Raw genomic sequence first — 288,358 nt, 5'->3', positions numbered from 1 at the left:
AGGGTCAACAGAGGGGATGAAGGGCCTGGGATTCCCACCCTGCTGGGCAGTAACAAGGGTGAGCTCCCTTCCTCTGACAGAGTGACGCTACAAATGCCAGCTAAAACAGGAGGTCTAACTAAGACCCAGAGTCTGTAACATAATACCTTAAATGTTCAGGTTTCAATCAGTAATTTCTCATCTTGCAAAAAAACTAAGAAGACCTCATTGGGAATGTGGGAAAAATAGACACCTACACAGAGGTGTTAAAATCATCTGACTAGGGTTTTAAATCAGCCATCATGTAATGTTTCAGGGAACAATTTAGAACATGTTTGAAACTAATGAAAACATAGAAAGACTTAGCAAGAATTAGAAAATCTCAGCAAAGAAACAGAAGATGTAAAGAAGAACCAAATAAAAATTTTAGAATGGGAAAATAGAAAACCTAAATAAAAACTCAGTGCATGGACTCAGCATCAGAATGTAGAGAACAGAAGAAAGAATCAGTGTGAAGATGGGGGCAATAGAAATGATATAATCTGAAAAACAGAGGAACTGTTTGGAAAAATAAGTAAATACATACACACACACATACACAGAGCTGCTCAGGAAGCTGAGATAAGGGCTACATGGAATCTCTCTGTCTTACTTATTACTACATGTGAATAGACAGCTATCTCTAAATAAAAAGCTTAACTAAAGAATCAAAAGAAAGCAGAAAACACAAAATGGCTTACCCGCAATTTGCAAAGAGCAAATAAATATCGCAGAGGCAGAGGTGGGAGTAGGAGTGTTTAACTTTACTAATCAATGAATTTAAAACAGAATTTTTCAAACGAGAAGTTTCAGGCAGTTTCTCCACATAATGAAGGAGAAGTCCCCTGGTAGCAAAACTTTCATTCAGATATAATAGGACGTTTTGGGGCTTCTCAGATGGTGCTAGTGGAAAGAACCTGCCTGCCAATGCAGGAGACACAAGAGACATGGGTTTGATCCCTGGATCAGGAAGATCCCTCGGAGAAGGGCATGGCAGCCCACTTCAGTATTTATGAGCCTGGAGTATCCCATGGACAGAGGAGCCTGGCGGGCTACAGTCCATGGGGTCACAAAGAATCAGACAACTAAAGTGACTTAGCATAGTAATTTTGTGGCTAACTTATGTTGCATATCTTTGTGCCAGGGACAACATTATACACTTCGCATGGATTATCTCATTTAATCCTCACAGGGATCCTAAGAGGAAGGTACTTAAATAAGCCCTCTTTCACAGATGAGGAAATTGAGTCTTAAAGAGATTAAGCAAACTGCACAAGATTATGCAGCTCAGAAATGGTAAGGCCAGGATTCAAAGTCAGGCAGTCAGACCCCCAAAGGATACTGTCACACCCAGGCTTTAGGAAAAGCTCCCTGCCCTTGGTAGGCAAATCCCTCAGAAGGAATATCCACTTCATTAACAGCCTAAAACCCTCTGAGATCACAGGTCTTGCCCCCCAGCTCCCAGATTCTAAACTAGCACCTTGGCTGGACCAGGTGTTTCCTTAAGGTCTGCTGAGAGAAAGGATGCTCGGGTCACCAAAAGGACCTCCCCAGAAAGACTGGAGGTATCTAACAGCTCAGGCACTATAGCGTCCTTGAAACTCACAGGCTAGATTCAGGGTAGCAAGGAACAGTGTCAACAAGCATGACCCTCACCCCCAATCCAGCCAACATGACACCGTGGCTGAGCTTGAACACAGTGAGTGAACATGTGAGGGACACACAGATGAGGACCTGAACTTCACAGGACCAGCCTTCAACCAGCACCCCCTCAGCAGCCTCTGGCAGAAGGTACCAATTAGATTCTCCAGTTACCTTATTCCTAGACACTTGGATGTCAGACAGATTCCACCCTGGGGGTTCTCAGATGAGGCAGGCATGCAGGTGTAGCTGGGAGGCCTCAAGAAGGCATATTGGACTTCCTGCTCATATTGACTACAAATGCAGAAGTCACCCTTTGGGGGCAAGTAGAGCCCCAAAAAGTAAGGCTATACAGATGACATTAATTATCAGAGACATGCATGTTGAAATAACAGTAGAAGGTCATTTCTTTTTTTTAAATAGGCAGTAAAAGATGATACATTATGGCAATGAAGAGAGTTTGCTGGAAGTGGAACTCTGAGACAAGACTGAAGGAACTACAAATGGAACAGCACTGAAGGGACTACAAATGGATACATGTTCTCTGGAAAGCATTTAGCACTGTGTTTCCCAACCTCTGAGAGGCCAGCAAAGATTTACGGAGAAAGATCCTTGCTGCGGCACTGTCTATGACAGTGAAAAATCAGATACAGCAGCAAGGGAAAGGTTAAATAAATCAGAAATACCTGTACAATGGAATAGTCTTAGCCATTAAAGTTATGAGAAATAGGTTTATTGGTATAAGAAAATGCTCATAATATAATACTATATGAAATAAGACAGAACATGCAATATGTGGTATGATTTCAACTGTATACATACACAAGGTCAAACCAAGATAGAAAAACAACATAAATACCCAGTATCTCTCAGTGGTGGGGTTTCAAAATCCTGTTTTATTTTATTTATTTTCAAATTTTTTTAATAGTGAAAAATTGACATGCTCCTTTTATAATGGGAAGAAAACAGAAGAAAAAGAGATGAGCCCTGTTTGTGACCTCTTGGAGGTTACTAATGATGAAGGTAAATGTGGGGCATTAGGATAAGAGCTGAAGCAGATAAATGAGAGGAAGGGGTCTACCACCATGTACGTACATCCACACATACGCCTTTCTGGGTATTAGAGAGCTGCTGGCAGGAGAAAATGGATGGTTTGTGTTCATTATCTGTCACTGTCACTGTCTGAGAAATAATACCCGTGGGGAGGACCAGATGGCACCCCATCCAAGGAAGGCAGAGAACAGGAAGGGTCAGAATAATCTGTGAGCCAGAGCACACCTGGGGAGGCAGTGCCTGGGCACAGATGGAGCTGAGCATGCCGTGTGACTTGGTGTTTGTGTCTCCACTCATTCCTTCCACCTTGAATCTCCTCAAGCCCTCTCTGCAATGTCTGGGCAGTCTTTATAGAAAAACCAATCCACCCAGTCCCTTCCATACATACCACTGCCTCTGAGGATGCTCTGGACTCGCTCTGAGCCTGGGACTGAATGGCCGCAAGTTCAAAGTTACAGACAAAAATTTCCCTGGTGGTCCAGTGGTTGAGATTTCACCTTCCAATGCAGTTGCTGCAGGTTCAAGCCCTGCCTGGGGAGTTAAAATCCCATATGCTTTCTGGCCAAGAAAACAAAACATAAAGCAGAAGCAGTATTGTAACAAAGTCAATGAAGACTTTTAACAATGGTCTACATCAAAAAAAAAAAATCTTTTTTCAAAAAAAGCTGCAGACAGTGTCCAATTCTGCCAAAGATGCAAACCCAAGATCTTTAGGTTCAGGAAGGAAACACAGCAGGGTGACTATTCCCAGGAATTCACAGTCTTTCCACTAGGTTAGGGCTTCCCTCATAGCTCAGATGGTAAAGAATCCATCTGCAATGCAGGAGACCCGGCCAATTCCCGGGTCAGGAAGATCCGCTGTAGAAGGGATAGGCTACCCACTCCAGTATTCTTGGGCTTCCCTAGTGGCTCAGCTAGTAAAGAATCAACCCACAATGCGGGAGACCTGGGTGTGATCTCTGGGTTGGGAAGATCCCCTGGAGAAGGGAAAGGCTACCCCACTCAAGTATACTAGCCTGGAGAATTCCATGGAGAGTCCATGGGGTAGCAAAGAGCCGGACACAGCTTTCACTTTCACTTTTACCACTAGGTTAAAAAAACCCAGCCCCTCAGCAAGAAGCAATCCCCTGACACTTTTGTATGCAAGCAAGAGAGATTTTAAAGTACACCCGTATTTCTAGAACCAGAGGTCTCTACAGAGCAATCAGCTCACATTCAGGGAAGCACAGCCCAACCCCACCTTTGTAAGGCAATTCAAATACGGCTCGAGCACCAATAACACAGTTGGAAGGGACTATTGGCAAAGCCTTTGAGAATCCTCTAATGAGTCAGTCAAGCAGACTACTACCGTGAAACGAGACAGAAGCAAACTGCATTGATTCTTCTAAGATGCTTGCCGTACATCAGTTTAGAAGGCATAGTCCTAAATGGGTCAAGTAATTAATTCTTTCCTCAATTTTAAAAGAGAATGTCAGGTCTCTCACAGTTATAAAATAATTTGAAAGTAGAAAACTGTATATCTTTGGCCTGTGACATGCACATATTTTGTTATTAATTTTACATTGTTTTATCACTGACTCCTTTTATAGTTACCCAATTCTCATTTCATTATTACTGCTTTATCCTTTTAGCATCATCCACTCTTGTATCATTCTAGGGAATGTCATTGTATCATCAGGCTGAAATAATTCCCTTCATTAGTCTTTAGCATGCTATTTACCTGGCATTGTATTAGTGTTTTATGTGTATTAGCACATTCAACCTTCAAGGTAAACCTCAGTAGGTCATAACCACATTATTGTAAGGAAGAAACTCGAGCCTTAAGTGAGTTAAATGACTTGCCCAAAATTGCACAGTTGTCAGGTAGAGAAGAGGGGGTACTGGTTGGGGGTTGTCATCTCCAAAGCCGTCTTCAAAGCCCTTCATTTACCCATTACCCAGCCCTACCCCCCACTAGGCTGTACTGATGACTCAGAAGACTCACTGAGATCCTCTGAGGATTCATCCTGAAGGACACTTAACCCAGTGTGATGGCCTCAGATAATAATGCTGCCCATTGACTCCAGCCACGAAAATCTTCCAGAACCTACAGTGTCCATAATTACCGAGCTTATCACTGCACTATTTGCTGCTCTTGCAGGGCAACAGTAGATAAGGGAAAACATTTTAGAGGAGAATGAAACGCACACTTTTAAAAAGGCAAGAAGTGCAGTTGATAAAAATGTAATTACCTGTTTCTTTGTGGAACATGTTTGTAGAGTATAATCTCTAGTTTTGCTGTTTTTATTGTTACCAAAAATAAAAGGCATTTAGGAAAATTATTGTTAAATTTTCCTCTGGGTTTTGTCAAGGAATTTTGCATTACAATTAATTGATTTTTTTTTTTAAAGACACTGAAGTGTTTTAAGGCAGATACAGGAGGCTCATGAAACTCTGGCTTTTGGTATCCTGTTCCATACTAGGAGATTATGTTCTATAATTAGAAGAGTGATACATTATTCACTGTCATACTCTGTGAGATCGCTCAAGGAAAGATCTCTCTCCTATCACATATTTCAGGTTACTGTTCTGTTTTGTGGCTTGGCTTCTCCAGAGGTTCAGCTGTAAAGAACCCGCCTGCCAGTGCAGGAGACGCCGAAAACGTGGGTTTGATCCCCAGGTCAGGAAGATCCCGTAGAGAAGGAAATGGCAACCCACTCCAGTATTCTTGCTGGGAAAATCCCATGAACACAGAAGCCTGGAGGGTTACAGTCTGTGGGGTCACAAAGAGACATCACTGAGCACAAACATACATTCTGTTTCAGCTATTTTGCTGTTATTATGATCAGTATCATATGCGATGTTTGTGAAACCATACCTTTGACAGAGAAAGTAGAGCAAAGCAAAAATAAAACAACACACACATATTTTTCTCCACTCTTGCAGATCTGGTCTGTGGGACTTTCTTCTTCATACTATTTTTCTCTATTTTTTTCTGCCCTTCTTGTATATGTTTGAAAAATTCTCTACTTTTAAACTCCAAATTTTTGTTCATAATATAACTATTCAGTCTCAATCAAGAGTCAAAACTGTCGACTATACTTAATAGCAAAGTTCCTTCCTCATTCAGGAGGGGGGGTCAAGGCCACATTCTCCATTTCCCCACCTAAAGCATCTGGTCCTTTCCTCAGTTGAAAAGTCACCTCTGCTTCCTCCAGGGGGGGCAGGAAGGAGAATTCAAGAGCAGGAAAGGACAGCCTCCAGCTGTGGCAGAGGGTGAAGGCTGATTCTTTCTCTTGGGGGTTCTTTTGCACAGGTACAGCAGAGCCTGTTGGTCGGCGTCCCCTCCTCCAAATGGCTGCTCTGAATTCACTCCAGCCTCTGCAGCACCCCAGACACAGCCTGGCTCTGTCAGGTCCTAACACCCCTAAAAGTAGCTAACTTGCACAAAGTCCCTCTGTATCAACTTTTGGCTCTGACTTTATCTCATCCATCCTTGTCCTGCAAACTCCAGAAGCATAGCCTACGCTCAAAGCAGTCAGCTCTCCTGCTGGCCATAGTATCTCACCTTCAGACTTCCTGCTCTGGATCCAGCAGTCTCTGGGCCCCCTTGTGGTCCCCGGATGAAGATGTCTAGCTCTCTGCATGGCCCCTCTGAGGCCCCTCTAACTAGGTAGAAGTGAAAGGGTGGTACCCACCTCCCCTTCCCCATCAGGGCAAGGAAAAGAACATGCTACAACATTTTGACAACTTCCTCTTGACTTTCCAGCTTCTCCTTCACATAAACAGATTAGGCTGCAATAACAAATTAACCCCCAAATGTAAGTAGCTTAGCAAAACTATTCTGCTCTCAGGGGAAGCCTACAGGAAAACCAAATGTCCTGTGAGAGCTGCTACTCATCAGATGATCCCGAATCCCAGGGAACTTCAGTTTTGTGGCTTAGCCACAACACCAAGTCTAGGGAAGAGAATGCATGTAGAAGCCATAACCACTAGACCTGAGGGGTCGGTTACTGACCATGAAGAGTCCCACGTGGCTCAGTACACACTCACACACATCCACACAGCACCATTTATGCTAGACCCAGCTGGTTCACACTATTCCCAGCTCCTCCTCCCTTCCCAGACAGAAGCTGCCTTTAGGTGCAAAGGAGATTACTTTGCAAATCAACAGCAAGGTAGGTGTTAATATCTGAGTTTCTACCTATCAGGCATTTTGGTTAATCACTCTTCTACCTTATACTCATAGGTCCTTTGTTGAACTAGAGCCTCACTCCTACTCTAATCTGCATGAATTTCTCATTAAATTTCAGGTCTCAGACACACTTATTTCATTTAACAAGCCTACTTTAAACAGAAACCATCAAGCAGGATCTGTGCTAGGTACTAGAAACAAAAATGAGCATGAGACAATCTTTATTCTTCAAGGCTTTATGCTGTATTGGGGGAGACAGAATATGAAAATAAAAAAAAAAAAACATGTTGGATGGGGTTCCTACTTAACCCTTTAGAACTTCCAGTGTATTGGGGATCATGACCTCTAGAAGAAAACAAAGTTCAGAGGCACTGGCTACAGATAAGGCATGTGAGGAGAAGGTAGGCAGGGAGGGAAGCATGTGTAGGAAGTATGGCAGATGTCACTTAAAGTTAACCCAGCAGACAGTCCTCTCCATCCTCCTGCTTGGAAGCAGAGATGCCTTGATCACAGAAAAGAAGCATGGTCCTTCCTCCTCCTCAAGTATGGTCTTGAGATGGATACAGGTCTGGCCAAAAATTCGTAAGGTGAAGTCCATCACAGGAGGCTTTCATTTGTAGGATAGATCCCTAAGAAAAAAAGCTTTTGGCAACATTCTTCTTGGGGGCAATGCTATCACATGGTACCCTGCAGTTGGAGCACCCATCTTGTAGTCATCAAGTATAAATTGAAAAAGAATCAATGCAACATGGCACATCATGAAGCTATAGAGTCTGGGTCCCAGCTGAAACTGTTGTAATTGAAGACCCTGGAACTGCTAACCAACAGTTTCTTTGTAAGTTAATAGTGAACATCATAAATCAGGCCAATCTTGAGTGTCTGTTCAGTTTGGTTCAGTTTAGTTGCTCAGTCGCGTCCAACTCTTTGAGACCCCATGAACCACAGCATTCCAGGCCTCCCTCTCCATGACCAACTGCCAGAGTTCACCCAAATTCATGTCCATTTAGTCAGTGATGCCATCCAACCATCTCATACTCTGTCCTCCCCTTCTCCTCCTGCCCTCAATTTTTCCCAACATCAGGGTCTTTTCAAATGACTTGCTCTTCATATCAGGTGGTCAAAGTATTGGAGTTTCAGCTTCAACATCAGTCCTTCCAATGAACACCCAGGACTGATCTCCTTTAGGATGGACTGGTTGGATCTCTTTGCAGTCCAAGGGACTCCCAAGAGTCTTCTCCAACACCACAGTTCAAAAGCATCAATTCTTCAGTGCTCAGCTTTCTTCACAGTCCAACTCTCACATCCATACATGACCACTGGAAAAACCATAGCCTTGACTAGACAGACCTTTGTTGTGAAAGTAATGTCTCTGCTTTTTAATATGCTGTCTAGGTTGGTCATAACTTTCCTTCCAAGGAGTAAGTGTCTTTTAATTTCATGGCTGCAGGCACCATCTGCAGTGATTTTGGAGCCCCCCAAAATAAAGTCAGCCACAGTTTCCACTGTTTCCCCATCTATTTGTCATGAAGTGATGGGACCGGATGCCATGATCTTAGTTTTCTGAATGTTGACTTTAAGCCAAACTTTTTACTCTCCTCTTGCACTTTCATCAAGAGGCTCTTTAGTTCTTCTTCACTTTCTGCCAAATGGTGGTGTCATCTGCATATCTGACGTTGTTGATATTTCTCCCAGCAATCTTGATTCCAGCTTGTGCTTCTTCCAGACCAGTGTTTCTCATGATGTACCCTGCATATAAGTTAAATAAGCAGGGTGACAATATACAGCCTTGGCGTACTCCTTTTCCTATTTGGAACCAGTCTGTTTTTCCATGTCCACTTCTAGCTGTTGCTTCCTGACCTGCACACAGGTTTCTCAAGAGGTGGGTCAGGTGGTCTGGTATTCCCATCTCTTTCAGAATTTTCCACAGTTTATTGTGATCCACTCAGTCAAAGACTTTGGCATAGTCAATAAAGCAGAGATAGAAGTTTTTCCAGAACTCTCTTGCTTTTTCGATGATCCAACAGATGTTGGCAATTTGATCTCTGGTTCCTCTGCCTTTTCTAAAACCAGCTTAAACATCTTGAAGTTCACGGTTCACGTATTGCTAAAGCCTGGCTTGGAGAATTTTGAGCATTACTTTACTAGCATGTGAGATGAGTGCAATTGTGCAGTAGTTTGAGCATTCTTAGGCACTGACTTTTTTTGGGATTGGAAGGAAAACTGACCTTTTCCAGTCCTGTGACCCCTGCTGAGTTTTCCAAACTTGCTGACATATTGAGTGCAGCACATTCACAGCATCATCTTCTAGGATTTGAAATAACTCAACTGGAATTCCATCACCTCCACTAGCTTTGTTCATAGTGATGTAGTGATACTTCCTAAGGCCCACTTGACTTCACATCCCAGGATGTCTGGCTCTAGGTGAGTAATCACACCATCATGATTATCTGGGTCGTGAAGATCTTTTTTGTACAGTTCTTCTGTGTATTCTTGCCACCTCTTCTTAATATCTTCTGCTTCTGTTAGGTCCATACCATTTCTATCCTTTATTGAACCCATCTTTGCATAAAATGTTCCCTTGGTATCTCTAATTTTCTTGAAGAGATCTCTAGTCTTTCCAATTCTATTGTTTTCCTCTATTTCTTTGTATTTATCACTAAGGAAGGCCTTCTTATCTCTCCTTGCTATCCTTTGGAACTCTGCATTCAAATGGGTATATCTTTCCTTCTCTCCCCTGCTTTTTGCTTCTCTTCTTTCACAGATATTTGTAAGGCCTCCTCAGACAGCCACTTTGATTTTTTGCATTTCTCTTTCCTGGGGATGGTCTTGATCCCTGTCTCCTGTACAATGTCATGAACCTCTGTCCATAGTTCATCAGGCACTCTGTCTATCAGATCTAGTCATTAAGTCTATTTCTCACTTCCACTGTATAATCAGAAGGGATTTGATTTAGGTCATACCTGAAAGGTCTAGTGGTTTTCCCCACTTTCTTCAATTTAAGTCTGAATTTGGCAATAAAGAGTTCATGATCTGAGCCACAGTCAACTCCTGGTCTTTTTTTTGCTGATTGTATAGTGCTTCTGCATGGTTGGCTGCAAAGAATATAATCTATCTGATTTCGGTGTTGGCCATCTGGTGATGTCCATGTGTAGAGCCTTCTCTTGTGTTGTTGGAAGAGGGTGTTTGCTATGACCAGTGCATTCTCTTGGCAGAACTCTATTAGCCTTTGCCCTACTTCATTCGGTACTCCAAGGTCAAATTTGCCTGTTACTCCAGGTGTTTCTTGACTTCCTACTTTTGCATTCCAGTCCCCTATAATGAAAAGGACATCTTTTTTGGGGCGTTAGTTCTAGTAGGTCTTGTAGGTCTTCATAGAACTGTTCAACTTCAGCTTCTTCAGCATTACCAGTTGGGGCACAGACTTGGACTATTGTGATATTGAATGGTTTGCCTTGGAAATGAACGGAGATCATTCTGTCGTTTTTGAGATTTCATCCAAGTACTGCATTTCAGACTCTTTTGTTGACTATATGGCTACTCCATTTCTTCTAAGGGATTCCTGCCCACAGTAGTAGATATAATGGTCATGTGAGTTAAATTCACCCGTTCCAGTCCATTTTAGTTCGCTGATTCCTAGAATGTCAATTCTGAAACTGAAGTTTCTGCTTTTGAAACTGAGTGCCTGTTACCTGCTGCCAAAAGCATCCTGACTCAGAGGGGGCAGAAAAAGTCTTAAGTACTTCTCACAATAATTCTGTAGGGTTGTTCTTGTTCAATCGCTCAGCCATGTCTGAGTCTTTGTGAACCCAAGGACTGCAGCATGCCAGGCTTCCCCGTCCTTCACCACCTCCCGGAGTTTGCTCAAACTCATGTCCATTGAGTCAGTGATGCCATCCAACCATCTCATCCTCTGTTGTCCCCTTCTCCTCCTGTCTTCCATCTTTCCCAGCATCACAGTCTTTTCTAATGAGTCGACTCTTTGCATCAGGTGGCCAAAGTATAGGAGCTTCAGTTTCAGCATCAATCCTTCTAATGAATATTTAGCATTGATTTCCTTTAGGAATGACTGATTTGATCTCCTTGCAGTCCCAGGGACTCCCAAGAGTCTTCTCCAACACAACAAATCAGAAACATCAGTTCTTTGGTTCTCAGCCTTCTTTGTGGTCCAGCTCTCATGTCCACACATGACTACTGGAAAAACCATAGTTTTGACTAGATGGACCTTTGTTGGCAAAGTAATGTCTCTGCTTTTTAATACATCATCTAGGTTTGTCATAGCTTTTCTTCCAAGGAGCAAGTGTCTTTTAATTTTGTGGCTGCAGTCACTATCTGCAGTGATTTTGGAGCCCAAGAAAATAAAGTCTGTCACTGTTTCCACTGTTTCCCCATCTATTTGCCATGAAGTGTTGGGAACAGATGCCATGATCTTAGTTTTTTGAATGCTGAGTTTGAAGCCAGCTTTTTCACTCTCCTCTTTCACCTTAATTCTATGGGACATGAAATACTATTATCCCCACTTTACAGATAAATAAACTAGGACAGATCATTTAAATCATTATCTCAAAATCTCAAAATTTATAAGTAAATGCCCAAATAGAGATTTGATCATGGGCCTAGTTCCAAGCTTATTTTCTTCTTATTAACTATGTAATCTTATTACCACACATACACACAAAAAGGGCAGGGTTCATTACCATAAAATTATTTGCACAATAACCAGTAGTCAAGAAAATGGGTACAAAAGTCTACTGAGAAGCAATTTAAATCTATTCTCTCAAGTTCAGCAAAAGTTTAATGAAGGTCTGCTCTGGATTAGGCACTGGGCTACAGAAATGTCCTCACCCAGGACCTTGCTAATGGTTTGAGAAAAACATCAACCTTATATCCCATAATAGCTTTAGCCTGAGTCAATATGATGTCAGAGTTCAACAGGCAACCAGGTGATTCGATCATGTGTCTAGAGGCAAAATATCTAGAAAACAGAAAACTGGGACTCTTTATGAGCATGGAAAGACAATAGAGTATGAAAAAGTCAGTTCATCATTGGACTGTCCTCAAAGTCCACATGTTTGATGCCATGTAGGCCAAACACTAGAACAAGTTGTAATAGGGACTTCCCTGGTGGTCCAGTGGTTGGAATTTCACCTTCCAATGCAGGGAGTGCATGTTCAGTCCCTAGTTGGTGAGCCAAGATCCCACATGCCTCATGGCCAAAAAACCAAAACATGAAACAGAAGCAATATTGCAGCAAATTCAATAGCAGCTTCAAAAATGGTCCACGTCATTAAAAAAAAAAAAAAAAAAACAGTGATGATATCATTCTTCTCCTCTTAGTTGACTGCTGTGGTGCTTTATTTCCTTTTATCACTACATGCTTCCCCCATGGCTCAGAGAAGGCAAAGCTGCCATAAACTCACCCTTAGGATCCCTAATTCTGAACCTTATGTCACTCTTCTTGGTGCTGCTAAATGTGTGTCCTGAGCTCCCAGAATCCTTTGCACTGGTGTTGACCCTACTCTCAAATCTTGTGGAGTCAAGGTCCAGAGAATTAGGCACAGTCTTTCCCAGGTGGTGCTAGTGGTAAGGAACCCACCTGCCAATGCAGAGGACATAAGAAATGCAGGTTTGGTCCCGGTTGAGAACATGGCAACCCACTCCAGTATTCTTGCCTGGAGAATCCCATGGACAAAGGAGCCTGGTGGGCTATAGTCCATGAGATCACAAAGAGTCAGACATGAGTGAAGCGACTTAGCATGCACGATTGACTGCAGGCTTGCAAGCTGGCTAAGTATCCAGGGATTTATAGCTCTTTAATCTCATCTGCAGGGGAGGCAACAGTGAGAGCCTTGTGCATAGCTCCAGGTGTAATTTATAAGAAATGCTGAAAATAGGTAGAATAATAAAAATAGCAAACATTTACTGGAAGGTGGCCTTATTATAACTCCACTTTTTTATCCAAGACACCAGGAAAAAAAATCTACTTTGTGTCATATTCTCAGAAGTTCAGCTTGCTCTTTATTTCTGTTCTCTGTCTCTCTTCACCTTCTCCTTCTCTCTCTCAGTTCAAATGGGGGAAGCACAGATGACTATCAGTTTCCGAGTTGAGAAAAGCTTCTACGAGAACTCCACAAGACCTAGCCTGCTCGACATTTTCATCATTGATTTGAACACTGACAACAAAGCATGCTCACCAAATACTCAATTGAAGCAAAACATTCTAAGAAGACTCTGATGCTAATGCCTGATTTCAAAACTATAAGACAGTCAAATGCCACGTCCTGTACTTAGCATCAAACGTCAGTTTCACAATGTTTAAATGAGTATATGGTTGAAAGCTGAATCTATATTTAAAGACTGGAATTTTTTGTTTTGTGTTGCATTGATTTATATTATATGTTTTTCTTTAATTTCAGACAGAGTTAAACGGGAACTTCAACGTACCAGCTCTTCATTCGACACACATGAAGTTCTACTCACTGTGACACCAAAAGTTCAGCCTCTCTGTATGCAGGTACTGAATGAAATCTCAGAGAGTTTTGAATGAAGTAGGTTTAATGGGGGCAGGTTTAATGCTTAGCTGGGCTTCCCAAGCAGTGTTAGTGCTAAAGAACCCTCCTACCAATGCAGGAGACATAAAAGGTGCAAGTTCGATCCTTGGATTGGGAAGATCCCCTGGAAAAAGGCATGGCACTCCAGTATTCTTACCTGGAGAACCCCATGGACAGAGGAGCCTGGTGGGCTACAGTCCATAGGGTCACAAAGAGTCAGATATGACTTGAAGTGACTTAGCACACGTGCAATGCTTAACCAGTCAAAGGAGGACACAGCAGGTTAGTGACCTCAAAACCGTGTGTCCCAACTTGGAGAAGATAGAAGTTTTATAGCAATTTTTCAGAGAGAGTGATCAGTTCACGGACATTCTTCTGTTGGGTTGGTGGTGAGGTATATAAGAGTCAACATCAACTTTCAGGTCCAACTGGTCTGTGGTCTACATGCTTGTGGGCAGAATACCATTCCTAATCATGATTAAATTCTCCCACCTGGAGGGGATTTCAGTATCTGCAAAATAGCTCAAAGACATTGTTGCATGTATCCACTGATGGGGATACAAGACCTTGCCCCAAGATGGCTCTTGACTGTTTGTGTCTCCTTGGTCTCCCATTCCTTCCCTTCCTTAACTAACATCAGATTGAGTCTGCCCGTTGGAATTTAGGAAAGGTCATGGAGGCTGAACAAAGGCTGTTTCCTAAAATCAAAGAAATGAGGGACATGGAAAGGTCTTGGGTCCCAAAGCCCAACAGGGGCTTCATGGTATCAACTGTACTTATTGCAGTAGGCAGAATATGAAAGTGAATGTGAAAATGAAGTCGCTCAATTGTGTCCGAGTCTTTGAGACCCCATGGAGTATAACCTATCCGGCTCCTCCATCCATGGGATTTTCCAGGCAAGAGTGATGGAGTGGATTGCCATTTCCTTCTCCAAGGCAGAATATAGTGGCCCCTAAATGCCCACATCTTAGTCCCCAGAATTTATGAATATATTATGTTCAATGGCAGGAGAGAATTAAGGTTGCTATTCCGCTAACCTTAAAATGAAGAGATTACTCCAGATTATCTGGGTGAGCCCTCAGTACAGTACACAGCATCCTTTAAATGTGAAAGAAGGAGGCAAAGGTTAGAGTCTGGGAGGGATTTGAAAATGCTGTGCTGCCATCACTGAAGATGGAGGAAGAGGCCACAAGCCCAGGAATGCAGGCAGGTGAGGGAGTTCATCTTCTCACAGAGCCTCAGAAGGAACACAGACCTCCTGTACCTTGATTTTAGCCCAGTAAGACCCATTTTGAACATCCGTCTTCCATAAATGTAAGATTTAAAGATCTATCTTGTTTAAAGATAATTTGCTACAGCAGCAAGACAAGCTATACAGCTAAATTCCCTTTTACATGTTTTTCTTATTTGCTCTTCACTACAGCCGAAGCATTTGTCTCCATTTTACAAGTGAGAAATTGAGATTCAAAGAAGTTAAATGACTTGCCTAGGGGCATAAAGCTATTCGGTGACAGAGTTCAGATTTGAGCCTGCCTGACTGAAGATTCCAGAATCTTTACTATACTCTGCTCCACGTCAGTGGTTAACACATGTTTGGCGGCAGACTCCTCATCCCAAAGTGAGTATAGGAAGGAGTGAATATAGCAAGGAGTAACTTTTTAAAATAAAATTAGAATAGAAAATGAAGAGATATGGAGAAATAAGAAGAGACGAAAGGAGAGATGAGAGGTGAGGAAACTAGAAAGAAAAGTACACTGCAGATGCTATGGGTAAGTGTTTTCTAAGACAATTTTAGGTATATTTTAGATGGATGTTTGTGCAATAAGTAAAATGTATTTCTTACTTGTTTCAAGTGGGGAAAAAAATTGAATTTTGAAAGACACCACCCTACAACGTGTGCCTGGAGAGAAAGAGAAAATACAGCCCAGCTCCTACCCTGGGAATACACGTAATCTAAACAGAGACTTGTAATAAATCACTGGAACGAAACAGCTGGGTCTGTCACAACCTGCCAGGGAATCACAGCCAACGTGATGGGATTACATCATCCTGACTTCCCACCGGGGTCCGCAGAGGCCCTTCAGGGGCCCACACACAACATGTAAAACAATGGAATTTACTATTTGACTACAACACTGCTGCTCCTCCCTAGTCTGCAGTTGCAGTTAACAGCATCACCATCACAGGCTTCTTCAAAATGGAAATAATATCATCTGTCCTTTCATCTCGTCTCTCACCAAGACCACAAGACTCTGCTTCCTATATCCCCAAGTCACCCCTTTCTATCCATTCTTATTCCCATGGCCTTGAGAAACTCCACCTCCCTGCTGGACCCTTGAGACTCCCCCAAGCCTGTCCCCCTGGCCCCAGCCCCTCCATCCTCAGCCCACACTGCAGTTCGCAGCCTTGGATCTTCCCTCCCATGTCTCCTCCCTCCTTGCAGCCCTGCCTGGCTCCTCCCTTGCAAGGCATTTTGCATATTCATCATTTGGACCCATTTCCAGCCACTTCCCCTAGTTTGCAGGCTCTACAGCCTGCCTATAACCCAACTCCCTGAAGGTCCCCATGTAGACCATCAATTCTCATACCTTGTAAACTTTGTACTTAACTGCTTTCTGTCCCAAGAATGATGTTCTTTCCATTTTTTGTCTAGGAAAACCCTCCATCTAGCAAAGCTGAAAACAACTTATCTGACTCCCTTAGGCGAAAGAAATCGTGTCCTCTGCTGAGCCCCCATAGCTGCATGAACACATTTCTTTTACAGCATTAATCCAAATGTATGCTGTTTCCCTCTCCAGCGCAGGGCTCACAACACAGCTGTATTTTCATCCCAACTCTTAGCTCAGGGACCAGGGAATGGTGGGTCTTTCAAAGAATAAATAAATAATTGTTGGAATGGAGCTCCAGACCTTGATATCTGTCTACCTCGTCTGGATTTCCTTCTAGCTGTCTCCCATGCCCCACAGTCTAACATGTTCAGAAGTAGATTCTGTATCCCCGCCCCCCCCCCAACACACACACACACACACACACACACACACCCTGAGCTAAATATCTGGTCAACCTGCTCATCATCACGCTCTCCTTATCTCAGCAACAAGCCAGCATTAAATTGCCTCTGACATTTAATGAATTATCTCATCTTTATTGTCAGCATCACCCCTCCATGTGTCAACCATCATCTCCTGTCTGTTGCTGCAGAAACAGATTTTTCATTACTCCATCTTCACTCACATTTACCCATCCCACACTCCAATCTGATCTGCTAACTGAAACCACTGTAAATGAGAGCGATCTGATCATGTCACTGTCCTAAGCATCACCCTTTGCTCTAAATCTTGAGAATGAAGTTCAGGTTTTTCAGTATTCTTTCTTTCTTCCTTCCTTTCTTCCTTTCCGGCACACAAGGCCCTGCTCAGCCTAACCCCTGACAACTTCTCCAACTCTCTGCCTGTCTGGCCACATCAGCTTTCTCATAGTTGCACCTTCCCTTCAGGGTTCCCATGGAGCTTACTCTGCTCAGCATGTGAATGATGAGCAGGACTGGTTCCATCAGAGAGGACATCATTTTTGCCTCGACTTCACTGACACTTCCTCCCAAAGCACCGTGAGATTTCCTTCTTAACACTTAACAAATCTTCAGTTTTGTCTGTATGTGTGTTTGACTGACATCTGTCTACTAGGCTTTAAGCGTGTTAAAGTCTGGAACCATACCTATCTGGTTCTTCCTTCTCTCCATCCCAGTTCCCAGTCTGGCTCACTGTAAGGGCCAAATCTAACATTTGATCGAGGAAAGAATTTTATCAGTGGTGTTGGCTGATCTACAGAGCACCAGTTTCAAAAAAAAAAAATCTCCAGGGCCCTGGCAGGGATCAGAAGAACTCAGAGCAGATGAACTCAGGACCCTGTGCCCCACTTTGCCCAGAGAAGATGTGAGTGGGAAGATGTGAGTGGGTCTGATTTAGATGTTGGGTCTCCACAGAGGAGTCTATTATGAAAATTAGCATTCTACTGGTAAGGTGTATCTATCTATTTATCTATCTATGTATCTATCTATCTATGTATCTATCTACTTTAAAAGATAGAACATGGAGGAGAGGGGCTGATAACAAAGGGCAAGCATGAGAAAATTTGAAAGATGATAGACTGGCTGCATCTTGATTGTGGCCGTAGTTACACAACTGTGTGCATCTGCCAAAACTCAGAGAATGTGCTGAATTTTACAGGGTGTGATTTTTTAAAGCAAATAAAAGGAAAGATTTGATTACATTTGGACATTATTTCCAGACTCATAAGGCAGAAGGAATTTCATATTATGACCAAAAAAAATGTATGTTACACACATACGCAGAACTTAAGACCCTAGAATTAGATTTTCTGTCCATTTCCAAATATGAGGCTCACTTGAATACAAGGCATGCAGGCATTTTTTCCCAATGAGGAGATCAAAAAATTGTTTCAGGCTTACTTCAATAAGTCAACTATTAGAGCAAATTACATTGCCAAATGATTACAACATTTAGTTTATTAAATTAGTTATAAGCAAATATTTAAAATCACATGTTATATACAATAACATTGATTTAGAGATATTGCTTTCTTCACTTACACATTTTATGAAACAGCTTTCTTGGAGCTCTTCACATACATTGCTGACAACAGAATGTCTGCTGTCAACAAAGCCAGTTTTTGAGCCACATAACACTAAACATGGTTCTTCAAAACACATCATCTTTACTCCCATAATATTGTTTAAAATATAGCATTTTATAAATATACATGATGTTGTCACTGATTTGATTTTTGTTAGCCTTGTAGCTAAATTTCTGATTTCCTTAAAGCAAGGCTTCTCAGCTGTGGCACGACTGACATTTGGGCTGGATAATTCTTAATTGTGGGGGCTTGTCCTGCTCATTCCAGGATATTTAGCTGCATCCTTGGCCCCTATCCCTAGGGGGCAACAGCACACACAGCTCCTATCAGTCATGACAATCAAAAGCGGGTCCAGAAGTCTGCTCAAAATTACGTGGCAGCCTGGATGGGAGGGGAGTTTGGGTGAGAATGGACACTGTACATGTATGGCTGAATTCTTTCACTGCTCACCTGCAACTGGTCACAGCATTGTTAATTGTCTATACCCCAATACAAAATAAAAAGTTTTTTTAAAAAAAGAGTCTCTAAAAATTTCCAAATATGTACCACAGCTTCCTTATCCATTCATCTGCTGATGGGCATCTGGGTTGCTTCCATGTCCTGGCTATTATAAACAGTGCTGCAATGAACATTGGGGTGTACGTGTCTCTTTCAGATCTGGATTCCTCAGTGTGTATGCCTAGAAGTGGTATTGCTGGGTCAATGAGATGGATGAAACTGGAGCCCATTATACAGAGTGAAGTAAGTCAGAAAGATAAAGAACATTACAGTATACTAACACATATATACGGAATTTAGATAGATGGTGGCGATAACCCTATATGCAAAACAGAAAAAGAGACACAGAAGTACAGAACAGACTTTTGAACTCTGGGGGAGAACGTGAGGGTGGGATGTTTTGAAAGAACAGCATGTATATTATCTATGGTGAAACGGACCACCAGCCCAGGTGGGATACATGAGTCAGGTGCTCGGGCCTGGTGCACTGGGAGGACCCTGAGGAGTCGGGTGGGGAGGGAGGTAGGAGGGGGGATCGGGATGGGGAATACGTGTAACTATATGGCTGATTCATGTCAATGTATGACAAAACCCACTGAAATGTTGTAAAGTGATTGGCCTCCAACTAATAAAATAATATTTAAAAAAAAAAAAAAAAATTTCCAAATATTTCCTGGGAGGCAAAATCACCCCCAGATAAGAACCACTGCCAGAGTAACCTCTTCCTGTAGTGTTGGATTACATTATTTTTTTTTAATTTTTTTTCATTTATTTTTATTAGTTGAAGGCTAATTACTTTACAATATTGTAGTGGGTTTTGTCATACATTGACATGAATCAGCCATAGAGTTACACGTATTCCCCATCCCGATCCCCCCTCCCACCTCCCTCTCTACCCGATCCCTCTGGGTCCTCCCAGTGCACCAGGCTCGAGCACTTGTCTCATGCATCCAACCTGGGCTCGTGATCTGTTTCACCATAGATAATATACATGTTTCGATGCTGTTCTCATGAAACATCCCACCCTCGCCTTCTCCCACAGAGTCCAAAAGTCTGTTCTGTACATCTGTGTCTCTTTTTCTGTTTTAAAAATGTGGAACGCTTCACGAATTTGCGTGTCATCCTTATGCAGGGGCCAAGCTAATCTTCTCTGTATCGTTCCAATTTTAGTATATGTGCTGCCGAAGCAAGTACTACATTATTTTTAAATTATTTTTTATAACAACCTCAGTGTTTTGAATTGCAAGGTCAAATACCCAGAAACCATTACTAAATTTTTCAGAAATTTCTTTCCTTCCTCTTTCACCGATTCTATTATTTAAATCATAAATCTTTGATGCTATTCAAAGTAGCATCAACTAAAGTATTTAAATTGTCTCCAAGCTTATTTGTCTTCAAATATAAAATAATTTTTGCTTCTTTGAGGATTATACTGGGGGAAACCTCATCTGAGATGCAGGCACATAGGATAACCCAGCCTAATCTCATCTACAATATTCTCACAAGTGATCATCCAGTCTTTGCTGGAATACTTTAAGTGAAAGAAGTTTTAGTACATCACCAATTCTAATGGAACAGTTCCTCCTTATAATGAGCTCAGATCTCCCTGCTCTGAACTCCTGGATATCAGACCAAATTCTGGACCAAGGCTGCCCCTTTGCAATATGGCATCATTTCCAATACGTCAAGACAACAAATGCAGCCTCACTTTAGTCATTTCAGGGTGTAGAGTACCAGGCTCTTTTGGCTCATGAGATATGTTCTCTCAGTATGATATTATCCTAGGCTTTGTCAATGGCTTAGAATGAACCTGGTGTGAGTCTGATCAAGACAGAAAGAAGGGGGCTTTGGTCATCTATGCTCTGGACACTTTAAGGCCAGAACTGTCAGCTTTCAGATAAAAGGGTCATGCCATTTTATAATGTGTAGCTTAAGAACTATAAAAAGTCACATAAACTGCACACAAATAACTATTTCATCTTCCATTAAGTAAACCAAAGAACACTAGTAAATGCTCTTTTGAACCCAATTTTTCCCAATAAAGAGAGATCTTTTAGTAAAATTAAAGGGTCACAGGAGAAAATGACCAGGTACTGTCTAGAGAGCTCCATCCTTCTATAAACAGAAGGAGAAAGAAAAAGAGAGCAAGAGACTAAAAAACAGAAAAATAACAGTCTCTTGTTAATATTTTTTGTATAGTCAGTCTTATTTAGGCTTTATTGAGTGGTTCACTGTGACCCTCAGATTCTTTACTTGTGTGACTGCACAAAACCACTCCTGTTCCACCAGTTTCAGCAGAAAAATTGCACTGCTGTGGGAATCAGATGCAATCATCCTCTGTGTCCTTTAACTACGGAGCTTGAAAAATAAATAAATAAAGCTGAATTTCTGCTAAACCTTAGAGGAATAACTATCCAGACCTGTTTCTCCTAATGCTTTATCCCAGACAGTGCAGAGTTATATGATTGAGATTCAAAGCCACCCACTAAGAGGATCAGTAACCCAGAAGAGTAGGTACAGAAAAAGTATATCTTATAATGATGTGCCACTAAACTGAAAGAAGTCTGATGACTCAACTTTTCTCTCTGGCCTTCCAATTCTCATTCCTCCAAGAGTCAAGCCACCCAATAAATGCAGACTGACTCACAGCCCTTGATAAGGATGCTTCGAAAACATCATTGCTAGTCTTAGCCATGTGCATGCATATTCAGTTGCTTCAGTCAAGTCCAACTCTGTATGACTCCATGGACTGTAGTCTGCCAGGCACCTCTGTCCCTGGGATTCTCCAAGTAAAAATACTGGAGTGGGTTGCCGTGCCCTTCTTCGAGGGATCTTCCCAACCCAGAGATCGAACCGGCATCTCCTATGTCTCCTGCATTGACAGATGTGTTCTTTACCACTAGCGCCACCTGGGAAGCCAGTCTTAGCCACACCGCGATGTAAACCAAAAGGGTCTTTGAGGACCTCTCCTTCCAACCCCTGATATCTTTTCGGGAAAGTAGCCAATGCCCTCCAGTTACTTCCCCTGTGGGATGTGATGAAAATGGGCCTTTGGAAACAACCCCTGGCTTTGAATTATTGCCAACCCCTTTTCCTCTTGAAGACTTACCTGGTACATTGTTCAGCTCCCCACAAGCCCAGCTAAACACTTGGATGGAAGTCATTTTAATACTGGTCAACAGCAGAAGTTTCCTGCTTAACAGGCAGCTCCATTATAGATGGGTGCTTTAACTCAAAGGAATGACTAATAGGGGCAGTTCAAATCAGAAGGCAGTCCTAGGAAGCAGACGATCTGGACCGTGCCTTCTGCTTTTCCCTGAGTAGGCGACGCTCTGCTCTTCACTGGGAAGCTGAGGGTGAGGACTGTTTGTTTGCTTTGGGTTGTGGATTTCTTTTAACAACCCATGAGCCCTTTAGTTTAGGATCTTATTACCTCAGTTATTTCTTCAAGTGTTCAAATTATCGACCACTTCATCTGAACCGGTAGATAAGCCTAATTCTCACATGTGCAGCGGCAGGAAAAGGGCAGAGGCTAAGAACCACCTAATCTGACCATCGGAGTTTTAATTTCCTCCACTGGGGAGCAGAGGAGGCGATGAAGCTATGAGCAAGACACATGCAGCCTGTAAACAGCCATCCTTCCTGCTCCTGAGCAGAGATCCAATACCAATTTAGTCTTATCTGTCTAGAAAATCATTATTTGAAGACCTGAAAAGGTTAAGAGAGTTCCAGTTTTCACTCCTTGTACTTTCATCTGTAGCACAAAGAGAGGAGGGAATCTGACAAGCATGGAGCTAATTTGCTTTCCTCAAGCACCCAAAGGGAAAAAATATTCAGATTGTCTTTACCAGGATCAAACAGAAGTCAGAATTCATGGCAGATTCTGTCCCTCTCTGTTCCAGGAAACCAGCAGCCTTCAAGATAAAATAAATGTGATAAGTCCTGGGTGGAGAATAATACAATATGTGAAAAAGCCAGATGGACTTGTTCCTTAATTATTCTAAGAGCAATTCTTAAAGCACCTACTGTGTGCCAAGCATGACAAGTCATGGCCCTCAAGGAGCTCACAGCCTAAGGAGATTCGATAAGTGATCAAAGCTGAGTTTTAAAGTAGGCATAATGAGGCCAATAAAACTGCAGTGGGGATGGAGAGGGTGTGCAAAGGGGGTTGTATGGGTAAAAGCACTGAATTCTGAAGCAGCAGGGCATTCAGCTGGTGCAGGAGGAAGAGCAGCCTGCAGCTGGGAGATCCAAGGAGAAAACATACTATGTAAACTGTGGCTAAAGACCTCCAACATTGGCAGGGCATTCAGAAGTGGCCTCTGACCACCTAAAGCTCAGAGTCCAATTTTAAAAGCTAACGCATTTGTAACAATTAGAATTAGTTAAGGGATCCTTGCATGATGCAGACCCTAACTCCTATAGTAGTAGAGCTCAAGGCAGGTCAGAAAAATCAGAGAAGAAAATCAGGAGTAAAAACCCTATTCCTTGAAGATTAAACGTGAAAAAAAAGGGAAAGGGCATGCACGACAGAGGAGCCAGGCTGAAGCAAGACACATTGGTGGAAATAACAGAGACAGTTGACAAAGACCTGTCTCATGTTCACACTGCTATATTTTAAATGGATAACAAACAAAGACCTACTGTATAGCCCACAGAACTCTTAAACATTATGTGGCAGCCTGGATAAGAGGTGAGTTTGGGGGAGAATGGATAATGTATATGTATAGTTGAGTCCCTTCGCTGTTCACTTGAAATTCTCCCAACATTGTTAACTGGCTATACCCCAATACAAAATAAAAAGTTTAAAAAGAAAGAAAAGAAAAGCAAAGACCCATCAGGATGCAGACAAAGGCTTGTGTTAGGAAATATCAGGCATTCATATTACGGGGCCTAAAATTAATAACCACAAGCGGAATTAGAGTGCTGTATATCCAGCTGGATGGCAGAGAGTTGTGAAATCTGCTTCTACTACTACTTTTTTCTCTGTCTGACCCAGAGATATTCCATTCTTCCCCCCTCTGTTCTCCCAGGTAAACAAGCACTTTGGTGATGGAGAATATCCTCCATGCCTTATCTCAGAAAGAGGCCCCCTTTCAGATGCTGGTTATGACCTTTAAGATAAAAGGTACAGATGGGAGGGAAAATGAAGTCCTCTACCCCAGGTGGCTCTGTGGTAAAGAATTTGCCTACTGATGCAGGAGATGCAGGCATGTTGGTTCAGTCCCTGGGTTGGGAATATCCACTGGAGAAGGAAATGGCAACCTGCTCCAGTATCCTTGCCTGGAAAAGCCCATGGACAGAAGAGACTGTTGGGCTACAGTCCATGGAGTCGCAAAGGGTTTGACACGACTGAGCACAACCACTTATGACCCCTTGCTGCTGCTGCTGCTAAGTCGCCTCAGTCGTGTCTGACTCTGTGCGACCCCATAGACGGCAGCCCACCAGGCTCCCCCGTCCCTGGGATTCTCCAGGCAAGAACACTGGAGTGGGTTGCCATTGCCTTCTCCAATGCATGAAAGTGAAAAGTGAAAGTGAAGTCACGCAGTCGTGTCCAACTCTTTGCAACCCCATGGACTGCAGCCCACCAGGCTCCTCCATCCATGGGATTTTCCAGGCAAGAGTACTGGAGTGGGGTGCCATTGCCTTCTCTGTATGACCCCTTACTGCCTTCTATTTTAAGACAAGCAGAGGCCCAAACAGAAACACTAACTAGAGCTTACTCCATCCTTGATAGACAGAGGTACTGATTAAGGCCCCAAAAGGGCGTGTGGGCACAACAGATTGAAAAGAAGGAGAACTGGGGGATTTAAGTCTAAATTTTGGGGGAGAACATAATTTGACAGCAAGAGGAAACAGAGATGGGGTGGTGAGATAATAAAATGAGAACTCACTAGCACATGTAAAATAGACAGATAGCTGGTGGGAAGTTGCTATATAACACAGGGACCCCAGCCTGGTGCTCTGTGATGACCTAGAGGAGTGCAATGGGAGGAGGGGAGGGAGGGGATATATGTATAATTATGGCTGATTCGCATTGTTGTACAACAGAAAACAATGCAACATTGTAAAGCGATTTTCTTCCAGTTAAAAAAATACATCTTTAATAATTTATTAAATAAATTTAAAAAATAGAACTAAATTTAAGAAAAGATGAGAGCTAGAAAAATGATGTGGACTGGGTTAAACTTTTATTTATTTTTTTTTTTTTTTTCTGTTTCTTGCGATGCTTTAGCATCTTAAACGGAATACGTCGCTGAACAGGAAGAGACTGCCCCCATCAGACGAGCCAATTCCTAGAGATAACTAAGGTTTCTGACAGGAACATGTCTTTCATGCGCGATCTACCCAGTCCAGAGCCCACGCTCTCAACCACCTCTTCTTGGTGCACCCTAGGGCTGATCACCCAGGGCTGCGTACAGGCAGCTGGGGACAGCCCCTACGCCCCAAGGTCCGCCAGAATGATTCTTGCCAATCCTAAAATCCTCCCCCATCCTGCCCTTCCTTTCCCCAGGAGCTAGGCCTTCCCCTCGCTCCTGCCTCCGCCTCCAGAGCAAACCTGGGGCTGCCCTATGTGGGCCCGCATGGCACACGTGCCGCCTTTTCTCAGGAAACATGAATAATGAAAATTCTTCTTCCAACAGCATTGGCTTTTCCGGGTCTCCACTCAGTCGCCTTTATCAATTAAGACGAGCACAGATCCTGGGATCAGGTAACATTTTATCTTGAAATAGCAATTTACTTCCAGATAGCCTCTCTGCTACAAGATTACAGAAGTGTCTTTGATCTGCATAGTCCAACCAAAATGACAGGGCAGGCTAGCTATTTTCTGAGATCAACAATGTATTCATAACCAGTACACTGATTTTTTAAATGAAACATTAATAAGACATCTAAAAATGGAATGTAAATGAGCAGCATGCTCACATTATACTTATGTCTATATACGGGCGCGCTCAGTTGATTCAGTCGTGTCTGACTCTTTTGGACCCTGTGGGCTGTAGCCCGCCAGGCTCCTCTGTCCATCTGGTTCTCCAGGCAAGAATACTGGAGCGGGGTACTATGCACTCTTTCTGGAGATCATCCTGACCCAGGGATCGAACCCATGTCTCCTGCATTGCAGGCAGATTCTTTACCACTGAGCCACAAGGGAAGCCCACATATATATACATATTTATACATACATATATATCATGTTCATACACACGTACACATGCACACATGTGTGCACACACACACACACACACATATGTATAGTCACAGTCACATTTTTCATTACTTAAAGCAAGTTCAAAAGATCCAAAAGGGTAACAGGCAGGCAGAAAAGTAATTTTATGCCATTCGTTAACACAATAAAAAAAACTTTTGTGGGAAAACTTCAGTTTCAAAAAAATCAAATGTAATAAAGGGTAAAGGCAGGAAAAATGTCCACTGTCAGAAATATAAAGAGACATAAGCACAATTAACACAATTCTGAAAACAAGTACACACTTTCAAACAGTTACGAAACGGGTAGGATTACAAGCACATATAGAAGCTGCTGCCTTAGAAAGGATGGAGGAGGACTCAATTTCCTTTGATGGAAGAATAAAGGCAGAGAGAAAGTGGCATTGTTTTTCCTTCCTTCCTTAGAAACAGACGCCCTGACATTTTAGCTGGACAACCTAGAGAAGATCGCATTCTTCAGACTCAGTAAAACCAGGGGACTAGCTCTTAAGTGAACTGTACCTTAATGCATTGCATGAGACTTCCAGGTGTGTTCCTGAAGAGAAGGCTATGCCTGTTTTCTTTCTTTCCCTCATTCTCTTTCCTGGACTGTGAACATAATCGTTGGATCTCAAGCAGCCACTGTGGACCATGGGGATGGAAACCACACCTAAGGTACAAGAGAGCACTAAGCTAGGATGTTTCTGGATTCCTGTGTCTGATGAACGCAGGGCCCCGATCTCCCACTCCCTAACTATAAGAGAAAACAGATATTACACTCTTTGGGCCATTGCCATTTTAGAGGATGTTTCTTAATAAACATGAGAGGAAGGAAGTTAATTATTTGAGAGGGCTCACCTTGAAATACTTGTCTTCTCAGCAAAGTAAAAGGTAAGATTATAAAGCTGAGAGTAAAAACTGAGTAACAGATGACCACAGAGCAGGATAAAGGGGAATATAACCTAGAACACACAGAATAGAACCTCTAAAAGGAGCCTCCTGCTGAATCAAAGCCCCAGCTAAGAAAGGCGGGTATGAGTACTTAGTCGTATCCCAGTTTCCCACCATAAAACTCTGCTGCTGTTGTTTTGTCCCTAAGTTGTATCCGACTCCTTGTGACCCCATGAACTGCAGCATGCCAGGCTCCTCTGTCCTTCACTGTCTCCCAGGCTTTGCTCAAATTCAGGTCCATTGAGTCGGTGATGCTATCTAAGCCATCTCATCCTCTGATTCTCCCTTCTTCTTTTGCCTTCAGTCTTTCCCAGCATCAGGGTCTTTTCCAATGAGTTGGCTCCTCACTTCAGGTGACCAAAGTATAGGAGATTCAGCTTCAGCAACAGTGCTTTCAATGAATATTCAGGGTTGACTTCCTTTAGGATTAACTGATTTGATCTCCTTGCAGTCTGATGGATTCTCAAGAGTCTTCACCTGTAATAATACTGGAAGTAGAATACAGACATTGAGGAGCTGTGTGTGGTTAGGGATGTTCAAAGCAGGCAATATGAAATAGGGACTAAGAAACTCTTGGGTGCCTATAAAAGCATAGACAAAAGGCTAAGAAAATGCAAAGAAAAATAGGCAGGGGGGTGGGTGGGGCGGACAGGGAAAAGTTAAGGTTCAGAGTCATGATGAGAGTAAAATCTGATTTAGAAGAAAGAGGAAAATTGGGTACCAGTAGAATTTGGCAGAATTTGTGGACACAGTTTTTAAAGATTTTTACACTTTTAAAGCACCGTACCAACATCTACCTATACTGTGAGCTTTAATATTTTACTTCTTACTAATCCTTCCTGCCATAGATCATGCTATAAATGCACCTTCCACACTGAGAGGCAAGAGGCACAATTCCACTGCAGCAGGTGACCTAGAGTCACCAGCAAAGACTCCACAAAGAGACAGGAAATCCAAGAGATGCAAGAAGGGAAAAAAAGTCAATTCACAGCCATGTTCTCTTACTGCTTAAAATAAATTATAATGAAAGGTGTATTTCATTTCTGCCCCTCCTCTTTTTTGAAAAAAAGAAAATGATAAGTGTTATAGTAAAAACTTATATAGTAAGTACTTTATATAGTAAACACTTTATATAGTAAAAAGCTATAGAAAAACCAAACATGTTGAAATAATTCTGCTAAGAATTTCAGACAACTTTTGACTTGGAGCCAGCATAGCACAATGAACTTTAAAGGTCCAAGGTGATTTTTGTTTGTTTGTGTGATTGTTTGTTATGGAAGGGATAAGGGAACAAAAGAGTTGTACTCCAGAAGAAAAACACAACATTTTGAAAATAAAATGTCAGAGCTGTGAGTGGAATGAAGAGATTTAGATTTATTGATAAAGACCAAAGTTTAAAACATTTCCAAACAGGAACATATTTGGTATTTGTTTTTAAATCTCACATTATTTGCAGTTACAGCTGAAATGTTGATAACGTTCCCAAGCACGAAGAAATTGATTCTCACACATTTGCTTACAGATTCTCGTAGTTTATGAGTTTCTGGTAAATACAATGTCTGTCTTTTCTCCAACTTTTACAATTTCATTTGCCAGTCTAAGAGAAAGATAATCACAGGCCTCATTCTTTCCTTGTGACAGATGCATAAAACAGAAGTCACACAAACATAATGATGCAATCTATACATACATTCCAGAGTCTGTGTCCCTGCCATATGTTCATGTAGCGCCTGGTGTCGTACATAAATAGTTCTGATCACAGTTACTTGGAATCCCAATTTTCTTGCAGTATTATCACAACATGAGTGACCTTGAAAAGTCATTCCCTCCCCATTCTTCTGCCTGTGTGCTAAGTCGCTTCAGTCAGGTTTGATTCTGTGCGACACTTCGGACTGTAGCCTGCCAGGTCCTCTGCACATGGGAGTCTCCCGGCGAGCATACTGGAACGGGTTGCCATGGCTTCCTCTGCGGAATCTTTCCGACCCAGAGATGGGACCCAAGTGTCTCACGTCTCCCGCACTGGCAGGTAAGGTCTTTACTACTAGCGCCATCTGGGAAGCCCCATCCGCCTATGCCCCCACATAAGACCTAATTAAAATCCTCAAAAGAAGGAAAGCCTCCAACCTCTTAGTGAACCACTTACAAACAATTTACACAGCACGATTATTTTTTTCTCAGAGTTTTATACTCTTATTCCTTTGTTCTTTTCTTGTCCAACCTCATTCCTAATTATTGCACTTTTTTAAAATTTTTTTTTGTATTGAAGTATAGTTGACTAACAATGTTGTGTTAGTTTCAGGGGTATGGCAAATGGCAGATGACTCGGTTACACATGTCTATGTATCCATTCCCTTTCAAATTCTTTTCCCATTCAGGTGATTACAGAATATTGAGCAAAGTTCCCTGTACCATACAGTAGGTCCTCGTTGGTTATCTGTTTTAAACACGGCAGTATGTACACGTCAATGTCAAACTTCCAAACTCACTTTTTGTACCTTGGAAACTGTTACCAGGAATGCTGGCATTTAACCTTTCAGCTTCGGTAAATGATTTGTAATATAGATAGACATACCCTAATTTGTCTTGTGGGCCACTTAGACGTCTGCACATCCGATTGTGTTAAAGTAGAACCCACTTAGAGTTTGATACAATCAGTTCTGGTGCTGAAAGTGCCCCAGAGCTGGTGCACGATTCTCTGGAACCAGACTCAGAAGTCACAAGTGCCAACAGCATCTGTCATCGCAACTGCCTCCCTGATGATGGAAAGGTCATCTTACACTCCCATGGCCCCTGTCTGTAATTGTCATACAGAAATGAGGGAGGCCAGCTTTTGATTTCTCACTGACAGATGTCAAGCAATGTGTTTAAAATAGGTCAAAACTAAACAACGTCCCCAAATTAACTCTCTGTGTCTACCCTTCCTCCCTCCTCCCCCCTTCACTATGCTTTCAACAGCCAGCATCTGCCCATCTTCTTTGGGAATGTCCTTGGCTGATGAGGAGGCCAGTTCCTGGGGCTTGCATCCCACTTCTACAGGGTGACCACTAATCAAAGGTGTTCAGCTAAGGAGCAGGGAAGCCTAACTAACTCCTTGCTCCGGGCAAGACGACACTAAGATGTTACTTTCCTTTCCCTTGGAATCTCGCTGAAGACTCAGCCTTAGGCTATGGGCTGCCTCGGTCTCCTCCCCCTCCCTGTCCTGCCCCCTACCCCTCCCTGGTCCCCCTGGGGACCCCTTCTTGAGTTAAGCACTTACAACAAGGAGATCAAACCAGGCAATCCTAAGGGAAATCAGCCCTGAATACTGGGAAGGACTGAAGCTAAAGCTGAAGCTCCAATACTTCGGCCACCTGATGAGAAAAGCTAGCTCTTTGGACAAGACCCTGATGCTGGGGAAGATTGAGAGCATGAGGAGAAGGGGGCGACAGAGGATGAGATGGTTGGATGGCATCACCAACTCAGTGGACATGAGTTTGAGCAAACGCCGGGAGATAGTGGAGGACAGGGAAGCCTGGTATGCTGCAGTCCATGCGGTCATTAAAAGTCAGACACAACTGAGCAACTGAACAACAGCAACAATAAAGGAATTCTCATTTCTGTGTCTGTTCCTGGGGAACCTGACCTAAGACCTAGCCAAATACAGAAAAGCAATCGTACTAACAAAGCTCTCAAAAGGAACTCTATTAGGTAGGCACCACCAAGAATTTCCAAATTGTGAAATCTAAAAGGAGATGGTAGGAGAAATAAGTTAATATTTGTTGAATTACCAGGGATCTTCTGAAAACCTCTTATACTTTGACCATTACTGCCAGTGATGCCAATATGGTTGAAATAAGAGAGAAAAAATCATTTGATATTTGGACCAGCCAGGATGGGTAAGGTTACGCTATAATTACAAGCAAGCCCCAATGTCAGTGACTGACAGCAACAACAACAAAAAGGTGTACTTCTCCCTTGGACTACATGTGACCAACATGAATTGTCAAGAAGCTCTGCTGTTGAGGTCACGCGTGGACCCAGGATGAGAACAGTTCCATCTCGGCCTTTGTGTCCACAGTCATCACTGCAGGGGAAAGAGTACATTGTGAAACACACCCTGGCCCTCAAAGTTTCTTCCTGTAAAGTGACACGTATCATTATCTCCTTTTTGGTGGGCTAAAGCAAGTCACTTTTCCCTGACTAACAGGAAGTAATAGGGAAGTGAATTCTACTGTGGCCTGGAAGGATAAGAAGCAAAATATTTGTGAACAACTCTCATGATTGGTCATGAGATCAGTCCCCTAAGTATCAACCAACAGCACCGTGGAAAACAAGGTTTTGACTGCTTCTAAAGAGCAAAAGAGCAAGCCAGGGACTTCCCTGGTGGTCCAGTGGCTAAGACTCCATGCTTCCAATGCAAGGGGTCTGGGTTCAATCCCTGGTCAGGGAACTAGATTTCACACGCTGCAACTAAAGATCTCACATGCCTCATCGAAGACTGAAGACTCTGTCTGCTGCAACCAAGATTCGGCACAGCCAAATAAATAAACATTAAAGAGCAAGCCAGACACATGATGACTTTGAGCTACCAGAGTTCCTATGAGATTTATTCATTCAACAAACATCTCTTAATATCTTCTCTAAAGAAGGGACCATGCTTAGGCCTGAAGGCAGAAGACCATCATGGCACTGGCCACATGCTCTGGAATTAGGGGGTATGTGTCAAACCCCAGATCCGTCACTTACTAGCTGTACAAGTCCAGATAAATTACCTTTCTGACTCAGCTTCATTATGTGAAAACTGGAGACAATAATAGAAGGTATCTTATAGAACTGATGAGGCAATTAGAAACGATAATGCATGCAAATACCAATCAATGTGAGCTATTATCTTCACTGTTGTGAAAATAAATGAGACAGGGTTACCCACCCTGGAGAAGCTCACGTCTAATTACAGGCTGTGGCTTTTCAACTCATTTCAGCTCTGTTTGAAAGGTATTTAGTGATGACCTACTAGGTATGGGGCACTGGACTGGACACTGTGGCAAAAGAATGAATCTGGAGCAGTATCTACACTTGAAAAGTGGAGAGTTTGGTGGGTAAAACAGGGACAGATAATTTCAGTATTCTCTGAGTGACAAGGTGGAAGCTACAGAAATGCAAAAGAAGAGCATTTAGCTTAATCAAGGGTAAACAGGTAGCTTTTTGAAGGAGACCTCCATTTTAAATGTGCAAAATCGGTTGTCCTTTAACTCAAGGTTAGCAAAGAAAGCTATCAAGCCCTACACCCACCCACCAGCATGCCTCCCTGCCCAGTCGGTATTTGGCAGGTGTAGCTGATGGCAGAAGCGACTTCCGGCCACCTTGCTCTCATCCTCTGTGCAGATTCTCAGATGCGCTCTTCCATGGGACTGCCAGTCAAAACCCGAGAAGGATGTGCAAAGGGCAAACATCTGCCCTAATGAAATAGTAGAATCTCCTCCTAAAGTGAATTGTGAAAAACAGATGAAATGTCTGAAAACAGCCACAGCCCTCATGTCACAGGAGTTCTGTGAGCAATTCCACACATATCTATGACATTACTTTAGCCATGTTGAGAGAGAGATTTTTTTTTTTTATTTTCCATGATTCATCTGATCTCAGGAACCCAAAACCTCTGACTGCATTAAAATGAATATTGGCATCTTTCAGTTGCGTCAATTTCTTATCTCTCAACCCAGAAAGACTGACTTGAGCTTTCCCGATGACTATAGTCAGATACAATGAGAATGAGACCAACAGACCAGACACCTCTGAGAGAAATAGGCATACTGTTCCATATTTAAAAGAAAATATACATATACTATAAATGGGAAGCCAGAGAGCCCTGTTTTTATTTACAATACACTTGGAAAAGATGGTTTCTATGGCAGCAGGAAATGTCAGGGTTTTTTCAAAGGAGCTGTTGAATTTACAAAGCTTCACTCACCCCATTAGAAGTCTTTCTTCTCCTTTGATGATACGCCAGAGCTGATGAATTTGGGGTGATTTATGCTGCAATGCTTGTTCTACAATGTTCCAGAAGACACACGTGGAAGGGGCTTTCACTTTCTTCTCTAGAAGTGAGTTTCTTACCAGGGCATCTTCCTGGAGGTTTGTAGACATCCATAAAGGAAGGAACAATGGTTAATTAATTCCTTTAGACAAGAAACGGTGGGTGCTCGTGAGTGAGAGGGAGCTGCAATCTGCCACTGATGCTTTGAAAGGTTGCAGTCTGAGAATTTCCAGTCTCCTAACTGATAGACTGATCAAACAAAAACTTGCATAATTGGTAATTATTCCTGCAGTCTAAAAAAGAAAGATACATTTAATCTGTCTTTTAATTACTTAGGATTGTAACCAGTGGACTTGGTATCTATCAGAGGCTAGAACTGCTAACACTCCTTTCAATTGTGCAGGACAGGCTCCATTTCAGCAAGCAGGAGGTAGACACCAAAGATCCACTAGTTGAGAAGCAGCATCCCAGGAGGGTTACATCTTGAGTGGCATAGTTTCTGTTGTAAGAGAAAGGCAGGAGGGGATGGGAGAAGATGCAGACGGGAAAGAAAGGAAAGACCATTCCCAGAAAAATAAATGTGGCAAAAACATAGAGGAGACTGCTCCGCACAACTGTCAGTCCTTCTCTCTCCCAAGGTAGACTCACATGTCAAACATGAAACTGGACGCCTTCATTTAGATGTCTCTTCAGGAACTCAAGCTCGCCACCATATGGCAGCACTCCATAAGCAAACACCAGCTTCTTCTCCTGTGCCTACAGCTCAATAAATGGCGCCACCATCCACCTGGCCGGCAGAGCTGGTACCTGGGCGGTCATCAGGACTCAGTCCTCTACCGCCTCCTATCCCTCACAGTTCCCAGGCTCTGCACTCCCCAGCGGGTCACAGCCCGCATTCCACCTCCTGCCGTCCCGGGGCGCCCTCACTGCTCTCCGGGCCAGCCGGCCCAGGGTATTCCCCTTCCATCCACCTCCACACTGGTGCCAGAATGCTCTTTCTACCTGCAAATACCGGTGCATTTGGAGTTACACTCTTACTTAAAATCCCCAACAGAAGCCATAGCTTTTGGAATAGTTTGAAAGCTTGAACTTAGCCATCAAGCCTTGTCACCATCCAGCCCCTGCCTGATGCATCCTCGTCTCTCAGCAGCGACCTCTGCCTGTCTCTGGAGCAGTCACTGGGAGCAGGAAACGATGCTTGTACATGGCCCCGAACACGCTCTGCTGTTTCCCGGCAGCTGCCTCTGGACAAACAACGGAGGTGTCTGACCAGGCTGTTCTCCGCTGCAGGGGGCACGCGAGCCGTCCAGCATCAAGCGTGTCTACGTGACCCCCACTGAGACAGGTAAGAAGCCGAGGACGGGGGCCCTGAGACCACGACTGTGAGCCACGGCCTTACACGCCTGGCTCTGTTCCGCCCCTGCTCCTCTGGCGCCTGTCCTGTTTGGCTTTGTAACGGTGCATTGAACGGAGCCGAGGGGCCATCAGACACCCTGCTGACAGGCCAGCTGCGGGTCTAACACCGCAGAGCGGGCCTGTGCCGGGAATGCGGTCCTTTGGGGGGCATCCTTCGCAGGTGGGGGCGAGGGAAGAGCAGAAGGGTGTGCGCTGATGTCCTCGGCCGGGGTCGACTCTTTGCAACCCCATGGACTGTAGCCTGCCAGGTTCCTCTGTCCACGGAATTTTCCAGGCAAGAACACTGGAGTGGGTTGCCATTTCCTTCTCCAGGAGAATGGTATACTCCCTCACAAAATGAAACACAGTGAGTTTCGCTGTGTTTGAGCTGCATCCTTGCCGGATGCTGTCAGACAGAGGGCCTGGCGGGAGGGTCCACCATCACAGCCAGCTGTGAAACTGTGACTCAGAGTCCAGTCTCATTCCCTGGATGAGAAAAGTGCCCTAAAACACAGAAAGGAAGCGAGGTTAGTCCCTTTTCTCTAGCAGCAGCTCATCGTGTCTGGAGGAGAGAAATCCAACTCTAGACCAAGCCTTTCCTGCTTCCCTTCTCTTTCCTCAGATTTAAAAGCTACGAAGAATTGGCCTCTGGCAGGATCCAGTCTTGTCCAGGGGAAAAAAATCAGAGATTGGTGAGAGTTACAGAAAGAGAGAACTGTTTCAAGATTTCCTGCACCAACAAAGAAAGAAAAATTCTTCCCTCTTTGACAAAGAAATTTCAATATGTAAACACACATGTATATAACCACAAGTGCACACATACACTCAAGGCTTCTTTGCAGACTTATCTAAATAGAAAAGTACTGGAAACAGCCTAGATGTATATCAACAGAGGACTCACTAAATCAGCTATTACAAAAAAAAAAAAAAAAAAAAAAGAACGAACCATATATTGATATAGAAACAAATTCAAAATATATTTTTAAATAAATGGGGCAAAAAGCAAGTTGCAGAGGAATAATTGTACCTTTGAGTAAAATGCAGGAGAAAAATAAGAATGTATATTGGGCTTTGCTTGAATATGCATAAAGAAACTACAAACAGTGGAGATCTGGAAGAGACTGAGAGAACAGCTGGGTGTTTGAGGGACAGGAGTCAGAGGGAACTTTCTTCTAATGTCTTTTGAAATATTTTAAACCACATGTGCTAAAAATACCTTATCTATTCAAAAATTAAATTAAGAAAAATCTTTCCCATTTGTACACTCTTTTACAGTTTAAAAAACTATTTCACATGCGTTGCCTCACTGAATTCTCACAATTCTACAAGTCGTTATTATTCTCACATTGTAAATAAGAAAACTGGTCCTGGAGTCCTTTAGTGACCTGGAATTGAGGTCATGATTCAAGCCACAAAGACAGGTCCACAGCTGGCTGTGATGGTGGACCTTCCCTCCAAGCCCTCTGTCTGACAGTATCCAGCGAGGATGCAGCCCAAACACAGGGAAACTCACTCTGTTTCATTTTGTGAGGGAGTATGCCATTCTCCTCCCTCACTCCCACCTGTGAAGGATGCCAGAAAAATCTAACCTTGAATTTAAAAAGTTATCCTGCACTGCAACACAAATTCCTCTGAGAGGCATGCCACACTTAAGTTGTGTACAGAGCTTTGGTTTCAAAGATGGAAAACTGATTCTGGCAATTCACTAAAGGTAACTGAAGGGACACCAGTTTAATAATCAGTTTGATAATCAACAAAAAGCTGACTTTCTCTCACTGCTGCCTACAAACACCCTTGTTTAGGGCTTCTGTCCTCATCCCTGGCAACAACTTAGGCAGATCAGATCCGATAGCTTTTCTGCTTTTTGCAGTTTTGATGAAGTGTCATCTTCAGGCATAAACAGTGCAATCCAATTTGCTACCATCAAGGAGGAGCATCCTTCATGCCTGTTTGGGCTTCTGTGATGGTAGGGCAGATACACAGAGCAGACCCACAAACCGGTAGGCAGTATGGAGTTGGGAGGGCGCACTCTGCAAGACTCTAGGCTTACTGAAATTATTCCTCAGATATGCACCATAGCTATCTAAGGCCAGTATCCTGATTTTCTCCATCTTAAATTTCCCTCAGGGTGCATCATTAATGTGGCTGCAGTGGCTGAGGGCTTGATGGTGGGCATCACTCGTTTGCTGAAATGGCAGACAAGATTCTTTTTCCACAACACCTCCTCTTGGTCATCAATTTGACCACAATTTAGGAGGCATTTCAAGACCAATTTGTCCCACATCTTTAGGAAGTCTCATTCCTAAATGGGCAAGGGTTCAGTTAAAAGGTCATTCAGTGTGCTGATTCTCTGTCCACGGAAGGGCAGCATCAGAAAGCTCAGAGTCATGGACCACAGTAAAACTTGAGTTGGTTACAGAGAGAACCAAGAAAGCTGCTTTGCTCCAAAGATAGGAACATTTTGCTCAACATGAGGACATTGAAGGAATTTATCTGACATACTAAGTCTCCTCGATTGGAGGGGAACAATTCACATCTTCCATCACCCATGGTGGGAACCAGGACCTGGATTGACAGTCATGTTCAGATGTGAGAATTGGACCATAAAGAAGGCTGACCACTGAAGAGATGATGCTTTCAAAACTGTGGTGCTGGAGAAGACTCTTGAGAGTCCCTTGGACCACAAGGAGATCAAACCAGTCAATCCAAAAAGAAATCAATCCTGAATACTCACTGGAAGGACTGATGCTAAAATTGAAGCTCCAATACCTTGGACACCTGATGCAAAGGGCCAGCTCATCAGAAAAGACCCTGATGCTGGGAAAGATTGAGGGCAGACAGAGAAGAGGATGCCAGAGGACGAGATGGTTGGATGGCATCACCAAATCAATGGACATGAGTTTGGCAAACTCCAGGAGACAGTGAAGAACAGGGAAGCCTGGCATGCTGCAGTCCTTAATGTCGCAGAGTCAGACACAATTTAGAGTCTGAACCAACAGCAGCAAAAGACATGATAGAATGAGAAGGCAACAGGTGGATCCTGAATGGCCAAAACTGGCAAATGTTAACTACCCCTTCCTTATTAATATCATTGATAAATTTGTTAATGCTTCCTTCCAAAGCAACAGTGGTGGAGACTCCCTCTGCTGGAAATGAGGTGCAGGGCAGGCAGAGGTGGTAGAGCCATCCAGCCAAAGCATTTCCAAGGAAAGACCAGAGTGGACCACAGAAGTAAGCAGGATGGAATGCTTAGAAGGAAGACAGTAAAGGGAAGGCAAGTCTCCCAACCTCTCCTGCTCACTCCCAGCCAGTCTAGATAGAACTCATCCCCAAAAGTTCATCTTTGCACCAATTCAATCCAAGGATATCTATTTCTGACCAGTGAAGAAGAAAAAGGAGCAACCCTCGCAATTTACTCATCATATTAATGCAATAAAAATAAATGTGTGGCTGCTTCTCCCTCCAAGGTAGGGTCATTAGGTTTTCACTGTCTCCTGCAAGTTGAGTCTCTCAGTCCTTTGCATTACCATCTAGACCTGAATGATATATTTCATATTGCCATGGGGCAGTTTGACCTTTAAATCACATTATTTAAATATTAATAACATAGCAAGAAAGCAGCTTACTGACAGGTGTTATACAAGTCAGACCAAATAGGATACTAAATCTGTGAGTGCCTTTGAAACTGTCATTAGAGATAATGAGATACAGGCATGGATCTCCATATCGTGTCCAGCGCTGGTTCACTCCACGTCCAGCCAGAGTGAATTCATCAAACATTCTTCATTCAGAATGCCATGTAATGACTGTGCAGCTCCACAGGAGGATAACAGGAAAGGACCTATTTGTTTCTCAGCCTTGGAGTGAATGCCGCATTCTTGCAAGACCTGGGTTCCACACTGCTGGATGAGAGCCACAGCCTTGCCTCCCCAAAGTCCGAGAACAAACGCTCCCCTCTATCTTCCTCCAGGCTGGCTTGACAGAACCAGGTGTTCCTGAGTCACAGTCCAGGATTCTTGGATCCTTTAATAAGAAACTGAGGTATCACAGGCTGCAATGACTTACCCTCTTAATGCACCCCATGAACTGAGGGCATTTCAGCTTCCCAAACCAGGGTTTCCTCAACCTCAGCACAATTGTCATTTGTAGCTGGATGATTCTTTCTTGTGAGGGGCTGTCCTGCACACTGTACAATATTTATCTGCAACCATGGCCTCTATGCACTAGATACCAATAGCAATTCCCCAGCTGTACTACCCAAAAATGTTTCCAGACATTGCCAAATATCCCCACATGTGTGTGCATGCTCAGTCGCTTCATTGTGTCCGACTCTTTGTGACCCTATGGACCGTAGCCTGCCAGGCTCCTCCATCCATGGAATTTTCTAAGCAAGAATACTGGAGTGGGTTGCCATGCCCTCCTCCACGGGATCTTCCTGACCCAGGGATCAAACCCACGTCTCCTGTGTCTCCTGTATCCCTGCACTGCAAACAGATTCTTAACCATGCTGAGTCACCAGGGAAACACCAAATACCCCAACCAGAGGGTCAAAATTGGCCCTGGTTGAGAGCCACTGACAAATATATTAATTAGATATTTCAGTGTCTTCATGTTGCTCCACAGCTATTGAAAGCCATCACTTCAGAATCCAACACTCTGGACAATTCACCTGCTGATTAAAGTTGACATATTCTTCACGGTGCTCTAGACCAGAAAAGGGAGTTAGAGCTCCAATGGAATCTAAGAAACCAGGAGGATGACTCTGAGTTAATCACCTTAGATTGAAATAAAAAAGTCCAAGAATTCTAGGTGAATTCTTTCTCAAGCCAAGCTGGATCTGACATACTGTGGTTTTAACACCCAATTAAAATTGAGCCCAACTCTACTTTTGGGTTTCCCTGGTGGCTCAGCCAGTAAAGAATCTGCCTCGAATGTAGAAGACCTACTTTTGATCCCTGGGTCAGGAAGATCCCCTGACCTGGAATGGCTACCCACTCCAGTAGTCTTGTCTAGAGAATTCCATGGACAGAGGAACTTGGCAGGCTAGAGTCCATGGCGTCACAAAGAGTCAGATATAACTGACCGACTAACAAACACACTACTTATTCCAGAAATAGTATCTGTTGATAATGGGACATCATGCAATGAGCCATGGTACAGACAATCTGGTTGTTGTATTCTCATATTTGATTTGCTTTGAGTTAGATAGTTTCTAATATTTGCAACTGTGCTAGGGTATTAATAATATCACTCAACATAATCCAAAAAGCCATGCAATGGTCCCATCTTTCTGAAATGTACATCCTGAGAATTTAAGCCTACAAGAAACTGAGGAGTTGCTGAGAAAAGCCCTGAGAAGACCCGGTAACATCACCAATGAACCAACCACTGGCTGAGCATTCAAGCACCCGCTTGAGCACTGTGATGCCTACAGACATGCATCTTTTCATTGGTGTTGTTTTTGTGTATATTCTTGAATATCTGCTGATGGCTACAGCAAGAAAAATAGCTTGCAGGTTTATAATTAGGGCCCAGGTTACAATTTTGGCTAACCCAAACAGATTTTATGCCAAACGCCATTGCATCAGACCACCAGTACCTTTTATAAACAGAAATGTATGTGAATCTCTTGGAGCATGCAGGAATAGACATTTCTCGAATATCACAGTGGGACCCTCAGTCAATCAATATGTTCCTGTGCTGCTTTGATCTAACCTCAACCTGGGGGTCTCAAAATGTGGCCCCCAGTCCAGCAGCACCAGCAGCATCTGGGACCTTGTTAGGAATGAAAATTCTCAGGCCCTATCCCAGACCTACTAATGAAGCTGAAGCTCCAATACTTTGGCCACATGATGCAAAGAACTGACTCATTGGAAAAGACCCTGATGCTGGGAAAGATTGAGGGCAGGAGGAAAAGGGGATGGCAGAAAATGAGATGGTTGGATGGCATCACCGACTCAATGGACATGAGTTTGAGCAAACTCAAGGAAATAGTGAAGGACAGGGGACCCTGGCGTACTGCGGTACATGAGGTCACAAAGAGTCAGACGCAACTTAGCAACTGAACGACAACATCCCGGACCCACTGAGTCAGAGACTCCGGATGGAATCCAGCAATCTGAGGAACAAGGCCGCTAGGCAATGCTAATGCAGCTAACATGTGAGACCCCCTGACCTAGAAAATGAGTCTCGTGGAGAAATTAACCCAATCCTAATTCATAAAATTGCTCGTTTCCTCACTTGCCAAACTTAATCCAGTGCTCCTTGCATGTATTGTTATTCACATTATTAACATGCACAATATTGTTTGTAGGTGGATTAGAAAAAGAACATGCATAGTCAACAGAATCCTTAGTCTCCCTTTATCCCTTGAAAGTCTTGAACTACGTGAGAATCTGGCTGACGCCCACCAATTTTAAGAAATTCTGAGCATCTTGGCACCTTCCTCTTTATCCCTCATACATACACATTATTAGGGAACATATGTTGTTTAATCAAAAGATAACATTACCCTGGGTAATGTTCATGAGCACTGGCAAATATTTCACTTACAAGCTGCCATAGTTAATTATCTGGAAAAATATAAATACTCTCATTCAGCCAAATTCCTGTTACTTCCTCCCTCTGTGTCTCTTCAGCAAACAGCAGCACCAGCCGGCTGCCCCATTGCTTTTGCAAACAAAGCTTTTAAAATACAGGCCCACTGGTCTTTAAAAAGTCTGTTTCTAGTTGGCAATACATCACTGTGAACTAACGAGAAACAAGGCCAGAACACGTCAGGGAGGCTGAGAGCTACTGACAGAGCGAGAGAGACCAGGGGCTGGCATCACGTTCTAACACCCCAGGAAGAAGTGGAGTTTCCATACAGGCAGGCTCTATAGCCAGATTGATGGGGTCAAATCTCAGCCCTGCCTCTCAGGCCCTCTCCTTATAAAAGGGGGATAATGGCTCCTCACGGAGTTATTGAGGATTACATGCGCTAATCCAAGTAAAGCTCTTAGCTTAGAGTCTGGCATATAATGAGTACTCAGTACATTTTAGCTCTTTCATTACAGTTTTGTTATTGCCCCCAAAATCGTTTCTGAAATAGCCAAAGTCATATCATTAGAGAGCTGAGTTGAACTCGTGTGACTCCAGGCCTCCCCTGTGCCTGGCACAGAATACTTGTCTGCTGGATCACGGTCTGTCAAAGAACATTCGGAGCATTCCCTATGTACCAGGCACCGCTCGAAGAACATGATGTGATTTAAATTGTTCAATTCTCATTAACAATAATGATGATGTTGAAATAAAGCAGAGCAGCTAAGCAACTTAACCAAGTTACAAAGCTAGTAAAGACTTGAACCCAGTTTGTCACCACAGAGCCCACACCAAAAAGCTAGGCTATGTTTCCCCTCTATAAATCTTAAAATATTAACTTAGTAAATATTTTTCATTAGGTAAATGAACTCTTAAAAAGCAAATACACCTAAGAAAAGCCAAACCAGTCATTAACACCTTAGCAAGAAAAACTTATCGCTGATATCTCAGCAATATGGGCTCAGAAGATTGAAAATGAAGTCCAAGATAATTGGACAGTGACCTAGGCAAATTTTATGTGTTTAAAGAGGAAAGTGTAAAGTACAAAGATCTTGGGTATATTAGAAGAAATAAAGACTTAGGAATCAGACTGTCCTGAGTAAGTCACTTTAAAATTTCTGAGCTTCAGAGACTTCCCTTGTGGTCCAGTGGTTAAGAATCTATGCTTCCAATATAGCATGGGTCCAATGGACCACTGGACCACTAGGGAAGTCTCTGGTTGAAACTATGATCCTGCTCCACATCACTCATTATCAGAGAAATGCAAATCAAAACCACAATGAGGTACCATTACACGCCAGTCAGGGTGGCTGCTATCCAAAAGTCTACAAGCAATAAATGCTGGAGAGGGTGTGGAGAAAAGGGAACCCTCTTACACTGTTGGTGGGAATGCAAACTAGTACAACCACTATGGAAAACAGTGTGGAGATTTCTTAAAAAACTGGAAATAGAACTGCCATATGACCCAGCAATACCACTTCTGGGCATACACACTGAGGAATCCAGATCTGAAAGAGACACGTGCACCCCAATGTTCATCGCAGCGCTGTTTATAATAGCCAGGGCATGGAAGCAACCTAGATGCCCATCAGCAGATGAATGGATAAGGAAGCTGTGGTACATATACACCATGGAATATTACTCAGCTGTTAAAAAGAATTCATTTGAGTCAGTTCTAATGAGATGGATGAAACTGGAGCCCATTATACAGAGTGAAGTAAGCCAGAAAGATAAAGAACATTACAGCATACTAACACATATATATGGAATTTAGAAAGATGGTAATGATAACCCTATATGCAAAACAGAAAAAGAGACACAGAAGTACAGAACAGACTTTTGAACTCTGGGGGAGAACGTGAGGGTGGGATGTTTTGAAAGAACAGTATGTATATTATCTATGGTGAAACAGACCACCAGCCCAGGTGGGATGCATGAGTCAAGTGCTCGGGCCTGGTGCACTGGGAGGACTCTGAGGAGTCGGGTGGAGAGGGAGGTGGGAGGGGGGATCGGGATGGGGAATACGTGTAACTCTATGGCTGATTCATGTCAATGTATGACAAAACCCACTGAAATGTGAAGTGATTGGCCTCCAACTAATAAAATAATATTTAAAAAAAAAAAAAAAAAAAAGAAACTATGATCCTGCATGCTGTGCTGTTCAGTCAAAAAGTAAATAAAAATAAATTTTTAAAAATTAATATCATGTTGGTGTATGGCAGAAATCAACACGATACCGCAAAGCAATTATCTTTCAATTAAAAATAAATACATTTTAAATTTTTTTAATTAATAAAAAAGCAATAATATTTCTGAGTTTCAATTTTCTCTTTTTTAAGATGGATATAAAGATACCTACCTTGTGGGCTTGTTTTGAATATCAAATATAGAAACTCCACCATGTTTAGCATAGAGTAGATGGAGGTCACGACTTAGTGACTAAACAACAGGGCCCTCAATTAATGTTGGTCCCCCAAAAAGTGTTTTTCCAAAGAAAGTAATATTGGGTGTGGTGTCACAGAGGTGATCAGAGATACTGGAAGACATGGAATGTCTGCCTCCAACATGGGGGGTAATAACAGCCTAGAAGGGAGTGAAGGATATAAAAACTGTTCTCTACTTAGGGTCAACCTTCTGGAGCAATTCATAGTCTGGACTAATGTACTCCAAGGGCCAAATTCATAGCAGAAATGGATCTCACTTTCTCAAAACCGCATGAGAAAAAGGGATGCTTTTTTGAAAAGTAAAGAACTGGATTATCTTATCTAGGGATGAGTGACTGGAGTTGGAAGAATTGTTTTCTAGCCTGCCACAAACACAAGACATAACTCTTTAGCAGTAAAGATTGTCCACAGGAGTTCCTCCATAGAAAACCATGAAAATCCACGTCAAGACAGTGGTTTGTTCATTGCTAGTGTAATATATATCTGTCCCAGGCAGAAATAAGTCTTGTTAAGATAGAATCCTGCAGGAAGCTTGCTTATCTGCACTCTAGACACCAAAATCATGACTATGAAAAATCAAGTGAAGATCTGTATATAACCATGTTTGTAATGCCTAAAGATTTTCATTGATAAATAATATTACAAATACTACAAAAGAATTTCTTGAACAGCTGGTCCAACATTGTACAGTGAAAACAAATATAATTTACTATGCACACAAATATCTAAGGACCACAAAGAGGAACGGGTTCTGATATTCATCTCCATTTCATTCTTACCAAGAAACTAGTAATTATTCTGGGACACAGTAGTCACTCAGAAATAAATGCCAACTATCTAACAATTTGGCTAAAGGAATAATTTTTGGTCTAGACTATATTCTTCTTCCAGGTCTTTGGGATCCTTTCTGCTCCCAGTGTGATAGTATTAGGATGTGGGATCTTTGGGAAATAAATAGGATTAGGTAAGGTCATGACAGTGAAGCCCTCATAAACAGGATTAGTGTCCTTAGGGTCACAAGAGAGTTTGCTTCCTCTCTGCTCTACATCATGTGAGGACACAACAAGAAGACTACCTACAAGCCATGAAGCAGGTTCTCAGCATACATCTGCCAGCACCTTGATCTTGGACTCTCCAGCCCCAGAGTTGTTGAAGCCACCCAACACATAGTGACTTTTGTAGCATCCTGAGAAGACCAAGACACAAAACAGTGTCATCAGGAACCAATTCTCAACTCTTCCTTCTCTGTGATGACTTCATCCTCAAGATCCTTAGGACTGAGCCCAGCATCTTCTGTTCTCATTGGTATAATCTGAAGTCCAGAGAAAGAGAGAGAAACTCTGTTTCCTATAATACTGTACCCACAATCCCTGAGCAGAGCCTTTTTTACTCCAATCTTGAGCCTTGAGTCTTAAGCCTGTTCCTGAGAGAGTCACAGAATGCACTGAGTGTCAGATCAGGAATGTAACCATGGTGCCCACTCTTACCACCTCTATTCAACATAGTACTGGAAGTCCTAGTCAGAGCGATTAGACAAGATAAAGAAATAAAGGATATCCAAATCAGAAAGGAAGAATGATCTGCTTGCATTGATGTGACATTACTTACTGACCTACCTTGTTTTATCCACTTCACTTTGTTGGGCTTCACAGATACTGCATTTTTTACAGGTTGAAGGTTTGTGGCAATCCTGTGTCATTTTTCCAACAATGTTCACTCACTTTTTGTCTCTATTTCACATTTTGGTAATTCTCAGAACATTTCAACCTTTTTTATATTTGTTATGGTGTTCTATGATCAGAGATCTTGAAAAATATTTATTTATTTATTTATTTTTGACAGTGCTGGGTCTTCATTGCTGCACACGGGCCTTCTCTACTTCCAGAGAGTGGGATCTACTCTCTACTTGTGGTGCCAGGGCTTCTCATTGCAATGACTTCTCTTGTTGGGTCACACAGGTTCTTGAGCATGCAGGCTTCAGCATTTGTGGTTTGCGGGCTCCAGGGCACAAGTTTAACAGTTATGGTGCGTGGACTTAATTGCTCTGCAGCATGAGGGAACTTCCTGGATCAGAGATGGAACCAGTGTGCCTTGCGTTGCAAGTCAGATTCTTTACCACTGGACCATCAGGGAAGCCCTATAATTAGTGATCTTTGATGTTACTGTTGTAATTGTTCTGGGGTGCCATGAACTATGCCCATAAAAGATGGTGAACTTAAAAAAAAAAAAAAAGAAAGAATGCACTGATTGACTGGCTCGTATCGTGTGGTCCTCCATGAAGCCTGAAGTAGACTCATTTTTTTGAAGCATATGGGCTAAGAATGGAGGATCAGGGCACACTTGCCACCAAAGAAAAGAGGCATTTACACCAGGCACAAAAGTCACAGACTTTCCCTGTAACAGTATAATAATCTTTCAGGCCTGTAGAATGTTTCTTTAAAACTTTGGGAATTGCCTATAATGTACTCTGGATAGTCATTGAGAAAAAAAAATATTTGATGGAACATAATTATGAGAGAAAGTAAGGAATATGAAAAGTTAAGATGATATTAGTAACCACACACTAACATTTGAAGTTCATGATGACTTTTTTATGAGGGCCAATGGTAGGTCAATGAAATGACAAAGCTTTTTTATTACTTTAATCATTTTAAGGTCAGGAGGGATTTGAAAGTGAGATTATTGAAGAAAAAAGCACTATGTGGTGAATTTATCTCCCTCACACATTTCATCTCAAGAATACTTGTTCTTGTGCTTTGCTGCTGAGAGGTCTTGAGATGTTTAGAAGGCACAGATTCTAAGTAGGCCAGTGAGGAGGCCCCAGAGGAGCACTAGGATCCAGCTGCTACCAAAATCAATCCAATATACCGATCTGTATATTAGAGAGAAGCACTGGCCCACAGGCCCAGGGGACAGGCAAGTGGCCCCCTCTGCTTCCTGGTAACCAAGTTCAAGACCTGTGGTTTCTACCACTGCTCACCTAATCAAAGGGTATCGACTCAGCACCCTTCTAGGTATACCAGTAGTCATAAGCTCTGAAATACCCTTGCAAAAGAAGAATGAAAATATTTTTTTTTAAATTATAAAATCAGTAATTCTGTTTTCATTATTTGTATCCAGAAATCTCCCCCAAAATTATGGCCTATTCCTAACTTCTACTTTTCTATGGAAATCATTCTATGCAGAAGAAAGGAAGGGGCATGCTAAGGATACACATTCTTGGATTGTTCGTTCTGGGGCTTCACATATGTAGGCTCTCCAATTTTCAAAACTACCCTGAGAAGCATATTATTATACCCATTTAGAGATGAAACAGAGACTTCCAGAGACTCAGACCACATTGAGCAGTGCTTTCAGGGCAGGCCCATCTGATCTCAAAGTTCAGACTTCCCTTCAGTATATTGACTTCCAATTTTTTTCCTATTTACAAATAAGAAGAGAGCTATATAAATGACTCTAGTTTCTTGGCTTTCTTTCTTTCCAAGCTAATTGTCTTTTGAACCCATTTCTTTTATTTTCTTGCACTCCAAAATCACTGTTGATGGTGATTGTAGCCATGAAATTGAAAGATGCTTACTCCTTGAAAGGAAAGTTATGACAAACCTAGACAGCATATTAGAAAGCAGAGACAACACTTTGGCAGCACAAGTCCTTATAGTCAAAGCTATAGTTTTTCCAGCAATCATGTACGGATCTGAGAGCTGGACCATAAAGAAGGCTGAGCACTGAAGAATTGATGCTTTAGAATTGTGGTGCTAGAGAAGACTCTTGAGAGCCCCTTGAACTGTAAGGAGATCAAACTAGTCAATCCTAAAGGAAATCAACCTTGAATATTCATTAGAAGGACTGATACTAAAGCTGATGTTCCAATACTTTGGCCACTTGATGGGGAGAACTGACTCACTGGGAAAAAAACCTTGATGCTAGGAAAGATTGAAGGCAAAAGGAGAAGGAGGTGGCAGAGGATGAGATGGTTAGATAGCATCACCGACTCAATGGACGTGAATTTAAGCAAACTCTGGGAGATAATGAAGGACAGACAAGCTTGACACGTTGCAGTCCATGGCGTCACAAAGAGTTGGACATGACGTAGGGACTGAACAACAACAATGGGCAAAGCTAAGCAGGACGTTCAAAGTACCCTTTTAAGAATGGCTAGTAGAAAAGAAGGGGTACAGCAGAGTGGTGAGAGGGCTCTGTTCCCTGTGTGGGCTCTGTCCTTTATTGGCTGTGTGTTTTTGAGCAAGTTACTTAACTCCTCTGTGCTTCACTTTCCTCATTTATTAGATGGAAATAATAATATACCTACATTACAGGATTATTATGAGAGATAAATGGGTTATTGTGTAAGAACTTAGAGCAGTTCCCAGCACATAGTAAGTTTCCAGTAAATGTTAATTTCCATTATCATTCCTCCTTGTCCTCACTTGGGCAACCCATTAGGCCCTCAGCCTCCCTACAGTTATCAACCCTGTAGGAAAAATACAGTGTTTTGTATGTACTTTAATTAGTTACTAATTTGTTGGCAATTGTGGCCTGTATTCTCTGCCCAGATGCCTTTTAAACCCATCTGTCAGCTCAGTGATTTTCAAATTTGAGTGTAAATCAGAGTCCCCTGGAGTGTGTGAACCCACAGGCTGCTGAGCCAATCCCTAGAATCTCTGATTCAATGGCCTAGGATGGGGCCTGAGACTTTGCCTCTCTGTCAAGTTTTCAGATGGTACTGTTGGTCCAGAAATGATCCTTGGAGACCTCCCATAATAGACACATCCTAGCATATAAGAAGTCTGCTTAGGGCTTCCCTAGTGGTCCAGTGGCTAAGAGTGAATGCTCCCAATGCCAGGTGCTTGGGTTCAATCCCTGGTCCAGGGAGTGAGATCTCACATGCCACAACTAAAACATGGCCCAGACAAATAAATAATTCTTTTTTAAGAGAGAGAAATCTGTTTAACTCCACTTGGGAAGACTTGTGATGCAGTAAAGAAATGCAGCAAATCAAAAGGAGGAAATGACCAAAACCAAACGGACTACTAAGGCTTCTGCCTTTGGGGAGGGGGCTGGGGGAGAGTCATTAACCCTTTCAGTAAGTCTTAAAAGCCTCCCCAGTGGACTCTGAACTCTCTGCTTAGTGCCTGTGGGAACGACAATGGAAGGATAAGACCCCCTCCGGACAGGGGAACCTTGAAGATCATATCCAGGTTACTCATCACCTAAGAGAAAACAGACACTAATCACCCCTGCCTCCGGACACTATCTATCAGAATGTAAGCACAGGCTTATCGGTTATTAACTGTTTGGAATGTAACTGCGGGCTGATTGATTATTGACTGTTTGAACACATAACACGGGAATGATGGGGTTATTGTAGTTGTATTTACCCTGCCTTTGTTTATGTAAGTCTCAAGGGAATTGAGGTGGTGTGCTTGGACACGTACACATGGGGTATAAAAGATTTTCACAAATGCTGGACAGGGTCCTTGGCTAAGAGGAGACTCTGCCTTGGGCCCGCCGGTGTAATAAACTGCACTCCACTATCAAAAAAAAAAAAAAAAAAAAAAAAAACCTCTCCCCTACTCCTTTTCCCTTAGACACTAGGGGGAGAGGGAGAAAGGCTGAGGCCATTGTTTATGGTCCATTGAGCTGCAAAACACTTTTGTGAGCCCTTGAATATGCAAAAAGACCCGAGGCTGAGCTAAATGCTTTGGACTATTTCCTGTTGTTGCCCCTTAGTGGAAAGAGGATGGGAGTAGAGGAGGGAAGGGAAATAAACAGGATAAAAAAGGAAGCAGAAAAACAAGTGAGGAGAGCCGAGCAGCACGCTGGGAAGCTGGAGCTTGGATTGGTGAAAATGGTGAAGAGGTTATAAAGAATATTGTCCAATTTTTGATTGCTTGGATTTTCACAGTAGCAGTTCTCTCTGTTTTCCCAAATCGTCACTAAAGTCAATTACCACATCAAGGCCTTGGGGTTCCAGGCATAGGGAAGAGGTTGTCAAGCTAGGGAAAGGTCCAGGTTCTGCAGCTCAGATGATGCATTTTGGAGCAGGACAATGTGAGCGGGACAGCAACATGCTCTGTGAGGGGAATTACTCTGTGAAACAAAGGCTTGAAGTCAGAGGCAATCAGCAGAAATGTAAGCCACCTTCCCCCAGAATCCCTCGAGAGACTGGGAATGACTCTGACTTCCTACTGAATATTGAACGAGATCAGAGCCAACTTCATTTGAATCTCAGTGGTCAGGAGACCTCTAGTTAATACAAAACTGCGCTGAGTAATTTGTAGGAGTAAGAAGAGCTTGGCTTATGTTAGGAATTACAGATCGTTGCCAGTGTAACCATGAGCCCTCCTTTCTGCTTTGCACAAGGAAGCTAAGAAATGTGGGAGTGTCTAGCTCTGTGCATACTGAGCATCTTTAAGATGATGGCCCATGCCCAAGAGTTTGGGAGTCATCATACTTTGAGAATGAATATATTTTGCACCTTCCCATTATGACTCAAAAGCTCTGGGGAAGGGAAGTACAGCTTCTAAGTACAGGAAAAGAACATTAATTGACTGGTAGCAGTTAAAAAGTAATGAGTAATTTGTGTTGGTTTTCTGCTCTGATTTACATTATAACCTTTTTTCTCCTCCACAATAAAATTCACAAACAACAGAGACATCTGTTTATTGGTCTCCTGTCTCCCATCAGCATCCATTAGGCATCTGGATGGGGGTGACAGTAGATTCTAACTCTTCTACTCCTCCCCTAGCTGAACATCTGATTCCACTTTCCACATTGCACCCAGAAGGGCCCCTCAGCAAGCTGTAACTAAAGCCAATTTCTTTTGGTGATTTTTAAGTACTAATGGTGTACCCCATTTGCAGATGGAATCATCCTGGTGGTGGATGAAAAGCCAAAGAGTTCCTGAAAACATCCTCCGGTGTCTGCCCCCTAGTATGCACGCTGAAGGGTGTGAAGAGGGAGCTTTAGGTAAAGTTTCACACCTGGGATCCAAGAGTATCAGGTGCCTAAGGATGCAAGAGTGACAGGAGGAGGAAGTTTTACAACATGCCACAAAGTATGGCACAATCAAGTCCAGCCAGGTACACACTTAAAAAGAACATTATCTTCTTTTGGATGGTTGCTATCACTTCTCTCCACTCCAGAAAGGCTGTTTCAGCACAGTGCCCCATCATCCCACCTAATGTCAAATTACTGCAGCAATAGGTCCACAAAAGGACTGTGTGGAATCATGTGACTGAGCTGAAAATTTGATAAGAAATACACTCAACTGTGTAGCAACAGAGAAAGTGTTAGGAGCTTGGTATTCTTTACTGCTATTTTTTTCCCTTTTGAAAGTTTAAGAACAATTTCTCTTTTTTTACCCTCTGTCTCAAGATGTAAGATTTTGATTAGGGCTAGGGTTAGGATCCCAGTAGCAAATACAGTTAGTAACAATTGGGTTGTCACAGTCTACTTGTCTCTTCCAGACCCTAGAGTCCTCTAGCTATCCCCACCTCTTTCTAAACAACCTTTGGCCATTTTCACTAATGCAGCCACAGCTGAAATTGAAGAATGCCAAACTTCAGAACAGACACTTTATACATACAAAGCTAGAAATATATGCAGTTTTTTACACTTTGGCACAAATAGAAAGTTTTTTCTAGAAGATGTTAGTGGAGCTCTTTACCTATAACATTCCCCCCCAGTTGCTGCCATCATTCTCTTCCTTGACTTTTCCCAATGAGGAGATGGTATCATTGAAAGATCCTGATGTTCAGAACCAAATAGGTCTCAGTCCCAGTTCTGACTCTTACTGGCTGAATAGCTGAAGAGCCATGGCCAGTTCACTCAACCTCTCTGAGATCCAGTTTCTCTTTCATTGAAACGGGAATCACCTTGTAGGATCTGTACTTAATGGCCTTGCCAGGCGGCGCTAGTGGTAAGGAACCTGCCTGCCAGTGCAGGAGACATAGGAGATATGGGTTGGACCCCAGTGTCAGGAAGATCCCCTAGAGGAAGGCATTGCAACCCACTCCAGTATTCTTGCCTGGAGAATCCCACGGACTATAGAGATTCTGTAGGACCTGGCAGGCTACAGTCCATGGGGTCGCAAAGAGTCAGACATGACGGAAGCAAATTAGCACATGTGCACACATCTGTACAAATGCTCAGTACCCAATAGATTTGTCTTTTCTTCCATGATCGTTGTTGCTGCTAAAATACAATAGAAGGAAGGGAGGGAATCCCAGTAGTGAGAAGTTATTTCTCAAGAATCTCAACCTTAGAAGTAAGAAAAACACAGTCTCACACAAAGGAAAGAAGCCCTGGCTGGTCTCTGCCAGGTCCAGTGTGTGGCTGAACCATACCGATTCTGTCTTGTCAGCTCCACCTCAGGCTTGCAGTCCTACTCCAGCCCCATGTCCTGCACAACTAGGCTTTAGGCTACTCTTGAGGCATGCACTCAAGCCGGAGAAGCTCCCAAGGAACTTTTACCTCTGCCTTCCTGTGACTAGAGAATTGGAAGAATGCCTTTTACAAATGCACATGGTTAATGGTCCTGGAGGAATAATGGTCATGAGACCCACAGAGGGAGAGGAAAAAACCCAGTTCCTGTTAGCACAGATGTGTTTCTCCCCTGGTAGTAAGGTTCTACTTTTAACTTTGGCCCTTTTAAGTCCCTCTGCATCCCCTGGGCAGGGTGGATTGCAGCTGTGAATGCCTCTGAAATACTGTCCACTCAATCCTGCCCTTATGGAAGCTACCCATAATGGAAGCTACCCATAATGAAAGTCATAATTATACATTATGGAGTTGCCTGCTTTGTTTTTCAGCCTCAAAGTTTTTTCTTAGTTTGGAGAATATTATTCCATACTCCTGCTAGCCAACACCCAGATATCCCATTCTGCCCTGCAGAGTTAAGAAATATCTTTAAATAGCCCTGGGAAGGCAGAAAAGCCCTTTCCATTTCTGCCCAATTTGAAAATTCCCCAGTTATGTAAAAGTGGATATTAAACTATTTAAAGGCTATCAAATACACTTAAAGGTCAATCAGAAAGCCACCCCAATTGAATCCTCACCAGTCTGGGGCTGTCTCAAGACTTCCTCCTTTTAGTTTATAAAAGCTTTGTCAAAGCGAAAAGTGTTAGTTGTCTCAGCCAGTCACGTTCAACTCTTCGTGACCCCATGGACCGTAGCCCACCAAACTCCTCTGTCCATGGAATTCTCAAGGCAAGAATACTGGAGTGGCATTATCAGAGAAATGCAAATCAAAACCACAATGAGGTACCATTACACGCCAGTCAGGATGGCTGCTATCCAAAAGTCTACAAGCAATAAATGCTAGAGAAGGTGTGGAGAAAAGGGAACCCTCTTACACTGTTGGTGGGAATGCAAATAGTACAGCCACTATGGAGAACAGTGTGGAGATTCCTTAAAAAACTGGAAATAGAACTGCCACATGACCCAGCAATCCCATTCCTGGGCATACGACACGTGCACCCCAATGTTCATCGCAGCACTGTTTATAATAACCAGGACATGGAAGCAACCTAGATGCCCATCAGCAGACGAATGGATAAGGAAGCTGTGGTACATATACACCATGGAATATTACTCAGCTATTTAAAAGAATGCATTTGAATCAGTTCTAATGAGGTGGATAAAACTGGAGCCTATTATACAGAGGGGAGTAAGCCAGAAAGAAAAACACTAACACAGTATATTAATGCATATATATAGAATTTAGAAAAATGGTAATGATGACCCTATATGTGAGACAGCAAAAAAGACACAGATATAAGGAAGAGACTTTTGGACTCTGTGGGAGAAGGCGAGGGTGGGAGGATTTGAGAGAATAACATTGAAACTTGTATATTACCTAATATGAAATAGATCACCATTCCAAGTTTGATGCATGAAACAGGGCACTCAAAGTCAGTGCACTGGGACAACCCAGAGGGATGGGATGGGGAGGGAGGTGGGATGGGAGCCAGGATGGGGGACACGTGTACACCCGTGGCTGATTCATATCAATGTATGGCAAAAAACACAATATTGTAAAGTAATTAGCCTCCAATTCAAATAAATAAATAAAATTTTTTTTATAAGGGAAGGGGGAAAATGGATACTGGATAAGCAATCTTTAGCATATTTATTTCTTCAAATAAGTATTAAGGAAAATAAACTGAACACAATGAAAAAAAAAAGAATACTGGAGTGGGTTTCTAGTCCCTCCCGCCAGGGGATCTTCCTGACTCAGGGATCAAACCCGGGTCTCCTGCATTGCAAGCGGATTCTTTACCACTTGAATCACCAGGGAAGGCAGCCCTTTAAGATCCCTGCTGAAAAGAAAGTGACAGTGGATGGTTCCCTGTCAGCTGTAAGCTTATGAATAAATGGCCTTTGCTAATTGGGTTTCTGGTTTGTTTTTGTCTTTGACAGCAGGGTAACCCATTAATTCACCACAAGTCATTAACGCCTCTCCCCTGGTTTGTTTCCAGAGAGTAAGTTTGGGAGGGAAGTGTCACAGGACACGGATGCTCATCAGGGTCAGGACTGAGGCAAGAAGGAGAGCGTGGGCTCCTCCTGCAAAACAGGGGCTGGGGCAGCAAACACGCTCCGGCTGCTCGCTGGGGTCCTGGGAGGGAGAAGTGAGTGAACCTTAACGAGAGAGGCTGGCTCTTTAGAAGAAAGAGGCGAAGCACTGAGGACAGATTTTACCAGTGTCGCTTGCTCTCAGTGACTGGCGCTGGATGTCTTCTTTGGACAGATGGTCATTCTGAGCTAAATGCACGGTCTGTTTTCAGGTTTGAGAACATAAATCTGCTCCCCTGGACTTGGGTACAAGTGACATCACAAGGCTTTATTCTTTGTTTAGACTTAATCTGGAAAGATACCTAACATCACGGAAATTCATACTGAAGTCCTTCGAAAGGGGTAATGACTTATGCAGAGTAGAAAATATGGGGAAGAGATCCATGTTCTTATATCCCTACTGGCCGCTGCTGGAGAAAGAAGGCGGAGGAGGAGGAGAAGATGAAGAAGAAGATGAAGCAGGGGGAAAAGGAGGAGGAGAGGAAGAAGGAGGAGGAGGAGTGAGGTGGAGCGAAGGATAGGAGGAGCGGGAGGAAGGAGGCAGAGGAAAAACAACAGGCCTGAGGTGGGGCCGCTTGCCCCCCACTGCAGACTTGCCTGTAGTTCCCGGTCGGCCCTCGTGGGGTAAAAGCTTCAGAAACTCCAACTAATAAAATAAATGGGAAAAAAAAAGCTTTAGAAACAACCCTTTTCTTTCTTTAGCAAATAACCTCCTTCTTCCTCCAGGCTCTATAAAAGCCATCGATTGCGTACAGCTCCTCAAGGCCCTTTTCTATTTGCTGGAAGGAATGCTGCCTGGTTTGTGAGCTGTTGTTTTTTAATGTATGTATGTATTATTTTTTGTTGCCCTGGGTCTTTGTTGCTACACATGGCTTCCTCCAGTTTTGGTAAGGGGGCTACGCTTCATTGCGCTTCACAGGCTTCTCATCGCTGTGGCTTCTCTTGTTGTGGAACATGGGCTCCAGGCACGTAGGTTTCTGTAGTTGCGGCACAGAGGCTCCTTCGTTGTGGCTTGTGGGTCCGAGGGTTCAGGCCCAGAAGTTGTGGCGCACAGGCCTAGTTGCCATGTGGTGTGTGGAATCTTCCCAGACCAGGGATCGAAACCATGTCCCCCTGCATTGGCAGGGGGATTCTTATCCACTGTGCCAGAAGGAAAGTCTGTGAATTGTTAAATACAGCCAATTAGATCCTAAAATGTACTCAGCTGAATTTCGCTTTTTTAACACGACTGAGATGCTCAGTGCTCAGGTCGCCAAGACCTGTTTAGAAGGTGGAACATCCCTGCCCTGTTCCAAACTGGGCCTCAAGGGTCCTTTGCCAAAACTTCCAAGCACATCCCTACCATCCTTGGCTCTGTGGCACCCACCACTCCATCCAGAGCCTTGTGGACAAGCGGGCCCTGAGTCCCCACTTCTCACAAAGACTATCATCCATTCATCTCTCCCTGCACACAGGAGAGCCTTGTGCATTCCTAGGAAATAAGAGAGCCAAGCCAGGGCTGCCTCCTCAATTCCCATTGACAGCCCTTCTGCCCATCACCTCGATGAGCTTCCACCTCCCAGCTGATACATAGGTGGGGCCATGCAGACACCGGGTACCTTCACATACTGAAGCAAGGGATAAAACATTTCTGTATTTCAAGTTTCCTAAAGTTTGCTCATCTAGACCTTCGAACAAATAAGGAAAAAGTATCCCTTCCTCAAAACACATCCTTGCCATCTGTCAGAACATTTTCCCTATTTGTTAGAACAGGACACTTATTGTCATTGTTGAGACTTTTTTATCACACGTACACAAAGCCACAGTGTGTACAACATTATGGAGTCTCCTTAGACAAGGAGAATTTTTGCAGGGCACAACCTGCCCAACTTAGAAGTCTAGCTTACAACTGTACATGGAGGCTCTGAAAGAAAATAGCAAAAAAGCAGGATGCAAAATAAAGCCCAATGGAAAAGGACAAGGATGCTGAATGTTCTCCTTGCTTAGAGAATGCATGCATTCTGTATGGCGTGACAGTATCTGTTTCCAAATTTGAATTATACACCAGGCAGTCTTCTCTGAGATACATTTATGCGGAAGGCAAGCCACAGGCCTCCTGTATGAAAATGAAAAATAATGGAGAGCCTCTTATCTTAATCTTTAAAATTATCCTAGTCCTTACTTATGAGGAAAAAGAGGCCAAAAACCAGTCATCAACCCTCAAATGCCAGCTTTCGATTTAAGCTGCCTTCATGGCCCAGTGACAAGGAAAACACTCCATACATTGTGCTCAGACCGTGGTTCCTACACCGAGTCAACACAGCTCTAAAAGAACCGCGTTTGGCTTCACTCACTGAGCGATCTTTGGCAGAGGGTTAAGGAGCTACACTCTGTGGCCTGGGATAATTAAAAGGAAAAAAAAAGAAAAGCCATTCAAATGCCTGGAAGTGGTGCATGATGAAGCCAAGGTACATTTAATCACACCAGCTTCTGCAGAGCTGGCAAAAGGAATCCAGGAAAACAGACAAGGAGAGCAGACTATATATATATATGTGCTGTCAACAAACTGAGACCCAGACAGAAAATCTTCAGGGGATGCCCCACGGTGACAAGCCATCTCACTGAAAGGATTATCAGATCAATGCTGTAGCCTGCTCTAGCATCCCTCCTGTGAGCCAGGGCGTTGCCCACACTCAACGCAGCTCATGAGGACCATTTTACAGGTGGAGCGCCATGTACCGTCACCACTTGTACACCACTTCCCAGCCCTCTCTGCTTTTATTCCCAGGTGCCCTGACTTGTTTCTCTCCACTCTCATCTTATTCTTCAACCTTGACGCCATGCCTGTTTTGCCAGGTACAACCTTGATTCCTCTAGACATTGACTGTGTTAAGCCACAACTCCAGCTGCCTCCCCAGCTCAGCAGGCCCGCTCTGGGACCCTGTTCCCTGGGTCACGGTCTGTCCTGACTGCCCTCCACCCTGCCCATACAACTTGGGAGCAGGCAGCACAAAGCCCTAGCAGATGGGTGAGGGCACCATCTTCTAAGACCCTTTGACAACTTGTTGTCAGTAGAATGGTTTTGCTCTGCTTGGGCAAGTAGACCCAAATTTGGTTCAGAAATATACCATGCATTTTACTGGAATCACCCCTGGGTATGACTCTTAACAGTGGAAATTTCAAGGCAAAAGAACGAGGAAGCCATGTCAATGTATGACAAAACCCACTGCAATGTTGTGAAGTAATTAGCCTCCAACTAATAAAAATAAATGAAAAAATAAATAATAAATAAAATTATTTCCAAGTTAAAAAAAAAAAAAGAATGAGGAAGAAGTAATGATTCCTGGACAAAGAAGTCAGATTTTCTAAACCCCTGCTGTTCTACAGCAGTTAGACCATTTGTGGGTGAAGCCAACCCTTTCAGAAGTCAGTGTGGACACCTTCTTGAGCTGAGTGAGTGTTCATTTTTCCAAAGACATCCAAGAAAAGCCTTCATCTCCATCAATAGGAAATTCACATTCTTCATATTATCAGCAAGGAATAAAGCTAAGAAACCTGGGTCTCAAACATATTCTGTAAATCAACAAGCAGACAGCAAAATTGCTCTGTTGGCAATGTTGAAAAGAGGAGCTTGAGCAGAGAGCAGCAGGGTAAGAGAAAACAAAAGGAATTTTAAAAACTGCATTTCCTGGAGAGTTCCAAAGGAAAATGATTTTGTAAAACAACAAAATATGTATAAAGGAAGGCTTCCCTCATAGCTCAGTTGGTAAAGAATCCGCCTGCAATGCAGGAGACCCCAGTTCAATTCCTGGGTTGGAAAGATCTGCTGGATAAGGGATAGGCTACCAACTCCAGTATTCTGGCCTAGAGAATTCCATGGACTGTATAGTCCATGAGATCGCAAAGAGTCAGACGCAACTAAGCAAATTTCACTTTCATATATAAAGGAGGGAACCATGCTGGCTCTCCACTGTCCTGTGAATGTTCTAACTTGGGAATATCTCCTCTTGTTACTGAGTCCAAGCTTCCTCTGCTGGAGGCACAATAGGCTAATAAATCCGGGAGATGATGTGTCATGATAAAGAGTATGATTTTATTCAGAGAGCCGGCTGACCATGAAGATGGCAGACGAACGTCTCAAAATAACCACCTTGTCAGGGCCTTGATGCCAGGTTCTTTCATGAATCAGAGATGTGAGAAGGTGAGGAAGCAAAGTTAAAAGGCCATTTAATTCTTACAAGTATCTCCTAGAATGGCAAGCCTCAGGTAGGAGGATGTGTTAGTTTCACTTCCTTACAGTCATTTCACAGGTGGTGTGAAATGGAATATCTTCTGTCATACCAATAAACAAATATGCCACAATTTTCTGCAGTCCCGGCCCCCCAAATGTGAATTTCTGAGTCACCCAGGTAAGCAGCAGACAAAGGGTGTCATTTCCCGCACAAAGAATTCAAGAATGTCACAGTCCTTCACAGGCAGGCAGGGTCAGGCTATCTCCCTGTAAGCCAACAAATGCACCCTAGCCCAAGGGTCAGGGGGAGGGGGGTGGGCAGGGGTCCCTGAGGCAGGCCATTATATATGCCTATAACAACAAAAGTGGCAAAATAAGAGTTAAAGTCACAGAAGCAGATCCAATATGGAATTGAAATTAACCCTTCCCAGTTACACTCTCTCACAGGAAGAGGCAGCAGCCTCACTCTTACTGGAAGTCACTGTGGCCAACTTGCCCCAAAAAAGCCTGCCTTTGTTGCACCTGCTCCAACAAATCTGCAGGCACTGTTGGGTCTGCTGTTTGGTCTCAGGCAAAACTGCCATTGATTTACAAATGCCCACTTCCCATACAGGAACAACTGCGAGAGGTGAATTATGCCTCAGAATACGCAAGAACTGAAAACATCCTTCATTGTGTTAATGGAGAAATATAAACGATAAGTGTGTTAGGCTACCTCCTTCACCCCAGGGAGGTTATGACCCTGAAGGTAGAATTCCCTGTGACTGGAGACAGACTGCGGAGAGGGATGCCCTTGACAGAAATTTCAGAGGACCTTCGACCAGAGGCACAGGCTTGCAGGACTGAAAACAATAGAACTTTGGAGACTCCAAGTGGGTATCTGACCCTGACAAGTCCAGAGCCAATAATGAAGCTAAGGGCATGGAGCCAGGATCCAAATTCATGAGTAGGAGGCAAAAGAGCTTGGTGCTTTGCATAAATTATCAGACATAATTTTCATAACAACCCTGCAAAGTTGTTGTTACTGGGCTCAGCAGATAAGTGACTTGCTAAATTAATACAGCTATGAGCAGTAGAACCAGACTTGAGGGGTTCTCAGCCTTTCCACTAATAAAAGATAAGACTTATTAAAAATTTTAAGCATTTTTAAGAAAAATGGGTTCGAATTGCATGGTGCCAAACCAGAAGTGGTTAAAAGAACTCCTCCAACAGGAGCCAGGGCAAAGATTTATACAGAAAAAGTATAGAAACGAACAAAGGAAATTATTTGATTGGCTAAAGCTTAAAGCCTAGTTGGCCATTTGTGATTGGTTGCCTTTAGTATTTTGATTTCATAACCTTAAGGCATTTACAACCTGAGACTTTGAGTCGCTGTCTAAGGGAAGCAAAATTTACCACACCAAGATGTCTCCAGCATGTGGATTATTTTGAGCTAAAAACAATCAAGGCCCAATAGACTAAGGAAGAAACTTTGACCTTCCTCCTAACCACCTGAAAGAATCTTGATAGAGGGCCTGTTCCCCAAATAGGTCAATCTCCACAAAGATTGGCAAGAAATATGGGTGAGGAGCAAGTGGCTCAGTAGTAAAGACTCTACCCGCCAATGCAGGAGGCAGAGGTTCAATCCCCCAGTCAGGAAGATCTCCTGGAGAGGAAACGGCTCCCCACTTCAGTATTCGTGCCTGGAGAATCCCATGAACAGAGGAGCCTGGCTGGCTACAGTCCATGGGGTCACAGAGAGTAGGACCCGACTGAGCACACACATGGGGTCGGGAAACTGGGCCTAGAGATCAGAGTACACTCTGTGTCCCATTGTCTCTGTAGGGCTCAGCAAACCTTTTTATTTCTTTAGCAAACATTTGCCTTTCCAAACCCACGTGAACTGCCTTCCTCCCCTTTGAAGTCCCAACCTCTACCCCCAACATCCCCTTTAGTCTTTAGCTGAAAATGGTATTTAAGGTCACCCATTTTGGCAAGTGATGCTTTGTAACAGGTACACATTGTCAACTTAAACACACACATACACACACACAATGTGAAAGTTTTGAGTTAAGTTTTATTTGGGGCAAAATGAGGGCTGCAGTCTGGGAGACAGCACCTCATGTAGCTCTGAGAAACTGCTCCAAGAGGCAAGGGGGCGATGGTCAGTATCTATGTGATCTTGGTGAAGGAGGAGTACATGCAATCAAGCACATTTTTTTTTTCAGGTTTCTATTAGTCTCTTGAAGCTTTTGCTAGTCATGAGGAACAGTCATCACCATGAAGGATTTTAGTGCTTTTTCTAGATATGGGAACAATACCAGAATTGGGCTCATAAAATCAGCTCCTGAAAATATCTAACTATCTGAAGACCTGTTCTGCCAGATGCTCCCCTGCCCCCAGCACAAAGTGCCTCATCTCTGCTCTCCACCCTGAACTACTTCCAGGGGGATGTTGCACTTCAGCGGCAGCAGCAACACATGATTTAATCCTTGCAGAGGTAGCTGGCAAGTGCCGATTTGTAGTTCACAATGTGTTATTAAACTTTCGTTTGATCTTCCCCTGTTAATCTGTCTTGTGTCAATTTATTTATTTTTTTTTTCCAGTGTGTTTTGTCATACATTGATATGAATCAGCCATAGAGTTACACGTTCCCCATCCCGGTCTCCCATCCCACCTCCCTCTCCACCCGATTCCTCTGGATCTTCCCAGCCCACCAGGCCCGAGCACTTGACTCATGCCTCCCACCTGGGCTGGTGGTCTGTTTCACCACAGATAATATACATGCTGTTCTTTCGAAACATCCCACCCTCACCTTCTCCCACAGAGTTCAAAAGTCTGTTCTGTACTTTCTTGTGTCAATTTAATTCTTGGACCAGAGAGAAGACCTAGAAAGGTAGAGGAAAATGTCTCCCCATCCCTCACCCCACACACAATACTACAGCAGTAGAACCACATCTGTCCAATGGCCTTCCTGTTTAATTAATTAGCCCCACCATGGCAAGCGTTGCCTAAAACGGCCACCTCTAATTGACTTCTCTTTTAAAGTCACATGGGTAATATATGAGTATGGTCTCTTCCCTAAAGACAACAAAAAGACAAGTAACAAAAACTCTCAACTATTACAGATAAGTTCCAACTCCAACTGGGCCATCACCCTCAATCCTGTCTTCTGAAGACAACCACTTCTATCTCTTGGCGTCTCTGCTTCCAGAGCTTCTCCTTCCATTTACATCTACATATGTGGACACATGAAACAGAGTACTATTATATGAAAGTAACTTCCTGTAGACAGTGTCATCCATTGCTCTGCAGCTCACTTTTTTTACTTGACAGTACATCTTTGGGCTACCTCGGTGACTCAAATGGTAAAGAACCTGCCTGTCGATGCAGGAGACGGGGTTTTGACCACTGGGTCTGGAAGATCCCCTGGAGAAAGAAATGGCTACCCACTCCAGTATTCTTGCCTGGAGAATTCCATGGACAGAGGATCCTGGTAGGTTACTGTTAATGGGGTTGCAAAGAGTCAGACTTGACTGAGCAACTTAACAGACCACACACTTCTCTGAGAGCTTTCTCTGATAGAACATAGCTACCTCATTCATTTTAAACAAAGCAATGTGTTCGATAGCATGACTGTGCCATATCTTAAGAAGACATTCCCCTGTTGTTGGGGATTTAAGTCATGACAGGCTTTTTTATGTATGTCTTGCCATGACATGTGGTGGTTACCCAGGCATATTTAAGGACCGGAGATAGGACAGGCCTCTGAGGATTAGCCCAGAAAGTGTCCCAGGAGAGGGGGATGCAATGCCTGTGACTGATGCTGAGACTCGGAATTTCTGTCTGAAGATTCTCATCCTACTTTCTTCAGTGGCCACAGACCAAATTTGTTAGAAACTGAGAAGTTACAGTTAAAGCAAGACACAACCCATCTTCCTATTTGGAGAAGAGACTACAAAGAGAAACACACTTAAAAGTGGAATCAAAGCCCTCCCTGGAATAACCAGAGCAATTAGTCCTTAAGACTGAGTGACTATGCACCCAAAATCCAAATCAACTTGAAAGGTTAATATTGATCAAGTATGGAAATTTCAGCTCTATGGACCAAGCAAAGAGGTTTTGGAAAATAATCAGTGAATATTCATTTGTAGGACTGATGCTGAAGCTGAAACTCCAATACCTTGGCCACCTGATGTGAAGAACTGACTCATTGGAAAAGACCCTGATGCTGGGAAAGATTGAAGGCAGGAGGAGAAGGGGACAACATAGGATGAGACGGTTGGATGGCATCACCGACTCAATGGACATGAGTTTGAGTAAGTTCCGGGAGTTGGTGATGGACAGGGAAGCCTGGCGTGCTGCAGTCCATGGGATCACAAGGAGTCGGACACGACTAAGTGACTGAACTGAACTGAATTCATTATAAGTATTTATAATGTTTTTCTTTGTTTTAGTCAAACGAGAAAATGGATAAATTTCATATCCAATCCAAAAAAGTGATATTGGCCAAGAAAATCTACTGAGGTGGACAAATGGAATCTACTACATCAGAAGAAGATGAGATTAATTTTGTTCACCACCCTTATGTGCATGCTTGAGTGCTCAGTCATGTCCGTCTCTTTGTGACCCCATGGGCTGTAATCCACCAGGCTCCTCTGTCCATGGGATTCTCCAGGCAAGAATACTGGAGTGAGTTGCCATTTCCTTCTCCAAGGGATCTTCCTGACACAGGGATCAAATTCACATCTGTGTCTCCTGCCTTGCAGGTGGATTCCTTACCACTTGAGCCATCAGGGAAACCCATTCACCACCCTTACCATTCCAGTTAATCTTGAATTACATGAAGCTCCGAAAGACATTAGATTGCATTCCTCTTGTTTCCCACCAGCTATGTCTGAGAAATTCCTACAATTCCTTCCTGACTCTGTCTAGCATCCCCTACTGCAGGACTGCTCCTTCCCTCCCAAGCCAATTTCAATACCAGCAAACAGTGCATACATATCTAAATATCAAAGCACTTTTTGCTTGATGTTCAAATGAACTGTATGTTCATTTTTCAGAGGAGACACTGTGGTGTGTGCATTGCGTTCCTCCAATATAACATAGTTTCTAGCACATAGACAGTTTTCAATAAACACTTACTGACCTGAAGATCTCTAAGGAAAGAGTACTCTTCTCATTCAATAATCACTAAAGGTTTACAGAAATCAGACACAGGAGAAAGCAGTAAGTCAGTAACTCATTTCATCAATTCACCTGGTAATTCCTTAAGGAATTAACTTTAAGAAATAAAGGTTTTTCTTTCCTTCATTAAATTCAAGTATACTTCCTAGAATCTCCTAGAAGTTCATATTAAGGATTCTCAGTTAATTGAATAGACTTTTGAATCAAAGACCTCAACAAAAGGGCCTACAATTAATTACAGCAGTAAGATCTAACACAACATTTTCACTTTTTCCAAAAAGCACCTTTCCATTTGATAAATAAAAGCTCTCAGGTCACCCTCTTGGAAATTCTTCTGTGCCTCTTGCAATGGGTTGAGGAAATGCCTCACACATCTTGGTGAGAATCTCTTGGCTGTCTCAAGAGCTGAGCTGAGGTTCTGGAGACTAGAAACCACTTCTAGTGTTCCCTTTATGAAAGCTCATGACCTTAGGTATATATATCAACTCCTGTTCCTCAGTTTCCCCATATGCAAAGTAGGAATATTAAATGTTTCTTGCCTACCTAATCCAGACTCTCAGCATCTATTCCTCCTTATACCATGGCCAAGCATCACTTCAGCTGTTGGAGGCTTCCTCAGCACTGCTCGTGTACACATTCCCATTAAGAAAAATATTTGATGCTGCTGTGGCGGGCTACATATTCTAAAAATGACCATGGCATACCTCTAGTTTCACATACTCTTTCAGTATTTTGCCACTTCCCCCATGGAGACTTGGAATCTATTTCCCCTTCCCCTGACTCCGAACAAGTCTTCGTGATGGTTTCCTTAAACAGAATATATGAAAACCGTGTGGCATAAGATTTGAGGTTAGGTATTAAAAGGTGACATATCTATCCATCTTTTCACCCCTCCGCCCACTCTTCAACATGTTTTAGTTTTTTGAATGCACTTCAAAGTAAGTTGCAAAGAGAATTCCCTGGTGGCCCAGTGGTTAGGACTCCAGTCATCCCACTGCAGGGAGCCCAGGTTCTCTGTTCAGGGAAATAAGATCCCCCAAAACACAGGGCATAGCAAAAAAAAAAAAAAAAAATAGAGGCATCAATACACTTCATCCCTAAATAATTCAGCATGCACATCACTAATATTTGTTTGAGAGCCTAATATTTGTTTGCAGTTCTATTTTGGCAAAATATATGTAAAGTGAAATGTACAAATCTTACATGTCCAGCTGATGAGTTTTATTTCTTGATTTCACTCAGTGATATTTGGGGTTGGTTGTTACCAGAGCACAACCCAGCCTATCCTTGATGATCCATTCCATTTTATGCTGTGATGTCAGTCCCTAGTTCCCTTAAATCTTTCATTCAGTCTGCTACACACGCAACCTGGAGTTGGTGGGCTAGGGGGAGGGGATGGCCAAGGAGGTCTCCAGTGTAGTGATGTGGTAACAAAATGGGACAGTGCGCATAGCTGTCAGAGTGCAAGTAGAGATTAAGAACTCTAAACAAGCAGACTGGTGTGAGAGGCAACTTGAAGAAGTGCAAGTATTCCTTCTCCTTCTCTCCACTCCCACCAAGACTACTAGAAAATATTGGAAGAGAAAATATAAGAGTATCCCCTTATACCCTGGCGGGGGATTATGGCCAACTTGACTTTGCTGCCCTGGTTGATTAATCTTTCCTCCTTGAACACGTTCTTGGTTTGGCCGCCAGGATCACCCTCTCTCCTGATTTTCCTCTTATCTTCCTAGATACTCATTTTCAGACTCCAGTTTATCCTCACTTCTAAATGTTGAGGCACTCCAGAGATCAATGACTGCATCTTTTCTCTTTGCCTTCCAAACTTATCCCTTTACAGATCACATCTAGCTCCGTGTCTATAAATACAATCAATATGGTAAAAATTCTCAAATTTACATCTCCAGCATTGATTTCTCCCTTGCACTTCCGACTTAATGATCTGACAGCCAAGCTAACATCACTACCATTAAGTGTAACAGGCACTTCAAACTTAACATGTCCAGAATGGAACTCCTGATCATTCCCCCAACTTTCATTCCTCTTGCTCTCCTCCCCAACTAGGTCAAGTTCATGGCAACTTTGTCCTTACAATTGCTCAAGCCCAAAACTTTAATCAGCTTAGATATATCTCTCTCTCCCCGTTCTCTATCTCTATCTATCTTTATCTTTCTTTATCTCTCTCATTATTATGTTAAGATTCAGTCTTATCTTTACCATTAGAGTTTATCAAGATTTTGATGATTTCTTTTTTTTTTTTTTTTTATTGAGATTTTGATGATTGCTAGACAGTTTTACCCCTACTGTCTTGGTTAAGCTATCTCCATCTTTCCCCTGGATTATGTCACTAGATTCCCAATAGGTTTTCCTGACTCTATCTTTGACCTCAACAATCGATTTTCAGCCTCTCAGTCTGAGCAATTTAGTTACACGTAAGTGAGAACACAGCATGCTTCTGCTTACACCTCTCCAAGGATTTCCCACTCACTAAGCTAAAAGTACTTACCAACCTATAAAACCCTGCCTGATTTGGTCTCCCCTTACCTTATAACCTCATCTCCTTCTCCACTCCCTCTCACTCACTGCTCTCCAAACACATGGGTCCCTTGTCTATTCTCAAATATATCAAGCACCCTCCTGCCTGACCTAAATCAAAGGAGTGTTCTGCTAACCTAATTAAAAGGTGTACTCAGTCACAGGGGTTTCCCCAGTGACTCAGCAGTAAAGAATCCGTGTGCAATGCAGGAGACAGGGATTCGATCCTGGGTCAGGAAGATCCCCTGGAGGAGGGCATGGCATCCCACTCCAGTATTCTTGCCTGGAGAATTCCATGGACAGAGGAGCTTGGTGGGCTACAGTCCATGGGGTCACAAAGAGTCAGAAATGACTGAAGCAACTTAGCAGGCAAGTACTCAGTCACAGGTGCTCAGAAGATCAATTGTGTCCACAAGGATGAGACTAATTTTCTCCTTCTAATCTGCAGGCATCAATACAAAGGCAGCAATCTGCTTTTATGGTCACAAGAGGACCTGTCATAGCTCTAAGCTTTGCATCCACTTTGTATGCTCCCATGAGAGTATCCAAAAAAGAAAGCAAGGGAAGTGCTAGCAAAGGGGCTTGAATCTCCAGTGCCTTGTCTTGTCAGAGAGGCAAAGCTTTTCCAAAGGGCACTAGCAAATCTCCTCTCACACAACTCATTCTACAGCATACCCACAAGCAAAGGGGAAAGTAATTACTGAGAACTAAAATATTGCCTGCCATATCAGTAAACAAAGGATGTTGCAGCCATCAAGTCATCACACTTCAGCTGCTGAGATGGTGACCCCTGAGGGAACTCGGGATGGAGACAAGCCCATTCAGCAGGGAGCTGCTGCAGCCACCCAACTGTACATCCAGAGGAGACTCAGGATGAAAAAGTACAGTTCACTGGCCCCAGGCAGCTGAGGTGCATATCAAAGGAGTGATTTCAGCGAGCCCAGAATCTTGCATCTTCCCATACATAGAAAAGTGCTAAATTCCTTAACCTGGGATATCTGGTTTTCTTTTTTTTATATATTTATTTACCTTTTGCAGTAATCTTTTGGGGCTTCCCTAATAGCTCAGTTGGTAAAGAATCCACCTGCAACGCAGGAAATCCCGGTTCAGTTCCTGGGTCGGGAAGATCCTGTTCCAACTATCTGGTCTTTGTTGCAAAATCTCCTGAATATCCTGCCCCCCACCCCTGTTGTCTTTTTAGAACAGTTTTCCCAGTGTTATCTGAGATGCTGCATCCTGGGCTTGACGTCCTCAGAAAGTCCGCCAAATAAAACATAACTCTCAACTTTTAAATGTCGGTTAACATTACCATGATAGTCACCATCCATCTCACCAAGTCTGAGAGCATTGTGGCAAGATCAGGCAGATGCTGTAGGAAGAAAGGAGGAATGGGACAACCATTAGATTCATAAAGAGGAGCCCTGAACTCAAGACTTGCTCTGCTGTGAACTTTGTGACATTTATAAGTACTGCCTCCCTTGTAGATCACAGTTTCCTCACCTGCAAAGTGAGGAGGCTTGGCTAGCCATTCTCTTCCAGATACAATTTTCTCTTATTATGTGAACTTCCATGTGTCATTGTAAAGATTTGAGTCTTCCTATGTACCATTCCTCATGTATGTATTCATCTCCTGAAATGATGGAAACACTGGGGTGTCCTTGATCATCTATTTTAAAAAGAGAAGAGAAGTTTTAATGAGAACATTCTGTACTGCTCATACCCTGCTGGCCTTCGAGAATAAAGGATCTTTTTCTACCATTACTGACATTTAAAAAACAGCCTTGCAGATTCAGTAATTAGGTCTCAAAATTATTCAGCATAAAATTATGGCTTCCCAACAATTATTCTAGTGAGGAAGTTAGAATGACCCTCTCCTATCTGTGTTGCTAACAGTAATTCCTAGCCATTATCTTATTACTCAATTTAAAAACAAGAAGATGGAAACCATGAGGCCAGGATTTCTGTCATTAACAGAACATAGTATTGAAGTTCTTATATGACCATGTGAATAGGCTTGGTCACCTGCTCTCTTAGAGTCATTTGTGCTGAGAAGTCAGAAGACAAATAGTGAGCTCCAAAACCTCCAGGGGAAGGCATAGAAAGATTGATCTATCTGTGGAAGATGAGAATGAAAAGAGCATAGAGGACTAAATCACGCATTTTTGCTTATTGCATGAATAAAGCAACAACTAAGTCAAATGCTTTGCCAGAAAACTCTGTTTATATGTATCCTAGAACCTGCACAAATCAGAAATCTTACTTCCTTGCTCCTTCTGCCTTTGGCAATGACTCACCTTGGCTATTATCATTTGTTGGCCCCACTTCTTTGATTCTCATGTTCCTGCAATAGAAATTGCAAAAATACTTAGAAAGAGTAAGCCACAGTTCAGCCTTCTGCCCTCGCACAGAGATTCTTTCAGTTCACCTCTTACCTGAGTGGAACTAACATTGATTCAGGTAAGCCCTCCCTCAGCTGCTCAGTTTCCATTGGGTATGTCAACCTTACCCCTCCTTATCTAGCTGTTAGACCCTCTGGATTCATCCTTTAGTGTTGACACAAAATGTACATAGCTTAAGCCTTTGCCCAGAACATTAAACATGCTGCTGGCTTCTGGTATTTATCAAAAGCTGAATTTAGAGAAAAATACGTGTTTTTGGAGAATGTGTAAAATCTATCATTTTTATCCTTCCATCCAGATATCCTAAAGTCCACTCTTAAATTAAGCTAGACAAGTAGGAATTTGTGAACAAAGGCTGTTTTTGCCCCTTTTCCTTTGCATACTTCCAAAGGCTTTCTGACTTGGACTTTGGTATGACGCCATCAATCTACATTGAGAAACACAACAGACACCCCGGTGGAATCCCAGGTCACTAAATGGAGGATGCTTAGGACACTGTTGCATTATATGGTGTGCTCATTAATGTGAATCCCAGAAAGAATGTTATTCTTGCCATAACATCAAAATGAATTGTACCTCTCCTTTGGGATAGATTTTTTATTTTCATGTACTCTAAATAGTATAGCCAATCAAATGTTCCTTCTCATTTAGTTACTAGAATACTTACAGAACAATCTGAGGCCCATCTGCTTCAAGAGTAACAGATTGCATGCCCTGCATTTTTGTTTTGCCTTCATTCCTGGCTTCTTTTCATACCTCCACCAATAACTTTTCTCCTTGTTTCTAACCTAATTCTTTTGTGTGTGTGTGTGTGTGTGTGTGTGTGTGTCTGTGTGTCTGTGTGTATGCGTGTGTGAATATACATATATATTTTATTGGAGTGTAATTGCTTTACAATGTTATGTTATACAATGAAGTGAATCAGCTAAAAATATATATACCCCCTTGCCCGTGGGGCTTCCCTGATAGCTCAGTTGGTAAAGAACCCACTTGCAATGCAACAGACCCTGGTTCGATTCCTGGGTTGGGAAGATCCCCTGGAGAAGGGATAGGCTACCCACTGCAGTATTTTGGCCTGGAGAATTCCATGGACTGTATAGGCCATGGGGTCGCAAAGAGTTGGACATGGGTGGGCAATTTCACTTTCACTTTTGCTCATGGACGTCCCTCCCCATCCCCGTCCCGCCCATCCAGGTCATCACAGAGCACCAAGCTGAGCTTCCTGTCCTTCAGAGCAGGTTCCCACTAGCTATCTATGTCACACACAGTAGTGTATATATGTCAATCCTATTCTCCCATTTAGTCCCACTCTCCCCTTCCCCACAGCATCCTCGTGTCTCTTTTCTATGCCTGTGTCTCTGTTTCTGCCCTGAAAATAGATTCATCTGAACCATTTTTCTAGACCCCACATACATGCATTAATATATAGCATTTGCTTTTCTCTTTCTGACTTACTTCACTCTGTATGACAGATTCTAGGGCCATCACTCCCAAATTTGTTCTACAAGGTCACCATCACCCTGATACCAAAGCCAGATAAAGATGTCACACACTAAAAAGAAAATTACAGACCAACATCACTAATGAACATAGACGCAAAAATCCTCAACAGAATACTAGCAAACAGAATCCAACAGCACATTAAAAGGATCATACACCATGATCAAGAGGAATTTATCCTTAGAATAAAAGGATTCTTCAATATACACAAATCTCACTTAATCCTATTTATGGTGTTTTGAAGAATTAAATGTACTCTTTTAAGTGATTTGAATCATTTATGGATAATGCAGCTCCCAAGTAAGGTCAAACCCTTGCAAACCCCTGAGGTTCAGGGACTTGTAGCCCACCAGGCTCCTCTGCCCATGAGGTTTTCCAGGCAAGAATACTGGATTGTGTTGCCACTTCCTCCTCCAGGTTATCTTCCCAACCCAGGGATTGAACCCTGGTCTTCTGCATGGCAGGCAGATTCTTTACCCACTGAGCTACCAGGGAAGACTTTGTGGGTAATAGAGGGAGAGAAATGTATTAATCTGTTCAGACAAACTAACAGAAAGTCAATCTTACCAAATTTTAAGAAGTATTTTAAATGTGGTCCTCCTTCCCAAAACCTCTGGGAGATATGGTAATACACACAAGATAATCTGATGATTTCCTCATAAGTGCCAACTAACCAGTGCTTCAACCCACAGTGGTTCAAAGGTCTATGGGAAGGCTGTGTTTAGCAACTGTGCAGAGGAATAACTAATGGCGGGAAGCAACGTGGTAACTGAGTATTGGCATAGAGCTGGAAGAATGAAGGCGAATATTGTGTGTTTTACTAAACACAATATTAGCTTTTTACCAAAGCCCAGCCTTAGCATGGTAAGGAGCAACATGGGAAAGATTCCAAAAGTTTGACTAAAGGAAAGTTGATGGCACAGAATGTCATGTCAGAGGAAACCAGATAGTGTGTGATATCCATAACAATTCCACACAAACTTAATCCATCACCTTAGTTGACTAGATCATGTAATTGTCACATGTATAGATTAGGAAGTTTCACTTTTACTCAGAATGAAGAAAGTTTAAGATTGAAAATGAAAAATAGAAATCACTGATCATATCAGCTGCTATAAAGACAAATATAGCTTGCAAAATTTTTAAAGGCTAAATCTTTACATTCTCTGGACTGAATATTGGGAGGCAGGAGGTGGCATCTACAATGGATGTAATTCAATTCTTGTATTATATGCTGCTAAAATGACATTGCTTGATATTAAAAATTCTTATAAAATAAAAAAAAACCCTCATGAACAGCATCGGAAATAAAATGCAAGTCTTGAAAAATTGCACCTTCCATCCCAGCCTCATTCCAAATCAAAATATGTACCTCTTTTATTCGTAAAATGATACATATTCTTATGAATAAAAGCACAAAACTGGGCATTTTGAAATGAGTTATCTAACCTCCAAAAGCAAATAAGATCATTTTCTTTCACATCTCTTCACTCTTAGCAATTACCTGACTGAATTTTAACCTGACTCTGAACAGGGAGGGAGCATCTCTTTGGCCTGACTGAATATTACAGCATTTATATGCATGTTTTCCTCCTTTCTAAATGCCTATCTCTTAATAAGATTTTTATTAATTTCCTCAAGCAGATTGCCACTATCAGATGTGCTGGTCGTGCATCACAAATGGCCCGCATTTTAGTGCTTGCTGGTCATTATGTAAGAGAAGAGGGAAACATCTTCTGTGCGACTCAATGATTTAATAATTATTAATGAGACATAATGCCTTTGTACATTTCTGACAGATGATTAACTGCACTATAAATGTTTAACATTGCTCTCCGAGGCCTGGAAATGTGATGCCAGACACCTACCCATGCTTCACACAATCAGAAAAGACAAATTAGATTATGGCAATATGGCATACTATTGATTTTTTTTGTAATATTTACAAACTTAAGGTAAAATGTAAAATGAGAAAAAGCATGTATGATGATGGCAGGTCAATATACTTGAAAGATTTTCCCCTCTACACCTTTGGAAGCAATTTATCTTATAGGCAGTGGTGTTGGAATAAGTCAGGCCAGCTTCTTGAGCTGTCTTCTTGCATCAGGCTCTGGGTGGCTGGAGGAGCCTCATCTTTACCGTTTTTGTCAATCCTTGCACACAGGAACTTTGACCCACAGACCAAAGTTGCCCATCAAGATCACTTTAAATTTTGTTAAATATAGATTCTTGAGCCTCCCCTCACCCAATTAAACCAGAATCTCTTGAGGCAGATATGATCTTGGGTAGCCTCAGTGTTAGAAAGAAATCTGGGCACCAAATAACTCAAGCTTTTGAACTGTGGTGTTGGACAAGATTCTCGAGAGTTCCTTGGACTGCAAGGAGATCAAAGCAATAAATCCTAAAGGAAATCAACCCCGAATATTCATTGGAAGGACTGATGATGAAGCTGAAGCTCCAATGCTTTGGCCACCTGATGCAACGAACTGACTCATTGGAAAATCATGTAAGTGAAGAGGGGAACATCTCCTTCCCAGACCGTGATGCTGGGAAAGATTGAAGGCAGGAGGAGAAGAGGGCGACAGAGGATGGGATGGTTGGATGGTTGGATGGTTCGGATGATCACCAAATCAGTGAACATAAGCTTAAGCAAGCTCCAGGAGTTGGTGATGAACAGGAAAGCCTGGTGTGCTGCAGTCCATGGAGTTACAAAGAGTCGACACGATTAAGCGACTGAACTGAACTGAGCTGAGCCTCCGGCTTTGGCCTGCAGTGACTTGAAGCAGGGCTTGGGTTCCCAACCAGAGGTTGGGGAAGCACCAAATCCTAGCCACTAGGCCAATGATCAGTGACAAGGCCCTGGCCCTTTGACTTTGCAGAAAGGGAATTGCAGAAAGAACGTAGCGAAACAAGTAGTGCTTATTAGGAGGGGAAAAAACTACAGTATGTGTGGATAGACACGCGGGAGAACTCAGAGAGACTCCCTGAGCGCGCCTTCATGGAAGTTTAAGTTACTTTTATGGGACATTTCTTCTGGTTTTCCTTTGCCCAGTCATTCTGATTTGCCTAGTTCACAGTCCATACTTTCCATACTTGGAATATTTCAGGATCTTCCCATGTGTGCATGCACATCTCTTAGCCAAGGTGGATCTTACCAAAGAGGGCTATAGGTATGATCACTCACCTAGAGCAAGACATCCTGGAATGTGAAGTCGAGTGGGCCTTAGGAAGCATCACTACCAACTAAGCTAGTGGAGGTCATGGAACTCCAGTTGAGCTGTTTCAAATCGTAAAAGATGATGCTGTGAAAGTGCTGAACTCAATATGCCAGCAAATTTGGAAAATTCAGCAGTGGCCACAAGACTGGAAAAGGTCAGTTTTCATTCCAATCCCAAAGAAAGGCAATGCCAAAGAATGTTCAAGCTACCACACAATTGCACTCATCTCACACACTAGCAGGGTAGTGCTCAAAATTCTCCAAGCCAGGATTCAATAGTACGTGAACCGTGAACTTCCAGATGTTCAAGCTGGATTTAGAAATGGCAGAGGAACCAGCGATCAAATTGCCAACATCCACTGGATCATCAAAAAAGCAAGAGAGTTCCAGAAAAACATCTACTTTTGCTTTATTGACTACAACAAAGCCTTTGACTATGTGGATCACAACAAACTGTAGAAAATACTTAAAGAGATGGGAATATCAGACCACCTGATCTGCCTCCTGAGAAACCTGTATGCAGGTCAGGAAGCAACAGCTAGAAGTGGACACGGAACAACAGACTGGTTCCAAATAGGAAAAGGAGTACGTCAAGGCTGTATATTGTCACCCTGCTTATTTAACTTATATGCAGAGTACATCATCAGAAACTCTGGGCTGGAGGAAGCACAAGCTGGAATCAAGATTGCTGGGAGAAATATCAATAACCTCAGATATACAGATAACACCACTTTTATGTCAGAGAGCGAAGAGGAACTAAAAAGCCTCTTGATGAAAGTGAAACAGGAGAGTGAAAAAGTTGATTTAAAATTCAACATTCAGAAAACTAAGATCATGGCATCTGGTCCCATCACTTCATGGCAAATAGATGGGGAAACAGTGGAAACAGTGACTGACTTTATTTTGGGGGGCTCCAAAATCACTCCAGATGGTGATTGCAGCCATGAAATCAAAAGACGCTTGCTCCTTGGAAGAAAAGTTTTGACTAACCTAGACAGCATATTTGGAGAAGGCAATGGCAACCCACTCCAGTACTCTTGACTGGAAAATCCCAAAGACGGAGGAGCCTGGGGGTCTGCAGTCCATGGGGTCGCTAAGAGTCAGACATGACTGAGCAACTTCACTTTCACTTTTCACTTTCATGCATTGGAGAAGGAAATGGCAGACCACTCCAGTGTTCTTGCCTGGAGAATCCCAGGGACGGGGGAGCCTGGTGGGCTGCCGTCTATGGGATCTCACAGAGTCGGACACGACTGAAGTGACTTAGCAGCAGCAGCAGACAGCATATTAAAAAGAAGAGACAACAAACTTTACAAACAAAGGTCCATCTAGTCAATGCCATGGTTTTTCCAGTAGTCATGTATGAATGTGAGAGCTGGACTATAAAGAAAACTGAGCACCAAAGATTTAATGGTTTTGACCTGCAGTGTTGGAGAAGACTCTTGAGAGTCCCTTGGACTGCAAGGAGATCCAACCAGTCCACCCTGAAGGAGATCAGTCCTGAATATTCATTGACAGGACTGATGTTGAAGCTGAAACTCCAATACTTTGACCACCTGATGCAAAGAACCAACTCCTTGGAAAAGACCCTGATGCTGGGAAAGATTGAAGGCAGGAGAAGTGGATGACAGAAGATGAGATGGTTGGATGGCATCACTGATGTGATGGACACAAGTTTGAGTGGGCTCTGGGAGTTGGTGATGAACAAGGAAGCCTGGCATGCTGCACTCCATGTGCTCACAAAGAGTTGGACATGACTGAGTGACTGAACTGAAGAGCAACTCTTAACATAACTCCCCTTTTAACTTTCAAGGAGCCCTTCTGCACATTTGTGGTTGGGATGGTCTCCTGACTTTGAAAATGAGAAATATATGGTTTGGGTAGGGCCCAACCCCATCTCTTAATTGTCCTGCTATCCTTGTCTTAGAGATTTGGTCCACAGAAAATGAATCTCCTATCTCTTTACCTTGGGTAGAGCCCATCTACCTCCTTCCTCAGTCACAAGTATCAGTATTTTATTTCTAACTTCAAATATTTCTAAAATATAGCCAGAATGAGAACCCCTATATACCCTGGGCTTCCATGTGGTGCTAGTGGTAAGAAATATACCTGCCAGTGCAGGAATCACAAGAGAAGGAAGATCCCCTGGAGCAGGAAATGGTAACCCACTCCAGTATTCTTGCCTTGAAAGATTCCATGGACAGAGGAACCTAGTGGGCTATGGTCCATGGAGTCACAAAGAGTCAGACATACTGAGCATACATACACACAATATATATACCATCTGCTGTGCCATATTTAAAACGTGAACCCAAAATTCTTTGACAGGCCTCTCATTAAGAGGAAAGGTCTAGGGCCCCCTGATCTCCATAACAACTTCACCAATACATTAAAGAAAAGGTGACACCACACCAGTTTCCAAGATCAGTCCTTACCAACTGACAGCTTCTACTTCCTTCTTGTCTCTTAAGACTTCATTCTCGGAATCTAGCTACCATACTCTGAGGAAGCCCAAGCAGCCTGCGGGGAGGGGGGCTCATTTGGAGAGAAAAGGAGGCTCTGACCCAGAGTCTAGTTGAGTCACCAGACTTTCAGCTCTATGAATAAGCCACCTCGAAAGTGGCTCATAGTAGGCAGCTCACAGTACACTTGTCCAAGATCTCATCACAGAGACACACTGTCCCTGCCAGCCCCTGGCCAGACTTCAGATTCAGGGGAAAAATAAATAAACATCATTATTTTAAGTCATTAAATTATGCAGTGGTTTGTTAGGCAAGAAATAACCAGAACATCTGCTCACCCAAATGGTATCATGGGAAGGGATTTGCTTTTTTAAAAGTTGAATGACAAGCATTAATGGGTTTAATGCTTTTTTAAAATGCAGGCTTTGCGGTGGTCCCAAGATGGTGGAGGAATAGGGTGGAGAGACCACTTTCTCTCCCATAAACTCATGAAAAGATCATTTGAATGCTTAGGAACTTTCACAAAACAACTTCTGAATGCTGGTGGAGGACACCAGGCACCCAGAAAGGCAGCTTATTATCTTTGTAAGGAGGCAGGACAAAATATAAAAGACAAAAAATGAGACAAAAGAGTTAGGGACAGAGATCCGTCCTGGGGAGGGAGTCGTGAAGGAGAAGTTTCCAAACAGTAGGAAACCCTTTCACAGGTGGGTCTGTGGGGAGTTTTGGAATCTCAGAGGGCAACATAACCAGGAGGGGAAAAAAACCCACAGAATACGCACCTAACCGCAACTGCCAGGGGAGAAGTAGCCCAGACGCTCGCGTCCACCACCAGCAAGCAGGGGCTGCTGTAATCAGTGGTCAGAGTAAGGACCAGGCCTGAATGCCCTGAGGACAATCTGAGGGAGCTAACGTGAGATAGCAACCCAAACTGTGGGATCACCAGAGAGAAAAAAGAGGTAGAAAGGTTCTAATGCGCAGCCTGGCCTACTCACAGAACAAAGGATCCAGCGAATACCAAAGGAGAGCTAGCCAGTTGCATACAGGCCCCTCCCCGCCTCCAGAGGCAGAAAGGCATAGGAGCGAGCAACAGCCAGAGTTGGAAGGCAAAAGGCTGCTGCAATCTCGGCCCCAGAGACCAGCATCCTCCCCCAAACTGTGAGCAGGCTCCCGGTTGCTAACCATGTCTTCCTGGGATCCTGGATGGTTGACATCTGCCGGGAGGGTCACAGCCTGAGATCAGCTCCCCAGAGGAGACACAGGACACACCTGAGATGGTGCTCTCATGGCACCGTCAGGAAACCCAGCGGCTGGGACCAAGAAGGTGATTAAGACGCACAGTCCACCTAGGACTCTCGCCTGGTCGCCTTTTAGCTGCTCGAACCTGGGAAGGGCACCAAATGCACAGCCAACCAAGTCTGTGCCCTTGCGGAGTACCCGAGAACCTGAGCAGCTTAGACCTGGGAAGTGCACGAAACGCAGAGCCCACTTTGGACAGTGCCCCTGCAGAGCACCCTGGAGCCTGAGCAGTGTAGACCCGGGAAGCACAGGCCCCCGTGAGCTGGGGCAAACCCAGTGTGGCCCAGACACTGTGAGTGCTCCCCACACACGCCAGTGATATTTGCTTGCAGCGTCCCTCCCTCCCCACAACACAACCAAAACTAAATAAGTGACCACCTTCGCCCCCTTGTTTCAGGATGGAAATTATACACTGAAGAGACCTGCAAAAAAGGAAGCCACAATAAACGAAGAGGAGGGAACTGCTCTGGAAGTGACACGTGCAACAGATTAAAACTCTGCAGTTAACATTGACTAAGCATTGGAGGGGCCTATAGACCCTGAGGACAGCTACAAGCTGGAACAAGGAACTGTCTGAAACAACTGACCCCACACTGCCCACAACAGCTCCAGAGAAATTCCTAGATATATTTTACTATGATCACTTTTCAATTTTTTTTTAATTTAAGTTCTTATTATTCCTTTAATTTTCACTTTTATAACCTACTATTACTTTGCAAAAAATGACTCTAATTTTAAAGCAAATTTCATATATATATATTTGATAATTTCTGTGATTGATTTTGTTTTGTATTTTTAATATTGTTCTTTTGAGAGTCTAACCTCTATTCTAGATTTTTAATCTTTGCTTTTTGATATTTGTTATCAGTTTTGCACCTTTAAGAATCTAATCTTCAGTATCCATTTTCACTTAGTGGTGTGATTACTGGCTTGACTTCCCTCTCACCTTTTGACTGTAACTCTGAATCTCTCTAGGTGTTCCAGACTGTGGAAAGCACTTAGAGAATTGATTACTGGCTAGATTGCTCTCTCCCCTTTTGACTCCCCCTCTTCTCCTCCTGGTCACCTCTATCTCCCTCTTCTCTTCTCCATGTAACTCTGTGAACCTCTCTGGGTGTCCCTCAGTGTGGAGAATTGTTTCACCATTAACTTAGATGTTTTATCATTTGTGCTATATGGATGGAGACGTCTCAAGGCTACTATAAGAATAAGACTGAAAGCCAGAGGCAGGAGGCTTAACTTCAAAACTTCAGAACATCAGAGAACTCCTGATTCCAGGGAACATTAACAGAAAAGAGCTCACCCAAAAGCCTCCATACCTACACTGAAACCAAGCTCCACCCAGAGCCAGCAAGTCCCAGAGCAAAGACCTATCACGCTGATTCTCCAGCAACGCAGGAACACAGCCCTGAGCATTAAAAGACAGGCTGCCCAAAGCCATGCCAAACCCAGAGACACCCCAAAACTCACTACTGGACACTTCATTGCACTTCAGAGAGAAGAGATCCAGCCCCACCCACCAGAAGATAGATGCCAGCTCCCCTAACCAGGAAACCTTGACAAGCCACTCGTCCAACCCCACCCACAGGGAGCAGGCACAATAAAGAGGAATCACAAACTTCCAGGCTGCAGAAAGGGCACCCCAAACACAGCAATCTAAACAAAATGAAAAGGCAGAGAAATACTCAGCAGGTAAAGAAACATGATAAATGCCCACCAAACCAAACAAAAGAGGAGATGATGGGGAGTCTACCCAGAAAAGAATTCAGAATAATGATAGTACAGATGATCCAAAATCTTGAAAACAAAATGGAGTCACAGATAAATAGACTAGAGGCAAGGATTGAGAAGACGCAAGAAAAGTTTAACAAGGACCTAAAAGAAATAAAGAAGAGTCAATAAATAGTGAATAATGCAATAAATGAGATCAAAAGCACTCTGGAGGGAACCAACAGTAGAATAACTGAGGCAGAAGATAGGATAAGTGAGGTGGAAGATAGAATGGTGGAAATAAATGAAGCAGAGAGGAAAAAAGAATTAAAAGAAATTAGGACAACCTCAGATACCTCTGGGAAAATGTTAAATGCCCCAACACTAGAATCATAAGAGTCCCAGGAGAAGACAAAAAGAAATGGCGTGAGAAAATACTTGAGTAGATAATAGTTGAAAACTTCCCTAAAATGGGAAAGGAAATAGTTCAATAAACCCAGAGAGTCACAAACAGGATAAACCCAAGGCGAAACAATCCAGGACACATATTATTCAAACTAATGAAGATCAAATACAAAGAACAAATATTAAAAGCAGCAAGGAAAAAGCACCAAATAACACACAAGGGGATTCCCATAAGGATAAGAGCTGATCTTTCAATGGAAACTCTTCAGGCCAGAAGGGAATAGCAGGACATACTTAAAGTGATGAAAGAGAAAAACCTACAGTCCAGATTACTATACCCAGCAAGGATCTCATTCAAATATGAAGGAGAAATCAAAAGCTTTACAGACAAGAAAAAGCTTAGAGAATTCAACACCACCAAACCAGCTCTTCAATAAATACCAAAGGATCTTCTCTAGACAGGAAACACAGAAAAGGTTTATAAACTCGAACCCAAAACAACAAAGTAAATGGCAATGGGATCATACTTATCAATGATTACCTTAAATGTAAATGGGTTGAATGCCCCAACCAAAAGACAAAGACTGCCTGAATGGATATAAAAACAAGACTCCTATATAGGCTGTCTTCAAGAGACCCACCTCAAACCAAGGGACACATACAGACTGAAAGTGAAGGGCTGGAAAAAGATACTTCACGCAAATGGAGACCAAAAGAAAGCAGGAGTAGCAATATTCCTATCAGATAAAATAGACTTTAAAATAAAGACTGTGAAAAAAGACAAAGAAGGACTCTACATAATGATCAATCTAAGAAGAAGATTTAACAGTTATAAATATATATGCATTCAACATAGGAGCACCACAATGTGTAAGGCAAATGCTAACAAGTATGAAAGGGGAAATTAGCAGTAACACAATAATAGTAGAAGACTTTAATACTCCACTCACACCTATGGATAAATCAACCAAACAGAAAATTAGCAAGGAAACACAAACTTTAAATGATACAATGGACCAGTTAGATCTATGGGACTTTTCACCCCAAAACAATGAATTTCACCTTTTTCTCAAGTGCACAAGGAACATTCTCTAGGATAGACCACATCCTGGGCCATAAATCTAGGTTTGGTAAATTCAAAAAAAAAAAAAAATGAAATTATTTCAAGCAGCTTTTCTGATCACAATACAGTAAGATTAATGTCAACTACAGGAAAAGCAACTATTAAAAGTACAAACATATGGAGGCTAAGCAACATGCTTCTGAATAACCAACAAATCATGGAAGAAATCAAAAAGGGAATAAAATATGTATAGAAATAAATCAAAATGAAAACACAACAGCCCAAAACTTACGTGAGTCAGTAAAAGCAGTTTTAAGGGGAAGGTTCATAGCAACACAAGCTTACCTCAAGAAACAAGAGAAAAAACAAAACCTAACTTTACACCTAAAGCAACTAGAAAAAGAAGAAATGAATAACCCCAGGGTTAGTAGGAGAGAAATCATAAAAATTAGAGCAGAACTAAATGAAAAAGAAACAAAGAAGGATATAGCAAAAATTAACAAAACTAAAAGCTGCTTCTTTGAGAAGGTAAATAAAATAGACAAACCATTAGCAAGACTCATCAAGAAAAAAAGGGAGAAGAATCAAATCAACAAAATTAGACATGAAAACGGAGAAATCACAGCAGACTGCACAGAAATACAATGGATCATAAGAGATTACTATCAGCAATTATATGCCAATAAAATGGACAACTTGAAAGAAATGGACGAATTCTTAGAAAAGTATAACCTTCCAAAACTGAACCAGGAAGAAATAGAAGATCTTAACAAACCCATCACAAGCATGGAAATAGAAACTGTACTCAAAAATCTTCCAACAAACAAAAGCCCAAGACCAGATGGCTTCACAGGTGAATTCTACCAAAAATTTAGAGAATAGCTAACACCTACCCTACTCAAACTCTTCCAGAAAATTGCAGAGGAAGGTAAACTCCCAAACTCATTCTATGAGGCCACCATCACCCTAATACCAAAACCAGACAAAGAGGCCGCATGAAAAGAAAATGACAGGCCAATATCACTGATGAACACAGATGCAAAAATCCTCAACAAATTCTAGCAAACAGAATCCAACAACATATTAAAAAGATCATACATCATGACCAAGTGGGCTTTATCCCAGAGATGTAAGGATTCTTCAATATTTGCAAATCAATCAATGTGATACATTACATTAACAAATTGAAAGATAAAAAACATATCTCAATAGATGCAAAGAAAGCCTTTGACAAAATTCAACACCTATTTATGATTAAAAAAAAAAAACCTCTCCAGAAAGTAGGCATAGAAGGAACATACTTCAACATAATAAAAGCCATCTATGACAAATCCACACCAAATATTATCTTCAAAGGTGAAAAACTGAAAGCATTTCCCCTAAAGTCAGAAATAAGCCAAGGGTGACCACTCTCACCACTATTGTTCAACATACTTTTGGAAGTTTTAACCACAACAATCAGAGAAAAAAAAGAAATAAAAGGAAAGAATAATTGGAAAAGAAGAAGTAAAATTCTCACTGTTTGCGGATGACATGATCCTCTACATAGAAAACCCTAAAGACCCCCACCAGAAACTTACTAGAGCTAATCAATGAATATAGTAAAGTTGCAGATATAAAATTAATACACAGAAATCCCTTGCATTCCTACATATTAACAACAAGAAAGTAGAAAGAGAAATTAAGGAAACAATCCCATTCACCATTGTGACAAAAAGAATAAAATACTTAGGAATAAATCTACCTAAAGAAACAAAAGACCTGTATATAGAAAACTATAAAACACTAATGAAAGAAACCAAAGATGACACAAATAGATGGAGAAATATACCATGTTTATGGGTTGGAAGAATCAATATAGTGAAAATGAGTATATGACCCAAAGGAATCTACAGATTCAATGCAATCCCTATCAAGTTGCCAACGGTATTTTTCACAGAACTAGAACAAATAATTTCACAATTTGTATGGAAATACATAAAACCTCGAATAACCAGAGCAGTCTTGAGAAAAATGAATGGAACTGGAGGAATGAACCTGCCTGACTTCAGACTATACTACAAAGCTACAGCTATCAAGACAGTATGGTACTGGCACAAAGACAGAAATACAGATCAATGGAACAAAACAGAAAGCCCAGAGATAAATCGATGCACCTATGGACACCTTATCTTTGACAAAGGAGGTAAGAACATACAATGGAGAAAAGACAATCTCTTTAACAAGTGGTGCTGGGAAAACTGGTCAACCACCTGTAAGGGAATGAAACTAGAACACTTTCTAATACCACACACAAAAATAAACTCAAAATGGATTAAAGATCTAAATGTAAGATCAGAAACTATAAAACTCCTGGAGGAAAACATAGGCAAAACACTCTCTGACTTAAGTCACAGCAAGACCCTCTATGACCCACCTCCCAGAGTAATGGAAATAAAAGCAAAAATAAACAAATGGGACCTAATTAAATTTAAAAGCTTTTGCACAATGAAGGAAACTATAAACAAGGTGAAATGACAGCTTTCAAAATGGGAGAGAATAATAGCAAATGAAGCAACTGACAAAGAATTAATCTCAAAAATATACAAGCAGCTCTTGCAGCTCAATACCCAAAAAACAAACCCAATCAAAAAATGGGCCAAAGAACTAAATAGACATTTCTCCAAAGAATACATACAGATGGCTAACAAACACATGAAAAGATGCTCAAAATCACTCATTATCAGAGAAATACAAACCAAAACCACAATGGGGTACCATCCCATGCTGGTCAGAATGGCTGCTATCAAAAAGTCTACAAACAATAAATGGTGGAGAAGGTGTGGAGAAAAGGGAATACTCTTACACTGTTGGTGGGAATGCAAACTAGTACAGCCGCTATGGAGAACAGTGTGGAGATTCCTTTAAAAACCGGAAATAGAACTCCCATACAACCCAGCAATCCCACTGCTGCGCGTACACACCAAGGAAACCAGAATTGAAAGAGACGCATGTACCCCAATGTTCATCGCAGCACTGTTTACAATAGCTAGGACATGGAAGCAACCTAGATGTCCATTGGCAGACGAATGGATAAGAAAGCTATGGTACATATACACAATGGAATATTACTCAGCTATTAAAAAGAACTCATTTGAATCAGTTCTAATGAGGTGGATGAAACTGGAGCCTATTATACACAGTGACATAAGTCAGAAAGAAAAACACCAATACAGTATATTAATGCATATATATGGAATTTAGAAAGATGGTAATGATGACCCTATATGCGACACAGCACAAAAAGACACAGATATAAGGAATGGACTTTAGGATTCTGTGGGAAAAGGTAAGGGTGGGATGATTTGAGAGAATAGTATTGAAACATGTATATTGCCATATATGAAATAGATAACCAGTCCAAGTTCAATGGTTGAAACAGGGTACTCAAAGTCAGTGCATTGGGACAACCCAGAGGGATAGGATTGGGAGGGAGGTGGGAGGGGGGTTTGGGAGAGGGACAGTGTACACCCATGGCTGATTCATGTCAATGTATGGCAAAAACCACCACAATATTGTAAAGTAATTAGCCTCCAATTAAAATAAATTAATTAATTCTTTTAAATGCAGGCTTCTACCTTCTTTTTGGCTGAAATAATGAAATTATTTTTTCTTAATACATGATATAGCTTCTCCATGAAGCCTTCACAATGTACATTAATTTTCTTCAATTTTTTCCAATCATCTCAAGTCTTACTTACAAAATTAATTATCCCTTTAGTCACAAAAAATTACATGCTCAAAATACTGGATATTGATTTTCCTTTGAAAGATAGTCTGATGAGTGGATAACTGTAGTCTTTGAAGAGCCAAATTCTGGGGGAAAAGTATAAAGGCTTAGATGGAATTGATTTTAAAAAATCAGATTGAATAAGTAAAGAATGCAATGATGGACAGACAAATTACCATGTAAGATTCAGAGGGGGTTGTCTACATAGTGAGGAGCTAAGTATAAACAGTGGGCCTTAGTGTATTCACCAGTCAGCTACAGCTGCTGTAACAAAATGCTACAGATTTGGGTGTCCTAAACAACAGAAATGTTTCCTTGAAGTTCAATAAGCAGGTAATCCAAGATCAAGGTGCCAAGATTGGCTTCTGGTGAGACCTCTCCTCTTGATTTGAAGACAGCTGCCTTCTTACTTTGATCTTTCTTCAGCACGTGTTGGAGAGAGAGAGAGAGATCTGGTGTCTCTTTCTCTTCTTATAAGGATATCATTCCTATCAGATTAGCCTCTAGTACTTATACCTCATTTAACCTTAATTACCTCCTTAAAAGCCCTATCTCTAAATACAGTCACATTGTGGGTTAAAGCTTCAGCGTACAAAGTTTGGGAGGGCACAATCCAGTCCATAACAGAATGGGAAATTGGGAATCCCTGGGGAAAGTGGAGAAGATCTAGACAGAATTATACCTTTCCTACATGCCCCAGGATGGGTGGTCTTTTGACCATTATTCTTACAAATGGCAGTGACAATAATAACCATCACTGACCAAAAGCCAAGTACCTGATATTTCACTTTATCATGTTTGCTCCTCAAAACTATTCTGTAAAATGGATTTTATTTTCCTCATTCTTTGCAACTAAGGAAGCTGAACACAAGAAAGTTCAATAGCTTATCCATCAGCTCATAGATGGTGAATATCATAAGAATTTGAACACAGGTCTGTGGGCTTCGAAGCTCCCATTTACAATGCTAAACCAAGCCACCTATTTCTTTCATTCCTTTGTCCATTCAAAAATTATTAATTGAGCACCCATATCATCCAGGTTCTATGTTTGACCCTAGGGGTGCAAAGTCAAGCTGCCCCTTTTCAAAGAAAAAATTATTCTGACACTTGTTAAGACAGTAAGGAAGACTGTATTCTAGGAACCACTGTACTGTTGTGGGGTGCAAGGGGTCGGTTGCAATAGGAGAGAATATCAGGATCAACCCTGAATATATCAAGGACATAGGGGCTTGCAGCCAAAGAGTAGGATAAAAAATTACTAAGAGGAAACAGTAGGGATAAGAATCCTTGCTAGACTGACTCAACAGTAGTCTTGCCAGAGACAGAGCAGTGTGATAAGATGTTGAGTGTGGGGGATTTAATTAGATATGAAAGGTAGGGGATTTTTTGATAGACTGACCCAGCAGGATTTTTGTTTAAACTGGACTAAGTGGCCTAAGGACAGGGTCCAAATCAAAGTGTAGACCAGAAGAGGACTCAGAGGAGCCTGACTAAAGTTGGGTCAAGGAGAGAGTCTCTGCTACCTTGCTTACAAGGAGCTTAGAGTTTAATGACAAGAAAGACACCAGTGAGCAAATTGCAATGTGGCAAGATAAATCTGTGGATATTATTCCGTGCAAATCACTAGGTTTCCTCCAGTTCTCAGAAAGAAGTCTTTGGGCCCATACACTCTGGTTTTGAAATTTGGCAGAGAAAAGCACAGGGGGTGCTGTAGGTACCCTTTCTGAAGCCAAGCTGGAGATGTCACGGTCAGGAGACTGGAATCTATTGAGAGTGATCTTGACCATGGATCAGGTCCCACTTCTTTTTGACACTCAGTAGCTTCAGAAAACCAAGTTATCCCCAGAGACCTCCCACACAGGTTTCCTCAGAGCAAATCAGTCATTTCTCCATGACACAGTCTTTGTTTTTCTTCTCATCTGTTTCCTCGGGGCCACAAACCAAATTCACAATTTGTGTTCAGCCAGGCCCGAAGCACAGGATGCTATGAGGCCATCCTTGCCTCTTGATTCCATTTTTGTTTTAAAATCTGGATCCCTTGGAAGGGCCAAAAGCAATCTGCTCCTAAATTGACTGGCTTTAAGAACTCCAGCAGAATTAATGGTTCTGGTTTACCCCAGTTCCCATAGCAAACCTGGATATACTGCCAGATTGATTGGAAATGGCCCGAATTGATTCTGAAATTGCTCCTAGAGACTGGAGGCACATGAATGTTTTCTGGGACTGTTTAATCACTGGCCAGTGTTGCCAAGAGGATCCTGAGGGAAGAAGCCTCAAGAGGTTGCTATTGCCCATACCTCATGTCCTCTGCTTCCTCCACCACCAGTTCTGTACACTTGTATCTCTTCCAGTCTCCTCTGTGCCAGAGGCCTCCTGTCTGCCTCCAGCCTGCCAAGCAAAAACAGCACAGGAATTATTATATATTTTTTTTAATATTTGAGACCTCTTTTGCCCTACACTTTCCAAAACACAGAATTGTTGAAAATATTTCGATGTGCCATATAAAACAAGAAAATTGTTATAATTTGTCCCAAAGATTTTCAGAAAAGAATGTAAAACAATAGCATAATTACGTAGTCTTTAGCTCAGGGTGTTATATTTCTATTATATTTTTAGTTGGACTTCCCTGATAGCTCAGCTGGTAAAGTATCCACCTGCAATGCAGGAGACCCCGATTCCATTCCTGAGTCAGGAAGATCCGCTGGAGAAGGGATAGGCTACCCTGTCACAGTATTGTTGGGCTTCCCTGGTGGCTCAGATGGTAAAGAATCCACCTGCCATGCAGGAAACCTGGATTTGATCCCTGGGTTGGGAAGATCCCCTGGAGAAAGGAATGGCTACCCACTCCAGTATTATGGCCTGGAAAATTCCATGGACTGTATAATCCATGGGGTCGCAAACAGTCAGACAGGACTAGGCAACTTTCACTTTCATATATTTAGATACAGACCTGCCTTTTCGTTTATTCCCATTGGATAAAACAGTTTGTTTTAAGTTTCCAAGTTCTGCTTTTCTATTGGAATATGATTGCTTTACAATGTTGCATTAATTTCTGCGGTACAACATTGCGAGTCAGCTATATGTGTGCATAATCCCCTCCATCCTGAGCTTCCTTCCCACTCACTCCTGTCCCATCCCTCCATGGCATCACAGAGCACTGAGCTGAGTTCGCTGTTCTTTGTAACAGCTTCCCACGAGCTATCCATTTTACACGTGATAGTGTATATCTGTCAATGCTACTCTCTCAATTCCTCCCCCTCCGTCCCCCTCTGTGTCCACACAAGTCCATTCTCTACATCCATGCCTCTGTTCCTGCCCTGCAAATTGGTTCATCCTAGATTGTATATACTGACAAACTTGTGTTTTCAAACTCCAAGTGTTTCCAGAAGACAGTTTATATCTGGAGCAGCCCAGGAGTCTATGCCCTGGCTGATAAAGGATTTAGATGTCTGAGAATGTCACGCAGAATTCCAGTGAGCAAGGAGCATGAGACGACCTAAAAGAAGGAGTCAGGATGAGAGACAGTAAGTGTGGGGGAAACCCTCTTTCCTGATAGACAACAGCAACAACTGAAATGCCCTGGGGTTCACCCTGGCAAACAGGGTGACCGAAATCCTCTTCTTTCCACAGATGTCAATCAGAGGATGAGTTCTCAAGACAGGACAGGGAAGAAATCAGGTAGCTGCATAGTCAAATTGCTGAATTCTTTCAGCTGTGTAATATTGCCAGCAGAAGTTGGAAGTGTTTTCAGATATTCTCAGTGATGTAAGTAAACCATCAGAGTTCTGTTAGACTCTATTAGAAGAGATAGAAAAGGGGTCGTATATTCAGTGACCTCATATCTGGTCATGATCTAGAAAACAAGGCAGGTAATATACAGAGTGAAGCTCCTCGGATGTAGCATCACTGGATGCAACATAAGCATAAGGGTGGGAGACCAACAGGACATGTCTGAGAGCTAGATTTGACCCTCAGTCAGCCTGTTTTAAGACTTCTGTGACCCAGAAGTTCTAGGATGGTAGACATACAGACTTCTATAGTGTGACAGTGAATTTTATGTCAACTTGACTGGGCCATGGGGTGTCCAGACGGGCCATGGGGCGTCCAGATATTTGGTCAAACATTATTCTGGGTGTATCTGTTGCTGGAGTAGACTTGAATCAGTAGACTGAGTAAAGCAAATTGCCCTCTCAGTGTGGGTGGATCCCATCTAATGTGTTGAAGACTTGAATAGAAAAGAAAGGTTGAATAACCAAGAATTTCTCTCTGCCTATCTTCAAACTGCTGTGTCAGTCTTCTCCTCCCTTTGGACTTAGACTGAAAGTGAAACTTACTCAATCTATTCTCCTGGGTTTCCAACTTGCTGACTGCAGATCTTAGGACTTGTAAGCGTTCAAGATCATGTGGGCCAACCTGTAGGATTATATAACTATACGTATATTACATAATCAAACATGATCTCCTATGTGTTCTGTTTCTCTGCAAAGCCATAACATTCTTAGTAACCTTGAGGTGGATAAATCAGGCCCTGTTCCAAAAGAGGAATCAAGTGAGAGATAAACAGATGGACAGAGACAGAAAGACAGAAACAGATGCAAACAGGTACAGAGCAGAGACACACAGCAGAAGCAATAGAAAGGAACAGAACAAACACACAAAAAGGAAAAACAGCAGATAGGTATGCAGACAGACATATACACACAGAGGCAGAAGCACGAGGACAGGGGAAGGATGAGAACAAATACAGTAGCTCAAGCTTTTCTCTATGCCCTGCTCACAGAGCCTTATTTCTCTATTTCAAGAGTACATCTGAGGGGAAAATGCCCCTTATATCTTAACTGCTCCTCTGCCCAGTCAGAAGCAGCTGCCAAAAATGCCTGTGAGCCAACCACCTGAGCGGACTGCACAGTGTCCGGGAGTGTACCTCACAGATACATACTAACCTGCAACCACGTCCCAAGCCTGAGACCCGGTCTCACCTCTGCAGGTGACACCAGGTAAAGACCGTGCCCTGTAAATGGGCATCTCATCACAGCTCCCCATTAATCACTCAGACCTGACTCCCTCTTCCCCCGGGGCCAATTAAATCGGAATCTCTGGGGCTGGGTCACAGCTGCTTTTTCTAAGCTCCTCAGGGGAGCCAGGAAGCAAAGAGGTCTGGGTTCTACCACCTAGTGTCACACTCCTGGGGTGCAGAGTTCAAACCTGAGAGCAACGCAAGTCACCAGGTTCAATGACATTTGTCACCTGGGCATGTGACCGTTACCACTGACATCCCACAAGGTCTGCTTTCTGTGCTGCTCTTTTATAATAGTTATGTATTTGTTTGGCTGCCCCAAGTCTCATTTGCGGCACACGGGATTTTTTTCAGTTGTGGCATTCGGGATCTTAGTTGCAGTAGGTGGGATCTATAGTTGCGGCACGTGGGATCTAGCTCCCTGACCAGGGATCAAATCTGGGCTCTGAGCATTGGAAGCGCAGAGTGTTAGCCACTGGACCATCAGGGAAGTCCCTCTATGCTGCTTTCAAAGCTCAGAAGAGCAGGGACTGAAAAACCCAACCTCGCATGCTCACTCCTTGGAGCCAGATTCAGTGCTCTGCAGACATTTCCTCCTTTAGTCTCACAGCATCCTGTCTCGTGTGGATATTATCTCCGTTTCCCAGGTAAGGAAACAGGTCAGAGAGGTTAAACGGTTTGCTAAGATCAAATACTAGAACGTGACAGAGGCGGGATTTGCAACCAGATCTTCCAGTCTGCAGCACAGAAATCACAGTGAGGAGAAGCTCTGGGTTTCCTTCCTTTCCTGTCTCATGCAATCTTCCACACAGATGGTTCTGGTAACTACCAGCATCGCCTTCTGTGCAGAAGCAGGAGGCACCCAGGGCCTCTGTCTGGGTGATTTTATTCTGGCCACGCCAAGTGCACCATATGCAGTCACTTACTTCAGCCTGGCCTGGGAAAAGACACAATTAGAGCAACAGCCCATCACAAGTGAGGGGGTGGAAGAGCTTAAGTTTCTTCATTGACTTTAATTAAGCTCACCAGAGAAGTAGATCACAGGGGACTCTGCAGAAGTTTCTTTAGTTTTATTTATCTTATTCTTAATTCCGATTTAACAAAAAAATATTTTTCTCAAACCTACTCCACCAGTTTAGGGCTTTCTTTATCTATTAAGAAACAGTGCCATCTACTGACACATTTTCACACTGTTCATATAAACCGTGAAAAAAAAAAAAATTACTGTTCTTTTTACACCTTGGTTATGAACACTGTCCAAATGTCTGTTCTGCTCTTAAAACCATATATATTATTTTCTTTTATAGAGAAAGTGACAAAAGGGTTTGGAATTACAGTAGGACTTTCACCAGCAGGTCTTGAAAAGTGAAGCCTATAAATTAAGATTTGATGAAGTGGGGAAGCTAGCTGGCCAGCTCCAGATGTGGAGCCAAGGTGCCCTGCACAAAAGTGACCACACTCGTTCACCTGAAACTGCCAACCCTGGAGGGCACGAACCCAAATATCAAATCCCTAGGAGTCGATCTAAAAATGGCTGTCTGCGGAGGCCTTACAAATAGCTGTGAAAAGAAGAGATGCAAAAGGCAAAGGAGAAAAGGAAAGATATATCCACTTGAATGCAGGGTTCGAAAGAATAGCAAGGAGAGATAAGAAAGCCTTCCTCAGCAATCAATGCAAAGAAATAGAGGCAAACAATAGAATGGGAAAGACTAGAGATCTCAAGAAAATTAGACATACTAAGGGAATGTTTCATGCAAAGATGGGCTCAATAAAGGACAGAAATGGCATGGACCTAACAGAAGCAGAAGATATTAAGAAGAGGTGGCAAGAATACACGGAAGAACTGTACAAAAAATATATTCATGGCCCAGATAGTCATGATGGTGTGATCACTCACACTCACCTAGAGCCAGACATCCTGGAATGTGAAATCAAGTTGGCCTTGGGAAGCATCACTATGAACAAAGCTAGTGGAAGTGATGGAATTCCAGTTGAGTTATTTCAAATCCAGAAGACAATGCTGTGAAACTGCTGCACTCAATATGCCAGCAAATTTGGAAAACTCAGCAATAGCCCCAGGACTGGAAAAGGTCAGTTTTCATTCCAATCCCAAAGAAAGGCAATCCCAAAGAATGCTCAAACTACTGCACAATTGCACTCGTCTCACACGCTAGCAAAGTAATGCTCAAAATTCTCCAACCCAGACTTCAGCAATATGTGAACTGTGAACTTCCAGATGTTCAAGTTGGTTTTAGAAAAGGCAGAGGAACCAGAGATCAAATTGCCAACATCTGTTGGATCATCAAAAAAAAGCAAGAGAGTTCCAGAAAAACATCTATCTCTGCTTTATTGACTATGCCAAAGCCTTTGACTGAGTGGATCACAATAAACTGTGGAAAATTCTGAAAGAGATGGGAATACCAGACTACTTGCCCTGCCTCTTGAGAAACTTGTATGAAGGTCAGGAAGCAACAGTTAGAATTGGACATGGAAAAACACACTGGTTCCAGATAGGAAAAGGAGTACATCAAGGCTGTATATTGTCACCCTGCTTGCTTATTTAACTTATATGCAGAGTACATCAGGAGAAACTCTGGGCTGGAAGAAGCACAAGCTGGAATCAAGATTGCCAGGAGAAATATCAACAATGTCAGATATGCAGATGACACTACCCTTATGGCAGAAAGTGAAGAAGAACTAAAGAGCCTCTTGATGAAAGTGCAAGAGGAGAGTGAATAAGTTGGCTTAAAGCTCAACATTCAGAAAACTAAGTTCATGGCATCCGGTCCCATCACTTCATGGCAAATAGATGGGTAAACAGTGGAAACTGTGGCTGACTTTATTTTGGGGGGCTCCAAAATCACTGCAGATGGTGATTGCAGCCCTGAAATTAAAAGATCTTTACTCCTTGGAAGGAAAGTTATGACCAACCTAGACAGCATATTAAAAAGCAGAGACATTACTTTGCCAACAAAGGTCCATTTAATCAAGGCTATGGTTTTTCCAGTGGTCATGTATGGATGTGAGAGTTGGACTATAAAGAAAGCTGAATGCTGAAGAATTGATGCTTTTGAACTGTAGTTTTGGAGGTGACTCTTGAGAGTCCCTTGGACTGCAAGAAGATCCAACCAGTCCATCCTAAAGGAGATCAGTCCTGGGTGTTCATTGGAAGGACTGATGTTAAAGCTGAAGCTCCAATACTTTGACCACCTGATGTGAAGAGCTGACTCATTGGAAAAGACCCTGATGCTGGGAAAGATTGAGAGCAGGAGGGGAAGGGGACGACAGAGGATGAGATGGTTGGATGGCATCACCGACTCAATGGACATGAGTTTGGGTAGACTCTGGGAGTTGGTGATAGACAGGGAGGCCTGGTGTGCTGTGGTTCCTGGGGTCGCAAAGAGTCGGATACGACTGGGTGACTGAACTGAAATGAAATGAATCTAAAAATAAGTGTGTTTGACTGCTAGACAGGAAATTAGAAACTTTATTAAGAGAAATCAAGGTGTAGCTAAATAAATGGATACCCTTACTATGGATTGGGATATGTAGTCACAACAGGAGTAAAATCTCCCCCCAAGAGAATAAAACTGGTTCAGGAGGGATGAAAAATCTCCTTGTCCTTATCTGTGTGTCAGGCACAAATATATAATATATCTGTGGCATTATCATTTCATGAAGGTAGAGGGGTAATTAGGGAGGAAAAGTCTAAGAAAGATTCTTTAGGGAAATATTAGGGAAAAAAGGTTGAGAAGCACCAAATTAGGAGGTTCAATAATATAAATATATCGAGTCTTCTAAACCAATTTATAGATTTAATTCACTTTTAATGAAAACTCCAACAGAGTGTGTATGTGTGTGTATGTGACAAGATGACTGACAAGATGGTCATATGCGTGCATTGAAGGGAAAGGAAGGCTGAGCAGCGTACTCTACATCAAGACTGACCACAGTTGCAGTAACAGGGCAGTTGGGACTGGCCCAGGGTGGGCGGAGAGCCCAGTAGAGACTGACGGGCCCAGAAACAGATTCATGTACTTCTGGACACTTGGTTTACAGAAGAGTGGAGAAAGGACGATCTGGTCAGCAAATGGCATTTAGATTTCCATATGAGAGAAATGAAAACTGCTGCTTCATAATTTCTGGTGGATTATAGATATAAACGCGAAAGCAAAAACAACAAAGCTTCTAGATCCGTGGTTCTTAGCGCGTAGGCCCCAGGGCAGCAGGGTCAGCACTACCCGAGCCAGAAAGCTGCAGCGCACCCAGACGGCCGGGCTCACATGAGCCCTCCAGCTGACGCCGAGGCCCGGGAAAGTTTGAGAGCCACCGTTTCAGATGCTAATTTAGGGGAATGCTTGCGTGATCAAGGTAAAAAAAATTTTAAAGGCTTCCCAAACAAAACATAACTATAAAGGAAAAGACAGGTAAATAAAAGTGTAGCTCCTCTGTTCATCAAAAGATACTGTAAAGTTAAAAGGCAAACTATGCATGGAAGAAGAAATTTGCAACATAAAACTGAAAAAGTCTCATAGCCAGAGCTTGTAAAGAATTATCTATCAGTAAGAAAAAGACAGCCCAAAGGAAAAATGGGCAAGAGGCCTCAATAGACATTCCTTAGAAGAGGACATCCAAATGGCCAGATACTCCGTGTATTTGGAAATTAGAGAAATAAAGGTTGAAATTACAGTGTGATGTATTTACAGATCTATAAGAATAGCTGAAATTAAAAAGACTGTCAACATCCAAGTGTTTGTTGGTGAGACTGTAGAACAGGAGTTGGTAAATTTTTCTTGTAAAGGGTCAAATACTAAAATTTTTAGGTTGTCCAGTCAAGAGATAAAATCAAGAATATATACACATGTTTATGTATATGTGGTGTTTATATATATGTATGTATGTACATGCTATGCTTTATAATTCTAGTTATATAGTTAAAAACTTTAAAATACACATATATTCATGCATATATATTCATGTATATACATGTATGTATATACATGTATATAAACATATTCCATGTTTAACTCTGCTTCTTGACACTAGATATTCAATGCACAAAATAAATGAATCAGTTACCTTTTAGAAAGTATGTTTCTCTTTAATTAACATATTAATTATATAAACAAAATAAATTGTATTTCCTCTAGAGCTGATGCCAGTCTCAATTTCCACATTTGCAAGAGAATGGATCATCAGTTTTCACTCCAAATACTTTGATAATGTATTTCGTAAAGACATTTTAAGACTTCAGGATGATACTTGAAGGCACTTTTGAGACATGCCTTGCCAAATGTTACTCCTCTACTTGAGTTGTTCTTAGGGCTTCCCAGGTGGCCCTAGTGGGAAAGAATCTGCCTGCCAATGCAGGAGACGCAGGCTCAATCCCTGGGTCAGGAAGACCCTTGGAGGAGATGGTAAGCCACTCCAGGATTCTTGCAGGGATTTGGAGACAGTTGAACATCTGAACAACAGAAGACTGAACCCAGGAATCTATAAACACACAAAAATTCAACAAAAGAGTCACATTCAATACTGCCTCATTTATTCAGTGATGTGAGGGAAGGTAACTCTTCTGATACATTGAGTTTCTTTCTTTGCCTTCAGTAATTTATCCATTCAACAAACATTTCCTTACAGCACACCGTGCCAAAACTTTTATTTTCACCATTTTAACACAAATATTTCTGAAATATTTTGTATCTTTCTCTGCCTTTTACACAAAGAAGAGTGAGTATAATTTAATCTTTTCTTAATGACTCAGCCTCATTTTGGAACCAAACTGCACTCTAAATGTTGGCTATACATTTTAACTGAGAAGCCTCATTAGACAATTATATGTATAATTCATATATATATGAAATAGACAAAAAGAAAAGCTGAAATTAGAAACAAGAGTGTGGCAGCTCCCCCTACCCCATTTGGTATTCCAGGAACAACACAGAAAACCAACACTTCAGGAATCATCATTAGAAACCTCTGGTATACTCAGTCGTATCCAACTCTTTGTGACCTTATGGACTGTAGCCCGCCAGGCTCCTCTCTCCATGGGACTTCCCAGACAAGAATACTGGAGTGGGCTGCCATTTCCCATTTCAAAAAACCTCCGGTACCACACAGTAACAGTTTCAAAGGCTGGTGGAAGATAGAAGGCTACTCCTGTGCTCAATGACCCTAAATTACCACCCAGAATTGCTCTCCTGTTTTAAGTCTGAATGCGCTTTACAGTGTCCTTCCCAATGGTGGCGATGGCCGCTTACCAGCATGACCCCCTGTGTCTACTCTCTCTGAGCACCCACCCTCAGCACTGTGGTTTCTGCAGATGAGAAATCAGAGGAGTCACAGCAGTCTTCACAGGAGTGTGGGTGGGTCAAGATTCCAGAGAGGCTCCTTCTTGAATAAGTGACATGGGCTTTAGATTCTGGACCTTGAGTGATCTATTTTGACAGTTACACATCTGCTTTTCTAATTTCCAGGTTGCTAAACGTATCTTAGAAGATGAAGTGAAAGTGTTAGTTGCTCAGTCGTGTCTGACCCTTTACGACCCCATGGACTGCAGCCCACCCAGGCTTCTCTGTCCATGGGATTCTCCAGGCAAGAATACTGGAAAGGGTAGCCATTCCCTTCTCCAGGGGATCTTCCCCACCCAGGGATCAAACCGGGGTCTCTCACATTGCAGGCAGATTCTTTACTGTCTGAATCACCAGGGGAGCTCAGAGTTTGGGAAACCACATTTTAATGGAACAGAATGTAGTATGTGATTTCACATATGTATAAAATCTAAAATGTGGGCAGTGTCTCAGAAGACTACTCACCAGATCTGTGTTACTTGAATCTCTCCTTCCAGTTCTTGCCAAGTGGTTATCTGTTTATCATTGAATATAGAGCCAGAGAACTTTCTGGATTAGTTCTATATTTATTCAAGCCTTACTAGAATCTTTTCATGTGTTATTAAATATTTGTATTTAGCATAATTTTAATTTTGAATTCAATGCAGGTTTCTGCAAAACTATAAAATTCTTCAAAATACTTGAGACTACTTATACTTCAGGTAAGTGATGCTAAACCTACAAAAATTAATTCAAAATATAAGCAGTATAAACAAATAATCTTTCATATCTTCCCAGTAAATACAGCCTTACTTCCTCTATCTAATTTTAAACAGTATGAATTCCTTCTCCCCAAAAGAGATCATTTAAATAAAAAATACTAGCATTTTTAAATGATGCATAAATTATTGATAGTTATCTGAGTGTGAGAAATATTTCTCTAAAAATTTAAATAAATTGCTCAGATTAATTTTTTTTTTTTTACAAAGTTAAGGCCACAAATTATATCCCCTTTGAGCAATTAACAGTTGCCTTGCAGGTACCACAATTAATTATTCATTTGAAAATAATTCAAGGTTCTTGACATACAACTAAGGGAAATTCAGGATAGATCTGATGCAAAGAATGGGATGTTAAGAAAACTCACCACACACTCAGAATAGACTTTGCAAATTCCCAGTTATTTTAGCTCAGTAGAACGGTAGAGGGAAAAAAGTTTTTTTCTTTTTGCTTTTAATTCAAGAAGAAGAGAATCTTTTTTCTTACCACAACAAATATCAAATTTATACAAATCCTTAGCTCATCAAACAGAAGCCAAGGCATAAAAGATTATTCAACATTACAGTAAAAAATTTGTAAAACCCCATAGTACATCAAAGCCATTTCAGCAGCTGCTGCTACATTTTGGTCAAAAGTATCCATGGGAGAAAACCAAATGTTAAACAGGGACCAAGGCACCCCTCCAATTTGCACCGAGGATATTTTATCAGCTCTGCTCATTGAAAGAGACTATGGTCCTTGAAATCAGATAGAAACGCATTCAGGGCCCCCTGGTGGTGATTTACAGACCTTGGCCGTCAGATGAAAATGAGCATGAATCAAATAAATCAAAACAGCGAGGGCCCAAGACCAGGTTCTACAAACAAATATCTCCTCTACAGAAAGCTTAACATTTTTGTGTGTTTAGTTTGTCTATCTCAGCCAGAGTTGATTCAATCTCCCAACATGTAGCCTCCCACAGTAAAAGTGTTTTTTCATGCCTCTCAACTTGATACAACTTAAAAAAAAAAAAAGTTTAGTGCCTTGACATAAATAACTCTCTCCCTCTCCCTCTTTAGATAATTTTAACCAAAAGCATATTGTACAATACAGTGCTTAGTGTTGTACAATACAATCATAAATCTGCATGGAGTCTACTTATCTACTTATTCTCAGCCCTGGCAAATGAATTACTGTTGGCTTAAATCTTTTAAGGGTCAATATGTTGTCAGAAGTAGTGGATTTAACAGGATAGAAAGGAGTATATAATGATGTTCACCAGGACCTGCAACCCCCAAAAAAGGAAGCTAATCAATGACCTCTTAAATCTGGAATGGTCTACCTAGCCAGGTGAGATTGATCCAATAAACCACTCTTCTAGGTCTGACAGAGAGGTGGATGGCCTAAGTAGAGTCTGAATTCACCAAAGGGCTTCCCAGGTGGCCTTCCAGGTGAGTAAAGAACCCACCTTCCGGTGAAGGAGACATGAGAGATGCAGCTTCAGTTCCTGGGTTGGGAGGATCCCCTGGAGGAGGGCATGGCAACCCACTCCAGTAATCTTGCCTGGAGAATCCCATGGACAGAAGAGCCTGGCAGGATACAGTCCATGGGTCACAAAGAGTTGGACACGACTAAAGAAACTCAGCACGCACACATGAATTCATCAAAGGAACTGAACAACATGTTCAACACTCAGCCAAATATTATAATCAACTGAGAAGTGTTTTGTAATGAGGAAGTCAGCCTACCCCTAGAGATTCTGGTTTAATTGCTTTGAAGTGAGGCCTGAACTTCAGTACTTTACAGAAGCTCTCCAGATCATTCTTAAGGACAGTCAGGGCTGAGAAAGCCTGCACTATTTCCACAGGCTCCAAGCCAGGCAGGCAGTCAGGCTGGGGGCATGTCTGCTTGTGGCTGAGTCCAGACTACAAAGGGTCACTTGTCTCTTTCAAGTTGCAAACAAAATAAGGTGTTAGGTAGGAAGATAGGGATGAGCAAGGAGGGGTGACCTAGCTGAAAAGGATGCAAGCTCATCTCCAAACCCCAACCCAGACACACCCAGGCGAGCTGGCAGATATGCTACAAAGTAACTACAGAGACTTTTCCAACTCCTGAATATGTGCCCTAGGCACACAGTGGATACAAACTAACCACAGAGACTGACTCAAGTAACCTTAGGCAGCTAGGAGCCCATTAAGGGCTCATAAATATATACATGATTATAACAGGCTGAATTATGGGAAGACATACACAAAGAGCCCCCTGCTATACAACTTGAAATTGTCAGTTGACCTTTGAGTGATGCCCATTTCCGTCCCCTTTCATTGACTGGTGGTGGGTTCAAGCCCTATTTTCACAGGGCACAACCAAAAGTAGGAGACAGGAAGTATAAAAAGGGGGAAGCCAAGAGAGGAAAGGATGATGACAGCTTTGGGACTGGGCTGCTTCCATGTCTTTGGAGTATCTGTCTAATAAAAGATCTGTCTGCTTGAGCTGAATGGGAACTGTTTCTTGTCCGTTGTCTTAAAACCTTTAATCTGTGATTCCATATTTTTGTTAAAACAAGAACTGAAGCAGAGAAATAAACTCACCTGACCAAAGTGTAATCTCACCACAGTTTATATTGAAGTTACATTGTTGGGAAATTCTGTATATGCTGCAGCTGCTGCTAAGTCACTTCAGTCGTGTCCGACTCTGTGCGACCCCATCGACGGCAGCCCACCAGGCTCCTCCATCCACAGGATTCTTTAGGCAATAATACTGGAATGGGCTGCCACTTCTTTATCCACTGTGTATGCTAAAAATCATGCAAAAATACCTTGTGTTTCTATGTAAAATGAAGTTCAGCTCCAAGCTCAGATGATTAAACACATAAATACGTACAAAAGTCTTGTGTGAAGTGAGACAATATCTTGTACAGAAGACTGTCCTGTGAGCTGTAGGATAACACTCTGTTCCTCTCCTGCTAAATGCTTCCAATCATCTTGGGATGTAAGGGAAAATGCCTGCCCGGATTTCCAAAGATCCTCCTTGGTGCCGGTGCTGCCTCCATGAGAGGTGAGTAACAGCAGCCTTTGACTTCAGCACTTAACACGTGCGCTGTGCCGTCACAGAACCCTGCTTTTCCTTCGTCATGACACAGCCCCGTGTAAACATTCAGTTACTGTCTGGCACCTTCATACTCGGGGCACCAAGAGAACAGTGACCGTGTCTGTATTTTGTCGCCTTTGTGTTCCTAGTTCTTTGCATGGTGCCAGCAGACTGGGAGCCCAGTCGGTTCTGCTGAATGAGTGCCTGAACATGATTTCTCTGATGCTGAGTGCTGAAAGAGCAGACAGCTCCGAGCATAGATGTGCCCTCTGGCCAGAAAAGGCACCAACGGGAGTCCAGAACAGTTAACAGGACTGTCACCTTGATGAATAGAGCTCAAATGTACGTTTCCTGTTGTCTTAGATCAGGTTGCTATAACAAAATCCCATAGACCAGGTGGCATTTAAACAATGGAAGTTTATTTTTCACAGTTCCAGGGGATGAAAGTCGAAGTTCAGGTTGCCAGAATGGTGACGACCCTCCTGTTGCTGCAGAATTGGTGTCTCATTGTATCCTTATGTGGAGACAAGAAGGGGGAAATGAGCTCAGACAGTTCGCTTCAGTTCAGTTCAGTCACTCAGTCATGTCAGACTCTTTGCGACCCCGTGGACTGCGGCACGCCAGGCTTCCCTGTGCATCATCAACTCCCTGAGCTTGCTCAAACTCATATCTATCGAGTCAGTGATGCCATCCAACCATCTCATCCTCTGTTGTCCCCTTCTTCTCCTTCCCAGCATCAGGATCTTTTCCAATGAGTCAGTCCTTCGCATCGGGTGGCCAAATTACTGGAGTTTCAGCTTCAACATCAGTACTTGCAATGAATATTCAGGACTGATTTCCTTTAGAATTGACTGATTTGATCTTCTTGCAGTCCAAGGGGCTCTCAAGAGTCTTCTCCAACACCACAGTTCAAAACCATCAATTCTTTGGCTCTCAGCTTTCTTTATAGTCCAACTCTCACATCCATACACGACTACTGGAAAACCATACCTTTGACTAGATGAACCTTTGTTGGCAAATTAATGTCTCTGCTTTTTAATATGCTGTCTAGTTTGGTCATAGCTTTTCTTCCAAGGAGCAAGCATCTTTTAATTTCGGGGCTGCAAACACCATCTGTCATAATTTTAGAGCCCCCAAAAATAGTCTTTCACTGTTTCATTGTTTTCCCATGTATTTGCCATGAAGGGATGGGACCAGATGCCATGAAAGTTTTTAGTATATTGAGTTTTAAACCAACTTTTTCACTCTCCTCTTTCACTTTTATCAAGAGGCTCTCTAGTTCTTCTTTGCTTTCTGCCACAAGGGTGGTATTATCTGCATATCTGAGGTTCTTGATATTTCTCCCAGAAATCTTGATTACAGCTTGTGCTTCATCCAGCCCAGCATTTCTCATGATGTATTCCACATGTAAGTTAAATAGGCAGGCTGACAGTATATAGCCTTGACGTACTCCTTTCCCAATTTGGAACCAGTCTGTTGTTTCATGTAGGGTTCTAACTGCTGCTTCTTGACCTGCATACAGATTTCTCAGGAGGCAGGTCAAGTGGTCTGGTATTCCCATCTCTTTAAGTATTTTCCAGTTTGTTGTGATCCACACAGTCAAAGACTTTGGCATAGTCAATAAAGCAGATGTTTTTCTGGAACTCTCTTGCTTTTTCAATAATCCAACAGATGGTGACAATTTGATCTCTGGTTCCTCTGCCTTTTCTAAATGCACCTTGAACATCTGGAAGTTCACGGTTCACATACTGTTGAGACCTGGCTTGGAGAATTTTGAGCATTACTTTGCTAGCATGTGAGATGAGTGCAATTGTGCACTAGTTTTAACATTTTTTGGCATTGCCCTTCTTTGGGATTGGAATGAAAACTGACCTTTTTCAATCCTGTGGCCACTGCTGAATTTTCCAAATTTGTTGACATATTGAGTGCCGCACTTTAACACTATCATCTTTTAGGATTTGAAATAACTCAACTGGAATTCCATCACCTCCACTAGCTTTGTTCATATTGATGCTTCCCCTATAAGACCCACTTGACTTCCCATTCCAGGATGTCTGGCTCTAGGTGAGTGATCACACCATCGTGGTTATCTGGGTCACGAAGATCTTTTTTGTATAGTTCTTCTGTGTATTGTTGCCACCTCTCCTAATATCTTCTGCTTCTCTTAGGTCCATTTCAGTCCTTTATTGTGCCCATCTTTGCATGAAATATTCCCTTAGTATCTCTAATTTTCTTGAAGAAATCTCTAGCCTTTCCCATTCTTTTGTTTTCCTCTTTCTTTGCATTGATCACTGAGGAATGCTTTCTTACCTCTCCTTGCTATTCTTTGGAACTCTGCATTCAAATGGGTATATCCTTCCTTTTCTCCTTTGCCTTTCACTTCTCTTCTTTCTCAGCTTTTTGTAAGGTCTCCTCAGACAGTCATTTTGCCTTTTGGCATTTCTTATTCATGGGAATGGTCTTGATCACTGCCTTCTGTATAGTGTCACGAACCTCTTTCCATAGTCCTTCAGGCACTCTGTCTATCAGATCTAATCCCTTGAATCTATTTGTCACTTTCACTGTATAATTGTAAGGGATTGATTTAGGTGATAACTGAATAGTCTAGTGGTTTTCCATACTTTTTTCAATTTAAATTTGAATTTTGCATTAAGAAGTTCATGTTCTGAACCACAGTCTGCTCCCAGTCTTGTTTTTGCTGGCTGTATAGAGCTTCTCCATCTTCAGCTGCAATAATCAATCTAATTTCAGTATTAACCATCTGGTGATGTCCATGTGTAGAGTCTTCTCTTGTGTTGTTGGAAGAGGGTGTTTGCTATGCCCAGTGCATTCTCTTGGCAAAACTCTATTAGCCTTTGCCCTGCTTCATTCTGTACTCCAAGGCCAAATTTGCCTGTTACTCCAGGTGTTTCTTGACTTTCTACTTTTTTCATTTCAGTCCCCTATGATGAAAAGGACATCTTTGGGGGGTGTTAGTTCTAGAAGGTCTTGTAGGTCTTCATAGAACCATTCAGCTTCAGCTTTTTCAGCATTACTGGTTGGGGCATAACCTTGGATTACTGTGATATTGAATGGTTTGCCGGAAATAAACAGAGATTATTCTATCATTTTTGAGATTGCACCCAAGTACTGCATTTTGGACTCTTTTGTTGACTAGGAGGGCTACTCCACTTATTCTACATAGTTACAAGGGTAGATAGTTACAAGAGAACTAATCTCATTCATGAGGACCCCACTACCCCACCCTCATGACTTCATCTAATCTCAGCCACCTCGCAAAAGCTCTACCTCCTAATGCACTGAGGGCTGTAGAGTTTCCACATAAGAATTGGAGAGTGACACAGAAGATGGGAGGAAGGGATAGTTAGGAAGTTGGGGATTGACACAGTTAAAATAAACAGCCAACAAGGACCTACTGAATAGCACAGGGAACTCTGCTTGATGTTACACGGCAGCCTGGATGGGAAGGGAGTCTGGGGGAGAACAGATACGTGTATGTGTATCACTGAGTCCCTTAGCTGTTCACCTAAAACTATCCCAACATTGTTTGTTAATCAGCTATACCTCAATATAAAACAAAAAGGTTTTAAAAAAAATAAAGAATAGATAACCAACAAAGATCTACAGAACCTAAGCACAAGGAATACTGCTCAATATTACCTAACAACCTAAATGGGGAAAGAATTTGAAAAAGAATAGATACGTGCACATGTATAACGGAATCACTTTGTTGCCCACCTGAAACTATCACATTGTTAATCAACTGTACTCCAATATAAAATAGAAAGTTTAAAAAAAGAATTAGGAGGTGTGATGCAAACATTTGGTCCATAACACTTGTTAAATTGAATTCCTTTTTTCTTAATAATTACCAAGTTAAGCTTGTGCTCTCATTTACAGTAATACCAAAGTAAGAGCCAAACCAGATGGTTTGTCATAAGCCCTCAAATATAGGTGAAAGGACCAGAATACAAGGTTATCATAAAAACTAATCTGGAAGAGGTATAAACAGAGAGCTTCTGGTTCTATTTACTGTCTTCAGGTTATTCACTATTAATATGAGTGGTCAGGGTAATTAGGCACCTGGAAATTATTCAGTTATTCAAGTTATCACAATTGTTTTATTTCACATGTGATTATCAAGGACAAAAAGAGTTACTCCAAAGTACAAAACCCACTGAGAACTAGCCAAATCCATTCACCATGGGCTAAAAGAGGGTTTGATCAGGCATAAGACACAGAAGAGAAAAAAGATAAATAATTTTGATATCAGATCTTAAGAGCTTCCTCATTATAAGTGACATATATTTGAGTCTCTCCTGTCAACATATTTCTTATTATATAGAAGGAGATATCATCAAACCACATAAATCTGTCTCAGTTTATTTGCATTTTTATTTTTTATTAACGTATTTATTTTTAACTGGAGGATAATTACTTGTGCTGGTTTCTGCCACACATGAGCATGAATCAGCCATGGGTGTACACATGTCCCCTTCCTCCTAAACCTCCTCCCCAGCTCGCACCCCACCTCACACCTCTAGGTTTTCACAGAGCACTGGGTTTGAGCTTCCTGTGTTATACAGAAAATTGACCTTGTGTAACAAGTCCAAAGAGCAACAGACAAGACAGAAGCAACAGGATAAAGACTTCCAGAAAGGATGGTTCTGGGGGAAAAATTACAATCCCATGGTAACAAAATACTCATGATAATTACAACAACTTTTTAAAATTAAAACAAATAGGGAAAAAAGATAGTAAATTATTTACATGAAAAGCAAGACAAGTAAAATGTCTGGGAAAGGTAAAATAACATCTCTGTCAAGTCCTATTTGTATGTGAACAGTGAAGTAAGCGTTACCTAATAATTAAGAACAATGACATGACTATGTCAGGAAGGATTAAGAGGAGGTCTTAATACAGGAGAAAACTCCTATCTTCATAAAAAGCCAGGAAAGCCTAAAATTTTTAGACTAACGTATAGCAATATGTAAGTCTCTTAGAAACAAGCTGCTGTCCACTAGAGGAGAGAGCTTAGCATCTTTAAAGAAGCTGCCAGTGGGATTAAGATTGAAGTAGGAGGCTTATTTTTCATTGCAAATGTCAAAATATTTTTTCCTTTTATTATTTACTACTATTATCTTGATTTGGTACTTAAGTACTCTTTGGTACTTAAGCTTCTGAGAAGGTCGGTAATCAAAGAGAATGAGCCACAGGAGCTTTTAAAGGAAATATTTATCCCATTCTGAATCTCGTTAAAAGTAGTATGACTTAGTACACTGTTTCAGTCACAAAAACTCAAATTCTCAAGACCTCGAGTACAAGTGCAGAACTTGAGCAATTATTGCCATATTTTCTCAGGCATTGCTTTAAGAGCAGACTGTGAACTGAAAACTTCAAACTCACAACCATTATGACTTAAGGCTAAACTGCACATTTCTGGGTGACACGTGGCCATATGAACTGAAAGCAGTGAATGAAGTCTACAGGTTTAGCCCATATTTCTCTTTGGAGGTATGTATGCATGAATCAATCTCTCATTGTGACTTCTTAAAATATATATATATATAGTTGAATAGGTATAAAGAACTGCAGTGCACTCTTGAAAAAAGAGAGATTGTGTTTCTTTTATCGAGAACCTTCATGTTGAAAGGAAAAAGAAGTTTGTTATAGAAAAACCCTGTTCCCTAGGGACAATTATGATTTCAGAATGATGAGCCTGTCAGTCTGTAAGTCATGAGTTAGAAGCAGCATCTGAAGCTGTGATTAATCAGCTCACTATTTAGTTGACCCTGTTGTAGCCTTCAGAGCAAGTATAAAGATCTGCAGTGCTAATGATGCTTCGAATAGGAACCATGGAAGTAGGTTCTTAACAACAAAATTCTTTGAAGCTTTCTAAGTAAATGTGGGGTCTGTGGAGAGGTGATCTAGTAAGCAGGACTTTGTGCATTATCATTCCAATCCTGTGCCTCTCAGAGGCTTCATTCTTCCCCTGCCCAAGGCATCTGAGCTGTACTGGAAGAGGCCATGCCAAGGACTAAAGTAGGGCTGAGAGCACGTTCATTCACTCAGGTCTTTCCTACTGAGTCCTGATTACGTGCCAGGCACCACACTGTGTGCTGGAAGACAAATACAGGATGTGCCCTTGGCACCCAAACCTCAGAGAACAATAAGCATATTTTTGATGAGCTCTCTGGCTACCTCCAGCCTGCATAAGGCTTCCTTTACAGACACTAAATAGCAAGCCAGAGGAACACATTATTGTCATTGTTGTTATTGTTGTTCAGTCGAGAAGTTGTGTCTGATTCTTTGAGACCCCATGGAAGGCAGCATACCAGGCTTCCCAGTCCCTCACTATCTCCTGAAGTTTGCTCAAACTCATGTCCACTGAGTCGGTCATACCATCCAACGGTCTCATCCTCTGTCACCCCCTTCTCCTCCTGCCCTCAATCTTTCCCAGTATCAGGGTCTTTTCCAATGAGTCAGCTCTTCATATCATGTGTCCAAAGCATTGGAGCTTCAGCTTCATCATCAGTCCTTTTAATGAATATTCAAGGTTGATTTCATTTAGAATCAACTGGTTTGATCTCCCTGCAGTCCAAGGGACTCTCAAGAGTCTTCTCAGTGCTCAGCCTTCTTTATGGACCAACTCACTAAATATTTTTGGCATTTATTGATAGGACTGTTCCAAGCACTTGATGTGAACTTATTCGTTTCATTCTCTCAACAGCCATGCTAGGTAGTTATTAGCATCATCTTCATTTTACAGATAAGAAAACAAAACACAAAAATGTAAGTATCTGACCCAAGTTTATACAGCCTGACCCTACGACTTCATAAGTATCAAGGATACCAGTTGATTAGCTTTCTCACACAGACATAAGGCAAGCCAAGTAGAAGGGTGGAGGAGAATCAAGAGACATTCTTATTTCATAGCTACAGTGAATTTCCCCAAGTAGAGGGGAGGCTCAACACCAGTATAGCTGCCTCGATCGGCACGGAGCTAACACAATATACTCATGTGGGCCTTCCTTTGTCCACACCTGTCCTGTTGCCTCAGGAAGTCACATGCTTGTGAATTCACAGCCAACTACTTGCAAAAATGAGCCCATGAGAGTGTAGCACTAAATGTAAGACGTGTGCATCTCAAGTTGAGCAGAGAAGATTTAAAGAAAGAGGGACAGAGGGGAGGGGAGGTGGGGAAAAGCAAGAGAAAATGACTAATCATGTATACTATTCTAGCACCTTTAGCTCCATTGCACCTGGAGACGTCTACTGCATGGGCCAATGAGGCATGCACGTGGCAGGAAGATACATGCAGCTGCCCCCTAGGAGTCAATTAGAACACACAGGTGCATCACAGAAGGACTAGCAATGCCTACAGGAAAGTCCTAGAAAGTTCTTTGTCCATGGAAACTTCTGAGGCTGTTTGCCTCCCCCTGTTCAAGCCATATGGTAGAGAGCTCATTAAGGGACGGTGACTGGAAAAATAGATAGAGTAACCTCCCCATTGTCAACATGTGATTCTTTGCCTAAGAAGAAAGTACTTTCAACCAAAGACAAGCACAAAAAGAACCAGGCTTCTCTGGTGGCTGAGTGGTAAAGAATCCGCCTGTCACTCCAGGAGACATGGGTTCGACCCTGGATCCAGGAAGACCCCACATGCCTTGGAGCACCTGAGCCCATGTACCACAACCATTGCCTGTGCTCTGGAGCCCATGTTCCACAAGAGAAACCACCATAATGAGAACCCCGAGCACCAAGACCAGACACTAGCTCCCACTCACCACAACTAGGGACAAGCCCGCACATGCGAAGACCCAAAACTAAATAAATAAATCAAACTAGTTTTTTTAAAGGAGAAGAACCAATGCACCATGGAAAATCTAGAAAGCAAATGGCCCTGCATTTTTTTCTCCCCCTTCTCCTCACTGTAACACACATGGAACAAGCGCAAGAAAGAAGAGCGAAGAAGAAAAGTTGCAGACAGCTGCCTCACCTCTCCCCTTCCGATCTTTGGAGAGGAACACCTAGACTGCTCTAGAGGGAGAAGGGAGATGTGAACTGAATAATAGGCTGACATACTCAATAGCTGGATTTTTTTTTTTAATAAGTAAAGATGAAAAGTTAGAGAATCAAGCTGAAATATGTCTAAGGAGCCTCACAATACAGCAGATACAAGGATCTGACCGGATAGGGTAAGAGTTTAAAGTCAAGGTCTAAAATGTTTGCGGTTCAGCAAGCCTGAGATCCTCAGTCAAACCAGTTTCTGCTCATGCTCACTCAGTCATGTCTGACTCTCTGTGACCCCACTGACTGTAGCCCGCCAGGCTCCTCTGCCCATGGAATTTTCCAGGCAAGAAGACTGGAGCGGGTTGCCTTTCCTTCTCCCGGGGATCTTCCTGACCCAGGGATCAAACCCGTGTCTTCTGTGTCTCCTATATTGACAGGCAGATTCTTTACCATTGAATCACCTGGGAAGCCCATTGAACCAGTAATAGGCTGAAAAAAAATTCAATTAATATGAAAGTAATCTCAAGATATATCTTAGACTACAGAGTCCAAAATATGAGACATTTTTGTATTATCCTACACTGAATAATTCAAGTTTGAGGCTAATTCAATGGCTAATTATAAATGACCTAACACCATCAATGAATACTTGATATGAAACATGAAGTTTACTTTCAAAATTAATAAATACCGAGTATAAAATATATCATGTGTACTGGACAGAGATAAGCAATTAATGCCTATATGACAGATGAGATTAGCACTAAATACCAAAATTCCAAAGAAATAACTGATTTTCATTTGGATTTGTGCCTGAATCCCTAGCCAGACTGACCACGGAGCCATCATCAGTATTTGGTATTTCTCAGCACATATGTTTCACAGAGTGATTAAGAAGCAACTTTTAAAGGGTGAATAGACTGATAAATCATTCCAAGGAAATGTACCTTCTTGTTTCTTTTTTGCCTCAAAAAAACTATTTTATCCTGAAGTACAGGCTAAGATCAGGTTTCCTGGGGGCTTGGGGGTAGAGTCCGCCTACAATGCAGGAGACGCAGGAGAAGCCGTGGCTTGATCCCTGGGTCGGGAAGATCCCAGGAGAAGGAGGTGGCAAGTCACTTCAGTACTCTTGCCTGGGAAACCCCGTGGACAGGGGAACCTGGCAGAGCCATAGTGGTCGCTAAAGAGTCAGACATGACTTAGCGACTAAACAACACGCAGGCTACGGTCAGGCCTCCCAGTACAGTGTGTGGGGATCCCACCAATGTGGGGCCTCATTCTCCCTTCCTGATGCGGGGCCACTTGGCCCCTGTGTTTTAGCAGAATTGTTTTCCTTGTCTGAAACCAAAGTATGTGATTCCCATGTCAGAGTGACCACAGAATCCAAGTGTTGAAACGGAAGGCCCCACATGAGGCACCAAAGATCCCATGTGCTGTGACTGAGACCCAACACAGCCAAATAAGTAAATAATTTAAAAAAAAAGAGAACACAAAGTCAAATTTCTCATCAATCAGCAAGCCTAGTGTTTATGTCAGAGGGGACCCAGCTGCACCTTCTTCCAAGAGAAAAGCCATCACAGTTCCCCCTGAGCATCTATATAGGAAGCTGATATCCCAACATTGCTTCCAACTCTGGCATTCCATGAATCTTTCCAGACACAATATCTCTGCCTCCCCTATCCCAGATTGGGCCCCCAGACCCCCGTCCTGAAAACAAGTCAGATGTTCTGGCAAAAAGGATGAGTGAGCCTGTACACAATTTCACATAAACCCAAGTGAGGAAACCTTTGGAGGTTTGCAGCAGACTGTTCTCCGTAATAGGCTGGAGAATCAAGCCAGCTACTCATAAATTTCATATTTTTAGTATAATGTTCAATTAAGGTGTATGAAGATACACTCCTTTCAGTTTTTCAATAACCATAATTTTCCCTGTACTCTAAAAATGGATAAGCAGCATCAGTTTCCAATGTGGGGCTTCAAGAGAATATCATTTCCATAATCATAACCCTCCACCCAGGGCAAATGCATCTTCTTTCTTTTGATGAAGAAAGGTGACCCAGTTAGAGATATTCCTTCCAATCAGTCACATGAATGTAGTTAGAATTTCAACTCACTTTTCCGGTATAAAATACAGAAATTCTTCCACTAGATGTTTTGATGGGTTCAGTTTAATTAGACTTACTCAAAGACGATGACGTGAATACGTGAGGGATTCATTTCCCTTGCCTCTCATGTTCTCACCTTAGTAGAGATGCCAGTCCTCAACTCTAGGTCTTAACACAGTTTTTGGTCTTGACTGGTTGTCCCTATTCCTGCTGAACTCCCTTTTAATTCTGCTCCATGTTCATGAATCATAGCTGATTATGTCCTGCAGTTTCTAGGAGTATTATAAGTGTTAACCTCAGGATGTATTGGAAGTATTTTATATAAACTAAATAGGGCTTCCCCGGTGGCTCAGTGGTAAAGACTCCACCTGCCAATGCAGAAGATGCAAGAGACGCAGGTTTAATCCCTAGGTTGGGAAGGTCCCCTGGAGGAGGAAATGGCAACCCATTCCAGTGTTCTTGCCTGGAAAATTCCACGGACAGAGGAACCAGGCGGGCTACAATCCATGGAGTTCCAAAGGGTTAGACATGACTGAGCACACACACAAACACACGCATTATATTACATGTCAATTAAATATATTTATACACTATAAATTGTTATATAATTATACATATGATACTGTCAGAAACTAGTTTATTACTCCCATAATAGCTTACCACCCCCACTGTACCCTCAATGAACACCCTCTATAGGAACACCCTCTATAGGTAACAGCTCTCCTTTTGATTATATAATGAGTAAATCTCAACAGTTTTATCCTCCAAATTTACCCTTGATTCATACTTTTCTTTCCATTTTCCCTGTCATTAATTTATCTAAATAATTTAAATCAATTCACCAGGTGCCTACTATGAACGAGGCAAGAGTTCTGGAACCCCAGGACAGTATTTCCGTCTTTCAGTGGCTCACAGGTACTAGAAAGAAAGAGAGTGGCGAGAACACAGTCCATCCAGTGTGGAAGAAGCACCAGCAGAGACACAACACACACACCACCTCGAGGAGGGAGTCAGCAGCCCTGCCCCTGAGGTTTGGGGGAGCTCCACAGAGGGGGCCGCACTGGAGCTCAGTCTTGAAGGATGAGGAGAAGAAAGCTGATGTGTGGGCAAAGCGAAGCAGGGGCAGGGAAGGAGTAGAGGACGTGCCAGGCAACAGAGACCCCATGGGGGCCTGAAACCAGCACCGTGAAACCCCATCACTTCATTCCTGAATAGCAAAACAGCCACGAGCTAACAATCTGACTGCCAATGCAGGGGACACGGGTTCGATCCCTGGTCTGGGGAGGCCCCACATGCTGAGGGGCAACTAAGCCCATACGCCACAAGTACTGAGCTTGGACCCTTTGCTCCACAACAAGAGAAGCCGCTGCAGTGAAAAGCCTGCACACTGCAACTGGAGAAAGCAGCCAAAAGTAGATAAATAAATATTCTTAAAAAATTTTCTCCCTTATCCAATTCCTCCTGAACATTACTGACCAAAAAAAAAAAAAAAAATCCTCCAAAAGCATAACTTTGGTCACCCTCCCCTGCAACCTTGTCCTTCCCAAGAGCCTATATTGTAATAAATTATGCCTTAAGCCTCTTCCTTAAGGACCTTAATGGTCTATACACACATTTCCTTATTTCCTTATCTTCCCTATAACTTGCTCAACTGCCCTCAAAAATTTCTAATGACTGTGCCTACTGCCTTGCTGATAGGAGGTTTAAGTTTAAGCACACCTCACACATCTGTTACATTATTCCACAACCAAACCTATAGACACTCAGGGCCAAGTGTTACTGCCCCTCTTCTACCTGCCCCAGCTGCCAAAACCACTGGGCAATTGACATCACAGGCTAAGAATACAGCAAAATCATTTGCCTCATTGAGTCTATCTTCTCCATCTGCCCATAGGCACTCAAGCATCAATCCATCCCAACATTCACTCATTTAAAAGGTATCTGTGGGCCATCTATTATATGTTGCCATTGTTATTTAGACTCTCAGTCATGTCCGACTCTTTTGCTACTCCATGGACTGTAGCCCACAGGGCTCCTCTGTCCATGGGATTTCCCAGGCAAGAATTCTGGAGTGGGTTGCCATTTCCTCCTCCAAGGGATCTTTCTGGATCAGGGATCAAACGCTTGCCTCCTGCATTGGCAGGTGGGTTTTTTTTACCACTGAGCTGCCTGGGAAGCCCCTGTATTACACATGCTTCTTCTTAAACTGAATGTTCCTACTAAACCTATTTTCCCTTTCCCCTTTCTCCTCTCCACCACTGCCCTCCAAGCTTTCTTTCTCTTCCTGTGTTCTATACTGCACAGCTCAAGCTGGAGATTTCAGAAGCATCCTCTCTGCTCCTCCCTTGCTCTTAACTGCCTCGTCCAACTGTTCACCCAGTTATGGTCATTCTTTCTCAGAAAATATATTCAAACTCCCCTTGTTCCCGTCCATGACCTTCAGAACATCCCTACTGCACCACTGCAACAGCCACCATTGATCTCTTGCCTCTATCCTCTTCACTGTGTCAGAGAGGTATTCTTGAAGCAGGGTGTCAAACATTTACTGTGGGCCTCCATAACTCCAGGTACTGTGCTGGCATGGGAAATCCAAATAGGAAGGAAGACGTCTCTGACTCTCACCAGAAGTGTGGAAGCTTTGGCCAACCTAACTTTATATTACCAACACCTAGCCAATTACCTGTCACTTGTTCATTGATCAGTAGATACTGTTGGAAAGAATTAGTGAATACATGAAAAGTTCTAAGCATACACAGTCTCTAGAGATGAATGAAATAACATTCCTGTCTTCAAGAAAGGAAAATTAGCTGTGAAGTAAAGACCCAAACAATAGGTCCAACACAGGTAGGTATCTTATAACTTGCTTAACACCAGGCAGTGAAGAGTCAGACTTCTCACAGTTTTCACTGTAGTAAAACAGATGGTTGGAGGTAGCCGTTGCTTCTCTAAAATTCTCTGAAAGTGGTCCACTTCCCAAATGTTTTAGGAAAATACGTTGACCTGTTGGCTGTTGAAATTATTATGAAAAAAAAAAAGAGCTATCACATGAATGGCAACACACCCCTCGGAAAGATGGGTAAATGAGCAGGATGAAAGGGGAGATCTTGGGTTGCACTCCTGTAAAATAAAAAACCAGTAAAAATGACATGTTGGGGAATAAGATGTAGAACTTACCAGTGCTGGCTGGTAGCCACTACACTCATTTACTCACATGGATTACTTAGAAAATGGCAAAAATCCTGGGACAGAAAGCAGACATTAATGGATAAACTAGTGAAATCTGAATAAACCTATAATTTAGTTAATAGTAATTTACCAATGTTAATGTCTTAATTTTGACAAATGTCTTAAAAAGTGTCTTAAAGTAAATCCCAATTCTGAACTCTTATTTCCACTAGGTACTGGATAAGCAAGCACGTGTCTACGATTCAATCACCAGTGAACAGACTGGATCAGTGGTCAGACTGGAAGGCTCAGAGGCAGGTAGTCAAAGGAAAGTGTCTTTTTGAAGTCCTCACTTCCTTCCCACCCACACCCCTAATCCCCACTCAAGCCTCACTCCCCAAGCCTAGCCCCAAGGCTGGACTCCCCTCTACTCTGCTCTTCCTATCCTGTACAGTTATTTATTGAAATATTAAGACTGTCTTTGCCATCCTTTTCTCTGACTTTGGATCTCTGCATGACTGACTTTAGCTCCACAAAAACACCTCTCACCCTGAGCAGCAAACTGCCCTGGGCCCCCACCCATCTCTCGCCATTATATTACATCATTTGTGTTAATGTCTCTCCAGCATTTAGCTGCCTGTAAAGTGACCGTGTTCGCTCACTTACTTGCCTGATTAATATCTGTCTCCCCTCTCTGGGCAGTAAGCTCCCTGGAAACAAGGACATTGCCTGTCTTATTCATTGCAATTCTCAGGGCCCAGAGCAGCACCTGGCACAGAGTAGTTTTTTTTTAATTACTTATCTTTGGCTGCGCTGGGTCTTTGTTGCTACACGTGCACTTTCTCCAGTTGCAGGGAAGGGGGCGACTCCCTAGTTGCGGTGCAGGGTCTTCTCTTGTTGCCGAGCATGGGCTCTCGGGCTCACAGGCTTCAGTACTTGGGGCCCACAGGCTCTAGAGTGCGGGGTCAGTAGGTGTGGTGCACTGCCTTAGTTGTCCAAGGCATGTGGGATCCTCCCAGACCAGGGATGAAAGTCGTGTTCCCTGCACTGGCAGGGGAATTCTAAACCACTGGACCATCAGCAAAGCCCTATTTTTTTTTCAGTAACAAATGAATACACGTATTGAGGGAAAGTTTTGTTATATACTTTATACCCACTCCAGTCCCTAGAACTAATTATAATAATCATACATGTCGATAATCAATAATGACTTGGAGAATTGAATTGTACAATGCTCCCTAAAATGCCCTCTCATTTTCCTGCCTGTCAGTTCACTGAAGAAGACATTTCTCAAGCACCTGCTATCTGTTTTGGACACTACGGAAATACGGATAACCAGGGTCAAGCCAATTGGAGGATGCAACACCCTGCTTATTTATAGTAATATAACACTTTCCTATATACTATAGGTGGTTAACCTTACAGAGAATAGCATCTAAAATTTCCTAGAAATTTATTTCAAGCATCCAAATGCAGTGATTAGAGAGTGAGTCAGTTATTTTGGACTAAATTCTAAGGGGTTTGTGAAATAGACTGATTTCTTTTCTCAGTGAAGTGAGGTTGTTTTTATTTGAATCAGAAGAAATTTTGTACACACAAAGCTGCTTTTTATTTTACAAACATTTGTCTAAGGCTTAAGGATCTCAAATGAAATTCAAAGAACGGTAGGGGGAAGGCACGATCCACATTACATTTAAATATTTTTAGAAGGCAAATAAAAGGCAGCATCTCTCATCCCTGTTCTTCCTGCCTCTAGCCCAATGCACGTGCACAGTGGGCATTAAATGAAGAAATTAAGTCTATTCCCAACCCCATTCCCAGACCCGTCACATGCTTCCCTTCTCACTGTGCAGTTTATCACAGTTGTTTTGCATGTAAGATATGTAGGCTCCACAGAGGCAAGCCACATCAATCTTATCCACAATTCTACTCCCAGAACTTATCACTCATCAATCACATATTCCTGGCACAAATATGCTCAGAAAATAATTGCAAAATAAGTTAACTGAGAAATGAATATGTTCTGGGGAGAAAGATACCTGAGATGAAGAACACAGGCAAAAAGTTTTAACGACTTAAAAATATATACTAAATAGATACTAAGATAGGCTCTAGCAGTGAGGGACCAAAGAATTTTCAGAGAGACATGTTTATAATTGCCACCTCTCCAAATCTCACAGATTATTTTCTGAAGTCCAGTTCAGTGATGCTCATTTGTTTACAAGACCTGGTCTTGGAAGTTCACTCTATTAAAACATCCACCTCTAATTCTGAAGGTTGATGCAAGGTTATCACCTGTCATCCTTTCATAATAATCTAGAAAAAATGGCATCAGTAGCCTTATATGTGACTCCTGAAAGGTTGTCAATCCCTAAAATTGAGCATTTCCATGCACTTGAAGGGAAGATGAAAGCTATATTAGTTGTTGCATCAACTAGCAAGGGAGGGATTTGAAAATCCCTCAAGTGATTTTCCCAGTCACAGACCCAATATTCAGGTGTGTAATCAAGTAAGTATATGTGTGTGTGTATACACAGAAACAGATACGTATGTATATAGATTCTGTGCTCTTTTATATCATGGTCAGATTCAACCACAAGAGGAGACACAGGAGCGGGTCAAGAAAACAAACGTTATTGTACTCACTGGTACTAGAATCAGGAGGTACGCCAGACCATGCAGGGCCACACGGGAAAGGACCAGCGCCCCACACAGGCAGAAGCAGCAGGCCAAAGGGAGGGTGTCGGCCACAGTCTTCACTGGTTGTTCTTCAGGAAAAGCCTGGCAATGCAAAATAAACAGTTTGCAGTTGACTGGTTTGGATAATCTAATCAGATGTAAGCTGTAGCAGGGGCTTCCCAGCTGGCTTAACAGTAAAGAATCTGCCTGCCTTGCAGGAGGCACGAGTTCAATCCCAAGGTCGGGAAGATCCCTGGAGAAGAAAATGGCAACCCACCCCAGTATTCCTGCCTGGAGAATCCCATGGAGAGAAGAGCCTGGTGGGCTACAGGCCACGGGGTTGCAAAGAGTCAGACACAACTGAGTGACTGAGCATGCACGTACACAATCTATGGGAGTGGCCCCTAGTTGCTTGGAGCCTGGCTCTGGGATGGTTAAGGTAGAGAAATATTGTCTCCAGGGGGTACACAAGCCAGATGGAAGAAGTAGAGCTCTGCATTAGTTAGTTTGCATGTTATAGGCATGCTCTTGGCTAAGTCCTTTGCTATATCTCTAAAAATTGGCTAGTCCCCAAAGGAGCAATCTGTTCAGTCAGAAAAGGCTTTTTAATATGTCAAAACTTCATAATATACAAAAAAATAAAATATAAACAGTATAATATATATATATGAATATATTTAAACTAATACACATCTATATAAACTGCCATATGCAGGGTAAGGGAGTCAGAGAAGGCGAGGTTCAGAAAAAGAACACGCCCAGCACTTTACAGGACCAGATCACCTTTAATGAGGCCAGAAGGGGCCGCATTAATGAGCTGCTGCACTAACCCAAGAAAAAAGTATATATAGGCATATATGTGGAAATCCACTGTCTTCAGGGGGCCCGTTCTTCTCCAAGGTTGTTCGGATTAGTTCTCTCTCAAATGGCTGGGGCAAGGGATTCTGGAGATCCACCACAGGCTGGACAGGCTGGGAGCTGGGTGTAATCAACCTTAATGTCCATTTTTTTCTTCAGGTGAGAGAGTTCGTTGTTTTGCATAGAATGGTGGGGAGGACTGAGAGGGGGTTATTTTGAGCTGTGTAACTTTCCTTCACTATATATATATGTATGTATACATATATATATGTAAACTGAGACATGTGTGTGTATATATCTGTGTGTGTGTGCCAGTTTAAATTTCTGATTCATTCTTTAACCTGCCTAATCAGTAACAACTTAAGCACATCATGGGTTGCTGTTGTTTTCTAGTCCAATTCAATTCAATCTGATTTCTCAATTTGTTTACATTCTGTTTGAACTCCCTCCCAAGTTTTCTTCCTCTCCCTTCTTCCCTATAATTATGTCTAATCCCTACTAGCTCAGGTCCTGCCACTCCACCAAACAAATGATTCTAGCTTTCATTCAGCTCAGTTTAGTTGCTCAGTTGTGTCTGACTCTTTGCAACCCCATGAATCGCAGCACACCAGTCCTCCCTGTCCATCACCAACTCCCATCGAGTTGGTGATGCCATCCAGCCATCTCATCCTCTGTCGTGCCCTTCTCCTCCTGCCCCCAATCCCTCCCAGCATCAGGGTCTTTTCCAGTGAGTCAATTCTCCCAATGACGTGGCCAAAGTACTGGAGTTTCAGCTTCAGCATCAGTCCTTCCAATGAACACCCAAGACTGATCTCCTTTAGGATGGACTGGTTGGATCTCCTTGCAGTCCAAGGGGCTCTCAAGAGTCTTCTCCAACACCACAGTTCAAAAGCACCAATTCTTCAGCACTCAACTTTCTTTATAGTCCAACTCTCACATCCATACATGACTAGACGGACTTTTGTTGGCTTTCATCAACTCTTCCAATTATTGTTCAACTCAAACTGATTATTGCCAAGAGGAATTTGAGCCCATTAAGACCAATTTTTAGAGAAAAAATATGAATTTCTCCATGAATTAGCCCCAATTTTTAATGTTAGTAACCTTTTTTTTTTAATGTACCTCCTCTACACACACACACACACACACACACACACACACACACACACACACACACACACGTCTACTAGCCAATCAGATTGTAATTTCTGTTCAGCACTTCTAAAGGGTCTGTGCGTGTAAGCTTTGAGGGTTTTAAACCTGAAATTTTCAAACTGCAGCCAATCAATTAGTAGAGCAGTAGAATCAATTTTAATGCACACTAATCAGAATATTTAATGGACTCAGGATTTAGGATGGGATGAGTGGTATCAAAGTAAAAACATAAGAGTGAAACGAGTTAGATTGTTTGGAGAATGTTATATGTACATTGCTGGGTAGCAAGTGACATAGAAAGTGAGTGTATTTCTCACCAAGGAGAGTGGTCAACAAGTTTGGAAACACTTATGCGTGAGACTTAGGTATTACTCGATTTAAATCGTCCAGAATCCGAAAAGAATAGGAACAGAATGGAGAATGTAGACTCCCTATGGCCTTGATTCTTCACTCTTCGCCCAGGGAAGCGAAAACAAAGTCAAGTAGCCGGGGTGCGCGCTACTGGCTCGGATACAATGGGAACCCCGTGCGGGGCCGCGCCTCTTTTCCCCGAGAGGGCGCCACACAGAATCCTTTCTCCACAAGTGTAGGACGGCGCGCGCGCCCGGAAGCATTTCCACCCGGGACCCATTTCCTCTACGCACCAGGGGTGGTCCCATGACGCATTTCCGGCTGGCCGCACTGCGCACGTGTGACTCAAGAGGAACTAACGTCACTTGGGAGAGCCGAAAAGCTGGGCCGTGGCGCCGCGTTGAAGGCCCTTTACCGGCAACATGTCTCATTTACCGATGAAACTTTTACGCAGGAAGATCGAGAAGCGGAACCTCAAATTGCGACAACGAAACCTGAAGCTCCAGGGTGAGATGCGCTGAACCTCTCGGCGGCCCGGGTTGCGGAGGGAGCCGGCACGTGGGCCGAGGCCCGCTCCGGCACCGAGCGGCGCTGCTGACTACGAGTGGCGCTGGCAGCTTCCCCCAGAGCACGCGTGCTTGGGGAACGGGGACAGGCAACCCGGGGCAGCCTCCATTCGGGCCCAGCGCAGGTGCCGACGCCGCGTTGCCCCAGATCTGCCCCTGACCTTTCAACAGCAGTTTCTCCTTTCAGAACACGGACAGGACCCCGGCTGATTTTCTTTCCAGCTGTGCTTCTAGCTGAACAAGGCTGCCCCACTTCCACCCTCCCTATTCCGACTCCTTCACGGTCTCTAGGGTCCACCTCATCCCCAGCCCCCATCTCCCAGCAGACACGTGGGACTTTCTCATCCCCGCGCATCTTCCATTCACATCATCTATCTCGTGTGTGTATCGTTTCAAAACAAGCTGGGTGTCACTCATTTCACAGACATACCTGGTACCCTTGTTTTCGCCTACCTACCTGCACTCTTGTCTCGACTCCTGCAGAAGTTCATCTCCTAAAGTGTCTCATGAACGGTCATAGGCGTGATGCATTTGCTCGTGCCGTCTTCCCGTCTTCCCTAACTTCAAATTATACATTTCTTAGGAGCTTCTGCGTATTTGTGTCCAGAACAAAGACTATTGAAAAGCATTTTACCTGAATGTCACTTTACCTGCCTCGGTTGCAGTCCTAACTTTCTTACGGTGGAGCAGACATCCTGAAGTTAGTTATGTTAGCCTTTTTTTAGGTCCTGTATAACAGCGGTCCCTAACCTTTTTGGCACCAGGAACTGGTTTCATGAGAGACAGTTTTTCACGGTGAGGGGTGGGGGGAGGTGGAGGCGGGCGGTCCGAATGATTCAAGCCCGAATTACATTTATTGCGCACTTTATTTCTGTTATTGTTATATCAGCTCCCACCTCTGATCATCAGGCATTAGATCCCAGAGGTTGGGGACCTCTGCCCTGTTAGACTTAAGACCCACCCCCTAGGGCAGTGTTGGAGGCATACTGCCTTACACTAGTTGATTTTCTACAAAGATGAGTTGATTGAAAGAAATCCTGGAGGAGGGAACAAGTGTGTGAATTTTAGGAATGTTTTTGAAGTTCTCTAGTGTTTACATTTCCTATGGAATAACAAAGCATTGCTGACTTCTTGGTAGTTTAAGGTAACAAAAGATGGTACTCTGTCAATGTATAAACAGAAACTTGTAAAACATTGTTAGGCATTTATATACAATAAATATCAAGGCAAATAAGTAGTTTCATGAACAGAATTTTCAATTCACTGACATCTAAGAAAGTAGATTTATCAAATACCTAATGTGTATGTTTTTTAAGTACCGTTGTTTGGCCCCATAGGTTTCTTCTTTAAGACTTTTAACTCCTTATGAACAGAGAGATGGTTTTCTGAAGTTAAAAAATCAATGCCATGTTCTCTCCCTGTTTTTAATTTACTTGTCCTGCAGTGAAACACTGTAAAATTGGAACTCATTTTAATGTTCATAACAGGGAAGTAAAAGCTAGATCATTTCAGTACTGGAAGCCACGGCATTTCGTTAGGGATTCCAGGGTTTCTAAGCAAGCCTCTCCTTTGTCACAATGTTTTCTGTTTTTAAACAGGTGCCTCAGCTGTGAGTCTGTCAGAAATTCAAAATGGAGATGTGTCTGAAGAAACAGTGGGAGATGGAAAAGTTAAAAAGTCCCTAAAGCAGTCTGTGAATGTGGGCTTGTCAGAAGGCCAAAATGGAGATATAGCTAAACAAACAGTAGGAAGCAGAAAAGTCAAAAAATCCCTGAAACAACCTATGAGTGCTGGGTTGTCAGAAGCCCAAAATGGAGACATATCTGAAGAAGCAGGAGTAGGTGGAAAAGTAAAAAAGTCCCGAAAACAGTCTATGAATGGAAACTTGTCAGAAGCCAACAATGGAGACCTATCTAAAGAAGCCATGGAAAATGTCAAAGTTAAAAAATCCATGAAAGAGTCTGTAAATACAGACATGTCAGAAGCCCCAAATGGAGATGTATCTAAAGAAACAGGGGAAAATGTCAAAGTTAAGAAAGCCTCCAAGAAATCTGCCACGTTGACCAGCGGAGAAGCAGCAATGCAGTGTCCCAATTCAGAATCAAAAAAGAAGAAGAAGAAGAAAAAGAGAAAAATAGTGGATGATGCGGGGCCTGGTATGTACTTTTTCTTTTTTTAACTTAAGCCATTAAGTTTTTCAAGTTATCATTCTGCCTTTCTTCTCTGAATAAATGGAACATTAATTCCCTAGTGAGTAGAATGTCCAGGATGGGGGAAGAGGGGTACTTTCATTTAGAAGATCATTGGACTGAATAAGTTTAGTGAAAGAAGAGGCATTTTAGTTGAACTGTGAGCAGGCAGAGATTTCAGGGGAGGGTCAGACTGTTAAGCCTTCTGCCCATTTCTGCAGTAAAGCTTAACTGGAGTGCTGTGATGCCCATGTGTTTACTTGACCTTTGTGATGACAGAGACCATGCAGCCTGCAAAACCTGAAGTGTTTACAAATCTGGTTCTTTATAGATAACATTTGCTGACACCTGCGTTAGCATGTCCTATTCACCTTTTGTCTGAAATAAAGTTTTCATCTGGAAAGATGCATTGGATTTTCCAAACATGCGTGGCTCTCTTTTTACTGCCTACAGACTATAATGCATTTGTAAATGATGAGAAACTGCTTAAACAAGTGAAACAAGACAGAGACTAAAGCATGAAGATTAGACATTACAATTTTGATTTAAAGCGATTGTAATCCTGTTCTAAAATTGTTAGTGCCTTTAGGATTCTTGTTCTGAGTATGCTGGAGGAAGTGATAGTTCTACTCTCAAGCACTGCATCACAGGACTGGAAATTTAAATCCTATTGATAACCTTTAAGAATTGTTTTAACAAAAAGAGAAGTCATAAGCCTTGAAGTCCAGCTGATAGTATTCATGGCCTTTGAATGTGTGGGTCCTGCAGAGTTGACCATTTCCCACAGAGGTGGTCATAAGATCCAGGGAAGAGACCAGTCCTGAGTTATAGAGTCCTGAGTTCTGGTTTAGGTCAATTCTGTTCTAACTAGCATCACTAACTGCCATGAATTTTTAAAAGCCCAGCATGGAATTAACCTATTTGGCCCAAAGTAGAACATTTAAGAGCATGATGGGAGGTAGGACTGGGAAGGTAGTTTAGGGGACTGTTTTGAAAGTTGTGAATATATGCTGAGAATGAAGAGCTAGGAAACCTTCCCTCTCTCCTCCTACCACTTACATTCAACGAACCAGCCAGCCAGTTTCTGTCACCCAGAAATTAAAACTGAAAATGTGTTAAGCTTTTGAAAATATGCTTTTTTTTTTTTGGCATCACACATCTTTTATTTTATGATCTCATTTGGTATTCTTGTTTTTAAAAAAAATGGGGGGTCCTTTAAACCAAAGATTCCAAAAAAGCAAAAGCTGAGGACACCGCTGAAGATGGTGCTCAGGCTCCTGAAGAAACAGAAAACAGTGTGGAGAAGCCAGATGAGGATGAGGACAGTGAGGTGCCCAACCTGCCCCTGGGACTGACAGGTAATTATCGGTGTGTTTCCAGATAGATTTCTAAAATGTCACACCTCCCTGGATTATAGGATTTAAAGGTTCAGTTGTAGCGTTTAATTTAGCTGGAAAAAAATATATTAGTAAGTACTGACAGGAAGTGGTTTTGTATCTAAATGCCGCTTTTTATCTTCCACGTTGTGTGTTTCAGTTCTTATTTCTTTCTCTGTTTTTCCTTTCTCTGTATCCCTAACATTAAATATTTGCCACGCACGCAAACAGCTCTTGGGTTCTCTCTCTCTCTTTGGTTTGACACTTTCCATGTTACAGTAGGAAAATCGTCAGCATGGAAGTCTGGAGCCCAGAGGTTTAATGCTGGCTCCATTACTAACAGGAGGATGGAGTTAACATCATTGAGGGGCTTGTGCCAGGGTCACCTCTGACCTCCATTTCTTTATCTGTATAGTCAAGAGTTTAGAATCAATTGCTCCTAACTGGAAACATCTAGCAGTTACTTGAGTTGTTTGGTTTGGGGTTTTTGTTTATTAAAATAGTGAAACCCACAGCCCAACCTGTATAATCCGAATTGCAAAGGTTAACATGGCAGTGGTTCTCAAGCAGGGTTATTTTACCTCCTAGGTAGGGGGACCCATCCCAGTTTTCCCATTCAAAGTCCTGCACCCCTTAAGCCTCCTCTGTCCCAGTAAACCATGGGACCAGGTGACAAGTGTCCAGTGGGTAGAGGTCAGAGATGCTGCAGGACCTCCTATAATGCATAGGGCAGCCTCTCACAGCAGAGAATTTCCCATCCCAGGACGTCTGGTGCCCAGGTTGCCATCCCCTGGGTTATAGCTGGGGCGTACGGTGAGCCGGGAGCTCGCAGGTGGCCTGACGCCTTCCCCTCTGGAGAACCGCTGCACACCTGACGCATTGGCACACTCTCACCATCCGGGGCGTCTCCGGCTCTGCTCAGTTGTCCTTTTGGAGTGAGAGTTACTATTTTGATGACTTCATACTGTTTTATACTGAGTTTTTTCTGTCTTTATTTCAGATTTCTTAAACATTTCATTTCTCTGAATTTGCCCCTGCCAACCTCACACCACCACCTCTCCCCCAGTGCACCCCCACCCCACCTTGGCATTTTTATTTTACGTAAGTCCCTTGATTGTCCCACCTCTCCAACTCTTTGTTATTTTGTTACAGTATAGGCTTTAGATTACACAGCCATTAGCAGTGGAGAAACTTGCAACAAGTATAAGGCCTTTTTCTTATTATATAGGAATGGTTGGTGTTTAGTCTTTTCTTTTTGGAAGAAGCTCTTCTAAGCTTGACACCAACCCAGTAATGTTTTCAATGAGCAAAACTAATTTAGGAAACTAGTAATATTAACTATTCAGAAAAGGTAAATTTGCTAATGATAAACTGTCTTCTGTTTAGGAGCTTTTGAGGATACCTCGTTTGATTCTCTGACTAATCTTGTCAATGAGAACACTTTGAAGGCAATAAAAGAAATGGGCTTTACACACATGACTGAAATTCAACATAAAAGTGTCAGACCACTTCTGGAAGGCAGGTATGGTTAACACTGAAGTTTGGGCATTAATTCTGGGCTTCCCAAGTGGCGCTAGTGGTAAGGAATTCACCTACCATAGCAGGAGATGGAAGAGATGCGGGTTTGATCCCTGAGTTGGGAAGATCCCCTGGAGAGGGAAATGGCAACCCAACTCTAGTATTCTTGCCCGGGAAATCCCATGGATAAAGGAGCCTGGTGGGCTACAGTCTATGGGGTCGCAAAGAGTTGGACATGACTGAGCCCGCACACATACACACACTCAATATCTCTGTTTCTAGTGAGAGTAGTTTGGAAAAAAATTACCAGTATGGTCTGTTGATCTCACGTTGTGTTGGATAATATATCTAACCTTCATTCAAGGCTTTCCGTTATTTATTGATGTTTGGAGAAAATTGTTCACTTCTGTTTTTAGCACAATTGTTATTTCTAAGTGTTTAACCCACATGATTGATTTTGGTGATAGAGAAGGTGGGGACTATTTTCTTGTTATGATCTAGCCTCAGTGCCTGAAACATGTATGATAGTCCATGGTAGGTATTGAGTAAATATTTTGAATGAGTAGAGCAAATATGTTTCTCCTTTTTATTTTTTAGGGATCTTCTAGCAGCTGCAAAAACAGGCAGTGGCAAAACCCTGGCATTTCTGATCCCTGCAGTTGAACTCATTGTTAAGTTAAAGTTCATGCCCAGGAATGGTAAGCCTGTGGGCCCACTGTCTCTTTCAGAATCTCACTAGAAGCCTGTCATGCCTGTGGATGGACTCCTGGTGGTAACTACAGTTTGACTTTGACCATATACCCTGTTTTGCTTTTAGGAACAGGAGTCCTTATTCTCTCACCGACTAGGGAACTGGCCATGCAGACTTTTGGTGTCCTTAAGGAGCTGATGACCCACCATGTTCACACATACGGGTTAATAATGGGTGGCAGTAACAGGTCTGCTGAGGCGCAGAAGCTTGCCAATGGGATCAACATCGTCGTGGCCACGCCAGGCCGTCTCCTGGACCACATGCAGGTGAGAGGACACTGTTTGCCGCCCCGTCTTCTGTCTGTGAGACTCACTCGGCAGCTGACAGTCCCGTTCTGTCCTTTGTCTTGTCAGAATACCCCCGGGTTCATGTATAAAAACCTCCAGTGTCTGGTTATTGATGAGGCTGATCGTATCTTGGATGTTGGGTTTGAAGAGGAATTAAAGCAAATCATCAAACTTCTGCCAAGTAAGTGGGTTGCATCTTCATGTGGTTTGCAGAGTAGCTGTTGGAAGTAGCTGGGAATTTTTCCTGTACGAAAACTATTAATGTCAGCATTGTAATTTAACCAAGTGAAGCAGTTGTGCTGGTCAGCCTTAGAGGTAGTTTGCAATATATATACATCGATCTTACTGGTAACTTAATACAGTGGTTTTTCCATTTGAAGCTTATAGTGCAAGTTAAACAGTTTTAACATATGTCTCATTCCTGTCCATCCCTGCCACCCCATCTCTCATCTTCCAGTAGTCATCGACTTGTTGCCTTCTGTGTTACGTTTAAGTTGTATGTACCTTGGTTATAGTACTTGAAACATTTATAAACTGCTTATATATATAATAACACTGTGGTTCAGTGCCTTATACGATTTGTTTCTCACTGCTTCATTGAGATATAATTAACATAATAATCTTTACATGTAAAAACATGTAAAGACTATTATGTTTTAAGTATATGATTTGATGCATTTTGTCCTGTTTACACCTTGAAGCCATCACCACAGTCAATGCAGTGAATATTCTCGTAACTCTCAAAGATTACTTCATACGCCTTTGTGATCCCTCCCTCTCTCCCTCAGTAGCAACAACCCTCCCCTGCTGACAACAGCTGCGCGCAGGTCTCCTCTCTCACAGGCGGCGTTGGCCTGCTTTCTGCCAGTGTAGATCAGTTTGCATTTCTGAGGGATTCGTATGAATGGAATCATGTGGTATCCCTGTCTTTTTGTCTGTTCTTGTGCTCAGCAAATTCTGTGACTTGTCTGCGCCGTTACATTTTCAGTAGTTCTTTGCTTTATTCCTCCCTGGCGTTCTGTTGTATAAGTATGCCACAACTTGTTTACCCATTTAACTGTTGATGGGCGACTGTGTTGTTAACAGGTTTGGTCTGTTACATATAAGGTTGCTATGAACATCCACCTACAACTCTTTTTATGGGCGTATATCACCTTTTCTGTTGTGTGATTATCTAGGAATGGAGTGACTGGGTAATTTGTAACATTTCACATCCCCATCAGCAGAGTATGGAAGTCCCAGTCCCTCCCGTTAAGTCCTAAAATTAGGTAGTGTTAATCCTCCAACTTTGTTCATTTGTTTTGTCTGTTCTCATCCTTTGTATTTCTGTATGAATGTGAGAATATTTGTCAGTCTCTGTGATCTTGGGATTGTACTGAATATCAGTCACTGGTGGAAGATAAAGTTGGGTCCTTCAGCCCATGAATGAGGTAGATCTCCGTTTATCAGCTCCCTGATCTCTCTCAGAAGTGTTTCAGAGTTTTCACTGTACAGGTTTTTTCATACCTTATGTGAGGTGAAATTTTTCACTTTATTGTTTTCATGTCTGATTGCACTGACCAGCCCCTCCAGTGTACTCCTGAGTAGAACTGGCTAAAGAACACAGCCCTGTCTCACTCGTGGCCTTAGGTGGGAAAGCGTTCGGTCTCCCAGCACTAAGTGTGGTGTCGATGCCACACGTCTAGATGCCCTGTATAGGAGGATCACTTTCGTTCCTAGTCTGCTGTTTCTTAAAGCAGAAATAAATGTTAAATTCTGATAGATGCTTATATTTCTGAATTCACTTTGCTAAAATTTTGTAAAAGATGAGTGGGAAAGTAAGCTGTCCTAAGTGAGCTTTAGCAGAAAGTGTCCATTTCAACTTAGTTGTCAAAGTATAAACATAGAGTTGTCCTCTCTGTTCCTCTCTTAGTGTCTACACTGATACCATGTTTCTCTTTTCTGCAAGTCCTACTGAGAGCGTTTTTAGTTGTGAAGCAATTCTAAAAATTCCCTGAAAGAATTGGGTTATTTTTATATGGATATTTTTCAGCACGCAGACAGACCATGCTCTTCTCTGCCACACAAACTAGAAAAGTTGAAGACCTGGCGAGGATTTCTCTGAAAAAGGAGCCTTTGTATGTTGGTGTTGATGATGATAAAGCTAATGCAACGGTAGACGGTCTTGAGCAGGTACTTTTTGTCAATATCTTCATTTTAAAGATCTCCTTTAGTGTTTCCCTGCAAGTGTTTGGAGGATCCTCTGAAAAGCAAATGGGTTAATGAACTTAATACCACCAATTTTATATGAGTAAAATGCATTTTGTTGTTCAATAATACCTTGGGCTAAGATGTGAGGTGAGTTAGAAGGTAGAGAGGCTGGTTTCAAGCACGTAACTGAGGTGACAAAGATACAAAACAGGTTGATTAAAAATAGAACTTTAAGATTGAGTCTTTTGATGAGTAAAATATTTCTTTCCTGTAACAATTTAGCTTAAAAACCTTTCATTGGTCATTTAGTTTTTACAGATATATTCACCTAGCTTTGCGATGTTGTTTAGGATAATGCATTTCAGCTGTGGTTATTTGGGATCTTGTATTAAGGACCTTCTAAAGATGAGTCATTGATATGTTTAGAAGGTTCCAATTAATAGAAGTATTGGTATACTGTGATTACAAGAACTTGATAACCAGTAGTCTCAGAAATATGGAGAATATTTAGTATCCAGTGATTGTAGCCAATAAAAGGAATCAAAAGATTTAAAATCAGTCTTATTTTAGGACTGCATTATTATAATGAAGGTAGTAATTTTGCTATAGGTGAGGCTTAACAGTGTATATGCCATGTTAATCTGCTCTCTCCATCAAATTACATTGGCTCATGAAGTTGAAAGTATCCATTCAATTATTTTGTGTCTGTTCACTTGAACCTCTTTTAGGGATATGTTGTCTGTCCTTCTGAAAAGAGATTCCTCCTGCTCTTTACATTCCTTAAGAAGAACCGGAAGAAGAAACTAATGGTCTTCTTTTCATCCTGTAAGTCCGTGAAATACCACTATGAGTTGCTGAACTACATCGATTTGCCTGTCCTGGCCATTCATGTAAGTGGTTATGATAAGTTTATTAAAAACAGCTTACACTTACCAAGTTAAGTAGGTTGTGGAGATTGAGGTATTGCTCTCACCTTCAGACATGGTTCTGAGTAGTTTGGACAATAACAGTTGATGGCTCCTATGTGGAGGGAACTTTGCTGGGGCGTGGGGGGGCGGGAACTGGGAACCTGAAAGGAGGAACAGATGCCATCACTTGGGGAAATAAGCCAGGTAGTGAGCTTAAAATAAAGCAGGCAGCAGTTCCACAGTTTAGGGGTTCTACATCAAGACCTCCCACAAATGCTCTCAAATTTCCTCTTCCAATGGATATTTTGTTTTGGTTCTAGGGAAGGCAGAAACAAAATAAGCGAACAACCACGTTCTTCCAGTTCTGCAATGCAGACTCAGGGATCTTGTTGTGTACAGACGTGGCAGCTAGAGGGCTGGATATTCCTGAAGTGGACTGGATTGTTCAGTATGACCCTCCGGATGACCCCAAGGTAGCTGGCATCCTCGGGTTATCTCCCCAGGTTCCCTGAGAGGTACCCCATCCCACAGACTGTTCCTCAGGCCGCTCCCAGTCCCACTTTGGCATACAGCCACACAGCAGCTCCGCGGTACCTCGGCGATGCGCACGGTGTTAGGGCTTTCACGGGACCAGAGAGGGTGTGTGCAAGGAGATCTGAGAGGCGTCAGTGGGACTTAGGAATGTCGCCTGTTTGGGGCAGTCTATTAAGATCAGTAGATGTCAGAAGAATAAAATGTGCTTATGGAGATAGATGCCGTTCTTTAGTATATATAGTAAAATAAAGTTTTTTAGGTATTTTCAACAAAAGGTAGATTATATAAGTTGTCAGCTGTTTGAATGTTTCCAAAAGCCCTTATGAAGTTGAAGCCCACTTCCTGGTCATTTCATGGATGATAGAATTAATGTGAACGCCCTGTCCGGCTCTCCTTGGCGTCGGTACGTCTCTGTGGGGATGGAGCCTGCAGAAGGGAGGGGGCCCACTAGCTTCGGGGAGCATGGCGACAGGCTGTGTGGCAACCACCAAGGTTGCCGTGCAAGCCAGTGTATCACCTCAGGTTTTCTCTCTCCACCAAAGGAATACATTCACCGTGTGGGCAGAACAGCCAGAGGCCTGAATGGAAGAGGGCACGCCTTGCTCATTTTGCGCCCTGAAGAATTGGGTTTCCTTCGCTACCTGAAGCAATCCAAGGTAAGGACCTTCACTTGGAAAACCTTACACCGGGGACAGATTCCTCCCCAGAGGAATTGTTTGCCGGTGCACACGGCTTCAAGCACCGTTTCTAGGTGTGTCCAAGGGGTTCCAAGTTGTCGCCATTCTGTTAGGACAGTTGGTGCAGCGGTTTAGCAAATGAGGTTTCTGTGGGTCTCATCCAGGGAATAGGAGCCAAAAACCACCCACAAAGCGCTGTGCTTGAGCCCGTGTCACTCGGGGCGGCCCTGTCCCGTCCCCCCACGGCCCTGTGACTCCTCCTCTGCTCCTGCACCCCTCCTGTCTTCCCCTCTGCCACAGCTGCAGGGAGCCCATCCGCTCCGACCCCTTCCTCTTCGGGCCCCAGTCCGTGCCTGGGAGCTGCCTCGCTCTTTACTGTGTCATCTCTGACCAGAAAGAGAACTTCAGCCCCGAATCCACTCTTGTCACAAGCTCCAGCGTGGCTGCTGCACATCCCCTTCCTTGGTCTGCAGTTTGGGAAAGTGGGTTCTGTTTCAGCTCCTCTGATTCTGGTCTCGGTCCACCTCGCCTGACTCCGGCCTGTCTGTTACCAGCTCTTGTCTGTTACAAGTGAGCGCTTGTCCAGCCTTGTCGTTCCCGACGTTTGCCTCACTGGTGCATGTTGCTGGTATATTTCCCTCACCCCAACTAGAAGCAGTTCCTAGAAACTGCCATCCGGCCTTTGCAGATTTTCTCCAGCTGCCTGGTTCCTGGGTCCTCTGGGAGGGCGCCGCTGATCCCATCCCTCCTTCATGTGCCCCCACCCCAGGTGCTTACCAGGTTGTCTGCCCACTCACCTGTCTCCCAGGGCTGCAGGACCTGGAACTCGGGCAGCTGTTCTTTTTCCCCAGCGCCTGCATGGGCACTTTCCCAGTTGTCTCATGAGAGACGACTGATAAGAAATCCCTCCCGTGGGAGCCGGTGGTCACCAACCCCAGTCACAGGGCAGCGTGGTGTCGGGGCAGCCTTCCCAGCCCTGGGAGAAGAGCTGGTGGCTCTGTAAGCGAGAAGCTGGAGGCTGCTTCACCATGTTGCATCTACAGAGGGCTTTATCTAGAGAAGAGGCTTCCTGCATCGCCGCCCCTTTCAGCTTCACGCCTTTCCTTTCAGGAGCATTCCAGTCAGTGTGCATTGCGAGAGGGAGGGTGCACCTCACCCGTTGGCATTGGGGGACAGGGAAACAGGCCTCTGGTCCGTGAAATTGAAATTCCACAAGCCTTTCCCTTCCGTCTCATCGGTGACTGATGAGCTGCATCAGACCAGCCCAATTTACTAACCTGCATGCTTTTGTTTTCTAGGTTCCATTAAGTGAGTTTGAGTTTTCCTGGTCCAAAATTTCTGACATTCAGTCTCAGGTATGTGGGGGGTGGAGGGTGGGGGGCATCCCAGTCCTGCCTCTGTAGTATCTCATCGCCAGTCACTCTCCTCCGAGCCTCCCTTACCGTAAAGTGGGAAGTCTCGACTTGTCATTGCTGTCTCCTGCGGTGCTGGTGAGCACATTCCCATGCTGTCTGCCTGGTTTCAGTCTGTACCTGACATGACTTCTGTCATTATTCTCACTGCACCCTGATTTTGCTGATATTACAAAGCTTGGAGCAAGTGTTTTGGAACAGATGTTATAGATGAATTGTGCTTTCTTGTATTAAAGTCAATATTCCTTTCTTTTTCAGCTTGAAAAACTGATTGAAAAGAACTACTTCCTTCATAAGTCAGCCCAGGAAGCATATAAGTCATACATTCGAGCCTATGATTCCCACTCCCTGAAACAGATCTTCAATGTTAGTAACTTAAATTTGCCTCAGGTTGCTCTGTCGTTTGGCTTCAAGGTGCCTCCTTTTGTTGATTTGAGTATCCTTTTCTCTGGTTAGGACCTATGGGCCAGAAGCCTGACCGGGGCTCTGGGGCTTGGCACTCGGGTCGGCCTGTGCTCTGGCTGAGGCCTGGGCCGAGGTGGTCAGATCAGTCCCCGACCTCCGTCAGCGCTCGCGTGGGGTGGTCAGGGTGGAGACGGCAGAGACAGACAGCTTATGGCGTTAAAAAGGCACAGTGGAATCTGAGTGGCAGAGAGAGCCAGGGAAGTGGTAATATGTTAAGTGTTAACTGGATTTAAAACCCTGCCTGCTGGTTTCAGCCCCCAGTCACGAGGCCACTCCTGGTTCCAGAGCTCACGCTGGGGCGGGGCGGGCCGGGCCCTGGTGCCCCGCTGGCCGCCTCTCCCTCCCCTGGGTGCTGGTTTGGAGCTGGCTGTCGGTGTGTTCCTGGATTTCCTTAACGCCCCCTTTAGATGTGAACAGCAATGACGGCAAAGTTAGAAAGCGAGGCGGTGGCGGTGGATTTGGCTACCAGAAAGCCAAGAAAGTCGAGAAGTCCAAGATCTTCAAACACATAAGCAGGAAGTCTTCTGGCGGCAGGCAGTTCTCTCACTGAAGATACACCTTTGTCCTGAAATGGGTTTTCTTTTTCTCGTGTAAGAAAGGAATTTGTGTTAATTTAGGATTTGGACTCATCTAATGAGTATGAATTGACTTGGATCGCCAGCACTGAGGTTTCCAGTGAGTCTCCTTTTTGGAGATAAAAAACAGGTCGCGATGTCTTGATTGCCCAAGAGCAAAGCAAGGCATCTTTCTAGTTTTTGTGATGATAGGATATTTCTAAGTGTAAATCTTTTTTTTCCCCCAAACTTGTTACTGTTTTAATGTAATTCTTTTGGTACCTCGCCTTCGTAGTGTCTGAAGCCTTCTGTGACTTGGATTGCTGTCTCAGCCTGCCAGCAAGGGCAGGTGACCGGACACTGGACAGGTGGTGGTGGTGCAGAAAATTGTCTCAGTTTTTTTTGGTTCCAGTTTTTTCTTGGACCTTAACAGTTTTTTGACCCCTGCTGAAAATGTCGCTGTGTGAAAGGGCAGAGAGCTTTGGGAAATCCCTGAGACGCACCTTCAGTTAAGGGAGCACTGGGCTTTTGTACGCCAGACTTTAAAACAAGGAGCCTTTTTCCGTTTTACTTTTTCAGGAGTAAGAAATACGCGTAGTCATTGTTACTTGAATAAAGCGCCCCTAGCAGTCCTGACATTGAGGGTAGGTTGGGGGAAATCCCAGATTTGTCTCTGCTCTTCTCCATTCGGTAACTTAGCAGACTAAGGCACAAAGAACGGTGACACCCCTCAGTCAAGTTTGTTTCTTTGAAGTGGTTTCAATTTTGGTGAGTTCTTCCAACAATATTTAGAAGGCAAAAGCATCTTTTTGAGAAAAACTGCCTCTTCCAGATCCATGAAACGAAAATAGATTTATGGTGAAAACTGAAAATGAGGACACAACAGAATAGTAAAGTCAGTGGTTTAGTCAGTTGGGGTTTTTGTTGTAGTAATTTTTTATTTCTGGTGTGTTTGATGTTTTATTTCTAGTGTGTTTTATAACTACAAAATGGTTATTACATTTTGTGGTAATTTAAAACCAAAGTTACTAGCATCATTTTGCTGTTGTGCCAGTTAATATTCATAGATTCCTATTAAATGTGCTAAGAATATTAAATGTTGAAGAAAGAGTCTGGTAAACAGCATTCCAGTAGGAAAAGAAGGATGCTGTCCCACATCTGGGCTTGACCACTGTCCCCCTCGCTGGACATGTGCTGGGCTGCAGACCTTGACTGCTGGACTCCTGGCATCTGATAACTATTTCTCTTTACAGTGACTTCTCTTTGTTTCAGAAATAATCATGTTTCAAAAAGTACACAAAAGCAGAGAAGAATATTTAATCACTGGAACAGAAGTAAATACTGTTAATATTTTGATACTTAATCTTCCAGTGTTTTGTATACATTACTTTTAAATTTTTTTTATCCAAAGTGAAGTAAGTGATCCTCTACCCAGTATTTGTAACCGTCTTGTTTCATAACATTATTTTCCTGTGTCATTAAACAATTACATCAGCTTTGTATCATTTATTACTGCTTACACCTTGCTTGGTCCGCTTGGACTTGAGTCCTGGACGCCAGGAGTGGCATCCTTGGTACAGGATCCTTGTTACAGCCAGAACCCAGACTGGCTTTCCTTGTCATATCATGTCTGGTGTCCACTGGTCTCACCGTTTGTGAGAAAAGCGTATAAACAGAAGGTGGAAAGATTCTTCCTACTCCTGTAATGGCTAACGTCAGGACTTGGTGGGAGTCCTATATGAGACTATGCTAACAAGGCCAGTCCAGCCTGGGGACATCCAGACAGCCAGACCTCACCTGCCCGGCCAGGATTCACATGGGAGGGAGCCGGTCAGCAGGATCTCAAGGCCCGTTTGCACACAGAGACCCCTTAAGCCCCTGTGCTAAGAGCAAAGCTGCAGGTGGCATGTGTGGGGCCATTAATTTGACAAATAGGATTGAGTGGCCTCTTTAGCCAGCGAAGCCCGGCAGCACAGGCCGGGAGCCAAGCAGATCACTGTATCCAAGTAGGAATCTTTGTGTCCTCCGGGCTGCGGGTGATGTTGTCATTGGAATTTCTAGATTTCTTTTGGTCTTAACTGCCCAGGTGCAAGCTGAACTCAAATAAACTAAAAAGGATCTTGTTTATTCAGAAATGCATAGTGGTTAAAAACAAGTCTGGAACCAGAATACCTGGGTTCCAATTCCCGTTCTATCTCGTTCCTGGGCCTATTAAATCAGTAGAACAAAGAAAGTACCAAAACCTACTTTGTAAGGTGGTACGAATCGAATGCAGTAACATGTAAGGTACTAGGATGGTTTCCGGTATAAAGCACTCAGTACCTGTTGGCTGGCTGTATCAGTACATAAATCCTACACGAAAGGCCTGCTGCCCACCAGCAGTAGGCACAAGGACTCGGAAAAGCCTGAACCAGCTTGGGCCTTTTGGAGAAGAGACAGGATTTTTGACAGTCCAGGTCCCCTGGGATTCTGATCAGGCCTAGTTTGGGGGCGTGCTCCAGTCCTGTCATACCTTCTTAAGGCAACCACCAGGTAGATTTGTGCAGACTTCAAGGCTACTCTTCAGACAGGGTGTTCTGGTAGAACAATGGCTTCATAAACCGTAAATCTTTATGAATTAAGAGCCTGCTAGGTGCCAGAGCCTGTGAAGGACACAGATGCATGTGGCTGAGCTCTTAGGAGCCTTGGAGGTCTAGAGAAGTTGTCATAAGCTATTGTAACATTGTTTTCCAAGTCTTGTGACAGATGCAGATCCATAGAGATACCCCAGCTTTTTCTAAGCCTGGAAATTCTGCATCCTTGGGTTCTGGTGGACTTCAGCTGAAAAAGAGGTGTTGGAACCTTCTCCACCTATGGACGACAGACTTTTGTTCTGGGACATGAGTTCCCAAATGCCGCACAAGAAATGTACTGCACAAGAAACCCTGAGATTTGAAGATTTTTCTTGCCCTGTGCCCAGGAGATTTAGCAGAGCAGAGGAGTCGGTGATTCTCAGCACACTAGATGTGGGAACATCCAGTCTAGAATATAAGCACATACACAATCTTGCTAAGCCTCGTAGTGCTATCATCTTGCAAAATAAAAATGCCCAAGACAGGAAATGGTGTCAGCGTGTTTAGCCATCCACAAAGCAGGGTGGCAGAGGAGACACCTAAGCCTTCCTGGTAAGAAGCCGTTGTGCCTCTGTTTGAATGCCTCGTAGGAAAGCAGAGCGGGCGGCAGCAGAGCAGCCTTGGCCCCATGCCTCCCCCAGCCAGGCAATCTTAGGTCCCCCGACGGTGCTCCATTCAGCTGGGATCCAGTCGGTTGGTGTTCACACAGGAGGTGTCACATGGAGACGGCCATTCTCCCCTCTAGGACCCAGCATCTTCATTTGTTTGAGGGGCCGGCCGTCCTCTGATCTGCCTGTGTGCCGAGAGCGTGCATGTCCTGTGGGCTGTCAGGATCACTTCCATTGGAAAGCAGAAAAGCCTCCCCTGTAGTCAGAAGAGCTATGATTTATGCATGAACCGGAAGCCTTCCCAGGCGGCTAGGGGTAAGAACCCATCTGCCAATGCAGGAAACAGCGTGGGTTCAATCCCTGAACTGAGAACAACAGAAAAGGGATCGGATGGGTCGGAAACCAAACAATGTCTTCTCGGACTTTCCTGCTTTCCTACACCCTCTGCCTACGATGAAAACGTCATGTTTTCGGATGCTTTGGGCCAGTGAAGCTAGGGAGGTGTCCTACAATTCCTGCGAGTCCGCATCTCGCCAGCAGGGAGCGCCTTCAGCCGGCCCACTCCTCTGCGCGGGATCCAGGGATCAATCGTCCTCAATTTATTGGCAGAAGAGGGCGATAGGGAGGTCCCTACCGCTACCCCGGGAGAGAGTGGGGACGGCCACTCGCCAGGCTCCATCCTGCTCAGGCTAGGCGCGAGTGTCCCTAGATGCAGATGGGACACAGCAGCGAGCCTGCGCCCTTGATCCCCGACAGAGCAGGCGCGGCTGGAGGATGGCACAGGAGGCGTGGCTCGCAGCCCTGTTCATAACCAGGGCCGTCTTGCCTGGAAAATCCGCATGGACAGAGGAGCCTGGCTGGCCGCAGTCCGTGAAGTCGGAAAGAGTCAAAGGCGACTTTAGCGATTGAGCACGCAGGGTGATAGAGGAAAAATTTTAAAGATCGGAAACCACACGAGCAGTGGTCTCACCTTTGTTCAGATAACCTGTATTTGAGCATCTAATAAGGGTAAACCAGATAGTAACTAGACCAGGTAGCTCAGCTGGTAAAGAATCTGCCTACAATGCAGGAGACCCTGGTTCCATTCCCGGATTGGGAAGATCCTCTGGAGAAGGGATATGCTACCCGCTCCAGTATTCTTGGGCTTCCCTGGTGGCTCAGCTGGGAAAGAATCCACATGCAATGTGGGTTCAGTCTCTGGGTGGGGAAGATCCTGGAGAAGGGAAAGGCTACCCACTCCAGTATTTTGGCCTGGAGAATTCCATAAACTACAGTCCATGGGGTTGCAAAGAGTCAGACACGACTGATGACTTTCACTTTATGACTCGCCTGGTGGCTCAGACTGTAAAGAGTCTGCATGCAGACTATGGCCCATGAGGTCGCCAAGAGTCAGACCCGACTGAGCAACTTCACTTTCACTTCACCTTTTAAGGGTAGAACTCCAGGAGCATAGGGGTGATGTTGATGTCCTTCTAGAAGCTTACTGTGAGAGGGACATGAGATAAATACCAGGACAATGTACTATACAGAGAAAATAACCATCTCCAAGGGTTAAGTGATCCAGAGCAGCTTTGGGAAGGTGTGACGTCAGAGTTGAGTCTTGAAGGAGGATTTACCTAGAGCAAAAGGGTTGAAGGAAGGGGGAATCCAGATGTCCAGGTAACATGAACACATAAGCAAAGGCAAAGAGGAAGCAGCTTAGGGTATTTGTAAAACAAGAGCAACACCATCCACTTCATTGGGCATCTGTACTTCCCAGGTGGCGCTAGTGGTAAACAACCCGCTGCCAGTGCAGGAGACAGAAGACAGGAAGGTTAGATCCCTGAGTCGGGAAGATCCCCTGAGGAGGGCATGGCAAGCCACTCCAGTATTCTTGACTGGAGAATTCCATGAACAGAGGAGCCTGGTGGGCTGGGATCCATAGATTCATGAAGAGTCAGACATTAAAGCAACTTAGCATGCACACACACAAGGATTCTATGAACCAATATGATAAGCCTTTCGGAACTGTTCACTGCTATTAGCAGAACAGGACATGTACTTTAGGAGGCAGTGAGAGTCCAGGCGGGGAACCTGGGCAGAAGTCAGAGAAAGGAGGCTGGAAAGCCAAGCTGTGAAGTTTGGATTTGGATTTGGTTTGCCATGGAGAGAAAGCAGGTGCTATATACCAAATTGCGTATTAGGATTCGTGCTGGCTAATGGGTGTTTAGGGTGGAGACATTGTTGCCTTGTGGCTTAGTTGCTCAGTCATGTCTGACCCCTGGACTGTTCCCAGGCTCCTCTGTCCATGGGCTTCTCCAGACAAGAATACCGGAGCAGGTTACCATTTCCTCCTGCAGGGGATTTTCCTGACGCAGGGATCAAACTCACATCTCCTGCACTACAGATGGATTCATTATCATGGAGCCCCCAGGGTGGCTTAGGATGGGGAGGACCAGGGTGAAACTGGAGGTGGGGAAAGGTGGGAATTAGGGAAGAAGCACAGATATGAGACACTGTCATCTGCAGTCCTCCAGACAGACACCAATGGAGGCGAGCAGAAGTAACGCCATGGCAGGCAGCTTAGATTAGGAGCAGGCCTTCCTGCTTCTGGGTGGTAAGATTATCAGGCCACCTGGATACAACCAATCAGCTTAACACTGACCGCTGTTTGCCAATTAGGAACGGGGCGGAAACCCCCGGGAAAGTCCCGTGCGCGCGAAAGTTTTGAATGTGTTTGACCAATGAAATTGCTTTGCAAACTTGTAACCAATCCACTTAAACCAACTACCAATGGCATGTGCTCACCCTATAAATTTGTGTAACAGCTTGGGCTCAAGGCTCTCTGACCCTGCACCACTGCGTTGGATGCGGCAGGAGCCCTGACTCGAGTCAGCAATAAACTTCCCTTTTTGCGAGTTGCATTGTCTTGGAGGCCTTCGCTCTTCCCGCTCGGGGATTCGGACATCGGGCATAACAACACCAATGGAGGCGGGGGTGAAACCGGAGTGGCTCGAAAAAGACCGTGTGCTGACCACAAAGACAGGGTGGCAGAGAGAAAGGTGGAGCCATTAGCACGTACAGAGGCACCGACGCGTCACCTCGTGCCTGGGACCTGACTCATTGGCTCAGTCTCCTCCTCTGACTAGTGAAAAACCATCCCTGCCTTGCAGGATTGTTGTAACAGTGAAATAAATCACCAAATGCAAAGCACCTTCCGACACAGCAAGGACTGAGCGTGTTTCAGCCCTCTCGTCTCCCGTTATGAAAACGCTGTCTTGTGTTGCCCGAAAATTATTTCATGTGGCAACGTTTTATCTTCTGGGCCAGTTCATCAGCATACATACAAATATTTTCCAAGTCTCCAATTTTCTTACTGATCATTTTTGTACTTTGTGCTTACACCTACCTCATATGGAAATTTTTTTCTTTCTGTTTCTTGATGTCTCTGCATCTAGACCAGTGGTTTTCAATGAAGGTGAGTTTGTCTCACAGGGGGCATTTGACAAAACCTGCAGACATTTTTGGTCATCATGATTGGGAGGAGGATGCTGCCAGAACTTGGTGGGTAGGAGCCAGAGATGGCTCTAAACATCCAGACTGCCCAGAACAAGCCCCCAAACAGAGAATTATCCAGCCCCAAATGTCAGGAGCATCAAGAATGGGAAGCCCTGATCTAGACCCTCCTTGAGGGCATGGCTGGATCCTATTTATCTTTGTACCCCTTGGATCTAGCACAGAATGTGGGCTTAATAAATAGGGATCAAATAGAAAAGAAATCAGGAGATTTATGATTTATGAGCAAGAAGAGGGACTTCCTTTGGAGCAAGTCAATGTTGAAAATTCAGCAGGATCCCAGGGGAAGAGGCATGGAGGAGCAGAAGTCAAAGGAGAATTTGGAGCAGGACACTCGGAGCCATTCCACCACCCAGGAGAATGGTGTCGAGTAACTGCTCTGAATGAGGCACTGTGCTAAATGCTGTGGCATCAGAGGTGAGCAACCCCATCCTTGCTTGTAAAGAATTCGTGGTCCACGGGAGGTAGAGACACACAAAAGTAAATCCAGTAGGAGGAGAGCTTGTGGGAGCCCCGAGGATGGGCCACTAATGCTGCCTGGAGATTCATGGATAACGTGAACGTTGGCCAGAGACAGGAGGCACCTGGAGAGATCTCCTGGGTGAAGAAGAAGAGACAGACTGGAGGACATTCCAGGCAATGGGAATTGTTCTTGCCAAGAGAGAATGATGGTGACTCCTGGCTAAGCTGCATGAAAAGATGGTGAGGAGTGAGGTGTGTGGTGGGGAATAGCATGTATTTGGAAAAGGGTGAAGCATTTGTGGGTGGGCAGAAGGAGGGTGGTGAAGAGTTTTGAACACAGCCACGTGGCATCCTGTGTAGTGAGCCCTGATTTCCTGTTAAACAGAAGGGTTCTTGAACCGCCTCCTTGTCTAAGTCAAGAGCTGCTGTAGTGTCCCAGGAAGGCAGCGCTGCTTACTTTCTTAGGATGGACAAGGCTTAACCATATCCTTGGGCAAAGGAGAGAGAGATTGAAGAGAGAAGAGAGAAGGTGAGGGTAGTTGACAAAGAAGTTTGGCAGAGAAGGCTGGCAAGTGAGTAGTTGGTTTAAGTAGGACACTTTGCTATTGGATGTCTTCCTCACTCTAAGTTAAGAAGTGTTTGTTTCCTAAGAGCATCCCAGAGCACACTTGGCTTTGAGGTATAAGGTGGCATTCTAGCTCCCCTGGCACCAGGGCCTGGAGGATTTTCCGCTCCATAGGGATCCAGGTGAAAAGACCAGGTTCTGGTTAGGACAGGTGTACCTAAGATATGTTGTGATCTATGGCAGCCAAAATAATGCCCCCACCCAAAAAATGCCCACATCCTAATCCCCAGAAACCATGACTACATTACCTTATATGGGAAAAGAAGTTTTGTGGGTGTGATTAAGTGATGATCTTGAGATGCAATGTTATCCTGAATTATCCAGGATGGGCCCACTGTCCTCACAGGGGTGCTTATAAGAGGAAGGCAAGAGGGTCAGAGAAGATGAGGACAGAAGCAGAGATCAGAGAGTTGGGGAGAGGTTTGAAGGTACTGCGCAGCCGACTCTGAAGATGCAGGAAGGGTTGTTAGCCAGGGCGTGTAGACAGATGCTGGAAGCTGGAAAAGGCAAGGAGACCTTCTCCCTGGAGCCTCCAAAATGCTCTGCTGACACCTTGATTTTAGTCCAGGGAGGCCCACTTAGGACTTCTGATTCCTGCAGGATAAATGTGTGCTGTTTTACACCACGAAGCGTATGGTAATTCATCACAGAAGCCATATCTTTCCCCCCATTTCCAGTGGAAAGACTTCTTTGCATGTGTGCACGTTTCGCGGGATTCTTGGCAACTATTTAGAAGACAGAATCTTTAAAACCCTGGACTTCTCTGTTCAACCTTGGAGCAGGTTTCACAGCTGTGGAAACTGGAGTTTAAATCTTAATACAACTCCACAGGAATTGAAGACGCTTTAAAACAAGCTATATTTTGACCTCAAATTAGGCATCTGGCAGTCTCATTACAGACTCTCCTGCAGACTCCAGTGTGGCAAGGAATTAAATTCACCAGCATTCTCTGCTTCAGAGGAGTGTGCTCTGAGAATTCCAGCTGGACCGAACCTTCTTCACCTGTGATGGACAGAGCCCAGCGACATCCCCAACACGCTGGTTTCCCTTAATCCTTTCACGTGCCTGTGGGGAGTAAACGGCAGCGCAGTGGTTGAAGTCTTCAGTTTTTGAGCCCACCTTCATCTCCTTCAGCTCTAAGTAACTGCTTTACATGCCAGAACAGGTTACCATAGCAATATTTTCTGAGCAATAGGTGGGCTGGATTGCACTGTTGAAGACTCACAGGAGAAAATATGAAATAACAACCTGAGGAAGTCCAGCTGAGCTGCAGAGCCTCGAGGCTATTAAAACAAGGGGCTCAATGCGTTCCCTTGTGATCCATCAGAAAAGCGGTAGCCCCCAGCTCGAATCAAGTGCTGTGTGGGCAACTGTGAATCACCCCCAAAATCCCCACCTCCTCATCTCCAAGTCACCCATCCACGAAGCTCAAATGCTAAAAACAAATGAGGAGAGGGGGAATCTTTGAAATTCATATCCATAAGCTGTACTTGACAAAGCTCTCCTATGGGAATCCTGGGAAGGTGGTGGTCATCGTGCCAGGATAATTGCTGGATCTTTCTGTATACCCATGTAAAAAGAGAGCAACCAGAGAGCAAAAAAATCCACAGGGAAAAAAAAAAGCCACAGGCAATAATTACAACAAAAAGTAGGTTACAGAGAATCCTGTTGAATCCCACAGCACAAGTGGGTGGGACAAAGCAGCCAGCAGCCACAGACCTGTTTGTTATTGGCGAAGTGCAGGAGGAAATGATGGGAAATTGTGCAGTAGCCAATGAACCTGAGAACAGGAGCAGCCCCAAAATTACCGACAAGGGGGCAATTTGAGACCGGCTGCTGAAACTGGGGGTTTTCCCACTCTGTCGTGAGTAAGGGCAAAGTCAGAAGGACTGGAGGAGTCTAGTTCCTTTGAACTCTTTTTGATAGCTCTATTGAGATATAATATATTGGGCTTCCTAGGCAGTGCCAGTAAAGAACCTTGCTGCTAATGCAGGAGATGTAAGAGACTCAGATTTGATCCCTGGGTCAGGAAGATCCCCTGGAGGAGGGCTTGGCATCCCACTCCAGTATTCTTGCCTGGAGCATCCCCATGGACAGAGGAGCCTGGTGGGCCAGAGTCCACAGGGTCATAAAGAGTCGGACACAACTGAAGCAACTTAGCACGCACTCATAGAGGTATATTACTATATAATTCTAGTACCATACAATTTCACCCCCTGAAAGTGCTTTTCATGTATTCAAGAAGTTGTGCAACTATCACCACAATCAATTTTAGAACACTGTCACCACTTCAAAAAGCAAACCTGTACCCATTAGCAGCTTCCTTATTCCCCCTGCCTCTGGTCACTGACAATCACTAATATACTTTCTGTTTTTATAAATGTACCTATCCTGTATCTTTCTTATAAATAGAATCATACAACATGAGGCCTTTTGTGCCTGGCTTCTTTCACGTAGCATGTTTCCAAGGATTATCCATGTTGTCACATGAACTTTTCAGGGCTTCCCAGGTGGCTCTGTGGCAAAGAATCTGCCTGGCAGTGCACGAGATGCAAGAGACCCAGGTTTGATCCCCGGGTTGGGAAGATCCTCTGGGGGAGGAAAGAGCAACCCACTCCAGTATTCTTGCCTGGAAAATTCCAAGGACAGAGGAAGCTGGCAGGTACAGTCTGCCGTTACAAAGAGCTGGACATGACTGAGTGACTGAGCACCCTCACATGAACGGCATTCCCTTTTAAGGCCAAATAATAATCCACTGTATGATTATACCGAATTTTATTTACACATTTGACCATTGATTGACCTTTGGGTTGTTTCTGTTTTGGGATTTCATAAAGAATGCTGTCATGAACATTTGTGTACAAGTACTTATGTGGACACCAATTTTCATCTCTCTTGGAGTAGAATTGCTGAGTCAAATAGTAACTCATGATTAATTTTTATTGTGGAACTGCCAGGCTGTTTTCCAAAGTGTCTGCCCCATTTACATTTTTAACAGCATCCTATGAAGGTTCTGATTTCTTCACATCCTTGACGACACTGGTTATCATCCAACTGTTGATGGTAGCCATCTTCGTAAGTGTAAAGTGATGTCTCATTGTGGTTTTGATTTTTATTTCTTTGTTAACTAATGATGTCATGAAGATTTTCCTCCATGTTATCTTCTAAAAATTGCAGAGTTGTAGCTCTTACATTTGGGTCTTTGATCTATTTTAGTTAATTTTTGTATATGGTGTGAAGTAAGGATCTAACATCATTCTTTCACATGTTGATATCCAGCTGTTTCAGCACCATTTTTGGAAGAGGATGTTCTTTCCCCCATTGAATGGTCTTGGCATCGATGTCAAAAGCCAACTGGCCATAAATATATGGGGTTATTTTTGGACTCTCTATTCCAGAGGTCTGTTTTATCTCTCCTTATGCCAGTACCACACTATTTTGATTATTCTGACTTTTTAGTAACTTTTAAACTTGGGGAGTATGAGTTCTACAACTCTACTTTTACAAAATTATTTTGGCTATTAGGGGGGCCCCTTAAGATTCTGTATAAATTTTAGGATCAGGTTTTTTATTCTGTGACAAAGCCATTGTGATTTTGATAGGGATTATATTGAATTTGTAGATCACACTGGGAAATATTTCTGTCTTAACAATATTGTCTTCCAATGCATGGGCATAAGATGTCCCCCTATTTATTCAAGTCTTCTAAATTTTCTTTCAGCAATATTTTGTAGTTTTAATTTACAAGTCTTGAACCTTTTTGGTTGGTTTTATTCCTAATTATTTTATTCTTTTTAATGATACTGTAAATGAAATTTAAAATTTCCTTTTTGGATTACTCGTTGCTTGGGTATGGAAATATAATTCATTTTTGTATGTTGATCTTATTGCCTGCAACTCTGATGGATTTGCTTATTAGTTCTCATAGTTTTTTGTAAATTCTTTAGTGTTTTCTTCATATAACATCATATCATCTGTGACATGTCTTAGTTCTTTCTTTCTGGTTTGGATGCCTTTTATATATTTTCTTGTCTAATTGCTGTGGCTTAAACTATGGTGAACAGAAGTATTGAAAGTGGGCATCCTTGTTTTGTCCCTAATCTTAGGGGGAAGGCTTTTAGACTTTTATCATTGAATGTGATGTTAGCTATGGGTTTCTCATATATATCCTTTATTATGTTAACAAAGTTCTCTTCTAGTCCTAGTTTATACATTGTTTTATCTTGGAAGGGTGATAGATTCCTCAAATGCCTTTTTTCCCCTGCATGCATAATTTTTTTTTAAGATTTGGAAATAACACTCAAAGATTACCCTATATTTATTCTCTATTTCATGTTTAAAACATACCAAAAAAAGAAAGTTTTATTTTTCATTGTGATTGACTGCTATTAGCCTTTCTTATTGGAGAAGGCAATGGCAACCCACTCCAGTGTTCTTGCCTGGAGAACCCCAGGGACGGGGAAGCCTGGTGGGCTGCCGTCTATGGGGTCACACAGAGTCGGACACGACGGAAGCGACTTAGCAGCAGCAGCCTTTCTTAAAGTCAGTAAGGAAACTAACGGCTAGTATTTGGCTGGGGAAGTTTTTAAACAAAGACAGTCTGAGGATTTCCAGAATTTGTCATGGAATTAATCATGGCAGGGAAAGGGGTGGGTCTGGTTGTAGTGACTTCCTCATTCCTGTATCATTTCACCCTCAATAAAGAACACTATGATACTGGTAGCTTCATATCTTGCCAACAGAATATATATGTTACTCAAAAGAGACAATAAGGACTAGCAGCTCTTTTGACTAGATGAATTCAACTGTCAAATTACTGAGGAAACAGAAAAATCTCCACTGGACCGTACAGGCATAACACAAGAGACTTGAGAAAGAAAAACAGAGAAAATTCTCCATGACGAGATCATCGGGGAAGTGAAAAGCAATTTGAATGGAGAGCTTTATAACACACTGTGAGCTCCTTTAAGGCAGCTTAAGTCAAATCTACCGATTTCTTTAAAAGATTTGCAATAAAAATCAATAGAGAGCTAGTTTATTAAAATTGTTGCAAAGAAGGGGAAAAGAAATATATACATATTTCTACAATTAAGAATGACATATGAACCACAATGAGTTACCACTTCACACCTGCTAGGGTGTGTATAGTTTTAAAAACAACAAGTGCTGGTGAGGATGTGGAGAAACGGTAACTCTCACACTTTGCTGGGTAGAATGTAAAATGGTGCAGTTGCTGTGGAAAGCAGTTTCCATCCTAGTGTCCTGTGTTTTTTTTACTTCTTTTCAAATCCTACCCATTGACAAGTCCCAATACTTACAATATGTCCCCCAGGAAGCCCCTCCTCACTGCTCTCAGCCCACTGAAGTTATCTCCGGTGTTTTTTGAATAGTAACTTAAGGACTCTTTGTTAGACATCATCTTGTATTGCTCTCAACCTATTTAATGTGCACTTCTTCATCCATCAAACTGTGTCTTCACCATCCTACCTCATCACAGATATTGCAGGTGCAGTTCCCTAGGACACAGATGCTAGGATGGAAACTGATGTGCAGGAAGTTTATTGGGCTGTGACTCAGAGGAAAACATCACTTTCTGGGGCTGAGGGAGAAGCTGGGCCGAGACGCAGTTGCCAACAAGTCACAGTTAAGCCCCTTGGCTCTGAAGCTGAGATGACCATCTGAGTCTCAGGTTGGGAAATGTGGGCTGAGACTTTATACTGCGCGTTCATCTTGGCTGAAGGGTCCTGGCAGGGGCTGCATCCTGGGCCAGGAACTTCCTTCAGTGAAGGCAATTCCAGAGGATCTCGGGGGTATAGAGGGCTGTCGGCAGCAGCTTCCCCAGCAGCCAGGGGACCAAGTCCTTCTATCCTAAAAGTGGAACTGGGTTTCAACTCTGAGGGCTAAAAGTAAGTCAGGTAAGAAAAGGGGAGACAGATGGAAAGGAGGAAAAGGGGGAGGGGTCCATCAGGTTACCTTGGGTCTTGTTGGGAGCCAGATGTAATAAGGTAGTCACTCCCTTATTAGGGCGACGCGCTGCAAGGAGGCGAGAGGACCACCATGCAGGGTGGTGAAGTGTCCTGGCTAAGGGGCTCTGCTGGTTGCTGGCTGAGCCAGGATCTATGCCCACGAGTGACAGGCTCAGCCTGAGTCCCCCTTCACTGTCCTGGTTGGCACACGGAGCCTGCGGTAACAGTAACATCATCATTTGGAAAGTACTTGGAGATGATGAAGGAAAAGTGGGCGCAAAACCAAGAAAGACAATCTTGCAAATCCTCTGCTTTCTCTGTAATCCTTAGAGACTGAAAGAAAAAGTTCACAGAAGGAAAATAATTCTGTGCATGATAGAGGTATTTTTGAAAGGTAAACGTGGCCTAAAATGAGCATATCTAGAGACCAGACATTCTGTAAAGCTTAGAAAAGAATTCAAAGTTTTGGAGATATAAAGAGTGGCCTGGAATATGCTGGAAATCTGAAATTACAAACATCAAAGAAAGTCCATGGCAGAGGCATGATGACGACTCCCTCTGACCACCCGCAGAAGATCAAATTCCAGTGAAGAGAAAGATCCAAACGACAAGGCAGGGAGGACGAAGTGGGAGGCAGAGGTGAGCCCAGCTGGCGTGATTTGGGCAACTTGAAAGTATTGTTCCGGCTTCCAACTTGCAAAGCTCATTTAGCGGTCAGTTATCACACCAGGGAACAGGGACCATGGAGGCCATTCCTGCAGCTCAAGAATCTGAATTTATCTCAGAACACCACTCCTCTCTCCTGCGTCCCCCCACACTGGGAAGGAATTGAAGTCCAAGGCTTCTAGAAATCATAATATCTTCTTCCCCCAAGGATCTTGGGCAGAATTGGGGTCTTCATCCAAGAGTGTGAGGCAGGACAGTGAGTGAGGGATTTTTCCTAGAATTGGTACTTAAATCCATGCCTTTTAAAAAATATTTCATGCTTTTCTCTCACATCTTGCAGTTAAAATTCACCATCAAGCTAGAGATTGGTAAGATATTTCTTTATGGCTCTCTGTATTCATCCTATAAAGCTATACATTAAATTTACCAAATATCATCTGATCTTGATCTATTTCTCTAACCTGTACTTCTCTCCATAGGGTGTTTCCTGGCTCACCTTCCGAAGGAAGAGACTCGGAGACCTTTGATTTATTTTGTTTTCTAAGCACGGTTTTCTTTTGCTCCTCTGGGGTTAGAAATTGCAACCGTGGGTCATTCCAGGATGGACGGCTCAGTTATAAGTGTGTCTGCTCAGTCACTCAGCTGTGTCCGACTCTTTGCAACTCCACGGACTGTAGCCCACTTGTCGGTGTGATTTTTCCAGGCAAGAATTCTGGAGCAGATTGCTATGTCCTCCTCCAGGGGATTGAACTCATGTCTCCTGTGTCTCCTGTATTGACAGGCTGATTCTTTACCACTGAGCCCCCTGGGAAGATCCAGAGTTAAATCAACTGCTCCCTGAAGCTCAGATAGGGTGCAGAATAAAAATTAACCTGCAGGGGGAAAGGTGAGTAATTCCAGATCTCATTACAGCCCTCCTTCTCAATTCTGCCTTTCTTCTTAAAATGTAGAAGTCCACCTAGACAACCCCTCTCTTCCATGTGCCCCCTTGTTTTCCTTATTCTGCTTTAACTTCTTGCCATGCTGGGCAGTAGCCTATGGGAAGATGAGCCAGAGGGCAGAGCTCTCAGTTCAGTGGGGCCAGCCTGGGATGTGACCTATTGAAGCAGAGTCCTGGTGGTACTCTCATTGACACTGGAGAGCTTTCAGCTGTAGGCCGAGAATCTTTGCTAGAAATCCTTGCTTTGGTAAGAAAGGAAGGATTTTCAAGGGTTGAGGTTTGAATGGGGAAAAAACATTACCTTGTTTATCATGAAAAAGAAAGTAGCTAGGGGGAAAATGGAGCCCACCTGCTAATTAAAACTCTTAAGAGTTGCAGGAGGAACAATTACCGTAAGGCACTCTCTCTCCCACCTTCTAGCAAACAAATTAGCTTCAACACCCACATGGTGGAAAAACAAACGCCAATTATGCCTGGATGTTTCCTTGAACAAGCTTTCTCTTCCCTATCATCACCATCTGATCGTTAATGTTACTTTGATAGTGGGTTGCAGATAAGAAAAATTATTTTTACCCACTTTTATTCTAAAGCAAAGCCACCGGCAGTGGGAGAGTGAGATCAACTCAAACCTAGATTAACTTCTCCTTGTGTGTGAGGTGAGAAAAAGAACCTTCTTCAACTCCAGATAGAACACAAATCTCTGGGTGGTTGAGGACCAGTGATAGCCATTCATAGCATAGGAGAGGAATATGCTTTTAATTGTTAGATTTTAATGTAAAATATAATTGAAGAAATATGCCTTAAAATAGTTTTATAAAGGCAGATGGCATTATAGCATATGTTAATATACAGAGGATGCGTTTCTAGATGTATTTCTAACTACAGATATAACGGGGTACCTGGTTGAGACTAGCCCCCATGCTTTTTGAAACCTTGATAAAGACCAGCAGTGGGTGTGAGGAGGAGAGATGGGTATTTTAAGATCGCAGGCAGTTATTGCTTTCTCTGGAGGAGCAGGCCTGAATTTCACCTTTGCTGGCAGGCAGTTCCTCTGAGCATTTTGGTTATGCCAGGACAGGGGCGCAATCCTTTCAGGATTTCAGGAATTTCAGGAGCCACAAGGAGGGAAACTGGTCTGCATGGCTCCATAAAAGAGCATGTCCACTGTGTGTGAACTCCTGGTCACATTCCCTTTAGGGGAAAAAATATTCTCCAAATATGGATTTAGACTATACTGTCTAAATAAACATTTTGTTTATTCTTGAGGGGTGTGTCTGTGTGAGCGCATGCTCTTGCGGAAGCATTCTTGTTCAAGAATTTAACAGTGGTATTAGGAGCAAAAAGGAACTGGGACAGTGCAGGCAGGACGCAGTGACATGTCTTCATTTCCCACTTGCTTTATAAAGCTTCACACAAAGCATCACTGTGATCGAATAACTCTGCTTCCAAGGAAGGGATCTCTTTGGATTTTCAGATTGCCTAAGTGAGGACAGAGACTAAGGCAAGGCCTTAGGAGGATGGTTTGTTTCTGATGGGAGTAGACATTCTAAGGGCCAGACACCCCAAAAAATGGGCTGGGCTGTCAAGATTGAGGGGTTGAGGCTGGGACTCCAAACTGGTTCGAACTCCTCGTGGGCCGCCACTTGGAGGGACCTTATCGCCTACAATAGGGTGATTCGGAACAAACTTATCCAATGCTCAGTGCTGTCTTCTGTGTGATTCTTGGGGAACTGAGCCAGGGGACCACGCAATGTTGAGGAACTTTCTCTGGGACGATGTAGGAAGGGAAACTAGTAGGACTAAGACTTCAGTGGTGGAGCAGGACATCTGAGATGGGACATGCTGGCCAGAGAGACAAGTCTGAATCACCCAAGTCAGTGGTTCTCAGCTGCAGTGGTTTTGGTCCCCAGGGAACGGCTGGAGACATTTGTGGTTGGCACACTTGGGGAGATTCTTCTAGCATCTAGTGGGTGGAGGTCAAAGATGCTGCTAAATATCCTATAACAACCGACCCCACCCCCAACAGCAAAGAATGATCTAACCCAACATGTCAACAGTGCTTGGGTTGAGGAACTCTGGCTTAGACGAGGTAGTGAATGCACTTGGATGTTCATATGCAAATATAATGCAAACCGAGTCATTAATAATGCAAAAGAAAAGGTTATCTGGCAAAAAACAGCACAATGAAACGTGTCTGTTGAGGATCTAGCGTGTGTCAGGTTTTGTCATGTGTTTTGGGGTTCCAGAAGCCAACAGGACAAACTCCTTGTCCTTGTGGAATTTATAGTTGGGAGAAGAGACCCCTAAGAATCGTTTGCTTCAGATCCTAATTATGCTATTAGCTCCTGTGAGTTAACTCTTTGAATTCTCCCCATAACCCCGTGAAATATGTGCTCCTATATTAACCCAGTTATTAAGACACTGAGGCCTATGGAGGCAAGTACCTTGTCCAGGGTCCCACTGCTGACAGTGAGTCCCAATCTTTATAGCCTTTAAAATTGTTTTTATCATCAAATAGGCTTTAGTGCTTCACTAGCTATGTGATTTTGGTGGCTTAATTTATCTTGCTGCTTCTTTTACGTGTAGAATGGAGATAGTGAAAGGACCACAGAAGGCTGCTGAGAAAAGTAAACGTGCTGATTGATAGAAAGTGCTTGAACACACTGACGGTTAATAAGTCGTGTAAGGAAAGCGGAGAGAGAAGAGCTGAAAACCTGCTTTAGACCCGTGGCCCCCAAAAGTGTGGTGACGGGATCAGCAAGAGCATCTGGGAGCTTTTTAGAAATGCAAAATCCTGGAACTTCCTGGTAGTTCCGGGGATAACCATGCTCCCAGTGCCAGGGACTGGGGTTCGATCCCTGGTCTGGGAACCAAGGTCCCATGTACAGCAACTATTGAGCCCTCACACAACTTGAGAAGCCTGTGCACTTCAATGAAGACTCAGAACAACCAAAATAAATAATTTGAAAAAAAATATTTTTTAATTTAAAAATTGCAAACTCTTGCCCCCAGATCAGGCCTCACTCTGGGACTGGGCCCTAGCATCCGGGTTCAACAAGATCTGTGGGTAACTCTGATGCAGGCTGAAGTTCAAGAACTCATGCCTGAGACCCCTCTGAGGGCGGTGGTGTTTGGGCTGTGAGACGGGAGTGCTTCTTCACCCAGTCCTAACTTCCTCCCCAACTACAAACTGGTTTGTTTTCCCAGTTTTTTTGGAACTCTATATTTCCTCCCTTCTCTTTTGCTATTTCTTCACTTTGCTTGGCTTCTTAATCGATCCCTTCTCCTCACCATGTATGCCCAGGTATCTTCCTTGATACCCTTCCATACCCTCAACTGCTCTCCACCTGTTACCAAGTCTGAGATCGCTCTGCTCCCGCAAGATAAGTCAATGAATCTGAGCAAGGTGTTGGGGTCAGGAAAGGACTTTATCTAGGAACCAGCTGACCCATGGATGGAGAAGATGGAAGGCCAGCACCTCAAAATAACCATTTTTTTCCAGGCCTGCTTGCCAGGTTCTTTCATGGACCAGGCATGGGAGGGAGAGGTGAAGAAAGCAAAGTTAAAAAAGCGATTCAGTCCTTGCAAATGTTCCCTAGAACGGCAAACCTCAGGCAGAAGAATGTTTTAGTTTCACTTCCTTTTTTTTTTTAAATTTATTTATTTTAATTGGAGGCTAATTACTTCACATTATTGTATTGGTTTTGCCATACACTGACACGAATCCACCATGGGTGTCCCTTACAGTCCTTCACAGGTGGGCCGCACAGATTATCTCCCTGAGGCTGGCTATTATGTCTGCTTACAAAAGTGGCAGGACGGGGGTTAAAGTCACAGAAGCAGATCCAGCATAAATTCAAAATTAACCCTTCCAGCTTACACACCTTCAGTGAGTTAGTTCTTGACTCTCTCATCCCTTCACTCACTCATTCATTCACACATGCATACATGCTCACTGAGCCATGGGAACAAGGGCAAGGAGAACCCAGCCATATCCTCAGGAACCCTGCTGCCTTCCAAGGAGAGGCAGAAACATGTCCTGTCCCAGGACTGCCTCCGGGTCCAACCAGAGCAAGGTCACTGCTGAGGCCGGGGGTGAGGCAGAGGTGGGGACCAGGACCAGCTTCTCCAAGGAGGTGACACTTAACTAGGTCTGAGAGTTGATGAACTGATGAACTGAACAGATAGGAAAAGAGCCTGATGAAATAATGTTAAAAACCATCTGGAGAGCACAAAGGCAATAATATAAAAGAACAAAAGCTTTTTTAATGAAAGCAGAAGAAGGTCATTGCAGGAGATGCCTGGAATCACTAAAGCATAGAATCATGTGATTAAAGATGATGGAATGTTCTACCTCTGTTTGCTTTAAAAGCAATACCTGACAGACCAGAAGGGAATGAACTGCAGGCACTTGGAGATCTTTCTCTGCCGGTCCCTTTGTTTTGTTTTTGTTCTTTTGTCTCTGCTCACCCCTCTTCCTCAGATGGCTATGCCCCTGTCCTCCGCTTCCACCTCCCTCCTCCTCCCTCCACCTCCCTCCTCCTCCCTCCACTTCCCTCCTCCTCCACCTCCCTCAGGGAAAGTCCTCCTGTCGATCAGCATCCAGGTCAAAAGCTGCCACACTCTCTGCTCCTTCTCATTGGAGGTGACTCCTCTCCGGCAGCAAAGCCAGATACCTTTGTTTCTACTTCTAATCAACTGTTGGCACATTCTGCTGTATTCTAGTCCCATCACAGATAGATTTTGTTCTGTGTTGGATGAAAAGTCTTCAGGGTCAGAACAACATCTTATCTGCCTCTGAACCTCCCAATGTTTTGCCCCCAACAGTCAGGACTGGGCTTTGCTGCACAGAATCACACATGGCCCAGGGATGAGAAGGCAGATCACCATTTCCTGCTGGGACACACACAACAATGACTCCAGAGAAATCAAAAGGTTAAATTCCTAAATCTATCCATAAACTTTAGTAACAGAAATAAAAGGCAGGAAAGTAACATCATTACAAAGTAAATTAAGAACATCGGTGGAGACAAAATCAATAGGTCCTATCATATAAAAGAAAAAAAGTTACTCAACAAAATGTAATAAAATTATAAATGCAAAGAAAAGAATGACAGAGAAAAAAATATATGACAACAAGAAGGATGAAAACCTGCTCTTTAATTACACTGAAATTGATCAATAGCCATAAGATCGGTATCCAGATTCTGATATAAAGTAGTTAAAAGGGGATGAACAGTTTCTACACAAGAATATGTACATGATAAAAATCACCATGTAGAAAAATCAGGGCTTTTTTAGCCATTGAATAAAAGCAAACTAAAACAATTGAAATAAATCATTATACCCCAATTAAACACTTCTTTTTCTAATAAAAAATTGATTTTGGCAGGACTCTCGGTCTTTCTCTTGTTTCTCCAATGCCAGAACTAACACAACAGTGAATCCATTAAATCTGTCTAGGGTACACTTTGAAAACATGTAAAAAGAGCAATCACACAATTCCTACAGTTCTACTCAGTTCCTAAATTTGGGGGGAAATATATCAAGGAAATAATCTCTAAAGGGTGAAAGAATTCTGCTAACTATAACTTTTTAAAACAGTTTTGTTTGTTTGTCCATTTCTGGCTGCGCTGGGTCTTCGCTGCTGCTCAGGCTTGCCCTCTGGCTGCGGCGAGTGGACTCTAGCTGCGGTGTAGGCTGCTCAGTGCGGTGGCTCCTCGTGTTGCAGCGCTCGGGCGCTAGGGCACCGGCTCAGCTGTTGTGTACGGGCTTAGCTGCTCTTCAGCATGTGGGATCTTCCCGGACCAAGGATTGAACCCAAGTCTCCTGCATCGGCAGGCGAATTCTTTTACTACTGAGCCACCGGGGAAGCCCTGCTACTTGTAATTGGAAAATCAGCAAGCCAAAGGCCTGACAAGAACTGGGCAGGGGCTAGGAGTTTACCCTGTTTGCAGGCTAACAAGCCACCATGTAAGTTTTTCATAGATGCTGTAACAAGACAAAAGACTCCCAGGCCAAAGGCAGAGGACTTTATTCCCCTGGGCAGAAGCTGCAGTCGGAGCTCCATGTTCATGGGTACTGGCTCTCCACGTTTCCCAAGTTCATGGGGTTCTAGAAAGGGCCCCAGGCTGGACCCTGCGTAGGCAGGGGGTTGGGTTACAGAGAGGAACACTCAGCTCGGGGACTCCTCACGTCGTAGTAATGGAAGCAAGCTTGCCCTTGGCCCGGGAGAGGGATTCCTTCACCCTGTAAGGTGGCCTGCTGCACACACAACTCTAAGAGAGAGCCTGGATAACAACGAATCCGCACCTGGTAACCTCGGCCTGCCTACATGAATGTGCAGGCCTGGATCACCTCTCCCAACTGTGCCTCAATTTACTCATTCAACATATCCATTCAAATTTATTGTCACCTTCTGTGTACCTGGCACTAAAATTCAGTTGACCCTTGAACAACAGCGGTGTGAACTGCACAGGTATACTTATGCACAGATTTTTTTTTTCTGTAAATACCTCTTATAGTACCATTCACCAAGCAGTTGTTTGAATCAGTGAATGTAGAATTGCAGATAGGAGGACTGATTGTAAAGTTATAGGTAGATTTTCCACAGTGCAACACCCCTAATCCCCAGCTCCAGGTTCAACTATAGATGCTCAGGATATAGTGGTGAATATATTTCCTGCCTAAGAAGAGCTTGGGCTTCCCTTGTGGCTCAGATAGTAAAGAATTCGCCTACAATGCAGGAGCCCAGGGTTCTATCCCTGAGTCAGGAAGACCCCCTGGAGAAGGGAATGGCAACCCACTCCACTATTCTTGCCTGGTGAATTCCATGGGCAGAGGAGCCTGGTGGGCTACAGTCAATGGGGTGGGAAAGACCTGGACACCACAGAGCAACTAACAAATGCTTTCACTTTTCTTTCAAAAAGAGCTTTCATAGTAGGGAGGCAGATAGCAAAAAGGAATTAAACAAATAACCTGATTTCCATGAACTGTTGTGAAGACAAATAAAGCAGAAGAGTGGGACAGAGCTGCCTTTCAATAGAGTGATGGATTGTAGATCTGATGATCAGGGATGGTCTGAGATGGTAACACTGGACCAGAGGCCAGAAGGAAATAAGCAAATGAGCCACATGACTACCTGAGGGAAGAGCATCCCAGGGACCAGCACACCCACACCCCATAGCACTGGGAATGGGATGTGCTTGTACCTTCAAGAATAAGAGCCAGGGGTCTGGAGTGTGGTGAGCAAGGGAGAGTAGTCAGAGATGAGAGGAGGAAAGCCCAAGAGATAATATAGCTTTGTAATGGGGACAATATAGTTTTTTAACATGACAAGCAGACTTATCACATGAAACAATTTATATAAAAGAGTTCAATAGGGTGGGAGGTGGGAAAGAGGTCCAAGAGGGATGGAACATATGTATACCTATGGTTGATCCGTGTTAATGTATGGCAGAAACCAACACAATATTGTAATTATCCCTCAATTAAATAATTTTTAAGTAAATAAAAAAAAATAAAAGAGTTCAATAAAAACCATCAAACTGAACCCCCAGTCCAGTGTATGGAGGGCTGCTGGGTATCAAGGACAGATGGGGGAGGGGACCAGAAGAGTTGAGTCCTGCTTCCACCATCAGTTAACAGGCAACAAACCTCTCACTGTTTCTCCATCTGCAAGTGGGTAAGATCAAGTGAAGTAAAAGGTGTGAATGTATTGTGTGGTTACAAATATTTGAGAGAGTACCACTGGAAAAATACAATCTTCGTCAAAAGGTCACAAGAGAATGGAATTTAAGCTTTGAAATAGAAATTTAAAATAGTAGCAGCAGTCATCATTTATTGAACTTTTAGTAAACTATTAAACTATAGCTTTATAATAATCTCATGACAGTTATAATTAGCCTCATTTTAAAAATGAGAAAACAGTCTCAGAAAGCTTAAGTTGCTCAAGTCTCTGACTTAATACATGGAACAACATAAAAAAACATAACTATGAAGAGTATATATAGCAACATGAAAAATATTAAGAGAAATCTGCAAAATAAAAAATTGATTTTAGGCATGAAAAATGTATGTGGATATATGCAAAGGACAGAAAACAAAAGCATGCCCTGCATCTGACTGAGGCAAGATGAATACTTTTACATTTTTGATATTTTTTGCTCTTGTTAGAATGTTTGCCAAATAAAATAGGGAGAAAATTCTTGTGAAACCATTTAAAAAACTAGTCCCCATTTTTTTCCCTAAAGGATGGTCTTTGTTATGTCAATTTTCTCAACACCATCCCAAATCCAGCTTTCTCCACGTTTCCTGCAAACCCTGCTCCTCGGCATTTACACCTGCTTGTCCATCTCCAGGTGGCTTGACCCCAGCTACTCACACTCTGGCCAGGTCCCATCCTCCATGTATCTCTGTGCGACACTGAAGTGCCTGCCTAACCATTCAGTAAGCCTAAGGACTGCTCCCACCACAGCGTCCCCCTCTCTGTGATCTCTGAACACTTCATCAATTTCCATTACTTTTATCAACCACGTGACCATTATGCCTGAAAGTCCAAGTATTTTCACTCCGACTCCTTTGCCTGGAGTGATTCTGTTTGTGTCAGCAAGAGCAGTCCCACACAGGATGCAGAGCATCCCAGTCTGTGAATGGCTAAGGAAGGGAGAGCAAGGACATTCTCTCTGTCCTTGATCCCCAAAGATTTCTCCAGATGCCAGGGGTGGGATGCTCAGAGGACCAGGGAAGAACCCCCATCACCCACTGCAGCTTAGGGTATTTTTCCACAGAAAGCCCCTTCTGCAGACCCTGCTCAGCCTGAGGCTCGGTGTTAATAAGAAACCAAGCTGTCCTGACAAGAGATGGGGCAGTTTGGGCTCTGTGTCCTTTACATTTCTACTCTGCTCCCAGGAACAGGCTGGAAGGCAGCTTTAAGTTGATTGCATTATGATTGAACTGTTTTTTAAAGTGTAAAGAGACTGAAAACGGGGGAGGCGGGCGGGTTAGGGGAATTTCACTTCCCATTGGTCTCCACCTTTGTCCAGAGGTCAACAAAATAGAGCTCCATCTTCACCCTGGATGTGAAGAACTGGAAGACGTGCCCCAGGATCAGGCACTTCGGCAACTGCAAAGGGAGGGCGGGGTGGAAAGCCAGTGAGGTTGGGTTGGAGAGGGAGAGGAGGTGGTGGACACGCCCTTCTCAGGGCCTCGGCCAAAACGCATAGAAGCCGAGTTCTCTCTAAGAGCCAGAGAGAGAACTTCTCAAGGCAGCACGAATCATCAGAGGGGCGGAAGGGTAGTAAGGGAAGCCGCAGGCAGGATGGAGCCGGGTCCAAGAGCTTCCTGTTGAGCATCCCTAACACCTGAGTCCCTAGCTCACACCCACTTAGGATGGAGATCTAGGAAAGCGGAACCTCTCGGTCCCGGACAGGGCCGGTCCCTCTGTTTCCAGATGTCAAACCGTACCTCGGGCGAGTCCCGGGGATCCGGCTATGGAATTCCTAGGCGGTTGTGAGCCTTCTTCGGGGACTCCCGCGTTAGGGTTCTCTCCGTGCAGAGGGGAGAGGGGGACCCACGGGACAGTCCGAAGGCCCTGCTGCAATCGGCTGGTTCCCCAGACCACGCCGCCCTCGCCCACCCGGGTGTAGCTCAGCTCAGGCCGCCGGGCGCGGAGTCGCGGGCCGCTCTCCAAACCCACTCTGCGCGCGGACACCCGCCACGCCCTCGGGCTCCCAGCCCTGTGACAGCCCGCTGCCCTGGGAACCGCGAGGAAAGGCAGGAGGGACTGGCGCGGGGACTAAGGTGACGAGTCGGACTCCTGAGGGGCCCACTCTTTTCTCCACTGGAAAGAGACCCCCGAGGACTCAACGGCGAGGCGCCAGAGGGGCGGGGAGCCGCGGCCCATGAGGGACCAGAGTAGGGCAAACCGGACTCCTGTCTGCCCTCCCCATCACGCAAGGCCCCCTTCCACGCCCTCACTCGCCGCGTCCACGCCAAGCCCAGGGCGCGCTTGCGTCCCCGCGGGGGAGCCGGGATCCCGCGCGCCGCGCGCTATGGAGGCAGCTAACCTCTCGGTGGCCTCCACCGGCGTCGCCCTTCGCCTGGGACCCGAAGCCTTCAGCAGCAGCCCAAACCCAAGCGCGGTCGTCGGATCGACCGCAGGCGGCGCGGCCCCGCCGGGCCGAGAACCGCCCTTCTCCGTCTTCTCGGTGCTGGTGGTGACGCTGCTGGCGCTGCTGATCGCGGCCACGTTCCTGTGGAACCTGCTGGTCCTGGTCACCATCCTGCGCGTCCGCGCCTTCCACCGTGTGCCGCATAACTTGGTGGCCTCGACGGCCGTGTCGGACGCGCTGGTGGCCGCGCTGGTGATGCCCCTGAGCCTGGTGAGCGAGCTGTCGGCTGGGCGACGGTGGCGGCTGGGCAGGAGTCTGTGCCACGTGTGGATCTCCTTCGACGTGATGTGCTGCACCGCCAGCATCTGGAACGTGGCGGCCATCGCCCTAGACCGCTACTGGACTATCACGCGCCACCTGCAGTACACGCTGCGCGCCCGCCGCCGCGCCTCGGTGCTCATGATCGCGCTCACCTGGGCGCTCTCGGCGCTCATCGCCCTCGCACCGCTGCTCTTCGGCTGGGGCGAGGCGTACGACGCTCGACTCCAGCGCTGCCAGGTGAGCCAGGAGCCCTCCTACGCCGTCTTCTCCACCTGCGGCGCCTTCTACCTGCCGCTCGGCGTGGTGCTGTTTGTCTACTGGAAGATATATAAGGCGGCCAAGTTTCGCTTCGGTCGCCGCTGCAGGGCTGTGCTGCCCTTGCCCTCCACCGTGCAGGTGAGGCGCGGGCTGGGGAATGGGGATTTGGGAAAGGGGTCGCCGGGGGACGAGGAAGTCTGGCGAAAGGGAGAGCTGGAGGTGCAAGTTTGCACACTTGGCGCAAGCTTTTCAGGTTGGCCAGCCTGAGCGCACGCGGAGTTTGCCATCTGCTCTGCTGCAGCCCTCGCGGAGGAGCTCCGCATCCGCGCCTAGCGCGCACACGAGGGGTTCATGCGTGGATGGTGTGCGGTGGGGAAAGGAGATCCAGCACCTGCCCACTCGGACTGGAGCCGGCGCGGCCACCACGCGGCTGGGAGGGGCGGCAGGGGCAGTGTTCCTCGGTAGCGTTGAGCTCGCGGCGGATCCACGGCGCCCTCCGTTGCTTTTCCCCTGGAGCTATTGTGTCCGTGGGAGTTCTCAGCCGCCAATTTCCTAGCCCCGGCTAGGCCAAGCGTGACGGCAGGGGGCTGGTAATTCGTCCTGCCGTTGAACACATTTCTGTGACCATTCGCCCGGTATTTTTGTCTCCACTGCACCCTCATTCACCCCTGCAGTCCCGAGACTATTCACGCTATTGGCCAGCTTCCTGCCAAGGGGAAAGTGAGGATAAAGATGAATCCTAGTATCACTTTTCTTTCACTATGTCAACCTCAGTGCTATCCTTTGGAAAGAGATAGAAAGCTCAGGACCTTGGGGCAGTTATTTAATCTCTGTGGGCGTTGTTTCCTGCTCTTTAGACTGGTTAATTCCTAAGTTAATAGGGCTCTTGGCTTACGTGAGATAAAGAATGCAAACCTCTGGCACAGTGCCTGGCAAACGGCGGTGGAGGGGTTCGCAGAGCTGCCTGGAGTGAGGGCATCCTCAGGGCCGGGCTTTGCCTGGCAATCTACAATGCGCGCCGGAAACGAAGGAATGAGAGGGAGGAGCCCGCATTTGGCAGAACTTCTCTCCACTGTCTTTAGAATGAGGGCTTTCTGCTTTTTTTGTTTGTTGTTTAGTCTGTAATTCCTGTCAGACTCTTGAGACTCCATGGACAGTAACCCGCCAGGCCCCCTCTGTCCATGGGATTCTCCAGGCAAGAATACTGGAGTGGACTTCCTTTTCCTTCTCCAGGGGATCGTCCCCACCCAGGGATCGAACTTGTATCTCCTGCTTGGCAGGTAGATTCTTTACCCCTGAGCCACCTGGGAAGCCTCTCTGCCTTTTGGTCAGACCCTAAGAGACCCTAACTCCCTCCTCTGGAGCTCACTTTGTGGGCTTCAGGCCCTCAGTCCTGGAGAATAATAGGAATTATTGCCTCTTTCCTAATACAATGTATGGGCCAGGGGAAGGGGACACGAGGTGGGAAAGAAAGGGGGTCAGTTTTTTTGTTGTTAGCTTTGTTTTAATTCTGTAAGTTAACTCAGATGCTTAGGTTATTCAAATATGTGTATTTTTAAAAGCAGGCATCTCCCGCCCCCCCACACCCTTCATGAAATGGCAGAGGAGTTTTGTAGGATAAAACAGGAATGTCAAGTCTATAATTGGAAAGTGTTGTTAAGCAAGAGCTTTATTCAGAATTAATGATGTCCTTTGAAAGGTCCCTTGGAAATGCCTGGGGTGATTATCCTTTTTCTATCTGATTGCCAAGGCAGGGCAAACTTTTACTGGCTACATCAATCCAGGGTGCACCCTGAGAAATCATGGTGAAATGCATGCCAGAAAGGCTTGCCACGCCTGAGTTTAGTGTTCATTTTTGACAGACCCTATTCAAGCAGTTGATAGCAAAGCAGATGTGCCTCAATGATCGGGGAGCTGGACAGTCAGGATGGTCACTGGTAGGGAGAAAGTTCTCTGGGAGGCAGGGCGGCCTGGTGATTTAGCCACCTGCCAGCCATGAGCTTCTTTCCCATTTTGGGCTGCAAGCTTTCTCCTCTAAGACACAGCATTGGTCTAAGTCACGGCTAAGAGTCTTGAATCATATGATGCCGAGGCTGTAGATGAGATGGGTTCAAGAACATCCTGCTTCTTTAGACTCCAGCAAGCCATCACTCAAACTCCTGGGTAATGTTGCAGAGTCAGCAGTTGCAAGCTTGTTGACCACACCCAAACAGAAGTTTTAACTAATGTGCCAGAAATACTCTCCCTGTGTCTTCCCCCACCTGCTTTATAAAAAATTTTAGTAGGAGGATAGTTGCTTTATGATGTTGTGTTGGTTTCTGCTGTATAAGAACATGAACCAGCCACGAGTACATATAACCCCCTCTCTCCTGAGCCTCCTTTCCACCCCTCTCCTTCCGTCCCACCCTTCTAGGTCATCACAGGGGCTGGTCTGGGCTCCCTGTGTTACACAGAAGCTTCTCACTAGCTGTTTCACACGTGCTAGTGCATATATGTCAATGCTACTCTCTCTGTTTATCCCCCACTCTCCTTCCACCCCTGTGTCCCCAAGACCATCCTCTAGATCTGCATTGCTAGTCTTGCCCTGCAAATAGGTTCATCAGGACCATTTTCTAGATTCCATATATATGCATTAACATGTGATACTTGTTTTTCTCTTCCAGATTTATTTCACTCTGTATAACCTGCTTTTCTCTGCATTCCAGGGGAAATGAGTAGAGTTGAATTTAGGTCCTGCAAAATGTCTTTATTGCTTTTTGTGGGTGATGGGAGCATTTAGGAAGGCAGAAGGCCTCTGTTCATGAGGTTGCGCTCACCCTTCACCGTTTTCAGGATTCTGTGACTAGGTCCCAACACTAAAATAGGATCAGGGAGGAATCTGCAATCATGCCTCAAGTTTTGAAAGTAGACATGGAAAGAAATGCTGACTGAGTTCCTTCCCTCTTCCAGGCACAGTGACCCTTTACCTTCTTCCTCTTATTTAATCCTTAGGCTCCAGACACATTGGCAATACAGCGTCTGTTTGTTAGGATAAGCTAAGATACGCTGAGTAACGCAGAAGCCCCAGACTAACGGTTTAACCCAGGTTCACGCAAAGTTCAGTGTGGGTCTGGTGGGCCCCTCCCCTGCTCAGCTCTCCTCCAGGCAGTGACTTGTGGATCCAGGCCCCTTGTCATCTTTAAGTTATGCTGTCTTGAACATGTGGTTTCTGAGGTTGCTGTGGAAGAGGAAGTGAAACCTGGAGATACAGCAGCTTCTACCTGCCTTACCCAGAAGAGCCCCTTCTGGGCACAGTCCATTGGCCAGACGCTGTCTGTGAAGACTAGGGGAGCCTATGACTCTTTGGTGAGCATTAGCCATCTTTGCCACACAGCTCTCATTTTTGTTCTTGTTCAGTCTTTAAGTTGTGTCCATTGAGTTGGGGATGCCATCCAACCATGACAGGGGATGGTCTGTCACCCCCTTCTCCTCCTGCCCTCAATCTTTCCCAGCATCAGGATCTTTTCCAATGAGTCGGCTCCTCACATCAGGTTGCCAAAGTATTGGAGCTTCAGCTTTAGCACCAGTCCTTCCAGTGAATATTCAGGGTTGATTTCCTTTAGGATTGACTGGTTTGATCTCCTTGTAGTCCAAGTGACTCTCAAGGGTCTTCTCCAGCACCACAGTTCAAAAGCATCCATTCTTCAGATGATCCAATTCAGGTCCCATAAAGTGAGTTCATCCATGACCTCACAGTTATTGCGTGGAGAAGCTAAAGTCTGTCCTGGATCTATCAATAAAATCACTGTTCTTTTCATCCCTTTTTCATTATGCTGTGTTCTCTGCAGAAATTTAATTTCTGAGCACTGTCACAAGCATCTAGAACTTCATGGGAGTGAGACAGTCGTATCCCAGTCAAGGTGGGTCATGGGGATGTCAACTAAAAACAACAACAAGAAAAAAGCAACCTAAAAGTTGAGAATGTTGGCAGACATTCTGAGAACTTCATCCTGGAAGACAGGTTCTCAGATAGCTCTGAGGTACTCATTGTGTCATCTTATTGCAACCCCATGGGCTGTGGCCTCCCAGGCTCCTCTGTTCCTAGGTTCTCCAGGCAAGAATACTGGAGTGGGTCGCCATTTCCTTCTCCAGGTATTTTCCTGACACAGGGATCCAACCTGTGTCTCCTGTGGGTTCTGCATTGGCAGGTGGATGGCAGCCCATCCATAGGGAGCAGGATCTCAAAACTGTGAACTCTTTTGTAGGAGAGTTGAAAAACAAGTGAATACAGAGGCACCACCAGCTTCTCTCTGGAGTGGGGGTTAATTCCCATCTGCATCCTTTTTTCCCCACCTCATAGATGGGACACCATGATATAGTATATTCTGCTGTCCCTAATGCACCCCCCGTGGGGTATAATTGTTTCCTACTATCCTATACTCTTTACTGCTTAGAAGAGGAAAAAAGCAAAGTCAATAGAGATTGTTTGGTTGGTTTTTAAAATGCAACATTAAACATTTTGTTCATTTTAATTGTTTGTCTGATAGCTGTGCCTGATACCAAGGCATGCTTACTTATTAGGCATAGTGGATATACCACCGAGAGCTGCCATACTTTTAGGGGCCCATGGAAATTGTTTAATTTCTTTTAGAGGGAAAGTGAATATAATAGTAGTGAATAGGTAATAATGAGTTCAGCCTTGATTATATTAGTCTTTATAATAATACCATAAAATATAATTTTTAATATTTTTTAATGGAAGAAAGGCCCACAGAGGCATGGATGCCTCAGGCTCAAGAAGGTTATAATGCAGCCTTGGTTGATACCTTCTTTCATTCACTCAATCAATAAACATGTGCTGGGAGACAGTGTGCACATTAGTTAAGAACTTGGGATTTGGAAACAAGGAGACCTGTATTTCAATTCTTTTTGTTCCACTTATTAACTCTCTAGCCAAGTGAGTTCAGCTCCATCTGCATTTCCCTGTAGGTAAAATAGAAATATTGCTCTTAACATTCTTGTGAAGAGTAGATGAGATAACAGTGTATATGGAGTAACTAAAATAGTAAACCCTAAATGATGGCCACTGTACTGCTTTTGTTACTATTTTTTGCAACTTTTCTTATAAGTTGTAAATAATAAGTTATTATTTTATACCTGTTACTGCTGTTGCTCACCATTATAGGTGGATTAGCTAGTTATTTCTTAACAATTACCCCTATGTTTAGTGTCTTCAAACAACAAACATGCATGAACTCAGTTTCTGTGGGTCTGGCACTGGGAACAGCTTAGCTGGGTGTTCTGGTCCAAGGTCCTTTGTGGTTGTTGCTGTGCCTCACACGGCTGTTAGCGGAGGGCCCTACAGGGCTGCCTGGGTGTCGTCCCCGATACAGTGGCCGGCTTCCCCCAGTCTGAGAGTGAGGCAAGGGGGAAACTGCAGTGCCTTTTTTTTTTTTTTTAACTGCAGTGCCTTTTATGAGCTGTCTCAGAAGCTACGTTTCATCACTTCCCCTAAAAGCTATTCATTAGAAGTGAGTCACTAACTCCACCCCACCCTCAAGGGAAGGCGAATTAGGCTCCACTTTTGGGAGATGAGTGAAAGAACCTGTGAATGTATTTTAAAATCACCCCAAAAGGCCACGCAGATGTTATTCAAGGTTATTTGACTTACGCATATTTGACCTGCGCATCAGGCAACATGGGAGCCTCTGAGGTTTCGTAGGAGTGGTCTCTGCTCTCCAGGGGTTCATGCTGCTGCTGCTGCTGCTACGTTGCTTCAGTGGTGTCTGACTCTGTGCGATCCCATAGATGGCAGCCCACCAGGCTCCCCCGTTCCTGGGATTCTCCAGGCAAGAACACTGGAGTGGGTTGCCATTTCCTTCTGCAATGCATGAAAGTGAGAGGTGAAAGTGAAGTCGTTCAGTTGTGTCCAACTCTTAGCGACTCCATGGACTGCAGCCTATCAGGCTCCTCCGTCCATGGGATTCTCCAGGTAAGAGTGCTGGAGTGGGGTGCCATTGTCTTCTCCAGGGATTCATGTTAGTAAACCACAATTACAGAATTATAAATGTAATAGTCTTTAAAATTTTTATTTTATTTTTTTGTCTGTGCTATGTCTTCGTTGCTGCACGAGGTCTTTCTCTAGTTGTGGTAAGCGGGAGCTACCCTCTAGGTGTGGTGTGAGGTCTTACTGAAGTGGCTTTTCTTGTTGTGGACCACAGGCTCTTGGGCACACAGGCTTCAGTAGTTGTGACTTGCGGACTCTGGAGCTCGGGCTTAGTAACTGTGATGCACAGGCTTAGTTGCCCCGCAGCATGTAGGATCTTCCTGGACCAGGGATTGAACTTGCATCTCCTGCTTTGGCAGGCAGATTCTCAGCCACTGGATCACCAGGGAAGTCCGCAATGATGTCTTACAAGTGTTCTGTCCAAAGTACAGTGGTCTTGAAAGACTGATAGTATTTGTGAAAGCACTTTGTAACCTGTAAAGGTCAAAATAAATGTATAGTATTGAACTATCAGGTTTGTGACGACTTGGATCTGAATTTTAGGTAATGTCATATTACAAAATATTTGCCTCTCCGAACTTAACCCTCCACATTAGATTTGTGTTGTAAGCATACAGTATATAAAGCCCTAAGTGACCTAAAGACTATACAGAATACTTGATGTTTTTGTCACATCTTCAATGTTTAGCTGCCATTTGTTCCACCCCAAAGACTAAGGGGCTGTTGATCTTGTGGACCTAGCCACGTGTGGGACCAGAGTTCAGTCAGAGCTAAGCTCTGGGAAGAGGATGGTGGAAAATCACCACCCTTATTCTGATTCCATCTATTAAAAGAAATATGACTCAAGCCAGTCCCATGCCAGCATGCAAGACTATTTTAACATAAGAAAAGTAAATTTTATTCATCAAACTGTAAGGTTATTTTAACTTTAGGAAAGTAAAGTCTATTCATCAAATTGTATGGTAACGATACATCTGACTTATCATTTGATTCTTTTAAGCCTGATGCCTAATTGTCTGAGAGTTTCCAGAACTACTTGTGTGGACAAAGGAGCGTTTTCTCTAGACTTTTTAGAAATACCCCTGGCTTTCCCCTCTCTAGAAACCTTTTCCTTGTTCTCTTCCATTGTTACATTCACTCTGCTTCTTTACTTCTGCTTCCATTTCTCTTTTCCCTGGTTGGATTGTTGGGGAAAGTGCAGGGGAGACGAAGGGCGATGTAGACCAAGTATGGTGCAGGGATCAGGTGTCTGTCCAGTGACCTTGCAACAAGCTACTTCTTAAATCCGTGTAGTTCTCGGAGAAGATTGAGTTTCTCAGTAGAAGAATGAGATTCAAATTCCATGGTTATTAACCCTTTCATAGGTCACAGAGTTCCTTGAAAATTAAAGAAAGCTTTGGACTGGCTGCTCAGAAAGGCTTGTAGGCGCCTGCTTGCCCAGTGTTCCTAGGGCACTGCCTGAAGCCTGTTTGGAGGGTGATCCTCAGTCTGGCCTCCCACCCACTCTTCAGAAGAATGGAACCCACAGTGCAGTGGGAACTGAGACTCTCCACAGCACGGGCAGTGGTTGTCAGGGGAGCCGTGGCCCTCTAGGCAGCCATGTCAAGACCCCGGGGCTGGAGAAAGCCTGCGCAGAAGGCAAGACTTCCCCTCTCTCCATTACACCCTCCTTCTATGCCAAGACTCTCTGGCCTGGGAGTCTGGGGACCTCAAGGTAAGAACTCACACAGAGGACCTTCCATTGGCCTCCACCCGCAAAAGAGAATGACTAGATCTGATGATATTAGAACGGAAACAAATGTTGCATAATTTTAAGTAACACACTTGATTACAGTTTCCTTTCCTCCGTATTAACTCCAGTGAGTTCTTAGCCATCCCAGGGTAATTGAGCACCCCCACCACCAAATTCATATTTTCCAAATGTAATAATTGTAGTGATTGTCCTTTATGTTATGATCATACCTGAGTTTAGCATAACTGTTCTTTGTGGTGTATGTAATTACACTCAAGGGAAAGGTAATTTTTTTCAAGCTCAGCAGTGCTCTGCTTTTATTTATTAATCTGTTTTTTTTTTAATAAGAAAACATCTTTATTTTCTGGTTTCTTTTGCACAAGGGAAGCTGCTGAGAAAATTTCCTGTTGTAGTTTGTTAGACAAGTTAGACATTAGACAGCTTCTGTTTACTTTGAGGGGATATTTTGGTTAGTTTTCTCTTCAAGGTGCCTTTGAGAGGTGCAGCTTGGAGCTTGGTTATCTCCGTACAGCACGGGCAGAGAGAATGGCACTCTGGGTACTCCATCTCCTGACCTGCTGAGCTCTGGATAGAAATAGGGAATTCCAGTTACAATCCGGATTGCCTTCAACCAAGACCGGATGCCTCTGAATGTCCTCCGTCCTCTCCCAGAGCTCTCAGTGCTTGGTTAGTCCCTGGGATCGGCATGTCCCCACCACCAGCCTTGTGAAGAGCCTCGATATAGTGGATGTGTCAACACCCAAGCTAGTTGGTTTCAGGAGTGATTAGGAACCATCTTTCTTTTTTCTGCTTTCCTTTTCTAGTTCTTCTTAGGGTGTTCATCTGACGACACTGGCGGTTTACACATGTTTGTGGGTGCTTCCTGTGGCAGCTGGATTTTCTTTTTAATTAGAGGGGAGGGAAGGCACACTCCTTTTACTTAGAGGGACATAACGTTGACATCTCTGAGTTCCTGCCACGTACTACTGTCTCACTGTCATCCTCCAGGAAGCCCACCATATATGACAGATAAAGATCTTCATCGCTGGAAATGCAAAAATGGGAGCTCAGATTGGAATCCTGCCTAAGCCCTAATTTGCTCTGAGCCTTGGTTTCCTTACTCCTTAGTCACTGGATGCTGTTATAACTGAGTCAGATGGTGTGTGGAACCACATGGCCAGCAGCAGATGACTGTCAGGAATGCTGAGATTCCTCCCTGCTGGCAAGCTCACAAGTCAGCCTACCCTAGTTTACTGGACACTGACAAAAGACAGGAGACTTCTGGGTCAGAGTCAAAGGATGTTATCACTCGTGGTTCACAGGCAGCATGAACTTCATGTGTGCATCTCTTCTCTTCCCTTCGAAGTCCCTTGCGACTGACATGGAGTGGGCCAGTTGGATTTGCATCACAAATAGTAGGGAAACTCCCAGATTAGGGAACTCAAGTCGGTACAGCCCAGGACTGAACAGTATATAAACCTGCCCTTTGCTTTTCGGAAACCTGAATCTTTAATAATGGGTTGCAGGTAAATCTGTCTTCTTTTCTACTGGGAGATACTCTCTCACTCTTCCAAGACTGTTTGTTATACAAACATCCTTGACAGGCTGGTCCGAAACAAGAGCTGTCAGTGCCTTTGCTGGCAAAATGTGTAGAAACACAGGAGACTTAAAAGAGACTTGTCTCCCCCAAATAACTTTTTATTTAGTGTTTGTTGAGATTTTACTATAGACCATACATTACACTAGGTGATGGGGACGCTTCAGTGGACGGGACACTCGTGTTCCTGCCCTCCTGGAGTGTTGATCGTGACACAATATTCACAGTCAGCATGAAGATTCAGAATCTGTGCCTTGGTATCAGAGTGCTTATGAGAATAGTGGGACAGGATATTTGAAATTGGGACTTCATGAAAAATTCCAGTTCATAGTCCCTACATGCACTAGTCCAGTCTAGTGTTCTTTGCTCAGTCGTGTCCAACTCTTTGTGACCCCAGAGACTGTAACCCGCCAGGCTTTTCTGTCCATGGGATTCTCCAGGCAAGAATACTGGAGAGGTTGCCATTCCATTCTCCAGGAGATCTTCCTGACTCAGGAACTGAATCCGGGTCTCCTGCATTGCAGGCAGATTCTTTACTGTCTGAACCATCAAGGAAGCCCCGGGAGATGATTAATAAATGTCAGCATATATTGTCTGGCTGATTTGGTCCTTAATTAACTTTAGATGGAAAAGCCTCAGATTCTATGGAGATGTTTAGGTGAACTCATCTTTTAGGTCATGTCTCACAATGGCAGAGAGAAGCCAAAGAGGCCTGGAGCCAGACAGATGGGCAGGCACCTTGGTTCTGCTTTGCCCTGCTCGTGTGACCTTGCTCGTAACATCTGATATCTCCAAACGTCCGTGTACTCAGAGCACCTGTCCTGTTACAGCAGGACAGAAGGTGGCAGGTGCTACTGGTTCTGCGCCTTCAACAGCCAGTATTTTAACCTTCAGATGAGTGGATTCTAAGAGCCTGAGGCCTTTTAAGCCAGAATGGTCAGTTTTACAACAGGTGTAGGGAGGATTGTCAGGGCTTCCGAGGTGGCTCAGATAGTAAAGAATCTGCCTGCAATGTGGGAGATCTGGGGTTCAGTCCTTGGGTCAGGAAGATTCCCTGGAGAAGGAAATGGCAACCCACTCCAGTACTCTTGCCTGGAGAATCCCATGGACAGAGGAGCCTGGCAGGGCTACAGTTCATAGGATCATAAAGAGTCGGAAACGACTGAGGGAGTGACACTGCTAGAGAGCATTGTCAGGGCAAAGAGGCTGAGGAGACACCCACCCAGAGAGGAAAGATGGAGAAGCTCAGGGCTGGCCCCAGAGCTGACTGCTGGAGCCCCTAGACAGTTCCCAGGAAGCCAGAGACATTCATTCTGAAGGCATCCCAAGCATAAACGTGGTCCTAAAATAGGTTCTGTGTTTTCTCCACCGTCAAATGGAGATAATCGCCTGAAGGTTTGGCATGAGGGCGAATCAGAGTTAGTCATTACAAGTGTCTGTTTTTACAGTGGCTTTTCTGGAATTGTTCTTTGTCTTTTAGTTTTTTTCTATTTCTTCAGATGGAAAAAGCCATGCTTGTTCGTCTTCTAGCAAACCAGGGTCTGACCTCGCTGACTTGTTGACTTGGAGGCTGTTCTGGAAAGGTTGCATTGTCTGTCCTGTCCCTCCGCCCAGGATGCAGCAGGCTCAGGTGACAGGCTGTGAACACAGGCTCCACGTTGGTGGAGCAAAGCGGGACTCTGCTGGATGCTGCAGTGGTGGACGCTGAGGTGTTTTAAACCTAATTAGTGGATGTGCCTTTTCTGCTTCTCTTCCCCCAGGATCCTGTTTGAAGTGAATTGACCCCTTGTGTTTACTTTGTAGCATGACAAGGATTTGGAATTGTGTTAAGGGAGAAGGGAATTCAAGTGCCTGGGAGGTCATTGAGGTCAGCAGAAAAAATCTTTCCAAAAGTGCCCTTTAATGAGCTGAATGGGAGGAATACAAACAAACCACCCGCTGCCACTGCCTCTATAATATTGTTTCCTGCAGACAATAGACTGCTAATATCTGTAGGGGATTTTAAGATGTCAAGTTTTCTTCCTCAGACTTCCATTAGTGGATGGATGCTGGTCATCCATCATGTGAGAATTGGTCAGTGTCACCTCTTCTAAAGGGGAGAAATGAGCTTCAGCTCCTACCTGCCTCGGGTGGACCAGAAACCTTGGGATGGCTCATTAAAGAGGGGGTGCCCGCTGGTCTGTGCAGGGTGCTGTTTGCGGAGCCAGGACTGTATAAGGGGCAGAGCGGTGAGGGGAGGGACATGCTATTGGTCTCTCCTGGAGTCACCTGCCTTTTCCTTCTCTCTCTCTTGAGTGGCAGGAGGGAGGAGGCTGGGTTTACACTCAGAAAGGAAAGGACACAACTTTGTCCATATCACCATGATCTGTTTCAGGATGACTTAGTGATTTTCCAAATAAATAGAGATGAGTGTTGGGAGGAAGTAGCAGAGATGGAGAATTTGAAGGTAGAGCTTAGCGTGAGGAGCCGCAGGTTTGCAGAGATCAGACCACCTGGGTGCCTTCTAAGCTCCATCCTGCGCCAGGTGAGAGGAACCCGGGCTCCTCCCTTGGTGCCTGGAGGTCGGGTGGCTCTCCTGATGGCCGCTGCCAGCTGCGTCTGGGAGAGAAACGAGCTGCAGTCCTTGCCTGGGAGCCTCTTGCCTCTGTGTTTTCTCCAGCATCATGGCTGGCAGCCTTCTGGAAAGGAAGAGACACGCAGGTGAGGAGCGTGTGGTTGAAACGATCAGTCAACGTGGCATCTGTTTCCTAGGCTTTGACCGGGCGCCAGGTGGAGCCACCAGTTAGGTGCTATACAAGGAAAACCCAGCCTGCTGTAGTTCAGCTTGGGCCAGAGGGGCACCTCATGTGACACCCGTGATCGCACCCACGGCTACAAAGGAGGGGAACGTGGTGCCAGAGCACAGAGACACGTGACTGAGTTTAAGGGGGAAACGGGGCTGCTCTGAGAGGCTGGTGGCCTTTAAGCTGAGACTCAAGAGGCAGATAGGAAGCGACCAAAGGCTGAGGGTGAAAGGGTGGAGAGCAGCCAGAGGCTCCTTAAATGTTAGCTAATTATCACCACAAGGTCACTTACACTTGGCTTATTTTAAGCTAGGCAACACAAAATTATCTCCTAATTTAAAGTGAATCCACTTCACACAGTAATCATATAATTTCTTGCAATATTGATGTTTACAGGCGACCTGCCTCTCTGGCTGTGAACTTTGTGAGGGGCAGGCCTGGGTCTGTTCCATTCAGGGTCTGGGTCCCAGCCCACCCCCCTCCACAAGTACTGAGCTGTGAGTGCCTGTGGCAGGGGGTTGTGCTGGGCACCCACCCACATTCCCAGCGCTCATTCACGAGGGCCTTGTGGCGGGGAGGGGGCTTGGTCACCCGGCTTCATACAAGGAAATGGCTTGGCCAGTGGGGCTGGAGCTCAAGCCAGGGTCTGACATCAAGGCATGTGTTCTTAAGTGCCTCCCCCGCCCCCCTTTTTAGATCATATTATTATTTGATTGGGATTCCCTGGGGGCCCAGATGGTGAAGAATTATTTGTTCTAATATCTGACATTGTGGGGACCACCACCACTCTCAGTCCCTGAAGAACCTTCAGGACATATTTTAACCTACAGTTTCAAGAACTTTTCCACCTAGCGTTAATATTTGGGGGTGGATTATGGCATCAGTTGGGCTTCCCTGTTGGCTCAGGGGTTAAAAATATATCTACAATGCAGGAGACACAGGAGATGCCTGTTTGATCCCTGGGTCAGGAAGATCCCCTGGGGGAAGAAATGGCAACCCACTCCAGTATTCTTGCCTGGAAAACTCCATGAACAGAGGAGCCTGGTGGTCTACAGTCCTTAGGGTCGCAAGGAGTACTACACGACTGAGCACACGCATGTGATGATGATGGGTCAGTGCATCTCATATGGGGCTGGAGGGGAGGGGCTGGCCAAGGTTGGATGTATTGTATGTCACTGTATTGCCCAGCCTCACGCATTTTATCTTTGAATTATGCATTTCCTCTGTTCCCAGGGAAAGGAGGCCCCTCAGGAGGCTGAGATGGCGTGCAAGGCCCGCCGCCCCGCGGCAGCCTTTCCCCCGAGCGGAGCCTCGTGGCGGGAGCAGAAGGAGAAGCGGGCGGCCGTGATGGTGGGCATCCTCATCAGCGTGTTCGTGCTGTGCTGGATCCCCTTCTTCCTGGCCGAGCTCATCGGCCCCCTCTGCGCCTGCAGCCTGCCCCCCATCTGGAAAAGCGTGTTCCTGTGGCTAGGCTACTCCAACTCTTTCTTTAATCCCCTGATTTACACGGCGTTTAACAAGAACTACAACAATGCCTTCAAGAACCTTTTCACCAAGCAGAGATAAAGCCAGGGCTTGGAGAGGGGAGGGAACTGGAATTTCTCCCCTTCATTTGTGATCTGGGCCAGAGCCATCCCACCTCTGAGTATTAATGACATTTGGGAACCATAGCACTTGGGCCTGGACTGCAGGAGCAGCGAAGCCAAAGGCCCTCCAGAAAGACAGCAGGTGGGTGGCAAGCGTGCAGCTATGCCCTCTCACCGAGTGATGCAGACATTGCTAATTGAGCTCAGCATATCTTCCTGCTGAGTTGGAGCTCAGCCTCAGAATCCTTTCTGGACAGTGCATTCGGCAGTTATTGCCCATTGGCCAGAATTCATACGAGAGTGGTATGCCAGGTGGTGCTAGTGGAAAAGAAGCTGCCTGCCAATGCAGGAGATGTAACAGACATGGGTTCAGTCCCTGCGTCGGGAAGATCCCCTGGAGGAAGGCATGACAACCCACTCTGGCATTCTTGCCTGGAGAATCCCATGGACAGAAGAGCCTGGCGGGCTACAGTTCATAGGGTTTCAAAGAGATGGACATGACTGAAGCAACTAAGCACGCAGCATACCAGAGTGGAAGCTGATTTGCTCTTCCTTTGTCTCCTTACCATATTCTCAGCACAGGGCCCAGTGACCTGCTTGGTGGCAGAACGGGTACCTGGACTCAAGTCTGCCTGAATCTTAACATGGGAAAATGAAGGGAACACAACCAAAATCTGACTGGACTCCACATTTCAATGTTGGTTTGCATTTGGTACCATGAGACCCACACATGGTGTAGTGGTTCCACTTGTATTTTTCTACTTGGATTCCAGCAAGGGATTTAGAGGGAGAGCCTAGGTGTGGTTTGGAGGAGGGGACAGTGATATTTTTAGGCTTACTCTCACTATTGGATAGGCTGCTTTATCATTGTGTTCATTTGGCCTGGGCCTTGACTTCCATAAGATCATTATGGAAGCATCCCAGGCAGAAGGAATCAGTTACATTGAGTACTTCTTAAAAGCAAGTTGTCTGCTAATTTGATGGCAACTTCTGTTGGACCTTTCAGACTTCAACTTTTTCTTTACTTAGGCCTTCCCTGACTACTCACTATGATTACAAAACGCTCAATTTCTGAGACAGATCAGTTCAGTTCAGTCACTCAGTTGTGTCCGACTCTTTGCGACCCCATGAACTGCAGCACGCCAGGCCTCCCTATTCATCACCAACCCCAAACCTATGTCTGTTGAGTTGGTGATGCCATCCAACCATCTCATCCTCTGTCGTCCCCTTCTCCTCCTGCCCTCAATCTTTCCCAGCATCAGGGTCTTTTCAAATGAGTCAGCTCTTCGCATCAGGTGGCCAAAGTATTGGAGTTTCAGTTTCAACATCAGTCCTTCCAATGAACACCCAGGACTGATCTTCAGGATGGACTGGTTGGATCTCCTTGCAGTCCAAGGGACTCTCAAGAGTCTTCTCCAACACCACAGTTCAAAAGCATCAATTCTTCTGTGCTCAGCTTTCTTTATAGTCCAACTCTCACATCCATACATGACCAATGGAAAAACCATAGCCTTGACTAGACAGACCTTTGTTGTCAAAGTAATGTCTCTGCTTTTTAATATGCTGTCTAGGTTGCTCATAACTTTCCTTCCAAGGAGTGTCTTTTAATTTCATGGCTGCAGTCACCATCTGCAGTGATTTTGGAGCCCCCCAAAAATAGTCAGCCACTGTTTCCGTATCTATTTCCCATGAAGTGATGAGACCAGATGCCATGATCTTAGTTTTCTGAATGTTGAGCTTTAAGCCAACTTTTTCACTCTCCTCTTTCACTTTCATCAAGAGGCTCTTTAGTTCTTCACTTTCTGCCATAAGGGTGGTGTCATCTGTATATCTGAGGTTATTGAGACAGATCAGTTGATGATTAACTTTATGTAAAGGTGTACTTGTAATTCCTTTTATTTATTTTTGAACTTTTTATTTTGTATTGAGATATACAGCTATACCCTAATAAAAACAGCTCAAAAACTATTAATGTTTTGATTTAGTGTCAGGTAAACAGCTAAGGGACGCAGCCATACATGTCCATGTATCTATATGTAATTCCTTTTAATACAGAGTATCAGAAAATCTACTGACAAAATATCAGATTTACGATAAATATTGCAGGAACTTCCTTAAGCCTAGTCTCTGTTCTGCCTCAAATCTGCCTGTAGGACATGAGGGAGACAAGGCCAGGAGGCTGTAACTGGAATTAATCTCATCAGGATTTATTTGCTGATTAAGTTATCACTAAAGTGTCTTCATGTCCAAATACAGTTCCACAAAGTTCCAGGCCTGTAGGGTGGATGTGGCTAACCTAGGAGTTTTATTTTATAAATTTTGTCCTGCATAAAGCATGCTATTTTTCTTCCCTTTATCATGGCCTTCATGTTTCTTCAGGCATTTCTGAGGGGAATCTGGATTCTGCTCACAATTGTCTTCCTCTGTGAGCATCTCTTCCATGTGTGGGTACCATCCTAGAAGCCTTCTCTTTGGCCCCTGACCTGCTCTCTCCACACTGAAGCTGGATGGTACAGAGGAGTGTCTTTTAAACTCCAGGTCAAGTTGCCATGAAATCAGTTGGTGATCATCTCAGTCAGCTATATTCTCAATATCTGCACACAATCATTGCAGAATCTGACAGATGTATAGCAACAAGCCTCCTTCTCTGCTGAGGTGTCTGTGAGTGGCTGGGATTCCACTGGTTCAGGCTGGGCTCTTCTGGGCTCAGCTTCAAGCTGTAGGTTGGTCCCCGTCTGCTCCATGAGTGTCTGAACCTCCTCTGGCCAGCAGGGCAAGTTCTTCTCCAGAGAGGCTACAAGAGGGCGAGTCCAATACACAGCACGTTCTCAAACCTTTGCTCCTGTCAAGGCTGCTAACAACCCAAGACCAGGCCCAGCCTGAAGTCAAGGGATGAGGAAGTGCATTCCACCTGCCAGGGTGCCATGACTAGGATGTCTGCTCTGGGGAGTGAGAATGGAATCCGATTCAGTGGTTAGCATTTTTCAAAAGTTAAGTAGAACAGGAAAAACATTAGACTGTAGTATGGAAAAGGTACACATTGTCTCTGAAACCTTTTGTCCCAGGTGTGCTTCATCTAGATCATCAGTCATTGCTTAGCTGGGCTTCCTGCTGCTACGCCTGCCTCCCCTGCAGCCTGTAGGCAGCACCCCACCAGAGGCGTCTTCGCTGAGGTCTTGTCAAAACCCTCCCCTGGTTCCCCACGCAGGTCCCCTTCCCACTCCTCACTCACCTGCTGTGCATGCTCCTACCTACACCTTGATGCCTGCTCCTGTCTGTGCCTGGATCTCTCGTCACACAGGTATCTACCTATGTGACTCGTTCCTTCACTTGTAGTGAGGTTTTGCTTATTAATATTTATTTAGTGCTAAGAACATAGATATCCTAAAGAGGGAGCAGATAATAAACAGTAATTTTTTCTAAATAGGACTTTCATAATGAAGACACTCATGAGTCAAACCTCTAAAACAGAAAAACACACAAATCTAGAAAAATGCGAAATACTTTTTCTCTCTTACCTGAATTAACCTGAAGTGAAAGTGTTAGTTGCTCGGTCGTGTCTGACTCTTTGACTGCACAGCTCACAGGCTCCTCTGTCCGTGGAATGCTGCAGTCAAGAATACTGGAGTGGGTAGCCATTCCCTTCTCCAAGGGATCTTCTTGACCCAAGGATCGAACCTGAGTCTCCTGCACTGCAGGCTGATTCTTAACCAACTGAGCCACCAGGGAAGCCCTGAATTAACCTGACAACACCGAAATATGAACTCTGAGAGCAATTTTTAAATCATGCAAAAAATAGTACTTGTAGCATTTAAACCATAAAAAAGTACCTGGCTTATATGTGACAAAAATAAAATGAAAGCAAGTAAAAGTATAGAGTTTATAGAATTCAGAGACAACAGTGTGTCTAAAAAGCCAAAGAAAGGCAATCAGGGACAGGAGACACTTTGTAAAGCAGAATGCTGCAGCGATGTCGACTGCTGGCCTAGATGAAAACAGGAGACTCTGAACACAGAATCACTGATGGGATGGATAAAAGTGTAGTATCTCTAGTAGGCAGCAAATCACCTGGCCCTCTGGTAAAACCTTCAGAACATAAACCGAACCGAGGCAGTCTTCAGTCACGAATGTAAAGTTGCATTCTCTGCCTGCTCATGATAAAATCGCAGCCGTCACCACCATAGTGGACAGGCCTGCGCTGCGTCTTTGCTGAGTCAGCACAGTGAAGCCACACGTGACCCGGTGTGTCTCACCGGTTTCTACTTCCCCACAGGAGTACAGCCCTAGGAAAACAAGTTCCTTTGCCTGCCGGGTTCCATTCCCAGGGTCTGACCCAGAGCAGAACCTCAATGTTTGCTGGTTGAATGAGTGACTGAACAGGGAGTTTTCTCAGAGAACAAGAAATATGGAGGTGTCATGCCTTCAGGGAGCCAGGCTCTTTTCAGCCTTTCACTCCGCTGAGCTCAGGGTGCTGGGAGGCCCTTTCTGATGCTCTCGAGATGGTGAAGCCTGCTGCAAACCCCTTGCCCTTCCCCAACGAGCGGCCAGAACAGAAGCTCGTCTCTGCCATCTCGAGGTGATTATCAGTGGGAAGGTCTCCTCTGTACTGGAGACCCAGTACACCCATCTGTAAACCAACTCTTGGCAAACAGAATTCATGACTGTTTTTGAAAAGCTGTCATGATTCCTCTCCTGGGGCTGCACACAGTGCCACATAGAGCTGAACAAATTCGGTAAAAACCGTCTGTAAAACAAAGGGACGGGAAAGGATCGCCCACGGCAGGTTTCCATGCGGGACAGGTGGGGCTCCCCTTGGACCATGGTCAGAGGTGCCATCTGCAGTTAGTAAAGCCCCACAGCCAGGGGAACAGGGGTTGGGCTGTGATCCTCGAGACGGAGGTGCCTGTGCCGCAGCCACGGTCTGTCCCAGGATGCCGCCCCTTCACCGTCCAGCCCCCCAGCCCTGTCCCCCACACGGCCGCTCCACCCACACAGTGGGAGCAGGCCACCCTCGCTGCTCGTCTCCCCAGAGTTGTTCTTCCGGAGGAGGAGGCCCCTCTCCACTTCCCTGTTTTCCCCAAGACCCGAGAAAATGAGATCAACTACTTTGGGCTCAGGGACTTTAAATTCCTAAGGAAAGCGGATTTACTGATCAAAAATCTGACATCGTGTTTCTTTTTAAAAAAATGTAAACAAAGTGAAAATTTAAAAACTTTATTTTTTGAATAGATAATACATGTACATGGTACAAAATTCAAAAGGTACAAAACGTAAACCGTGAAAAGTAACCCCCACCCCTCATCCCAGAGGCAGCCAAAGCCGTCAGGTTCCTGTGGATCCCCCCCGAGATTCTCTACCTGTGCGCACACACACAAGTATATATACCGCCACATTTTCCCCACCCTCTTCCTTTTATTTCCAGAAATAAACACTAGTAAGCCAAGTCTTTATGTCCACTTAACCATGCATCTTAGGGATTATTCCATGGCAGTACATAGAGAATAGCTTAATATACCATTGTGTGGATTTGCCACAATTATTTAACCACTGCCCTATGTTGGTGGTAGTTTCCATCTTCTTGCTATTACAAATAATGCTGAAATGCAATTCTTTGTATATAGGAAAAATCCTTAGATGTAGCATTGCTGACCCGGAAGGTTTGTGCATTTGCACTTTTGATAGACACTGTCTGACTATCCTCCATGGGGTTGTACCGTGCATACTTCCGCCAACACCGTATCCCAGGGTGCTTCCCACTGCTTGGTTTCCTGTGGCTCAGTCATTTCAGCCAGCCAGGCTACCTTTATGCATGGTTTACTCTGAGCCAAGACACACTCCTGACCTCATCTCTGACAATAATGTGTTCCCTTTGCCCCCTACTCCCCCCATCTGCATGGGGGGGGACCATCTGCAAAAAGTAATGCCCTTGAAATGTCTGAAACCTTGGACACCCTTCTCATTTCAGCCATCAAGGTTACAGTGTAACAAACACTCTGAGACCCTCTAAAGTGGCTGAATAAAATCACCCCCTCATTCTCAAGCTAAGCACAAATCAGATGAAAGGTTCAATCTAAACTCTGCTAATACGAGGATGCATAGCTGCAGTCTGGAGAAGCTATTTTATCCAGCCAGAGTTTCCTGATCATCCACTCTAGTCAGATGCCAGGGAGATGGCAGAGAACAACACAGGCGACGTCCCTGCTTTTGCCGCTTACGCCCGAGCGGAGGGCAGCTCACAGAGGTCGCGCCCGAGCGGAGGGCAGCTCACAGAGGTCGCGCCCGAGCGGAGAGCAGCTCACAGAGGTCGCACAGGACCGAGGGAGGGTGCCGTCACACAGTGATGGGCGCCATCAAGGTGGAGAGCAGGGGAGAGGGCGGTGTGCGGTCAGGGCTGCAGGCTGACACCGAGGCATCCGTGCGAGCATCGGGTGTCTGGGAAGCCCTCGCCCACAATCTTGGAGGGAGAGCGGTCCAGGAAGAGGCCAAGCAGTGTGAGCCTGGCACGTCTGAGGAACTGACGGGAGGCTGACGTGGAGAGTCCATCGTATTCCCCATGTCATCAAGGAGGCCGCAGACCAGCAGCTAAATCCCCCCAACGTTTCCACACATTTACTGTGAGAGCAGGGAGACCATGACATTATTTTTTCACACGGCATTTTTAGCCTGTCACCGTGTGCTGTGAGACAGAACTGTCCCGGCTGGGCACGCTGAGGACACATCACACGAGGCCCCTCTTGGCCAGCGCCAGCCGCTTGGACAGATGGGGGGCCCTCACCCTACGGGGGCTCCTCACTGTCCGGCTGTGAAGCAAGTCGCTCTTAAGGCCACCAGCGGCCACGGAGGACTCAGAGCACCTCCTTCCTCAGTTTCGTTCAAGTCAATTAACCGCCTCTCGGGCTCAGCCACGGTAACCTGTTGCTAAAAGGCCACGTCCCTGATCGCCTGCAGAGGGGGCACCGTGAGGCCGTGCTGAGGGGCAGGGATCAGGTGGTACAGATGTGCGGGCCACGGGCCCAAAGTGCCCTCGGGCAGGACTGCCCTGGTCACGGTGACAGCCCAAGGACCCCCATCTCCTGCGTCTGGCTTCAGGAGGCCTAGGAGCTGCAGGGATTATCAGGGGGTGAATCCTCAGCCCGGGAAGGGTCTCCTGTCTCCCAGCCCCTTGGCCTTCTGGTTTTGCTGGCAGGACACCCAGCTCTCCACAGAACGTGGGCAGTGAACCTGGTTAAAACCACACCCTGCAGACTCCAATGAGCGCTTAGGCCTGACGCACTTGGGCTGCGCCCACTCGGGCCCCTGACGAGTGACCTCGGCACCTCCCTGGTGCAACTGGCCGAGCGGTGACCCAGGAGCCTGAACCCAGGCCACGGACGGGAACACACACAACCCAAGCATCTTCCCAGATGCCTGGAGGTCGTCAGTCTGTCCTGCTCACAGCAGCTCTGACTCCCGAAGGTGCACATGGGACGGGGGCCCAGCCCAGGCCCCGGCCGTCAGCAAGCTCACTGCCCTGGCCGAACAGGGAGGACGCACTGCTCCTGGGGAAATCTCCTTCCCCTGGTAGCACAAGCTTTACAACCGTGATGCACTTGTCATCTCCAGAAAAGCCTGTGGGCTCAGCAGAGCAGCCAGCCATCCTCTGGGCACACAGGACAGGTCCTGGGAGGGCCCCTGACCTCTGAGGCCTGACTATAAAGCACATTTAATGTCCTCTTTACTCACAAAGGCACCATCTGCGCTGTGGGTTATCTGTAGCAAACATAATTCCCAAGACTGGCTTCTGCAGTTTAATTCAAGATGTGTTCAAGGAACAGAAACTGATTTATTATCTTTTTCAGGCCTTATCCCTTAGTCCTAAGGGACTTAAAAATGGAAACAACATCTCCTGATACCTCCCTATACCAAAACCGAATGAAATTGTGGGAACACAGCCCAAAGTCAACACCCCCACTTCTGGAAGACGCATCAGTTCCTCTGGATTAGCCATGCCCAACTTTCTTCAGTCATCCAGAGAGGAGGGCCACCATGACCCCCAGGAGAAGCCATTTCTCCTCCCACCACCTGGGACCCCACATGAATAGTCTACCTGCCCACAAGTTGTTAGTTAGGCCTGTGAGCTTCTCAGCAAGACCACCAAGGTGTTCTCCTGAACCTGAGATAGTTCACAGTTCTACCGTCCGCTCCTTCCCTTACCCCTGGAGCTCTACCTGCACCCCGGCAACCACTGGCTTCAGCCTCACTTGAGTCCTTGCAGGATCCACAGGTGAGCAGCACCCAGCCAGGCGGAGAAGCACATGGCCAGGAACAGGGCCATCGGCACACGGGGGAGCCGGCAGCAGCCTCCTCACCGGGCGGGCCTCGCGGGGCCAGCACAGAAGCCAAGGGCCGTGGATCCATGGGATTCTTTAAGTCTGTACACACCAGCCCTGCTCACCGCACACAGTAGGGAACTAAAAACGATGTTCCTGCAGCTGCACAGAGCATGCTCACTGCACGTCTACGCTTTTAGGCTTCACAGCCCAGAGGCCTGCCGACTGGTACCTGCAAGGCTGGTGTGGGATGATGTGCAAGCCTCGCTCGAGCTGGGTTCACGGACCCTGAACGATTCCTAAGGGCCGGGGCAGGAGGAGCTTGGTTTGGATGGCCTCCTTCCTTCCGGGGGAGAACGTAAGGAGAGCCTTCCTTCAAGGCTCTGCAAAGGGTGAGTCTCTGCCCACCTTTCCGGACGGGTCTCTAAAGCCCCCTGCAGAGACCGGCCACCCACCCCTCTCCCAAGCATGCCTTGTATTCTCCCTACACTCTTGAGTTTTAATCACATCCGTACTTTATCCAAAATGGCTTTCCTACTCATCTCTATTCAGCTGTGAGCCCTCCTTCGGATCCAGCCCAACCCGGCCGGCTCCGTGAAAGCCCCTGGATCTCCACACACCTGGCTGCTCTTCCTGCTTGGACACCCTGGGCACCTGCTCATGGCCGGTCCCTCCAGGATTTCCACGCTGGCCTGGAGCGGGGTGACGGTGGGCGAGCCCGCCTCTGGGTCCAGCCCTGACCTGGGCACAGCAGGGAGCATGTGATGTGCTCCCAGTGAGGGGGACGCACAAGACCACCCAGAGACTGGCTGAGACTCACGGATAGCAGGTGCGGTGTCATTCCTATGTGTCAGGCTGAGGTCCTTTTTTCTTTTTTTAAATTTTTGGTGAGATGAACTTGGGTGAGTGTGATGAAGCCAAGGGCAGACACGGAGTTTTCATTTTAGTTGCTACACCATTAAGGTTGCTGACTGGCCCCCGAGGGACCAGGAACAAAAGGCATCACAGCAAGTGAGAGGCCCAAGTGACCAATATTCACATGGGCTGGTCATTCAGCTGAAAGCCTTGTTTACTAAGAAAAAAAAAAAAATCCCAGCGGTCAAGCTCTGGGGCCACGTGCTGCAAGCTTGGGTGCAGCGTCTGAGCACCCTGCTCGGAGCTTCCTCCTCAGCAGTTGCTCAGTTAACATTACTGAACAAATGAATTCCTCTTTATTCAGAGTCCATTCAAATACAGGTACCTTCATATGTGCAATTTACTGGAGAAATAAAAGTAGAATTGACAGAGAGAACAAACACTGCCCACATTTCTTCACTGGAGGATGGGTGTTATCCAAGCCACAGTGTCTGCACCGTCCGACCCCATGGACAACAACCACCATGGAGATGAAATGTGAGCAAACAGGAGGAAGGAAATATCCCGTGTTGAGATCATCACACCTACATCTCTGCTGCAGTGTCCGGAACCATTTCACCATCTCGGAGCTGATACATGGTGTTTAGACGAAGACATCAATGACGGGCGATGCCGTCTGGGAATGATCAAGAGGCCTTGGCTTTCACCTTGGACAGCAACATCTCGTTCTTGCGGCCTTCCTGCAGGAGAAACAGAGAGAGAGAGCAGAGACGTGGGGACCACGTTAGCACCCACCTCTGCATCCTTCCCTGTCCTTGAGGAGGCCTGTGGGTCAGTGGACAGGCCTCCTTTTCCATTGCCACCAGCCTAGGGGAGGTTCCTGGCCACATGCTGACCTTCAAAGCCCCAACAGTCTCAGAGACTGACTGTCAGACTGAGGACAGGAGAGGATTAGGTACTGTCATCCCCAAAGCCTTCAATCCCCAAGGGGCAGAAGCAGACACTTCTCTGCTGATCTTGGATGCCTCCAGGGAGGAGGGGGAAGTCCTGGACACCACGGCCCAAGGAGTCCTAAGAGACAGCAGGCGGAGCATGTAGAAGAGCTCTTACCCACAAGAGCGAAGGTTACAGATACCCTCAGCTTAAGAGAAACTCACAGCAGACAAAGGGAGAGAAACGTGTTGAGGGACACTTCTCCCATAAAGTGAGCTGTAGGAAACCCATCACTGAGGATGCTGCAGCATGTGGACGAGGTCACCGGCCTCGTCCCCTGGGTGCAGAGTCTGGCATCCAGGGTACAAGGCCATCGCTGTGTTGTTTTGAATCCCCTTCTTCCAAAGCATCTCACTGTGCGTCCGCCTCCCCCTGCTGGCAGTGGCCTTGACAGCTCAGGATACTTCCATCTGCTAGCTCATCATGTCCCCTTCCTCCCTGGACTGCAAGGAGCCCTGTTTACAGTGAGAGGTGAGCGCAGAAGGGGAAGGACCTCGAGGGGTCAAACCCGAGCCTCCAGTCACCATTCTGCCACTTCTTGCACATCCTTGGCCCTTTCTGCATCCAAGACCCCCAAAGTCCCCAAAGATGTCCCCATCTCCCTGGGCCTGGCCAGAGGCTCCCACTTTTCTGGAGGCCCTTTGCTCTCAGCTGCAGTGACCCTGGTTCACCTGCAGGGTTTCTGTTTACCTTCCACTCAGAGTTGGGGAGGGCTGAGTGGGCGTGAAGCTGAGTTCCTCTGCCAGAAGCAAGATACTCTGACATTTTTTAAGCATGTGTTTCTGCAGGGGGAGATAACTTCTGGGGGGTGGGAAGAGAAAGAAGGTGAAGATGGGTAACATTTGTTGTGTTAGAGAAGTTGAGAAGAAAGTTTTCTTATTAAAAATGAGTTATTGAGATCTGCTTGGGGGAAAAGCCTCCAGTACCAAAACACACACACACACACACACACACACACACACACACACACACACACACACACACACAAACACAAAAACGTTAAGTGGGGAGCAGTAAAGATGAATAAAACAGGCAGAAAGGCATACTATTACACTGGTAGACTGCTTTCTCTAGTTCTGTGTGTTTTTGAAATTTTCCATAAGAAAAAGATAAAACAAATAACAAGGAATAAATAAGTTTTAACTGCTATCCACGTCACTTTATGAAGGAGGAAAAAACAAAAAATAACCCCACACAAAAAACCTCGGAAGCATCAAAACTGCTGCTATGGCAGAATCCCCAGCAGGGGTCATTATTCTCATCACACCGCACTGAGACAGACTTCACGTTTCCAATAAAGACATTTCAGGGCTTCACGCCTGGTGTGAGAGCGCTACTTAATTCACGCAGCCTCCTGGAAGCCTTTCAGAGAAGGACAGAACGATACTGTCTGTCAGTTCAAAGCAAAGACAGAGAGTCCTTTAGGTCTTTCTCCTGGCGTCTGCTTCTCTTCTGCTGAAGAAAGCACGGGGCCGGTTATGTGCCAGACGCTGCAAGCTCCACTCACTCGAGATCACGTGCCCAAACTCAGCGTCACAAAAACACACGGCTGGCCTTCGTCAGAGCCCGGCAAGAATCTAGCTCTTAGTCTGGGAAACTTGTGAGAAACTGCTTTGAGAAACACGATTAGCTGGTGTAATACTGCCCTTAAGGTGTTTTCAGAGTATATGTTTTTTTCCTGGCAGACTTGTTATTAACAAACCCTCCCAGGGCAAGCAAGTCAATGGAATTTTAGGGATAACTCAATGTCTACTCAAAAGGGCCTTGATTCCAGAGGAGGCTGGAGTCAGGATGAGGGCATGACCTAGGCCTGCAAGGAGTCCACGGGGTCACAGGAGCTCAGTTAATGTGGAGTCAACTGTACCCCAAAAGTGATGACTGGGGTGGTCAAGGGCAGCTGTGGAGGCTCAGTGGTAAGGAGTTCGCCAGCCGATGCAGGATATGCTGGAGACTCGGGTTTGATCCCTGGTCGGGAAGACCCCCTGGAGAAGGAAATGGCAACCCACGCCAGTATTCCTGCCTGGAGAATCCCACGGACAAGAGCCTGGCAGGCAACAGTCCTGGGGTCGCAGAGAGTCAGACATGACTGAGCTCACACGCATGCCGAGTGGCGGTCAAAGCCCATGTTCTGGATGACACTGCTCTGCATGAAGAATCACTACTGCCCAGCACGGTGCCGGGACCAGGATGCAGTAAGGATTCAGGGCTGGGGAGAAGAAAGCCAGGCAGGTCGGGGAAAAACAAGCAGAGGAGGCAGAACACACGGCTCTGGGAGAAGATTCCATCCTGGGCTGAAAAGTCTGATTTCTCAAACTGCTTTTCTCCCACAAATGAGATCTTACATGAAACTGCAATATGTAAAATGGCAGAATGACTCTAACTGGAAGGGTGCGGTGGGAGCTGGGGAGCAGCAGGGAAGCCTCCACACCTGTGGTGGCCCCAACGCACCTCAGAGGAGCTTGAAAACAATCTCTACGGTTTGAGAATGCTGACTCATGGTTTTAAATTTTTACCAAGTAAGATGATTAAAAAAAAAAAAAAGTACACACTGTCACCATCATTTTATAAAAGAGAGGCAACTGTAGTATCAAAAAATAGGACCTAATTTTTTTTTTTTAAAGGTGAGTCCTTTAAGTGAAATACATGTAGCCATCTGCAGCAAATATTACATTCCCCCTTCCCCCTTTTCCATCTTGCTTTGGACTGAAGGACACCGAGGCCAGCACCTGGTCTGCTCTGGGGTCTTCATGGGTTCTGAGGGGCCCACCTTCAGTCTCTGACCAACAGTAACTATGCCAAGAAGGCGGGAACATGGAAATCTTGACCTTAACGTATCTGAGGGAACTGCTTCCTTCAGTGATGACCCCCAGCCTTCACTCCGAGAGCCTGCAGTGTAGTAATGAGCTTTTCCATCTCACTGTTATTTGCTCTGACTTTGACTTATCCTCCCAGCTCATCTGCTCTTGGTTTCTGCTGTCAGATGGCAGTGCTGGTGTCCAAGCAACGCTTACCGTACTTCTCCTCTGGGCCTTCTGTCTTTGTGTGTTATTTGGGAAAAGACCTCAGGTGGGGAGTGGGGGGTCCCTGTTTCCTTCCTGGAGCTCTCTTGCTGGCCCTCTGGCTCCAACCCCTGCCAACCAGAGGCTCCCAGACGGAGAGCAGCTCGCCCGGTCACTTTGCCCAAGACCAAGTTCTCACTGGGGAGAAGCCTTCCCTGACCACACCCGCTACATCAGTCCCCTCAAGGCAAAGGCTGGAATTACTTCTGATTTGTTATTACTCATTTATTGAAAAGGATGAGACATTCTGAAATGCCTACAGTTGTGGCTCTCAAAAGTTACGTTACAATAATACGAAGAAGCAGCAGAGAAGGAAAACAGGGAAGGGAGGAAGGAAGAGAGAAGAGCCACAGAAAACATGTAAGGACAGAAACGTTGGTAGGCAAAGACTTTTTTTTTTTTTTAAAGACTTTTTTTTTATTCCATTGACCACATGCCAGGATACAACTACCTTTAGCTTCCCTGCATCTTCAGCAATCTCTAAATTCACTAAAACCACACAGATTTATATTAGAAAGGGGGAAAGAAGTCCTGAAAATAAAGCTGATGAGATCCTGGCAAGTGACAGAATGAAGTCTGCTTTCTGGAAAATATTTAAGAAAAGGGCACTTTCCTTTCTGGAATGATGGACAGTAATCCTGCCCGAATGCAAGAGAAAAGACAGGGGTCAACAACATCCAGCAGAGGGTGGGTGTGACGGGTGCCACTCACCCGTGTACACAGGAGGCCAATGGCAGGATCTGAACCCAAGCCTGTCACACTCACAGTTCACTCCCCTCACACATGGCATCTCAAGGTCCCTTGCAGCTTAAGATTGGGAGGAAGGGCAATGCTAGACCTGAATCTATGACAAACATTGTTTCCAGGTGGCCCTGCGATGCCATTTTACTTGTGAGTTTAATGTGGTTACAGAGTGTCAGGAAAATGAAGTGATGTTCCTTAGAACTGAAGTTCAGTTAGAGCTTCAAGATGGGCCACGAAACAACACAATCGTGAACTACTTAGATGTATACTTTACTGTCAGGTCCAATGCCCACTGGTGGAAAACCAGTGGAAAACCAAAGAAATGTTCTGGTTTGCAGAGGTTCATCTGGGGGAGATTTGAACAAGAATTTTGCCCAGCCTCAAGGGACCCATGCCCCTCTTACCTCCTTGAACTCTTTCACAGTCTTAAAGTACAGCCTCTGTTTTTCTAACAATTCCAAGTACTGGTCGTTCAACTGGTCTCTTCTCATCTTGTTCTCTTGCTTCTTCTTCTCCATCTGTTGAAACATTTTGGGAAACAGTGATGAAAAGCCATGTTCTGACCAAGAGTGGCTGACAATCTCCAGAAGGAAACTATTAGTAACTTTCATGGATTTCCTTCCAGTAGTTTCCTTCTATGCATCATTTCTGAGGTTGTTTTATTTATCTGCATGATACGGCATAGAAATTATAATCTGTTCAGCAATTCTCCTATCACTGGGTGTTAACTGCTTCATTTAACCCTTTCTTTGTGTGTGTGTGTGTGTGTGTGTGTGTGTGTGTGTTTGTGTAAGCACAATTTCACAAGAAACAGGTAGGCAGTTTCCTCTTACTCAGGAACCTTTCCACAGACCACAAACACCTACTCTACTGTACACCCTGCACTTGCTGGTTCTGGGGGAACCTGTGCTCTGGGGCACAGACACTCCCCTGCCACCGCTATCTAAGCAGGACCCATCATGGTACCCAGATACAGGGGGCTGTGTTTTTGTTTCTTTTAAACAAACACAACAAAAGACATCCATCCAAACGAGTGCTATTCTGCAGAGCAGATAGACTTAATCCATTCCAGTGCCAACCAACATTCAAGGTCTACCTGGAACCCTCAAGGAGAACTACTTTTGGACTCAGTGAATTCACTCGTTCAGCAAAGAGTTCTTTGGTGCTCACCATGGGTCAGGTGCTATGCCAGTCACCAGCAACACAGACATGAGAGGAGACAGCCCTCCCCATTCAGGGACCTGGGCACCCTCCTGGGGCCCAGCCACCTCGTGGGGGGACAGACGCAGCAGCAGCCTCCTCTGCGGGCCAGCACCAAGGTGCCTTCACCATGAAGCTTGGGGCAGGATGGAGGGGATGAAGGAGTCAGGCCCACTTCCTTCCTGAGGAATGCTTCAGATAGCAACCGAAAGGGAAACCAAAGTGGGGGAAAAAACCAATAACTTCCTCTTGTTCTTTACTATGAGCAAGACTATCTCCCCGAGGATGAGCATAGTGAGTGGAAAGTCCCTGCACTGAGGCTGGGTAGTTACAGGCCTGTGGTTGGCCAGGCTCTCTGCTCCCCACCTCCCTCTAACCTCAAATCACCGAGCAGTGACTCCACTCCCTCCTGCAAGAGAGCCTGCCTGCCCTGGGTAAGTGGCCCCACACATGGACAGCCGCCGTCTCACTTTGCCCTCATTTTTGTGGTTGAATAGTCGTGTCACCAATGACACTTTTTTTTTTAACTTTTGACATGATATTGTTGACACCCTTAATAAGAAGATGAATATTCTGCTAGAGGGAAAGGGACATGGCAAGCTTTTGTCTGCAGTCCCTCTCTGGTGAGATGGGATTACAGGCAGCTTGAAGGAGTGGATTTTTCAGACAGGTCCTAAGGCAATCCTTTCATGTGTGTACATTCTGGCCCCGCTCTCTGGACTACTCCGTCCCAGGATTGTGAAAGGACATGCCCTGTGTCCCCAGATGGTTTCACTGCCATGCCCGAGTATCAGGTGTGTGACACATTTCTAGAGTAGGACCAAAAGCAAGAGACATTGGAAGTATAGTTAGGATTTGTCTGCTGTGGTAGCGGGAGCCTCTGGCTGCGTGTCCGGCTTCCAGACCATCAGCAAGTCTTGTCTTCTCCTGACCAAGTGTGCACGCGAGGAGCCAGAGTGCAGAGATGCTCACGCTGCCCCTAGCCTGGACGATTCTCGCAAAGCTATCTCTGGAGCCCCCACATCCCTTTCAGTTCCTCTTTTCTCGTCTGAGGCTCAGTATCCTCTCCCTTTGGCAGAATTCAGCAATGACTTGCATTTTTATAGGGGACTCCTGGAAACTAAAATACACTTGAGATGGTACGGAATGGATCCCTGATGGCAGAATGTCAGGAACCAGAGAGCCAGTGAGGATTTGATTCTGGGCAAGAGAGAAGGCCTGCTGGTGAAAGCCAGCTTCCTCATCTGTGAAACAGGGGGAACACACTCACGTAAGAGGACTTCTGGGAGGATGAGCACAGTGCTTGACACTCAGTAGGTGTTACACGCACAGAGCTGTTGCTAAGAGTCTGAACGACTGACGCAGGCAGCCTATGGAGCTGGCCTGCCCACTGTACGGTCAGAGACCTCAGTGGGACCCCTTGCAGAGACACTGAAGATGTGTCTTCAGAGTTGAGAGCACATCCCCAGGGTAACTGGAAGAGACCTGCTTTCTCCAGGGCCTTCTCCCATCACCAGCGTAAAACTCTGGCCACATTACCGAAAAAAAGCAATCTGACCTTCATTCGACTTTGCTTAATTCCTTCTACGATCTGTTCCATCTGACGTAAAAACTGGTCCCGGGAGGCAGGGGAGGCCATGGCTCTGAAAGAAAGACCAGCAGAGGTATGACCAGCAAACAGGATTCAAGAAAAGGGGAGGAATCGAGGAGTCAGTCCAGACAATGCCTCAGGAGGCAGACAGGCCTTTGCAAGGCAGGAAGGACCCATGGGTCCCCTGTGATACCAGGCAGCCAGAGATTTTAATTTGTGAGCAAGGCATGAAAATTAGCTTGGTCTTATAAATGAATATTAATCTGTTTTTCCCCCAACCTTCTCTATAATTTTCTTACTAATAGGTACTTTCATAAATAAAATGTGACTGAAATTAGCAATTTAAAAAAAATTTTGAATGGTGACAGGTACTGCTTAAGGAATGAATTTCACTTAGTTTTTTTTTTAATCTGCAGATTTAGAGGCACTGATCAAGGCACTGGCTGTCCAGTGGTTAAGACTTCACTTTCTAATGCAGTGAGTTGAGTCTGATCCCTGGTAGGGGAGCTAAGATCCCCCATGCCAAAAAACTAGAACATAAATAACAGAAGCAATACTGTAACAAATTCAATAAAGACAAAAAAAAAAAAAGGCGCTGTTAAGACTGGGAGACATTTTCTGAGATTTTCCTAAAACCTGGCCCTGTTTCCAGGAGCAGCAGTTAAACAAGCGATGACCTAAAACATGCCTGTTCACCTCCAGTCCTGCAGGGGGCCTGACGTGAGAAGGATCAGAGCACACGATACAAGGATAAGAAATCTTTCAGAGGACGGGCCAAGAGACAGCAGAACTTCCACAAAAACACTCCAACCTCAGCTTCTCTCAGTGATCAGGGGATACGGATGAAGGCATCATTTTTAGAAATGTCACAAGGCTGTAAGTCACTAAACTGAATCTGAGTATTAAATGGAGCTGTTTGTTTTCAATTAGAAATGAAACTTAAAGTCCAGAGCTTGTAATCCATTAAGATCTTAGCTGCTGGTCACAGCAGAGTCTGTGCTGGTAAGAGAGGAAATTTTCTGGACAGAGAACCAGCCTGGGGTTGCCTGGATGGCGGACAAGGAGACGGTCATCTTTGAGGGCTGGTATGATCTGAGTAGAGGCGGCCTTCGCTGTTCAGTTTTTAGAGAAAATATTTATGTTTGAACACAGTGATTTAGAGCATGCACATGACTGAACTCTACCACCAAATCTGAAAACTATTTAAACAAATATATAGATTATTTTATTACCTAAATTTTATTTTTTAATTTACTTTTTTCCCCAACTAAGGATTGAATCCAGGCCCTCCATGGTGAAAGAGTGGAGTCCTAATGACTGGATGGCCAGGGGATTCCCTCATTATCTAAATTTTAAAGCATCTCTATGTGTGCAAAAACAAATGTTATTAATCTAATCTTGGTAGGACAAAGACAATCCATGAAGAAATTATAGTAGCTAGGCACAGTCAAATTATTTGAAAGCTAACTTTTCCCCTAAGCTTGGTTGTTTTTAAAATTTGCTGTAATATCATTATGTTTTTGTAAGAACTCAAGGTCTGCATAAACCAAGATACATCTGCACACAGCAGGGGTGGAAGTGTAAGAACCCCAGCCTGGGCCCTGAGCCTTGCTGCACATGGAGGCGAGCCGGCAAGCGCAGGGCGCACGGACACTGATCGGAAGAGAACCGACAGCACTTACTGTGAGAAGTTCTCATGGATGGAGTTCAGCAGGCTGATCTGGGGAGGAAGGAAGAAGAAGAACAATAAGCAGAGGCTGAAGGATGCCTGTGCCACCCCAGCCACTGGAAGCCGGGCGCCTGTCTCTGGATACTGCTTCTGAAAGGACTGCACCTTGCTCACGCAGGTGAACAGTAACACGGAAAGCAACGAGTTCTCAGACTCATCGCTTCCCAGAGTCTCCAGCTCGAGCAAGCATGACCTTGGCAGCACAGGAGGAGGGCTCCGTGATGGGACCCAAACCCCCGCTGAGACACGTCTAAGCCAACATTAGGGCTCCTCGGGGGAGCTGCACCACTGTCCTTTCAATCTCACCAAACACTGGACTTCATTTTCAGGGCCATCAGCCCAGCAGAGAGTCAGCGGGGACGGGAAGGTGAGAACTCTGCGTCCACGCTACTCCTTCCCACCGAGTTTCTGCCAGTGTGTCTGCGGCCAGGCAGCTCTGAGAGCCTCCACGTGCCCCACTCAAGGTCCCTCCCCCATGGAAATCCCGTGGCCTGCACACAAGACCCTTTACTGCCCTGATGACAGTCCAGGGCAGGGCTCGGAGTCTGGAGTTTAGAAACCTAGGTCATCTTTCCAGCTCTGTCACTGACCTGGCTTGTGAGCCCCAAACTAAGCATTTACTATACTTGGACTCAGGTTTACACTCTGAAACATGGAGATGATATTCTTGTCCCTGACTTCACAGGCATGTTGAAAGCTAAAATATCACAAGTATAAATAGATTTGGAATAAAATGTACAATTTACCCAAATGAAAAGTTCTAACTGCATTAACATAGCTTGGAATTAAAAAGCCCCACCACCCTGCATACTCCTAAAGGAATGCAATAACCTTAAACACTGGTGATGAAGGGAAGTCAACAGGGTTTAAGGCTTTCTCACAAGGAGCTGGCCTGTTCCTGAGTTAGGGGACAAGTCTTCCCCTTACCAGATGGGAGGACCCCCAGGTCAGGGTGTGCAGCAGAGCGATCCCCCAGGTCTGATGTGTGTTCAGTCACTTCAGTCATGTCTGACTCTTTGTGACCTCATGGACTGTAGCTCGCCAGGCTCCTCTGTCCACAGGATTCTCCAGGCAAGGATACTGGAGTGGGTTGCCATGGCCCTCTCCAGAAGATCTTCCCGACCCAGGGATTGAAACTGCGTCTCTTGCGTCTCCTGCGTTGCAGGTGGATTCTTTACCCACTGAGCTATCTGGGAACCAGGTCTGACGAAAATCCCCCAAATGCACTCATCTATTCAAACACTGATCAAATGCTTGTTATGTGTCTATCACTGTGTAAGGCCCTGGATAGAGAAAACAGAACCCAGCCCCTCAAGAGTGCCTCTCAGAGGAGAGCGATTGATCTGGTTTGACTGGCAAAAATAGGTAGTCAACAGGGAACTCAAACTCGGGCTATGAAACAACCTAGAGGGTGGGGCTGGGTGGGGGGTGGGAGGTGGGAGGAAGGGTCAAGGAGCGGACACATGTCCACCTATGGCTGACTCACGCTGATTAAGGGCAGAAACCAACACAATGTTGTAAAGTAATTATCCTTCAATTAAAAAAAAAACAAACCCCCAAAACAAGAAATAGGTAGTCAAGATAACAACAGCCACAGAGGCTTCCATTTGGGTCCAGGTAAAAGATACATCTGTAACAGTATTCTTATTGAAGAGGTAATTAGTGCAGGTTGCAGGATGATAACGAAATAAAAAAAGATTCTGTCACCTTCAAGGTGAGGGGTAGGCAGGAGCTAATACATATCACTGTGTGCTAGGAACTTCACAGACATGGTCTCATTCATTCTCTATCACTGTAGGGTACGTGGTGAGGGTGAGAAGAAGACCAGACTAAAACCCACCCCCAAATGACTCGGGAGCGCCTGCTGCCCCCACCCCACACTGCGCTGCATGCTGCAGCTGTGGAGACGCCCCTGCTTGTTCCTAAATCCAGATGCACACCCGCCCCATCCACCGCTTTCCACGGAGGGAGCTCCGAATCACCAGCAGATCTGACCTGAGCGAGAGTCAGAGCAACAAGGAGCGGCCGCTCACGGTCACCCGTTCCACTCCTGCTTTCAATTTTACAATTCTTTCAGTTCATGCCTCTGTCTGACGCCGATGACTAAATAGCCATTTCCCCAGGTCAACTCTGACGGCCCACCTTCCCCATTTCCTTTAGTTGGTTCTTTCCTTCATTTAAAGCTCAAACTCGAGTTTCGCCAACTCCAGATCCTTCTCCACATGTACCTCTTGCGCTTCCAGTTGTTTCTCTTTGTGATGGTGCCTCTCGCAGGGCGCCATACAAGCGCCGCCCACTGCAGGGTGACGGCCCCGAGGAATCGTGCACTTTCTGACCGTGCACCCAGCGCGGGGCGCAAGACACAAACTCCTCCATGTCGTCTTCTTTCTATAAGGGCGCCTACCTCTTTCTCCAGATAAACCTTTTTGTCGTCCAGGGTGTTATATAAAGTGAAGAACTGCTTGGTTTCTTTGTGCACTGCCGAAACTGTAATGCAGAGAAACGAGCGAGCGCACGGTGAGAAGACATGTCAGTGACCCTGCGTGCCCTACCCCTGCTGAGGCCTGCAGGACTGGGACCTGCCGGGCCGCGCACTCCTATCTGTGAGGACGCCCCATGGGACACAGAGCCGTGTGCAGGGCTGCGGTGGGCAGACAGCGCATGGCGGCCGTGACAGCCCTGCCAGGACAGGCGCTAGGGGACGCTCCCTGCCGGCGAGCGGGATGGGGCGTTGCCCTGAAGTCCTCCAAGTGCGGGTCCCAGGAGAAAGGGGGCAGGGATGAGGCAGCCCCATGCCCATGCCGGCTCTTCCTGTCTGCGTGGCTCCCTTCCCTTCTGCTCCGCGTGAGCACGAGCCACAGTCGGCTCACTTTTGTAAACCTCGTGCTTAGGGGGAAAGGTTTAACCTGGAGAAGAAACTATTTTTTGCTGAGAAACTGCCACTGTTGACACCTACCCTGACCATCTGAATTAAATGTGAGGACTGAAACATCTGGGTGGGGGTGGAACATAAAAGGAGGCACGGATGCTCTGAGTAGGGACAGTGCTCCAGCTCGAACCAGGAAGGATGGCTGGGAGGTCAACATCTCAAGGGAAAACTGGGTGTACTTTAGGGAAGATCGGGAGTTTCCCAAGTGGGACTGTAGGGCCCTGGCCTCCTGGACCTGCAGACCAGCTCACAGGGGTGAAGGACACAGGGACTGCAGGGGCCCAGCGGGCCCAGACGAGGCAGGACTCTGACCAGGATTCTGAAGACTGTCCGTCCAGTTATGGGGAGCTATGAAATATTAAGGCTTTTAAAGCAAGAGTGTAAAATGATGAAATTTATGTGAGAAAGAGCTCTCAGGCAGGAGTGAGGAGCAGGTGGCTATAGCAGGAGTCCAGAAGAAATGGACATGATACTACTCAGAAACAGAACTGGCAGAGCAGCATGGGTCAGAGAAGACAGGGCCTCTAGCTGGGCTCGAAAGCGATCACGGTGAGCGAGGGGACAGACAGGAGGGAGGCAAAGTCTTGTACCTGCCGAGTCTGAGGTGCCCAGGAGACATGCAAGAATGGAGCCCAGGGAAGGGGCGATGGTCCAGGACCTGTTTACTGAGGGTAAGGGAGGAGGTCCTTGAAGGGTTCTGTCTAACAGAATGGAGAAAGGGCCCCAGGTGCAGGTAACAGGGGGAGTCAAGGCCGAGGATGTCAGCGTCCACGGTGTGCTGAAGAGCAGAGTGTGGCCCGGGGAGGAGGAGGAGGACTGAGAGCAGGAACGAGGCCTCCGGGCAGCCCGCCTAGACTAAGGAGGGTCCTGGAGAGAATGAGAGAGCTTTCCTTCAGGCTAGGGAGCTTGTGAGCAACTGCCACAGGAGACAAGTGATACGACTGGATGGGTGGATGGGAGGGATTCAGAGAAGGAGCTGCACACCAGCTAATGGTTACTGGGTTAGGATATAAGGAAGAGGAGACATGGCAGAAGCACTGTGAAGAAAAAGGCAATGGCAGCTTTGAGGGTCACTCTGAGCCTGATGAGATGTGATCCCTGATTCAGGTCGAGGGATACCCAGTTGTGAATGAACACGATGCTGTTAAAGGCAAGGATCACATGAGAAGAAGGTTCACAGAGAATAAGGACGACGAGTGAGGACTGATCGAGAGATGCTGGGGTCACAAGGTTCCGTGTGACGTTGGAAAGTGGAGCCCGATGGCCGATGCGGATGAGGGTGGGCTGAAAGCATTACTCTAAGAGCTCAATCAGGGAGAGGGAGTCAGGGCTCCACAGTGTTGCGCCTGGGATTCTGGGCTACGTGGAATGAGTGGGCCTGATGATGAGCGAAAGCCCTTTCCAGGGCTGGCTTCCATGGACACAAACACCACGCTACAGTGGGTCAGAGCCCCTCGCCCCTGCCCCTCCCAGGGCCAGCCTCAGGAGCGTATGTGGTCGATGCACCTACTCTGGCGGTAGAGTTCAATAAATCTCTTCTGATATTGTATTAGCTCGGCTCGGCTGGGCACTTCATCAATCTTGCGATGCAAAATTGCTATTTCTCGATTTCTTCGAGCCTAAATGCAAAAGAGATGGGGAGACAACACTATTTGATGAAAGGCCTTATTTGTTCCCACAAAATATTGCCCCCACTCACACTGTGCCTGCAAACCAGCCCTGGGATGCAGACACACACCACCAGCTGCTCCGACCCCGACTCCCACGGGCAAGAGAGAGAGAAGGTGTGGCTGTGAGCTGATGCCACCTGTGTACATGTGTGCTAAGTCATTTCAGTCGTGTCTGACTCTCTGCAACCCTGGAACTGTATCCCCCCGACTCCGCTATCCTTGGGATTCTCCAGGCAAGACTACTGGAGTGGGTTGCCATGCCCTCCTCTAGGGCATCTTCCCAACCCAGGGATCGAACCCGCATCTCTTAGTCTCCTGCACTGGCAGACGGGTTCTTTACTACTACCGTCACCTGAGAAGCCTCTAAACTGGAGCCACAGGAGGCATCACATTAACAGATCCAGAAGGAAGATTCTGAATGGGACGGTACCCCCGGCCAGCCCACCAGGCCCCCAAGGTCTCTGGAGCAGCTGATTCCCCAGAGCCAGGCGGGTACCAGAAGCGTTCCCCAGATGACGAGAGACTGATGCCACCCTGCTGCTCCATACAACTTCTGAATCCCTGAGCCTGCCTGAAAAGCTCCTAAAGCATCTTTCTGGCATCTCCCCCTTCCCATGAAATGAACTGGGCTCTATCAGTCAAACTGCTCCTGACTGCTTCTGGGAGGCAGAGCCGTGAGGGTGCAGGGGAGGCCTCAGGCTTCGAGGCGGGGAGTCTCCTGTGGGCAGCACCGGGGAAGGGGTCCAGCTCCCCGACACACTCACAGCCTCAGTGTTGCCCTCTCCCAGCCACTTTATCACAGTGGCAGACGGGGACCTCTGATTCATGTGGGTGCAAAACCCACTATCAGCTCTGGTGACCAAACCAAAACCAGGTCTGTGGCTTGAGCTAGAGCAAGCTAGAGCTTGAGCTAGAGCTATTTCTCCTTTTGGCCAAGGCTATATTCCCCACAGGTGCTTGGGCTCTGACGACTATGCTTCACCCCACCTCCCCAACCAGGAATCTATAGATACAACCATTCATTCTTTTCACTGCATCTTTGACCTCTCCTTTTCTACTGGTTTCTTTTTACTGGTATTTAAATATGTCGAAGGCCCTTCCTTAAACCCTGATCAGGGACTTCTCTGTGGCCCAGTCCTTAAGAACCTGCCTTCCAATACAAGGGATGTGGTTTTGATTCCTGGTTGAGGAACTAAGACCCACAAGCTGTGGGGCAACCAGGCCCTAGAACTGCAACTAGAGCCCATGCACCACCATGAAAACCCAGGACAGCCACAAAAGAAGAAAAGAAAGAAAGAAAAAAGGAAACCGCAAAACCAAGTACTCAAGGGGCTCTGACGTCTCGACTCCCCTCCCCACAAGCCACCCTTCAACCCACAGCCGCTGGCTGCTCCAAACACCCAGTGGAGATACTCTCGCCAAGGTCACACAGACGTCTCTGTGCCTGTGGCAGTTCTCAGCCTCCAGCTCTCTGACTTCTGGCAACGCTGCGCCTTGTCTCCCCGAGCCCTCTGCTCGGCGGCCAGGAGACCTCAGACTGCTGTGTCCGTGGGCCTCGAGCTGCCCGCTGGGTCTCCAGCCTCACTGGCGGAGTCCTCCTTCCCCTCTTCACAGCTTCCGCTACCACCTACACGGTGCTGACACCCAGACCTCCAGCCCAGATTATTCCTACCTGGTGCAGTACCCTAACCTTTAAAAGCCCCACAGAGATCTCATGAACCTTTCTCTTCACCGTCCCATTCCCTCAGCCCTATCCTTTCTACTTTAGGCTTTTTCTCAACGAATAACACAAGGATCCATGCCAGTGCCCAAGTCGGAAATTCTCCACCATCTTTGACTCTGCTTTTTTCTCTAACCCATCCCTGGTTCCAGCGACACAGCTGCTCAGCCTCTCGGCCACCAGTTCACTTCCACCCCCTCACTGAGCCAGCCCTGGCCCGGGCTTCAGCACTGATCCCTGCAGGCCCTTGGCCACTCCCACCAGAACCTGGCCTTCCTCTCCCAGAGAGCAGAGCAGTTCGGGCCAAAGTGCAACACAAGTTAACTCTTGGCTTTTAAGTGTCCATGAGCCAGAATCTGGCAACGGAAGAGATTGTACAATGCAATGTTGACTCTATATGAATTTAAAGCCAACTCTGACGCCTACCTTCCCATATCTGATAGCCTTCTCACCGCCCCCACCCAATACACCCCCACCCCCAGGATATCAACTAACAGCTAAAATGGGCACTTAATTATTGAAGAAAAGTACTTGACCGGAACATTAGACCTTGAATCCTGCCTCCGGCACTTTCTAGCAGCTTGTACTTAACAGATTTGAGTCAATTTCTTCACACAGAAAATGAGGCTGACAGCTACTCTCCAGCAAAGGTGATGATCAAGTCAAGCGAGATGTTGGTGAAATAACAGACCAGTGTGAGGTGTTATAACCAACACCTCAATCCAGAGTTACACTCCAGACAGAAGAGGAAATAGTGGCTTAAAACCGAGTCTCTCTGGCTCTTAGATACTGAGATGCTCTTGTTCTGCTATAGGACATGCAAACCTATTAGATGGATTCATCAGCTCGTGTTTACTCACCTGTAGTAGACGGATCTTGTAAAGTTTCTCTTTCTCCATGTTATACCGTCTGTCTAGGTCTTCCTGGAATTGGAAAAAAAAAAAAAACCCACAATTATCTGCAAATTTTAATTTTTTTGATGAAATCTTTTGAAGTTGAACAGTTTTTATGTATCTCCTTCACTGTGAGGCTCCCAGTTTCTTTTTTGAAATGGCTGAGTTCAGGGTTGAGTCCTACATCCTGTGAGGCCCTTGACACTCTTTCACATCACTTTGTAACAACTCTTTCTTCTTCTGGGACCCAGGCTGAATCCAGGGTTCTCAAGTGAAGGATCCTCCAAATCCATGTGCCCTTCCTTCCCTTAAGAAAAAAACCATGAGGAGGAGATAACTGGTATTTAAAGAGCCTGCTGTTCTGTGTTGCTGTGTCAGATGATGCTGGCTTGCTCATGTGTCTGTTTAGAGCTGCAATGTCCAATGCGATTGCTACCAGGCACATGTGGCTATTTAAATTCACATTATCTAAAACTGAAAAATATTCAATTTCTCAATTGTCCTAGCCAACCTTCAGATGCTCAGCGACCACACACAGTGGCCACCATATTGGATAGAGCACAGATCAAGAACACATCCACCACTGCAGAAAGGCCTTTGGGGCAGTATTAAATTAAAAGACAGAAACCAGCCCCTCACTGAACCCAGTGAGGTAAGAGATGTGGCTGGACGGCTCACTGTGCCAGAGGAGGCGACAGAGGCGCCCCTCTCCCCGTGTGCTTTTACACACACACACACACACACACACACAGGCACACAGACACACACAGATACATACACACACACAGACACAGACACACACACGAGACACACACACACAGACACACACACAGACACAGACACACACAGGCACACACACACACACACACATAGGCACACAGACACAGACACACACAGACACAGAAAGACACACACACAGACACACAGACACAGACACACACACGAGACACACACACACAGACACACACAGACACAGATACATACACACATGCAGACACACACACAGACACAGACACAGACACACACACACACAGACACACACAGACACAGAAAGACACAGACACAGACACACACAGACACACAAAGATACACAGACACACGCACACAGACACACACACACAGACTCACACAGACACACACACAGACACACACAGACACAGACACATAGGCACACAGACACACACAGACACAGACACACACACACAGACACAGACACACAGACACACAGACACAGACAGACACAGACACACACACACAGACACAGACACACAGACACAGACAGACACACAGACACAGACACAGACAGACACAGACACACACACACATAGGCACACACACAGACACACACACAGACACACACAGACCACACAGACACACACACACACAGACACAGACACACACACGAGACACACACACACAGACACACACACACACAGACACAGACACACACAGGCACACACAGACACACACACAGACACAGACACACACACGAGACACAGACACACACAGACACAGACACACACAGACACACACACACACGAGACACACACACGAGACACACACAGACACACACAGACACAGACACACACACATACAGAGACAGACACACACACAGACACATACACAGACACAGACACACACACAGACACACAGACAGACACACAGACAGACACACAGACACACACACAGACACACGCACACACAGACACACACACACACAGACAGACACAGACACACACAGACACATGCACAGACTCACACAGACACACACAGAGACACACACAGACACACACAGGCACACACACATACAGAGACACACACACAGACACAGACACACACAGACACACACACAGACACACACAGACACACGCACATAGACACACACACAGACAGACACACAGACACACAGAGACACACACACAGACACACATACACAGACACACAGAGAGAGACACAGACAGACACACACACAGACACACGCACACACAGACACACACACAGACTCACACAGACACACACAGAGACACACACATAGACACACAGACACACACACACAGACACAGACACACAGACACACAGACACACACACAGACTCACACAGACACAAACAGAAACAGACACACACAGAGACACAAACACACACACAGGCACACACACACACAGACACACACACAGACTCACACAGACACACACAGAAACAGACACACACAGAGACACACACAGACACACACAGGCACACACACATACACAGACACACACACAGACACACACACGAGACACACACACACTCACACAGACACAGACACAGACACAGACAGACACACACAGACAGACAGACACACACATACAGAGACAGACACACACAGACACACACACATACACAGACACACACACATACACAGACACACACACACAGACTCACACAGACACACACACACAGACACACACAGACACACACACACAGACACACACAGACACACACACATACACAGACACACACACATACACACACACATACACAGACACACACACACAGACACAGACACAGATACACACACAGACACACAGACACACACACACAGACACACACAGACACACAGACACACAGAGACACAGACACAGACACATGCACACACAGACAGACCCAGACAGACACACACACACAGACACACGCACACACACACACAGACTCACACAGACACACACACATAGACACACAGACACACACAGACACAGACACACACACGAGACACACACACACAGACTCACACAGACACACACACACACACACACAGAGACACAGACACACACACAGACAGACACAGACACACACACACAGACACAGACACACACACACACACACATACAGAGACAGACACACACAGACACACACATACACAGACACAGACAGACACACGCACACATAGACACACACACATACACAGACACACACACAGACACACACATACACAGACACACACACATACACACACATACAGACACACACACATACACACACACATACACAGACACACACAGACACACACACACATACACAGACACACATACAGACACACACAGGGACACAAAGACACACACACAGACACAGACTCACACACACACACAGAGACACACACACGTACAGACACACACAGGCACACACACACACAGACACACACACACAGACACACACATACAGACACACACACAGACACAGACACACAGACATAGACACACAGACACACACAGGCACACACCCCCGCCAGCTCCTCCTTGGGGCTCAGCCGCAGGCACGCCCCAGCAGCCTTCGCTGAGGGAGGCCCGCAGCTCCCTCTCTGGGAGCCTCTGAGGGCAGGGAGGGAAGAGGAGCCTGAGGGAGGTGAATGGTGGAGGCTTTCCTGTGTTCCCCTTCCTCCTCCCCTTCCTTTTCTGTTCCTTCCTCCCGGAAGCACTCCTTTTCCTCGGAACAGGCGTTGGCAACCACAGCCCAGCGGCTAAACCCAACAGCCCTTGGGCCAAATTTGCCTGTGCCTAGTTTTTTTTAATTTATTTTTTCATTGAAGGACAACTGCTCCACAGAATTTTGTTGCTTTCTGTCAAACCTCAACATGAATCAGCCACAGGTATACACACATCCCCTCCCCGCTGAACCTCCCTCTGTGCCTGGTTTCATAAATAAAGTTTTACTGGAACACAGCTGTGTCCTTTCACTTGTATATTGACTCTGATGACCAGCATGCAGCTGGCCCACAAGGCTGAGAATATCCACTGCCTGGCGCTTTACACGCCCAACCTCGGAGCGCAGGCCCGCAGACAGAGCTCTCCCCCTGTGCACGGCCGGCCCCTTGGAGCCTGTCGGCCGCCAGGCGCGGCCCTCGCAGGTCTTTCCCCTCCCCAGCTCGGAGGCCAGGGTGGAGATGGAATGGAAGGGCTGTCCACAGGGGCGTCATGCTCCACCCGAGGGGCAGGCGTGCGAGATGGAGCCAGGCCCCGAGAGCCCGCAGACGAGGAGGTGGCCACAGAGATGATGGAAGGAGGGGTGAGAGGCTGCTGAAGACACGAGGCTGCCACCACGCCCGCCGAGGACAGAACTGGTCCTGAGAACCGGTAGGTACTTACATTGTGAGTCATCGCAGAGGTTAAGGCACCATGTGACTCTCCCCCAGACAGGGTCTGCAATGATGCAAAGCAAAACAAAGAAAACATCTCTGAGGAAAGAAGCTGAGGGTCCAGAAGTAGGAAGGGGCGGGCTGGAAGTGTGCCGATCATGTCTGAACAGGGAACAGCCCGTACATGAGCCCTAGATTTTAAACTGTTCTGGTATGTCCATCAGTCACATACTAATAAGCTAAACTCTTTCTGAATGCGAGCCAATCCCTCTAGTGCGGTGTGGTGGCGAAGAAGAGAAATGCCGTCCTTAAAGTCTGAGTCCTGTACAGACCCAGAGGCTGGCTAAGCTGAACTCAGAATGTCAGTCTTGGAAACAACTGGAAAGCTGGGGTGGTCTAACTGTAGGTGGTCTCGGTTCACCACCCGCCGCCCGGTCACACTCCGCTGCGGCTGCACCAGTCCTCAAGGCTGGGGCTGAAGTGCCAGGACCCATCACGACAGGGAGGCAGCACCTCCGTGTCTGACTCCTGATGCGCGGGGCAGAGTCCACACAGGCCCAGGCCCAGGCCTGGCAGAAGGCCCTGGCTGCCTGGACCAGCCCCCGCCCTCCCCCGAACCCCAAGTCCCCATTTCCCCAAGCAAGAGGGTGCCGTCGATGAGGTCTGAGGCCATACGCTGAGCTAGTCACAGAGAGCCTCAGCAAAGACGCTTTGAATGGAGTATGAGAAGGGAAGACAAACCAGTGGTCCCTACAATCTCATTTGGTGAGAGAAACAGACTTTATTTTCCATCCTTATCCATGCCAGTTCCTTGGAAGGTCAAGGCCTCTGTTCAGAGAGCCAGTGGGACGTATTCTGAGCCAGGCACGCGCCCAGGCAACCAGAGCCCTGACCTCACATCTCGAGCGAGCTGCTCGCTGTAGCATCCATGTCCCGGGGCAGGAGTGCGGGCGACATCAGCAAACGGGCACACAATTGAGAAGTAGACGGGACGAAGTGGGGCCAGAGCTCTGGGAGCTCCTGGAGACACGCATCCCTGCTGGAGGGGCGGCCGGGCTTGTAAACCGGTTAACGCTTGCCTCGGGCTTGCTGCCGTTCACACTCAGAGCTGTTTCAACACTCAGAGCTGCTTCAACCCACAGAAGGAAGACGAAGTGCAGGGACGCATATCGACGAAAACCACGTGAGAAATGAGTGTTCAGAGGACACGGCTAAGGAAAAGTCTGGTCCCTTTCAGCAGCAGACTCTGCTGGTGAGTCCTCTAGAAACCGTTCCCTGGTGGACGTCACACAGCCCCCGCAGTCTGGAGCACCGCTCCACAGCCCGTACCTTTTCATCTCTGCCTGGCGCCCTCTCAGCCTTCAGGCTTTCGATTTCCTGCTGCAGCCGTGCCATCTCCTCCTTTAAAAGTAATACAAACATTTACAAGATCTAGACAGGCTAGTAACTAGATGTCATGATTTACCTTGATCTAGAACCTTATTTTCACATTTTGTGAGTTTATGTGGGGACAAGAAGTCCATAAAGAACCTGCCCCCCAGGCCCCTGATTTTCAGCCTGGGAACGTCTTTTCAGCTGTACCTCCGTTAGAAGGGGTCTTTCTTCCCAAAGGGCAGGTGAGGCTTGTACTAATCACTGGGGCATGGAATGACTGAGTAGCTGAGAGTCAGTCCCAAGCCTCCTCTTTTTCAGCTCTTCTCCACCTTTCCTGGGACCTTCCAGCCTGGAGCCCTGCCTCGTCCAGCCCTCCTCCACCTGCCACCCTCACCTGCTTAAGTCAGATATAGCTTCCAGAGGGCTCCTAGGCCATAATGGGCTCTCTTCCCCCAGACTCACAGAACTCAGCCCTCTTTCCTGTCTCCCACACGGTCACCTGTGCACATATCACTCCCACGCTTGGACCCTGTGACACAGACACGTCAGGATTTTAGGGCGGCCCTGGTTTCATGAGATACTACGCCTTCTGTAGACCTTTTAAATACATTTGTAAATTAGAAAACATTGTTAGACCGTGCTCTCAGCTTGGGGTCCGGCTCACAGAGTTACTCCTCCAAGGCATCTCTGGGGTCCTCCGATCACTTTATCACAGCACTCTACTCCTCTCGCACTTACTGCGTGGCTGCCTGCTGAGCCTCCTCCTCCCACCACACCTGGAGAGGACCCGCAGCAGCACGAGGGGAGGGCAGGCAGGAGGCCGTCTGAGAACCTCTGTTAACACCTGACGACGCCGAGCAACACTTACGCGACAGTGTGCTTTAAACTCCTGCTCCTGGCTTTTCAGATTCTCATTCATGGCTACGAGGGCTCTCAGGTTCTGCAGGATGCTGAGAAGACCAAAACACAACTGACTTGCAGCAAACCACTGTGATTTTATGAATCACAGCTAAAACCAAGACCCCAGGAAAAAGGAACTTTTTTCTTAATTTCCTTTGTCTCTTCCAAGAGTGTCTAATGGGCTTCCCACCAGTGATGACGATCACCATTTAACAGACATTACTATTCATCTACAAGCTGAGTCCATCAGGTCACATTCAAACAAACGTTACAGAATCCAGAATTAATCCACTGCAGAAACATTAATGTGTTTTGAGATTACTGTATATTTTTAATGATACCAACTACTGAAGACTCAGCACAGATAGAATCGTAATTTTAATTCTCATTTAAAATTTTAAATGTAAATGTAAATGCTTATATTTAAATTGTCTAAAGACAATTAATTTTAAAAAAACGACCCAAAACCCAGTGTTGGTAAAAAAAGACAACATTTTCATTCTTGAAGGACAGGGTAAGATCAGGGCTGTTAAAACCTGGCAACCACGGTTGACTCCAAGGGAGAAGGACTGGGTAGCCAGGGGCAGGGGCGGGAGAAGACCTTTCAGTGTATGTCTTTTTGAACCTTGCATGTATTACTTACTTTCTAAAAACGAGAAAACAGACAAAACAAAATACAAAACACAGCTGCTCCTGACCCAGGGGGAAGTGGGAGGAAGAGGAAGAAGGCAGCCCTGGATCAGGATTAGCGGTGAAGTAACTGGCAGAACGGCGCCAGCAGCCATGACCTGGGCTCCTCAGCCCTGTTCTCCACCCACCAGCCACGCTCCCAGAGAAAATAAATCCCACGTCTTGAGGTCTCCTACCTCGGATCGGCTTTGGCCTCTATCTTCTCGAGGGCTGTCTGCTCTTTGTCCAGTTTCTCGCTGTGACCCTTGAGCTATGAGAGAGAAGGAGGCATGCTGCTGGAGACTTGCCAGGACAGGAGGCGAGGGCTTCCATTCCCCCGCCTGGCCCACACCTGAGCCCTCTCTAGTCAGGTGGCCCAGCCCCCCGGACACGGCCGTGCATTGAGAAAACAGGTGGGACAGAGGCACAGGATGGGGCTGAGGGACCGTACAGAAAGATCAAAACCACAGCCTTCCTGACACGTGCTGTGAGTTAAAAGAAACCTTGGCGATACCTTTAAATCACAGCTGCAAGTGGGTGGAAAGCCAAAGTAATGCTGACAGCAGGTGCCTTTCAGTGGGAAGTAAATAAAAGCAGTAGCCAGGAGACTGACCTGGGTTTCAGTCTCAGGATACCACTGCTGGGGCTACTCACAGGGGCAGGGTTAACTTTCCTATCTTGAAAAACTCCATTTTCTTTCTCTGAGTCAGTGGAGACTTTAAAAAGCAAACTTTATGGAAACTCAGACTTTAATTTTCAAGGTGTGTAGATCTACCGTACAATAGACTATTAAGCTGCTATTAAAAAAGAATAAACAGTTCTTTTATGATGATCTCTAACATTTACTGTAAGTTGAAAAAACATATAAAATCATGATTCCAATGTGCATCAAGGAAGGTATACACGTGTACATCTTTTATACACATGCATTAAAGAACCCACATGTTATTTGTACATGCACAAGAATTTTCTGAAAAGATTCACAAGTGATTGGTTACTCTCTAGATAGAGTATATGCTTGGGATACAGGGGGACACCCTTCGTACTTTTTGAATTTTGAACTATGTGAATGTGTTACCTATTAAAAAAAAAAGTTAAAGAACTTCCAAGAGTTCTAGCTGAGACCAAGTGGCAGCAAGCCCTTCTTTTTCAAGTCCTGGGAAGTTCAGGTGATTCTGTTTGATGACAGGAGCAGACACCTTGGGGACAAGAAAGATGGTAGCAGATAAGATTGACCAGTGGAGGACCACCATGGGGATCCAGCAGGCTTGGGAAGAACTGGGTGGCAGGACTGGGGTCTGCGTCAGGAATAGCCAGCGGGCGGTGCAGTGAAGCCTGCTTCCCTTAACCCAAGAGCTGGGGCGGGTTTCCCAGAGGCAGGGCTGCTCCCAGAGAGCTGGCCAGACTCAGGAGGAGGTGTAGCGTCCTGACCCCAAACATCAGTTACCACTGGCTGATCCCACTAAACAGTAGGACGCCCCTTCCAAAACAGTTACGTGAAGTATGCTGCATAAAATGAATACAGAATCCACACAGCTGATAACAGAAAATTTCAGAATGACAAGTAAGCACACCATCAAGAATTATCATGTATTTTAAGAAAGACAAAACTGTAAAAATGGTATCAACTCAACAAATGGATTCTGATCTTCTGAACAGATAGTTTGTAGATTAAGGAAAACTTCAGATGCAGTCAACGCCCTTAGGCTGGAGAGGATCCTCCATATGCAAAAAGGAATCAACCTCCACATAAGAAATTAAAGTTGTGACTGCTGAAATTAAAAAGCGCACAGGCTAGACGGGACCCCCACTGATGCAGGGGCCCGCAGCGCCTGCCCACACGTCAGGGCTGCCACCCATCCTCTACCTTCCACACCCTGCTTTATTTTCCTAAATTTCTAGGGAGAGCAGGTCGTCCCTGATTCCCAGTGCCCCTAGGTTTTTCTGAAGAGGTAAAACCTGGCAGACTGGCATCAAAGGGCTCAGAGCACTCATGTGCCCAGTCCTTGCCTGGAACAGATAAGGAGACCGAGGCCCAGAGGCAGAGCTCATTACTGATTCAGGGTCGTCAGTATTTTGACCAGATCAGGCTTCTTCCCACACTGTTCAGCACAGCCTCCCATTTTTCTAGATAAGAATTAGCTTGACTGCCTGACTAGATGGGAAGCTCCCTGAGAGGTCATGGGGCCAGGTCTCCAGCACTGGAATCTGCATGGCCTTTCTGCCTCAGTTTCTCCAGCAGCACAGCAGAGGTATTAATGGTGTGCTGCCAGGGTTGACAGGACGATTCAAGGATAACACAAACGACATGCCCACAGCACAGCCAGCACATCGCAATGCTGGCTGCGACTATCATGTGAGGATAGGGAGAGTATCTCCTATTATTAGCTTGATTCAAAACTTCCACCTTTCTAGCACATGCAAGGATTCAAAAAATATTTTTTTATTTTTTTAATTGAAGGATAATTGCTTTGCAGAATTTTGTTTTCTGTCAAACCTCAACATGAATCAGCCATAGGTATATATATATCCCCTCCATTTTGAAGCTCCCTCTCATCTCCTGCCCCACGCCATCCATCTAGATTGATACAGAGCCCCTGTTTGAGTTTCCCGAGCCATAGAGCAAATTTCCACGGGCTATCTATTTTACATATGGCAATATAAGTTTCAGTGTTATTCTTTCCATACATCTCACCCTCTCCTCTCCTTTCCTCTTCCCGTTTCCATAAGTCTATTCTCTATGTCCGTTTCTCCATTGCTGCCCTGAGAATAAATTTTTCAGTACCATTATTCTAGATTCTGTATACATGTGTTAGAATACAGTATTTCTCTTTCTGACTTACTTCACTCTATAATGGGCTCTAGTTTCATCCACCTCATTAGAACTGACTCAAGTGCATTCCTTTTTACGGCTGAGTAATATTCCATTGTGCATATGTTCCACAATTCTTTATCCATTCACCTGTCAATAGACATCTAGGTTGCTTCCATGTTCTAGCTATTGTAAATAGTGCTGCAATGAATAATGGGATACACGTGTCTCTCTCAATTTTGGTTTCCTTAGGGTATATGCCAAGGAGTGGGATTGCTGGGTCATATGCTGGTTTTATTCCCAGTTTTTTAAAGAATCTCCATACTGTCTTCCAGACTGACTGTATCAATTTACATTCCCACCAACAGTGCAAGAGCATTCCTTCTTCTCCACATCCTTTCCAGCATTTATTGCTTGTAGACTTTTTGATGATGGCCATTCTGACCGGTGTGAAGTGATATCTCATTGTAGTTTTGATTTGCATGATGCTTTTGAACTATGGTGTTGGAGAAGACTCTTGAGAGTCCCTTGGACTGCAAGGAGAGCCAACCAGTCCATCCTAAAGGAGATCAGTCCTGGGTGTTCATTGGAAGGACTGAGGCTGAAGCTGAAACTCCAGTACTTTGGCCACCTCATGCGAAGAACTGACTCATTGGAAAAAGACCCTGATGCTGGGATGGATTGGTGGCAGGAGGAGAAGGGGACAACAGAGCATGAGATGGCTGGATGGCATCACCAACTCGATGGACATGGGTTTGAGTAAACTCCGGCAGTTGGTGATGGACAGGGAGGCCTGGCATGCAGCAATTTATGGGGTCGCAAAGAGTCAGACACGACTGAGCGACTGAACTGAACTGAATAATGAGTGATGTTGACCATCTTTTCATGTGTTTGTTAGCCATCTGTATGTCTTCTTTGGAGAAATGTCTGTTTGGGTCTTTTCCCCACTTTTTGATTGGGTTGTTTGTTTTTCTGGTATTGAGTTGTATGAGCTGCTTGTATATTTTGGAAATAAATCCTTTGTCAGTTTCATTTTCTATTATTTCCTCCCATTCTGAGGGTTGTCTTTTCACCTTGCTTATAGTTTCCTTTGCTGTGCAAAAGGTTTTAAGTTTAATCAGGTCCCACTTGTTTACTTTTGTTTTCATTTCTATTACTCTAGGAGGTGGGGCATAGAGGATATTGCTTTGATTTATGTCATCGACTGTTCTGCCTACGTTTTCCTCTAAGAGTTTTATAGTTTCTGGTCTCACATTTAGGTAATCCATTTGGAGTTTATCTTTGTGTATGGTGTTAGGAAGTGTCCCAAGCTTGTTCTTTCACATGTAGCTGTCCAGTTTTCCCAGCACCATTTATTGAAGAGGCTGTCTTTGCCCCATTGTATATTCTTGACTCCTTTGTCAAAAATAAGGTACCCATAGGTACATGGGTTTATTTCTGGGCTTTCTATCTTGTTCCATTGGTCTATATTTTTGTTTTTGTGCCAGTATCGTACTGTCTTGATGACTGTAGCTTTGTAGTATAATCTGAAGTCAGGAAGGTTGATTCCTCCAACTCCATTCTTCTTTCTCAAGACTGCTTTGGCTATTTGGGGTCTTTTGTGTTTCCATATGAATTGTGAAATTTTTTGTTCTGTGAAAAATGCCTTTGGTAATTTGATATGGGTAGCATTGAATCTGTAGATTCCATTTGGTAATATGTTATTTTTACAATATTGATTCTTCCTATCAAGAAATATGGAATATCTCTCCATCTGTTTATGTCATCTTTCTTTCATTAATGTCTTATAATTTTCTGTGTACAGTTCTTTCATCTCCTTAGGTAAGTTTATTCCTAGACACTTTATTCTTTTTGTTGCAATGGTGAATGGGATTGACCCCTTAATTTCTCTTTCTGATCTTTCATTGTTAGTATATAGAAATGGAAGTGATTTCTGTGTATTGATTTTATATCCTGCAACTTTGCTGAATTCACTGATTAGCTCTAGTAATTTTCGGTTACTATTTTTAGGGTTTTCTATTTACAGCATCATGTCATCTGCAAACAGTGAAAGCTTTACTTCTTCTTTTCTGATCTGGATTTCTTTTATTTCTTTTTCTTCTCTGTTTGCTGTTGCTAGGACTTCCAGAACTATGTTTCATAATACTGGTGAAAGTGGACACCGTTGTCTTGTTTCTGATCTTAGGGGGAATGCTTTCAGTTTTTCATCGAGAATAATGTTTGCTGTAGGCTTATCATATATAGCCTTTACTATGTTGAGGTAGGTTCCTTCTAAGCCCATTTTCTGAAGAGTTTTAATCATAAGTGGGTGCTGAATTTTGTCAAAGGTTTTTTCTGCATCTATTATCATGTGGTTTCTATCTTTCAACTTGTTAATACAGTGTATCACATTGATTGATTTGCATATATTGAAGAATCCTTGCATTGCTGGAGTAAACCCAACTTGATCATGGTGTAGATCTTTTTTCTTCTCTTGTATTTCTTGACTATATAAGCCCGTTTAACATTTGTTGTAAAGCTGCTTTGGTGGTACTGAATTTTCTTAACTTTTGCTTGTCTGAAAAGTTTTTTATTTCTCCATCAATTTTGAATGATATCCTTGCCAGGAACTGTAATCTTGGTTGTAGATGTTTCCCTCTCAATACTTTAAATATATCCTGCCATTCCCTTCTGGTCTGCAGAGTTTCTGCTGAAAGATCAGCTGTTAAGCATATGGGGTTTCCCTTGTGTTACTTGTTGCTTATCCTTTGCTGCTTTTAATGCTCTTTCTTTGTGTTTAGTCTTTATTAGTTTGATTATGTGTCTTGGTGTGTTTCTACTTAGGTTTATCCTGTATGGGATTCTTTGTGCCTCTTGGACTTGATTGACTATTTCCTTTTCCATGTTGAGGAAATTTTCAACTATAATCTCTTCAAAAGTTTTCTCATACCCTTTCTTTTTCTCCTCTTCTTCTGGGACCCCTATAATTTGAATGTTGGTGCGTATGATATTGTCCCAGAGGTCTTTGAGACTATCCTGAGTTCTTTGTATTCTCCTTACTTTATTCTGCTCTTCAGAAGTTATTTCCACCATTTTATCTTCCAGCTCAATGATTCATTCTTCTGCTTCGGATATTCTGCCACTGATTCCTTCTAGAGTATTTTTAATTTCATTAATTGTGTTGTTTGTCTCTGAATGTTTATTCTTTAATTCTTCTCGGTCTTTGTTAATTGATTCTTGAATTTTCTCCCTTTTGTTTTCAAGGTTTTTGATCATCTTTACTATCATTATTCTGAATTCTTTTTCAGGTAGTTTGCCTATTTCCTCTTCATTTATTTAGGCTTCTGTGTTTCTAGTTTGTTCCTTCATTTGGGTAGTATTTCTCTGTCTTTTCATTACTATTTTTTTTAACTGACTGTGTTTGAGGTCTCCTTTTCCCAGGCTTCAAGGCTGAATTCTTTCTTCCTTGTGGCTTCTGCCCTCTAAGGCTGGTCCAGTGGCTGTGTAAGCTTCGTACAGGGTGAGATTTGTGCTGAGTTTTTGTTTGTTTTTCCTCTGATGGGCAAGGCAGAGTGAGGTGGTAATCCTGTCTGCTGATGATACGGTTTGTACTTTTGTTGTTTGTTGTTTAGATGAGGCACCCTGCACAGGGTGCTACTGTGGCTGGGTGATGCCAGCTCTTGTGTTCAAGTGGTTTCCTGTGTGTGCGTTCTCACTATTTGACACTCCCTAGGGTTAGCTCTCTGGCAGTCTAGGGTCTTACAGCCAGTGCTCCCACTCCAAAGGCTCAGGGCTTGATCTCTCGCCAAAGACCAGCCTAGATTCAATCTACCAAGAGGAATTTCACCCAAAATGAAAGGGCCTTTACTTGAGTTCCAAAAGCCGGTATACAAGAACACAGTGGAGATCTCTGACTCAGCAGAAGCCACTGCCCTGCCCCCCAGCCTGAGTCACGAGCCCTTAGAAAGTAAATAGAAACACTGAGAGCTAGGAATCTTGGAAGAGCTTGGAAACTAAAGCTCAGAAAATATTTGATTCAGTGTTTAATACCCAAAGTGACTTGACAGCCACTTAGGATTTTATCAAGATGTTCTGCCTTGAATGTCTTCCAGACTGTTATACAAAGATGGGTCTACGACTTGGCACCCTTTAAGCCAGGACTGCGGAGTGTGCACAGGAGGACAGCGGCAGGGGTTCCACCAAAGAGCTTGCCATCTGATCGAAAGGAGTGGAGTCACAGAACAGCGTGAAGAAAGCTGATGTGTCCAAATGCGACACGGGCATCTTTAGAAAGAATTTTAAAAAACTCCTCTAATTTGTCATCCGCATGCCTGTCCTTCTCAAACATTCCGACAGTAACTGAAGAGACCAGTCCAGGTCAGAATTAGAGAGCCCTGTCGGGTTTATAACAAGGCAGGGAACTACGCGCTGCACATTGCTAGAGAAATTACCATTTCAGAAGTGCAGATTTCGCGTGAAATTAAAAAAATTAAAAAATAGCGACTGTCTTGGCTTCAGAAATGTCTCTGGAGAGCAGTCCCGCTTCCACATGGTTCAGAAAGTACTAGGTGGGGACCCTGCAGGGCCAGCTGTCGCCTGAGCACCAGAGTCACAGGAAGAGAGCTTTTCAGACCCGGATGAGGGCTAGCTTTCTGTAGAAACAGGGACAGAAACAGAAAGACCTAAGCCTCCCTCATGCCAGAGCATCTCGTGCATCTGCTTTCCTCGCCTGGTTTCCTGGGTAACTGAAGTGGTGGGTAAGCTGTGCTGTGGAGAACAGCACCACTGCGATCTGGGTTAGGAAACGGACCACGGGGTCAAAACAGACTCACAAGTCCCTTTCCTCCAGAGACTCCCTCCCCATTCTACCAGGAGACCACTGGCAATTCTAAACAACAGATTATACCCTCCGTAGCTTTGTCATTTTACAAAAAGGAAGCTCGCTCTCCAGGAATCCAGTGTTCTGCGGCCTTCTCCAGCCTGTGGCTTGGGGAGCAGAGGTCATTCACCGTGAACGGTCTTCTGTGTTCTTTCGCATGGCCACCCTGCTTGTCAGGCCCTCTGTCCTCAGGAAGCTTTCCTGACCCTTGCAGCTCACAGCAATCCTCCCCTCCACCCAAGACCCTGATGGTTTAGAACACGGTAGCATGGATTAACAAGGCTAGAGACAGGCTACTGTGCGACTGTCCTTTGTCCAGATGGACCTGAGCCCTGAGAAAGAGATCGTGACCCCTCCACACGGACTGATGATGTGAGTGTCCCATTGGTAGTGCAGGTCAAACAATTCCCAACAAGACCCATGGAGGAAGGAAGTCTGCTCACCTCGGTCAGGGTTTTCTTTTTTCCTTCATATTTGGCTTGTAGGTCAGTACGACTTGCCTGCAGCTGTAAATGAAAGATAAAGACAATCTGCTCTCATTTGATTCTCACGACAGCACAGATGCTGGTGGTATCCACATTTCAGAGATGAGACAATGGAAACTCAGAAAGATTTAAGCTGAGCAAATGTGGACATTTTAGATTCAATTAGCATCAACCATGTGTCAGGTGATGTACTAGGTATTCTGCATGAATCCTAACAAAGAATTCTCACATTCAGTGGAAAAAGACATTATTCTTATTTAACAGATGAGAACGTAAAGATTCAGAAGGGGTATATCACTAAAGTTTCATAGTTTGTAACTGATAAAGCTTAGATTCAAATTCAGGTCTGACTTTACTACATGGCTACAATCAATTCAGTTAATGAACTTGCTGGTTCATGGGATACAAACTGCACTGAAGCACTCAAGGATATAACACAGAATTTGTGTGTGCATGCTCAGCTACTCAGCGTGCAACTCTTTGCGACCCCATGAACTGCAGCCTGCAGGCTCCTCTGTCCATGGGATTTCCCAGGCAAGAACGCTAGAGTGAGTTACCATTTCATACTCCAGGGGATTTTCCCAAACCAGAGACTGACTCCGCATATCTCATGTCTCCTGCGTTGGCAGGGGGATTCTTTACCACTGTGCCACCTGGGAAGCCCTAGCATAAAATCTGACAGGAAGGCAAACAACGCCAGACTGGAGAAAGGAGTCAGGACTTCAATGAATAGAAAGAAGGTGAATTACTTTTACTGCACAAAATTATACAATCATAAACTTACATCTCAAAAATGTCATTTCCCTTTTCTTTACCAAAAAGGTGTATCCCATGCTGTCTATGAACTTTTAGATATCTGAAAATATTCTATTCAAAGCTCAAAGGGTTGTACATTTCTACTTTTGAAAAGGGGATGTGGTAGAAAACCACAGTTAGACTAATCAGACACTTTGCTTGTTACCTGCATACAAATTAACAATGAGAAATTATATCTTATGTCTCAACAATTATTTCAAAATAACTCAGCCCATTAAAAAATATATATTCATTTATTTACTGACTGTGTCATACAGCTTGTGAGACCTTAGTTCCCCAACTAGGGATTGAACCGAGGTCCCAGAAGATAGAGCAAAGAATCCTATCCAATGGACTTCCAGGAAATTTTCAACTTGGCCCATGTTTGAGCCTGTAAGCGACCTATTGGAATTACATCACCTACAGATGTAATTAGAGTTACATCACCTACATCATCATTACTCCTAAATCATGCTTCGAGTTACCAGTCTTCATGACTGACGTGTTTCCAGCCAGGCCTCTCAGGAAGTCACCACAAGCAGAGGGCAGAAAAGATAAACGTCGGGAAGCTGGGAGCTTTGGCCTCTCACTTTGCAAAGGGAGCCATCTGCGCGCACTGAAGACTCCTATTAAACTATCTGTATCACTGGTGGATGAGAGTATTTCTGCAGAAAGTTTGCTTTTCTCTTGAAATCCTAATGGTTTAACTCTTGAAGCTCCAGGAGGAGATCCTTCCATTTCCCACCTGTTTCACCCACCTTCCTGTACCACCCCCCAAACTTGTACCCACCCACCGTCTGACACTTACCCAAGGCTCTGCTCAAATGAGGTGTACAGCAGAAGACAAAGAACACAGCACAAACCTTGCCCCTCAAGTTGCTAAACTAGTAAGCTGAGGATTAAAGTGTGAGAAGAGCCTGGTCAGAGACAGGCCTGGGGAAGCCAAGGAAAGCGAGCTTGCTCATCAAGGAAGGCTTCACCAACAAAGACCCATGCAGCTGGATCCTGGCAGGGAAGAAAGAACTTGCTAAAGGGAAGATTTTTCTCTTCTCTTTAATTTAACTAAACTAATAAGAGCTTCCTTCATCTTTTCTCTAACAGGAACTGTCCCAGTAGCTTAGCTAAGTTTCTGCCTTGCTGGAGTCTTCCATGATTCTCCCACCCCCATCTTCTTATTCATCACGAACCCCTATACTGACCCCCCAACACTTAGCCCACCGGTTAACACCTCCTTTGATTCCTCCTTTCTCAATCTCGGGTTTCTTGCCAGTTAGCTACTAGCTGCCTTCCTGTTCTCTGCCTTTACAGCACATCCCCCTGCTGGGCCACGAGATGTTCTTCATTCCTTCCCTTATCGTACTCCTCCTCCCATCTCTCTGTGGGCTAAGACTGTGGCTCCCACTAAGGCTGCGGGTGTATCCCAGTTGCCTTCGATCTACACGACCTCACAGGAGATCATCTTGGATTTAAAGAGTCTGGATTTTCTCACATACTATTCTGTGTAGAAGTGTAAACTAGTAAAATAATTGGTGAATAATTTGACAGCTTCTAGAAAAACTGAAAATGCATACATTTTTTGATCCAGCAGTTTCACTTCCTAAAACCCATTTTACAGAAATATTTATATATTTGCACAAATATGACTGTACAAAGATGCTCATCATAGCATAAACTTACAACTGGGGAAAAAAATCTTGGGAAAAAACCTGTATGAATAGAGGAACAGGCTAAATAAGCCATGGCACATATATACTATGTCACACTAGGCAGCATCAGAAAGAATGAAGTAGAGCTATATGCTCCCGTCTTGGCTCCACCGCTAACAAGCTGTGTGACCCCAGGCAAGACTACTTCACTTCTGTGTCTCGGGTTCCTTGTAAATGATAATAATAATAGTACCTCCTTCATAAGGATGTTATGCAAACTGAATGAGTTAATTATGAAAAGCACCTTGTAGTTACTCTAAAAAAAAGTCCTTTTTAGTCATTACTATTACTGCTGCTGCTACGTCGCTTCAGTCGTGTCTGACTCTGTGCAACCCCATAGACGGCAGCCCACCAGGCTCCCCCGTCCCTGGGATTCTCCAGGCAAGAACACTGGAGTGGGTTGCCATTTCCTTCTCCATTACTATTACTATTATGTGATAAAATAAGTGAAAACCAAACTCAGTTTTTATAACCAAACAACCCCCCTTACCCAGCTGAATGAGCATATTTAAGAGCTTGTAAAGCCTAGAAAAGTGGGCTGCTTTAAGGAGTGGGACTGGACGAGTACCAGGACAGTCTCATTTTTATCTTCATACAGTTCCATTGTAGCTGGTTTATTTACAGGGAACTTGGATTATCCCTATAATCTAAAAAAAGGCGGCTGAAGCATTTAAATTGACAGAGACAGAAAAGAATGATGGCGTATGTCTTTCCATCACTACCTCCAGACCCTGAGAGCAGAGATCACAACTTGCTCTTTCACCGCCATGGCCTATTTCAGCTGATCTGTGTGAATTAATTAATGTTCTTCTTGCCCTGTGATCTTCTTTTAGAACAGAGGCTGGGAAATGTTCTCTGTAAAGACCAGGTGGAAAAATATTTTAGGTTTTGTAGTCTCAATTCTCCCACTGAAGCTTGAAAAGTAGCCACAGAAAATATGTAAACAAATGCATATGCATATATTTCAATAAAACTATTAATATTTACAAAAACAGGCTTCCCAGGTGGCTCAGTGGTAAAGAATTTGCCTGCCAATGCAGGAGACACAGGTTCAATCCCTGAGTTGGGAAGATCCCTGATGTAGGAAATGGCAACAACCCACTCCAGTATTCTTGCCTGGAAAATTCCATGGACAGAAGAGACTGGCAGGTTACCATTCATGGAGTCGCAAAGAGTTGAACATGACTGAGTGATTGGCATGCATGCATGCATTTACAAAATCAGGTGGAGGCTGGACTGCCCAAGGGCCAGATTGCATCGATCCCCTGTTCTACAGCCTCCTTTGATCTTTCTGACACAGAGATCTTGACTCCTTTGCTAGTTTCTCCCTTCTTGAAGAATGGCTTTATTTTACTTGAATGCAATTATGAAAAGAAAACACCAACCTCTTCCAGTTGTTTGGTCTTCTGCAGAATCTGCTTGTTCAAGGAAATGACTTTTCGCCGATGTAGTTGGGAGGTTCCTAACTTTTCTGGACTTTCTTCAGCTGACAGCTCAGACTGCTGTGGGAAACAAACAGAAGACCCAAAGGATTTAATCAGCCCGCCTCAGTGGGCTAGTCAGCCTGCCTCATCTGGGGGGAACACTGCTGGCAGACGGCCACAACCACGCCCGCGGGGCCCCGGGGTCCTGCGTAAAACTCACTCCAGAGAAGACTGTGGCACAATGACCAAAGGCCACATCGAGAGAATCTACATTTCTGGCAAAGCAAACAGCATGTGCAGAAGTGCAGGGATATATAGTGGGTTAGGCTGATAATTACACAAGTAATAGGATCTCAAATATGAAGAAAAACATAGTCATCTTAATATCTACTTGAGATTATTCTGGAGCTATCAAAAATGATGAACTGATTCACTTTCATCAAAGTATTATAAGTATATGTTTAAAGAGTTTAACCATTCAGTAGCACTTATAATGATAAGAAACCGCATTTCAAAGTATTCCCCCATCCATGGGACCATTTATTATTTCTGTTCTTCTAGTGTTCACAGAGGATAGATTTGAAAGGGGTGACTGTTGCTGAGAGAGACCAGGAGAAAGATCCTGACACTGTGTAAAATGATAAGAGGATGCAGAAGAAGAGCTGGACAGGACACAGAGACTGTCAGAACAGGAGGGGAGGAAGGGAGAGACTTCTGGCTGGGGTGATGAGATGAATGTAGCAACAATTCCCAGAAACCTTGCAAACAAGCAGGCAGCTTGGCACAAATGGTGAAAACAAACACTTGCCTCAAGACCCCAGAGGGAAGCCCCAGGAAGAATAAACAAGAAAGATGGCCCTATTCCAACAGGAGTCCCTAAAACCTGTCTCGGGTGATCACAGACTAGACAGCTTCACTTACCTCCCAATGAACACCCATTACAGCCACACTGCCTTCTTTACTGGAAACATCCCAATTCCAATCTAATCACTGGTCTGAAGTTCAAGTACAACAAAACTATTTGAATATTTGATTCTCCCTGCATGTTTTAACAGTGATCATGAGTTTGAAAGTTATGGGGAAGAGACAGAAATGTGAAAAGGAGGAATTGTTTAGGAATTGTTATAGTCACTGTTTATATTGGTTAAGAATTTCCCTGAATAAATTCAGAGGCACCATTAACAGATGATGAGTGTTTTTGCTGCTTAACGACTCTGGAGGTGGGAGACAACCGGCAGGATGTGACTGCCTAAAATGGCAAGAAAATCATTTTCCATCTTGTGAGCTGGGAGGCCGTAAAGGAAACAGAAAAAATGAGCATTTGGTATTACAACACAGCTAGCCCTGACACCTGAAATTTTTGGGAAATGTCAACTAACATACTCCAGCTTATCTGAATTTCTTCGAATTGGAGTTAACTTTTAAAAATGTAACTTTGGGCACATCAAGATATTTACCACCTGTAGTCTAGGGAAGAAGAACTATTTCTGAAAATTATTTGAGAGTATAAAAAAGGGGGGGATTAATCCTTTGTCTGTTTCTTCGTTTGCTATTATTTTCTCCCATTCTGAAGGCTGTCTTTTCACCTTGCTTATAGTTTCCTTTGTTGTGCAAAAGCTTTTAAGTTTAATTAGGTCTCATTTATTTTTGCTTTTATTTCCAATATTCTGGGAGGTGGGTCACAGAGGATCCTGCTGTGATTCATGTCGGAGAGGGTTTTGCCTATGCTCTCCTCTAGGAGTTTTATAATTTCTGGTCTTACATTTAGATCTTTAATTCATTTTGAGTTTATTTTTGTGTATGGTGTTAGAAAAGTGTTCTAGTTTCATTCTTTTACAAGTGGTTGGCCAGTTCTCCCACCACCACCCCACTCCTGGGCAAACACAGTGAGGAAACCAGAACTGAAAGAGACACATGCACCCCAGTGTTCATCGCAGCACTGTTTATAATAGCCAGGACATGGAAGCAGCCTAGATGCCCATCAGCAGATGAATGGATAAGGAAGCTGTGGTACATATACACCATGGAATATTACTCAGCCGTTAAAAAGAATTCATTTGAATCAGTTCTAATGAGATGGTGAAACTATAATGAGCCCATTATACAGAGTGAAGTAAGCCAGAAAAATAAACACCAATACAGCATACTAACGCATATATATAGAATTTAGAAAGATGGTAACAATAACCCTATATGCAAGACAGAAAAAGAGACACAGATGTATAGAACAGACTTTTGGACTCTATGGGAGAAAGTGAGAGTGGGATGATCTGAGAGAACAGCATCGAAACATGTATACTATTAAGTGTGAAACAGATCGCCAGTCCAGGTTGGATGCATGAGATAAGTGCTCAGGGCTGGTGCACTGGGAAGACCCAGAGGGATGGGATAGGGAGGGAGGTGGGAGGGGGGATCGGGATGCGGAACACATGTAAATCCATGGCTGATTCATGTCAATGTATGGCAAAAACCACTACAATATTGTAAAGTAATGAGCCTCCAACTAATAAAGATAAATGGGAAAAAAAATTAAAAGAAAAAAAAGAAAAAAAGGTGGGGGAAGGAAAGAGCACTTCTTCTCGATTTTCAAGCCACTTGTCAGAAACATAATTATAATTAATTACTGTCAGGAAGCATTTAACAAGGGGCTTCCTGTGTGCTGTTTTGGATCTGTCAGGAATCCTTTGGTCCTTATTAATTCCTGAATATTCAGGAATTAGGAGGAGAGGCACGTCTTTCCTGGGGCTGAGGAATCCAGGCATTTCCTTTGTTAGTTTCTCATTATGGTGATAAATACCCTTTTCTCTCTTTAATAGGGATCGCCTTGTGTTTTTCAAGTCTGGAATTTTAATCTTTATCTTTGCTGAGAATAACTACCTTGTAAGACAGTATATATGCCCACACCATGCTGATTAAAACACCTTTGCTTCATCAGAGCTTGGGTCCCCGTGTTTTTCTTTCCTTCTCTCTTTCTCTCTCTCTCTGTATATCTATTTCTGGCTGATTCCCTGGAGTGTGAAAGCCGGCTGCATAACCCAGGGAATATTAGCCTCTTTCCTTCTTTCACTCTCTCATCGTCGACTCCAGACCACCAGGTTCCAGTCCATAAAGGACCAACAAATTATATCTTGGGCTTCACAGGTGCTCAGTGATAAAGAATCCACCTGACAAGGCAGGAGCCGCAGGATCAGGGGTTCGACTCTTGGGTCAGGGATTCCCTGGAGAAGGAAATGGCAACCCACTCCAGTGTTCTTGCCTGGAAAATTCCACGGATGGAAAAGCCTGAAGGGCCACAGTCCATAGCGTCACAAAGACTCGGATGTGACTGAGCATGCACGCATGCAATCTCACCAGTTAAATCTTGTCCATTTTGACTGCATCATCTTGAAATATGTTATCAATTTGTCCACTTAGCTTGTTATATATTTAGTAGCTTTCTTCTTAAATAGCTAATTTCACATTTGGGTTTTAACCTCCATCTTAGATTCCTTGATACTGATTTCCAAAATGTCACTGGCATATCCTCGGAACATTTTATTCGGCACTTTATGAGCAGATTTACATAAACCTTCTATCTCATGGTTAATTGATATCTGAAATGGAATTAACTCCCCCACACAGGGACTACCCCTGTGGTATGTCTCTAGGTTTGACGTCAGGATGTCTTGACTGCCCTGACCTCCTCCGACTGTCTTTCTGCCTCTGGATCAGGCCAAGCTATGGGCAAGTGGGCTGCAGAGTATCCCCGTCTCAGTCACTTCTCAGCAAGGCTTTCTCTAGTCCGCAGGGGTGAGGGGGTAGGGATGTACACATTCAGGGCTATTCTGGACCTCTGAGTTGGATGATGTCTCTAATTCTCAGCACGCTTTCCTGCTGGTAAACTGCTTTTATGGCCAAGGTCCTGACTACATTTTTCACCTAGCTTTCACACCCTCTTATCAGTGTACCTGGCAACACACACAGCTTTATTTGAAACTGTGCCTTTGACACTTTCAAGAAACTTTCTTACAGGAAAACCAGTAGCTATCCTGCTATCTGGAAAGAGGACTTCCAGGCTCACTGGCTCTCCTGCTCTCTCTCACTTTAATTTTTAATCACATGGTTCTTTCAGATCCTTTCAGGGTTCTTTGAGGTCAAAATCCTTTTCACAATGATACTAAGATATGATTTTTTTTCTCTCATTCTCTCATGATCATACATTGAAATTTTCCAGCTGCTATATGACATGTGATGGTATCACTGCTCTGATGCTAATGTGCAATACATTTATCATTATTATTTGTAAGTGAATTAATATGTAAGCTTTTAGGACCTCCTCAGTAATTTTTAGCTTCCCAGGTGGCTCAGTGGTAAAGAACCTGCCTACCAATGCAGAAGACTTAGGAGATGCAGATTTGATCCCTGAGTTGGAAAGATTCCTTGGAGTAGGAAATAGCAACCCACTCAAGTATTCTTGCCTGGAAAATCCCATGGACAGAGAAGCCTGGTGGGTCATAGTCCATAGGGTCACAAAGAGTTGGACACGACTGAGTGAATGAACATGCAGTAATTTTTAAGAGTTTGTACAGGCTCTTGAAACTAAAAATGTTGAGTGCTGTTAATTTAAGGGGCCCAGCTAACTCACCTACTGGGACAGCTTCACTAACATTGAGCTCTACCAGTGCAGTGGGTCCATCCGTAACACCAAGAGGGGACAGTGTTCTGATTCCACTTTTACTGGACAACAGCTTCAAACCAACCAGAGAGAAAATATTTGTAGTTTACAGAAAGGATGCTCAAGTCTCCATACAAACTTACTACTAAACATCTCTATTGCAACAGTACATGTCCCAAGCGAACATGGGCTTTCAAAATCCTTTCTCTTGTTGCTTCGTAGCAATTCTCATTGCTCTGTGCAGTCCCTTAAATTTGCATCTGCAAAGCATTCATGTACATTAATGTCAGGATATTAGATACCATTTCCACATCTAATATTTCTCCAGTGCAATTAAAATGAACAATATGCACGTGAACAAAGCTCACAGTACATATAAATTTGCAAATTTCCTCCATTTGCCTAAGTCTAGAGATGGTGCTCGGAGAAGGCAATGGCAACCCCACTCCAGCACTCTTGCCTGGAAAATCCCATGGACGGAGGAGCCTGGTAGGCTGCAGTCCATGGGGTCGCTAAGAGTCGGACACAACTGAGCGACTTCACTTTCACTTTTCACTTTCAGCACTGGAGAAGGAAATGGCAACCCACTCCAGGGTTCCTGCCTGGAGAATCCCAGGGATGGGGGAGCCAGGTGGGCTGCCGTCTATGGGGTCGCACAGAGTCGGACACGACTGAAGCGACTTAGCAGCAGCACCATAGATGGTGCTATGCAAACTGCTTTGTTTAATGGGAAGTCAGCTTTATAACAGAAAAAAATCATTGATTCTAGAGCTGAACTGAAGAGAGTTCTTAATCTAGTCAACGGAAAGCTGACTGTTCTCTATATCAAACATACTTTCTGTGTTAAGTAACTGAAAATGTTCATTTCTTTCAAATACCCTCCTCAAAGCCAAAAGAACTAGACCAAAGAAGGCAGAAACGGGTCTCTGAAACAGTATGGCTCATCTGACATTCTGTTCACTGGGTCTACTCAGAAGGAAACTGTAACTGACCAAGTTGGCTCTTAAAGGATGAGACTGCACTGGGCAGATGGAGAATAGCAGGGGCTTTATAGCAAATCCTTGACAGAAGAAAATTCAGTCCTTGGGGCAACTTAACTGGTTTCTACTTGAAAAGCCCCATGCCTCTCAAAGAATGCCAACCGTCTATAAACATTCCATCTGCGTTTACACTAGAGCAAGGGCTAAATGCCAATCTAATTTTGTTCAACAATTTCGGATTAAGAATGTGCTTTGAAAACGACAGGGTGGATTAAGATGGCATCTCGTGCCGATTCAGTGTTTTCTAATAACTGACAGATGTTTCCAGCTTCTATTCTAAGGGGAACCAGATATAAATGTCACTCAGTAACATCAGTCCAGTTCAACATAGTAAATTCCTAGGAGAAACAAAAAAAATGATTACTTTAGCTAAAACTATATACTTTCATAATGGAAGAGGCCCAAAGGGTTATATCTACACATCTACCTTCCTAAGTAAACTCCAGGAGTTGGTGATGGACAGGGAGGCCTGGTGTGCTTCAGTCCATGGGGTCACAAAGAGTCGGACATGACTGAGTGACTGAACTGAACCGAACCTTCCTAATACAGGAATCTCTCCTATGTAACCCCATTAAAATATGGCCACTAAGCTGTCAATAATAAGGGATCCCTAAAAAAAATAAGGGATCCCTATATCAAGAGGATGCCACAAATTCTCCATACTGAGCAGACGAATTTCAACTGTTGGACCCTGATGAACTCTCCCACTGAAAACAAGTAAACAGGCAATACAGAATATTTATTTTTTCATCTTAAAAAAATCTATGAGCTAGAAAGGATGTAAGAAATCCTAGAAAGCCAAAAAGTGAAAGTGAGAGTCCAGTAGGTAGGTGTACCCATGGAGGCTGGCTTTTTCCTTTAGTGTGTGAGTAAAGCTGATCAGCTGTGTCCAACTCTTTGCGATCCCATGGACTGTAGCCTACTAGTCTCCTCCGTCCATGGAATTTTCCAGGCAAGAGTACTGGAGTGGGTTGCCACTTCCTTCTCCAGAGGATCTTCCTGACCCAGGGATCGAACCCAGGTCTCCCACATTGCAGGCAGACGCTTTACCATCTGAGCCACCAGGGAAGTCCTTTTTCTTGAGAGTATTTGCCAAAACCAATTGACCTCAAGCTTTGATTTTTAGAATTCAACAACTGCTTTGCATAATCCTTGGCACAGATGTAGGAAGGAAAAAAAGTCTGCAATGAGATTCTGTAAGAACAGATTTGCCCTTGTGGAGTTCTACAGTCTAAACGCACACACTACCTGAATGATACCAAAAACCTACTATATGCACAATGGGCCTGAGCTGGGTATGCCCAGGTGCATGTTAGAGCAAAAGAAAATCCTCTCTGGAAGAACAGAGCTCCAATTCCAGGGTCTCGACAGAGAAATTTCTAAGCAGAATGAACTCACAGTCAAAAATCAAAAGCACACATAATTTCATGAACAAAAGTCAGCAGAAATGAAAAGCAGAAACAGACATGCACACTCAAACACACATGCTCATTTCTCCCTGAAGCCACAGAGATAAAAGTGCAATCACTCTCACATAACAGTTCAAGTTTTCTAACGCAGAGGCATTCCAAGCTTCACAAGATGTCAGCTCCTTTTACTGCCTTGGCTGCTCTCCCCTGGACATACCCTAGCTCATAATCTTTTTCAAGCAACCCTGATGGAATCTGAGCATGGCAGACAGGGATGGGACCTCCCACTTTCCCTTATCTACACTCAACTACATTAATGAAACAGCATACATAAATGTGCTTTTCAATATTCTGACTCCCACTAATGAAATACCATGAATTTCAAAGACCCATATTCATGCAGCCTTGCTGAGTTTTTGAAGCACAAGTCTGGGCCCCAAGGTGAGCAGAGGCATGAACAAAATCCAAAACATCCCACTTTTACCCACACAAGCTAATGTCAGGTCAGATGGCATGCTCATCAAATCCTGAATTGGCATAACTTACTTTTCTGAAATAAAACAGCTCATGATTACTTTTTAAAAAAATAAACTTAATAGTTTGGGCTTAAAATTTCAGTCTAAGGTATTTTTGAATGTTGATTCTACTCTCTAATGTATTAGCCACCTTTTCTTTTCTAGCTTTAAATGACATTTAAATCGGATGAAGCTAATTCCTATGTCTTCATCCAAACTGCTAAAGAACCTGAAAGGGTATAAGCTATGCTGTGTGGTTTGGGAAAATCCCACCAGGCCAATTCATTAGCTAATACCACAATACCATTCTCTGCATTGTTAGTTTTTGCATATTGCATAACTTAGTCAGAACTTAGGAAATCTTGGAGCAGTTCTAAGACACAAACATATTATTAGCATCATTCTCTCCCGATTCACAGGGTTTTTTGATTGTTGTTTAGTTGCTAAGTTGTGTCTGACTCTTTTGCAACCCCATGGACTATAACCTGTCCATGGGATTTCCCAAGCAAGAATATTGGAGTGGGTTACCTTTTCCTTCTCCAGGAGACCTTCTCAATACAGGGATCTTCTGCATTGGCAGGTGGAGTGCTAACCACTGAGTCACCTGGGAAATTCCTTCATCTCTAAATTCAGACTGGTTTAAATCTCTCTCACCACTTCCCTTTGTTTTATCAACTAACCTTTACTCAGATCTTATTACATATGGGACAAAGTGTTAGGCATTGGGACTGTGGAAAAAGACACAAACCTCACCTCTGGACCCTCACGGTCTAGTCAGGTAACACCTATTCATTCATAAATAAAGGCTTTGTACCCACCACCTTCTCCCCAAGCCTTCACTGTTTCAGAGAAAGAGTTTTGCATGCTCTTCTGGTTCCTTCTTCCTTTTTCTTTCCTCCAACAAATGTTTATAAAAACCCCACTATGGCAAAGGTGATATACAATGCTCCCAGCTCTGGTTGACAGTATACATTCTAGTCTTGGGAAAGAGGCAGAGACAAATGAAATAATGCCTTGTGAGCAGTGCTACGAAGAAGACAACAGGAGCTGATCCACACATCAGAGGATCCACAGAAGGGAGAGCTACCCGTAATGGCTACGGGTGAGTCTCCACAGAGGCTGGTGGACGACGGGAAGAGGCTTCTGCTGAGAGTTATGTTCTGCCAAGTGGCACAGTGGTAAAGAATCAGCCTGTAAGGGAGGAGATGTGGGCTTGATCCCTGGGTTAGGAACATCCCCTAGAGAAGGAAATGGCAACCTACTCCAGTATTCTTGGCTGGAAAATTCCATGGACAGAGGAGCCTGGTAGGCTATGGTTTACGGAGTCACAAAGAGTTGAATATGACTGAGCAGAGCATACACACATGATGTGTTAGGCAACAGAAACACAGAGATGGAAGATGAAATCTTGGCCTTCCAGAAGTTTACAGATTTAGAATATGACCTGTCTAGTACCTGTGACCTTATGTGAAGAAATGGAGTCTCGGAGGAAGGAGTTTAAAAAATCACTCCCCAGCCCTCATCACCCTGATCCCAACCTGGGATTTTCTATCTGTGTCGCAGTAGTAGGGCCCCAAGAGAGCAGCTCCTCTCCTGTACCCTGCATGCCAATGTTGCTAGAAAAATGTTTTTTTTTTTGGAGGGGGTGGGGCTAGGTGATGAGATTAGAAACATTCACACCTAAGCTTATCAGAAACCATACTGGCTCCAGCTCAGGACAGATTCTCTAGCAGAGCCAGGGTCTCCTGGTTGCTTTGCATCCCATGAGCTCCTGACTCAGGCAAGGTCCTGGGGACTGGTGTCTTCACCCAGCCCCCACCCCTCTTGAACAATTTCTATCTCACCTCAGCCCGGTACAATTTTAAAGTCATCCATTCTGCCTATTAACAGGAAAAAAGTTCAGTATCAAAAATACCCAACCGTCACTTCTCTTTGGGCAGATACTGACATTCCGAGTGGCAACACCAATCACATAGCAAGTGTCATCCATTTGAAAACATGAATTACGTTATTCCGTAATTCTTCCTTTTACAGGCTGACTGACTCCTAGCCAGGAGCTCCCCCGGGGAGCACCGTGCCTCAGTGAGAATTTATAACCCTGTCCCTGGCCTTATACCTGACACTGCCTGGGCACAGTACTGCTCCGTAGATGTTTGCTGAAGAAAAAGATCATTCCATCTAAGGGGTTAATTCTGTCAGCTGTCTGGCAGAAAAGAAATCATGCTGAAGCCTTAAAATACCTATAAATTACAGCAATTTTCTTTAAGAAGACTTTGTAACACTAATTGGAAATACAACACCAGAGTAGAGAAAGAAGAGCATGGAGAGAATCCATTAGCCATGGATTCTTGCGGGTCAATGCCATCCAGTGTGGTCAGACAGAGTCCCTGCGGGTCAATGCCATCCAGTGTGGTCAGACAGAGTCCCTGCGGGTCAATGCCATCCAGTGTGGTCAGACAGAGTCCCTGCGGGTCAATGCCATCCAGTGTGGTCAGACAGAGTCCCTGCGGGTCAATGCCATCCAGTGTGGTCAGACAGAGTCCCTGCGGGTCAATGCCATCCAGTGTGGTCAGACAGAACCCCCAAGGACCTTCTGTGAACATAGGCCCACGGCAGTACAGCCGTCACGAATGCCCAGCACCCTCTGGTTTAGTAACAGTGACCCCCTACCTTTGGGGAATCACTGTCTTCCACTCTCTCCTGTTCCAGAGGGGCTGCCGATCAGCAAGCCCACCTCCTGGCCAGAGCAACTGGCTGAGGAGGAGTATGTGACCTGACCTGTAACCAACAAGTGAAAGTGACGGTCGCTCAGTCGTGTCCGACTCTTTGCAACTCCATGGACTATACGGTCCATGGAATTCTCCAGGCCAGAATGCTGGAGTGGGTAGCCTTTCCCTTCTCCAGGGGATCTTCCCAAGCCAGGGATTGAACTCAGGTCTCCTGCACTGCAGGCGGATCCTTTACCAGCTGAGCCACGAGGGAAGCCTGTAACCGACGAAGGAGAACCTTCCGTAGGACTTACACACAGGTGTGGGAGGGCGCTGGAGACTGACACGGTCTGCGGTGAGGCCCCCAGGTGACAGACAGACAGGCAGAGTGAGGCAAGTTCTCAAGGGCAGAGATGACAAGGCGGGTGAGTCCCCGGGCCCCTGCATTCATGGACACCCCCGCCTCCCTCAGAGAGCTGAGAAAAGCTCTTTTTTACTTATACCACCATTCCGAGCAGAGTTGCAACCAAAATGCTTGCAACCAAAAGGCTCCTAGAAGGCTACTCTGGGGGTGAGTGAGTGACAGAACTTGAGTTAATTCTCTCGGCTGGTTGCACCATGTAGCGCTAACACGGTCACGGCTGAGGGCGGACAAAACCTCCTCTAGTGCAGACCACACCTACCGCTGCGGCTGTCTGCTTTCTCCAGAGGAGACTTTCCTTCCGCTGGGTTCTTATATGTGCATCCCTGACCAGACCACGGCGATTACCTCTCTGGGGTTACATGCAGGTCCTAATCACCTAAAGAGATGCCCCAAATGCTCTTAAAATATAAAATTTCAAGACAGAATACAGGCTTCTGATAAACTGCCAGAGAACCGCTCTCAGAATCAAAAGGTCAGAAGTAATTTGTGTCAGAATTTCTTAATTGCTGGATAGGAAAAAATTTCAAAACCTACCAAGACAAAGAATTTCTTTTAAAAATAAGTCTCCTTATGACCTAAAAATGCCTCATCTTAAAATAAGATTGAGATGTTGACAGTCTTCTGGCTAGGATATTACACTCTGGAGAGCTGGATGAGAACATTTCAATGTGGCATTTTCCAGTGATATGAAAAACCACTCACATACTCCAAATAGAAAATTCCACAGTTTTCAGTAGCTTAGTTTTCAGTGTGAGTGCCTGGGCTGCGTCATTTTCCTTTTTACTTGTTTTTGTGGTTAGTTTCCAACATGACCTGGCTTCTTCACTCCACTCAGCCCAAGGTGGGTGGTTAGACATTGGGAGAGTCTAAAGAGGCTTTGTCACTGAAAAAAGCCTGGGAGGCAGACACTAAGGATGGCCAAGGAGGCTGTCACGATGCCCCGAGGACACTACCCTGCCACAGAGATTGGTTTCAAAGTCAGACAGGCATGTATGCAAACCTGGGACTTATTACCAGCTGCAGGGCAGGTGACAAATTCCCACCGATCTTAGTTCCATTTCCTAAATAGAGGCAAGGCCACATGCTTATGTACTGAGCGCCAACACTGCCAGGCGCTTGGTGAGGCTCCGAGATTACAGAGAACAGTAAAATGCGGTCCAATCTACACAGGTAAAAGTGAAAGTGCTAGTTACTCAGTCATGAGCCCAGCAGGCTCCTCTGTCCACGGGATTTCCCAGGCTAGCATACTGGAGTGGGTTGTCATTCTCTCCTCCAGGGGATATTCCTGACCCAGGGGTCGACCTTGGTCTCCTGCATTGCAGGCGGATTCTTTACCATCTGAGCCACCAGAGGAGGAGAAGGGGTGACAGAGGATGAGATGATTGGATAGTATCACTGACTCAATGCACATGAGTTCGAGCAAACTCCAGGAGATGGGGGAGGACAGAGGAGCCTCGCATGCTTCAGGCCATGGGATCGCAAAGAGTGAGACCTGACTCTAAACAACCACAACAATGTGCACATAAACAGGTTAACTTCAACTGCACACTGAGTAAGTATAATGACGGAAGGATTATAAGCAAAGAGGCAGCATGCTCTTTTGAAAATTAAATAAAAAAATAGTATAAAAAGTACCTGGAATGGAAATTGATAAAGATAATGGAGCAGGAAGACATGGAATTTACCTCCTCCCTGAATCGTCAAAAATACACTTATACATGGAACAGTTCTTACTGAAAACTAACTGGGAAGTAGAAAAAAGACTCCTATACAATCAAGGTCTATAAGAAAAATCCACATGTACTCAGGTAGGAGGGGTTCCTTGGTGGCTCAGGGGTAAAGAATCCGCCTGCCAATGCAGAAGATGCAGGTTCGATCCCTGAGTCAGGAAAATCCTCTGGAGAAGGAAATGGCAACCCACTCCAGTAATTTTGCCTAGAGAATCCCATGGACAGAGGAGCCTGTCAGGTTACAGTCCATGGGGTCACAAAAAGAGTTGGATACAAGTTAGTGACTAAACAAAAACAACAAGTCAGGTAGGAAAGAAAGAAAAGTGACCAGGTCAGGTCCCCTAGAAGGGAACGCAGAGGAAAAGGGAGATCACACAATCGCAGATCCACCCCAAGGAGTGAGCATGTCAAGGGCATGTTGGGCTCTCCGTGGTCTGGGGTCCAGCACAGGGAAGGCGAGCACCCCGAGCTGACTGGAGGGCTGGGGGACTAGCAGGAGGGCCGGGGGGCTAGCAGCAGGGCCGGGGGGCTAGCAGGAGGGCCTGGGGGCTAGCAGGAGGGCCAGGGGGCTAGCAGGAGGGCCGGGGCGCTAGCAGGAGGGCCTGGGGGCTAGCAGGAGGGCCGGGGGGCTAGCAGGAGGGGCGGGGGGCTAGCAGCAGGGCCGGGGCGCTAACAGGAGGGCCGGGGGACTAGCAGCAGGGCCGGGGGGCTAGCAGGAGGGCCGGGAGGGCTAGCAGGAGGGCCGGGGGGACTAACACGAGGGCCGGGGGGCTAGCAGGAGGGGCGGGGGGCTAGCAGCAGGGCCGGGGCGCTAACAGGAGGGCCGGGGGACTAGCAGCAGGGCCGGGGGGCTAGCAGGAGGGCCGGGGGGGCTAGCAGGAGGGCCGGGGGGACTAACACGAGGGCTGGGGGGCTAGCAGGAGGGCCGGGGGGCTAACAGCAGGGCTGGGGGACTAACTGCAGGGCCGGGTGAAGCCTAGACGGTGCTTGTGAGAAGCGCATCTGCTTGCTCTCAGGGCAGTGGGGGGGTGGACAGAGGACTGCTCCAGCGGCAGCCCGGTTTCCTGCAACCGCCCTGGCATACGCCCCAGCCTGGCCCATTTCACATCACAGCTCCGCAAGGGGCGGAGGGCTGTCACGGCTGAGGTGAGAGCCCAGCTGCTGCTGGCACGCACTCAGGCAGCGCATCAGAAGCAGCCCCAGTCCCTGACGGCGCCCAGGCCCCAGAGCCCGCACTCTGATCCAGGCCGAGAGCCCACGCGGGTCCCCATCTGTCCTGTGACGTGGCCGGGGAGGCAAAGGCTGGGGGCAGTGACTGGCTGTGAGGGACAACAGGGGACGTGGACCCAAAGCCGTCCGAGGAGGGTGGGGGCACTCGGGAGGCGGCACTGGCCTCTGCCTCTGGCGGGCCCACCACAGCCTGCAACCTCTCCTGAGCTGAGGGCCCAGAGGCTCCTCCTGTTCCAGCGCTGCTCCCCTGTCTGGGGCGTGGGTCTCGGCGCCAAGAAAGGGGAAAGCACACGCGTAAAAGGAACAGTTAGCTTGCAGTCAGCCCCCAGGGCTTCTGTTTCAGCAGCTGGGGATCTGTCCCTGTTCCTGACACAACAGTAATGGGCGGTGAGCAGACGGGAAGCTTTAGCTCACAACTGGCTCCAACTCAAGCCCCTCCATCGATAGCCCCACGTCCTGCCAGCACACCTCTGAGGAAAGACGTGACTTGCTCTGATGTCAAATCCAGCTCTCCCACCAAAGGTAGTAGGCACATGCAGTCTGTATACGGACACACACATAAAGACACCCTTCATGGCTGCAACAGGTAACTGTCTCATGTAAATTCATAGAAGAGAAACTGAAGTAAAACGAGAAGGCAGAGGAGCTGGTCTCAATTGAAAGAGCAAAATAAATCCCTGGGAGAAAAAGAAATACAAATAAACACATTACCAGATAAAGAATTCACACCATTAGTAATAAAAATGCTGACTGAATGATGGGAAAAAAAAGAGATGAATACAGTGAAAATTTTAACCAGGAACTAGAAAATATAAAGAAGAATGAGTGAGAAATGAAAAATATGATAACAAATGAAAAACACACCAGAAAGAATGAAAGCAGACTAAGTGATGAAGAAGAACACAGACATGATCTGGAAGAGAGAATTACGGAAATCACTCAGTTAGAACAGCAAAGAGAAAAAAAATCAAATATGAAAAAATGAGAGCAGTTAAAAAGATCTCTGCGATGACAACAGGGGTTACTGACATTCACGTTATAGGGGCCTCAGTAGAAGAGAGAGGGAAAAGGGAGCTAAAAATATATTCATGAAATTATAGCTAAACATTCCCAAGCCTGAAGAAGGAAAGATATCAAGGTACAGGAAGCACAGAGGGTCCCAAACAAGATGAACTCAATCAGATCCAGCCAAGACATAGCATAATTAAAACTGCAACAGTTAAAACTAAAGAGAGAGTTTTAAAGGAAGCAGGAGAAAAAGAGAGTCATATACAAGGGAACCTCCATAAGGCTGTCTGCTGATTTTTCTGCAGAAACTTTGCAGGTTAGAGGGAGTGGTATGATATACTCAAAATGCTGAAAGAGAAAATCCTACAACCTAGGATATGCTACCCAGCAAATTTATAATTTAGAACTGAAGTTGAAAGAGAGATAAAGAACTTCTCAGACAAGCAAAAACGAAGAGTTCATCAATATCAAACCTATCCTAAAACATTAAAGTGCCTTCTCTAGATGGAAACAAAAGGCTATAACAAAAAGTACGAATTCATAGAAAAGGAAAAATCCCACTAGGAAAGGCAAATATATAGTGAGGGCTGAGGATCATCCACTTATATAAGCTAGGATGAAGGTTAAAAGACAAAAAACTGTAAAAGCAACTATGACTACAATCAATAGTGAAGGGATAGACCTGAAGATGTAAAATGTGACATCAAAACCACAAAATGTTCGGGAGGGGAGTAAAAAAATGTAGATTCTTTAAAATGTGTCTGAACTTACAGGACTGTAAGTTTAAAACAAGTTCAGTTCAGTTCAGTCACTCAGTCGTGTCCAATTCTGCAACCCCATGAACTGCAGCACACCAGGCTTCCCTGTCCATCACCAACTGCCAGACTCTACCCAAACCCATGTCCACTGACTCAGTGATGCCATCCAACCATCTCATCCTCTGTTGTCCCCTTCTCTTCCTGCCCTCAATCTTTCCCAGTATCAGTGTCTTTTCAAATGAGTCAGCTCTTCGCATCAGGTGGGCAAAGTGCTGGAGTTTCAGCTTCAGCATCAGTCCTTCCAATGAACACCCAGGACTTATCTCCTTCAGGATGGACTGGTTGGATCTCCTTGCAGTCCAAGGGACCCTCAAGAGTCTTCTCCATCACCACAGTTCAAAAGCATCAATTTTTCAGTGCTCAGCTTTCTTTATAGACAAGTAGATATAGTTAGAAGCCAAGGTATATGAACCCCATGGTAAGCACAAATCAAAAACTTGCAATAGATACACAAAAGCTATAATGAAACACAAGCATACCACTAAAGAACAACAAACGAAGAAATAAAAAAGAAGAAATGAACGGAGAAGAACTATAAAGACAATAGGAAAACAAGTTATAAAATAGCTATGTATGTATAAAATAGATATATATAAGTATATATCTATCAATAGTTACTTTGAATATCCATGGACTGGGGCTTCCCAGGTGGTGCTAATGGCAAAGAACCCACCTGCCAATGCAGGAGACATATGAGACACTGGTTCAATCCCTGGGTCGGGAAGAATCCCAGGAGGAGGAACTGGCAACCCACTCCAGTATTCTTGCCTGGAGAATCCTGTGGACAGAGGAGCCTGGCAGGCTACAATCCACAGGGTCACACAGAGTTGGACATGACTAAAGTGACTTAGCATGCATGCACGCATCCATGGACTGAATGTACCCATCAAAAGACATAGGGCAGATGACTGGATAAAAAAAAAAAAACCCAAAAAACAAGACTCATCTACATACTGTTTACAAGAGACTCACTTCACAGCTGGAGACACATACAGACTATAAAAGTGAGGGGAGAAAAAGACATTTCATGCAAACAGAAATGACAAGAAAGTAGGTGCAACAATGCTCATACCAGACAAAACAGACTTTGAAACAAAGTCTCTGACAAAAGTTGAAGAAGGGCACTGTAAAACGATGATGGGATCAACACAAGGAGAGGATATATGTTAACAGATACACATTCAATATAGGCGCACCTAAATATATGAGGCAATATTAACAGACATAAATGAAGAAACTAACAATAATACAATAATAGTAGACTTTAGCACTCCACTTACATCAATGGACAGATCACCCAGAGAGAAAATCAATAAGGTAACAGTGGTCTTAAATGATATAATCAACCAATTGGATGTAACAGATGTCTACAAGACACTCCATCCCAAAGCAGCAGAACACACATTCTTTTCAAGCATACAGGTAACACTCTCCAAGACAGATCACATGCTATGCCACAGGTAAGTCTCAACAACCTTAAGAGGACAGAAATTCTACAAGCATTTTTTTTTCCCCAACCACAATGGTATAAAACTAGAAATCAATTATGGAAAGAAAAATAAGAGCAGCACAAACATGTGAAGACTAAGCAACATGCTACTAAAAAACCAATGAGTTAATGCTAAACTCAAAGGGAAAATCAGAAAATACCTGCAGACAAAAGAAAATGGAAATACAACTTTTACTGCAGCAAAAGTAGTTCTAAGAGGGAAGTTCACAAGAAACAAGAAAAACAGGTCTTCTCCAAGAAACAAAAAAAGTCCCAAATAAACAACCTAGCATGTAAAGGAGTCAGAAAAAAAAAAAAAAAAACCAAAGTCCAAAGTCAGCAGAATGAAGGAAATTATAAATATCAGAGAGGAAATAAATAACATAGAGATCAAAAGAACAATGGAGGGGGAAAAAAAAATCAATGAAACTAAGAGCAGTCTTTTTTTCTTTAAAAGATAATCTCAACTGACTACATTTAGCTAGAGCCATAAGGAAGAAAAATGAAAGAGGACTCAAATAAACAAAATAAGAAATTAAAGAGAAGAAATAACAAAAATGATGCCACAGATATATAAAACTCATAAGAGAATGGTATAACCAGTTATATACAAACAAATTGGACAACTTAGAAGAGACAAGTTTCTACTAACATACAGTCTGCCAAAACTAAGTCAAGAATAAATAATTTGACAGACTACTAGAAATGAAATAGGAAAAAAAAATATATGACCTGTAAACAAAGGTCAGGACCAGGTGACTTTACTGGAGAATTCTACCAAACTTACAAAGAACTTATACCTATCCTTCCTGAATTATTCCAAAAAAAATTCAAGGATAGAACACTCACAAATTCATTCTATTAAAACATCATTACTCTGCTATCAAAACCAGACAAGGACACTATCAAAAAAGAAAATTACAAGCCAGTATCTTTAATGAATGTAGGTGCAAAAATCCTCAATGAAACATCAGGAAACTGAATTCAACAATATATACAAAGAACCATACACCGTGATCAAGAGGGATTTACTCCAAGATTTCAAGGATGATCCAATATTTGCAAATCAATCAATGTTATAAACCACATTAACAAAAGGAAAGATGAAAATCACAGGATCATAGACAAAAAGCACTTGACAAAATTTAACATTCATTCATGATAACAACTCTCAAAGTGGGTATAAAGGGAATATATATCAACACAATAAAGGCCAGTTATAACAAATCCACAGCTAACAACATACATAATGGGAAAAAGCTGAAAGCCTTTCCCCTAAAATCAGGAAGAAGACAAGAATGCCTGCTCTTACTACTTCTATTTAACACTGTATTGAAATCCTAACCACAGCAATCAGACAAGAAAGAGAGAAAGAAAGGGGAAGGGGGAGGAAGGGAAGGAGAGAGAAAGACAGAGAAGGAAAGAAAGAAAGGGCATCAAATTGGAAGGGAAGATGTACAATTGTTATTATTTTCAGATGACAGGGTACTACATATAGAAAATCCTAAAGTCTCCACCAAAAAACTATTAGAACTAGTACATGAATTCTATACGGTTTCAGAATACAAGATCAATATACAGAAATCTGTTGCATTTCTATATGCTAATAATGAATTATCAGAAAGTTTAAAAAAATCCAATTTAAAACTGCATCCAAAAAAATTACCAAGGAATAAACTTAACGGAGGAGGTGAAAGACCGGAATGCTGAAAACTATAAAACACTGAAAACGGAAACTGAAGATATTTAAACGGAAAGACACCCTGTGCTCTTGGGCTGGAGGAGCTGGTATTGTTAAAATGACCATGTTACCCAAAGCAGTCTACAGATTTAACGTAATCCCTTTCAAAATACCCATGACTCTTCCACAGAACTAGAATGAGTAATTCCAAAATTTATGTGGAACCAGAAAATACCCCAAATTACCAAAACAATCTTGAGGAAAATGAACAAAGCTAGAGGTATCATGCTCCCCGACTTCAAATTATGCTACAAAGCTACAGAAATTAAAACAGCATGCTACTGGTACAGAAATAAGACACACAGATCAATGCAACAGAACAGAAAGACCAGAAATAAATCCACACACCTACGATCGATTAATCTACAACAAAGGAGGCAAGATCATACAACAGCTTCTAGAAGACTGTTCAACAAGTAGTTCTGGGAAAACTGGACAGGAACATGTTAAAAAAAATGAGATTAGAACATTTCTTAACACCACATGCAAAAATAAACTCAAAATGTATTAAAGACCTAAATGTAAGACCTGAAACCATAAAACGCCTAGAAAAGAACACTGGCAGAACACTTTAACATAAATCATAGCAATATTCTTCTGAATCTGTCTTCTAAGGCAAAATAAATAAATAAAAGTAAAAATAAACAAATGGGACCTAATTACATTTAAAAGCTTTTGCACAGCAAAGGAAACGATTGACAAAATGAAAAGACAACTGTCAGAATGGTAGAAAATATTGACAAGTGATCAATAAGGGATTAGTGTTCATAATACATAGACAGCTCATACAACTCAATATTTAAAAAAAAAACAATTAAAAAATGGGCAAAGATCTGAACACTCATTTCCCCAAAAACGATGCACAGATGGCTAACAGGTCCATGAAAAGAAGTTCAACATCACTAACTATTAGGGAAATGTAAATCAAAACCATAAAAAGCTATCACCTCACATCTGTCAGAATGGCTATCATCAAAATGCCTACAAATAACACATATCAGAGAGGATGCAGAGAAATGGGAACCCTTGTACACTACTGATGGGAATGTAGACTGGTGTGGAACCGATGGAAAACAGTATGGAGGTTCCCCAAAAGCCTAAAAACAGAACTACTATATAACCCAGTAATTCCACTTGTGGGTATATATCCCAAAAAACCATAAATGCTAATTAAAAAAGGTACATGCACCTCAATGATCACAGCAGCATTACTTAAAACAGTCAAGATGTGGAAGCAACCTGAGTGTCCATCAACAGATGAATGAAAATAGTGTCAGTGTATACACATGCACACAAAGGAATGTTACTCAGACATAAAAAATGAAATTTTGCCATTTGCAACAAAATGGAGGGACATAGAGAGTATTATGCTTAGTGAAAAAAGCCAGAAAGACAAATATTTTATGTCATCATTTATATGTAGAATCTAAAAAATAAAACAAACTCACAGATATAGAAAACAAACTAGTGGTTACCAGTGGGGAAAGGAGTCAGGGGAGGAACAAGATAGGGGTATGGGATTAAGAGATACAAAGTATTAACACTCAGTTCAGTACAGTTTAGTCACTCACTAGACTCCGACTCTTTGCGACCCCATGAACCGCAGCACGCCAGGCCTCCCTGTCCATCACCAAATCCTGGAGTTTACCCAAACTCATGTCCATTGAGTCGGTGATGCCATCTAACCATCTCATCCTCTGTTGTCCCCTTCTCCTCCTGCCTTCAATCTTTCCCAGCATCAGGGTCTTTTCAAATGAGTCAGCTCTTCACATCAGGTGGCCAGAATATTCAAGTTTCAGCTTCAACATCAATCATTCCAATAAACATCCAGAACTGATTTCCTTTAGAATGAACTGGTTGGATCTCCTTGCAGTCCAAGGAACTCTCAAGAGTCCTCTCCAACACCACAGTTCAAAAGCATCAATTCTTCTGCGCTCAGCTTTCTTTATAGTCCAACTCTCACATCCATACATGACTAATGGAAAAATCATAGCCTTGACTAGATGGACATTTGTTGACAAAGTAACGACTCTGCTTTTTAATATGCTGTCTAGGTTGGTCATAACTTTCCTTCCAAGGAGTAAGCATCTTTTAATTTCAGGGCTGCAATCACCATCTGGAGTGATTTTGGAGCCCAAAAAAATAAAGTCAGCCACTGTTTCCACTGTTTCCCCATCTATTTGCCATGAAGTGATGGGACCAGTTGCCATGATCTTAGTTTTCTGAATGTTGAGCTTTAAGCCAACTTTTTCACTCTCTTCTTTCACTTTCATCAAGAGGCTCTTTAGTTCTTCCTTGCTTTCTGCCATAAGGCTGGTGTCATCTGCGTATCTGAGGTTACTGATATTTCTCCCGGCAATCTTGATTCCAGCTTGTGCTTCTTCCAGCCCAGCATTTCTCATGATGTACTCTGCATATAAGTTAAATAAGCACGGTGACAATATACAGCCTTGACATACTCCTTTTCCTATTTGGAACCAGTCTGTTGCTCCATGTCCAGTTCTAACTGCTGCTTCCTGATCTGCAAACAGGTTTCTCAAGAGGCAGGTCAGGTGGTCTGGTATTCCCATCTCCTTCAGAATTTTTTCTTGTGATCCATACAGTCAAAGGCTTTGGCATAGTCAATAAAGCAGAAATAGATGTTTTTCTGGAACTCTCTTGCTTTTTCGATGATCCAGAGGATGTTGGTAATTCGATCTCTGGTTCCTCTGCCTTTTCTAAAACCAGCTTAAACATCTGGAAGTTCATGGTTCACATACTGTTGAAGCCTAGCTTGGAGAATTTAGAGTATTACTTTACTAGCGTGTGAGATGAGCGCAACTGTGTGGTAGTTTGAGCTCTTTGACATTGTCTTTTTTTGGGATTGGAATGAAAACTGACCTTTTCCAGTCCTGTGGCCACTGCTGAGTTTTCCAAATTTGCTGGCATATTGAGTGCAACACTTTCGCAGCATCATCTTTTAAGATTTGAAATAGCTCAACTAGAATTCCATCACTTCCACTAGCTTTGTTTGTAGTGATGCTTCCTAGGGCCCACTTGACTTCACATTCCAGGATGTCTGGCTCTAGGTGAGTGATCACACCATCGTGATTATCTGGGGCGTGAAGATCCTTTTTGTGTAGTTCTTCTGTGTATTCTTGCCACCTCTTCTTAATATCTTCTGTTTCTGTTAGGTCCATACCATTTCTGTACTTTATTGAGCCCATCTTTGCATGAAATGCCTCCTCGGTATCTCTAATTTTCTTGAAGAGATCTCTAGTCTTTCCCATTCTATTGTTTTCCTTTATTTCTTTGCATTAATCTAGAGGAAGGCTTTCTTCTCTCTCCTAGCTATTCTTTGGAAGTCTGCATTCAAATGGGTGTATCTTTCCTTTTCTCCTTTACTTTTCACTTCCCTTCTTTTCACAGCTATTTTCTAAGGCCTCCTCAGACAGCCATTTTGCTTTTTTTGCATTTCTTTTTCTTGGGGATGGTCTTGATCCTTGTCTCCTGTACAATGTCACGAACCACCATCCATAGTTCATCAGGCACTCTGTCTATCAGATCTAGTCCCTTAAATCTATTTCTCACTTCCACTGTATAATCATAAGGGATTTGATTTAGGTCATACTTGAAAGGTCTAGTGGTTTTCCCCACTTTCTTCAATTTAAGTCTGAATTTGGCAATAAGCAGTTCATGATCTGAGCCACAATCAGCTCCCAGTCTTGTTTTTGCTGACTGTATAGAGCTTCTCCATCTTTGGTTGCAAAGAATATAATCAATTTGATTTCGGTGTTGACCATCTGGTGATGTCCATGCGTAGAGTTCTCTTGTGTTGTTGCAAGAGGGTCTTTGCTATGACCAGGGCATTCTCTTGGCAGAACTATTAATACTATGTGTAAAATAAATAAGCAACAAGGATACATTGTATATCAAGGATACATTATAGCCATTATTTTGTAATAATTTTAAAAGGACAGCAGTCCATAAAGAAACTGAATCACTACACTGTATCCCTGAAAGTAATATTATAAATCAACTATATTTAATAAAGCGTTTTTAAGGTACCTGGCAATGAGACGGCACTTAGGGTAGATTCTTTTTTTTTTTTGATGGCACTTTTTATTTTCCTTCCAAAAAAACCAACTGAAACTAAATGAAGTAAATGATCTCAAATTTTTATTCTTCATAATACAACAAAATATGAAGCTCAAAACTGGATCACTTGGTCCTTTCTCTTCTTATCACCTCCCAGCTCAAAATGCTTGTATCTGTTAATAGCCAGCATTCTCTTTGATCTGCAGTGGGGACTCAGTACCATCTTCTTTGTAGTTTGAGCCTTTTTCCAGAAAATCGGATTAGCCTGCCCCCCACATCCACTCTGCTCCCTGCCATGACGCCGCTTTCCCTGGGTATACAGAACCCCTGCCCTTCTTGTATGCATCACTCTGTGGGGCTGGCGCTCCCCGCACTTCTTACAGAAAGTCCGGTGGGTTTTTGGAACGTTCACCATGTTTGCGAGAGCGATAACAGCATGGAACAAAAGCAGGGTAGATTCTTCTGATTCCCAAACAGGCCTGTGATATACAAGATGTTTTCATATCCTGTCTCAGGGAGACGCTGACCAAGAGAGCCTCAGCTGCACGTGAGTGAACGCGGTGTGCAGCTGGTTAACACGTGGCGTTGAGTAAGGCTCCGCTTCCTTCCCCTTCCTTCTGGCATCGCAGAGTGGAAGTCCTTTGGGAACAGCCAAACCCTCAGTCTTCTGCAAATCGCAGTCCTAGACTCCTCTTTCCCATAACAGTGAATGATAGGATGCAGTGGGCATGTTAGACAGCAGTACCCCAAGGCACAGTGACGCCTCGGCAAGCACTCTCTGGGGAGGGCGCACCTTCTGGAAACAGAGAGAGATGGAGCTCCCTGGTTGGACCCTGTCAACACTCATGAATTACGTACACGGGAGCTTCTTTGCGTTCTTCCCTGTTGCTTTACAGGAACCATATTAAGCTGAGTTACACATCTCAGGGACTTGCTTTGAAGCACATGGATTAGGTACCATGTTATGCTATTGTAAGAACTGTTGAACTTGACCACTGAAAGAGAAGCCTGCGTATGTTTTTTACTTCATTTCTATTTCTCAGTGCCTGCTGGCCGCCCAATGACTTGCACCAAGCCGGCTGTGTGATTCATTTCTCAAGCACAAAATCATTTTCACACTTCATCCTCCAAAAATTACTACTCCTTTTCTTCACTAAGCAAAAACTCATCCTGACCTCAGCCCAATTTGGGTTTCTTCCAAGTCACCAAAAGGCTTTTCCCACGAGCATTCTTCAATTCCGTCTTTACTTTCAAGCATTTCATTACTGAGGCCCTGAAGGCAGGGGCATGGATTTTTAGATGAATTGCCTTATTTCAGTCCAATTTATGGTAGTGAGATTAAAGAGAAAAACAAACACACCATGGTGGACAACTCTGACAGAGCCCCCCAGTCTCTGCAAACGTGGTGGGATGAATGTGACTGCATGAACATCAATACATCACATAAAACTGCAATGTCAGCCTTGTGAGGAGGGGCTTCGCTTGCTGAAACAAGTGGTGATGCTGGAGAGGCGCTGCTGGCAGGAGCGGAGGGTGGCCTCCAGCTGGCAGCCAGAACTGCTGCCCTCGGCAACAGGCGTCAAGGGACTGAAGGCCGCCAAGAAGCGTGTGAACTTGGAAGGGGATTCTTCCCCAGTCGAGGCTCAGATGAGACTGCTGCCCAGGTCAGCACCTTCACTAACCTTGTAAGAGTCTGACACAAGGGACCCTGTTCCTCAGTGCCACACACAGAAACCACGAGATAATACACTGTTATTTTAGGCCACTGTATTTGTGTAATATTGCTATGTAGCAACACATACTAAATTCACAGAGAAAGAGAAAAGCATCCCTGGTATCTGAGAGCCAATCTGGTACTCTCAGCAAGGCCCTGGTGTTGCTGGGAGCTGGGCTGCATTCACACTACGCTTTTGGGTTAAATATAAATAACTCCAGAGGACATCAACATCAGATAGGGTCACAAGGATCAAGGAAAAAAACACGACCACTCTGTAATGTTTGTATATGGGCAAAAACATGAACACTGTTCAAATCCCCTAAATGATCAAACATCCCCCTATATTGGCTAATATGAACACAGAGCTTTAACCTTGATTCTTTTCCCTTGGCCCATTGAGAAGATTTCTTTAGATACTCATTCACCGAATTATCCCTCCTTAATGCATCTAACACAGAGCAAAGCTCTACTTTCTCTAATCTTCCCCTAAACCACCTAAAAGAAGTCTGAATCCCATAAGTCTTCTCTAAGGCCTCCTTACTGAGATGCTGTATGATTCCCCACTGCCGTGTGGTCTCCTTCACTACAACCAGCAATAAACCCAACTGGTCTAACTCTGGGTGTGTTCCCAGAGGTCTCTGACTGGAGAACACTGACAACCGCAAACAAGGCAAATCAAGAAAAACAAAAAGCAAACATGATTTTATCATGGCATATGCATAAAAACAGAAGCATAAACCAGGAAATTACAGAGCTTAAATTAGATCTAAAATACAAAAAAATAACAAAGTATCTCCAAGTGAGTATAAAGAAATTATTTGATAAATAGTATTAAGGTAAGTGGGTAGGAGCAGGAAAACTAGGATGGATCAACACTGTGGACTAAATAAGAATGAACTCTATGTAGCATAAAGGATTAAACATAAATAAAAAATTATGAACTGAAATGTAATGAATTACTTATCAGATCAATGTAAAAAGAACACTGCCAGTTTGAAACAAACAAAAAAAAACTGATCAATTTGGGTACCAATGCCTTGTATGAAAAGAAAAGCAATACACAAATCAAAGAACAGCCTGAGAAATATGTGCATCACCACGACAAAATATTTAAATCTAGAATAGAGACTTTAATCAAATTTACAAGGAAAACATCAGATACCTGAAAGATAAGTGAGCAAAGGCTTCAACAGATCAGTCAAATAAGCAGAAAACAGAGCAAACAAAAACATGCAATCATGTTCAGGCCACTCAGTGATCCAAAGAGGTACTATTCTAAAGCCACTAAGGTAGCAAGTCAGACAAATGAACAGGGCGGAGACGCCTGGACCATCCTGGAAGCCCCTTCATGGAGGCAGTATTTTATGCTGCTACAACTTATTTATAAAGCAACACAGAGGAGTCAGAATCCAATCTTGAATTCGTAGGAAATCTTTCCAAAGAAACCATTTGTTCAGATTTTACAAGAGGATTATCTACAATGGTAAACAGAAGTCTAACAATAGGGAAATGTTTAATGAATTGTGCTGGATTATCTAGTATGCACATAGTTATGAAGACTAGAAACATGGAAAATATTTAGGACTTAATGTGACCAAAAAAAAAAAATGCAGCTTATAAAAGTGTAAATAAAGGTTACCATTAGCTGCATGGCTATAATATGCCCCAGGCACTGTTTTGGGCATTTTCGTCACATTTCATTTAATCTTCACAATACCCTGCCACCCTGTCAGGAGAGTTGTATTATTCTCGTTTTATAGATGAAGATACTAGGGCAAAGTGATTAAATAAAGTGGCCAAGGTCACAGAGCTGGGACGTTGAGACAGACATGAACCAAGATAGGACTCCAATGCTGTATTTGTAACTACACCGTTTTACCTCTTTTACACACACACGATGGCTGCAACTAGGTGCCACCATGGATATCTGGGACAGACACTGGATTAAATATGCAAATGTGAAATAACTGTGATATGGGAATGGGATTAATGTCAATTTAATTACAAAAACCCTCATCTTTAATGATATATGATCTACCCAATGCCAACAATCAAGCAATGAACTGGTGAACTCCAATTCCATGAGAAGTTTTAATTATATGTCTGCGTGTGTGCTCCGTCATATCTGACTCTTCGCAATCCCGTGGATTGTAGCCTCACAGTCTTCTCTGTTCATGGAATTTCCCAGGCAAGAACACTGGAGTGGGTTGCCATTTCCTACTCTAGGGGATCTTCCTGATCCAGGGATCCCACCTGTGTTTCCTGCATTGGCAGGTGGATTCTTCACCATTGAGCCACCAGGAAAGTCTTTTAATTATACACATCCTTGGAAAAAGACCTGTCCAAAACGACTTCTAATTTCATTCTTTCATAAATTAAAAAAAATAATAATAATTTCATTCTTTCCTGACAGGGCAGAACAGAGGGAGAGAATACAGAATATAGCCATCAGATCACTGCACAACGGTGAGGGAGGGGAAGCCCAGGGGTACAGAGACCCAGTAGGAACCATGGAATCGCAGAGCTGATGGGGAAGACAGGTTAGCTTCAAGACTACCAGGCAAGGACATGTGTACTAAGGAGGCCTATCTGCTTCCTCTCTTATACTAATCTAAGCTCCTATCTACTTACAGTGGGCAGGTATAAAGATAAAAGTCAGAGTCCCCGTAGGAAGAGCAGTGAGTACCCCGCATGTTTGTCTTTCTGTAAAAACTGAATCAGTGATGCTATGCGGCAACCTGAGGGCAGGTAGAGGCTCGCCCCTTGCCATCCAGGTGTGTGTGTGCTGACAGCAAAGCAAGACACTTCTTCTCAGGGCAGTGAATTATTCACTATTTTCCACAACTACGTCTTCAAGTCTTTTGATTCTACTGGTACTTTCAGGATGACCTAAATCCTTGGTCAAATGTCAGATGACACTCTAACCACTGTCACCTTTTCTAGGTAGTAAATTAAAATAGAGGATGCTTTGGATTCTATTAGGCTTCCCTGATAGCTTAGTTGGTAAAGAATCTGCCTGCAATGAAGGAGACCCCAGTTTGATTCCTGGGTCGGGAAGATCCCCCGGAGAATGGATAGGTTACCCACTCCAGTATTCTTGGGCTTCCCTTGTGGCTCAGCTGGTAAAGAATCCACCTGCAATGCAGGAGACCTGGGTTTGATTCCTGGGCTGGGAAGATCCCCTGGAGAAAAGAAAGGCTACTTCCTCCAGTATTCTGGCCTAGAGAATTCCATGGACTGTATAATCCATGGGGTCACAAAGAGCTGGACACAACTGAGCGATTTTCACTTTCTTTCACTTTGGATTCTAATATGAAAGTTGGATCAGAAAACCTATGTTAAGAAGCACTGACTTTGGGGGTGGGGAAAACAAGAGAACCCCATCCCTAGACATTCTATGCTGTTTTTTCTTAAGTTGGCTTATAACATGAGTTTTTATTTTTATTTCAACTTTACTTCGACTTTTGAAAGCATGCTCACCAACAAAAGTTTGCTTTCCATCCTTCACCATACTACTGATCCCCTTTACCCATTTTACCCTCCCTCTGCCCCCTTGCCCTCTGCTAAACACTACTCTGTGCCATTTTGTTCACTCTTGCTCAGAAAGCCCCTCACTTTGTGTGAGATGACCACTATCGTGCTCAGAGCCAATTGTAACTCCCAGATTACAAGTGACACCCACTGTCCAACTACATCATCTCTGCAATCTCTTCAGAAGAATATTGCACAAAGGGTCAGGGCAGAGCTCATTTGTCGTCAAGGCTTTTGAGACAGGGAAAGTGAAAGTGGATGCTTGAATAGACATCAACGTTTTAGGGGGGCAGAGGGAGCAGGTTTGGGGAAGGGAGGATGTGAAACAAGGCCCTGTAAATCTGATTGTACCGATACTACATCTTGGCCAGACCAGAATCAGTTATGTGCAAAATGATTAATCACTGTCTCCCTGAAATATTCAAGGTCCTGCTGCCTATTCTTTGGATGGAAAAAAATCTAATGCTGAAATATGACTTTCAGGCTTTTGTTCATTCTATACCCTTTTACTAAAGCAGGACACAAAATTTTGCCTTGGGTTTGGCTGAGTTATGGGATTTATCTCCTAAGTGGCAAAGCTTCATCCCTCAGCCCCATCCACCAAACCGTGCCCAAGTTATAGGAAGTCTGCGAAAGAAGGAAAAATGTGGGTGCTGTCCCTAAGGCATCCATCTATCAGATGCAATAACTGCTCCAAGAGACAGGTTTTCTCTTTATATTTATAGAAAAAGTAGTCACCGCAGAAGAAAATGAATTTAGCTAATGGGCAAATGTGGATGGCGCTGCATGGCGGATACTCTGACAAATGTGGCCGATGAATTACAACCTGCCTCCATCACTGCTGGGAGGGGAGGGAAGCAGAAGGACAAATTCTTGGGCATTACTGAGGCAATGGCTTCAGCTGGGTCCCCACCTACCTTCTCTGCATACTCAGACACGACCTGCTTGATCTCGGCAGAGCACAGGCCCACGATCTGGCCCACGGAGCTTGCGGTCAGCCGGCTCTGCAATCACAAGGGGGGTGTGCTCTTAAGGCCACGCACTGGCTTTCACACACTGGAAACCCTGGGCATGACTACAGCAAAACAGATGACATTCCCGGGGGAAAAGTAAGTTGGCTTTTCCTCACGTGTTCATCAACAAGGAAGGGAGAAACCAAGCCTCAGGACAAAGGTTACCTCACCTCACCCCCTCCTGCATCACTCAGCAAGCTCTGTGAAGGTTCTTCTCAGACCCTGGGTATCTCTAGAAAATCATTCTTCACCATTTACACCCCATCCCACGGTCTTTGTTGCTGAGGATCACTAAAAAGAGCCTACAGGGAACTCGGCAGGCATAGGACTCAGAGGAAGAAAGTGGAAATGGGAGAGGAAAAGGGATCTCAGAATTCCTGATCTATCTCCTGACTGTCACGGGTCTTTCCTGCCGTAAAGAGGGATTCTCTTTCAAAGCACCTGGATAAACCCTCGGGACAGGTCATGAGCTCTGAGAAGAGGGAATATAAATTCGGTGCCGAACCATCTACCCAGATGGTGTAGGAAAGAAACAGGAGACGGGGCTCCTGTGCCCTGAACGCCACATGTGGTTGTGGACAAGCGGGGCGGAACCTCAGCTGTCCCGCACGGGTCCTGTGATGCCATCCAGCTGGGACATCCTGTCTTCACAAAGGTCCTTCAGGTCTCCCTCCGAGAGGTTCCCTTGAATAGCAGCACCGGGCATGTATAAAAAGTTCCCCAAAGAAAGATCCCAGAAAAACAAGAAGCAGAGTGCTAAAAAGAGAGTGCCCTGAAGGTGGACTCTTGGGAGAGGGCCCTCCACGGCAGAGCAGGCTGGTTCCCAGTCTCCCTCTCCACGCCGCGCCCACCCTCCCGGCCACGCCCGCCTCACCTCCTCATGTGCCATGGCGGTCATCGTGGTCATCAGGGACTGAATACGCTGCTACAAGAGGAATGGGGAGAAGTAGCAGTGAGCAGGTCTGCCCACAAAAGGCTTAAGCCAGGTATCCTAACAGGGCTTTTCAGCAGAATCCAAGGGCTGTTTTACCCAGTCTCATTTTATGGTGAGTCTCATAAGAGGTGATGGAAGAAGACTGAAAGGAGTATGAAAAACAGGCAACGGTAGCTGGCCATTCTGGAAAACTAGAGATGAAAGTGAAATCTCTCCCCAGAAGATTTATGCAGAAACCCTAGCGGGCCACACGGACCACTCACCTCTTCAGCAGCTTGAAGTTCTTCCTCCTCGTGGGTGTCAGCTTTTTCTGCAGTCAACAGCCCTGTCGGAAGTGCTGTTTTCCTGTCCTCAGCCTGGAAGGGAAGATGCAAAAACTGCAGCTGAACACTATAGGTGGAGACAGTAGAGAAAGGTTAACACTGCAAAGAGTCGTAAGTCTGTGAAAGAAACACACAGATCTGGACAAGTGACCCAGCCACTGGAAAGGATGCAAAACCCAGACACCTCAGCCTCTACTCCAACCATGTGCTAAGCAGGTGGAGCCTTGGGCCTTGCTCAATGCCTGCCTCCATCTCTGGACTACTCACTGATTAAATTCCTATCAGGCCATACACCTTTGCCAGACTTATCCATGCACTGTGATTGGATCTTCCCCTACTTTAATTTCTTTAAGACTAGATCACTGCCTTCTTTTCAGCTGAGGTGCATTAGTGGATATGAAAGCAATTTAGCAGGTATAACTGGCATCTAAACAGAAATAACAGAACGTATCAGAGTGCATTACAGGGAGTAGAGAGTACTGTTTTGTGGAACTTGTTTTCGGGGTTGTGTGTGTGTGTGTGTCTACTAAACCATGATGAAAGTAACGCCTACTACCAAGAGCCATCAACAAAGCTTGAAAATTGCTGGTTTAAAGGATAAGACTCTAACCTGCTTGTCCTGATGCTCAAGCTCCATGCTACAAACCCAGCTCAGGCTCAAAATACACCACACCACACTCAGGACACTTGCAGCCACGGCTGCTCCCCAGGCCTGTGCTGTGAGGCTAGAGTTCCTGGTTTCAGCTCCATTTTTGCCATTCACAAGCTGTTGACCTCAGATTTACCTTCTCTGATATTATGGTCTCTTGGGGTTGAATGAGAGGACTGGCCTCAAATATCCCTCTGAGACCATCCCAATTCTGGGTTGTGCTTTTATAACAAGCATATGACTGGCTCCAGGGGCCAGCCTGAGCATCTGTGAATATCTGCAGGGGATAAGACTTCCAGTTCAAATGTGCCATCTGACATGAGAATGATAAGGCAAGGCCAATGTGAATAATATTTCATGGACATCTCATAATTTTTCCAAGAATAATCAAATTGCCTTATTTCAGAATACAGTCATATACATAGACATTCTTTTAAGACCTAAAATTATATATTACACATACACATCAAATTCTTATATACAATACAGTTACCCCAAGACACTCTAATCCAGAAAAGCCTTGCTTTGGAGGAAATGGCTGTTTGGTTGAGTGAAAACACAAATGTGGAAGTGAGAAAACCAAAAAAGATGTCATAATCAATGCATAAAATGATTATTAATGATAATAATGGTGATGACAGTTTACACTTAGTAAATGTGCACTATGAGTTGGATTATTCTGCATCTTTTACATTTTAATCTTCACAATAGTGTTGTGAGATAGCACAACTTCTGTCCCCATTTTACAGATGTCATAAACTGAGGCACAACAATGAAGTGGACTGACTGAAACCACGCAGTGAAGGGGAGGAACTAGCACTTGAAACCAGCCAGTGTGGCTTTAGAACACATGCACTTCAGTGCCCTTGAGGACTGAGACAATGACCACAGGAAGCAGAGGGAGGCTGGGGTCAGGGAAGGCTTCTGGGAAGCACCGGGGAATGGGGTCTAGACAGAGGAGGGGCGGCAGGAGAACAGTAGGGGGAGTGGTGTCTCAGTCAAGAAAATCTAGGGGTCAGGTAGGGAATGAGAAAACAGGTTTGCTAGATCTCAAGCTGTGGACTCTTTCAGAGGTCACCAGCCACTTTAGTTAGCACGTTATCACTGAAAAGGGAGCAGGAAAGAGCGCAGGCTTTGATGTCACACGGACCTGGGTTCAGGTTCTTTTTATGGCACTTTAGGAGCTGTGTGATCTTGGACAAATCGCTGAGCCTCTCTGAGCCTCAGCACTTTGATCTGAAAAACAGGAATAAGTACCTTCCTCACAGAGTTGTTTAGGGGAGTAGGTGAAAAGCTATATGTAGAGCCCAGACCAAAGGCCTTGGACACAGGAAAGGGGAGCGCTGTAGGATTTATAGGCCTGCCCTGCTGCTGGCAATTAGGAATCATGAATAAACACATACACACAAAAAGTATACGAATGAAGAGAAAACTGAGACTCCTTTATGAGGTTATAAAGCCCCATCCTGACTTCCTGTTTTTTCCACTCCAGACTTAGTACATAAGCCAGCCTGTAATGTACACCACGCTCTCTCTCACTGCCAGCAGGCTGTTCACACCCATCTAGGGCGTCTCTCATCAGATGAGGATGCTCAGGCCCCCGTTTTAGAGTTATTAAAGCCCACATGTTTGACCCCGGGGCCATGATTTTCAACCACCCTTCACTTCCAGTCCCATGATGAGGAGTTGTCGCAGTTCCCCAACCTGCAGAGGCAGCAGATGGGGAACGCCAGGAGGGAGCTGCAGGGGTCAAAAGCCGCTGGTACACCCCTGCTGACTGGGGTCGCTCAAGGACCAGAGCCCTGTTGTCCCATCCCTTCTGGGAGTCTGTCGGTGTCAGACAGAGGCAAAGCAGAAGCACACTTCCATATCTCAAATGTGCTCTCCCATCAGCCAAGCATTTCTTACCTTCTCTGTTTTGCTCTGGCGGCTAAATCCGTATCTCCTGCAAGCCACAAAAGAGAGGAGCTCAATTATTACTCCAAAAAAATTGATCAAATGAATTTTAGTTGCACTTTTATATGAAAAGCACCAAAGAGAATTTTGGCTATTTGGTGACTGGAGAACATGTCTCCAGTGCTGAAACCACAAACATATCCCACTGTTTCTGAATAAAGGGCCCAGCATTCAGCTTGCCACATAAATACTGTCAATATAAGTGGGAGGTCTCCATGCAAAGCACAGCGTTCTCTTAAAGTGTGATTATGACTGTTTGAATCGGGAACCGTACCGATCCATAGTTTAAGCTAGAAGCCTTAAAAATATCTGTATGTGTGAATGTGTTTGCTCAAGCTTAACATGCTCTCTAATGATCTACTTTCATAACCTCACATCCAGCCCATTTTTATTCTCACACACAACCCCAGCACAATGCCAAAAATGTTGTGTGCTCACGTCACACAAGTTTAAATTCAAAGACACTCACAAATGCACTTTGGTTTAAACTAGCTTATTTTCAGGTTCTAATTAATATCTATTTTTTTAAAAAGCAATACAAAAAGCATTCAACCTAAAACAAAAACCATAATGCAAAACACCCCAACTCACTTACCTTTAAATGGTTTGGAAGGAAATAAAATCACACAGAACCATTTAAGAAAAACAAATTAAGGGACCCTGCTCTGCCCTCACTCACAGCTCACCCCGCTTGCCGGGTCGTGTGCGGGCTTCTGCCCTTGTCTCAAGCCTGCACTTCCCCTCTCCCACCCAACCCCTCACTCAGCCTCCCACTGGCCTTATCCGCATCCGCAGGGAACAGAAGCCCTCCTCGTGGGCCCTGGCCCTAGGGCCTCCTTTCCAAGGACCCGCCGCACACCGCTGAGCCTCACCCCGGCAGCTCACCTTCCCTGCTCCTGGGCACCAGCGCCCCAGCAGAGTTCTGTTCTCCTGTCTCCGCCTACCTTTCTGGTCACTCCTCACATCCCAGCTCTAAAGCCACCTCTTCCTCTGAAGCATTCCCAGACTTCAATTTGGATGCTTTTGGTCATTTTCAGAAGTCAGCGCCACTCAATCTGAGAATCTTAATCTAGGGCCAGAGCTTTGCCAGACATGAGGGTGAAGGGAAACGCACGCCTGGGCACCGGGTTTCTCAGGACTGGGCTGATGAACCACAGGCTTAGCTTAGAGTTGAGTCTGGTGTACAGGTAGGCTGGGTAGTAGGTCAGGACACTGGGTTTAGGGTCTTCACCCTGATGACAGCCAGCTCTGTGACATGGGGGAAACTGCTTCACCTCTCTGAGCTTTGTGCCACTGATATGGGATTATAGACGTGATCTCAAGCCCTGTTTAAACAGCTTCCGTGTGACTTCTGTAAATTACCACTGAGGGTATAGGAGGGCTAGGAGACACAAACTACAGGCTGTGCAGTTTGGGCTAGACACTTTCAACTACACCAGCGCTCTTCCCTGGTTGATCTAGCCCTGTGTCTCTACATGTTCCCCCTACTTTTTGATCAGCAATCATGTCCAGCTGCCTCTTTGCATGTCTGCATCCTTCTCCAAGAAAATGCTGAAATCAAGAAGGCAAATGTACCACCTGTCCTTGCAATAGGCTGCCTTATAACTGGAGAGACCAGAAGTCACTGCCGGGTACACTGTGCCCACCCACAGATCGACAGGCCCGTAGTGCAGGAGAGCAAAGTTCAGTTCCGAGTGTCCACCCAAATCCTGTACAAGACCTCACGGCAGAGTCTGTGAACTGGCTTAGTCAACATCCAGCACCTTTCTAAGCTGTGGAGGCCAGAAAACAAACAGCTGTACTTTCTACTTTCCCTTGTACCCAGAGCTCTGAATACTATTTAAGCTCCATCGATGAGATGCATTTGCTGGAATTTTGAATGTGCAACAGTTAGAGCAGGAAACAGTGAGAGCATAAGGGGTTCACTGTGCTCATGGGGATCACAGTAGAAGTAACCTGATTCTGGGCCAGAAGCTGGGACAGTGGTTTTCTGATCTTGGAAAAAGCGGGTGGCTCTTTTCCCAGCAGCTGTGGTACCAGCTTCCCAGCTCCACAGGCTATCTGCCAGCTTTCTGACCTCAGAGGCAGCAGCAGCATCCTCGGCAGCCCAGATCTATTGTGATGCTTGGGCAGTAACCCTGCTCAGTCCAGATCACATGCCTTAGCTCTTCGCATCCACCCCTGTAATCAATCCCTTTTGCTGGAACTAGTGGGCGGGTTCTGAGTCTGAAACAGGCACTCAAACAGCTGACCAACAGAGGGTCTCTCCAAAGTTTCCCACTCCTTGAAGTGTCCTTGCACCCCAGGTATTCTTTTGTTTCCCAAGCCTTCAGTCTCTGGAGACCTTCAAGGGCAGAAGACATATCCTTAGACAGGCAGGCCTTATCAAAGATCCGGGAACTTTATGGATTTTCCAAATAAAGAAGTGAAGTAAACAACTAAATCTGAGTAAATTCAATTCCCAGGTCCAAGCTACTTCTCCTTAAAGACAGAGGCTCAGGAAGACTTTTCTGACCACCCCAAACTAGGCTTCTGTGCCTGTCCACCTTTATGCTCTCACTGTCTCCTCCTCTAACTGTTGCACTTTCAAAACTCCAGAAAATGCATCTCAAGGGCAGAACCTAAATAGTACTCACAACTCTAGGTGCAAGGGAATATGCAAAATAGACTTGCCTGTTTTCTGGCCTGCACAGCATAGAAAGATGCTGGATGCTGACTAAGGTCGGTCTGTGCAGGATTTGGGTGGACATGTGCTTCTGTGTTGACACTACAAAGCACTCGCACTCACCGCACGGGGTACAATTATTCTGTATCACAGGCACTCTGTCTGCCGAGCCCTGGAGGGGAGGGAATCTTCTCCACTCACTTATTTCTCTACACTTTTAAAGTTGAGGTTTAATTCATATAACATAAAATTCATCATTTTAAAATGCGTATTTTAGCAGTTTTTAGTGTATTCACTACTTTATGTAACCACTGCTGTGCCACACATATAACTTTAGATTAGTATTCACCTAACCAAGTTATTCTGAACATATTTAAACATACTCAAATAACGAAAGCATGTATTTAAAAATTTTTAACTCCATTATTAAAATTTTGTTTCTAAGCCACACTAGTCACACTGTAAGCACTCAACAGCCACATGTGGCTAGTGACCACTATACTGGACATCCTCGTTCTAGAAAACAAACATTCTAGTCGTCTTCCCTGGAGCACATTAAGACAGATATCAAATCACCTGGAATTCAGAACAAATCAGGGACATAAAAAGCCCTAAAGACTAATGACAATGGATTCTGTTCTTTGTTCATTCAATGAGCATTTACTAAACACCTTCTGTGAACATGTCATGGGCCTTCAGAAGGAACATAGGTTAGGAGAGCTATGTTACATGCACTTAAAATGCACTTCCTCACACTGGCAGTTTCATAGTGTGGTTAGGTGTTTAAGTTAGCTCCTAAAAGTTTATTGAACCCATAATATAATTATTATAAAGATACCATTGTGTTTCAGTTTAAAATCAAAACTATGAGTCTTGTTTTTCCAACAACATAATATTTAAAGAAATATACCTAAACATGTTTTTAACAAGACATACAGTCCTTAAGGCCCTCAGCATAGTTGTCGAGGCTCAAAATCTACCCTTGAGCAACTGAAAGTCAAAAAAGGGAGGAGAAACAGGGATGCTGGCCTCAAAGCCAGATGCTCTGTGGACCTAGGCTGAATGACCTTTAACAGCAAAGAGGATACACTCTTTTCAGACCTTCCTACTTAGCAGTCAAAATATTTTCCCTCTTATCAAGAGGAGAAACGGAGAGGAAAACAAGCACCGACAACAAGTCAGGGATTCAGATTCCTAGGTGGAAATGAGCAACTAAGGGATGCCACATGGTGAGGCCCAGGGCCAGCAGGGGCCAGCCTTGCTTGATGAGGAAGGGAAGCAAAGAGGGTAAGGCTTCTCTCAAACGGGCTGGAGGGAGGACTAGAACTGGGGGGAATGAGAACATACGGACGAGGAAAACTGAAAAAGAGAGGCTCAGGATACGATTCTCATTTGAATCCAAAAGTCATATTTACGAGCATCTGAAAACCAAAAACTGCTGCTGCTAAGGATGATGAAGATGGTGGTGGTGATGTGGTGAACAGACTGTCACAGGCCCTCATAAAGACACTGCTGTATGACCCTCATCTAATGGAAAGATCTCCATGCAGTGGAGAGAAGTGACTGGCGCCCTGCGAGAAGAGCCTGACAGCCAGGTGGGAGGATGCGGCCTTCCAAGCAAGGGGAATAAGTGAACCACTTCTCTGGGCTGTAAGTTTTATCCGATTCGCTCTGTCAGTTGTAATAACTCTTTAGTTGTTCAGTCTCGGAGCAAACAAAAAAGACTGGGCCTGTCTTCCTATGACCAAGAACCAAATTCTCACCAGAGGCTCAAACAACATTTTTAGATAATGATGATGACATGCTTTTGGAGTCCAACAGACCTGAGCTCAAGTCCCAGTTTGAGGCTCTTACTAGTTCTTAATAGTTAACAGTTGACCTTGGGCAGGTTATTTTTTAACCTCTGTGAATATTGTCTTCATCATTCTCAAAAAGGGGAATGAACTGAATAAACCATCAGAATTCCCCACCTTCACAAATTCACCCTCTCCTTATCAGAAAAGCTAAAAAAAAAAAAAAAAAAAAGAAAGCAAAATAACCCCATCTCCTAAAAAAGAAACAAAAGAAAGCCTTCACCAAGCAGCCACCCTAGGCTTAGAAATCAGGAGCCAGCATGACCCCACCAAGAACTAAGGTGAGTACTGAGACACATATTGGATACTGGAAAAAAAGAAGGTATGAACCACAAACTAACAAAAAACACATTTCCCTGAGTCCTTTTTGGCTCTAGGACGTGTGAGACTCGCGGAGGCTGTCTCTCCAGCTCTGGGTCATATGGACCAGCACAGCCTTGTCTGCCCTCTTGCAGCAGGGGGGTGGCTAGAAAGCCCCCATCACAGCGTCCAGTTGCACAAGCCCCCACACCCCAAAGGACCCCACACTTGGTTGTTGCTGCTGTCATGAAATTCTTAATGATTAATCATCACTCGTAACTCTTAACATGGGACCCTGCATTTTCATTTTATATTGGCCCCTGCAAATTATGGAGCTGGTCTGGAGGTGCGTGATTCAGAAGAGGAGTTCTCAAATGGTGAGCATGGGGCAGCCCTCACATCTAGATTAGGGCCAGAACTAACAACTTCCTTTTAATGAAACGGACTAGCTTTCATTCTTAAGAGCCGGCATTACTCTCTCAAAAACAAACAAAAAGTGGCAACTGCAATTCCGTTTGAGAAATGGAATTAGTAAGGCAATGAAACCTTTATTTCCTTCTGGCTCTCTCCAGCACCCTAGAGGCAGAAGCCACAGATGCTCACTAGGAGACGCTCGGCAGTGCTGTTAGCCCCAGCCCCACAGTGAGGGCTGGGTTATGAGCAGAGCAACACACGGCAACCACTCAGATGAGAGGGGCGGAAGCACCAGGAGACATACTCACATCAAGGAATCAGTGACCCTGAGTAGGAAATGCAGGACATAAAGGAAGGTTAATACCCAGAGTCAAGCAAAAAAAAATTCGAGGAGAGGCACTTCTGTGTGTCTAACTGAAAAATTGAGGCCACAAGAATTTTTTTTAAATTAGAGATATTTTTAAGAAGTGACAAAACAACTTCTAAATTCCTCATTTTTCTGGTCAGGATAATTCTTCACAGGAAGCCAAAACTAGTATCTAACACAAAGTAAAGCTGCTTTAACTGCAGTTTCCCTGAACATGTTTACAAATGGCAGGGGCAAGGAGGGCAGCCCACCCAAGCCTCCGTGAACACCCCCACACGCCCTGACTCCCCGAGGAGGGCAGAGCTGGGGCGGGGGAGGAACTTCAGAGATCAGGCCTCTTCCACCAGCAGGGAAGCTACCCCCAGAAACTGGACTCATTCAACACCGGAGGGAAAAGTACTCGGTGTTGGAAATCTTGGGCCCAAAACTGTAAACTCGACCAGGTGAAAACCAACCAAGTTCATCCCAATGAAGTGATTTAAATTTGTTTTTCTTTTCAACAATTTTATCAAATAGACACTTATGGACTGGGTCCCCTTCATTACCGGCCGTATTCCAGAAGCGTGGCGTGGATCCGAGACTCTTCATCCAGCAGCTCCTCTGCCCCCTGCTGGCGTTTGTATTTCCGACGAGGTTTGTAAGCATCCTAAGAAGTGGATGAGGTGGAGCATTACCAGGGTGAAGAGGCGGGCCTGGCCTGTCAGGGGCGGGCCTTCCTCCCCAGGGTGGTGGACGTACACTGCGGGTAAACAGCCGGCATGGGGCGGCTGCCTTCAAGGAGTCTGCCCTTTTTTTAATGTTGTGGCAAATACTTCCACCCAAGCCATTGTTGTCAACTTTGCTTTATCTCGGCTGGGTCTTTTTCTATCCTGTGACGCTTTAATATTTCAAGCAGTCAAATTCATCAATCATCTTTTCTCCTAACTCAGGGATTGTTTTATATGTTACTTTTATAGGTTATATTTAACCTTTTAATCTATTCAAAATTTCTTCTGGTATAGTGAAAAGTTGGTATGTATAGATATATTTTTCTCTGAATGGAAAATTAAGAATCCCAACATCATAAATTTAATAGTCTATCCTTTCCTTGATTTAAAATGGCAACCATACATACATAAAACATGTACCAATATTATCCTCTGCAATGCCTCTTGTTTAATGAGTATCCTGTCTCCATTGTTCTTTTTCAAATTTCCTGGACATTCTTACACATTTTCTCCTCCAAATGAATTGCAGTATCAGCTTGTCAAGTTCCTTATGAAAAACTGTTGAGCTTGGATTAGAATCACACCAAATTTATAGATTACTTTGGGAAGATCCAACATCTCTATAATACTGAATCTTGCCTTGAGAAGCAAGATTTATCTCTATTCAAATCTTTTTTATCCCTTAATAAAATTTTCCAGAAAGAAATACAAATTTTTCACAGTCACTACACATCCAGACCTTTCTACCACCCAGAGACATAAACTGCAACAATCACTGATATACATGTTAACCTAGTATACTTAAAAAAAACAATTCTTTCATGGCATAAGAAATCTCAAATTCTTAAACTCTAATACCAAAAAAGGAATGCTGATATAAACCCTTCAGAGATATATATATTTTTACAAAAGTATTTGAGGTTTATCCTCAGAAAAAAATCTTATAAAACACAAAATGCATTATAAACTTTCAATGACTTTTAAATTATTAGAGTACTACTTAGTTATAAATATAGATCCATTTTGTGTAGGACACATACTGAAACTGCACATATATATATTTCCTAAACAAAGTATATGGCATGTAGAAGGTGCTCAATTAATGTAGGTCATCACCCTGAGAGGACCTGGTTTACCATTCTACCCCAAATATATGTCCTTCTTGACTGCCAACTGGCATCAAATAATACCTTAGTAATATCTGTTCAAGGCTCTAGGTACAAGTAGGCAGTTGTTTGTGAAAGGTATCTCAGCTTGGATCTTTTCTTTCCCACTGGCAGAGTCTGCTCGGCGGCTCAGATGGTAAAGACTCTGCCTGCAATGTGGGAGACCCGGGTTTGATCCCTGGGTCGGGAAGATCCCCTGGGGAAGGTAATGGCAACCCACTTCAGTATTCTAGTCTGGGAAATCCCAGGGACAGAGGAGCCCGGTGGGCCACAGTCCATGGGGTCACAAAGAGTCGGGCACGACTGAAGCGCCTCGGCACGTACACATACATGAAATCTCCACCTGGACATCTCCAGAACAAGCACCACCGTCCGGCTTCTCCAGACCGTGGCATTTTTAGACTAATCAAAATGGTTCCCCTCTTGATAATTCTGCTTAACTTTATTATCATCTCACTTCTTATTATGAAAAGTTTCAAACATACAGAAAAACATCCTTTCTGTAACATCTGCAATTTCAACTATTCTGTGAAAAAGAAATGAAACAGGCTCTGGGATGATCCTGGAGGGTTGTTTTAACTCGCTGCCACAAGTGTTCCTGTTTGCTGCTGGTGCCTACATGAACATGAATAGGAAGCTATAAATAACAAATCAGATTTATGGGGAAATGAAAACCATAATAAACTGGCATGACATCAGTTACTGTGTACGATTTAACTTCCATGGAGCTCTACTATTACAGCGGCACTATATAATTGAGCTTAACTGCTACCTTCCTTAGTTACCATTCATAGAGTCAACGACCCAGACAGGAAGCTGGCTTCTTCTAAAAAAGCACTGACTCCAAAACAATAGCACACTTGAAACCAACCTTTTATTCAGCCAAACAATGACAATGTTGGCCTTTGTGCAATTATTCCTTATACTTTAAAGCACCTCACCACATCTCACCTTTTGCATTTTATAACTATACTGTGGGCAGAAGCAGGGCAGATGCTATTATCTCCACCTTGCTACTAAAGAAGCAGAGAACAAATAATTTGTCCAGGATTGCTAGAACAGGTACCCAGTTGCTAGTCCCAAGGTTCCCTACTATACTAACTTGCCTCAGCCGCTAGTCACCTCAGCTGAGCCCTCTCACAAGACTACACAGTGTGAGGCGGCCACATGGATCATTACAAGGGTTTGCTTAAGCAAAGGACCTAAATGTTCCCAGGCCAAGTATGAAGAACTGTTACTAAGTCACCCTTCAAAGAAACGAGTCAGGAACGCTGATGTCTAGTCCTGTCTCTGCCATTAACAAGCTGTATGGCCCTGGGAAAGGCAGTTTCCCTCAATGGGCCTTTTTCCATATCTGCACAATGAGGGCTGGACGAACAGATTTTGAAGGAGACTCCTGGTCTCTCATTCTTCGTGTTCTTTTAACCCTGAAAAGATAACGAGTTGGTAGCATAATTCTATCAGAAATTTAAAGTCAGAGGTTATTTTTTAACTATGCTTTCTAAAAAACATGACCTCAGTTTTCAAAAGGTAGGCAAAAATCAATTTTTCTTTGGCCATTGACACTGGCAGTAATAGTAACTGTTATCACTTATTGAACGTGTGGTATGTGCCAGGCATATACTGCTCCATATGTGCTACCCACTTGACCTTCACCCATGAGGGCAGTGACCTTTGTTTTATGTATACAGATGATGGGACAGGCACAGAGGTTAAACAGCTTGCCCATGGTTACAAACACAAATAATGAAAAGAGAGGAGATGACTTCAGAACTGAGACTCTTAAGCACCTGCATGATGTGTCCTACCTCAACTGTGATCACCCTTCATGCTGGGCTCTGATCATCTGCTCAGCATATGTCAAAGGAAACATGAGTGTGGCTGGGGTTAAAAAGCTAATGTGACCCCTCTGTAAGGCAGAGACTGGGTACAGTGAGCGGCCCAGCTCTCCGATTCGCAGGACTGGCTACAGGTCAGGTTCACCCATCAGAGCCACTCCTCTGGTCACATTCCAAATGGTGGGAAAGGGGTGGGAAGAGTTCAGTTCCACAGCTGTGTCTGCAACAACGCCCCAGTCATTGCCCCTCAGCTATGGCAGGCAGCCCCTTCATGAAATGGCCAGTGGGCAGCAAGACAGACACCGACAGCCGCTGCCCTCCAGAGCTCCAGGGGGCCAGACCACACCAGGCGCTGCAGGAAGCACGTCTCATTTTCCCAGAGCTCAGCTGCCAGCCCAAACCTGACTCTAACAGATACCTCTGCCCACCAGTCGCTGAACAAACACTGCTGCTGCTGCGTCGCTTGAGTCGTGTCCGACTCTGTGCGACCCCATAGACAGCAGCCCACCAAGCTCCCCCGTCCCTGGGATTCTCCAGGCAAGAACGCTGGAGTGGGTTGCCATTTCCTTCTCCAGTGCAGGAAAGTGAAAAGTGAAAGTGAAGTCGCTCAGTTGTGTCCGACTCTTAAGCGACCCCATGGACTGCAGCCTACCAGGCTCCTCTGCCCATGGGATTTTCCAGGCAAGAGTCCTGGAGTGGGGTGCCACTGCCTTCTCCGAACAAACACTGCCTTCCACCCAAAGGGGCTCCGCAGATGTCCCCGCCAGCAAGCACAGGGCCCTAAAACATCCCCTAAGAAAAAATTATCCTGAGACAAAGAGGTTTGTCTTCATTTTTGCATTAATAAAACCACCACTACCACCACCACGAAAACGAAGCCCCTGGGAATTGAGTGGAATGGTGAGATAGACGGATGGTAGTCATGTCTATGGGTAGAAAGTTAGCTGGAGAGGAAGGTTTTCTCCAGACACCTCCTAATCTTGTTCGTTCGCTATTCTCTCTTATAAGATCCCCGCTGTGCAGGTCTGCGTTCTGCTCCGTGAGGTCAAGTGTAAGCCCCATTCAGACCCCCTTCTATCTGTACCAAAGAGCTTAACTCGGTGGGGAAGGAAGAGGCTGCTGTTTTGTATACTTGAGCCAAGATGGCTTCTGTACATTGACTCCTAGGTTTATTTCTTCACAGCCTGCTGAGACCCACTGCTCAAAACCCTCCAACTCTTTACACATCCAATTATTCACAAGATGCCCCACTGAACATATAGTTTTAGCCGTTTACAGCGTGTCCACACTGCATGCTCTGCAAAACTGCCCCATCATTTCTGAACCACAGACAGGAGAAAGCTGAGACTATAAAAACCCCAGGCTGCAGCTGCCCTTCAAATATCTCTAACCCACCAGGGGCTTCCTGCCCCCACCCCTGCCCCGGCTCGCTCGCTTTCTTTCCTCCCCTTCTCAACTGTGGCCCCTGTGCCTAGGCCTCGGGATGCTGCACACTGTGAGGGCCTCCCCGGCCTGCAGGCAAGCCTGTTCAAGCATCGCCTAAGTAGAGCCTGTGGTGCTCGGGCCCTGACCCATCACATCTTTCCCCTTGATGAGCCCCAGAGCCCCCTGCATCCCCGCTGCAGTGTCCCTACCTTCACCCCACACTCCAGAATGCAGCTGGGCACACAGCGAATGCCTAGTTATTAATACTATTACTGAATGAACATATGGAGTCAGACAGACAGGGCTTAATCCTTGCCCCTTTGCTATCTGCCTGGTTTGGGGCAAATTACTTTAACCCCTGAGGTTTTTCATCTGTGAAACAGGTATATGGAGAGAGACATAAGGATTAGTCAATCTATCTATTTAACGTATCTGGCACACATTAAGGGTTAAGATATATATACATGTGTGTTTTTGCTATTATCAATAAAATGCACCAGTACATATTTTTTCTTACGTTGCCACATGTACATTTTATGTCCTGGGTGGGAAGGCCCTCCTCACGGTGTTTCCTATGGAAGAGCACAGTGGAGTTTTAAATGACATAGAGTCCTTTAGGGGACCGATAAGAAGTCTTTTTTTTTTTTTTAATTCTGTCCCCTCTGGTCTCATACAAAATTCTAAACATTACCAAAAAATGCTCAACAAACAGTAAATAAACATATTTTGGGGGCTCTGGATAAATTTTCACTGCTGCTGTTTACTCAAGGTTGAGAGGGAGTGAAGACCTCACTGCACAGGCCCCAGGGACCCCATGAGTATGGAAGGCTGACGGGCCAGAAGAGGAGGCAGTAAGCGGTAAAACAGCCCAGAAGGTGAGGCACACGAACGATGATGCTGCTGACGTGGGAGGGGTGAGGGGAGGACTGTCCTGGGCCGCAACAGCTTCATTTTTTTACATCCTTTGAAAATGCCACCTCCCATCAAGCAGGCCTTCTGCAAACCAGTCAGCTATTCTGTAAAAGGGGGATATGGCGAAGTCAAGAAAAGAATACATTTCAAAGCGAAGCCGAAGTACTGGGACTAATCCCCAGGAGGAAGAAAAATGAGGCCAACACAAAAGAGCTCAGCACAGAAGTTAAAAGTTAACACAACAGCCTTTCTGCGAGGCAATCTGGCAAGAGGTCCTACAGACTGGGGCATAACCTCTGAACCAATTTCACTTCAAGGAAATGTAACCCAAGTAAATAATTAAAGATAAAAGAAAAAAAGTTAGCTATGGGGATGTCCTACTTAATAGCCAAAGGAAAAAAAAAAAATCCAAACCAAAGAACAAAACAAAACCCCCAAAAATAAACTAAGCTAGTTAAATTAGTACCACACAATGTGTAATGTTCAACCACTAAAAATGCTGTGGGGTTTTATTTACTGGCACGGAAATATAACCTTGATTATATTTTTGAGCAAAACAAGCACACAATGAAACAGAGTATACAGTATCATGCTATTTTTTTTTTGCAATCTCTAATTCTCTATATTAATATCCATAACTCTTGTATTTCCTACTTGGAATGTCAGTGGTTATCCCTGGCTGGTGGTATCAGGGGTGATTTAGTCTTTGTACTCTCTCCATGTTCTAATTTTTCCTTATTGTTACTACAGCACTAGTATATAAGAAAAACTACCTTTTGTAAAATTAAAAATCATGCACCAAAAAATACAGATGAGCCACACAACCAAGGACAAAGGCAGAAAATTGGAACAGTCCTACAAAGATGGCTGAAGACAAGAATAAGCTAAAAGTTTTCCAAAAAATTAAAACGCTTAATATTTATTTTTGAAAGGATGTTATTATATCTAAGCAAGAGAAAGTAAAGTCTGCTTGCTGAGGCACAATGAAACATGTAAATAGACGGGAAAAAAGAAAACACAAGTCTCCACTTGGCATCCATTCTCCAGCTGGACAAACGGTCTTCAGTGGGGCAGGCAGAGAGGATGCCCGCATAAGGGCAGCACACCCAGCCACTGCGCATGCATTTGAGTTTCCGGGACCCTGATGACTACTGTCCCAAGGTCCGAAATCAGTCAGGAGCATTACTGCAGAGTTAGTGTCAGGGATACGTGAGAAATCAGACACAAGTGAAGAGTGAGAAAACTGGAGAAGCACCAGCACCTGCGTGTCTGAGGACCCAGATGGAAAATCAAAATCTGGCTGCCTCTTCTCAGTTCTGCAACTGTGCAGGGATTTTACTACCTCGTCTCAGTTTCAACTGCTTATAAAATGAAAAAATAACATGTAAGTCCTTGAGTGTTGATTACAACTAAATGAAACATTGCTTTTAAAATACCTAATCACATGCCAAGCACACAGAAGGCATTCGATCAGTATACGGCAGCTGCATCCGTATTTTATAGAAGGCTGGGTCTACAAACCTGCCACCATATGTTAAACTGAATTTTAATCCTTAATTTACCATTCAGAATTTAAATTTGGGATTCTACGGAATAGACTGGCCTATAACGGACGATAAGAAACACTGAGGAGCCATGTGGAGGGCAGAACTGGGGAGAAGAAAACATTCTTCAGAACCTGACACTTGCAAAGAACCACACCCTGGTAATGTAGGAAAAGACTTCATTCCTTTTCCTTGCTTCCCTGGTGGCTCAGACGATAAAGAATCTGCCTGCAGTGCAGGACACCTGGGTTCCATCCCTGGGTTGGGAAGATCCCCTGGAGAAAGGCATGGTAACCCACTCTAATATTCTTGCCTGGAGAATCCCACGGACAGAGGAGACTGGCAGGCTACAGTCCATGGGATCGCCAAGAGGTGGACACGACTGAGCAACTTTCACAATTCACACTCATACCTTTTACAAGGGGAGGGACTCTCTGTGAGGAGAGTGACTGGAAACAAAACCCAGCAAACTGTTCTATGCCTTACAGGGGTCACAAGAAGATAACAGAGATGTACACTTGACTCTCTGACAAGTTCCTGGGACTCTCACTCTAAGGCTGCAAGAAAGTGTGTGCAGAGCTGGTGGGTTAGCAAGAAGGAAATTAATGGCCACAGGGTTCAGCCAAGAAACCTAAGAAGGCAGCATCTGGAAATAAGAAGTACTTTCAGCAGATAAAGAAGAAAATAAAACCCAAAGGCCACCTCTGGCCATCCATAAAAATTCTTTATCATTACAACATTAATGTATCACCAGATGGTCAATACAGAAATCAGATTGATTATATTCCTTGCAGCCAAAGATGGAGAAGCTCTATACAGTCAGCAAAAACAAGACCAGGAGCTGACTGTGGCTCAGATCATGAACTCCTTATTGCCAAATTCAGACTTAAATTGAAGTAGGGAAAACCACTAGACCATTCAGGTATGACCTAAACCATATCCCTTACGATTATACAGGGGACATGACAAATAGATTCAAGGGATTAGATCTGATAGACAGAGTGCCTTAAGAACTATGGAGAGAGGTTCATGACATTGTACAGGAGGCAGGGATCAAGAAAAAGAAATGCAAAAACACAAAATGGTTCTCTGAGGAGGCCTTGCAAATATCTTTGAAAACAAGAGAAGTGAAAGGCAAAGGAGAAAAGGAAAGATATACCCATTTGAATGCAGAGTTCCAAAGAATAGCAAGGAGAGATAAGAAAGCCTTCCTCAGTGATCAGTGCAAAGAAACAGAGGAAACAAATAGAATGGGAAAGACTAGAGATCTCTTCAAGAAAATTAGAGATACCAAGGGAACATCTCATGAAAAGATGGGCACAATAAAGGACAGAAATGGTATGGACCTAACAGAAACAGAAGATATTAAGAAGAAGTGGCAAGAATACACAGAAGAACTACACAAAAAAGATCTTCATGACCCAGATAACCATGATGGTGTGATCACTCACCTAGAGCCAGACATCCTGGAATGCAAAGTCAAGTGGGTCTTAGGAAGCATCACTATGAACATAACTAGAGGAGGTGATGGAATTCCAGTTGAGCTATTTCAAATCCTAAAAGATGATGCTGTGCAGATGCTGCACTCAACATGCCAGCAAATTTGGAAAACTCAGCAGTGGCCACAGGACTGGAACAGGTCAGTTTTCATTCCAATCCCAAAGAAAGGCAATCCCAAAGAATGCTCAAACTACCGCCCAATTGCACTCATCTCACACACTAGCAAAGTAATGCTCAAAATTCTCCAAGCTAGGCTTCAATAGTACATGAACTGAGAACCTGAAGATGTTCAAGTTTGATTTAGAAAAGGCAGAGGATCCTGAGATCAAATTGCCAACATCTGTTGGATCACTGAAAAAGCAAGAGACTTCCAGAAAAACCATCTACTTCTGCTTTATTGACTACACCAAAATCTTTGACTGTGTGGATCACAACAAACTGTGGATAATTCTTAAAGAGATGGGAATACCAGATCACCTTACCTGCCTCCTGAGAAATCCGCATGCAGGTGAAGAAGCAACAATTAGAACTGGACAACGAACAACTGACTGGTTCCAAATCGGGAAAGGAGTATGCCAAGGCAGTATATTATCACCTTGCTTGTTTAACTTATATGCAGAGTAAATCATGAGAAACGCTTGGCTGGAGGAAGCACAAGCTGGAATCAAGACTGCCGGAAGAAATATCAATAACCTCAGATATGCAGATGACACCATACTTATGGCAGAAAGCCAAGAATTAAAGAGCCTCTTGATGAAAGTGAAAGAGGTGAGTGAAAAAGTTGGCTTAAAACTCAACATTCAGAAAACTAAGATCACCGCATCCAGTCCCATCACGTCATGGCAAATAGATAGGAAAACAATGGAAACAGTGACAGACTTTATTTTTGGGGGCTCCAAAATCACTGCAGATGGTGACTGTAGCCATAAAATTAAGACACTTGCTTCCTGGAAGAAAAGCTATGACCAACCTAGACAGCATATTAAAAAGCAGAGACATTACTTTGCCAACAAAGTCCGTCTAGTCAAAGCTGTGGTTTTCCCAGTAGTCGTGTAGAGACGTTGAAAGTTGAGCACTGAAGAACTGATGCTTCTGACCTGCGGTGCTGAAGGAGACTCTTGAGAGTCCCTTGGGCTGCAAGGAGATCCAACCAGTCCATCCTAAAGGAGATCAGTCCTGAATGTTCTTTGGAAGAACTGATGCTGAAGCTCCAATACTTTGGCCACCTGATGTGAAGAACTGACTCATTTGAAAAGACCCTGATGCTGGGAAACATTGAAGGCAGGAGGAGAAGGGGACAACAGAGGATGAGATGGTTGGATGGCATCACCGACTCAATGGACACGAGTTTGAATAAGCTCCAGGAGTTGGTGATGGACAGAGAAGCCTGGCATGCTGCAGTCCATGGAGGTGCAAAGAGTTGGACATGACTGAGCAACTGAACTGAACTGAACAACAGTAAATGTATTGACAGTCAACTGAGGAGTAAGTTCACACATTTAAAAAAGGACATGAACTAAGCGATTTGAACTATTAATCAAAGAAAGCCTCCAATTTTTTCTCCATTTTCCTGTATCTTGATATTATTTTCTAAAGAGCTGCCAACAGCATTTTATCTAGCATTTTATTGCATCCTGGCTCTGTCATCACCAGTGTGACCTTGGGAAACCTACATAACCAAACTGTGCCTTAGTTTCCTCAACTGCCAAAAAAAAAAATATTATTACTTCATAGGGTTGTTGTGAAGACTAGATAAGTTATATACAAATGCTTAGAACAACGTTTGGACACTACATATTTGTCATTATCTCCTTAAATTCCTTTAAGAATTTAAATCACATTGCTAAGCAGAAGACAATTTTCTTTAAAAATTCCATTACAAAGGAAAAGAGGAAATAATATATCTCTAGAGGACTGAAATGTTTAATAGGTAAAGGGACATCAGGCCCAGCTTCATTGATAGGATAATCAACAGCTACACTGGCCTTTGTATTCTTTGTGACACAGTCAAAGAATGTGATGTTTCTCACTCTCTCTTCAGGGCACCAAGTGAGATTTAAACATGAAGATATTCAATAAACATTAACTGTTTTTTTGTTTTTGTTTTTTTTTAACTTTTGGGATTCCCTGATGGTTCAGTGGTAAAGAATCTGCTCGCAAATGCAGGAGATGTGGATTTGATCCCTGGGTCAGGAAGATTCCCTGGAGAAAGAAATGGCAACCCACGCCAGTATTCTTGTCTGGAAAATCTGACGGACAGAGGAGCCTGGTGGGCTACAATCCACAGGGTTGCAAAGAGTCAGACACGACTTAGCAACTAAACAACAAATTTTTCACGTCACTGTTTTTGAATAGGTGATAAGAGATTTAGTATAAAACTCAAATAGGACAGAGTTCATGGGGAAAAGAGAATCTCCCGTCCTCTCCTGCTCCTGACTCCCCAGCTCCCCGTATCTGAGGTAACACTGTCATCTAATTCTCAGTTCTTTCCAGAAATGAAGCATCACTTAAAACAAGGGAAAGCAATAAGCACACCCAAGCAACTGGTTATTATTTGTCATGAAAATGCTATCAGGAGAAATCTTTAACAGCACACATTGCTCTACCGGTGAGTAGGGAAAAAATTATTAATTTATATTCAAAGTATAATTCTAATTCACTATAAAAGTACACATTAAAAACACAGAAGAAATATGTCCAAAAGTGGCTGTTTCTATATTGTTAGATTAAGGTTGACCTTTTTTCCTCTGATTGATCAACTTTTTCAAAGAAAACTTTAAAGATGTTCTAAACTGAACATCTATTTCACAACCAGGAAAAAAAAATTACTCTACTGTTCTATCGTGTATTATTATTAATACTGCCACCAAATCTGAAAACCACATCCAGCTTCAGAATGTAACTTCAAGGTTTTCCATACCTCACATTTCCCAAATGGAACTGTGGAAAATACAAATTATAACCATAAGTTGATAAGACTTTTAAATGAGCATTTCATGTCTTTCATCATCAAGCTATTGTTACTCTTTTCAGAGTAATCGCCTGGGGAGAGTACACATTTATTCTCAAAGGTAAAAAAAAAAAAAAGAGGGCAAAATAATACACTAATTTCTAAAGAAAGAGCACTTAGACCTAGGCACTGAGGCTGCATTTTCATGCAGGAAGGCTGGGGGGTGAGGAGTGGGTGGCACCGACTAGGTTCTGCTGGGCTCTCGCCCTGAGTGCTTAGAGAAGGCCGGGAGCCCCACTCTGGCCCTTGCGCGGGGTCACTGCGCCTGTGGGTCCAGACCCTGCGGCTGATGCGCACACACGGACAAAGGTCACCTCGGGGCTTCCCACACAGAGCTCAGCAGCTGCCGCTCCAAAGCCACCAAGGCAGTGACAACCTCGGTATCACTTTCAGTTCGTCCTTCGCTCTCTGGAGCTATGGGAAGTTTGATGTTTATGGTCAGCACTGGCACAAATGAGGAAGGGCTCTGAGTCTGGAAAACTGGAACTAAGGAAAACACAGGGCAGTGGGTGTGGCAGGGTCTACCCCGAACGCGGGCATTAGAGAGTGGGCATGCGCACCCGGCAGGCACGGTCTACCCCGAACGCGGGCATTAGAGAGTGGGCATGCGCACCCGGCAGGCACGGTCTACCCCGAACGCTGGCATTAGAGACCGGGCATGCGCGCCGGCAGGCACGGTCTACCCCGAACGCTGGCATTAGAGGCCGGGCATGCGCGCCCGGCAGGCACGGTCTACCCCGAACGCTGGCATTAGAGACTGGGCATGCGCCCGGCAGGCAGGGCCTCCCTCACACACTCACTTGAGGTCAGCTGCTGGGCAATCCCCACAGACAGAAACCTCCGGGAATGGGGGGGTGGGGTGCGGGGCGCAGAGGCTTCTGCGGTTTAAATCAAAGGGCTACCTGGAAGCTATGACCCTATGATCTCCACTGACAGGAGAGCTCGGGCAGGGAACTCACAGAGAGGTCAACCACTGTCCTGATGGCCTTCTCTTTCCTCTTGATGAAGTCGTCATCCTGCAAGACAAGAATACACAGGGATGAAACAAATCCTGCGTAAAGACTGAAACTCAATTAGACTGCTCAGCAATCTGCCCCATAAACTGACTTCTCATCACAGCTTTGTCTGAAAAAGGCTCCATTTTCTAAAAAACTGGAATACACTGAGCATGAGGAAAGTGAGGGCCTCTGTCAAGGGCTCCAAAGCAGACCCCTACAGTTGGTATAAAAGGGGACCGCAGAGTGCAGAGGCGAAGACAAGTGTCCTCAGTTCAAGTCCTCTGAGCTCTGAGACCTTAGCAAGTTACCTCACCTCCAAGCCTCAGCTTCTCCACTTGGAAACCAGGGAGCGACCATGAGGATCAAGAAGCAGAAGGCATGCAGTGCGCTGGGACTGGAATATAGCAGGTATCTGACAGCAATCGGCAGTTACTGTTGCTGTGATTATTACTCAACTGCTACTATAGGTGTGTCATCCTAAGCAGATGGTCTCTTGAAAAGCTTCATACAATTATACAGAAATATGCTCATGTTCCGGAGAAGGCAATGGCACCCCACTCCAGTACTCTTGCCTGGAGAATCCCATGGATGGAGGAGCCTGGTAGGCTGCAGTCCATGGGGTTGCAAAGAGTTGGACACGACTGAGCGACTTCACTTTCACTTTGCAGTTTCGTGCATTGGAGAAGGAAATGGCAACCCACTCCAGTGTTCTTGCCTGGAGAATCCCAGGGATGGAGGAGCCTGGTGGGCTGCCGTCTACGGGGTCGCACAGAGTTGGACACGACTGAGGCGACTTAGCAGCAGCAGCAGCATGCTCATGTTCTTGTAATTTAATAAAAGGTCTGGGTCAAGTACCAAAATTGAGAGAAAAGGACAAAATTATAGAGCTTGGCATTCAGTGCCCATTCAAAGAGGGCAATTCAAATGAACCAGGAGGTCCAGGTTCAGTGCTGACCAGGTGGGTGCAGAGAAGCCATACAGTTGGGGAGGAGCACAGGGGAGCCTGAGCTTACTCTGCTTCTTCCGGGGAGTCCCTAACTGTGTGCTCAGGTTCTCAGCTCGACAAGAAAACAGCAGAACACTGACCTCAGGCAGACTGTAGGTTTTCTGGAACTGGGATATGGAGTAGGAGCGGATGTAGTCACCCATCTCTTCTTTTGTTTCTATGGCTCGCTTCACTAGCCACTGGGGAAGAAAGTGCAGAAATGTGAGCTGATGGGGATGAAACACGGTGAAATAAAGGGTAAAGACCAACTCAGAGATGGCACAGGTCCTGAACCTGAATCACAGAACACGAACTAACCAGGTTTCAAGCGACCATCAATACACACTGCCCTGCAAGGAAGACAGCCGCTGGTCATCTGGATGCTGAGATCAGGGGACTGCAGCCGACAGCCTCAGGGGAACCTTGGAGCCTTGCTCCAGGTGCCCAGGCCTCAGTTTCCTTCTCTGCTAAAGTGGGGGGCAGAGTATCACTTCTTTTCACCTCACAGAGCGACTGCGGGAGCACATGAAACAGAAGTAGCAGATGTCTCTGTAAATACTGGAGCCCGCCACAACCACAGCTGCTCCCCGAAGCCTCCTGCGTCTAACGGCAGACCTTAACAGAACTCTCTCCATCGTGTGCTGCTTGTGCCACAGACCACAGGAAGGAAAGGGAACCAGTGAGAATACCTAGCGGAACCCTCGTCCGATAGGTGAAAGAATCCCGCGGACATTCAGATTTGAGACCAGGTGCGCCAAGGACAGGCCTCAGACCTCAGGGGTAGCTTAGCACTTAGCATTCATAGAACACTGTAAGGTAATGGCACTGACCGCGTTTCACAGAACTGGATGCTCAGAGAGATGACATCAATCCATCCAGTGATCCACAGCCAGCAGCTGCTGGCCACAACCCAGAGGGTCCACCGCTAGGCCATGGCACGTCTGGGCTTCACGCATTGTTTCCCAGATCCACAGAGCGGACATGTGCAAGGAGCCGCTCTTCACGTCTGCTGACCTACAGCTCCACACACACCTGCACACACCCACACCCTGTGGAAGGCCCAGGCCCTCTGAGTGTGAGCGTGCAGAGTACAAAGACAGCCTCTCCTTCCCCTCCTGGCTCTGTGCGCGTTCCCGTTATCACTGGAGACCTTTGTGGAGGGGTGCCATGCCCTCTTCAGGGAGCTACAGCATCTCAGGGGCGGTTTCTATACAGTTGTTGTGCTGCCCCAGAGGGCTCAGCTGCACGCAGCACAGGGCTCCTGCTCAGAACGGCAGGCAACTCAAGAAAAGGACATGCCAGGAAGCAGCTGCCCGCAAAAGCAGTGGCCACCAGTACCTCTAGGAGCACTCTTTTGTTGCTAGAACCCTCCATCTGCTTCTATCACCCCACTCCACCCCAACTCCAAACAGTAACTGCAGGCACTGCCTAAAATCCAGGGGTGCAGGGGCCGAGGATCAGATGACATTTGGGGCTACTCAGCCCCTCACCCACACCCCAGCAAGGACCCTGGACATCTCAGGAGGCTGACTCATTACCAGCTAATGGCTGGTAACCATTAGCTGAGGCTCTCACATCCAGACAGGTAGCCCTCAGGCATTCCATTCCGAACACAGACCATCAGATACTTGGGATACCCAAACCAACTGTAGAAAATCACCTTCACACCCTTCTCACATGTGGATTCTCATTTGGTCCTCCAAGTCCTAGCACAGGGTTGAGTAAAGTCTAGTCACAGGAGATCCAGGTTGAGGCAGAAAAGCCAACAACTTCCCAATATGATACCGTTAGAGGTTTCTGTAAGAATTTCCACAGGGTTCCTACTTCATATTTTCACAAAAGGATGTACCATCCTCTAATGAACATACATGTCAAATCCTGAGCTAAAGTACTAGCCTCAAATGTACAAATTTCATTTACAAATCAGTTCAGGGGAAGATTCCCAGTAGTAACTACCACAGAAACAACTACGTAACACTTAAGAGAAAGCACTTACTGAAACCTGCTATCCCTTCAGCCACGTGCTTTACCCACATTAACTTGTTCAACTTTCATTCCATCAGGTAGGTGCTATTATGATTTTCCACTTAACAGGTAAGAAGTTAAGACATCTGCCCAAGATCAGACAGCTGGAAAGTGGTAGAGTCAAGATGTGAACCCAGAACGTCTGCAGAGTCCAGGCTCTTAACCGCTACACTACATAACCTTCACAGAATCACTGAACTTCTCCAACAGGGGCTGTGTGGCTTTCCTCTGGGTGGCTGCAAGGTGGTGGAGGGGGAGAGTTCAGGCTTAAAGACAAGGAAAAATTTAGAGGAATCTGCCTCTCCACTCACTAGTTCTCTGCCCTTAAGCAAACTGATTAACCTCTATGAGTCGCATTTTTCTCAAATGTAAGACTGGGATTACAACAGATGCTTCAAAGAACTCTATTAGAATCTGAGGCTACGTCCTGTCCATAGAGCAGGCAACCAAGTGAGTCCTTTCCCGCCTCCTCTCTCCGTGGTACCCGGAGGAAAGGCTGAGCACAAAAACCACACAGAATACAGGGACTGCTGGCATGAGCCACTTCATCACGGGGCCTCAGAAAAGAGCCGGCGTAGAGATAAGTCTCCTGTCAGAAATGCAGTCCTCAAATAAGGACTGAACGCCTGCAAAGTGCCAGACATTCCGTGAGGCGCCAGAGACCCAGGGCTGAGCAGGATGGCCCTGACACCTGCCCATGAGAGATGGATAAACAACCAGACACTTTGGTGCACGTGGTCACAAACATGGTAAGGAAGATCCCTGTGAAGGCAGGGAATATGCTGGATAGAGAATATAGCCAAAGAACCTACTCCAGATCTGGGGGTCGGGGAGCTTTCTTGAGGAGACCTGTGACCTGAGAGCTGAAGGATGAAGGAAAGGAGAGAAGGGAAGAGCTTCCCAGGCTGAGAGAAAGGCCCTGTGACAGGAGAGAAGTACAGTATGTGGGAGGAAACTGGACAGACAGACAGCCAGAGGGGCTGGAACATAGAGAACAAAGAAAAGCAAAGAATAAACTGAGGCTGGAGGGACTGAAGGGAACCGAGCATGGGGGCCTCCCAGAAGGACAAGGAAAAGCTACTTGAGGGAAACATTCAAAGATCAGAACAGGTGACTGAGGGGAATGAAGGCAGGCTGAACACTGGCAACATTCCAAGGATAACACTGGGGAGTGCACGCACGTTCTGTGGCCACCAAAGCCACGCCACGGCCATGAGATCCAGGATCCAGGCCTGAGAGCCCAGGAGCCAGACCCGTTACAGGAATGCTGAAGCTCAGAGGACAAGAAACCCCTCAGACGCGCTCACCTGGACAACAGGAAATATGTGAATGAAGTCCATCCCCTGGATCTGGTGGGGCTCCAGCTGGTGTGGACATTTCATTCTTGGCAGGACGGAGACGATTTTTTCTGACAGAGCTCTGCTCGGAGGAAACAAGAAGCCGAGAGTGAGCACACACCACGTGGCCCTTCAGACATCCCTACCGTCCGGGCCGCGTCCAGAGGGGTCCGGGGCTTCCCAGTCCCAGACCAGGACCGCCCTTCTCCTGGCCGACAGCAAAGTGAGAAAAACAGGCACAACTTAGACCTGTGTGCATGTAAGGCCACGTAAGGAAAACTGCATTCACCCTTAATTCCAAGATCATGTGTGTCCTACTTTTGGTAAGAAAATATTTTGTTTCTTCACGAAGTTATGGCGGTGTCTGAGGTAGTAGCTATTTTTTTTTAAACATCCTCACATGGTAAAATAAAAAGTTATTAGTGCTGCATGTTCTACATTTCACTGTGCTGTCTTTCTTTTCCCAAAAGTCTGGAAACCACTAGGTTAAACATTTTCTAAAAATGTTCTAAATATCATTTGCGCATGCTTAGTTGCTCAGTCATGTCTGACTCTTTCGTGACCCCACAGACTGCAGCCCACCAGGCTCCTCTGTCCATGGGATCCTCCAGACAAGAACACTGGAGTGGGTTGCCATTCACTTCTCCAAGGGATCTTCCTAACCCAGGGGTCGAACTTGGGTCTCATGCATTGCAGGCGGATTCTTTACTGTCTGAGCTACCAGGGAAGTTGAAAAATCATCCGCGCGACAAATTAATTACCAGACTTTGTGCCAGGCGCCCAGAATACTAAGACAAAACATGAGATCTCAGGCTTGTGTGGGGAAAAAACCCCAAAAACTGAAGTTTCTACTCTGTTAAGAAATATTGTTGAAATAAATAATAGCCTTTAATTTTGCTGCTCTAAAATTAATCCTAGATTTGGAGGAACCACTCTTTTTCCAGAGATGAGTTTTCAGCTTCTTACAAGGAACATGATCTCTCTCCTCCACCTTGCCTGGTCCTCCCCTGAGGTGGCTGGAGGAGAGCAGGAGGCAGGCTCTCTGAGGCCCAGAGCGTAACTGACCTCAGTCGGGAGGTAAGCACCCACCCCCAACTGGATGCCCAGCTGAGCCCTGGCCCGGGTGGGACAGTTTTATGGCAGGAGTGAAGGAAGGACTTGTGTGCAAGTTCATTTCACTACAGATTTAAATCTGTGATCAGCTGCTATTTGATCTCCGATTGTCTGGTTTCTATTTCTTATATCTTAGTTGGATCAGATTCAAGAGGAGAGAGAACAGAGGTTTTCAGTGGGCTTGCTAACCCACAAAGTCATGGTGCGTAGCCTAGGAACTCCGAGAAATAGTCCAAGCTGTGGCCTTGTGGGGTCATATGGAGAAATGGGGGCTCCTGGATCAGCCTACATGGACAGTCTAGGTTATATCCCCATCTAAGACATTAAAAAATTTCAGCCAGAGTGGCCTCATCTAAAAGTATCAGACTATTTTCTAACAGATAAAGGTAATGGTTACAAGGTCAGCAGGTTCTTACTAGAGGCTTCAAATACAGCAAGTTTTGGGTCTATCTACCGAAAAAGTATCTCTTGTAAAAGAAATCTTGTACACTTTTGTCTTTCTGCAGTTCCACAACCCTTTCCAGGAGACAGACACCCATAAGACCAACACCTAACTCAGGCCTGGATATGAGAAAATATCTAACTTAAGTTTCCCTTATTATGTTTCATGCCCTCGCTCTTGGTAGGAAATAAGTAACCGTGGAACAGAAGCCAAATGCCTCCCAGAGAAGGCTCCCCAGAGAACACACTACACAACCATGTTTATATCTACAGTAGCTTCACAGGGCGGGACCAAGCTTAAAACTGCTGAGTGGAAACAGTCACAATCATAACATCAAGTCCAGTATGTTAAGAGAAAAACATGTGGAGAGAAGTCTGCTCCCTTTTGCACACACTCAGAGAAGGCAGGACACCCACCTTCCGGAGGGGAGGATGCGGGAGGACGCGTTCACTGCAAACAGAAGCGGGCTGTGATTCGTCCAAAAGACCTGAGGCGTGGAAGCAAAGTGCCACCTGACTCCCAGAGCCCCTGTGGGCCCTCCCTTCTGAGTAGCCCGTCCTCAGGACACAAGTGTCTTCTCTGTCCCAGAAGGGAAGCCTGTGGTTGCCCAGCTCCTCCTGGGGTCTGAATGGGACAGTTTGGTAGAAAAGACTGACACACCCATTTGGCAACATTATCTAAAGCTCTCTCTCTGATAAGTTTTACTTTTCAATTTAATGTCCGTAAGACTCCCATGTCTTGTTCCTTAATTTCTCTGAAATTTGTGAGAGGAAGAAATGGGTGCTTAATTGGCTCTGCTCCCCAGATTCCAAGCTTAGCAAGTGAAGATGGTCACACTCTGGCTTCCAGTCCTTGCTCAGGCAGGCCTAAGAGTTCACTCACTCCGGAACCACCTAGCCAAGTCACGTTTTGGTTTGGCAGGAGGAGGGCTCCCTCTAGTGGTTCCTCCCTACAGATTTGTGGTTCTTTGCAGGGAGGGTTACTGATAGCACATAACCATTCAGCTTAAAAATTAGAGGCTGGTACACCAACATCATCCAGCCAGCCCTCCACCTTCAGGCAAGGTTCTCCCTGGCGACTCCTCAGAGATGGCCCACTCTCCCAGTTCATAAAGGCCCTGAGGGAAGGACGCCCAGGGTCATCTTGCAGTTTACAACCCTGTTAAACCTGCCTCCCAGGAATGACAACCAAGCCTGCAGCGTCAGCAACGTGTAGAAGAGGAAGGCACTGTTACTGCAAAGGGGTGGGGATGCGGGAGAAACAGGCCGGCCTGGGGGCAAAAGTCAGGAAGACTTCCTGCAGAAACCTACCAGTCTCCATTGGGCTTTTCCCTGGAGCTCAGAGTGGATCCTCTGACTTTCTGAAAATCAGGGAAAATGACAATTGCGGAGGTCACCAGACAGGTTTCCCAGTCTATGCTTTGAACACACACACTTTTCATTACTGGAGGTAAGTGTGGTTCCTTTAGTTTTCTAAGAGCTCAATGCACTGTCTCCTCCTCCACTGCAAACAGTTTGGAAGAGAGTGCGTTAAACCAGGGTCTAAATTCCAAGCTCCATCACTCACTCTGGTACTTTTGGCGAGCTACCCAGTCCCTCTGGTCCAACACTACTATCATAAAATGAGGGATAATCTCTGTCCTGCCTATTCAGGGGTTGCTATGAAGGTTAAATAATAAAGTGCACAGGCTCTGTACACAGGTGCCTAATAAATGTGTGTTGATGTGTGTTATAGAAATGAACTCGGTTATAAGCCTAAAATCTTATTTATGGACCTTGGAACATAGCACTCTGTGGTGATAGGATTTTAGGACAAACTGGGGGTGCAGAGGGCAAGCTCAGGGAACCCATATGAAAGAAGGGTCAAGAAAGACGATGAGACCCCAGTGGAGGCCCATCCACAAGTGAAGGCCCATCTGTGCCTCAGTGGAGCACAAATGGAAGATAAGCACGCCCTATGAGGCAAGTGTGTACCTTAGAGACGGTGCTGCCCCCTCGCATCAGCTGAGATGCACAGAGGCAATGCAAGCACACGGCAATATTAGTCTGAGCTGTACCAAACCAGAAACTTCGTGGGAGGTCCTCAAACACAGAACACAGGCTCAATGGACATGAGTTTGAGCAAACTCTGGGAGCTGGTAATGAACAGGGAGGCGTGGCATGCTGCAGTCCATGGGGTCACAAAGAGTCGGACACAACTGAGTGACTGAACTGAACCAAACCAGAAACTTCGTGGGAGGACCCCAAACACAGAACACATCCCAAAACCAAACAGAAAAGATTTCTGGATAATTCAGTGCCCAGTGGCTATGACATTTCTCCTACAGATAATAAAGACTCAACTGCCTGATGAATCTGCTAGGAGTCTACTGGGTCTTTACAAGTAAACCCTGTCCCCAGCTTTGCTTTCACATCAAGTACTTACTAGGAAAAATAATACCCCCTCAACTCCTTAACCAAACCCTGTGGGGGCAGTTTCACTTCAGAACTCACAATTCTTTAGATGTTGCACCTTAGTAGATTAAGGGGTATATACTATGTATTATGTAAGACCCACTGAAATCCACAGCAGCACCCTATCATCAAAGAAATGAGTATTTCTGTAGGAAAACTTATGAATATTCACAGTGGGATCAATAAAGACTATAAATAACCTTAAGTCAGTCAGGTCATGTTTTACTTCCAATTAAAGTTTTACATCTACACTTGAAAGAAAGAAAAAAAAAAACCACCAACATTTTCACTGCTTTTTAGATTTCAGAAATACAGATTGAGAATCCTAGCCCACAAAGAATGCAAAAGAAAGAAATCCCAGAACATCAGAGGGGCCACATGTGTAAGAGGCAATCAGCTCAAACTGGAACAGAAAGAGGCTTCAACTAAGAGTGTACTTGAGAAGGCAGAGAATTCATGTTAGTCAACAGACTGATTAAGAAGCTGGCTGATCTCAGCTACAGGTGAAAGTACATGCTTCTTTGTCAACAAGAAAAAAAGGCAATCAGAAACGCAAAGGGGAAAAAAAGCTTTGTAAACAGGAAGCAAAATGCAGAGTGCTTGATTCTCAATGACTTGCAGAGATCACCTCCACTCCCTCGAGCCAAATACTTCACAGTCATCCTCCACGCTCCTCTTACTCACACACTAAATCCAGTATGCCATGAGATCCTGCTGGTTCTACCTTTCAAACAGATCCAGAATGCCACCACTACTGGTCCAGGGGAGGATTACTGTAACACGCTAAAGAATCTCCCTGATTGCACCTTCACTCCTTTAATTCAGTATTCAGATGAGGGCTTCTTCTTAAACACAGAACATACTGTGTTCTTCCCCTGCTCAACGCCCCCCTCCATGGATTTCCCACCTGACGCAGAGTAAACCCCAAGTCCTTAACCTGACCTACAAGGCGCTACCTGATCTGTCCCAAGACCTCTCTGCACTTCCGTCTGCTGCTGCCCCCTCCCCACGGCCCCAGCCCCCTCCACACTACACTCTAGGCCCGCTTCTGCGAGGGCCTTCACACTGGCAGTCCCCTCTGCCTGGAACCCCCATCCCTCAAGTCTTAACTCCAGCATCACTTTCTCAGTGAAGCTTACACAGACTTAAACCACAGCTGCCTGCCACCCTACAGCTCTCCTCATACCCTTTCCTGGGTTTAGTTTTTTTCATAGCACATATGTCTACACATACTGTACTTATTTATTAGATTAGTTTTTGTCTGTTTCCTCCAATAGACTCTAAGCTCCATGAGGGTAGCACATTTTTCATTAATGCATCCAGAACATTATGAATTTGCTGAGTCAATGAATAAATGAAGAGATTGCTTTTGACTGTAATACTTCAAATATTCTCCTTTAAACAGAACCATTATGGTCCAGAAAATTACTATTCTGACCCCATCACAAGTCTTAGTCCTTATTGCAAATACTGTTTATAGATTTACTTTTAGAATCTACCTGTAGATAAAGCATGGACAACTTAACTGCTACTATAGAACAGACTATAAACAGGAGAAACTACTTTATATTAATGGGTCAAGAAATAAAAGCTTAAGTAGAGCAAAATTATGCAAGCGATTATAGAAAAGAAAGATAAAAATTAAAAGAATGGAAGTTGGAAGACAAAGGGGATGTAGTGAGTGGTACAGGTGAACCAACTTCCTCCTCTCTATGGATTTGAATGAAACAGTGTATACAGAGGTGGAGACATATTAGTGACCACGATGAAGAATCTAAAACCTCGACAGTCAAAGATGACTGTCTCCAGGGAATAAAACTAGGGTGTAAAATGGGAAAGGGGAGAGACATCAGCTGCATGTTCTGCTCCCTTTGGTAGTATCTAAATGTTTCTTGTACCTTCACGAATGTAACACCTTAATAACAGAACAGGACTACACCCCCCTGCTGGCGTGAACTGGATCATGGGGAGTAGAGCCACACACCTGGACTCCACTGCACCCCCCAGGTGAACTTCTCTCTGTGGGTGGCTGGACATGATGGCACAGCCCCGCACACACAGGTGTCAGGATGCAGCGCCCGCTGTTCACGGCCGGGCACTGATGACGGCATTACTGTGTCAAACAGCATCAACTCCTTAACAGGGAGCCAAGGATGCCTTCTGGCCTAGCGTTAAGGGTTCTGGTGATTCCCAGGGACTTGTTTTTCTTCTACTATATGGAAAGTATAAATTGGATAATTTATTTTTTCTTCTTTTCGTGTTTTTTCCTTCTTTTCAGTCAAATCTGTGTCCCATCCTTAGGAAAGCAGGGCCTTTTGGCTCCTCACAGTTGGGTTCCTTACGCACAACTCTGCCTTTCCTTCCCTTCTTTACCCCTTTACTTTGCTTCACTTTTCCACTATTACTGCTCCCCTATGCATTATAAACCATCTTTAGTCCATTTAGGGGAGGACAAGGCTTCAGAAAAATCAGTAAGTAAGTCACAGAATCCTATAGATCTGAGATGACAAACCCTCTTTCTATACATAAAGGAAGGCTTGCCCAAGGTCACACAGCTGCCCACTGGCAGGGCTGGGCAAAACTGGGATCCCAATGATCTCATGAAATCACCAAGTCCCTGGTGAGCAACAGAAGATCAGCCAGGGCACCCTTCCAGGATGTCTTTGGCAAGGACACAGGCAAAGTGAGGCTCTGCCTTATGCAGAAGCAACAGGGAGGGAAAGATTCCCCTCCCTTCAACTATCCAACTTCCATCCAAATTCAATGACTTTGGAAGGAGATACTCAAGCAATCAACAGAAATTTTGATCAACAAAAAACACCAGAAATAGCCTATTACCATTATAATAATATTAGATGACTCTCATGTGTTAGCTGTGTGACCTTGGCTTCTTTTAGTCCATGAGTGAGGCATCTAACACAACCTTTGGCACAGAGCAAATGCTCAAGATTTATCTCCTTTCTCACTGTTTAGGCTAATCCATGGAAAGCCCAATAACTTACATTTTCTGACCTATTGTAGAGTTCTCCTGAAAGAGTAAATCAACATCCACGTCAAAGTTGCAAGTGGTGATGCACCAGGTCATTCCTCCCACCACCTGCAAGACATAAAAAAAAAAAACCTATTTTCTCTCCCTAGTTTAGGAAGAAGGGAAGACGTGTAAGGCAGATAAAATAGAAACAGTTTTTATATACAAAATTGTGTATCCTCAGAGAGAGACAATATGTGTCCTGGCTCCATCCACTGCAACTCATCTAAACAGCTGCTGCTGCTGCTAAGTCGCTTCAGTCGTGCCCGACTCTGTGCGACCCCATAGATGGCAGCCCATCAGGCTCCCCCATCCCTGAGATTCTCCAGGCAAGAACACTGGAGTGGGTTGCCATTTCCTTCTCCAATGCGTGAAAGTGAAAAGTGAAAGTGAAGTCGCACAATCGTGTCTGACTTTTAGCGACCCCATGGACTGTAGCCTACCAGGCTCCTCCGTCCATGGGATTTTCCAGGCAAGAGTACTGGAGTGGGGTGCCATTGCCTTCTCCCATCTAAATAGCACTGCTGGATAAAGCTTTCTGCCAGGACAGGAACAGTCTGTATCCACATCGTTTAGTGTGGTGCTGTCAGCCACACATGGTTACTGAGCACCTGAAACATGTGGTTAGGGGACTGAGAAGCTGCCTTCTAAGACTAAATGGATGTGTGATGCATAGATTCTCTTTATACCAACGGGGACGGACATTAACTCTCAGCTGAGAGAAGCCTTAATCCAGTTACAGTCAAGTGCAAGACTGCAGAGGAATTACGAGTTTTATGGACCAGATATGTGGGCAGCAGGGGGGACATTCTGTGGCTTGTTACTTAATTTCCATACATCCCATTTTTTCTTCTGCCTAAAGGAGATGAGAATCTGTACTCTTATTTTGCCATGGGACTTCTCTCAGATGCAAATGAGACAAAGGCTAAAAATCCTTTTGAAACAAAACCTTCATAGACACAGCCTGATCTCAGAAAAGATCAACAATGAATCTTATCCCTGGCTATACTGTAGACTCATGCGAGATGCCTAATAAAATACAGATTCCAGTCCCAGCCCACACCTAACAAACCAGAATTTCAAAGGCTGAGACCTACACATCTGTATTACAAAAGAGCCTGTTACGTGGAGACAGGGCTTTGGCCCACTGGGGAGCTCAATGCTTCCTTCTACCAGGAAGCTTGCCCGGCATGTCCCGTTTGATCTGGACGCCTCACTTCTGTGCACAGTCATTGAGGCACTTAATGAATTGCACCAGTTATTCCATGTGTACTGGCTTACTGTCTGTCTTCCCTACCCTTCAGAAGTCAGGCTCTGTGAGTACAAGGTCTATGTTCTTATCCTTGTGCTCTCAACCCTACTTCTATTCCTCATGTGTAAGAACTGTTCAAGGTTCTGCCGAATTAAATGACTTCATCCAACAGCGACTTCTTCCTTCTCCAAACCTAGCATTCAGAGCCCAGAGAATACCTTGCAACTATCTGTGAGCATCCCAACTAGGGATGAAAGTGAAAGTGAAAGTTGCTCAGCTGTATCCAACTCTTGGTGACCCCATGGACTCTACAGTCCATGGAATTCTCCAGGCCAGAATACTGGAGTGGGTAGCCATTCCCTTCTCCAGGGGATATTCCCAACCCAGGGATCAAACCCAGGTCTCCCGCATTGTAGGCAGATTCTTTATCAGCTTTATCAACCTGGGATAGCTCCCTATTAACTCAAATTACTTTATCTTACAAGCTTTATCTTCCCACCCAAACTTTAAGCTCCTTGAAAGGAGAAACTATTTATTTTGCTTATTTGTATTTCTCAAATCTTCCTGCACAAAAGGACTTGAAGGTGTATTTTACTGATACATGAGTATTTTCTTTTAATGGGAAACAAACACTTCCATAGCGAATCTGAATCCTGGAGAAATGCAACATGGATACATAGAAAGAAAAATACAATCTCTTCTTCCTTTCCACGGTAAACCATGACATCCTGACAAAGACTACCCTAATGGTTAGAAAGATTTCCTCTTACCTTGTCAAAAGGTGATAAGCCCTTAATTCTTGCCCTGAAATACCCAGCTGCAACCAAGAGCTCCAGAATTTCAGTCAACTTGACATTCTGCTCTTCATCTTCTCTTGTTTCTACCTAAAATGAAAGCAAAAGGCTGATAAAAGCTACCTTGAATAAAGGAACACCAGGTATATTCCCTGAGAGCATGGACTCACTGCCAGGGAGCATATGACACTGGCAGTTATCACTGTGTTCATGCAGTAGCGTGGGGGACACAGTGCTGCCAGAGTCACACAAAACAAGGTCCTTGCTCAACAAGCGGTTAACCATCACAGATGGGGAGAAGACATGCACAGGTTTATGTTCAGCAGGGGCTGAAGGAATCCAGGGAGAGGAAGACTTCGGCACATCTACCACCCCGCTTTCTAACATGTGACTTATATAGCAGCTTCTCAACTGCATTATAAACTACTTTAAGATGGAACAGGTGGTTGGTTTTGTTTGAACTTTACACTCATCTTGGTTCTAGAAGTTACCGACAAGAGGGGCAAGAACAAAGAATTCAATCATGTGGCCCCCTCTGCTCTTTGATCTCTCCAGCAAATATAAGGAAGGCTTTCAACACAAGACATATTACAGGGTGATTACTACCATGTAACAGAGCTGCTTAAAAATAATATTTACTTGATACATTTAGATAGTGATTTGATTTAAACATTCTTTATTTATATCCTACCTTCACTTCAGGCTGTTAAGTCCAAGTTCAATACATCTAAATAGACTAGTACTTTTGCCTCCATACACTTTACTGAACTGTGCCTTTCCTGTCTTCCATTATTGCAGAAAATAAACAACTGCCTCTCTATAGAAAACAATGTCAAGATATCCTGGTTCATAGCCTTATATCCACCTCTGACTATTCCCTTTAGCTAAAAATGCCTGCTAAATCTTCCTTAATTATGCAACTCACATTTATCCTATCTTCCATTTGCATGTCATGCCAGGACAATGGCAACTGCCTCTCAATCTTTCTTTCCTATTAGTCTATCCTGCTCATTCCTTCCTAAATCAAGCTTTCTCATCACCCCTCTTTAGTTTAGCACCCAGCCCTCATCATTAAGGCATCACTCACTGACTACCAGACAAGTTCCAAATGTCTTGGCTTTGCATTCAGATCTTGGGTTGCAACCTATCTTTTCAGCTCCATCCTTTACCTCCCACCAAAACAATCCAGACACAGTGGTGGCCATTCCTTCACTGTTCTCCTGATATTCTCCAACCGCCCAGACACCACCTTCAAACTCCAGCTCCCATTCAATGTCAGCTCTGCAGCTTAAAATGGTCATTCCTTTGCATCTCTATTTTATTTAGAGTCTGTCATTCATACAATTACCAACCTCTTCTGAGTGGCATGCCTGTCTTTCCAAATAGACTATTAGCTGGTTGGGTGGGGGGTGGCATATATTCCATCCATTAGCCACCCATGTTTATCTCTGTGTTCTGAACAGTGTTAGGCTCCACGGACACACTTACTAAACATGGAATGACATGCTTAACCATCAACCATATAAGCTCCATGACCTAAGCCAGTCACGGATTAACAACATGTTTTCACAATCATGACACTGATAATGGAAAGTCAAGTTTATTTTAAAGTACAAACTTTCAGGAGGAGCACACATGTTAACACATCGTTGAACATGGAATTATTAAAGAGACTGTTTATCTCCTGCAACAGGCAGTGATGGAGGGGAAAGCCTTGCGACACTGCTCATTTCACTTCCCTCTCAAATGATCCTGGTCCAGGTTAGCAAAGATTCTGAAGGTTAGCATTCACTAATTCCTAGGAGACATGCAAAAATATTAATTATTCACACCTTCTCTTCCTTGCAAAAGGTCTGTGATGGTTGAGAATCATCTACAAGTTGAGAGATTCAAATAAGAGAAAATAAAGCACAGCTATGGTTCACAAAAATAGAACAGAAAAGGAAAATGGGATAATGTAAGTATTTTCTTAAAACTCCTGGGATGTAAAAAAGGAACCCTTCATTTGTTCAATCACATATCATGAAGACCCTCCGAGAAGAGGACAACACATCAGGACGACCCGGGAGGGTCCTCCCTGCCGCACCTCATACCTAACGGGCACCCACTGCCCACCCCTTGACCAGTGCACGGCCCACGCTTCCCATCCACCCACCCCCAGAAAGGAGAAGTGTACTTCTGCAATGCACCCTGTGAAGTCATTTTCTTGCACAAGACAATGAATGGGGAATGTTAAGACACCAAATCCACTTCATAGGTTAACATTAAAACAAAATGCTAAAGGGTCACTAGCTAATATGCAGTGAGTGAAAGAATACTCTAGCTTGAAGCCATAAAACATCACCAGGCTGGGTAATACATCCAACTCTTAAAACTAAAATTCTAATAAAAAGAAATGCTGTGAGCTCTTAAACTAAGAACACTAAACTGTCAGTTGTCTTGGACCATAGTTCACGTAAGCTGGAAGGCAGGGCCACATCTAGCTATCTCTCTTTCCTTCACATACATAAAAGCTTTTACAAAATTACATTTAATGAAATAACCGGACTAGTGACAGCTTAATGACACATACTATTCATATTCATACATACTAGTCTTTGAACTACGTGAATCCTGTTTGCCTCCTAATTGTCAGGAACTTGGAAAAGCGACAAATTAGACCCAGTCTCCTGACAGCGAAGGGTTAAACAAAGGACAGAGGAGGTGCAAGTTGGGTTTTTTCTAGAAAGACCCTACTGGTGGTACACTGGGGCAAAGAACTGAAGGGATTTAAGTTAGAACCTGGGAGACCAGACAGAGTCCACGCAAAGGGCCAGGCAAAAACCTGATGAGAGCCTAGAACTTAAAAAGGCAAAAAAAGAAATATCAAATCAAATCACAGAACAGATTCTAGTCTTCACAAACCCTGGTCCATCAAAGCAACTTGCATGTCAAGAGTTACCTAACAGAAGGGTTCTGACATTACACTTGCTAGGTTTTCTGAAGATGATGAAATGGATTCGCATTCTGGGAGCAAACACTGACAGATTAAGTCTGTTCTGCAATCACTACATCTCCAGCTTTTATGCACAGAACAGTGATCCCTCAATAAATGGTACTAGTGGGATTTAAGAACTAAGCATTTGGGGAGTAAGGCAAAGAAGCAAGACAGGCCCCAGGCAGTTAAGTGTGAAGGGACCACGCACCATGTCAAGCAATCAGTCCGTCTGACAAATACCTGCTTCAGAACCTCAGGAAGGGGACAGAGGCGCAGTATGGACTCCATTTCTTTCAAGAATCTAGTAAACTAGACTAGCTGTTGAGTAAATCAACTGGAACAGAGCACTGATGCAAACCGTCTAGCTAAGTGATCTTTGCAGCCAAAAGGAAATGCACTTTTCCTCTCCTCCCAGGTAATGCGTGTATAAATCCAGAAACCGCTGATCACCCTGTCCCTCGGGATCGACTGAGTACTTAATAACGAACACCTCTGGAAGGAGAGGCACGCGCTCTACCTTCTGCAGAAGCAGCGACGTTTCCGCCCGGCCACTCCGCGCGGAAGGAGGGCGCGTCTCCGCCGCGGACACCGCGGTGCTCTGACCCGGCGGGACACGACCTGCAGCGCGCCCGGCTCCCAAACTTCCTCCAGCCAGCCTGGCCCGACGTGGGGACAAACGCAGGGAGGCAGTCCCGCCCCGACACCAGGGCGGCGGGTGCCGGCCGCCAGGACCCCGTGGGCCGGGGAGGCGGCGGTAGGCGCCACAAGGTCACCGCCCCTTGCACAACCCGAGCCCGGACCGTCCCAGCGCGCGTCTCGTGACTACTGGGCGCAGGAGCCTCGGTCCTCGGGGCGAGCCGAGCGGCGCCGGGGGTCCGGGGGAGACTGCCAGAGGCAGCCAGAGAGGTGGGACCCCGGGCCCCAGGACGCCTGGGGCAGCGTCGGCGCAGGCACCGGCCCGGGAAGGCGCCCTCCGTCCCAGGAGACCCGGCACCGTTTGAAGTTGGTCTCCGCCCATGTCCACACCGGGGAACTAGCTCGGCCCCCAGCGGACAGGGCCGGTGCTTGGGGAGGCGGACACAGCTGAGTAAGGAGGCGGGGAGCCCCAAACGCTGCCGGATGCCCCCGCGCCCGCGCCGCCGCAGGCTCGGCCCTCGCTCGGGAACCCGGACGTGTCAGGGAGGGAGGAGGGGTTCCTTACCTCCGGGAGACCCTGGCCTTCCGGCCCCTTTGACAACCCCATGATCCCGTCGGACCGCCGTGGGGCCGCAGCGAAGCCCGCGGAGCGTCCGGAGGAAGCTGTCCCCGGGCCCGAAGCTGCTACCGGGGTGGAGTGCGGAGCGGAAACTTCCTCCGCCGCCGCCGCTGCCTCCGCCGCCGCCGCCGCCGGGAGCCGGGAGCGCCGCGGCTCGGCGGAGCATGCGCGCTGGGCGAGAGCGCTGCGCGCCTGCGCCTGCGCGAGGGCGGCCTCGGGCGAGGCCGGGACCCACGCCGGCGAGGAGGTGCGGTTCTCCGCGCCTGACGCGGTCCCCGTTCCGCGTGGCTTCGCGCCCGGGCTCTGCGTGTTCCTCAGAGGTGCTTTATAAAGGGATCACTCCTCAATCTTGGGGAAGGTTTGCGTCCTGCCTCCCGTCTCTGCTTCTCGCAGGCATCGGATGCCCCAAGTGGGACTTCGGAAGCCCGGTTGCTCCCGGATCAAGGCTTGAGCAATGATCAACTTGGCGATTCAGACCCGGGCTGGTTCTAGTTCAGAATCGGGGTGTCCCCTGAGTTGCACACACTCGGGCAAACTTCTTGATATACGGACCAGGGAACCGAGTCCCCCAAAAAGGATTCCCTGCTTCCCTCCAGGCAGTGGGTGCGTCGTGTTCACTCACCCTAACTACCCTCGGTTTCTTGTTCTTCCTGAGAGGAAGGACATCTCTGAGGATGCAACTCCTGTAATGATGTCATTTTAGTTACACCATTTACCTGAAGCACACCTTGTCTGTCCCAGAGAATAGCATTTATATAAAGGAGTTATGTACCTAGCCACAAGCCTTGGGCACCGGCTCTATAATTATTATTTTTTTCTTCTTTAAGCGATGAAGAAAGAGGTGACATGTGAAAACTTTTCCTGTAGAAAAGTTTCCTCTGTGAGTGCGTTGGGTGGGAGGGGCCGAGTGAGGAGTGTGAGGCTGTGAGTCCCTTGAACTCAAAGAGGTTGTGTGTGTATGTGTTCCTCTCTGCATCCCTAGCATCTTAAAAAGCAGGTACTCAGTTAATGTTTTTTTTCCATTTATTTTTATTAGTTGGAGGCTAATTACAATATAGTTAATGTTTGCCTTGAAGAAATTCTCTGCGACTTTTGCACTCCTCCCGGGCGTTTTCTTGACAGAGGAGAGATTTCTCTGGAACCAGAGTTTACAAGAGGTTGGAAGCATCGTATGAACGACCATTTCCTTTTAAAATATACTTAGTAAATATTGATAACACTATTTAGCAGTAAGTTGAGAAATTTGAATATGCAAATTATGGTATGAGGCCAGTCTTGCCTGTGTTGTGTGGCAGTTTACTCTTATCCACTGTGAAGCCAGGGAAACAATGTCTAAGGTGCCCACTTTCATAACTTCTTCAGTTCAGTTCAGTTGTTCAGTCATGTCCGACTCCTTGCGACCCCATAGACTGCAGCACACCAGGCCTCCCTGTCCATCACCAACTCATGTTGGTTACTCAAACTCATGTCCATTGAGTTGATAATGCCATCCAACCATCTCATCCTCTGTCATCCCCTTCTCCACTTATTTTCAATCTTTACCAGCTTCAGCGTGTTTTCCAATGAGCCAGTTCTTCGCATCAGGTGGCCAAAGGATTGGAGTTTCAGCTCCAGCATCAGTCCTTCCAGTGAATATTCAGGACTGATCTCCTTTAGGATGGACTGGTTGGATCTCCTTGCACTCCAAGGGACTCCCAAGGGTCTTCTCCAACACCACAGTTCAAAAAGCATCAGTTCTTCGGTGCCCAGCTTTCTTTATAGTCAAACTCTCACATCCATACATGACTACTGGAAAAACCATAGCCTTGACTAGATGGACCTTTGTTGGCAAAGTAATGTCTCTGCTTTTTAATATGCTGTCTAGGTTGGTCATAACTTTTCTTCCAAGGAGCAAGCATCTTTTAATTTCATGGCTGCAGTCACCATCTGCAAAGATTTTGGAGCCCCCAAAAATAAAGTCTGTCACTGTGTCCATTGTTTCCCTATCTATTTGCCATGAAGTGATGGGACCAGATGCTATGATCTTAGTTTCTGAATGTTGAGTTTTAAGCCAACTTTTCCACCCTCCTCTTTCACTCTCACCAAGAAGCTGTTTAGTTCTTCACTTTCTGCCATAAGGTTGGTGTCACCTGCATATCTGAGGTTATTGATATTTCTCCCAGCAATCTTGACTCCAGCTTGTGCTTCATCCAGCCCAACGTTTCTCATGATGCACTCTGCATATAAGTTAAATAAGCAGGGTGACAATATACAGCCTTGATGTACTCCTTTTCCTATTTGGAACTAGTCTGTTGTTCCATGTCCAGTTCTAACTGTTGCTTCCTGACCTGCATACAGATTTCTCAAGAGGCAGGTCAGGTAGTCTGGTATTCCCATCTCTTTAAGAATTATCCACAGTTTGTGGTGATCCACAAAGTCAAAGGTTTTGGCATAGTCAATAAAGCAGAAATATATGTTTTTCTGGAACTCTCTTGATTTTTTGATGCTCCAGAGGATGTTGGCAATTTGATCTCTGATTCCTCTGCCTTTTCTAAAACCAGCTTGAGCATCTGGAGTTTCACGGTTCACGTACTGTTGAAGCCTGGCTTGGAGAATTTTGAGCATTACTTTACTAGCATGTGAGTTATTTTTGTAGGCTTAAAACTGTCCTTCCCTGAGATGGCATAGGATGAGGGGGACTAAAGGTGGATAATTTGTAGCCACTGTTGAATGACCAGGCATGTACTGATGCCAAGGGACATATAGCGCTAACTCCCACAGCAGAAAGCTGTATTTAAAGCAGCCTGGGGAACAGGACCTGAAGAATAATAGGAATCAGGTAGGCCACACAGGAGTTCCCTGTTGTAAATGCCTTTGTCATGCTTTAAATAAACATGAGCAGCTGTCTTTCCCAGTAGGAAACCGTATGGTTTTACTGTCTGTGTAGATGAACAGTAGCAGAATCAGGGTGGCAGTGTGACCCCCACCCCTACCTTTTTCCCAAAGATTCAGCACGTCAGTAGTCAAGAAAGTTTGAGTAGCTCATGTTTACCTTGGAGAAGGCCTCAAACAGACTATGTCAGAAGGAGGTTTGTGGGGACTCAGATAAGTGCATCTCTCCCCTTCTGGCTCAGGGTACCCATACACACATTTTACTTCCCAACTGGGATATTTGGGGATTAGGGATCAGTCTGTCCCTCCTCTGCACATCCAGTACAGAGATGTGTGATGTTCTTCTAAGTGTGCGATTCTCAGGAATCTTGCAGATACTTTCCTTTTCTAGGTAAAAGGTTGCCATGGTAAAGAGCTTTCTGTTAGGGTCATCTTTATTCTGGGTGCATTTTTATAAAGCCTCAAACATGCTGTTCTCATGTTTCTTGCAGCTTTTCCATTCTTGGGCCCTTGCTGTAACCAAGAAGGGGAATTGTAAAGTCTTGAAGTAGGAACTTGGAAGGTAGCTATAGGTGTTTAGAAAAATAGAATGACACGATTTAGGCTGCATAGCACATTATTGGCAGTGCTGGAACTCGAGCCTCAGATTTCTGATTCACAGTGTCCTTTTATCCTTCTGTCATTCAGCCATCCAACCATCAATCCAACAAATATTCCTGAGTTCCTTTAACATTGGTGGCTTTCAAACTTGGTTGCACTTTAGAATCACCAAGGGAGTTTTAAAAGTTACCAATACCTTGGTTCCACCTCCAGAAATTCTGGTTTAATGGATCTGGAAGGAAACATGAGTACTGAATTCTTTCCTTGGAGTATATTGTTTATACACAAAACAATGCAGGTATATGAACCAGGGCAACGTGATAGTAATTAGTGACTATATTGTTATTGTTAGGTTTCTTTTTAATTTACCGTGGCACACAAAATTTAAGATCCATAAACAAACTAAAAGTCTCTAAGTTAAGTGAATTCTTCTTGAAAATCCTTAATTGTATGCTGATCTGTTCTCACACAGCAAAATTTTACAACGCACATCCTAT

At 44.7% G+C, this 288,358-nt stretch overlaps 4 protein-coding genes and 1 non-coding gene across 6 annotated transcripts; 2 read left to right on the top strand and 3 right to left on the bottom strand.

Moving 5' to 3' along the window:
* Positions 1-19,672: 19,672 nt before the first annotated feature.
* LOC136165642 (U6 spliceosomal RNA) lies at positions 19,673-19,779 on the bottom strand. Its single transcript, XR_010662647.1, has one exon. It is a non-coding gene; the product is annotated as a U6 spliceosomal RNA (small nuclear RNA).
* A 97,575-nt stretch (positions 19,780-117,354) lies between these two features.
* On the top strand, positions 117,355-131,925 carry DDX18 (DEAD-box helicase 18). The gene is made up of 14 exons (XM_065931406.1): positions 117,355-117,511; positions 119,169-119,726; positions 120,986-121,117; positions 122,522-122,657; positions 123,251-123,351; positions 123,471-123,670; positions 123,758-123,872; positions 125,724-125,863; positions 126,610-126,771; positions 127,110-127,262; positions 127,866-127,979; positions 129,299-129,355; positions 129,671-129,848; positions 130,285-131,925. The coding sequence occupies exons 1-14, from the start codon at positions 117,427-117,429 to the stop codon at positions 130,425-130,427; spliced, it is 2,274 nt and encodes a 757-aa protein (XP_065787478.1). The 5' UTR covers positions 117,355-117,426; the 3' UTR covers positions 130,428-131,925.
* Positions 131,926-152,081: 20,156 nt separating this feature from the next.
* Positions 152,082-171,920, top strand: LOC136165258 (5-hydroxytryptamine receptor 5B-like). The gene is made up of 2 exons (XM_065931405.1): positions 152,082-156,694; positions 169,888-171,920. The coding sequence occupies exons 1-2, from the start codon at positions 155,768-155,770 to the stop codon at positions 170,218-170,220; spliced, it is 1,260 nt and encodes a 419-aa protein (XP_065787477.1). The 5' UTR covers positions 152,082-155,767; the 3' UTR covers positions 170,221-171,920.
* A 7,817-nt stretch (positions 171,921-179,737) lies between these two features.
* CCDC93 (coiled-coil domain containing 93) lies at positions 179,738-284,535 on the bottom strand. Of its 2 annotated transcripts, XM_065931407.1 has the most exons (24): positions 284,337-284,535; positions 280,135-280,248; positions 278,087-278,181; positions 271,047-271,158; positions 267,816-267,914; positions 266,691-266,747; positions 254,175-254,275; positions 247,983-248,019; positions 245,366-245,458; positions 245,043-245,093; positions 244,073-244,159; positions 215,026-215,142; positions 211,098-211,160; positions 203,182-203,255; positions 202,284-202,365; positions 201,371-201,442; positions 200,052-200,105; positions 195,900-195,962; positions 193,160-193,268; positions 191,125-191,207; positions 188,674-188,711; positions 186,959-187,043; positions 184,605-184,718; positions 179,738-180,144 (listed from the first exon to the last, which is right to left on the bottom strand). In XM_065931407.1, the coding sequence occupies exons 1-24, from the start codon at positions 284,376-284,378 to the stop codon at positions 180,091-180,093; spliced, it is 1,896 nt and encodes a 631-aa protein (XP_065787479.1). In that variant the 5' UTR covers positions 284,379-284,535; the 3' UTR covers positions 179,738-180,090. The 2 variants fall into 2 exon arrangements, with proteins under 2 accessions (XP_065787479.1, XP_065787480.1); XM_065931408.1 differs by lacking the exon at positions 245,043-245,093.
* LOC136163398 (large ribosomal subunit protein eL42-like) lies at positions 238,020-238,322 on the bottom strand. Its single transcript, XM_065927824.1, has one exon. It carries the CDS (start codon positions 238,320-238,322, stop codon positions 238,020-238,022), a length of 303 nt encoding a protein of 100 aa, XP_065783896.1.
* Positions 284,536-288,358: the final 3,823 nt, after the last annotated feature.

This window comes from Muntiacus reevesi, chromosome 3 (genome assembly GCF_963930625.1).
Source record: "Muntiacus reevesi chromosome 3, mMunRee1.1, whole genome shotgun sequence".
Classification (NCBI taxonomy): domain Eukaryota; kingdom Metazoa; phylum Chordata; class Mammalia; order Artiodactyla; family Cervidae; genus Muntiacus; species Muntiacus reevesi.
Note: the sequence above shows the minus strand (reverse complement) of the source record. Positions and strands in the feature narration are given on the sequence as shown.

Coding starts and splice junctions, on each gene's coding strand:
- CCDC93 (XM_065931407.1), bottom strand. CDS start 284,378: ATGGGGTTGTCAAAGGGGCCGGAAGGCCAGGGTCTCCCGGAG. Junction 271,159..278,086: donor TCTACAATAGGTCAGAAAAT/GTAAGTTATTGG, acceptor TCCTCCGAGCAG/AGCTCTGTCAGAAAAAATCG. Junction 200,106..201,370: donor CGCCAGGCAGAGATGAAAAG/GTACGGGCTGTG, acceptor GCATCATTGCAG/ACCCTGTCTGGGGGAGAGTC.
- LOC136163398 (XM_065927824.1), bottom strand. CDS start 238,322: ATGGTGAACGTTCCAAAAACCCACCGGACTTTCTGTAAGAAGTGCGGG.
- DDX18 (XM_065931406.1), top strand. CDS start 117,427: ATGTCTCATTTACCGATGAAACTTTTACGCAGGAAGATCGAGAAGCGG. Junction 119,727..120,985: donor AGTGGATGATGCGGGGCCTG/GTATGTACTTTT, acceptor TTTAAACCAAAG/ATTCCAAAAAAGCAAAAGCT. Junction 123,671..123,757: donor GTCTCCTGGACCACATGCAG/GTGAGAGGACAC, acceptor TTGTCTTGTCAG/AATACCCCCGGGTTCATGTA.
- LOC136165258 (XM_065931405.1), top strand. CDS start 155,768: ATGAGGGACCAGAGTAGGGCAAACCGGACTCCTGTCTGCCCTCCCCAT. Junction 156,695..169,887: donor CCTTGCCCTCCACCGTGCAG/GTGAGGCGCGGG, acceptor CTCTGTTCCCAG/GGAAAGGAGGCCCCTCAGGA.